This window comes from Bradysia coprophila, unplaced genomic scaffold, assembly GCF_014529535.1.
Source record: "Bradysia coprophila strain Holo2 unplaced genomic scaffold, BU_Bcop_v1 contig_232, whole genome shotgun sequence".
NCBI classification, from domain to species: Eukaryota; Metazoa; Arthropoda; class Insecta; order Diptera; family Sciaridae; genus Bradysia; species Bradysia coprophila.
This window is the reverse complement of record NW_023503493.1, coordinates 8486248-8725125: the sequence shown is the minus strand read 5'-3', so window position 1 is coordinate 8725125 and position 238878 is coordinate 8486248. Positions and strand designations below refer to the sequence as shown.

Below are 238878 nucleotides of genomic sequence, written 5' to 3'. Positions count from 1 at the left end.
GTTCATACATTTTCCAAACTCTTACTGGGGAATTGCGGGAAATGGTGAAATTTGAAAATTTACTAAAAACAATCGAGCAAGAATCATTTCCACGGTGATTTATTTGTTTTGAAATTGTATCGAAAATTGTAAAAAGTTCATTAAAAATATGAAAACTTTAATTTTTCTAAAATCATCAACCGATTTTAAGATTTTACTCTTTTCAGTTTAGCTCCAGAATTTTATGTAAAAAAATCCAATGTCCATTTATTGAACGAATGAAACGTGAAATACTTACACTGAAGAGTATAACAATTTTCAAAAAAATACTCAACACATTTATTATTTTTGATTAAACTCTAAACTTCTTAGAAAAATATTTTAAACAACAGCTCTTATGAGTTTAGAATTAATATGGTTGAAAATTCACACTTTCAGTGCTACTTGTATAAAATTCAAAAACATTTCCTGCGAAATTCGTTCTCCATTGAATTTGGACGTAAAATTTCACAAATAAAAAAAAGTGCAGAAAAATTGGAATCAGTTGATATTGACCAAATGGCTTTTTGTCAGTTTCACGATTTCTGTAAATAAGATCGCTAAAAATCGTTCATAAATTTGATACATCAATTCAACATCAAAAGATTGAACAAATTCATGCACATTCGTTCCAAATTTGAAAAGCGAATTTGCTCACATTTTTTGTCATCAAATTTGAGCAAATTCGTTTCGCATCATTTGAAACGAATGTGCTCACATTCGCTCAAAAAATGTGGCGCGAATGTGGCGAATGTGGCGAATTATTTTTGAAAATGCAAATTCACCAATAATATTGAATAATTCATGAAAATGATTTGCGAATCCGTAAAGTACAGGTCAATATCATTCTAGATGTGCGTCAAAAAAATCCGAAGTTAGTTGGTTCATGGGCGCATTCGTTCGATGAAGATGGGCGAATGTGCATTTTTTTGGGCAAATTCGCTAAGTCTCATGGACGAATTTGTATTTAAAAAAAATATTTTCAGAATTTTTTGTTGTGTCACTAGATTGCTATGAGCCTGAAGTCTTCGGATCTGCAAAAATATTTCAAGATTTATTCAATATTGTTGGCGAATTTGCATTTTCAAAAATTGTCATAAAAAAATGTGGCCACATTCGTTTCAAATTATTTGAAACGAATGTGTCCACATTTGCCTCGCGAATGTGATCACATTCGCTTTCAAATTTGAAATAAATGTCAATGAATGCGAAATATGTTCTTTGAAGCAGAATGAATCAAAATGGTTTTTGAAGCATACTAAGATTGTATGTTCGAAATAAGTTTCAAGAATATAAGCTCGAGTGTTGGTTAAACACGAATTGGTTAAATACATTTGATTTTTTTGTGGTTAATTACGTTCGAATTTTGGGAGCACAATTTATTTAGCCTGGTTTCTCCAGACAAACACTAGACAGAAATGTTGGTCTCATGAAGATGGTGTAAATACTAACTTTATTCAGCGTGAGTTATACGTAATTTTTGAAACAAAAGCTTTTTACTTTTGCTTTATAGATTGAGAGTTTATAGAGTAAAAAACGAAATTAATTAATTTTTTAATGTGCGGTGCAAGTTTTATCATTCATGTTTCGTTGGTTCTATTAGTACCACCGTTAAACTTGTGGGTATACAGGCGTATACAGGGCTCAGAAACGATAGAGTCTAGAGTAAAATTAAAGAAGTCATCGGCTGTTTCGTTGATTTTTTTAGACAATAAAGTTTACAAACGTTGAAGCTCTATAAATCAAAGAGCTATATCAAAGTTACAATAAGTCTCGAAAGGGATTAACCTTTTTGCTGAGATTTAATTTTTGGTAAAATACCAAATATAAACATTTCCCGCAACTCCCTGTAGGCAAACATAGCATCACGAAACATACCTAAATTTTTCGTTCGTTATACTGTCAAAAATTGCACGAGAACAAAAGAAAAGTTTTAATTAGGTCTCCTTCGCGTCACAATGTGTAGTTAGAGTCAGAGTCTAAGCAAGGCAGCATACTTCTTACCATAGATCATACAGGTTCATGGAACCTATAAGGTGTCGAATTTCGATTATAAACTTACACAAGTTTAAGGTTCTTTCAGAACCTTGACATATAAGTACAGTTAGTTATAACAAGAAATTCGACAGAGATGTGAATTTCCGCATTCCCTTGAAACGGGCGAAATCCTGACATTTTGCTAAAACCCAAATGTCAGCCCTTCCAAATGAATGCGTTAGAACCCAAAAACAACAACATGATCGGAACTGAGGACGATATCGCACCTAAGCCAAATTATAAATAGTTTTGAAAACGAGAGAAGACGTGGGGACATTGGAAATTAAGAGGCGATGAACAACAACAGCAAAGTGATTTTCTTTTCGTTGTGAATGTTACTTGCATCTATCTATCAGGGATTAATCTATAAAAATGGCACCTCTCCAGAACAGTAGTTCCCTTTATTTGCACTGAATCCTTTTACAGTCTATTTTGTCGCGCAATTTCTTCAATTTTCTCAGCGATAATACGTTTATCGTCACAATTGCGAATTCGTTCACTAATCTCCTTCATGCGAACACGCAATTCATTGTCGTTGGCCAGTTTATCAACAAGTTTAACGAAATTGGCAGCATTAGAACCACGCGACAAACGGTATCCCAATTTCGTGTCGACCAGACGCTGTGCATTATCAAATTGGTCGGCAAAGATCGGAATCAGCAGTAACGGTTTTCCATAGTAAAACGATTCGTACAAGGAATTGTTACCGCCGTGTGCGATGACACAATCAACCATCGGATATAGAGCTGCCTGAGGTAGAAACGATTGACCCCACATGTTGTCGGGAAGTGTGTACTTATCATGGTTGGAACCGGTTGCAACGACAAATTTGTGTTCGGATTTGCTTAGCGCTTCCGTTACGAATTTCATCAGCTCCAAGTGACCACTGGCAAGAGATCCCAACGACAACAGTATGAGTTTTCCCGGCCTTTTGATGAGCCAATCGGGTAGTGTAATCGTTTCGTCGGTCGTACGAACGAAACCATTTACGCCGATCCATTTTTCACCCAACGGTTCAGCTTCCTTGAAATCTAGTTCTTCGGGCGTAATGTAAATGTTTAGGTGCGGGGACAGTGGTTGGAGCTCCGACGGTGGCAAGCTTTTACCGCAAAGACCATGATACCACTCGTTGACAAGTGCTGAAAGGTTACCAGACGACGCAGCCATTTGTTCACGAAATTCTTGCCATTCACTCTTGTTGCCACGAATGGACAAACCTTTCAAATAGTAAGTACAAAAGTCAAAAATTGTTTAAGATAAATCTACAAATCCCGTCAGCCTGAGGGTTCTTTCGCAGTGTGATCTGCGCGATAGATGAAGAGATTTAATTTGAAAAGAGGCTGTCGGGAGTCACATCGTCTGAGGATTTGTCTCGCAAACCTGACATTGCTGGTGGTAGTCTATCATCTGAATTGCATCTATTATAGAACTCAAGCGGTCCCATCGAACACAAAAGCAACCACGGAATGTCACTGTTCATAAGCACTGGCGATGCTAAGTGCATGTCGCATATAATGATGTCAGGTTGAACAGTGTCGACTATCGCCTTAAAATTCACCTCCATTTTCTTACTATCCTCGAACATGGCAGCGAAAATTGAACCCACTGCCTTGAATGTATCGATCGTTGACATTGAGATAATGTCGTGTGGATGGTCCCGGAAAAAGGCTTTCACTATATCCGGCTCGGTAGATGAATATTTCTCAGGCCCGATTTCTTGTAGAATCGCTTCTCGGTAGCCGTGTTTGGCGAGCCGTCCCTTGAACTGAACGTCCAATATCACAATGCATTCGTGTCCCCGTTGACGCAGTATGTCGGCTAGCCCTTGACATGCACCAACATGACCCATGCCTTGGGCCGGAGCGAATAAAATTTTTAGTTTAGAGTTCGACATAGTCGACAAACACTCGGCACTTGGTGATTTCGATTGAATGACCCTGATACAACTAACTAAACGATATTCCAATCGAATGAACATACGCATTAAATTGTCGACTGCAATTCATATTCATAAGCAAACGGTGATTTTTGTGTGGAGAATAGATAAATCCGAGTGACTAAGATCTGAGGCCTAAAGCAGTCATTAGCCGAATGTTTGCAGGAATTTTCGGTACTAGTATTGTTAGTCGCAAGGTTACAGTTATAGCTAGTGGAAGTGGAATCATCCATAAATCTTCCAGCCATCCGTCCAGAGCAAACTTAAACCTATAAAAGTTTAGATCGTTTCCGCAGGACTTATTTTGGAGAATTAAATTTCCGAATTAGTCGGAGTTTTCCGATTTTTTTTTTCGAATTATTCGTAATTAAAATTCCATAAAATAAGTCCGGCAAAAATCGTTCGTTGGCTACTTTCGACTTTAAGACCTAAAATTTGTGCACTTTTTGTCAGTTCACTTATCTATCTATGACCTACATAACGATACAAATGTTTGTTGAATTAGCAAAAGAGCTGAATGTGATAAATAATGATGACTTAATTGAAGGGCTATCGTTTTCATTTGTTAAGTGTCGGTTTATTTACATTTACAATTTTTAGAGAGATAATTTTGTCATACAGGCTTGTATGATGGATCCAACATAACAACAATAAAATTTTTCTATTTTCATTTAAATAAAACTTTACGGTCATAAATTTCACAATAAACACGAGCCGTCAGAACAGTCGGAGCGTTCGCTGCGACTGAGCCCCGTACGAACCCGTACATCTATTGCGTACGCGACCCTACTTCGTCGGTCGCCCTACTCTTACCCTAAACCTACTAACCTAAAATTCTTATGAAATGTGCACGTCTTAAAAATTGCGCATAGCGCAATTACGAAGCCCCGTACGACGTTCCTTTCAACTGTAACCCAAACTTAAAAATTTTTGCAACAATTTATATTAACCTATATTTACCTATAAATAAACATTTTACTAATAAATATGCTAGTATATAGCTCAAAAGAACTGATTGGTACGGTCAATACCTATCTAATAAAGCAAAATCCATCGAAATCCGTTCAAATTTGGCCAACCTACAAGCAAAAACGGCTTGCCACCCTGTACCTAGTTCACTCCAAGGGGTCTAACTAACGAGTCGATCATCTGATTTCCATAAACTTTTTTTTTGTCGATCGGTATTGTAAATACCTTTTATTTGACGTATCACTTACATGTTTAGCCTTTGAATGGCCGCAGATATCTTCGGAAAACGTTAAATCAGTTATGGGGCCCAAAATTGCCCATCTTCGAACTTAGCCTCACTATTTCGACTATATTTCAGGGAAAAAAAAATTTTGAAATCGGATTTGATTTACCGATTTTTGAATCATTGGCGGTCTGCACATTTGAGGTTGAGTGCCTGGGTTAATTAGTCTGGTTTCTTATGTCGAAAAAAAGCGTTATGCTCGATTCAGAACTTTTTTGATTTTTGATGACTGAATATGCTTGGGGGACCAGACTTTCCTGACTAATTTTTTTTTGGTGTTTTAAACCGGTAAAACTTAAAAAAGAAATATCTCGATCAAAACTGAATATTTTTTTACAACTTTTTTTTTGGAAAATTTAAAGTTCACTGAGTTATCTTGGGTTCTCTGAAAAGTGTACCGGAAAAACCGCTACCTTTGAACTCAATCTCCCTGGCCAGTTCTAAATAAAATTTGACGTTAGAGGCGCGTGGGAAAGCTGGTGACTAGTACTTTCAGATCCAGCCGGTCGAGCTTGTACGTATCAGAAGAACATGAGATATACCGTTATGAAGCCCCCCCTTACCGCACAGACATTTTTCTCTAAATAAGATAAGAAATTACCTGAACTTTTCGAATGTTTTTTTTTATCATTTTACCCGAATGAATTACTAGAGCAAAGTGTCTTTGAATGATTCCCCACAATATGACAATTCTTGAATGTCCTCTAAGTACTCACAAGTGCTCTCAACGCTAGAACTCAAGGATAAAGTTTTGACCAAGATATTTCACAAGTTTTACACTAATACCGGTTTTTACCGGTAGTTACCGGTTCAAAACACAAAAAAAAATAGTTAGGAAAGTCTGGCCCCCAATCATATTCAGTCGTCAAAAATCAAAAAAGTTCTGAATCGATCAGGATGACACAAGAACCCGGACTAAATTGTTGAACTGTTCTGGAAATATTTTTTAGGTAATATTTTGAGGTGATATTGTCTGTTTCATACTACGCTGAGTTTAGAATTTTCCGAGCAGACGTACATATGATAAACTTACTCTCGAAAAGAATGCCTATAGCGTCACTACTCCATTGTATATGAGGTGAGGTGCATCATTGTAAAGGTAAGACATTTGTACAGGAAATATTTTCGATCTTCAATTGCTGGGCGGAAGCAGAATTCTTCTCTGAAGTTTGTCGGATCTGGCGATTTTCCATGCTTTACAAAACGATTTTTCTCTGATTACCATCGTAGACCACCATAGCCAAAGTTACCCCGGAACTACATGGCCTGAGTTTTCAAAAAAAGTCTGTAATGACCCATCACCTACCACTTTGAAGTTTTTTATCGTGAGGAAGCTGTAGAAGAACTAGAAGCGCAAAGCAGCAGAAGATCTACCAATAGGCAATTGACGATTTTCCAAAAATGTTTCGATGTTTTGCGAATTCATGTGGTTGCCGAATTTATATAGCAGTGAGTATCGCCGTGATTTTTTCTTTAGAAGATTCTTAACATTATGGTGAAACTTCATGTTTCGGCGTTTTTTCTTGACGATATACTTTGGTGATTTATGATGGAGTTTCATTAGTTTTTGTTGATTTTTTAAAATCTTAAAATCTTTAAAATTTACCAAGAAAATCGCCAAAACGTTAAGTTTCGCCAAGAAAGACAAACTTTTATTTCTTGGGGATTCATCTTGTTCGTCAACGCACTGACCAGTGCCGAAGCTGACTTTAACGTCACTCAAATAGAGATTGGCCTTCTAATTGAGTGATGTCAAAGTCAGCTTCAGTGCTTGACAGTGCGTTGGTAGACGTCAAAATTCACTGGGTAAACTTAACGAAGAAATACTGCTCGTACACATAGCGGCAATGTGTATCTACAGGAGCTACAATGAGTCAGCAAAGTTTTTAACGAAAACGATATTGTGTGATTGCTCGTCGAGAAGAGACACAAACCATTTTTTTTCGTTTAGTTCCTCCGTACCTCTTTTATTGAAAAAACCAAATCGACGTACAATTGGGTGAGACAACAATGTGTTGTGTTAATCTAAAAAAAATGTTTTTTTTTTGTTTTAAATTAGGAAAGTCATTGCAACAATTGGACATTCTCCTTCCGATGAAATTAATGTTTTGGTTAAAATAAATGTTCCGTTTAGATCAAATCAGCGACATTCATCGGCATCTCGTCAATTTGCGTCGAATAGTACTGTTCAATGTCACGCAAAATTCGAATGTCATCGGACTTCACGAAATTGATAGCAACACCCTTGCGACCGAAACGACCCGACCGACCGATACGATGAATGTACAATTCACGATTGTTCGGCAAATCGTAGTTAATGACCAGCGACACTTGCTGCACATCGATACCACGAGCCCACACATCTGTGGTGATCAGAACGCGACTCTGTCCGGAACGGAATTCCTTCATAATCTCATCACGTTCCTTTTGCGGCATGTCACCGTGCATCGAACTGACGGTGAAATTCGCCTCGCGCATCTTCTCGGTCAACCAATCGACCTTCCTTTTCGTATTGCAGAAAATGACCGCCTGTGTAATGGTCAATGTGTCGTACAGATCGCACAACGTGTCGAATTTCCATTCCTCTCGTTCCACAGCAACGAAAAACTGTTTGATTCCCTCCAGCGTCAACTCATCGCGTTTCACAAGAATGCGAATCGGATCGGTCATGAATTTCGATGTCATTTCAAGGATCTCGTGCGGTAGTGTGGCTGATATTAGACATACCTGTGTGGCGGGCGGCAAGTAGCGATACACATCGTAGATTTGCTCCTTGAAACCTTTGTTCAACATTTCGTCAGCCTCGTCCAGAACCAACATTTTAATCGATCTCGTTCGCAGCACACGTCTCTTGATCATGTCAAACACACGGCCCGGTGTTCCACTGACAATATGCTGTCCATAGTCCAATTTACGAATGTCTTCGCCCAGATTTGTGCCACCGATGCAGGCATGACACTGAACGTTCATGAAGTCGCCCAACGCCAATATGACCTTTTGAATCTGGACGGCCAATTCACGAGTCGGTGACAGGCACAGGACTTGCGTTTCACGTAATGTTGTGTCCAGCGATTGCAGTATCGAAATTGAAAATGTGGCAGTTTTACCGGTACCAGATTGTGCTTGAGCGATAACATCGCGTCCCTTAATGATTGGAAGGATACTTCTCTGTTGGATTGCCGATGGTTTTTCGAAACCTGAAAACGGAACACAAAAGTCGGTCAAATTGTGTCAAGTTTGTTTATTGAGGTTATGAGTTGGCAGGTGATTGTAAACGATTATAAACGCGCCGTCTTGTCAATCAAATGACTTGTTTACAATAATTTTACTCTAAATCGTTGTCCGGTCTACAAAACAGTCCCGGAAAACATTCGAATTTCGCCATATTTTTCAGTCACTTTCCATCGTCACTTTGTTTTCCAAACACTCACCGTATGCGTAGATAGCTCTCAACAGTTCCTCCCGTAGTCCCATCGAATTGAACGTTGGTACGACCTGCACATCTTCACTTGTCTCGAATTCCACATTCGATAAATCTTCACCTCGCCGAGCCATTTTCGTTTAAAATGGAAAATAATACTTTCTGACGCGCTGGATTTTCTACCGAAATTGATCAATGATGGTTGTCAAGAAAAAGCAATATGGTAGCTAGAAGATGGTAGCCGAAAGTGTAGCCGTCATCGCCGTCATCAGAGAAAAAAGGCGTTTGATGTTTTTTTTCCTGCATTCACTGAGAATAAGAATGAAATGCACTCAATACTTGGAGGGAAAACATTCAAATAGTTTTTTTTTGGGTAATTCACGACGAGTGCTTCATGAATTTAAGTTGAAGTTATTTGTCACAATGTCCAATATAAACGCAGTTAATATTTGGGTCATGATGTCTCTAAGCCTTTGTTAGCAACTTGCTTTAAAGTGCATTTTATTAAACTTTCATCAGCGCCTGCTGGGTACGCGTTCAAAGTATATTTTCAAAACATATTCATAGCCGGGTTCATAGTCAAAACTTTCAATGTAGCTATAGAAAAGTTACCAATCGTCGGTGTCGGTAGGACCTACTTTACCCCGAAGACATTTTGTGGGCCAAGGTCCATAATAACAGTTTACTCGTAGGTTTCTGACTCCTACAAATGTTACGAAATTCATTCAGATTAAAGGTCAACACACATTAGCATTTAGTGCCATCGGTAATACGATATTTCATTTGTTTAAATCAGCTAAAATCGGTTAAAACCACTATCAATTTAGAAATATCATATTCCCAACTGACAGTAGATGCTAGTGTGTGTTGACCTTAAGGATTCTTGGAAAATTCGAGAAATGTTCTGGAATTCAATTGCAGGCGCAAGCTTATAATGCTTCATTTGAAGCAAAACTTGACTTTGATTTGAAATAATGTTGTCGTTGTTTCTGTTAATGATAAAACATTGGAATAGTACATCACTGCTATAAGGCTATATATAAGAGACTAGTACTTATACGAGTGCTTGCGCAAGTATTAGTACGAGTCTTTTATATACAGCCTTATATAAGGGAGGTATTTTATAGCAGTAGGCAAACATCTCTTTTTCTAGTGATATAATTTTGCTTGCAAAACCTTTAGCACTCTAGGGTAAATTTGTTTATGCTCAAAACAAACGAGGCATTGAAAACGTGTTTTGGTCCTATTTTTCATGACGAAATTTTCGAAACTGTCAAATGAAGTTAGAACTTTTGCTATTCAAAATCGCGACTGCATCTGTCAATGAAAACTAGGACCAAAACACGTTTTCAATGCCTCGTTTGTTTTGAGCATTACCTTTATGTATGTCGTGTATATAGCACACAATACACACATACCGTATGCGATAAAAACTTTCGCGCAAGCTCTCGTATACGTACACGTCTCTTATATACAGCCTATTAGCAGTAATGTACTATTATCTACCTAGGTGCAATAATAGCAGTGAAAAAGTGCTATTATTTCGCCGTCGGTAGATAAAATATCGTATTCACCTCTGTCCAAATGTTTATTTAGACACTTGGGGTTATAACATTCGCCTTTGGCTCATGCAATAACTCCTCAAGTGTCTAAATAAACATGTGGACAAAGGTGAATCATCTACTATTTCACTTACAACGTCAGCTGAAACTGATTGCAATGAAATGGCAACTAACACAAAGAACATGAGTAAAGTTTCCTTCATTTTTGCTCTGAGCGATAATGACAACTGAATGGATCTTTACATTTTACAGTCGTAGATATACCGAAAAATCGTAAACACACAGAATGGATTGGACCAAAATTCCATAGCACTTCTTCTAGCATGAAAACCTGCATGTCAAACGTCAAATTCTCCAAACGTTGATATGTTAATTCTAGGAGCAGCGCTATGATTAAACGTAGGATCGTTAGAACTAAAATGTGAAGAAATTAGGTGTCGTCAAAGGTCAAATTGATAACACCACACAAGACATTAAACATTCGGAGAGAAGCCAAATAATTTATTCAGCATTTATTCTCTAAACATTTACTCATCAATTAATAATGTATTCCGATTCACATTTAATTACTACACAACCTGCTAATAAAAACAAATATTTTCAAAACAAAACTAAAACTCATCTATCAAAATGTATAGAAAGCTAGTGCAGTCATTCGCAAGTGTTATGCTATAAAATTCGTGCGCGGATAGTTATTTGTTCAACTAGGGAAGAAAAGTTTGATATTGCATTGCTAGAATGTTGAAACTAGAGTTAAACGCAACGTTTTTTCGCAAGAAAGGTTTCCGAAGTTTCAGCGGAGGGGAGAAAATGACCATTTTCTAGCCTGTGTTGTGAAAAAGTCTTATGCTTACCACACACGGACGGGGCTTTCAAAACACGTTTTGGTCCTAGTTTTCATGACGAAAATGTCGTAACTATCGAATGAAGTGACAAAATTTTGAATTCAAAAATAAATTTCCTTTATTGAAATCCGTTGTCAAAATGGCAATTAATATTTGTGTCCTAATGTCTCTAAGCCTTTGTCTTAGAAACTTGTTCCATTAAAGTGTATTTTACACTGCTTCCATCAGCAGGCGGTTTGGATACGGGTTCAAGGTTTATTTTCAAAACATATTCATAACCGGGTTCATAGTTGAAGCCGTGAATGTAGCTGTAGAAAAATGTCCAATTTTCGGTAGGATCGTCTTTCACTAGAAGACATTTTGTTGGCCATGGTCCAAAACAGTCTGCTTGTTCTGGGGCAATTATAATGGTTTTTGATATCTGCAAATGTAAGAAGTTTATTCAGTATAGGAATCATTTCTTTGAAAAATCGAGCATTTTAAAACGTAAGCAAAATTAAACTTTGATTATTGGAATAATTATGTCATCGTTTCTGATAATAATAAAAACGAACAAATTTTTTTTTTTCACTTACTATGTTAGCCGAAACTGATTGCATTGAAATGGTAACCAGCACAAAGACGATGAGTAAATTTTCCTTCATTTTTGCACAATAATTTCTTACGACCGTTTCAAGAGTTCTGCTGTAACTGAATGGATGTTTGTATTTTGCAGTTTGTATTTTGATATCAATAAAGCATAGCACTGCTCCTAGCATTAACACTCGTACGACACAATGTCTCCAAATGTTATACATGAATGCGTGTGTTGGTGTCGCGTGTTTAACTCATTCCAAGGGAGAATGACTTCAGCCTTAATGAAAACGTGAAGAAATGAAAAGCATTCCGGGAATTCTTTTGAAATTCTCGGTAATTTCGAAAAAATACAGAAAATTCGCGGAATCAAAAACTATTTTGTCCGGTGTGCTTTAGGAATTTTAATTTTGCAACAGAGGATAAAATAAAATTTATTTTTAATGAAATTTTTTGTCACAATGGCCAATATAAACCTCGATATAAACGCAGTTAATATTTGTGTCTTGATGTCATTATGCTATTGTTTTAGAAATTTGTTCCCTTAAAGTGAATTTTACACCAATTCCACCGCATGTTGTCGGGTATGTCTTAGGCATTTCCTTTAAAAAAATGTTTATAGCCGGATTCATAGTTGAAGTCGGTAATGTAGCCGATGTAGCCATAAAAAGTTCTCCAATCTTTGGTGGGGTCTTCTTTCACCCGAAGACATTTTCTGGGTACAATCCAATTACAGTCTCCTATAGTTTTGGGGCAATAATAAAGGTTTTTGATTGCTGCAAAATGTAAGAAATTAATTCAACAAGAATCTACTTTTTCATACCTAGGACCCGAAAAGTGCTACCTCGTCGCACTTTTTCTCCGTCCAATATGAAAAATACTATTCGTATCACGGACTAAAAGTCTTTTTTAGCGTATTCGATTCCAGGTCTCGCCTTCGGCTCTGTCTGGAAACTTCTCACACGCTAAAAAAGACTTTTAGTCCTAGGTACGAAGAAATGTACTATTCTTGGAAAAATTTAATTTAGTATGTCAGACGACGAAAAGTGTCCAAATTTTTGAAAATGTATTCTGATACACTTGCATGTGTTGTGTGTGTTTTTAACTCACACCACGTTAGAATGACTTCAGTCTTAACAAAAAAAATGCGGAGCCTATAGATGATTGTCAATGTCATTTAAAGTGTCAAATTAGCTGTCATTTTCATCCAGCTAACCTTGAAATTTAGAAAATTGATGAATTGATGAATTGACATTCGTTTTATCAGCCTATAAATATTTTCTATGGTAAAGCTATGCACTACGGTTGATGCTTGGAACACTGGTATGATAATGCGCAGAATCATTATAACTGAAATTTGAAGAACTAGCTACCAATCAAAGGTCAAATTGATAAGACGACACTAGAGATGATATCAGTTTAATGAAAGAGGCCCAATAATTGTAATGTGTGCGAAATTGTTTTTTTAAGAATTGCAATAAACCGAAAATCTGTAAAAAAAACGTAATATGGAATAGTACTTCATATACCCAGAGAAATGATAACAGATGGCACCGGCCCTTTGTTATCATTTCTCTGTTTATAAGTACCACACGTACCACAACAACCTTCACAATACCCGTCAGTCACAATACCAGTTTAACCAGTTTAGCCAATGAATGTACAAACCAGGTATGGTCTGTTCATACAAACCGGAGGACATAGCGATTTCATATAAACAAAGTCACCTCTCATGAGAGGTGAGTTTGTTTATATGAAATCGCTATGTCCTCCGCTACATACAAAGTTTGACGACCATACCTTGTGTTGACGTTCATTTAGTTAAACCAGTGAATTCGGTCAGTTCTCGAGCTAGTTTTGGGATAAAAAAAAAAAAAAAAAAAAAAAAAAATATTGTCTTGATTATGTGAAAATGAAAGATGATGAAAGTTAATAGTCTAGTTAAATGTAAAGCTGATGTAAATAGTTTTTTATAACAAATAAAACGAACTAAACTAAACTAAACTATATGCGTTTCTCTCAATGAAAGTAAATAGATAGGTATGGCCAAACGTTCAAATTTGTTCTAGCCGGAGCACATACGGATTTGCATGGCGCCACCTCAAACGAACTCATTTCTAGTGGAAATTTCCAAAGTATATAAACACTGAAGGTAATGCAAATCCACAGTTACACACGGATCCAAACTTTCAGGTGAATTTTAGCTCCGTCATGTTGTACACGTATTGAATTAGTTTGCGTCAAGTTGCATCTAGTGGTGAATTTGGAACGATTTAGCGACGTTGTGTTGCACACATATAAAATTCGTTTGCGTCAAGTTGTATTTAGTGGTGAATTGGAAGGATTTAGGGCCGTCATGTTGCACAAGTCTAAGTTAGACAACATACGAAAATGAATTCACCTGAAAGTTTGGATCCGTAATTTCTCTGATCCGCTGAGGGTCTGCATTACCTTCAGTGTTAATATACTTTGGAAATTTCCACTAGAAATGAGTTCGTTTGAGGTGGCGCCATGCAAATCCGTATGTGCCCCGACTTGTATGGACTGGCCATACCTACTTATCTACTTTCATTGGTTTCTCTGGCTAAACTTGTAGTTTTACTAGTTCTTCAAGTTTGCTTATTGCCGTTAAAGCTTCGTCGTTTTGATTCAATTTTGTTTCGGGAGTCCGTTAATGCCATTTGTTTGTTTTCTTTCACACGCAAAGCTTCGTAATGAATTTGTTCAATGTAAAGCATTAGGATTTGTGTCCGCTATTTTTGTTTTAAGATTTTCCTGTATTTGTTCTTTTAAACAAATAAAGAAACTTAAAAAAAACAGTCAGTGGTATGAACGCTTTAACGTTTCAAAATCGAAACGCATACCAATTCTGAAAATCCTAATGGGTACCGAGTGGCACACTTTGTTTGAATTTTTGAATTAACTTAGAACGTGTTAAGTGTCCATTCCACTCAAACAAAAGTACTCCTTGAGAGAGCCGTGAGAGAGCAAGCTGTCAAATAAACAAAGGAAAAATTGAATAAATTCAATTTTGTCTCTCACACGGAGTACTTTTTTGGTAAAAGGAAACTAAGAATTATGATTTCTAAAAAATTTCATTTTTCTGTTTTTGACTGTTTTTTACTTGACTTTGAAAATTAGCATATAATGTTCCACAAATGTGCAAGATATTTGTCTAGTCAACCTTGAAAAACCTTTTCTTGTAAAAGTCTGTGAGAGAAGTCATTTTAGTAGCGCTATTTTTATTAGATGTCGATTATTTATTGAAATCATTAGTCACAACGGCAAATATAAACAGTTAATTTGATGTCTCTAAGCTTTTGTTTTAGAAACTTGTTCCTTTAAAGTGTATTTTACACTACTTCCATCAATGGGCGGGTTGGGTACGTCTTCAGCGTCTACTTTCAGAACATATTCATAGCCGGGTTCATAGTTGAAGCCATCAATATAGCCGTAGAAGAAGTTCCAATCTTCGGCAGGATCGTATTTAATCCGAAGACATTTTCTTGGAAAAGGTCCTCTACAATTTTCTTGTTGTGGGGCAATAATGAAGGTTTTTGATTCCTGCAAAATTTAGGAAATTCATTCAGTGTGAATCCTTTTTAAAAATCGAGAAATATTTTTTACTCAAAAACGTGAGGAAAGTTTGCCACGGATGCCAAGTTTTGCATCAAGTTTTTAAGTTATACCTTACTTAGCAATGGGGCAAATTATTGGCTCGAGTTTATATATCTCGACAACGCCTCAATCTGTAAATTTCACAGGAGACGTGTCAGTTTCACCATTTGTCCCATTAGTAAGTGATGTAAAAATTCAATTTTTTCTATACTCGTCGTCTGCATCATTTTGAAATGTTTTATTTGAACAACGCACTTCCAGCAAAAGTGATCATAGTCGAGAGTATTTAAATAGTATTCAAATAGTAGTATTTTGTATGAAATGTTTTTTTACAGTGTTCTACAGTTGTGTGACACACTGCCAAGTTTCAGTACCCTATTTAGAGTACCACTCATGCTTATGCTTGAAGTGCGTTGATTTGAAGCAAAATTAAACTTTGATTTGAAATGTCATCAATTCTGATTAAAAAAAACAATTTTCTTCACTTACTACTGCAGCTGAAACTAATTGCCATGAAATGGCAACCAGCACAAAGGCGATGAGTAACGTTTTATTCATCTTTGCTCTGACCGATAAAATTGCAATTTCTTCCGAACGTTTCAAGAGTTCTCCTGCAACTGAATGAATGTTTGTTTGTTGCAGTGGTAAATATACTCAAAAAATTCGCAAAACAAGAATGTTTGGATGGATTTGACTAAGAAATGTTAATATCAACAAAAACCTATCAGCTCATTAGAAGTTCAAATTTAGAACTGGAAGTTCAAGAAATAGACACACAACAAAGGTCAAATTGATTTGAACAGTCTAGACAAACCAGTTTAAAAGATCCCATATAATTTAATTTAATTTAATTTAATTTTACAAAAGCCAACGGTAGACAAAAACCTACTGGCTCAAATCACAACAATATTCGTACATATCATCTCGGTAGTTCGTCAATAACATTACAGCTCAGTCACAGCATTACGGTGAAATGACTGAAAAGGCAGAACCGGAAGCAGCCATGTTGGCCCAGTCGACCCGTCGGAACCTCATCTGCCCTCTGCCTTGTATGCCACCAATGAAAGTTGGTTAAATTAAAGACGTCCACAGAAATCGAATGACGCATATCACACGGCTCCACAATGTCGTTCCAACGCAATTGACGTGAGAACTGCCAACTCGAACGATCAATGAAACAAAATAAAAAGAAGAAATTAACATGATTGTTAAGTCAGGTCAAAAGAGTAAATATAAATCAGTCTAACGTCAAAATAAATCCGTTCCTTCTCATTACTTCGTTCGATAAAATTGCCGACTTCACTCTCTTACGAAACACACTTCTGGAAACATCATCGTCATAAAAAGCAGCAAACAAATTAAATGTTCTAGCCACGTCATTCAATGGTTCAAACTGGCCATAGTTCGTACGATGCCTTTCTAGACGCAAACCGCCGATATTCCGCGACTGCCTAACCGGGACACTCCAGTTCAATCTCGATGCTAAAGCGGGTGCGTCTAACTTACCGCGCAGAACATCAAAGGCAAAAATAGCGCACAAGTTCAGCCTCCTCCGCAAAAGCCTCTCCACACCAATCAACTGGCACCTATCATCGTAGGGCGGAAGCCTGTAGTTAGCATCCCTCCTCACAGTGCGCCTCAGCGCATATATTACGAACTTCTTTTGGATTGATTCAATCCTATCGCTGTGTACCTGATAATAGGGAGACCAGACAACCGACGCATATTCCATGTGAGACCTGACATGGGCAAAGTACACGCTCCTGAGGGCGTCAACGTTACGAAAATCCTTACAAATGCGCTTGACAAATCCAAGCATTGCATAGGCCTTGCCCACAACGTATTCAACGTGTCTGTTAAAACTCATGTCAGCAGTGAAAAACACACCTAGGTCTTTCTTCTCAACTATCCTCTTTAGCGAGACACCGCCCACAGAATAACAAAAGCGCAACGGGTTGCGACAGCGGAAAAACGACATAACATCACACTTGGATACATTCAACATCAGAGAGTTCTCTTCGCACCAACGACTGAGCGCATCCAAATCTTCCTGAATCGCAACGCAGTCTGTGACCGACGAAACGCTACCGTAAACCTTAAGATCATCTGCAAATAGAGAACACTTGGCTCTCTTGAAACTTTCAGTGACGTCATTAAAATAGATTAAAAACAAAAGAGGACCCAGGTGACTGCCCTGAGGGACCCCCGAAGTCACATGATAACGTTGTGATCTCCAGCTCGAATAATGATGTGTTCGAAATTACGAGGCTCGTACGATTGGTAAGTCGTTTGTAACACTCGGAAGAGACACACACTAACTAGAGTCATTGGCGTTTTCGAGTTACGGATGCACTCGGTTTACGAGCTTAGTTGGGAACATTTGTTATGCGGGATAGTACGGGGCTAACGTCGCTTTGCAGCGGCTTTCTTTTCCGAGTTTCAAAAATTGCAAACCTTAAATATCATGTGATCATTTTTTTTAAGGTGTTTTCTTTATTTTTATTCTTTAAAATGTCAGAGTTTTAAATCTTTTATTTTTAACGGGTTGTTTTGCGTACATATGGATCGTGCATAAACTTAAAACTAAAGATAAAAAATGTCTTCAAGGACGGTATCGTGCTCAAAATAGACGAAACATTCGCTCTTTGAATTGCCATGGCGATTCTCTGTCGCAAAAATTCTAGTGATCGAGATTCACCGCTCAATTCTATTAATTTATTTCCAATTTTACTGATCAAATTTTGCGCTTCCGTTGACCAAGGACCAAGTGTTTCGACTGCCACGGCATTGAATATGTAATTGTGATCATCATGCTCAAACGTGTTAGAATTTTATGACGGTGATATTACGACCATTGAGGGAATTGATAATTTTATTTTTCAACAATGCTCTACGGATGCGCAAATCCTAATTCTATTCAGCATGAAAATACTTCAAATATTTTTCATCAATTCAGAAACCTTTCATAGTACGGCCCTGAGAGTTTCAAAACCTTAATATCTTAAACTAGGTACTAGGTTGTTTGTTTGAATTTTTGAATCAAGGTATGTTCGACCATTTGGTCTTGATATCCGCATCTGTATGATTTCTAAAAATGTTCATTTTTGTGGGCTTTTGTAAAAATTTTATGTAGCCTACAGGGCCTGTAGTACAGGCGTGCACCAGTGCATGATGTTTGACATTTAAACCGTTATGTGAGGTTTTGGAAGCATACGATGTTCTACAAAAATATGCGAATTGTATTCGTCTAGTCGACATTTGAAGACAAACTTTACCTGAAAAGGTCTGCGAGAGAAGTCTACTAAAATCGACCAAAAATATTTTTGAAAGATCGCCACCTGGCGTGCAAGTAACAATCTCAAAATGCATTTGACTGCTTTTCCACAGTCTTCGTCTGTAACAACACAGATCCACCTTTTTTCAAAATTTTCTTTTAAAGGCTAGACACCATTATCTGACTGGCGTTTCGCCTAACTGACTATGCGAATTCCCTCAGCAACAATACTAGCGATGCACAAGACAGAGAACACGGGAGAACGCCACTGGTCAGCGGTGGGTTTTGATTTTTTTTACAAGTTGGCACACATGTGTTGGTACATTCTACCAAAGTATATAAACACTGAAGGTAATGCAGACCCTCAACGGATCAGAGAAATTACGGATCGAAACTTTCAGGTGAATTCATTTTCGTATGTTGTCTAACTTAGACTTGTGCAACATGACGGCCCTAAATACTTCCAATTCACCACTAAATACAACTTGACGCAAACGAATTTTATGTGTGTGCAACATAACGTCGCTAAATCGTTCCAAATTCACCACTAGATGCAACTTGACGCAAACGAATTCAATACGTGTGTAACATGACGGAGCTAAAATTCACCAGAAAGTTTGGATCCGTGTGTAACTGTGGATTTGCATTACCTTCAGTGTTTATATACTTTGCATTCTACTCCCTGAAAACGAGTGCTTCCACCTACGGAATTCATACAAACTAAGCGAGTCAACCTTAATCTATTCAATCAGATGTTGTTCTTGTGTACAAATCTGATTGACGGAGACCGGAGACAGAATCACAGTGTTACGGTTGAAACACATTCGCTTCGTTTGATATAGAAAATATCCTGATGTTAATGAATTTGCACCAGTAGTAGTGCGAAATAACTAATTTTGTGCGATAATTCTTTAGTGCATTGAGAAAATTGAAATTTCACGACAAAGGTTCCTAGTTCCTATTTCCCGCAACTTCTGTATCGTGACATCGAAACTTTTTTTTTGTCGAATAAATTGTAACAAAAATTTCTGTTGATTTATGGAACACTTCAAGCACGGAACTATGATCTAAGCTCAATTATTGGTCTACGTAAGCTTTTGATTTAAGCTTACGAAAATGTATGACAAATCTGTTATGGATACGTCACTTCGCAAGCATAGCTCTTCTGGTATTTTCGAACGAAAATATCACACTGCCGAAATTTCCGGAGAAAACTTAGAACTGGTCATCCAATCAACAAAAAACACGAAAATTCCATCTCGATAAACATTTAATTGCCGTCTGAACCATGTTGTTAAGATTATTATTTAAAATGATGAAAAATTTATCTCACGGTTCAATCGGATTGCATGCACTAAAACAATCACCTGCACAGAGTTGCAACTCGTTAATAGTCATTGAGATATTTCAAGAGTTGACTAATTAGCCGCGGCATTTATCAACATTTCATACGTAAAACTGTATTTAAACAATTGAACAAAAACGAATTATCCAGAGAAAAAAAAATGGAATGCTAGAAAAAAGTTACAAGAAAAGAGATCAGACAATTCGATAAATATCGCATGGAAATCAAACAAACATATTCTTATCTGGAATGCGTCCGGTTGATTTTTCCATATATAAATTGAATGTGCGACGTTGCAATTCATTTAGTGATTTATTGCATTCGCAATCACAGTTATAAGATTTGAAGTTAAATAAATTTTGTGGTCCTAATATCAACTGCAAACACAAAACTATGAAGTTAGCGTGCATTTTCTTTGCCCTTATCAGTTGTGCTGCATTAGGCGGTGTGCGTTCCCAGGTTTGTAAATTGTTGTATTTCCAACCTCGACCGTTATTTCAGTATATATCGTTTCGGTAAACAGATGCCACCGGTGCCTATGCCACCGATGCCACCAATGCCAATGCTGCATGATGCAAGGGTAAATGTCTATCGTTTTCATGTTTGATTTTCGATGATATCTTTTCACCGAAATTCTATTTTACAAATGTACGATGGCCATAACGACCACGAATTTTTTAGCGGTCAATAAAAATAGATTTGGTTGTAGCAGTTTGACCAGACTTGAAAAAAGTCAGCAGTTCACCAAAAATTTCATAAAGTGTTGAATTTTCTCAGAGCTGGTCAAACTGCTGCAACCAAATCTATTTTGTGTTGAACATTCGTTGTCGTCATCGCGTTCATGCATTTTTTAAAAAAGATTCTGTTGTGAAGATAACGAAAATACAGCACTAAAAAAACGCCCAATGAGTGACAATGATAAAAGTTTGTGGTGATGTGCCCTACTACGACAAAACTAATAATTTGTGCCAATTTTCGTGAAGTATTGCGTTTTCTATTGTTACTCTAAGCCAACGCAACGTAGAGAAAAGACGCGAATACGAAATTATCATATAAAAATATAATATTTTTGCGCCAAAATTTAGGCTAAAATTGAGCGTTGTGTAAAAAAGATCTTCATTTATTTATTTTAATAGGTTCGTCGAAGCGCGCAAGTACCTGAACCACCAATGCCACCAGGTCCACCTATGCCACCAATGCTGGAACAACGAGTAAATTTAGAAAATAAATTCTAATTTCAAATTTTAAATGATGAATTCTCATTCTCATCAACAGAACCGTCGAAGTGCTCAAACCGAAGCACCACCAACCCAATTGGAACAACGAAACCGTCGAAGCGCGCAAGTACCTGAGCCACCAATGCCACCAGGTCCACCTATGCCACCAATGCTGGAACAACGAGTAAATTTAGAAAATAAATTCTAATTTGAAATTTTAAATGATGAACTCTAATTCTCATCAACAGAACCGTCGAAGTGCTCAAACCGAAGCGCCACCAACTCAATTGGAACAACGTAACCGTCGCAGCGCTCAAACCGAAGCGCCACCAACTCAATTGGAACAACGTAACCGTCGCAGCGCTCAAACCGAAGCACCACCAACTCAATTGGAACAACGTAATCGTCGAAGCGCTCAAACCGAAGCGCCACCAGCCCAATTGGAACAACGTAACCGCCGAAGCGCTCAAACGGAAAATGTTTCGACACCATTGGAACCAAGGGTAAATTAAGCGGATGTAGATATTGTATTTGCTTCCAGATCTTTCTTTTGAGGTTTGAGTTAATTTTGTCCTCAGACTCGACTCGATAGCAAGAACTTTTGGTTCTACTTACGTAAATACGAAACTGGAAGCAGTTGCGTATAATTATTGTATTTTGTCGGTACTTGAGCTGTACAATAGATTCTATGAAAAAATGAGTATGAGCAAAGATCACGAGTTGTAATGTCTCTTTCAATACATTTTTAACGTACTGCGATCTTTGTTAAATGGTGTAGCGAGTTTGCACCTCAAGTACCAATAGCGGGAGGCACACATGTTCTCTTTGAAATTAAATTCCAAAAATATTTAACATTACAGAATCGTAGAAGTGTTGCTGACTCTCCCATCGACACAGATTTCCAGGTAATCCGTTATGTCTTTCTTGCATCCATCATCTATGTAAAAATTGAAATATTTTTCAGGAAATGAATATGGTTGGAGACGCAGCCGCGAAACTTTTTGGAATCCGTAACAGACGCGAAGCTCGAGGAGGACGTATGCCAACCAATCGTGGCTAGACATCTTTCTTGTGTGCGAATGGCACATTTAATTCGATTTCTGACCTTTTTCAAGTTACACAAAATAATGTGAATGAAAGTACTGCTAAAAATAAAAGAAATTTGATTTGAGAATCAAATGCTTCAACAAATTTACGGGATTGATTTAACTGTCCCTAAGGAACTGACAACTTCCGAATCAGCACAATCTTTTGGGCAGGCCACTTGAAATTACCGAGAATAAATCCAGCAAAATATTGTCGAGTAAATTGCCGCATTATTAGATCTGTGCAGCGATAACTTTGTTGAGGCATATATGTAGGCATCTCCATCCGGCTAATACCTAAATATCCCAGCGGCGGTGGATAGATCATTAAAAATTCCTTGACCTTCAAAAACTATATTGAAATTCGTTCATTTTGCGGAATTTTCCATTTCCATACAGAAGAGCATTTTTTTGTGTGAGAACACTGTTGATTCTCGCTCAAAAGAACTTTTGAAAGCAACAATTTTGTTTAATACGATCAAGAAGAAAATCGAAACGGAAAGATCAACAAGAAACGGGATTAACGCTGAGAATTAGGTTCCAAACAAATATTTTTTTATTTTTCTTCGGTGCAGAACAATATTATAAGATACTTTGCTTCGTATTATATGCCAAAAAAATGTTTAATTTTTTTTATAGAACACTTTGAACACGCAAAAAATCATGAAAATTCGAATCGGAATACACTCCGGAGTGTATTTCGTTTCGTCAATTCGTTTTTTTCGTTATTTTTTGGGTTTTCAAAATGGTTTATAAAAAAAAGTAAACATTTTTTTGGCATATAATACGAAGCAAAGTATCTTATAATAATGTTCTGCATCGAACCTAATTGTTTTGTGTAAATACCTTTAGTGTCGTCCAGTGGAAAACTAATAATAGGCCCCGGTGGAAGAACTAAAGCGTTTTCTTACCTCAAAGATATTTGTTCAAAACCTAAAACGAAGATTGGATACATCAACACCCTGTCTCCATTAATAGTCACAATAACATGTCCACATTACCATCACTTCATTTCCTGAGTCTTATAAGGTCACTAATACAAAATGTAGAATCCAGAGACAAAATCTACTCTTTGCTATGTTGACGTCATCCATGTTGTTTCCTACATAGGTAGTTTATCTTTGTGGACTAATCCTAGCAAAATGTACACTCACTACAATCCCAGCTGCGGTCTAAGGACTTGATATTGGAGTATCCCTAGGCTATGTCCATTTTGCACATGGGCTAATGTGGCCCTGCAAATAGAGTAATAAATTACGACAGTGTACCATGTAATTTTACATTTTAACACTGTTTCAATTCCATTTTTACTCTGAACTCGCTTACACTAAAATATTACTGTATTGACAGTGTGTTCCATCCATACAGTAAAAACGATTTGATTTCATCAACAATAATTTTTCGGTAATGTCTCCATGGATGACGTTTTGCCAGCCGAAATAAGCTTGACATGACCGCTGAATTAAGCTTGGAACATACGTTTATTCTCCTCCTATCGCATATGCTAGATGCGTTGACCTATCCTACAACTTGTAGCACAAACCTACTATTTTGTGTATCATCCGAATTTCAACGTATTCAACGCTTAATGAGATGTTGCGTCCATAAATTTTGCAGTTTTTAGCCCCGTACGAAGTACGAAGGGGCTTATAGGATTACGATGCCGTGTGTAATTGATGGAATTCGAAGCAGACGGTAAGGGCAAAGTGTTTGCCTATGTTCATAGATGACGAATCCGCAATAAAAATTTGGGCCGTCTGTCCGTCACGTCGATATCTTGAGTAAATCAAATCCGATTTCAAAAATTTTTCCCTGAAAGATAGTCAAAATAGTGAGGCTAAGTTCGAAGATGGGCATATTCGGGTCGGCCCTTCGTGAGTTAGGGCCACCTAAGTGATTTAAGGTCTTTTGGTGATATTTATGGCAAAATAAACGATGGAAATGTAAATGACACGGCAAATCCAGGAAAAAAAAAGTTTTTTAAAATCGGTTGAGTGGACCGTGAGTTAGGGCCTTAGAAGTGAAAAGCTACTAGGGCCATGTGTATTTTACATAGAACTCGAGTAAATTTCATTCGTTTTTCGTAATTTTTGTGTCATTTGGAAGGTAATCGAACGCCGAATAGAAAGTTGTTGAAAAAAAATTAAATTTGGGTCCTTGGACTAAGGCCACTACTAGGGCCCTATGTGTATTTTACATTGAACTCGAGTAAATTTCATTCGTTTTTCGTAATTTTTGTGTCATTTGGAAGGTAATCAAAGGCCGAATAAAATGTTGTTGAAAAAAAAATTAAATTTGGGTCCTCGGACTAAGGCCGCTACTAGGGCCCTATGCGTATTTTACATACAACTCGAGTAAATTTCATCCGTTTTTCGTAATTTTTGTTTCATTTGAAAGATAATCGAACACCGAATAGAATGTTGTTGAAAAAAAAAATTAAATTTGGGTCCTTGGACTAAGGCCGTTACTAGGTATTTCTTGGATTAAATGTATTAAATGGATTAAATTTGAAGAAGTGCGTGACCCCTCGGCTCTATGTGTATTTTACATATAACTCGAGCAAATTTCATCCGTTTTTCGTATTTTTTGTTTCATTTGGAAGGTAATCAAAGGCCGAATAGAATGTAGTTGAAAAAAAAATAAATTTGGATCCTCGGACTGAGGCCGATACTAGGCCTATGTGTATTTATACTCAATAAATTAAAATTTAAGTGCTATTTGAAATTTTTGTTTCATTTGAAAGGAACGTCGTACGGGGCTTCGTAATTGCGCTATGCGCAATTTCTAAGATGTACACATTACATAATAATTTTACTTTAACTACTTTAACCGGCGCATAGGCTTACGGTCAAAGTAGGGTGACAGACGCACTAGGGTCACGTACGCAATAGATATACGGGTTTGTACGGGGCTCAGTCGCAGCAAACGCTCCGACTGTTCTGATGGCTCGTTTTTTCGTAATTGTACTTTTTTGTGAATAAAATCGTTCAAATTATGAGACGGATATGAATTGTTTTAAGGCAGACACGAGTAGGTAATGATTGACTTGGACAAATGATAGACTCCATCCATCATTCACTGAACTGTTTTGGTGTTCTTATACCGATTAAGTTGATTAAATTGAAAAAAAATTATCGAACTTTTCCCTTCCCTGTTAACATTCTAATTCCTATTTCAAATCATCCGCACCGGACGCACTACAGGCCCAACTTAGTTCTAGGTGCTTGATACATCTTGGAGTCAGCCCACTTATCCTATTCTTATACTAACTTTGGCAAAACACCGCACTTTTCAAAATATTTTCCATGTAAGGAGGGTATCGATCTTCAAGTTACGGTACTTTCAGACGTAACCTCACTATAGTTTCGTTGAATGTTTCGTTCATTCACAGATTCGTATACATTTTTTAACGTGGATGACATTTCTTAAAGTCGATGGCAGTTCAAACGTCCTTGAAGATTCACTATTCTCAGTTCAATTAAAACGACCGTTCTATTGTTGAGTCTAATTTAATTTTTCATTTTCTTTTTCTTGTTGTTGGTTGTTCTGTATTTTTTATAATCAATTCAAATTATCTATAAATAAATATTTTATTAAGTAACAATATCACGTTATTTTTATGTCCTAATTAAAGCTGATATACAAATTTGTGGGTCTAGTAGGTTGTTTACAAGAAATCCTTTACACTTTTTTTGGTTTATTTATTAAATTTTGTTTATAATTTTTTTTGTTTATTTTATTTCTTTATATTTCTTTTAATAATAATTTTTATTTTTGTTCATTTAAATAAGTTTTGACGAGTTTAATAATGAATTTTTTTCTTTCTCTAATTTTATGATTAAAAATTTATTTATTGTTCGTAAAACTAAAAAAAAGAAACAATTTTTCTTTTAAACGTAACTTTATGGTAGGCAGTTTTTAATGAGTTAACGAAGTGTTGAAACGGTAAAAATAAAATTTTTATTTATTTACAAAATGGCTACTTCAATAAATATTTATTTAGACCCACGCTACTATATCCTTTTCTTCTTTTATTTACTTTCTGGTGGTTTTAAAAACAGCCTTAAAGCTTTTCAAATAAATATATTCATCTCAATTAAATCAATTAAATTCTAGTGGTTATACCGACACATAAATTCTGTAAAAAAAATGTTTGACATTTTTTTAGCGGAAATTGTTTTTATTTAACGAAAATCCAATTTTGACGTTTCGATAAAGATATTAACTGGTCTTACTCCATCACTTTGTTTACGACTTTAAGGGTCTTGCTCTACAAAAAAATAGTTGCTCAATTGTTCAATGTTGTGGTGAGCTACGGGAAATGCTTGATATTCAACATGATTTCTTGAAGTATTATTCGCATGTCTTTTAGGTTTCTGGATCGTCTGGAGAATTTTTTCAATTCTTCGAACGTTCTTACAACGAGAAATTTAAACCAATTACTCCCCATTATGTGGGAAAGGAGACATAACCCAAATAACTTGTGATTAGGATTCCATTAGAAATTAGGTCTCTAACGGGCATGTTGTGCAATCCACGGTGGTTTAAGAAATTGGTATGATTCACGTAAGCGGAAAAATGTTTTGGTTGAATGTTCCAAAAGGACTTTGTTTAAGTTCTAATTAATGGTTGGTATTGAAATTGATAGACTTAATGACAGTTGAATGAACGCGACCGTATTAATTCGTATTTCGGCGGGTGCCCATAAACGAATCTAAAATAATTCTGAGCTGTCGCCTAAAAACTATGAATTTTAAAATTCAATTGAATATGTTTGACGAAATATTCACAGAAATTACCAATTTAGCTATGCTGCAAAAGTGGTTGCTGCATATAGCGATAAATTCATTAAATCTGTTGCTTCTTTTGTTTCAAGTACATCACAGTATTTTATGGAAAATCTTTTACTTCATTTGTTTGAGCATAGTTTTTCCTATATCTATTCCAATCCTCATCGATTGTTTTTGTCATTGATGTCGTCGATAACAGATGATTAACAGATGTAAACACCAATAATCACCAAATGAATCATATGACATAAACTCTTAGATCTGTAAGAAATTGCGTTGAATAACAAAGCATTTCCTGCATCTCTAGTGAAAAATTTATGAATAAAAATCGTGATGAAATTGAACGAAATGTTCATTGACCTATTGTGCAGCAATATTCTTTCTCTCTATTCTTTAAAACTTATCCGCTCTACTAAGTTTTTACTTCTTGCGAAATACGATAAAAAAAGAGAAGCGATTTTCATTTTTATATACCAAAAATATTTTTTGTTTCTTTTTGTTTTATTAAAATAAAAAGAATCGACTAGACGTTTAAACTTACACGATGATCAATTTTTTTTTTAAAATGGAATTCGATTTCATATATAGTTTTTAAGTTCTAATAATAAGGCGTGTCGCAATGTTTCGTTGAATTTGAACGAAAAGAGTAGATTCTTCTTCTTCTTAAAATTTGTTTTCCATTTTTTTAAAAACATTTTGAGTCTTAAAAAATGTTTCCTTATCTCAAACAATGCTAACCTATAAATGTGTGTTGAATGTTGAAGTGGTTGTGGTTCTGATATAATCCAGAGGAGTTTAAATATAATATTCCACCACTTCGGGCCATCCCTTCTTAATAATTGCCAGAAATGTTGTCAGATTACGTTTTACTGACAGATTACGTTAAAAATTCTTGCAAATGACTAAGTTTATGTAGTTTTCTTTTTCATATATAAAAAACAAGAAATTAAATTCCATTATATTTTTAGTGGTGATTTGCCATTTTCTACAAATTTAAATTCAATTAATTTTACGTTTATTTTGTTCATTAATGTCTTTTATGCGTCAATTTTAATTTTTTTTTTAATTTGGAAATTTGACACAATTTTAATAAGTTTGAACTTTGAAGAAAAAATTGGTCTATTTTTAAGCCTAGCGTTTATTCTCTATACATAGTTCGATTGGGATGATAAGTTTTCTCATTTGTCATCAGCATGTTTAAGAGAAGGATGCGGGAAATGAAGTAATACTTTGTGGAGTTGAAGGCTCTTTCTTAGATCTGTTGTTTGTGTTTACAGCAGACAAAAATTGGGCTGACTCGATTGGTACCTCGCTCTAATTATCAAATTTTTCTTCGAGGTCGAGGTTTTAAATATGAAAACGGATGGCGTATGCTGTGGTCTCAAGATACAATCTTTAAGTTATTCGTTGGACTGTAATATCAACGATTTGGGAAAAGTACTACAAAGTGCAATTTGGTTGTTCGCACATTTGTGCTTGATGCACGAATGATCGCCTCAATTTCGATTTTATGAATTTTCAATGTCAATTCCAATTCTTTAGGACATACTAGATTTCGTCTTTTTATGAACTACTTATTACAACGGGTCCTGCAAAAATCCACTTTATATCATACATAACACATTTGTAGCCTTACTGCACGACTCCCTGTGGACCTAACCCTCTTATCAAAGCACCTAGCAGAGTAGTAGAATATTGCATATGTTAAATAGAGATGAATTACGACTGTGTACCATGTCATTTTCCATTTTTACACCGTTACAAGGTCGTTTTTGCTCTGACATTATTGAAAATGTTATTCAGTTTGAAATTAGCAATAGTTTGGTTTCATCATACAGCAAAAATGGATTTTTGACAGGCCGAAAACAAACGTGACCATCCACGGAGCCATATCGTCAACAATATATTTTCGGTTATGTGTTTATGGATGACGTTTTGACTGATGAAGTAATTTTAGACCAGACCTATATTCTACTATTATGCTAGGTGCGTTGACTCATCCTATAACTCGTGCCACAACTTACTATTATGTGTTATATTCGAGTATCAACTTCGACTTGACGGCGTTGAAGGTGAAATGAAACTCATTTCGACACTAGTGGTAAGTAAAATTTACTTTTCGGCACTAGTGCTGTAATGAAATTTTCGTTCACAAATTTTGCAAATTTTTTCGTAACCGAATGAAATCATTTGAATTATTTTAAGGTATACATTGTCCGAAAAAAAAACTCAAAAAGAAAGCGGGTAATGATTGACTTAGACAAATGATTGACTCCATCATCCACTGAACTGTGTTTCGTTCTTATACCGATTAAATTGAGAAATAATTATCGAACTTCTCTCGTCTCCGTTAACGTTTAAATTCCTATTTCAAATCATTTCGTGAAAGTAATTTTTTTTCAATTTCATTTTTTTAATTATTTTATTCACAAGTTGGGTTAACACTATCGCGAAGGTATAATAAGGTTTTTACTTGGTTTCCATTCCATTTTTTTCTTCTTCTTCCTTTTTCTGTATAATACAATTTCCATTTAGCTATAACAGGCACCCTAATTATATTATATAAAATGTAAAGCTTATACGCGCAATGTCAGTGACTGAACGGGTTAATTGTTTCTGATTTCATTAACTTAATTTCGGTTGAAGATTTGTTTGGAAGTATTTTTTGGTCAGCAGAATGATATTACATTGGAACTAAGTTACCGCTCTTTTTAATACTGATCAACTCAACGTTTCAATCGAAATCATATTTTTACCGCACAAAAAAAAACCTTTCACGTCCATTTCATTGTTGCGTTTTGTTTTAAATTAAATTTCGTCGTTTTTTTTCTTCACTGGAAAACGAATCAATTGGCCGCAAGGAAAATATTATACAAACATGGACTTTTTGTGGATTTTGTTTTTATTTTGCTTTTCAAAAAAACATTTCATTCAACTTTAGAATACAGAATTTTCATTTATCAAAAAGGGTGTACGGGAAACAAGCATTGGTTACATCGGTCAGAGTTTTCTGTACACATTCATGTCATGAGTATCATTCCGGAATAACTTTGTCTAACATTTTCCCCTTTTTCATTTTGTTGTTTCGATGAGGAATTCAAGGAACTTTCGTCAAGGTTTGTTTACTGAATCATATACATCAGCCAAGAAATAGAAATAAAGAGAATTTATCAACAATTCCCGGCAGAGTGGGTATGTACGACTGCTACCTCGCATGATTGTAAACAGCATTGAAGAAGCTAAAGAAGAAAATGTTTTTGTTTTTGCTGGAAACTGGGTCATAACACCGTTGATACGAATGCTATACCTTTATATATGTATGAGTAGAGTGATCATAGAAATAATTCCGTAAAATCGTGTACAGACTGTCAACAGTTGAGAAAATATTGTTTACTGGATCAATCAATTCAAAATCCTGGGACAGAAAGTCGATACGCAGACTAATTACTCAAAAGTCGTTGCAGCATGTTGTGGAAAGTTTAAAGATTTTAACGATAACTTTGTGTCTGTATAGACATTAACCTGTCATCGGCAAGCATATTAACAGTTTTACTACTGATCTATTACTTCATTTGATCGGAGATTTTCATAGATTGATTTCAGAAATCTTTTACTTCATTTGTTTTGAACACACTTTTTGCAATATAAGACCTCATTGGGCAGAGCTTGTCTATTATTACTGTTGCCGTTGTCGATAACAGATGATAGCCGTCTGTAACAGATGAGTTCTGTTTTTCACATTTTCAACTCAGGTCATTTTAATCTCTGGAGACACTGAACATCCGTATATTTTTAGTCTTTGAAGTCTTTGGTGTAATAAAGCCTTTACTTATTCTACTAAATCTTCTTTTTGGACACTTCAAATCTCTGGAGAGGCTTTCAATTTCGTAGAGAGATTTTCAACCTCTGGAGTGACTTGCAATCTATCGGGAAACTTTCAATCTCGGGAGAGACTTTTAATCTCTGGAGAGACTTTCAATCTCTGGAGAGACTTTTAACCTCTGGAGATACTTTCAATATCTGGAGATACTTTCAATCTCTGAAGAGACTTTCAATCTCTGGATATTTTAAGAACCTTCTGATTGCCTGAATTTCGAAACCGTTCCGAAGGATCCAAAACACTTTTAATTTTTGGAGACTTTAACTCCATGGAGGTTTCAACATTCTGAAAACATCTGGACTTTCTATATTTGGATCATAGATCTAATAGACTCGATAGACTTTTAACATAGAGTGCGTTCTGATTTTTATAGAGTTTCGATCGGTGAAGAGTTTCGTTAACATTTATGACTCCAAAGAATGTTCCACTCAAAGATGTGTTAATTCTATTTCAAGTTAATAAAGTACCTTCAAATAACCCCGTCACTGAATGGTAAATATTTTAAATTTATGTTTAATAAATATGGGAATCACATTAACTTTGTGTTTATTTGTTTAATTTTAACTTTAAGATTCTTGTTTAATTTATTTTAGTTTTTAGTTTTCATTTTAAATTCATTGGTTTTTGTGTGTGTGTTACTTTTATATCATTTTGTTTGTTAATTTTTTTTTAAATGAATTTTACATTGTTTCAAGTGGTTAAATATTTTCCTTTTTAATTTAATTTTATTTTCATCTTCTCAACATATCGTGGAGTTTTTCTCTTTTTTTATATTTTCGTATAAATATAAAAGATTTTTTTTTTGGTTGTATAAAATTAAGAAATATTTTTTGTCTTTTTTCTTCGAAAAAAATGTGTGTTGGATAAATCAAACATTGTAAAGGAAAACGTCATCCCTCAAAACACTGACTATAACAACTCAAATTCCCTCCCTAAGGTAAATAAAGTTCTGTTCAATACTAGAAGTAGGACAGATCGATTTTAGCAACTTTAAAGTCAATATACAGTCTCGTCTCAAGCTTGCCAAGACTAATCTTATCCCATCATTACTGTTACCAAGGTTTCTGTTACTTTCCTTCAACAAAAATCGATGTCGCCCAGTATTTTAATTTCGTTTAATTATCTGCCAAATACGAGGCCAAATATGTCTCCTATTACTTTTTCCTGGACTTTTACGTACCATTGAGCTGTTTGAACGAGGTTTCTCTTTCTAAATTTAATGAAAGGTAACTGTACTACACTACATGTACATTCATTCACCTATCCAATGATATAGTGCTAACGCCTTTGAAGTGATGAAGAAAATGTACTTTTGGTCTACTCACAAAATCCAGTACATGGAAAAAAGTCTGATTCAAGAATTGAGCGCTGCATTGAAATCTTTGGAATCAGCGTATCCAAATTAGTCTGAACTCTGAAATAATGCAACTCTCTTGCAAAATAGCAGTAAAAATCTTAATTTTCATTTACAGGGGACGTTAGCAAAATCTAGGCATGCATTTGCATCAGCTGTTTCTCAGTTGGTCAACTCATACAAATAGAACTACATGCTAATACGGTTTTAGCAATACCACCCGTATAAACACTTTTGTTTGTATGAGTGAATCAGCTGAAAAGCCGGTAGAGCAAATTCATACCTACTGACATGAAATGTACGCACGTACGTGAAATCCCACAATAATATGCACAAATTCAATTTCACTGTTTCTTTTTGGGAGATTGGCATTTGGGTGCGCTGCTGTCAATGTAGCGATAAATGCTTTAATCAGATTTTGTTCCTATTATACCAGGGGGCCTATTTTTGCAATTTGATTTTCAAAATTTTCCAAAATTCGCTCACATTTTCCAATATTTGCCATAAAACTCATGAGAACAACAGGATGTCCGACAACTCATTTGTGTTCGAAGATTGGTACGCTTATCCTAAGATGTGAGATGTAGTATTGGCCAAGCTACAAATGGAACTGATATTGGTCTTTGAAGTGGTTAAAATCGGTCCACCCTAGCTAGAAATGAACTTTTATTTCATTTTCAAAATGTTTTAAACCAACTTTTACGACTAGATATAAGTTTAGGTATAGTTGGACTATATTTAGTTCACTAAAAAAAGTTTCTCTACCTTTCGTGTATCGTTTTTTTTTTGTTCTTTCTTTAAATATATTTAAATATGAAATTTCTATAAATTGTTCATTTTATCATTAATATTTATCTCTTTCTTCTTCTTCTTATTTTTCTTTTACAATTTTTATTTCAATTTTTTTGTTTTCAAAAATTGTTACACATTTTTCATTTGAAATGTTTTCTTTTCTTTTCATTTCTATTTTTAATAAATTTTCATTTTTCTTGGTTTTTTTGGTTTTACTAATTTTTAATTTAATAATCTAAGATACTAACTTGACACACGTGCGGAACGCTTTCTGGATTTCGTGTACTTGGATAGAGAACTAGATGACGTCGATGACGGTAATGAATGATGTGTGACGATGGCGGTGGTTGCTGTTGTTGTTGATGAAGTTAATACGATTCAGCTAGACTGTTGACGATGTGTAAACGAATTTGTAATTGCATTAGAACTATTTGATGCCATTGCACCGCTGGTGGTGGCCGCGGTGTTTGTTGTTGTTGACGATGATGTTGTCGTTGTTGCAGGCGTTGACGATGATGACGATGATGTTCCGTGTGGATTAAATGTAACTGGCACTAAATGTGGTGTTCGGCTAGATATCGGTGGTAATATTGGGCTCGTTGGCCATTGATATGATGGTGTTGTGGCGGATGGTTCGCTTCTGAAAATGCAACTGGAGATTTTTATTGAATTAGTCAGTTGATAAGTTAATTTTCCGCTTCCAGTTACATTTCTGTCTGGTTACACACAACACACCACACACACACCATAAATGCAATTTTGTTCCGCTAAATTTGAAATTGAGTTTTGACACAAACCGATTATCATATGGCGTACCTATGCACTGAGGGTAAACGTTACTGGACAAAGTAATTGCACATTTTTTGGTGAGCCAATGAAAATGTGTTTTGGTTGTAATTTAAGGTGGAGTTTGATCTTTGGTTCGAGTGTTTGGAGTTACGATTCGGGTGGCTTCCAACTTTTGTTAATTCAGATACAGTTCCTTTTTTAGTGCAATGATTCCTTTATCCAACCCTTTTAAGTTTTATCAAAGAGTCAATGTACGAAGATGTCGAAGAGTTTCTTACGAAACTTACTATGAAAGGCCCGAAAGATTGATGTAATGGAATCGTTGGACTGTCCTGAGTGAAAAATAGAAAATATTTCTTCTTGAAACAGTCTCGCTTTAGTGCTAGATCAGTTTAAAACTCAGTTTACTCAGATGGGTAAAAGTTGGTTCCGTTTGATATCTCCAACAACACGAAGCTCTCTAAGCCCAAAGTAGACATTTCGCAGACGATAATTTTTTAGATTTTTTTCGTTCTAAAAAGGCTCCCATGCCGGCCATTGGCATTAAAAAATTCATATTCCAAATGAGCTTCAGGGTAATGTCTACTAACAAGGATACTTCTACTTCAGGCTTAGAGCCGTCGTATTGTTAAAAATATTAAACGAAAACGATTTTAATCCCTTGTGGTAGAACACGTTTTGAACTTCGATCTAGCATAAAAACGAGAATGTCTCAAACAAAAAATATTTTCAATTCTAACGATTCCATTACCACCATTGTTTTGAAATTGTTCGAAGATTTCGCAAATTCATTTTTAATTATTTGTCAATGGTGTAGATGTTGTAACCTATTCGTTGCTTTTACAACTGTTTCTAAGCAAAAATGCAATTGCCTCTTGAAAGAGGTGTTTCTCAATCGTCTACACATTATTCATTGAGTTGAACTGGATGTCGATGACTCTTTTTTCGTAGAACATCTAACCCTATATTGAAAGGAAAGATAACACACGTGAAAGTGTGTTTGTAGTACATCTGAGTGAATAGTTCAGTTTATAAAAGCCTCACTCTCGTACTGCTTTTGCTCAAAGAAAATTGGTATATCTACAGAAAGCACTTCAAACTAAATCTATCCGTGCAACTGTAATGCGATTGAATTTGAAAAAAAGATTTTTTTTCGTCTCTCTAGTATTTTCTTTTCTTCTTTAAACTTACACAATTCCATATCAATCAATAAATGGATTGCATACCGTTGTGTATATAAGTATTCCTGGTGTATACTTTGTCATATCTCTGCGAAATGTACGGTAAGATAGGAATCTTTCGGTTGTAACATGAAAATTGTTTATATTTTTCCTTTTCCATTACATGCACATACACTACACACCCAGAGAGAAAAAGAGGGACAGAGAGTATTTCGTTTTATTATTACAATTTTCTATTTTTATATTTTATTTTTTTGTGTCAATTTTCTAAATTGTTTTTCAATATTCGGTTTATATGCAGGAAAATGTAATACTATTGTTCGCTATCGTCTTCCATCACATACATATATATATATATAGAACCCATCCATACACATACACGCACACACAACCACATTTTTATTTAGCCACCAAACAAAATCAGTTCGAGGGTCATGTGAAAAACAAAATCGCATTTTCCATACAGCACATTCGAGTATACCTCCAATCAAATCTTACATAAACTTCGCTACCACATACGTAGTGAAAGAACCAATTACTTTACATAAACAGTTAAAAAGACATGATGTCCTACATAATTTATGCCAGTCTTACGTAACTTATGTATGTACAATATGTGCCCTGTAACAATATGATGTGACATAAAGCGATAATATAATTTGAATGCATGAACACTGAACAGCTACACACCCGGTCAACAATATTGTTGTTGGAATACATTGAATAGCTGATGTGGGTATGTCATCTGATGTCGACAACGACGTAAAAATAAGCTCTACCATCTGCCTAATATGGCCTTATATAGCTAAATGTATGGTACAGTCAATGAAGTACACGATTTTTCTGATTTGCATGTGATTGCACACAAAATTTGTAGAGCAAATGAAATAATAGATTTTTTGTTTTAGTATTCTATTCTTGTACGTACTCGGAGTGCCCAACAACAGTTTAGAAAATAAAAATCTAGATTTTCAATTGTTCAACAAAATTCTTGTGGAATCAACCACAAACAGTAACAACTCCTAAATCAAAAAATATATCGAATTTCACTTTCCCCTCCCTGTAGTAGAGTAAAATACTTTTGAATAGACAAGAAAGGGTCAAGCGAGAATCAATAAAGTCAATATAAGTATACTGACAGAGTCGTTGGTCCACGATCTGAATTTGATTGATGTTTAATTGATCGTAAGGAATTTCCAAGCTCTCAATTTCTCATATCATATTTACAGTCTTCATGCGTAAAAATTGATTCCGACATCTTTCGGTGAAAGTCCGAAGCAATCCAACATTTAGAATAAAATGAACAGAATCGTTGCGTGTAAATTCTCTTTCAATAGATTCAGATTCGTCTCAAGGATTTCTTTCACTCTTAACCATTTGCTCAGTAAATCTTTAAAATTTACAGCTTTGGTGAATCTTGAAAGACTTGTCTGATTTATAAGTCGACCCACATACATTTTATATGTAAAACTCTCCAATTTAGGGTGAGCCTGTGTTTGTTCTATAAGCCCGATGAGCCATTTTACAGTTCGGCCCTGGAAGCTTTACAACAATCGTGATCAGCGAAAGACATTTTACAACAAATTCATCATTCAGTATGGACCGTCATTGACTAGTCGTTGTGTTGCCTACGTCTAAACTTAGATACCGGCAAATTTCGCCGAAACGTTGTGCGGGCAGTGTATTCCAAAACAATTCGACAAAACCACATTTTCCTCACATGACAAAGTATTAATATCGAAACAGCACTGAGAATTATACCATGTACGACAATTTTGATATGTTTTGTGTTATGGTGTGAAATCAATATTTTGATGGCATTCGGTTCGAAATTAATACTCGGAGTACACACAGAGCACAGTGTAATTTCATTGCTCGAAAATTTTATTATTTTTTGATTAAAATTATAGCCTCGAAAATGAGGAAAATTAGTCGGGTCTGTGTTTGTGTGTCCTGTGTGTATGTGTGTGCGGAAAAGGAAACCGTAATGGATGCGGTTATTGTAATTTATTTCCCAATCAATTTGTAGATCCGTATCTGAATTCATAGATTGTTTAATCAAATGTTTGTACCTTCGACCTACATAAATAATGCCAGCAGCAACTGGTTCGATTTATAGTGCAGTTTTCCATTTTCATTAACAGTCGGTTTACAAACGATTTTGGGGAAAGAGATGAAGGAAGATACCCTTAGAAAATCATTATTATTTCTACGAAGACGAAGTTTCTCATAATGTTGTTGAAGTGAAACCCCGGCGCTGAAATCGATATTAGAACGTAATTGCTGCACCTGAACATAATTAAAAATCGTTTGAGCTGATGCTACGTAGTGTTGGACTTTGTAAGTAAACATCGTAAAGGTGGTGTACCAGTGTTGTTATAATTCAGAAAAGGTGTGTTGAAAGTTCATGAACGGAGAAAAGCTGAAAGCTTCGTTCAAGCTTTTCAAAATTTGGTTGGGAAGTTTTGAAGTAAATAAATCATAAAAATTAGCGATGTGGAGCGTTGTCGTGCCAGCACGATACAGGATCATCACTATAGAACAATATCATTTAAAAGAGAAATTGTCTGCAAGATCAGGTTCAAGAAAACCTAAACTAAATCAGGCTGATCGGAGCATTAGTTTGAGTCGTCCATATTCCTACAACTCTTTAAATCTTGTGGTTCTTGAGCCGTGTTAAGCTAAAACACCGTATCGCAAAGTTTGTGTGTTTTGGAGAGTTTTTGAAGTTTGTAACTTCTGATATCATTCGGAAAGCATAGTATTTCAGTTGAATGTCAAAGGAGCCTAAAGGTCTCAAAAGCTTTTTAAAAGCAAAGACATGATGTTCTGGCTTAACACCCTGTGATAAAGTCCGGTGAAAGAATGTCTCCGCCAGAAATAAGTCACTAAGTCACTAACTACTATACACAAAGCCGTCATTGCGATCAATGCGTTGGTTTTAAGCCAAAAACGGTAAAAAATCGAACAGTAGCCGTTCTTCACAAAAAAAACCTTTCATGTTGGAAGGCCTAAAAACCCAATTCCACCGAAAGAAATTCGTTTACAAGAAGAGCCAACCAGAACTATCTCAATGCCATTATATGCCAACAAAAAGAAGAAAAACAATAAAAGCTAACACGACAATATTTTTCAATGTTATTACATTGTGGCTGAACCGTAAATAATATCAAATCATCCTTTGCATTAACTGTTCGGATTAGGAGTCACCAGCCACACCTTTTTCATATTCATTCATTCAAAACATTTATTCCCTCCCCGAAAATCCGTTAAATATCACATCACACTAAATCACTCGGTGTGCAAGAATAATTCCGGCTTAATAGAGCTTCTTTTTCCCAGATGCTTTTTCCGTATACGTATGCGGGGAAATGTAAAAAGGAAGCAAAAAAAATTATTCGACTTTCCCAGGTTAAGCATACACACAAGGAGGGAAAAAACGAGGATCTTTTCCACATCTATTGGTCTGTAACACAAAACCATACACACGATTATCTATGACCAAATAAATTTAATGTCTGTATTATGTCGGCGTATATGGTATAGGAGATACTTGCTGGAATGGATATTATATTCACAGTTACATTGTTGTTACACCAAACGCAGAAAATATACGAAAATCAGAAAACTTTCTTTTTTCCCTTTTTTTACTGGATTTCTTTTCGGATAAATTTTAGCCGATTGCTTCATAAATAATTATTTATTATCCCGGCATACAAAAGCCGAATACTTTCTTTTAGCATTGGGCACCGAAATCGATTGCTAATGTGCGAACCATTATCGAAACGAACGGCAGGTAGAACGTTTTTCCTTCGCCGAAGGAAGATGTGAATTGATTTATCATTTCAACAGTTTTAAATCAGCAAATTATTCAACAGGAAAAAAAACATTTTCCATTTTTTAAACAAATATTTACCTCGAATGTGGAATAAAGATTGGCGATGGTATTGTTGGCGTTGGCAAAATGGATGTTGACGCTGCAGCCGTATCAGGATGTAGAAAGTTTCGCCGTTGATCGACACGTTCCTGATGCTGTGTCAGACACCGAGTTAACAGCTCCGGCAGAGCGTCCAATGTCCGGTCCAATTGGTCCTGTTGGTAAAAGGAGAAATCATCTACACTGACTCCATCGCTAAGTGAGAAAAATATGGTCAAAATAATGGTCACCTGCAATGCTTGCATTTTATCCTCTAAACTGGATAGTCGTTCTTCGACGGCATCCTGTCTGGACGACATATCGGAAACGATTTCGTAAACCGTATTTTGTGTCTGTAAATCATGGAGAAAATTGTTTTTATTACAAAGAATATGCTCGGTTTTATCGGCATTCATTTCATTTGGGATTGGATTGGCAAAAACAACAAACAAAATAGATGCGAATACAACACACACATCACATCATATAATAAATACGAATAGAATAATAGTGATACTTTAGTACGGTTGGACGGCTCCAATTTCATTCCGAATCAATGCAACAAAACGTTGCGAAAACGAGAAACAAAGTGAAGAAAATGTTTATTGTCTGCATGTAGCAATAGATTTCAATTTCATTAGAGTAGTTTTCCCCTCCATAAAATCGTCGCACTGCTTGATGAAAAAAAATTGAATTACTGTCTGCACTGCACTTCTGATTGATTAGACCGTTGAAGCTTCAGCAAAATGTAATCTGTGAATGTTGAACAATCATTCCGGACTATGTGCTACCATGTGAGAGATAAATTTATGCAGATAAATTTGTCATATATTCGTTCAACATAACATACACAACAATCCGAATAAAATTCCGGCACGTGGTATTCGCCCCCCAAAGTCCGAATAGTCTTTCAGTACTAAGGTTTTCAGTAATATGATTTGAACTACAGTTTTGTCTTGAAAATAATATTCTGTAAAATAGGAAACTCTAGTCCAGCAAATGTTAGAATTTCTCTTTATCAGATCAGAATGCTTGCAGCTTTTAAGGAGTGTTCCCGACATTCAAACCTCCTTGAAATGGAATAAAAGTTCGTCTACCGGATTTCGTTGGAATCCGTCCAAAATCTATGAATACTTAAAACTGCAGAAAGGGGACAATTATAGGGAAATTTCATTGATTTAACGTCATTTCAAATAGTTCGAATAGAAAAACCAGCGTCAGCTTGTTGGGAATGAAGTTAAATCAATGAAATTTCATTTTTATTATAATTCGTTAATTGGACACGTCGATTTTCTGTATATAGACATTCATATTCAAAGCTCACAAAATTTATTCACAAAAGATTTAGTGTCATACAAGCTGGCTGCTCTCGGGTACTTTTGTGAACAATTATCAGCAGATTGTCCTTACGGGTGAATAGCACATTTTCGAAGAATTTTCGTCCATGAAGAGGGCGATTAGCCACTGCTCACTATTAAAAAAGGTTACGAATCAACTATAAGCTGAGATCCGTGGATGTGAATAAAACTGATAAAACTTCCTCGAACTGACAATAATAAAAGAAAATAAATTATTTAGTTCCATGCAAATGTGATATTGGATTCGGTTTATTATGACCTTCGTTATCTTTCCCATAACAGTTTCAAGTATCCGAAAAGCCATGCATGGTAAAAGTTTTCCTAAAACTTTCTTACTTGTATGGAATGTTACGATAACAAGAATTAAACCAGAACACGGTGTTGTAACAATTTTTTGAGTCATAAAAACATAACACACAATTGAGTCTCGGATTTATGTTGTAAAATTCTGAATCCAGTCAATGTTGCTATAAAATAACTGTAACAATCGATTCAATTTGTACGAAGTTGTTCAGTCGTTCAGTGGTTTTCTGGTTGTTCAACGTCTCGAATCAATTTTAATGCTTACAATAACCTTTCAGGAATGACTACTTATATGATGGTCTTCTGTTATTGTGGTTTCATATCGTATGTTTAAACAAATGAAGTAAAAGAGTTGGTATCTTAATTGGAAGATTCTTTAAACAAATGAAGTAACAGATTTAATTGTTTAATATATTGCCGTTTCTAAAAGACATACCGCTCGGTGCACATATCTTTGCATGCACATCTTTATCGAATTATTTTAAATATTACACAAAATTGTCATGGTTCTCGAGACGACAAACTTTATCTCGTTAAAGCTCTAATAAAAATGACTTTCTTTGTTTTGAAAGGAATAGCAGAACACTAATGCGACTTTATTGAAAAATTCAGGAAACGATTTTTCCGAATGCAAATATTTCCATTTTCTTGAGTGGGTTACACTACAACAAAACACTAAAGTTACAGTGACCTTCAACTGATTTTATACGACATCTTGACTGAATTACCATATATGTATCAGTTGTATCACATTAATCCATTGAAGCTAAGTTCATAATATTCATGGCAACAAAAAAGCAGAACGAAAACAACTTTGATGTTCCGAGGTTTTTTTTTCTTCGTTTTCTGTCTATAATTTAGATATACAAAAAAAAATCGTAAAGAAAAGAAATTCTCCATATTTTCGTAAAAGATGTGCCATAAATTCGCTGCAAATGAGATGAAACGTTTTACCCTAGATATTAGAGAGGGTTGATTATTCTAATAATATTACTATAAGAAAATGGTGTTATAATTTACGATACTATCTCAAGAGATGGATGCTTAGCGACGCGTGTTTGCTATTTTAGTGTTATACTCTCGAAAGATTTTATAGCGAGCAAGAACGGAGGAGTATTGTATTCATCAGCGATTTTCTTGCTGTTCCATTTATTTATTGTGAATTTTTGTGAAGATGACGGATAAGAGATGCAATCTAGAATGCTTTCGCTTGTTCAAACTGGATTAGCTCGGCTTTATTTGCGTTTCTTTAAGAATATTTTTCTCTCTATCGAAGTAGGCAAATAAGCTCAACCACTCGAATGGATTATTTACGATGTTTTCTACAAGGGCCCATTTTAGTTTTTTTGTCACGAGTCTGGAAGATTAGCAATGAATTGAAATTTCGTTTCTACTATGATTCACTAAACTTTTTCGTGTACAAATTGGTATAGTTCGTTCGAGCACTGTATCAAGTACCACGGTCGAGATGGTCTGATAAGAAATGTTTTGAACTGAAACGACAAAAGACGCATTTAATTTTCTCTCGGACATAATTTGCAGAAAATTACAGAAATGTTTTTTTTTAAATGGCTATGTTCTGTTCAAGTATTTTATGATGAACAAATATTATCAAATCAAATAATCCAATCGATTGTCTCGACATAGTGTAGAATTTACCTCTACTCGATGCTAGTTATATTCCTATGTGGATTCAATTATATCAAATGTCACTCCCTCTGTTTAGTTAAAAGAAAGTCTACGACATATCACATTAGCATCACATCCACAATACGCTGCAAACTTTGGAGTCCAAAGGATCACTTCAAATCTTCGCTGTTCTACTTCAAAGTGGCCCCTACCATTAATTCCACTAGTTTCGTCACAGTTTGCAAAATCGAATGAAAGTTCGTACCAATTTTGTGGATCACTGAAAATCGCTAATATTTACTTATTGAAAGCATTGAGGAGGTATGGTAAGTTTACAGAGGGAAGAACTGTTTTTTCCGCAGGTAAAATGAGAAAGCCTTTAACACTCCTCGGGTGATTTTTTTCTATTTCGATACATGATAAGAAAAAATCATCTAATTTCTACCTGAAAGTCACGATTGATTACACAGACGAACTCATTGATACACAAAAACAATCTATGTACCAAACTACCTTATCCCAACAAAAATCTCTTCGAGAAAAGTGTGACGCAGTCTTTGAAATACAATTTCTAAAATGAATGATATCGCTAGAGTTGACGCTTTCAGCTTCGTTACGCAAAAATTAAATTTTACACCCAATTAGTTCAAACAAGCTGGCTTAGGTTTTCTCATCATCTGCCAAATAATTTTTACAAAAAAAAATTTAGACTGGTAACAACCAAAATTTTACCAAAAAAATTTGCGTCGCAAAGTGTCAAATGTTCAGGAACAGACCAGCAAGAATATTTATCTGCCACATGCGACGCAGATTTTTTTGGTAAAATTTTACGAAATTCGAAAATGTGACGAAATTTGACGAAATTTGAAAATTTGACGAAATTCGAAAATTTGACGAAATTTGACGAAATTCGAAAATTTGACGAAATTTGAAAATTTGACGAAATTCGAAAATTTGACGAAATTTGAAAATTTGACGAAAATCGAAAATTTGACGAAATTCCAAAATCTGACGAAATTCAGAAAATTTGACGAAAATAGAAAATTTTGACGAAAGTAATTCTCTATCTGCCACCATTCAAGAAATATCTCCAAAACCCCAATTGACCCACCCATTTCCAACTTTAGACATTTTTCACATATGCCCCTCTGTTCTACTCGTAAAATTTTGAGACTTTGCCGAAGAAAGTAACTCTCTATCTCTCATAACCCAAAAAAATATTAGTCCTTTCATCCTACGCTCGAGTAGCTCAAAATTTGGTCACTCTAATCACTCTAGCTCAAACGAATCTGCCCCGAATTATGTTTTTGTTCGAATCGTGTTACGAATACCTTTCATTTGATGGGTCGCACGCCTCTGTAGGTTTCAATACAGCTAAGCTACAGCCGAAAACGCGTTCCCGACCCTCGAAAACCACACTCAGAAACCACTTCGAGGCCAATAAAACAAAATTCTGGTTTTTCCTGGGGTAATGGCGTATCACATTTTCATTTTTATGCCCACCCTGAGGTTCCTGCAAAATTTCATGGAGATTGGCTGACTAGTTTCCGAGATCGACCGTCGATAGATAGACAGATAGACAGATAGAAACATACCGAGTAAGTTGAAAGATTTTGATTGTTTGGAAAACGTTAATTTGGTGCATTTTCTATCAAAATGACCAACTTCAAAACGATGTATCTCCGGCAATTTTAAAGTAACATAGTCGAGTGATAGCTCGTTTTGCTCGTATTTGAAGCGCGAATAAGATAGAATAGGATTTGTGGTGATACAGGCCAAAGGAAAGAAACTTAAATTCTCGCCTATATATAGTTGCCGCGTCTCAAAAAAATTTCTTCGTTCTTTTTTTGGAACTTAGACTGCGTCAAGTCCTCCGCTAAAGCTCCGGACATGATGACCGCTTAAACATAAACTACATCTGTTAACGACAGCAATGTCAAAAATAAGCGTTAGCATGTGATTTATGTGGTTTTATATAGTTCATTGAATGCTAAAACAAATGAAGTAAAAGATTTTGTAAGGATATACACCAAAAGACGAAGCAGATTCTAATTATTTAATATCATACGTAAATGTGGCATTATGAAAAAAGGTAAAAATTGATCCAAGTTTGTTACAAGACGTCACATTTTGTTTAATATCCCCTCCCCCTGGTAGCGTAACAAGTAAAAGAGTTAACTTTTTACATAAAACAGACAGTGACTGAATCAAATAGTAAGTTGCCTGTGTAAACTTACCGACCATAACTAGCGACGATTCTCTTTTATGAAAAACGGATAAGAATAAAAACAAAACATTTATTTACAGATCGTAGAAATGAGAATACTAAGTTGATAGTTCGAGTATTGAATGCTTGTTTGCTTCGAAAACAAAGAGTAGATAAAGGATTAATAATGCTAGAAGAAAGTATTCACAAAACAATTGAATTTTCAAGGAAAAATTTCATTAAATGTACAAAGACAATCCATTCAATGAAGGGGTCGTCCTGTGTGAGGTCATTTCAATCTCTGCAGTGAAACTGGTCTCTATCGTTTTTATTGCATTCTTTTTTGTGCTTTGAGCTCAAGTAATTACTTCTCTTTAATTACAAAACTTTTGTCTGCATTTATTGTATGAATACCGTCAATGAATCTACGTAATTACTGATAGCAAAACTGTATTACAGCCAAAGCACAATACTTTGTGATGAATAAATTTCTCATCATAACAATTCCGTCTCGGGTCTGAATTACAAAATATGTAAAAGACAATGTCAACACATTTCATAAATCCATCAACCCGCACCAGAGATATGGAAGCAATTATTTATCTCATTTAACATAACAAAGGCACGTCACTACCAAATAATAAACTGTCACAAAGATAATATTCATCTCAATAAAACCAATTCGACCAAACTGATGGAACAGAATGACAAAAACGTGAACGGACCATTCCGTTTTGATGAACCGCCACACAACACTATAAAACGATAATGTTGGAAGTTTGAAGCTTCAGTTTTTATTGGTTTGGAAACCCCTTTTTTACACGAATTTACCAATGAATTTTCGCTTATTATTAAAATGCAAAGAAAAAAACATTTTTATGTTTCATAATCGACCGAAGAGAGACATCTGAAATTCATTGCTGAAGAACCCAATGGATACGTGCACAGTCTGAAGTGAATTTTAATATTTTCTCCCCCTCCTGTTATACAAATAACAAAACTCAAAATTCAAATATATTCCTTTGCTCATCTCTGTTCCCTGCTCAAATAAGACAACTTTTTATCATAAAATAGAAGAAAAAAAATGGTTCAGAGGCCAGCAAAAACGAAATTCACATCTTGAAACTTTCGAGAGCAAGCTAAAAACAAAAGACAACACCAAAAAAAAAGATTCCTTTCTTTCTGCGGTAAATAAAATCCAATCGACCAGATAAACTTCAATCGTAAATTTTATGTAAAATATTATTTTATGGTAGTGATAGATTGATAGACATGCTCTACCGTTTCACGTGATAGACTACATGTGGATAGATAAGGGATTTTGGATTAATTTGCATCTCATTTGAAACGTCTATTGTCTGGCCCTTGTATAAACAAACATATAGCGAAATGGGATTACTTTTAGGATCATTTACATATCCGATATTTTATGTGTTTATCAAAATGTCGATATCCAATTTGAAATGGTGGTAGCGGGCTTAAAAATGGGACATAAAACATCACAGAAAATGGTAAAGGAACCGGCAGATTTTCGACGAGTTTTGTAGTGAAGATATCAGCATCAACACGAACTTCTGTAACAGTAACCACCTCTTCAGGTCAGTGGACAGACAGGACCTATAACTATTATGAAAATTGAAGAAAAGATAATGATATTGCGCTGCATTAAGCATGTATGACTAGGCCAAGTTTTTTGCCGATTGAATCGATTAATATTGTATCGTTTTAGTAGTAGATTATTATATGAAGATATCATGAGCGGAGCGAGATCGTTGAATTGCGATCATCCAAAAAGAGTAAAACTGTGATCGCCGTAAGCGAAACTGTTTAAATCGAAAGCTCTTTGGTGGAATGTAAAATAATATGAAAGATAATTAGGTTAGATGGCCGACGAACGTCCAATTTTTCTAGAGTTCATACTGACAATCTCATCGATTCTACATTGACAGTATCAACTTCCGATTGAAAAGCCCATAGTAGTTTTAGCTACCCTTCTGATAACATGGGAAGCAGAAGACTCAATATTAAAATTTTTGCCAAGGCAGTCAGGAGCAGCGTTACAAAATACAAGAAAGTGTTTGTTTTGGGATATTAAACCATTTTACGTCGCCAAACAAACAGTTTTTCATGATTTTCCGACACTAAAAATGAATGAAAATTTCCATGACAATCGTCATTTTCATTCAATTTAAAAAAACGCCAGCTGAAACATTAGATCATCTAATTTAGATGCCCAAAACGAATTTTTTGTGTTGACCCAAAAAAACACATTTCCCATATGCAACGACTTTCCACTTAAAGATCAAGCCCACCGTGAATAGGGAAGAGTGCTACAACTGTGTCACTGCCATCAATATCAAAAAGCTACAGTTAGTGTGAACCAAATCTGTGTCTAACGGCTTTGATAGTCACAAGTATGATTGGGGTAGCGTGATTGTATGCGTGAACCAACTGGTAAAGCAGCAGCTGAAACAAACTTGGACACAAAAGCTGACGTGAACTGTAAACGAAAATGATTTTAAATTATTGTTTCCTTGTCCCATATTTAAAAAATGATTTGAAAGGGAAACTTGAAAACTTATCGAGATCTTTGTTGAATGTTGAATTAAATGAAAAGAGAATGCCAAGAGTGAGGCAGACTACTTAATACCAGTAGAACTAAACAAATTTCCTTCTGCTATAAAGTAAAATGAAATATTAAACGAGTGATACAGAATGGCAACGTAAATCTCCATTCGGATCTTGTGAACAAATTTTTGTTTTTCGGCTAACAAAATACTAAATTAAAATTAAAGATTCACATCTCGAAACACTCCCCAACTTTTCATTCTGTCTAAATTTATTCCATATTTTTAGCATACCTGCAGAAAGGCAAAATGGTAAACAAAAATCTGATTGCTTCGTAAATTGAATTAGCTGTAAGAATTTTATTTAGAATGAAATGATTATATTGCAAATTAAATGATTTGGAAAAGAGATCTTTATTCGTCAAGACTAGGTATTATGACGAGAGCTGGGAAGAGAAACAAATTTTTTTTAATTGTTTGTCAATTGCTTATGATAATAATCCACTTTGTGTTTCTCCCAATTGAGTCTTACTTATTTCGAACATACACGAAAAAATATGAAAGAAAAAATCACTTGGTAGATATAGAGCAGCGGTGTATAATTGTTGGCATAACAATGAGTCTTTCGTAATTCCTCTCCTTTTATAACAATCATCCACCGAAAAGTATCATTATTATTTTCCCGACATTGTGAATGATATTTCTTAAGTTTATACGAATAGAATTTAAAGAGAATATCCATCCACATTGTCGTCGATCGGATCTTTTATAATCAAGTAGAGAATGGAAAAGTTTTTCTTTCCATTTGTGTGAGCCGATTTTGTCGTCGAAAAGCGATTCACGTAAAATAGACAGAATTCATATAACAAACATTTATATACAGATAAAAGGGTATGCGATTGAATTGATGAGTTCCCATCAAGGAAAATGTGAAAAGAAAATAGAAACCGGATAAAATACTTACTTTAGCCATATCTGTAATTGTGTTGGCATTGTCCATTAGTTTTCGTTGATCCATTTTAACTTTTCGCAAACTGTTAACAAAGATAAAGCAATTTTTTTTGTATGTGTTTCGTTAATTAAATTTTCAAACCATAAAATAAGTCGCTGGGGATTAAGTGTTTCAGTTTCGGATTATTATTTTCTTCTTCGACATTTTTTTTGCCGAATAGACGTTCAACTATTGGCAAAGGCATCGACAATGATTCATGCTGACATATTGAAAGATTACGGTCGAACAAAATTTTCTTTTGCAGAAAAGTTTTTCTTTCATTGAATTAACCGTATAAACTGCAATAAAATGACAAAGTTTTCGTAAAAATTATTTTTCGGATTCCATCAAGCTCCGAACTAAGAAACTGCCATCGTTTCGTTTCGCTTGTTTTATATAAACTTTTGTACTCATGGGTCAATTAAATTACCGCTGCTAACCTTGACATTGGGATCTAGTCATGCTATTTTCGAGTTAGATAAAACACGATAATTGCTTCTATGCCACGTCTGTTCGCGGATTATAAATTGATAATGAGTTTTTCTGTGGGTAATGCCTTGATCAATATTATATGGCGTGCGTGCCTGCAGGTATTAAAAGGGAGAAATTTTTATTATTAAGAGTCATCGATCCTAAGCTGAAACGCATACATTGAGCGTTTTTTAAATACTGGATTTTAGTTCACTTTTGATGATACCTTTTTCAACAATTTAGGACCTCAATAACGTCCATGAATGTGTTAACGTTCAACAGAAAATATATTTAGTTGCAGCAGTTTGATCTCTAAAAGAACTGAGCAATTTATCAAAATTTCGTTAAACTGCTGACTTTTTTTAGAGCTGGTTAAACGACTCCAACCAAAACTAGTTTGTATATTATAAGCTAGCACAACTGTGGTCGCTATTGCGGTCGTACATTTTTCAAAAAGGATTCTTTCTGATGAAAAGATATAATGAAAAATGAAATACGAGACACCACAAATGTAGGCTACAATTGTAGCTAAGCATCGATGTCTCTTAACAACATTTCTTAGCGAAAATTATCGCTTCGATGACTTTGAGGACACCGCGAAAATTAATGAGAAGATTTCAATCAAAATTTGGATTCAAGTTCACTCTCAAATGGCCTGAAAACTAATTCGTCAAAAATCTTCGGCTCGAATCCGCTATCAGTAAGTCACCCACCGTTTCCATCTGGCATACAGAACAAAATGGGGGTCAAATAATTGAAGTAAAAGATTTTACCCACCCACGATGGTAATACACCGAAAGAAGTAATAGATGCAATAAATGTTATAATGGTGCCATGCCGTCTGTGAAGCGCTGAGAATTAATCAATGTACCATTTTTCAAATTTTTTGTGAATTTTGTTTGAATTGAGTCTATTCTCAGCATCGGAAGAGTGGATAGAGCGTTTTTAGTCTTGAAGACAAATGAAAACCAGAGATTTATCGTCCTACAGTCTTGAATATATGAGATATCGTGACAGGACCTATTTTATGGACAAATTTACCATAATTTACCAAAATTTACCGATTTTTTTTACGAATATGCTATTGGCACCGGGTGCCAATAGTCTTTCTATAATACTGTGGCTAATGGCACGGGGTGCCGATAGTCTCTTTATTATACTGTGGCTAATGGCACCAGGTGCCAATAGTCTCTTTATCATACTAATGCTAATCGCACAAGGTGCCATTAGCCACAGTATTATAAAGAGACTATTGGCACCCGGAAAAATTAAAATTTGAATAAAAAATCTAAATATTTTTAAAATTAAACTTGCTTTGTGCACAATCCTAGGTAGTCCATCTTTTTACGAAATGTAACGTAAAGCGGATCGTTCGAGCCTGAGAAAATCATCGTTTGACGAAATGTAATGTAATAGTAGATTATGCACCTCTGCCCAAAATGTTTGTTTTAACGATTTAAAGTTATGTACAGAGCCGAGGGGTGGTACATAATCCAAATCGTTAAAACAAACATTTTGGGCAGAGGTGCATACGCTATTTTACTCAACAAAGCGAAAAATCAACAAAACAAGAATCGTCACAACCACGTAACGTCTGTGTTATCTCCCTAGACGCACACTGCGTTGAGTAAAGGTAGTTTGTTCGATCTTAGGGAATTCGTCCTTTTACGAATTATAACGTAAGACGGGTTGTTCGATACTAGGGAATTAATCCTTTTACGAAATATAACGCAAATGCGTTTTGTAGAATACCAGGAAATTCATCCTTCTACGAAATGAAACGTAGAGCCGTTTTGTTCCCTAATTCTCTAAGATCGAACAAACTACCTTTACATTACATTTCGTAAAGCGATGAATTTCTCAGGATCGAACGATCCGCTTTACGTTACATTTCGTAAAAAGATGGGTTACCTAGGATTGTGTACAAAACAAGTTTAATTTTCAAAATATCCGAATTTTTTATTCAAATTTTAATTTTTCCAGGTGCCAATAGTCTCTTTATAACACTGTGGCTAATGGCACCGGGTGCGATGTTGTATATTTTGGAATCTTTGGTAAGTTTTGGTAGACTTTTGTAAATTTTTATTTAGGCAATGGATCGTGGTCGAAAAGAAAACATTTTTAAATCTCAGATTTCGATTATTATTTTTTAATGACGAAAACAAAAGACCAACATAATTACTATGGAATTTTTGGAATTCGTTCCATTCTACACACGTACAGGTCACCTGCAGCCGAGTATACCTCATTACAATGCATTTTACTATATACCATTCCAGTTCTCATTAAAATAAATCAAAATAGGTGTACACACCGCACTAATCAAAAGATGTTTTCGCTAAACTGCATATAAATCACTCCATACCAATGGATGTTCTAATAACTGAAACATTTAAACAATTTCGACTACGGCAGTACGAACTCGTATTTCAAATGACTTATTATATAATTTTGGCACCGGACAATGTGTTCTGTGTATGACTTGTGTTTTTGTAACAGTGCAAGCGGCTGTATGCCTTATGCATAAACATTATATTAGCTTTGGCCGATGTCCAAAAATGTCAACATGGACCCGAAATAATTTTCGACTTTAATTGTATATTTTTATGATGATGTTGAATGAGACTCGACATTACAATTATACCCAGTAAAATCAGCTTTTATCGCCGATAAACCAGAGAAATGTCAACATGATATATAATATGTGTAGCTGAACATTTTCGTCGAACGCAATAAAGAAGAAAAAAATAATCAGAAAATTCATTTCCCACGACCTCATATGCGGCGCAATATAATTCGTTAGGCATTGCAGTGTCTTGTTATCTTGATTATAGTAAATTTTACAACTTACGCATATATAGCCAATAGGAATTTTCGCTGATGTGTCCGTACTCGTCCGGGATTGACTCGTTTCACCAGACGGGTATGCTTATAAATTAACCATGTTTCTCGGAGTACATTCGCTGCGGCATTTTTAAGCTGTAATATTAATGAAAAGAATTTAATTATAAAACTCTTGATATCAATCTGGTGTGTTGATTTGAAATGAAATTTGTAATAAATTTATGGGAGAACGGTTTCTCCGTTTTTTGCTCTGTGCTGTGTGTGGATATCAGTGCAGTGAATCTTTTGAGAATGGAATTTATGGAAGGAAAATTGTCGTTAAAAAGATTATTGGAGAGGAGATTGGAAATTTAGTCGAATGGGGATGGGGGTCGGGAAGGAATGTACAATATAATCGTTTTGTTTCTATGCCGTTTAAGGGTGAGCTACAATTTCTTTTAATTAATTTGTTCTTTCCCAATCCGTAACTGCTGACCTGCATCTTTGAGGAACCATGGAAATGGTTCAAAATGATATACGAAGCTTAATTATGTGAAAGTTTACTGGAAAGTTTACTATTAGCTTCACCTTAAGATCTGAAAGACCTGCGCAAAAAATTCGAAGATGAATTGATTTGAAAATCGTCTTTCATTCCACTTATGATTCGCTAAATGTGTACATGCCAAAACGTTTGAAAACCTTCCAAAGCTTATTGTCTCTTTGTCATTGTTTCCATTAGCCTCGTAGGATGTGACAGTTTTTAGCCCCGTACGAAGTACTGGGGGCTTATAAGATTAATATGCCGTTTGTAACACGTCGAATTGGAAGCAGACAGTAAGGGCAAAGCATTTGGTTATGTTCATAGATGACGAATCCGCAATAAAAAAAATGTCCGTCCGTCCGTCCGTCCGTCCGTGACCCCTCTAGCTTGAGTAAATCACAAGCTTTTTTCAAAATTCTTTTTTTCCCCGATTGGTATCGACAAAAGTAAGGTCAAGTTCGAAAATGGGCATGGTAGGGTCGGCCCCTCCAGAGCTAGGGCCCTATAGGTGTTTTTCAGTCTCTCGACGATATCTACCGAAATACGCACGCAATAGCTGCTTGTGATATATCAAATGAAAGGTATTGACGAGTAGAACAAAGTTGCTGAACATTGTTTTTGGGTAAGATGCAACGTGGGCTTGTTGGGAGGGCTCAAAGGTCGTTACTCGGCCCTAAGTGTTTTTTGCACATAAATCGAGTAAATCTCATCCGATTTTGCTAGATTTAGTTTTTTATGGAAGGTAATTGAACACTGAAAAGAACGTGGCGAAAAAAGTTTCAAATTTGGGCCCTTGGACTAAGGCCGCTACTCGGCCCTAAGTGTTTTTTGCACATAAATCGAGTAAATCTCATCCGATTTTGCTAGTTTTTGTTTCATTTGAGAGGTAATTGAATACCCAATGAAAAGTTGGCAAAAAATTTTGGGTTTCTAAAATAATGTCGTAAATTGTTGGTTTTATTTAAAAGGTACTTCGTACGGGCTTTCGTAATTGCGCTATGCGCAATTTTAAAAATGAACAGTTTCAGTAAATTTGAAAATGCCCAACTTGACTTGCATTTTGCTAACAGACGCATTAGAGGGTTGTAAACATATTAGGGTTCCGGGCTTATTAGGGCTACGGACGTATTATGGTTGCGGACGAAATAGGATTACGGGTTGTACGGGGCTAAGTCGCAGCAAACGCTCCGACTGTTCTGATGCCTTGTTTTAATATAATTTACATCGCATTCGTCTCTCATATCGAAACAGTCAGTGAAGAAATCGTTTGCATTTTAGATGCAAAGTACGCAACCTATGTTTGTTAGTGTGTAGAGGATTAGGTGTGAGACTTTCAATTTCTGTTTTTCCATCTGAATTATATCAATTTGCATACATAGAGGAAGATATCTTCTCACCGCATAAAATTTCTGCGCCACACACATGAAACAAGGCATCAGAACAGTCGGAGCGTTTGCTGCGACTTAGCCCCGTACGACCCGTAATCCTATTTCGTCCGTAACCATAATACGTCCGTAGCCGTAATACGCCCGTAACCCTAATACGTCTACAACCCTCTAATGCGTCTGTTACCAAAATGCAAGGCAAGTTGGGCATGGTCAAATTTACTAAAAGTGTTCATTTTTAAAATTGCGCATAGCGCAATTACGAAAGCCCGTACGAAGTACCTCTCAAATAAAACCAACAATTTACGACATTATTTTAGAAACCCAAAATTTTTTGCCAACTTTCTATTGGGTATTCAATTATCTCTCAAATGAAACAAAAACTAGCAAAATCGGATGAGATTTACTCGTATTATGTGCAAAAAACATTTAGGGCCGAGTAGTGGCCTTAGCCAAGGGCCCAAATTTGAAACTTTTTTCGCCACGTTCTTTTCGGTATTCAATTACCTTCCATAAAAAACTAAATCTAGCAAAATCGAATGAGATTTACTCGATTTATGTGCAAAAAACACTTAGGGCCGAGTAACGACCTTTGAGCCCTCCCAACAAGCCCGCGTTGCATCTTACCCAAAAACAATGTTCAGCAACTTTGTTCTACTCGTCAATACCTTTCATTTGATATATCACAAGCAGCTATTGCGTGCGTATTTCGGTAGATATCGTCGAAAGACTGAAAAACACCTATAGGGCCCTAGCTCTGGAAGGGCCGACCCTACCATGCCCATTTTCGAACTTGACCTTACTTTTGTCGATACCAATCGGGGAAAAAAAGAATTTTGAAAAAAGGTTGTGATTTGCTCAAGCTAGAGGGGTCACAGACGGACGGACGGACGGACTTTTTTTTATTGCGGATTCGTCATCTATGAACATAACCAAATGCTTTGCCCTTACTGTCTGCTTCCAATTCGACGTGTTACAAACGGCATATTAATCTTATAAGCCCCCAGTACTTCGTACGGGGCTAAAAAGAGACTGTAACTCGGGTCGGGAATATCTTTAGTATAATCTATCCTTAGGTAAGAATTACTCTTTTCATGCCCCCTCCCTTCATACGTAAAACTGTCTATATGAAATTGTACACTGTGTGCACTTTACTCGCACTTTTTAGCTTCAGTGCTGCCTGGCATCATGTGTCGGAAAAAAATAAATTGAATAAAGCGAAAGTAATGATACCAATTTTGCTGACACTTATTGTAATATAGAGTCTACTTCCTTTTTGTACATAGTTTCCCAAACGAAAGGTTATGGTCGGATACACAAACCGATAAACATGTCAACGTGTTATAATGAACTCTTAAATGTTTTTCTATAAATTTAGATAAACGGAGCCAGCGAACAGAAAATACACTCATGTTAGTGCATTTCGAGACAAAGGCATCGGCACTGGTGCGCTGTAGCATTTCTTATCTTATGGCCTTGTGCATGAAGTGCAATGTGTATACATTTCACATACGTTTTTTGCAATATATGATGCTGGCTGTCACACAGAAAAATATGATTTGGGTCAATTTGAGTTTTAGTTCGAACTCATTCTTGAGACACATGATGATGACTGGAAGACTGGATAATAATTTCTTTTTCCAAACGGAAATGACATGGCTAGATGTGAGCGTTATTTCCGATAAAGAGAAATAGATTTTGATAAATACGTTTTCTCTGTGACAGTAGAAGGAAATTAGAAAGTTTGTGTACATAATGGACTTGTTGTGTTCAAAACACACAATTTCTTTACACCTAAAACCGTTAACTTCGATCGAACTGCGATATTTATTACCCTCGTAGTGTAAGCTGGTGTGTTATGTTGGTATATCATCGGCTGACAATTCTTATGTTGTTTGTAATGCCTCGATGCGCATAGATTCAGATTTCGATTCTTTGCATTCAGGTAGAATAAATTTTCCAATTTTTCCATCGAAGAAAAGATTCAAAATTTCATAACATGTTTCGTACGGATTATATTCGCACACAGAAAACCCATCGACCGTCCCATTTACGAAATCGTGGAAAAGTTTAGAAAAGTTTTCAATTCAATGAGCTTATTTTATGTACTACTTGTACTTCTATTGAATCGACTGTTGTTCGCAGAGCACAATCATGTTGAACTGCTTCAACTTACAATTTTTTTTTTGTACTTATATCGATTGATGGTTTTATTATTTTTGGATATTGTTGTATCAATAATGGTATATGATGGGGGGCATACGTAAAATGGAAAAAGCCAAGTATAATTGTAGCCGAATAGAATACCCCAAAAATGACCTATGCCAGTAATACTAAGAGGTTCCTATTCCGATGAAAAACCGAACTCAATGAGCTCGATGGAACATTGCTAAAATATAATTTCAAATTCAATACGATATCTAATGACATTTTAAGTTATCAGCTTTCGTAGAATAATCGTATTAAGTTTATTGAGAATAACGTTTAAAGCTTTTTCCATTCAGGAAGCGAAGCGCATAATGTCGAGTTGAGGGATTTTTTTTAACGATCCATCCAGTATATAGATTCGGTTAATGGACCACTTCCTATTGAAATTGTGTGTTGTTGGTTTTGGTTTTTGTTTAGACTATCGCATTCCGTTATTTAACAATGGTTGACATTTTCAACGAAATAGCTCGGACGATATCAAATTCATTTTTCATCTGTGCGGCGTGAAAAACCTTATTTTCTCCACTCAAACACGGTGAGAAAATATCGTTTTGTTGACGCTCTCCCTGGAGACAGTTCGAAAGAAATTGATGTATAAAATTGGCACAAACTATCGCTCTTGAATGTCATATTTTTCCCCCTTGGTAAGCAATAGTATTTTTCATGATTAGGGACAAAAAGATGAATTCGTGTGAATTTTGTTGATCAGAGGATCCGATTAGAGGTGTGCGCCGAGCGTAGTGGTTCCGGCGGCGGCCAGCCATAACAGGTTTTTATCGGCGGCTCGGCTCAGCCGCAGCGCGCCGATCCATTTTATAGGAAATTTAAATTGTCTTTTTTTTAGTGATTACTGACTACGAGTGAATTAAGTAATTTTGCATTTTCTGTTTTCTTATCGAACCAGAATATCCTGCTATCAGTTACCTATAAAGACTCATATTCGCATTCGCAAAAACGCATTGAGAGTGATTTTTCTGAAAGTCCGTGTGCCGAAATCGAAAGTATTTTAATCGCGGTTATATGGATCGACATATCTTGTTCCCTAGAAGCACTTTTCTTACAAACATTTCTCCAGTTACACGCAAGGCTGTATACTTTGGGGAGGTCACGCAGATGCAGATTCGCGGGTTACACACCACATTTCATACAAAAACTTCACGACACCATACGAACTCAATTTTGGTGAATTTGTTTGTATGGAAAAGGTGTGTTCCCGCGTATCTAATTAAATGGCGATCTGCGTGACCTCCTCAAAGTATACAGCCTTGGTTACACGAGCGTACAGTGTCGTGTGGGGAGTCATTAGATAGGTAATCACATGAGCTGAATTGGGTTTAAAATGCATCCACACTGAAATATGTGCAGTTGAAGTTTTCAACCGAAAAAGACTGAGAAGTGACACTGTTCTTACAGAAGTTTCTCTAGGGTTTGGTTTCTAGGGTCGGAGTCCTTTCTAGGTACATCTACAAAATTCCACTAGAAAATGCGTCCGATTTCGGTAGCCTGTTTTTCAAAAGAATCCTTCTGCCTTCCGTAGTCAAAAATTGTTTTTAGGAAGACCATCGCGCAGTAGCTCTACTAAAGTGAGAGCCCTTTCAGAACAAAACATACTCTATGAATTTCATAGTATAAAACCTCCGATAGGTATACGTAAAAAAGAGTCTCTTATTAAGAAAATCAGAAATGTCTTGGGAGTGATAGCTTTTTAAATAATTAAAATCTGTTAATCGATTGTGCAGCTGATAATTCTAACATTTAATGAAATTTAAAATTCAAATTTTTCAAGCCGACGAAAAGCATCGGCGGCGGTCGGCGGCTGGCTGAAGTTTTTGTATCAGCGGCGGCATCTTCATTTACTCGGCTCAGCCGCGCCGCCGGCTGAAAACTCGGCGGCGCACACCTCTAGATCCGATACGTAGCCGATGTTAGCAAACACACGAAACGAGACTTTTCATTCTATCGGCATTAATGAACTTTACATGCTGAGGGTGTCGAAATTAGTGCTTGAAACATGAAAAGTACGATTTTTCCTACATGCGTCGTGTAAATAACCATTTCGAAACTTAGGCAAGAACATAGTTATTTTCTCACCTCAGGTGAAACTTCTGGAAACTTTGTTGTGAAAAACGTTATGTTGACCTCGAGAAGAAAGTAAGAAATTTTATTTTCCCGGGCGGCTGGTGGTCGGAACGCAGCGAAACCCTCGAAATAAAAAGAAAAATGTTTTTCCACAAATAGCTCCTGCTTGGAACATTTGAGTTACACTTTTATTGTTTCTTCGTTTCAATCCGTTCCTTGTTACTCAGGGACTAAAATAAGGATTTCTGTGCAGGTGGGAAACTTTTCGAAGGGGCGCCTAAACACAAAATCTTGGGCGCCAAAGTAACAATTTTTTATCCAAAAATAATATCATGCGTTCAGGACGTTGACGTAAATATATTTTAAGATTTAAAGAGAATTATTCCCCTGACCGTAAGTTCTTTCATCCAAAAAATCATTCAAAATGTAAAGTCTAGTCAAGTCTCCGATCATACCTGATAATAATCTGCAATTTTCTGGAATTTAATTTTTCGGTCATGTTAGGGGTGTATTTTTACCTGTGGAAAATGCGTCCACAATATGACCTAAAAATCCAATTCCAGAAAATTGCAGATTATTATCGGTTTACTGGGCTAAAAGGTGTTTTTGGTAGAATATCATCCCTAAAAATCACAATAGTGGTGAGTTTTTGGGTATGAGGGTGAGTTTTGTCTATCTTAATTTATATATCTCAATGGATGTAACTGAAAACATTCTCAAGTAACGTCTGTAACATCTCTGATTTTTGCAGAATTTTTGGACCCCTACTTAGAGGTAAAACTATTTATTCAAATATTCTTCGTTAAATTAGGGTGTGTTCCGCCATTTTAAAAAATCTGAGTAAATTACATAATGTAGGCACATTCCATGAAGACAAATCAAGTGACCAAAAACGGTAGTAGCACTTTTGTCTAGCAAATGGAAAAAAATCATTGAATTTTTCAATCGTTAAAAGGGATCCAAAAAATCTGAAAAAATCTCGGATGTTTACCCTCCATACAGACATTTTTTAAGAATTTCTACCGATTTTTATGTTAACACACCAGAGAGAAATAAATGAGAAACAAAATTCACATTTTTGTTAATAACACCATTTTGGAGTTTCATACGCCACTCCACTCCACTGAAAGTAGTTCTAGACCAAGACCTTTCGAATGATTTAGTTCCTTTAGTTCCTTTAGTGTCACTTTTTACATGCAAACCCTATTTCCTTTCCATTTTTTTTTTAGTTTTTTAGGAAAGTGAAAGCTACAAATGTGAAATAATTTGATTCTGTATCTGTATCTCCATCGAAATGGTGATAAAAGATTAAAAAAACTGATATCGACAATGTCAATATCATTTTCCACTAGGTTCAATGCGCCGCAGGCAAAATTTGTATTAAAATTACATTCATTTGACTATTTCAAGTCAGATAATTTTTCTTGTGGGCAGATCTGGATTCGCAGGTGGGAATTAGAGGGGCGCAGGTGGGATGTTCCTTAGTTTAGTCCCTGTTGTTACTTATAAAACGTCTGTTACAAATGACGATAAAATCAATACCAACATGCTCGCACTCTGATTTAACTATACTAATGCGACTTGTGCCACAACTGCTATTTCTACGACTATTTCAACTCGATTATATCTATGAAGAATTTGGTCGCTCAGTACACAACTCAAGATCACCTGATGTGCCATGGTTGGCAAGATAAAGCGCATGTTTCATTATTGGACAACAACGATATTAATGAATGTGGAGCTCTAGCTTGCATTTTCGTATAGAGAGGAAAAATCTGTGGCCAACCAAACGTAGTGACAGAATTTGTACAGAAAACTGGGCTTTACTTCAAAGAAAAGAAGTACTAGATTTAATGATTATAATAGCAGCAAACAATTAGAAACTAAAAGTGCTTAGCCATATTCTTACAAATTCATCGTTCGTAATATACGCAAGGTTTATACGCACTTGTAACTACCAACAACCAAAAATGTATAAATATTTCACTTGGATCCGATCATTACTGAATAAATTATAAGTTCACATTGCACAACACAATTTCGTTCTTATGATGTTCCAATTCCGTTGCAATCGATCCATCGATTATTTACGAATTGTCCTTTAAAATTTTTATTTCTTCAAAGATTTATGATTTACCGATACGACCATCAATTTCGTCCGCTGCACTTTTCATAGACTGCCGTTCATTTCTATACTGTATAGCCGCACCGCCACACAATGTCTTTGATCTCATTAAACGACAAAACTTTGTTAGTTAGACGTCTTTCCGTCTATCAAAGTTTGTGTATACATTATGTTGACTTTGCGTTGTCTTTCTATACCATTCAGTTCATTCGTTCCACTGGACATCAACTATATCATTACTAATATTCCGATACGAATGACTGCCCGACATATCATCTGAATAAATGATGATATTGCTGTTGTTGTTTAAGTTTGATTGGGTTATTGAATGACCTTTAAATAATTAAATCTAAAACTTTAATGACAACCAACTCGAAGCAGGTCATCTAATTGATGAAAAAAAAACTTTCTGGGCAAATTATGTTTAAAATGCGATGGGTTCACTGCTACTTTTATTACTAACAATAAAGTTTACAGCTGGAGCACAAACACAACAGTGCAGCGCATTTATTGCTTCCGTATAGTTTCATATTTGTAAAACAAATTTTTAACTAACTAATCGACGATTAGTAATCGTATCTTGGTTCTTGCACGTATATCTCAACCTCAAGTGAAAACACTAACAGAATAACACATTTTACGGACGATTTACAGTCTATCGATCTGTTATCGACAGCGACGAATAGAATAAACGACTAGTGCTAGCTTATGCGGTCTTATACAGAAAATGTTTTGTTGAAACTTTTGAAGTAAAAGATTTGGCAATAGTTTCTTGAAACTGGAAAGAGATTACGGCGTCAGTTCTCTTTTCTCTATTCAATCAAAATTCTACTGATAGAGAACGATTCACTCTTTCACTGAAAGATGTCGCTGCAACAAAACCATTGTCAACAGAAAAATAATTAATTTTTTACTGGACGGATTTCAATCAAATAAAATTAAAGTTTAAAAAAACCATTTGAAACCTTTTTTCAAATCCTTATCGCCAAGCTGATATAGGGTCGATTGAAAAACTGATTACTGTTCCGGAGTCATGAGATCATGTGCAATACGATGGCATTTTATTTGACTGAAATCCGTCGAGTAAAAAATTAATTATTTTTCTGTTGACAATGGTTTTGTCGTAGCGACATCTTTCAGTGAAAGATTGAATCGTTTATATATCAGTAGAGTTTTGATTGAATAGAGAAAAGAGAACTGACGCCGTAATCCCTCTCCTGATAGGATGTCCTTAAGTTCAGCAGATTCCAACAGCCAATTTCAATTTGACTAGTTTCGTTTCTTACCGCTACAATAACTATTATTCAATTCGCTGTATTTTCCCTGTTGGAACCATTTAAACCATTTAATTTTCAGTCAAACACAGTCGGGGACATTAAACAACAAAACCCATTAAATTTGTAATGCCATTCGTGCACGGTTACAACCGTTTCTTTACATTGTATCGTATAACATTGTAACATTGCAATGGATTCAAATTTTCAACCATTGTCTGTGCTAACAAGCAAACAAGTATCTGAATATAGTCAAAGTAAACTAAGCGAACAAGGGAGACTATTCGCCTGATTTTTGACAAAATGGAATGTCATGTATGGCGACGTTGATGAAAAAAGTTTGTATAAATGAAAGAAATTAATGTTTACTTTCGGTTACAACATGATTTCGAATGCAAGTGCATAATGAATGATTGCTGAATAGTTTCTCTGTCCCTATTGCCATGCCATAATAAAATTTGCGAGAGTTGGTTGCCGTTATATTTGGGAGCATCTTTCCCCCATGTTAACCTGGTCCACCTGATCTTGCACTAAACAAATAAATCGGTAAATTTGTTCAGCTTCATTCAACATTATTTCAAAGATAATGTTCACATGGACAATATCCATAGGATTATGTTAAAAGCTTTCTCGTGCACTATAATTCAGATGCAATTTTGATTTCCTTGTTATCGTTAAACACAAAGAATGACATAATAGTATGACTATTATGTCATTGGACACAAAACGATAAGCTCTGCTCTTCTACAGAAAACTATCGTTGACACTAATGAAGTAACAGATTGTAGGTTATCAGAAGTATTTTGATCAAAAGATGTATCTGCAGATTCTGTAAAAAGTTGATAGTTTCGATAGGTTCCAAGATTTCTTACGGAATTTCAGGGTATTATAGAAAACGGGAAGGTTATTTTGACACTTTTTACGTGACGAGGGGGAAGGAGTGTCGAAAAATAGTTTTTCGCAATTCCGGTCCATAGCCATCACCTTTCCATGCATCCATTTAATGTCGTTTTGAAGGTATTTATTTCACTGTATTTCTGGACACAGTGCGATATTAACTTTTTTTCGCACGCAGTGCATTATCAACTTTTTTTCGCACGCTAAAGAACCTATTACCTTCAACGAAGGCTAAATTTTTATAAATAAAAATCTTGCATTGACCAGAAATCGAACCCCCGACACCAAAAGGTTTTTGAACACAAAGCAGCGACTATAGCCATTCGGCTATAGTCACACAATTATACCGAACGTATTGTTAAAGCGTATATACTAAGCATTGACTACTCGATTTCATTCAACGCGTCTCTTTACATCACATAGCAATGTGTATCATAATGCAGCCTTCTTGATCGTTCAAATGAATTTCTGTATACACAAGAATTTTGGAACAAAATGTAGGACATGTTTTGCATTGGAAAGGTGATTATGGCCCGAAATTGCGAAAAACGTTGTATCTACCACGGTAGGTATGCCGGTATTTTTTCGCACACGACGTCTTGTCGACCTCGGCTTCGCCTCGGGTCGACAATAGACATCTAGTGCGAAAAAATACCTTCATACCTACCTTGGTAGATAAATAACTATTACGACACTTGTGAACGAACCCAGACACTTCTGTGTCGAAACTTTTTTTGTGAACAAACAATTTGAGAATTCACTCTGTTCACCACTTCACAATGACGTAGAATGGGAAGAGGTAAATCTTCTGTTTGTTTGTTTCGAGTTTTCGATTGTGAAAGTGTGCAAAAGCGTTCATGAATGAACCTCATAATCAGAGCTGAAACCATCCATCATATTATGATCCGTATGAAAACATGAGTGATTTGTTTCCCAGCACATACCATGTAATTTCGTCAGTGGCTTCGCGTGGAGTCGACTTATCATAACTTTAACCTTTTTTCATCTAATCTCCTCTAAACGGTTTACAGTAAAATTCTATGCGGTATTATGAACAGAACAACTACATTAGGCGGAACACATTGTTCCCACAACCCGAAAATAGTTTAGCCAAATTCATCCTGTTTCCAAACAAACGAAATCAGGTTTCACAACATTTTACAAAGTTTATTTAAGACGATTATGCTCACATAACATCCACATCATATAATTCTCACAAAACATATACTAATTATGGCCCTGGAAGGGATTATGGAAACTGTTTGTAAACATTTCCAACGTTTTGTCGAACTTAAATTCACATAACGTATATAGCTGATCCATCACACCGGGCAGTGGATGTGCATTAGTTTTTAGTGGACAAAAGAATTACATTTTAAATCTTTGACACACAATACTCCGTTACTGTATCACAGTCGAATATCGTAACCCGTGTTGTTTCATTTCAATGTGAAAACTCTGTTCTGGATAATTATTGTTTCATCCTTTGACAAACAAACACATATTTCCTGGGACTAATTTTGTTACAATTTTTTTACCGATCTTTTCCTAAATTTTCAAGATTTTCCTAAAAATTCTCCCAATTTTCCCGAAAAATGTTTTTGAATAAATATGGGAAAATATTGGAAAAAAGTGGGAAAATTTCGAAAAAAAAGTCGGAAAATGTTGGAAAACGTTTTTCCAAAAAAAGCCCCTGCATGTAGTTACACAGTTTTTTGGTCAAATGCCAGCAAAATGTTTCGTGCATCCGATTTATTGTTTGATTTACTCACCCTTTTCGTCAGTTGTGTATCCATCATGAAATTATGTACATGCTTTTCGGCTCTCGATAATTCCAATTTCCGTGATACCACTGCAACCAATAGAGCCGTGCATCCAGCACCCTAGAATGCAGGAAAAAATAGAAAAGAAAAACGAAAAATTATTTTTTTTTCTTTTTTCGAATTGATGATGTAAACATTGACCCAGCAATAATACGGAACTTTTTGTTTTTATTTTATTGTTATTGGATGTTGAATCACATCCGAAATTGTATGGCTGTGTAATTTCGCTCGTGCAAATGATGTATACACATTTAATCAATTACGCCGTCGTCACAACCAATCGAACAGTGATGTAGAAATGATCTGTGTTTGATGAAGACTAATTCCCGTTCGTTGTTTGGGTTTAATTAAGTGAAACAATCGACAAAAAAGCTTGTAGTTTCGACGCGGGCTTTTAACGTAATTGCTATCTGCAGCTTTTAATTTATTATGGATGGCTGGTTGTTCAGTTGATGGGATGGCCAGTTGATGCTGTTCTTGACGAGACAGACGTAGAAAATCCCTTTCAGCTGAATTTGGAATTTTCTCTCGTCTTTTCAACCGTCTTTATTCACTTAACAACCATTGTCATCATATCTATATTTATGGTGTGATGAACATTGTGAAAGCAATGCTGTTTCTTAATCAGCCTAAGTGTTTGTAGGTAGTTCCAATACCAAGACGATACATATCTTAGGATAGTTTAGTAATTGATAGCCATGGCTAAAAACGGTACTTTCGGAACAGCGGTTCTCCAATCCAATTCATGCTATTCATTCCACATCTTCATGCGATATCAACGTAGTATTGAAGACGATTCACATACATACGGCTTGTAATATTATAAGCATTTTACCACATGTGGAACGGATTTGTTTGATCTAACCTTTTCCCGGTATGCAAAACTTATACGTTCTGGTTGGGGGTCCTGTTGCTATATTAAACGATTGAAGAACACTTGTACTGGTTACAGCAATCCTTATCGCCTAGGAGATGGTATACCATGTACTATCGTCACAATTCGTAAACTATGAAGACAATGCTTTCGAGATTAATTTGTCAGAAAGCACAGCAGTTGGTATCATCAAAGGGATATTGATTAAGACGAATTTAGGTTAAGAGACAACGTTATAAGTTTACAATATTTCAGGAAAATCATATCTCAGGCTGTCATAACCGGAAAAGCTTGGAGGAGGAGTACAAAGTAATCAAGACGTAACAGTAAGTGTTATAATAACAATTAATAGGATTTTGCTTCATATTTTATCAATTAACAGTTTCTATGAGACGAATTAAGTGGCAGAACTAAAGAGAGATTGCTGGTTAGAAATTTGCTTTTCATTTCTCTTATAATTCAATTTAGTTGCACATGGAAAAAAGGTAAAACTAGTGAACAAGAGAACGAACATTTGTTTGGCTTGCGAAAATTGACGATTCCCTCAGTCCAAACAATCTTTCAAACTCATACTTGTGCCTATTTTTTAGGGCTTTACCAAGGACTTAAATTGGTCCTGTGAACTGACTTCCAGCATGTGTTTATTACCAGGCAAATAAAACATTTTTCATACAAAGCAATTAACTCTCTGTGACCACAAAATCAGTTGCACATAACATGGAAAATATGTTGTTCTTCTCCAAATAAACTTCGAATTATCCGTTTTTCCTCAACTTTGGTTTCCACATTTTTCTCTCTCCATATTTTCACTATACCATAGTGTACGATAACGCTGCATTGTATAGATAGCATATAACCGAACACTGATGCACCACCCGATGAACTGCTCTAAAAAGTGTCGACAGTAAAAAAAAATAATTTATAATTCCCTGAAGTATCTCCGACGGCGTGCATACATCCATACAAAAAACTTAGATTTTCGTTTTCAATGCGGTTTTCATATCCGCTGCTTTTTTTCCAACCCCTACAACAAAAACCCCCATTGTACTGTATAAGTGCAATGCATAGTTGTATGGGATTCGTGACATAACTAAGTGTGACTTAAAGGGAAACTTCATTAAATATGAACTTTGAATGTTTTCAACTTTTGTGTGGTGGTTGTAGAGAAAGTGATGAAGTTTTCGGAATTAAGTTTATTAAAGGATGAGAGTGGCGTTTTGTCTTGAACATGTAATGCTTTTAAAAATAGAAATTGAGAACATTGTCATGGAGGATATTGTGGATGTGTGGTTCTAAGATGGTGTTTATAACATCTGGCATCACAGAAAAGAATCCAATAAAAAGTATTTGCAATAATGTGCAGTGTTAACAGTCCCAGAAGCAGAGTTAATTAACTTTGTCACTAGCAAATGGTTGATCAATCTAATTAATGACCATTGTCACCACTGCTCGGTTTGTGATGCCATGGATCGTCTTGGTGTGCCATCAGAGACGTAATGGTATTGTCATTGTTAAGAGTGGAATGACATCAAGTTCAAGTTTCAGTCAACCATTATTTCAAAACCATTTGATCAAAGTTCATTTTTCCCTAAAAAAACTTTTTTTTTCTTTGTTGAAAAGTTCACTGCCCAGACATGAAGATTACACAGTTCCAAACAAACAAAAAAAAAACTTAACTTCATAGTACAGTTTACGATTACATATGGTTGTGACGAGACGACGAATAATACGAATTTGCATAAATATTTTATAGCGCCAGCTTAACATAATATTAAAGGTAATGACTCCAGAATGGATAAAAATCTGGCCGACCGAACTTTCGTCATAAAGTTCCTCATCCAAACATCCCTCCAATTTATCGTTTCATTTACTAAAAATTAATCTGATTTATCCCCCAACCCCGAAACATTATCAAAAGCCACATGAAAGGCTGCTTGAGCATTCCGTTTATTTTGTTTTTTTGTTTTGTCATGATGGACTTACCATAATTCCAGTTGTTACAGCTATACCTCGGCCGCAGTAAGTATTGGGCACTATATCACCAAAACCAACACTCAAAAATGTTATAGCAATAAGCCACATGCTATTCAAAAGATTCGCATGTTCTTCGTCATGAAACCTGTACAACAACATAAAAGAAACAAAAACATAGACGAAATTTAGTTTCTTTCGCTTCGGTCGGAGATCTCTGACCGCAATGAAGAATGTGTGTGTGGCTTATCGAAAGTAATTCATCGGCAATTGAACCGAAGTTTTTTGTCCTTCGATTTGTTTTATTAGGAATTCGACGACATAACCAACCAAAAATATTTATTGTTGAGAAAACGTTTGAGAAAATTAGAAGAAATTTATCGGAGATATCCCTAATAACCCCTAATATATTAGTCAGTCTCGCCGTCTTACTTACTCTACTTAATCTCTTAACGCACTAACCATTTTTCGCGCTAAATTCATTCAAATTCTTAAATTTCGACTTATTGTTATTTCTGGTTTTTTGTTTAATCTTACTTACCACCATACCACATGTAAGGGTTATTCCTCGGCCGCAATAAGTATTGGGTACAATGTCACCGTATCCAACACAGAGAAATGTTATAGCCGTTAACCAGAGCGTGTTTAGTAAATTCGAATGCTCCTCATCATGAAACCTTTACAACAATAATAGAGGAGGATGGTGAACAGTGACAATGATCGGTGGAAAACAAACAACAACAACAAAAAAATGAAAAATTCTTTTTTTTTTCTTCGTTCGATAAATAAGAAGCACAACCAACATAAAATAAAATTTGTCAAAAACAAAACCAAAAAAAATTGTGGTGTGTTTTCTCTCTCTCTCTCTCATCAAAATAATAATCTCAAATGTGTCTCACGAATCGAGAAAAACCAAAGATGAAAATAAAAGAAAAGAAAAACATTTCAAATGTGTACTTTCATTGATAAACAGTTTTGTGTGTCTTGCTACATTTTCTTTTTTTCGTTTGAGAAATGATGTACTTATATCATCAAAAACATGAGTACTAAAAAACAATAAAATGTACAACATTCTTGTTCAAGAGTGCCTTTTGCAATGATAGAGCTACACAGATAAAAACACTGAACAAGAAGATCTGGGACGGTAAAACACAATAAGAAAAATTTGTAGAAACATCAAGGAACGAACATTTAAAACTTTCAAGTGATATAACAGCTAATTGCATTGGGAAAGTGAAGCAGCTCTCAGGGGAGAAAGTATCGACTTTATCCGTGCTCTAAAGTTTGTGAACGCACGGTGTGGTTGAATAAAGTTTTATGAACACGGTCATTGAGTTATGTACTTTTGATATTTTTGGATTATTATTAATCAGATTGGAACAAGGCTTACTTCAAAAAACTTTTATTCTCAAAAGTTCCGAAAACTCCTGAAAAATATTTTTTTTAATCCGAAAAAATTCTAAAAAATTTTTTGGAATCTTTTCACCATTTTTCAGAATTAAAATTCTCTAAAAGAGGGCCCTGAATCAAAGCTCTTATTAAGTTTCACACAAAAATATTTTCAATTGAATCACCGGTGCATTAGAACCCCGGCCACATTGGTTACCAAGTGAGCGCTGCAGAACTGATTGAGGTTGCAATAGGTATTTCTGACTGGAGTTGAAATCGACAGAAATTAAAAGTCTAATAGTATTGATACAAAATATTGGTTCTATGGGTGTAAGAGAAGCTGGTAATAAACACTCGGTGAAGTTAAAAGCTAAGATTTTCGAAATTTCGCCTCCTTGGAAAGACGTGGGTGATTCAAGGACACTATCTTCTGAAAACCGTAGTTTTAAAAATTTTTAAAAATCTTTACCAGCTTTCCTTGCATCCTTGGGACCAATTGTACAAGAATACATGCTGATTGTGAATCCCTAATAAACCTCCACTTCTTACTTCGTAGCCTGAGTGCGGGGTGTTCTTGGTTCCGGTGCACCGAATGGTTTTGAAAATCAGAGATCTTTTTTATGTGGAACCTAGGGCTGCGAGCTGATTAATAATATCCCAAAAATATCAAAAGTGTATTCACCGTATTAATCAAATTTTGCATTCAATCGCACCGTGAAACACCAAAATGATTGGGTTTCATTTTTTAAACCCATTTTTCTTAATCCAACGTCAGGCTATCGTGTTTATAGACCGACAAAGAGATGCCTAATTTATTGTTGTACGCCAGTTTTGTACAAAAAAGAGTATCAACCTTTGGGACTTCGAAATAAGGAAACACCTGAACTTAGTTCAATAAGCTCCAAGTTGCAGCAGAATACAAGGAAACAGTAAATTTATTATTGCCAAATGATGATATTCTATACAGTAGTAGTATATGGGGGTACGTATAAGTTGAATCACGTTATTTCAGATACATCGCGCACGTGTACCTTTTTTGGTAGAATCATTAAGTTTAATATGAATGTAACAGGTGGATGATGGATGTATAATACTGTGTACAATAAAACACGCACAATGGCTTCCAAAATTTGTATTAAACATAATTTTATGTTTGAGGCGTGTATGAAATATAGCGTCATTCATGGAATTGAAATTATTGCAGGTTTGTTGCGAATACCAGCAATGACAATGAAGTCGTAGGTAGTAGGTGAAATATACCTTACATAACCTCATAAAATCCATTGTAATCTGATTACAAAACGAAACACGTGATTAATGGCTGTATGTGATTGTAAGTCTAGGATTTACAGTCTAGGATTTAGTTTGTCAATAGAAGGTTTTTCAATGAAATTATTCGATTATGAGGCATACGAATTGCGTTAATTGATGTGTTGTTCAGTGTGATTCTTAAAATTCGTTGAATCTTTCAAACAAGAACATAATTGAGGATAACTGAATTTACGTTGTAATTGCGACAAAACAATTTTTTTCCAACTTACTACCACATTGTGCCAAACAAGCGCATATGGTAACATAATGGAGGTTAAATCAAATGTCGACAATTTCCCGCATCTCATTCACTAATCTTCAGATGAAAAGTTTGGAAGTCCCGAAATTCTAACCATGGATATTCGCCAAAACCGCAACGATTCTAACGACTAGTGCAAATGCTTCCAGAACTCCAAATGAGAAGTTTGGATGTCCAGAAATTCTAACCTTCAATATTCGACAGAGCCGCAACGATTCTAACGACTAGTGCAAATGCTTCTAGAACGGACACATAGCCGCACTTAGTTGCTGTATATGAGAACTGCAGTACGGCTATAAATCCGTCACATTAAGAATAGACAATAACCTAATCATAAGACTTCATTATTGAGGTCACAGTCCTTGTCAACGCTCACCGAGGTTTCATGGATTCTTAGTATTTTCCCTACGGGCAAATTATCACATTTTCCACCTCATTTGTATTTTGGTTTTGTGTCTGAGAACGGTGTTGGCACCTAGAATATTTTCATTGTCAAGTTGAGTTTTCACTGTAAAAGCGTCGGATCAAATATTGGAAGAAAAAATACAAAAAAAAACTAAATGACAGGGATGTTGGTCTCACTAACCGCGGAATATGATGGAATCATTATAACCGTTACACGAACTCGGTAAAAGCTCATCAACACTTCACTTTCATCTTTTTATAAAGGAGAAAACTTTCAAAGAATCGCCAAAGTCACGTTGACGAAGAATGTGTTCGAGCGAGAAATTGAAAAAAAAAATACTTCGCTGAACTGTGTGTACTGGGTACACAACTTAACCAGCTTTGAGTAATTGCACACGACTTTATAATTACATTGACTATATGAAGGGTGCTCAATTAATTTCCATGCGGCACGTTGCATTGACTACGTTTCAGATTTCTAAATTAATTATCCAAATTGAGTAAGTACATGTCGGTATATTTCTTAAAGTTTAGATTATCAAAGGTATTTCCGTTATGTAAAATAGATGAATTAAACAACAGTTTGGTCACGTGTTGTATACCTATCTATCGTTGTTAAAGTTACACATAAATTAACCGAAAATATTCCATTATCGCCGATAAAAGATGGAAATATCCAAAATGAATTCAATTTTTTCGACTTTAATTTATGGCCAATATTGGCGCTAATAAATTCTCATCAAATAGCAATAAGAAAATGTTTGGAAAAATTATGGCGCCGCCAAAAAAAAAATTGATTCTTGAAGAGAGTCATACGAGCGTGATATTCAAACATTCAAATGGATATGGAGCGTCTGATTGATTTATTATGCAGCTAAATATATTCCATATTCCCGTCTTGACTACAAAAACAATAAATTTCCTTAGTCCCGGAGATTTGTAATAGGGAAAATTGAGACCACAGTATCGGATTAGTCAGTGCTGTTTAAGGGCGGATATTTTTTCATCTTTTTACCGACCTCATCAGAGGTATGCAACGGTTTGTTACGCTGGCGCTGTTACGCTGTTACGCATTCTGTCCAGTCGAGAGAATTTTTTTTTTATTTACTTAAAACTAATCTGCGAGATGATAGAACTCGTGGTCAGCCGGGCAACCTCTGCTGTCAATCGGCAAAAAGATATTGAATATCTGTGAAGAGGATTAAGGACCTCGGTAATCTAGAAAGTGAGTTAAAGTTGGCCTTTTCGTTATTCCAGTCGTATTCCGTTCTTTTGAATGGATTGAGAGTCTTCAGTAAAATGAAAGATCTTTGAAGAAGTGTTCTGAAGCGTCGAAAATATGGAAGATAAAGAGGTCGTTTCAAAGATCAAGCTACTCTACAGGGTTGCGTCGAGAAAATCTTAAAATTTTATAAATAAAGAATGGCTCGAAAGACTGTGACTTTTGCGAGAAAACTCTATTAACCTAACAGGAACGGCTTAATCATCTGTTATCGACAGCAATGACAAAAATATCCGACAAATGTATGATAAAACGAATGAAGTAAAAGATTTTGAATCAAACACTAGCCGGTGCTTTAAACAATAGAAGTAGTAGATTCAATTATTGCAATTAACAGTTTTACTATACATTGTATAGTAAAAAAAACTATTACTTCATTTGATCAAAGATTTTTAAAGATTGATTTCAGAAATCTTTTACTTCATTTGTTTTGAACATGCTTTTTGCTATTTAAGACCTCATCAGTCAGAGCTTATCGTTTATTCTTGTTGTCGTTGTCGATAACAGATGACAGCCGTATGTAACAGGTTAATGCCGAATTGTAGATTAATAGTATATTACTTGCGAGGTTCCACTTGTCAAATAACAACTTGGAACCTCGTAAGTACAATGCTTTACGTGATTAGGCAATGTAAATGAAAATGAAATATGCCGTACAACGTAAAACAATTTACTTTTAACGTTCAATTTGCAAATATCTTGACCATTCTTAGAAATTTTCACTTGCCTAATCGATTTTTATTTGTACACCCTCCAGTGAAATGGATTCTTCGATTAGTTTGTTTCTACAATTTAAACAGAATGAATTGGATTCAATAAAAGGAAAATTAAATTCTCGGAAGTAACTATATATTGCACGGGAAACAAACTCAGACGAATCCCCAGCGCGGACCAATACAACCACTAAAATGGAGAAAATTTATAGAATAAAATGGAAAAACATCTTTTCCTTCTCCCATTCGAATTTATTTATTACTTTTTTCAGTTCACATATTTGCAGTAATAAATTCGTTCCGTTAGTCATAACACACTGAATACAGACCCTTTCCGACCCATTATAATGATATCGATTCGATGAAATTAATTTACAGAACGTGACTTGGCGCTTTTTTTCAAATGAAATACAGTGTCAAATGATAAAAACCTAATTAGCAGCGGTAATACCACACAAAGTGGTAAATTGTAGCCGAATGGCTTCATTTGAAATTAGAAGAGACGGGAAAAAAAATTTATAGTACAAAATGGAAAATGGGGGGGAACGGAATTTATTGGATGGCAAATTGTCGGGGAGTGTTTTTTGTCCGCTTTATTGATTTTCCAATCATTAATTTTCTGTGATAAGTGAATTAACATTTTCATTTAATGATGTAACATACCGTTGTGATCAAATTGTATGCATTATAAAACGAACCTTTGCGATAATGGAATTCCACATTATGAACTTCGGTCTGGCATTTGGTTCAATTCAATTCGTATTATGAATATACATCTCCATTATGAATCACTGGATTGTGTGTGAATGCAGAAATTGACTTGTATATGCCAGTGAGCAAATTCAATGAACAAGATATCATCGCGTGCAATTTGTTAGGGTAAAATTAAACCCATTCTTTAACAAAAAAAAAAAAACGAAAACAGGAAAAAGCTTTCTGTAACCGTTAATCAATTATTGATAATTTTAGTTCCGAACGACGTATAATACACAGGTCAAATTATTTTATTACATCGTTCAATTATTATATATATATCGCAGAACACGAATACTGTGGCCTTGATTGCACTGCGACCTGAGCATGATAATGAATTCAAAGTAAATATAAAACTAACGGTCGGTTCTATTAACCGACAAATCTAACATTTCCGGAAGCACTTGAATGGAAACAAAAAGTTGGGGTGGAAATTGATTTTCATTCTTGATATGGTTTACATAAGAAAACGCTGCAATGCATTTATATGCATGTGAAAGTTATGTTAAGTGGACAATTTTCACACTTTCAACTGCCAGCACGACGTCAAAGAAAATAAGGAGTCAAAAGTTTAGTTTAGAAAATTTTCATTCTATTACCTACGCAAAGAATTCATATATGCACTCAACACGTAGGAAGGTCTTGTGGTGGGAAAAAAAGTTAATTTGAACACTTTCGTAGTGTTTCACACAGAAGAGGTGTACCTATCTAGGTAACTAGGGTAGACGAGAAGACGCTTCGCCTGATGACGGTTCATTCAACAATAATAGACATTTTCTACCCTTTGGTTTTGACAGGGGCGAAAATAGACATTTTGTTTACCGAGAGGAGAAAATAGGAAATTCTAATAAAAACGACGTAAATTGCTTGAGTTGGAATTTCCCATGTTCCCTGTATGTGGTGTCATTAACCGTTTTATCCCAGAAACAAAGACGTCAATTCGTCGTATTTTGAAAACAGAAACAAAGAACAAGGAGGAAAATTCCATTTTCTCACTACGGGAGAGAAAGCGCTGAACTTTTCTCTATAGAAACGTTACTCGACTAATCGTCAACAAATATGCTTTATTGTCCACACTCTCTTCTGTGAAAGTAGAAAGCGGTGACAAAAAAAGCATATTGTTCCCTGAACTGTCAATTCAGTTTTACACTCATGAAAAACGTTATTCTCACCACGGGGGAAAAATAGGAAATTTCAACTCGAGCGAATTACGGCCCTCGTTTTGCTATAAGGTCGCAAACATCGAATGTTGGAATGTTTCATTTCGTCTCTTTGTGAGTTATATATAACAAGTTTTCATGCCGGTTTTTACTTGAGAGACATGAACAATACCTAGCTTTTCCCTTCAAGATAGTAAAAACTACAGTTAGAAATAGTGGAAGTGTGCAATTGTGTCTAAACCACAACAACTATCAGCTAAGATGGAGAGGATAGAAGAAAGCAAAACTCTGACTTTATCAAAAAGCATTGGAAAATGATTCAGAAAAACACTCTACGGAAAACAGTTTCAGTTACGATACAATTCGCTAAAAATTTTGTTGCCTATTACACTCATTTGTGCCTGTCAATATTCCGTTTTTTGTATTATGTTGTGCTAAAACTTCTTACCCAATACCTATGCGAATTTACGTACCTTCATCAGACTTTAATAATCGAATTTCATAAAATATGCATTTGTTAGTACAATTCGATCTAGACTACAAAAAATTGATCAAATTTGGATAGTTTGTCATCCGAATATTATAAATATTGGAATATGAACGTATTATATACATGGTGACGGTGAATATTTATGTGTGTAGAGGCATACGAAAACGTGAAAAGAAGTTTTGGTCGAAATTTTATTTAAAAAAAAAATATACGAAAAACTAAAGAATAGGTCTATGGGACAGGTGATGCTAATCATGCTCATAGGATTAAATGATACAAACGAGATGCAATTTCCATCATGAGTCCCATAGGTTGTTTTATTTTTACTCAAAAACGGGGAGGGAAAGTTGCTGTTTTTACGATTGTGAGTTAGGTTTAGTTTACACGTTGTTGAGTAAAAGAAGAAGTTTTGAGATAGTTTGAAGGGTAGTGTTGACATGAAACGTAAAGTCGTTTACTAAAATGAGAACAAGCTGTTACATATCGTACAAAAATAAATGAAATTAGTGTACAACAAGCAAGGCGTGACTAAATAAAATGCAAAACATTCAATATTATTAAAAATAAAACTTTAATTTAACACAAACTAATAAAATTTTCATTATTTTTTATATTCATTACGTTCTAAGTTCAAATTAATTGATTTTCTCTGACGATTTGCTATACAATGCTACGAAAACTAAAAATAAAGAAAAATTATTACTCTTTTTGGAAAGGTTTCATGGTTTTCAATTTAGATTTCGAGCTACTCCAGACTAGGAACAAATTTATTGTCAGTGGAGTCCATATTTTTCTGGCCAACCGACTAAGATATTTCAGACTGCCAACACCACAGACTTATAGAAACTAGAGAGGAACGTTATTGTAGCAAAAAAAAATCTAAATGACAAGACATTCAGTAACTCATCCAAATTACCAGTCTTTTGATTCTTACTTTGAACTTAAAGTTTTCTGCTACATTAACATTGCCGTCTAATGTCTGTAAGTCTATGATTATTGCCATTCCAATGTGAAAATGTCAAAACATCAGCAAGCTACCAGAATCTGTGGATCTAAAAAATACGAAATTCATTGACAATCAAAAACGTGTTAGTTCCTACCTCGGAGCTGTATCGAATTCAATTTCGAAGCATTCGTTCAGTATTAGTAAATACAAACGTTCATTATATTAGCATGTGCACCATGTGCACGTCGTTGTAAATTGTTTTTGGGACCAAAGATGAAAAGAAAAGTAAAATCAGATTTGCGGCTGAAGCTCGTTCATCTGAGACAAAGCCGAGGTTTCGCTGTTTCAATTGGTTTACCATTAAGGGAAAATAGGAAGTTTCAACAAGATAAATGGACGGCGAAGCAAGGGTCGCAATTCCATTGAGTTGAAATTTTTCTATTTTCCTCCGGGGTTAATACAACCTTAACCTTTTCCACGAGTGCATTTCGCAAAAATTTATTTTTGACCACAAAAACATGAAAAACAAAATCTGAATTGATAGTTAAGTGTGCAAAATGTTTATTTTGTCACTGCCTTCTCACTATTCACAGAAAAAAGCAGAGACAAAAGAAAGTATTTCCTTCACTGAAAATGTTTTTTCTCCGTGCTCTCTTTTACATGTAATTTTTGTGGACGAAATAGAATTTTCTGAAATTAAAATGTTGTGTTCACCTTGGTTAAAATATAAAATTTCAACTCGAGCGAATTGCAGCTCTCGCTTCGCTCTTGTTGGAATTATCTCTTCCGTACGCTTGGCAAACTAACACCGATTTCAATATTTTTCAACTTAACATTGAAACGAAAGTCTTGGACTTAGTTAAACACTCAAAAATCAGACATTTAGCAGAGATGAGTTTTCGATCGAAGCTCCTCATACATTTTGATTCTTTGATAATGTAAAGATTAGCTTCAGAAATAACCTGCACCACATTTAACTGAAGAACTAAGTAACGAAACAGCCGAAGTCATATTAACAGCAATCTCATAATGAGCTTTCACAGAGAAAATCTGTCTAAGTTTGTTGAATACTTCGAAGCATTATTGGAAAGTTTCTGCATAAGCGTTCCAAACCAAACACATTTCGCCGGAAAACTAAGGATGAAAACCAGGACACAATCATAAACTTAACATCGTATCGTAAACGTGAACGGTATGCATGTGCGGCTGTCACACAGAAGATAAATAATACGAGAAAATGGTAAACGCATGTCATGCATCAAAATTGCGGATAGGAAAACTCTGTGCTAGGCGGCAGTCTCTATAGAAATGATGGTACACACAAAACTTCTTGAAATGGCTTTCCAACTAAACTTTTTAATTAAACTTTTGTGTGAAAAGTGGAAGATCATGAAATAAAAAGGGAAGATGAAAAACAATAATTGTAAACTAACCTCTTAAACGATGACAAACTTCGAAATTTGAATTTAATGTAAATGGAAAAGAGCATTCGTCTATATGAGAAACCCGACCGTCGCGCCTTAAAAAAGCCCGCAGAAATCGTAAAAACTTTTATATGACAGGCACATAAAAACGTTTTATCACATCATTTTTGGATTCATTATTCGCTTTCCTATTCCGATGGGATTATGTTTAAGACGATAGAAGGGAAAGAGTTTTCTTTAAGCCCAGTACACAGACGCACGTGTGGAAAGTGTGGAAAATACGCATAGTTCCACTGCTTCACAGATTTGAAAACGTTGATCTGTTGAAACTTTCATCTGATATCAACCACGGCGACAAGAGTAAGCAATGAGCTCTGACCATTGCTAACTCATATATAGCAAAATGTGTCTCTAACCTAATGAAGTAAAAGATTTTGTATCGAACAGCGGGTGAAGTAATTCAAACAAAAGAAGTCCCACATTTAATAATGACATTACCGATACACCTGTCATTCGAAAACGTTTGACAGAGCCAGGGAAATGATAAAGCTACGCGTGATTATCGTTTCTCTGAAAGGGTTCCACGGAAAGAAGCTACTTCATTTTAATCTAATTTTTAGAAGCATTTTGCAAGCTGAGAGGATATACTAAACGAACGCATCTGTGTACTTTCTCAACGAAAATATTATTTCGATAGCATCATAAAGACTCGCGGGGTATAATCGTTAAACTTAAAGAGCATAATTTTATTCCATATAAACGGGCGCTGCGAGCAATGTGTTTATTATCACAAGTTCATTTCGCAGTGTAAAGCATAATATTAAAACACTTTTTTTTTCTCTTCTTTTCATTCCCCGGCTGCACAAATATTTGAATAGGAAATGATTAATACCACTTGATTGATGATTTCACATTTTGCTTTTTATTACTTAGTCGATGATGTTCGTTTTTCTGAGTCAGTTTAGTCAATAAGCTGTTAGGCGATGGTTATATATTTACGTAAAAATATTTTGTTTGAACAAAATTTCAGTCAATAAAAGGAACATATGGGCACATGAGGTGTAATAGTAGATCTCGTACTTGATTCAATTTTAGTGTTTCTTTTTTTTTATTCGACGAGTGTGAGACATCAACGAGTCGAAGATGAGAGAAGTGTAATGTAGAAATAGTTCTACGGCAAACAGAAACTTACGAGCAAGTTGTAGTCTTCTGGGCACTTCAGTTCCATTGACGGCAGAATTCGAAAAAAATGTACTTTTGAAGCATGCTTACTCGATAGGTAAGCTGAAATTCACCCGGAATGAAATTTGATTTTTTTCGTCACTGAGGCATGTGAGGAAACATGAGTTGCATTCTTTGAAACGACGCATTCGTGACGCCGCATTTTCTCCACAGAGCAACAGAAAGTCAGATGAGAAAGTTGGAAAAATATGTAATTTTCTCACGCCATACCAGAGACGAGAACGAAATTTTTCGTCCCAAGTCTTATGCAAAAACATGAATCGCCTCGTTCAGTTTTACATCTATGTATAGCGTTCCGTTACGAACGCTTATTAGCTATCTGTCGCGTGGCTGTTTCAAACAATGAACATCATTAGGGAAGGCTTTTTAAAATTGAACTGCATCTCATGCTAAACATCGGAACTAAATAGAAAAATTTCAACCTCGATCATAAATAAATTAAAAAAAAACCATTCAACTCGAGTGACCTCCAACCACTCGCTGCGCTCTGTCGGAAACCTCGTTCTTGTTGGTATCAGAACATAAATCGTGCTCCGAAACTCTTCGAATAAAAACTTCCCTTGGGAGTAAGACAATAATGACGGATTTTCATGCTGCAACCGCGTAAAAATGTCATCATCAGGTAAACGGGTATTTTTGTTCGTGTTTGCATGTCCATTCAATTTTCGGTTGCCTTTATATCGGCACTGGCGTTACATGTATATATATATATTTACTGTGTGGTTCGTTTGATGTCACGAACCTATTTAATTTCCATTAAAGCACACACACGATTACAATAGAACGGTAACTTTGTAATTACAACAGAATTTGTATCAATCTGTCGCCCAAAGTTAACCGATTTTTTACTCTTCATGTTTTCCAAAGTTTTCCCTTCGAACATATTTGAACATATTTGAAAGGGAAAAAAATTCTACAAAAACAACATCCAAACATGGGTGAATGAAGTACGTATGTGCAAACATTGAAAAATATGTTTTTTTTGTTGATATTTTCTTTGTGGAAATATTTTAATATTTTACGATGTTTATGTACTTTAACTTGCGCAACCTACTTTTTTGTTTATAAATAATGTGTACCACGAAATTAGAATTACATGTTCACTTTACCTAATGAAAGACTTGTGATATATTTTCTCTGATACATACTAAACGTCCATTTTTACGCCAGGTCTTTTTTTTCTGTATATTGGTTGTCGGGTGGTTAAGAGTAGTCGGTGAACATATTTTTGGCTGGTATATGGTTTTGTTTGTTCTTTTCGGTTCGTTTCAATTTGGAAAGTATATGTATTGCACTAATCTTGTATTGCTATAGTTTTCCAAATAAATTACTTTCGATAAGCCACAACATTTTTCATCACTTAAATTTACATTAAATTAAATAAAAATTAAAAATAATTTATTCCTTAAATGTTCGTTTAATATAACTAACCACTTTTTTACTCGTTAACTTAAACAAATTATTCAAATATAAATACGAAAAATTAATAGGTCACTCGCCATCGACTTCATTTTGATTGTTTTGCACTGTGTTGCAGAAGATCGATCTTTACAGCATTAGTCCTAAATCTAGGACGTGTACTACAAAGATGAACTTTTTGTAACACTATGTACATTTTGTAGGTTTTGCAATTGCTATAAAAATGAGACACAAAAAATTTAATTCATTTCGATACTAGTGCGGAATAATGTGTCAACATTACGATACAAGAATGTCAGATGATTGCCATTTTGACACTGTTTGCATTGTAATTGTAATTCGCAAAAATTAATATTTCAGAGTTTTATAGAAAGATCTCTTGTATTTATATCATAGTACATCTCACCTTGATGAAGTATATCGGATTGCTCTTCTGTCATTCTAAACAAAATCAAAACAATAAGCTAGAAGTGACATGAATTCAAATGACATCACAGCTAATAAAGAGAAATCTCACGAAAGCTTTCTTATCTTGACATCTCAATTTCATGACAAGTCGTGGTGTCGTGTATAAACCGATGTTGTACTTAACATGAGGATTTCTAGTCTGTTGTTAGCCTTAAGGTGTGTTAAATGACAATGTAGACATCTTGACATTAAAAAGCTTTTATAAGCTTCGAGCTTTCTGAATTTCACATAATCGAAGTTTAGTGAGTCTATCGAAAAAAAAAAAATTGTTCTTCCACTCGTCTATTTTATCACACTGCACCAACATACAGAATTCAATGAATCTGAAACGAGCTTTCATTCCACAAATATGAAATTCGACATTTTTTACGGATTTGAAGTGTGTCTCATATTAAAAGAAATATTCCGTGACCGCATATTGACTATCACAGAAGAAATAATTTTCAAACAATATTTGACTATAAATGCATTTGAATGGCATAATATGTCAATTGAATATGACTTAGTAAAACGTACGAAGTTTGACTTGTCTTAAATATTGGATTTTTGATATGTCGTTTTAAAACATTTATTTGACGGAACAAATTATACCGTGAATGGTATGTTCATCCATAGACATTCCAAATTTATTGACATCGTTGCCGTAAACGATAACAATTATCCGCACGTGTATGTAATGTGATATCCCATAATAAAGTGTTTCTTTCGTTTCTTTTCCAGAGTTAATAATAAATTCGTGGTGGATCTCCTTGAGTCGTTGCCAAACTTGGATTGAAAATGTAGATAAAATGTCTCGATTACGGTAATAAAACGGAGCAGATGTGTACAAGTATCAATAATTTAATTGACATAGCGTTATGGAGAGGACAACTATTACTGTGATAGATAAGTATGCCAGAAGTTGCATCCGACTGCGAGATGTACCATGTCATTGTCCAGTTAAAAATTTAAAATAGAAATCGCGTGTTTTATGATATTTTTCCAGAAGAGAAAATATTGTTAAATAAGGGGGGGGTCTCCGATTTTAATTCCAATTTTCATGTTTTCAATAATTCTATTTTTGTTGCATTAGTATAGTCGCTTTTATTCAATAGTCTCTTCTTAATCAAAAATCAATTCGATGGCGAATATGACCCGGTAGTCTACCTCGAAAAATACATAGAAACATACAGCCAAAGAATTATAAACTCCAACAATTTCAATCTCAGTATGACCATTTTATTATGAAATGAATAAACTCTTAGTGCGATTCCTGTCAGTATATATTCGACTCTAGCATGACTCTGATTTACAGTAAAAATTTAGCATTTTGTCTAGTGAATGTGTCTTTGCCTAAATATTTTCAACGAAATCTCTCGTCTGGAACTTTCTGAAGCCGGAAATCATATCCGGTTTTTCTCACTTTCTGTCAGAAAGCAAACAATTTATTGTACTGTCTTTGCTGGACAATCTGTTTTTTCCCACCTCAAGAACAAATATCCCAAAAAGACAGCAATTTACTATTGTCTCTGTCTTTTCTGCCGTGTTAAGCCAAAACAATGTGAAGTATTTTCGGTGTGCTTTGGAGAGCTTTCGAAAGATTGGATCATCTTTAAGATTACATTGGGAAAGTGGAAGATTTCAGTGGAATATAAAAAAAATTTAGACCTCGCGATAGCTCTTTAAAAGAAGATAAACAAATGCGATTCGAAATTATGACTGAACACGACAGCTTTGTTACATTCACCGCAGCACAATTGCCTTGGGTCTAAAGATTTCATTAAAAAATATTTAGGTTTGTCTACATTTTATGGACAAAAATACTAAATTGAAAATGAAAGATCAACAGTTTTACAGTGCCGTCAATTTACACTGGATATCTGAATTTCTAATACCAAGATACACTCAATAGAGAATAATGGGAATGGACCTATTATTAACAATTGCTCAAAAGTTTATTCATCTCATCATGAAACTTGGTATACTTTGACAGAAGCCGACGCCGCGTACAATGGTGGAAGTTTTAATACTTTTACTGTATGACAAAAATAAAATGGAAAAGAAGAAAAAAATATTTGAAAAGATATTTATCCAACAATTACATTTCATTATAAATTACTTAAATGTCATTTTCATTAAATAATTTCCAAAAAATAATAATAATAATAAGGAAAAACAAGGGAACACAAACTTGTTAAATAAAATATAAATTTAAAAAGCAATCACACAAAAGCATCAATGAATTTGTTTAAAATGTAATAAAAAAGTAATCAAAATAATTGCAAGCATTGACTGTTATAATATTTAAGCTACGTAATACAATTAAATATTTAAAATTAAAAAAAAAATATTTTAAAAGCTTTTAAGCGTAAAAGCTTTTGCTTATAGATATGTATGTTGATACCACGTTTTTTTGTTTAATGGTTTTAATGAAACAAACTAATTTAATGACCCATTCTGAAACTTTAAAAATCTGTAGAGCTACGGAAAAAAAACCAATTCCACAAGTAAATTAGTTGTCATTTAATATTAATTTACTATGTAAAATAGATTAAAGCCTTCGGATAATGGAAAGTTAAAAAAATAAAAATAAAAACTATGTGTACACATCCACGCAGATGGTACAGACTGGAGTAGGAGAGAAAAAAATATATAATGAGAGTGTGCAATGTAAAAAAAAACCCATAAAATAAAAACTTGAGTAATTGAAAAATTCCAATAAAACTTTTTATGATGGCTTTAAGTTTAACGATAATTCTTCTATAAAAAATGAGAATTATTAGTTTTTCGTTAAGAGTTTAGCAAATTGCATTTCTCAAACACTTTGTTTTATCTGACACAAAAAAGAACTTTTAACTTAAAGTTCGTTTATATTCTTTAAGTTTAAGATAGAGTTTCAATTCTCGATGCAATTTGGATTTATTGTTGAAGTGCATAATTCGATCTATCTTCTATGAAAAAGCATGTCAACCCAAGCATTTTGTTAAAAACTCTTTAATTGAGATTGAGATAGATAACAAATTATATCATCTAGTTGTTGATGACATATTGACAAAATTGAAGTTGAATTAAAGGAAGTACAAGATTTTATTTAAATCTTTTGATAATAGATTCGTCACTCAGCGAATAAAACTAGAGCTAACTCTGTTATAGAGGTTTTGTTGTACTTATTTCGTATAACAAATACCGCCACCCGAAGGCAAATTGTTACATCTCAATAGGTAATGGGATTTTTACTTGAAATGCTCGTTTGACAAGATTAAATGGGGTTGAGGAGAGGTTCTCACATTGTTTTACACTTTGTCAAACATGCATTGACACATTCTAGATTAAATACATAGAGTCTTTGCGGATGACTCAGGTTAACATATTTTTGTGTCATGTCGGTGCAGGAGAACTGCAATCGTATAACCGTTTCTGATAGCCAGAAAGTTCCAATCTTTTAACTGAGAGACTGGACTGAGGGTTAAAAATCATTTCTCCAAGCCAAACAATTAGTTTTCCTTGACTGTATAGTATTCTGTTATCAAAGCCGGTATATTAACTATCTACATCGCTTCATTTCGTATGATACTTTGAGAAAGGGTGGACATTGGACAAATGTTAAAAAAGAAGACGAAATGATAGAGAAATTGATCAGTGAGTGAGATATTACGAAAGATCTTGAAACTCATGATACTTCTTTAATGTTCGCGGTGTTTTCTAGCAGCGTAATCAGAAATCAATTAGACGAATTTACAGTAAAAACGGTCACTTTGTACGATGTGAGAGTAGCTATTGGTATATGTATATGTCAAGCGCTTAAACAGGATCTGTATGCCTGAAGCAAAAATGGTATCGTAAGAAAATGAGTGGTTTTAATAACAGAATGCTGGGAATACTAATTGGCTTCGCTTGGAGAATCAATTTTTCAAGTGAAGATCAAGTTTGTCTTTTCTTTGTTTTATTGTTACAAATTCGCAGTTTCCCGCTCTTCCTTGACTAGAGAAGCTAAAATATACCTCAACTATTAAGAATAGAAAAGTAAAACATTTTGTCTTGATCTCCATCCCATTCGTCAGTGATAGGGAAAAAATTGAAACATATTTCACTAATCCGAGCTAAGCTTAAATTAGATGTTATAAATCATAACAAAAGTTGCAAGCATTCCAACCAATCCATTAAAATACTTCTTTTGCTTTTGTTATTATAGAAATATGACGCTAATATAAGTCGAACAAGAACAAGAACAGAAACGACGAACCGCAAATCTCATAATCCTCTCTAAATTCCCATTAATCATGAAGTCATACTTCAAAAATCTCAACGTCTCACAATTCGTACACCTTATTACCATTGTAAAACTTTCATCATTTCGCTGGCGTTCTCCACACACCATAAATATATTCCTGATGTTCCACCAAAGGAAAAGAATGAGAGTGAGTAATTTTATGATTTCGAAAATCATTGTTATTTGTACAAAAGGAAACGATATGGATACATGGTACAATGTGGAATATTTCTGCAAAAATTGTTGGCATTGTTCCAAGGATGAGAAAAAAAAACCGAAGCATAAAAGGAACAGAAAGATCTTACAATGCAAACGTGTGCGCTAGTGTACCAGAACGAATGGCTGAAGTTGAAAAAAAGAACAGAAATTTATATCGAAAAATGTAATTTTTCATGGCGGAATATGGCGGCAACTGAACGTGGTATTATTCTTGTTTTTATGTAACGGTAGAGTTTCATTTCTTTTTTTGTTCTGGAGAGATTAAGCGAGGTTCAAGACATAATTTAAGTATTTTTCTCCATTCACTTTATAGCGGAAATGGTATAAGCTTTATGTACACCACACAATGTAAGTGTTTTGATGTCAACATATTTTCCCTAACTTTACAATACGTTCTTTCCGCCGTAAATTATCACGACTCAACTCTTTAGAGTTGCAAAGTATACCCGAATCAACAAGATAATATTCCGAAAACTCACAAATTTAATGACTTGAATTAGGACACAATCTTATCTCGTGCAGGAATGTTTCAGCATTTCGCCATACACTTAGGACGGAACTGGTTTACGATTTCTTTTAATTCACATCGTTTAAAGTGTCACACAGTTTCTGTGTGGAAATAAAACTCACAGCAATTTCATTATTGTCGAGTAGTTCTGTGTCGTGTAGCTTAGTATTATAATAGAAGACAACCGACATGAAGGAAAATGATTTTCCATAAAATGTATAAATTTAAATTTCAGCAGAATACTTCAACGTATGAGTATGAGCACACAGGAAAGAGTCAAATTGGGATTGCTTTGGCTACAGTTTATATCCCACCGAACGTGACTTATTAATTTGAAGTTTGAAAAAGTTTGCACTTTAAAAATTGGAAACACGAAACGTTATTCGAAAATGGTTCAAGCTAGAACAAGGTTTTCCTCGAAATGGCATTGTTTTAGCCATAATTTCATATCGTCACCATCATACTGATGGAAGGTGCGGGAAAACGTAAAACTCATATTTTTTCAGGTTGGGTTTCAAAGCAGTCGGCGTATTTGCATGTTTCCCGTTTTACATTGTTTACCTCTGCTTTGCGTGGCCACCAAACTTTATAGTGTAAAAACGTTGTCACGACTCAATGGGAAGTGCACCAAAGCAGCCTGAGAAGTTCCAGTAACAATGTTTTTGAAACGTATTGACGAGACGAAACAAATATTAAATTTTTAAGAAAATCGTGTTTGCTTTTGGCGAGAAAGCAAGCAAAACTGCATATTTTCCTACTTTTCCCGCACCTCCTACACACAGTGTTCAATAGACGACTGAATCTTGTTAGAGTTTAAGTGAATGAAAATTTAGTGTAAGTGCAACGCTGGTCGTTCAGAGTAAAAATAAATTTATTGGAATCTTTGATAGCAACAGAAATCAACTTGTGGAATGGAAAATAATTGCAATGCGAATACACCAACAACGAAATGATTAATTTTACATTGGCTGGGATGTGTTCGCTCGGAGAGGCAGATTTAAATCCGAAATGCGGTAATGTTAAAATGGTGACAGCACTGTCTACCCGCGCCTGGTATACATGATACTTTTTGAAATGTGCGACACATTGCGGAAGTTTAATGTAATTTATTATAGTGTCAAGAGCTGGAATCAGATTCATAAGCACACAATGGAAGACAGATTCTTACACCCGTTACTGTTTTAATCCCTCCAGCGAAGTCTCGTAATCTGTTCATTTTTCATTTGATTTCCGTTGTACGGAGAATATAAGTAAAACATTCCTTCCGCTGTACATAAATCGTTGAAAATGGTTTTAGGTTTTCGGTGGAAATGCGAATCGGGAAAATTCTTCGCAATGGATTTTCCCTTGGATATGGGTTGGAGAATCATCCAATTTCAAATTTATGGATATGATGCCGAGAAATATAAATATCCAAAGATATGTGAAGCAGCTTTAGCAAGACAAAGGTGTTGTACGCTTCCGAAGAAGTAGTAATTTAGTGCAGATATAAACCCACAAAAGCTCGGACGATTTACAATTTTATTTCATACAAAGATTCGTATGGATTATCCAGGCAATGTTGTCCTTTAAAGAGCCAACGAAACGAATATTTCAGAACATTTAGATTCCTATTATATAAATAAGTAACGGGATAAAACGACCATCTCCAACATTCTCTATGGGGTGTGCGTGCATAAGATAGATAAAATAGAAGACGGACATTCTGCCTGTGGCTTCGATAACATGTTACACCCTACACATTAATAAACCGTTCTGCATTTTGTTGACACAAATTTATCGGTAATTTGCAGACGAAGACGAAACCCATTTTCTTTAAATGCACCAAACCGAAAATTGTGCAATTTTCGAAAGATGCCTATCCGACTGGCAATATTTATTTAATGTAAGTGACCAGTATTCTAGACTATTTGAGACAGACGTTTAATCAAATAATCCATTACATTTTGAATAATGAGTACAGTATATGGAAAATATGTATGTGTTGCAGGTCAGCAGACACAAGATATACATCAGGGCATGAGAAAATTTATTATTCAGAATCCGTTCAAACAAATTATCTGACCCAAAGATGATCATTTTCTCTGTCCTTTGTTGTGCTACCCATACTTTTGAAAAACCGCTTACATAACAATGGTGTTCAGTCTTAGATAGCATAACATAAAGTGGAAAATGAACCAGCGAGTTGACACGTTTGACCATTTTTTCGATCTGAGAGAAGATGTACGTCTTTTGACCTCGTCATATCGATATGAAGCTAATGAAGGTTTGAAAAAACTTTTAAAAAGGTTAACATAACGTGTGAGCAAGGCTTAACGTTATTAAGCGTTGTGGTATCTTACCACCGACTAGCACACAAATTATCAAGATTAGTGGTGAGTTGAAATTTCATTTCCGTTTACAATTTGCTAGAGTTGTTTGTGTGTAAAACAATATAGTTTTCGTAGCACCAGTACGACTGCTGCCATGGCCTGACGAGAAATGCTATTTTTAAACTGCTCAAAAATGCCATCCTTCGAAAGCACGGCAGAGTAAAATAAGCCAGGCAGGAGTGGTTCATTTTTAAAACGTCAAATAAGGGATCTAATACACTGTATGAAAATGAACTCAAACGAAGACTGACATAAATTGAATAATTTTATTCGCAAAACACAAAGACTACTAGTAAAATCACGCGCTACTGCCTTGTTTACTTTACTCTATCGTGGTCAAAAGACATTCAGATCGAAATAGTGTTCGAATGTCTTACGAATTGTTGTGACGTTGTGTCTTTCTAACGTCACGGATTTGAGGTTGATGTGCCTTTTAATGAATAGAAGAATCAAAACTATCGTCATCGATACACCCCCAGCTTATGACCTTTCATTTGTTCAGATACGTGGATGCAAAAAGCTTAGCGTGAGCTTTTGATTGTTGGAAGACCTGTGTAACTTGATTCCATGTTAGTACTACAAAGAACTTTTTCTTTCTTAACAGTACGCTGGACCATTTACAGAATCATCTGTTTTTCAACTGTTCAATTTATTAAAACATTTGTGTTCCAATAAGGACTAACAGACGATTTTTATTAAATTCCTCCACGCTCAGTTGAATTCATAAAATTTCATTACCATGCTAAAATTGGACAAAAAATAAAATCCCGAATTCGAACTCTGCAAAATGTGCACACATATATCAACTTTAACAATAAATGTCTGGATACTTTATCCACTTCCATACTCCATAAATTACGTAAAGTTAGTGCCATTTGTTTGTTTTAGTTTTCAGCGAATAAAAAATGGCTTTAAAATTATTGTTACAAATGAAAATTTGTGCAAAAAAAAAGAGAAACGAAAACCGGAAAATAAAACAAAAAAGAGAGAGGAAAAAAACTAAAAACCGAGAGAAGAGTGAAATGCGTTAAAATCGTTTTAAGTTTCAGAATGGTGCGGATTTTTTCTTTATTGAAATTGTAACAAATGAGGCACGAAAAAAATGGATGTTACAAATTTCCCATGGTAAAAAAAAAACACGATTGAGGGTATGGGGGACTTCATACTGTTGAGCTGATGTGGGCTGCTGGAAAGCACATAATGGGAGGCTGGTTAATGTTATACATGATAATGGATGGTTCACATATATAACAGCCGATTGTACGTAAATAGCATGAGTGATATATTTTGTCTTGATGCTCGTTGTTTTGTAATAACAATAACAATTCTTTTAACTAGAGACGTGGTGTGTAACTGTGATTTATTAAATGATTATTCTAATGAGTGTGTCGTTAAAATTTGTTTGCCGTTTTTTCTCCTCTCTGATATGAAAAAGAAGAATAGACGAACAATGAGAATGAAAAAAAAAACCTAAGTTAACACTTTGAATTTATATCAATTTGCATTTTTGCGAAATAAAACAAACAAACAAAGCGATGAGGGTCTTTTTTATGGAAAGATAACCGATTTCAAGTGAGCAGCTGAAAACCTTTCTCACTTATCATATCTTTGTCTGTCGGTTTTTTATTTCGCGATTTTTTTTTAAATTTATTTTAGAACTTTCTGTGCAAGCAATTCCAAACTCTTTTGTTAATTAATTTGATATTTTCTTTCTATTTTTTTATTTGGTTCTATATTTGTAAGGGGAAGAGGGTAACAACAATAAAAATTAAATCAGAAAAAAAGGAACGAAAAGTGCCCGTCTTAATGAACCCTGTTTTTATTAACCCTTCGGCTGTATATTAAATTAAAATTAGACGCAATTTAGACAAGGCCGTGGTAGAACATCTTGTATCTATTAAATGCTAAGCTCAACAATCAATTTTATCGGAACTGTCAGCTTGGGGTGTTCCGTTTCATTCGGAAAAATTATCATTTTCACCCGGTGGAAAACCAACTGAATTACAAATTTCATCGCTGCTATTTTGCACACATAAGAAATCCCACTTTCGTATCTACACAGTTCTCCTCAGTTTCTCTGATTTCGGTCATTTATCAATTGCCAGAAACGGAGAGGAACAGTAGTAACAGCTTAGATACGAAAGTGGAATTTATTACAAGTGCAAACATTTTTCTCTGTTAAATAACTATAAGGAGAGAGATAGCAACGGCCAAGCAAATGCCCAAAGAACAAAACAAAACTTTTTTTAAACAGCTGTTCATATGTTATCATCAACGACGACCGAAATAAGCCATGAGCTCTGACTTGCATTGTCTTATACAGGAAAATGTATGTTATAACAAAGGAAGTACGAGATTTCGTTTCAAAACGCTAGGTAATACTTTAAACAGAAGAAGGATTCAAAGGATTCTAATTGTTGCGACAGAATCACGCATTACACAATTTTGAAAAAATAGCTGACAGTATCAGAAATTGGTTGTTACTCTTACAGAAGGAATGATTTGACTACCAAAAAGTACAGTGAGATTCAACTCTACGGTTTACTCTTTTATACTTTCGCTTCGGCTGATCGTACACTTCTCCATTTATGTCTTGCTCTTTCATGTACGATTGAGGAAGACCCCGAGTACCATTACTGCTGTATGAAAATAGAGAAAATGCACCAGCTGAAACCGAAACGAAATAGTGTAATTCTAATGTTGAATCTTATTGTTACGTTTCGATGGCCCAACAAAATTAACTAATTTTTGCATCAATGTGATTTTGATCCACGATGTTCCACTGCGTCTGCATACAATTTTTTTGTTTTTTTTTTAAAGCCAAACAATTTTTACTTCGTTTACAAAAAGAGTCAGTACGAAAACAAAAACATTCTTTCACAATTTTTACAATAAATAGACGAGTAAAAGTTAATTATTTACGTAACGACATTTAACTATAAACTTCCAGATTCACAGTTTCATTCAAAGTTATAAAAGCATTTGCTCGAAATAAATGTACATCAAGTCGCAGCTTAATTTCATGTCATGTTAAATGGACTCCAAAAAAAAGCTAAATTACAAAATTTCAAGAGACAAAAACGAAATTGATGGCACTATGATCATGACAATTAAACTGCGGTTTTTTTTTTGTTATTGTTGGTTAGATGAAAATAAAATTGAAGACAACCGAATTGCAATAATAATTTCTTTCTCTCTTTTCTCTATCTCGTTCTCATATTTTCAGCTTCCCATATTATTATATGAAATATTGTCCAGTATGTGCCACATTTAATATCACAGACATGTTCCCGTTACTATAACCGAGAACATGGGAACATAAAAAATCAATTTGACCATTTCATTTCTTAGATTTACGACTCGGGTTTTTGACAGTTTAATGTTCCCATTTTGAGGAGAAAAGAAAAACTCTTTTCTTGCGAATGGAACATTTTTATGAGTCATGTCTCCCGTCAAGATTTTATATTCGTAAATGGGACCATCTGTTCAAAGGTATAGGACATATACCGCAGTAATGAAAGCGTTTTTGTAATATTTTTATGACTGATCTTGACTGATTAAAATCCGGGACAATGGTGTAAGGATAATGTAACAAAATAGAGAGATGCTGATACCGGTCTGGTCGAGGGTCTGGTCAGATGATATGAATAATGGTTTGGTCTAATGTTCATAATAAAAAAATTGCATTCATCTTTGCTGTTGAAATTTTATTGATGGCCGTTGGTATGGTGAGATTACTTGATCGAGTTGGTTTCGAAACGGACATGAAATTTAGGGATTTTCATCGCAGTAAAATGTATTTCCAGTCAAGATAAATAAACCCTTTAAGTGAGGTTCAATTTTCGGCTATCGATAATGATGTCAGATGCAAAATGAATGGTAAAACAATCGAAGTAATAGATTTTGTGAAAAATTAAGAAAATATTTAGAACGGATGATGTAGTAGATCCGACTATCTGACTTCTGATATGCATGTCGACTGTGAAAGCTTAATTCTACGAATTGTATAAGAAAATGAGAAAATTGCGGCTTTTTTTGAATTCAATCGAATTCGTTTTTAGAGTGAACTTTCGCTTACTTGACGAAAACCCTCTGTTAGCCCAATGTAAGCGTATACGTCCTATGCTTCTTAGCTTTAAAGCATAATTTTGTAATGCTAAAAACACCCAAAAACAAACATCACACACCACGGGACAGTAGTGGTCGAATCAAATCTGGCAAAGTGAACTTGGAATGATATTTTCGGGACTACTTCGGGTGTAAATGCAACGTGCAGCATGTATATTCATACACGTTAAATGCATATTTCCGCGTAGTATGTAAGATTTCCGTAAATGCGTTCAATGGTTATTTACGTACCTGTTGTGAACGGTATATTCTAGGCAATTTCGCGAGTTTGAAATGCGAAAGTGCCTAAAATAAACCGTCCATAACAGATGCGTATACAACTTGTCATGCTGAAGGCCTAAATTACGAGAAAAATTCCGAAATTTATGACCAAAGCATGAAATGTACGTTTAGAACGTACAAACATGACGTATACACGAAAATAGCATTCCGGTGTGTTACTTTGGTGACCTTCCAGAATTTTTTGTTGATTTTCTCGATTTTCTTGAATTTTTTCGTTTTTTTTTCTATTTTAATTTCTAGAAACTATAAATCTAGAAAATCGACAAATTTTTTCCATTTTCTTAAACTTTTTCAAAATATTCCACTTCTCAAAGGTAGTGACGTTTTTTTTTGCACTTACGTTGTAAACGTATTACAGTACGTGCCACAAGTATAACTTCTTGAGTCTAGTATAAATCGTTAGTTTCATTCCAATATTGTCGATGGAGTGTGTTGTTTTTGTTTGTATTATTGAAGGCTATTCAGATAAATTGATAAATTGAATTGAAAAATCTATTATTGCAATTGAGTTATGCTGATAAAATCATGCAGAAGTTAACCAAAGAAAAACTTGTTTCAATCAAAAAGGTTTCGTAAATAATTATTTTTCGTTCTGGTTCGTTTTATCTACAGTAAAACGTTTTGTGTGTCATTTTTTTGTGTGCTTTTATAGTCTGAAAGACTTTTTTGATTTTTTTTTTGTATATAAAATCCAATCGTCAGTTCAACTTGCAATGCATATAATTTTGGTAAGACTTTTTTAATTCCAATATTAAACAAATTTTTGCATAATTAAGAATGTTTTGGTGTTTGCTAGCCGGTTTGTGTTTTTAATCAAGTGAAAATAAAATTGAAAAAATTATTCTGAAAAGAATGTCATTCAAACCAAAGTGAAAAGAAAATTGTAAAAAAAAAAATCAGAAACAAAAAATGAGAAAAATTAAGAAAGAAAATTTGTAAAAAAAACATTTTCCGCGTTAAGCAAAGTATAAAAACATTATTCATAAAAAGAGATTTTTTTCCTTAAAAATTAAAAACAAAAATTTCATTTCAAGTAATTAACAAAGAAAAAGAACTAAAAATTAAACAAACTTACCGTTCACACTGTCTGAGCGTCCAGGATGCAATAATCCACAGCGAAACCATAAATACGAGCAGCACAGTGCCTGGACATATTGTCATAAGAGTTTTCAAAACAAACCTATAGACCGCGCGCGCCACACGAACAAAGTAGAGCGAGATAGAAAAAAAAACATTTTCTTCAATTAGCCAAAATTCAATCAACATAAAATGCCCCAACGATCAGCATTGGGCATGAGATAGGCACACAATCAATGTGTGGTTTATACACCGTCAGACCAATTTACCTTGTATTAAAATTTATGCGATTTAAAGCTCCTATACTACGTGACGACGCATCCGTAAATAATTTTGAGTGTAACAGCATAACACGACATATCAGGTACAGCCGAAGGAACATTGGCAATGATAATGCTACATCGTATGGAACCGTTTCTGTTCCCATTTGTTTATTTTTATTGGCTAATTTGGTTGTCCACTGAAAAGTGTATTGTCCCGGTATTGGATGTACGGCACATATTGTTAGTTCTAATGTTATTTGACATATTCGTTGCCATGTCATAGCGATTCGCCAGTCGTCGGCACAATTATCTATCATAAATAGCTGTAAAATGATGGAAAAGATAAGTTAGTCATTGTGATGGCACTTTATCAGATTGAAAAAAAAATTGACAATTTGAAGAGTGTCAGTTTTAATGTCTAGGATTTAGGTCAGTGTTGATTCTATTGAGACTCTGTCTTGTCTAAGAAGCTTGGTTAGATCATTCGCTACTTTTGATAATTGTTACTTGATTCAGACAGCAAAACGACTTGTTAACATTTTGAAAGCTTAAAGGAGCTTTCGAGAGCTTTCAATAAATTATTGCAAATTTCGATTTTCTTGTCGAAGTTAAAGCTCTAAAACAATTTAACAAAAGATTTACAGTTAACGTCTACCAAATTTGTGTCCAGTTCGTTTCAGCCAGTTACTACCATCTGGTCCAGTTATACAATCACACTATTTGTGCGTCATTAATCGATTTTACCACTTGCGTGCGTGATAACTTTGAAGCAGTGTGCTTGTATGAGTGGACAAGTTGGTTCTGGTTAAGTAGCTGAATCCGACTTACGACAGAAATTTGGTTTACAATGACTATATACATTAAAATAGTAACACTACGCTTCTGCTCGTTAAACTACGAATTTCCATGCACCGTAATGAAAAACTGGCATCTATATCCTATCTGAAGATGTCTCACATATCATCAGTTCTCAGTCTTCGACAATATACTCTTCCCGAGTAAAAATAAAAGTCTCAAAAGTTCGAAAAGAGACGTCTCACAATACAAAGGATTTGAGACCTGGAGACGTCTCTTTTCGAACCTTTGAGACTTTTATTTTTACTCGGGTTGGTTTCCATCGCAGACATTCGAGACACTTTGTGAATAGAGCGAGGGGTTAACTGCTGACTGATAGAATTTGGTAATAAAATTGAATTTTTCGTATTGAGTGGGATTGTTGGAAGTGAATGGAATTTTTGGCATTGGAATTTTTGGAAATATTGGAATTTTTAGGGGAATTTTCGGAAACAAATGGCATTTTTGATATTGAGTTAATCGTTGGAATTCCAGGATTTTTTTTAAATTTGGAATTTTGGTATTGAATCGAGTTTATGGAATCTATGGAAATGTGTAAATCGTGAGAAACTTACCTGTACTTCTAACGCATGATAAGCTACAATCAAACCTAGAAGAATCACAGTCGATACGGATATTAACGTTTTTAAAGCCGTTGAATAAAATGCAGCCTAGAATGAAAAAAGAGAGAAAAACAATTGCAACATTAACGACATGGCTACACTTTCATTTTCATTTCTAAAAATAAAATCCATAAAAATATTTTTCGCACAATTTATCACATTTCCGACACACAGACAATTTTTTAATCGTCACACACCATAAAAAACACAATAAATAAACGGGAATGACCGATGAATGAAAGGTGGATGCGAAAAGTGTTAATGATTTTGATTTATTTTCTGTGGTAAATTTTCGTTGATAGATTTTTGATTGAGTAGCTGGTTGGCGGAAGAGCGTAAAAATCCGAATACAAATAAAATCAGCGTGGCGGTCTGTACGTTTGATATCGTTTAATCTACTGGCTGAATGATTGCACAGTTCACGACAACGACACCATAAATTACCTTCGTATAAATGAAATTGTTTGTATACTACTTACGACTCCGAGTCATGCTACGCACAGGTATGATTTGTGTAATATTTTAATTAAATCAGCGCGGTTTTTTCTGTCTCTTTTAAACAAATTACACCATAACTAGGCCATTATGTCTCCGGAAAATTATCATAAATTAAGTACAACGAGAACTGTTATGAAGAAATATGTGCATAATTTATGAAGTACAGTCTAAGAATGTTTGGGAGTTGGAGTTAACTTGGCTACAGTTATTTATGCAAAGCTCGAACACCAAGAAGAAACTTAATGATGCTAATAGTAGCGGTAGGGAAAATTGTGGCTTTTTGGCACTAGTGCAAAAAAACAAACAAACCATTTCGTTGATGAGTCCCTAGCAGTCCCTAGCAGTGAGTACTAAGGTGACCTTGATCTTTCTGCACTCACTGCTTCGTCGTCAACTAATGTACGACTTATGTATTTTTAGTGACACTTGTTTGCACAAACACTCTGAGGGATTCTTTTGAATTTCGACTGACCGAAATCGGCGCTATTTTTTCCACGACTTCTTTATATATGCCTAGTTAGGCCTTGGTGCCTAGGCCCCAAAACCAGTCATTTTTGATCTTCCTTACCTGGTTGGTTGTAAGTGGCCAAAAGTCGAAAAATGGGGTTTCGTAGTCCGGATTTCATTTCCGAAAGGTGACGAGGACACGGGCGTGTGTGGGTTCGTTGGAAAGCTGAGGTCAAGTACTCCTGGGGCAAATATTAACTTCATAAAATTTGCTAATTATCGGACGAAAATATGACTTCCAGAAAATTTCTCAAAATCAATGTAACCTCGGTGAACTTTGATGAGTTCTGTGACCTCACTAATGCAATTATTTGATTAAATTATTACTTATTATGAATGTGGAGGACCTCAGCATTACAGCGATACCCATATTTAGTAGTTTGGAACGTGACTACGTAACAGATAAAAATGTGTGTTACACTCCGCCAAACTACTAAATATGCGTATCGCTGTAAAGCTGAGGTCCTCCACATTCATAATAAGTAATAATTTAATCAAATAATTGCATTAGTGAGGTCACAGAACTCATCAAAGTTCACCGAGGTTACTTTGATTTCGAGAAATTTTCCGGAAGTCATATTTTCGTCCGATAATCAGCAAATTTTATTAAATTAATATTTGCCCCAGGAGTCCTCGTCACCTTACGCCCGTGTCCTCGTCACCTTACGGAAATGAAATCCGGACAACGAAACCCCATTTTTCGACTTTTGGCCACTTACAACCAACCAGGTATGGAAGATCAAAAATATCTGAGACTGGTTTTGGGGCCTAGGCACCAAGGCCTAACTAAACATATGTAAAAGAGTCCCGGAAAAAATAGTGCCGATTTCGGCCAGTCGAAATTCAAAAGAATCCCTCTCTCTCTCCTTTAACATTGTAGAGACTTCATCCGTCTAGTCTAGAGTAATCATCTGTTCTTAAAGATATGGCTAGTGCTCTTTTATTCTGTACAATGTATGTTAAAACAATTGAAGTAGAAGATTGTGTATCAAATATATGAAAATCTTATAAGCAGTAGAAGTAATGTTTAATGCTAAGATCATTTCACCATAACGGCATTTAAACTGGAAGACGATATCGAGACGCACAGGCCATCGGATCTTTTTTTAATTGAAAATTTTCTTCACATTTGTTGTTGTAATTTTTTCCTTAAATTTATTAGCAAGACAGTTTTTTATAGCCGAACGTAGGTGGTGAAATCGGTCGGTTGCAAAAATTCTTTATTTATTATTACACGTTGTAGGCGTTACGGATAATCCTCATGATTTTTAGAGAGATAACACAGCAAACATTCATTCTAGTACTTATAATAGCGGAGTGTCACAGTTGTGTCGAAATATTTTCTGTCTTTTTGTCGCGACAAAACAAAAAAAAATTGTTTTTGCATCGAATAAAAAGTGTTCAAGTAGTGTTCAAATATACCTTGGCGACCTAAAGAGACTATGCCCGAATACAATGGAAAGCATAAGAGGTGAGTTTCTTTGAATTTTTTCGGTGAAGTTTTGTGATAAAATTTTCAATACATTTTCGGGAAACTGTCCTGTCCTGTCATTTTCCTATGACGGGCCTTTAACATTGTACAAACTTCGACATAATGTTATCCGTCTAGTCTAGAGTAATCATCTAATATTGACAACAAAGACATGACTACTGCTCTTTTATTCGACAGAACGTATGTTAAAACAATTGAAGTAGAAGATTGTGTATCAAATATATGAAAATCTTATAAGCAGGAGAAGTAATAGATTTAGTTCTAATGATGAAAAATATATATTACACACTTGTCACGAAGAAGTCGAGGCTTGCCGAGGCTGATAGTGACAAGTGTGTACTCTATTTTATCACAATGTCGTAATACGACACCACAATGTTAAGCCCAGAGATTGTGAGAATTGCTCTCGCCACTTCCGCAAAAAAAAGCGAACACACCGCAAGAGAATCGGTCATTTGAGCTCCAAGTTTAATATAAAAAAAACAATAATTTGTTAACAAATTGACATTTTCGATCGTTGTCCACGAAAATGTCGTTCTTATGAAGTGAGAGAAGACTGACTTGCCCACAGCAATAATCAGTGACAGATCCACGCTTCTATTTCTTGAAGGAAAAATCATTTTGCCTTTGTTGTATAGTAGGTAGGCTAAATTATTGAAGGAAAAATCAATTTTCTTGCGATCTAAGACGTTATTTTTTGCCAGGGTGCAAATAGTATAATGAATACAATTTGTCCCACGGTAAATTTCTTGCATTTGGTGTTTAGAAATACATGGAACATCCGACAAAAGAATTCTTTTGTTCTACATATAATTCGCGTTTATATGTCATAGCCATGAGGTTGTGCAGCTACCTGTTCGCTAAACAAATAAAAGTGTCACCACCCCCTTTCTTCGATCTTCTAATCTTATTTCGACTGTCTTCACTTTGAGAAGCACTTATCTCGACAATATTTGAATAATTCACCGCAAAAGCCGAATCGTGTGTCGGTATTGAATAATTCAACAATGTTTTTCGTCGTATTGTGAAAATTGTTTAGTCGACGTACACCTAAACTTTTCTCGCATAATCGGGCAATTTGAATGTTAATGTAAAAGAATTATAATTTATATCTCTTCCATCAAGAAACCTTAAAAACCGACAAAACCAGTAAAAAAGACCAACGAAATTACACAAAAATTACACATAATTATATTACAGAGCAACAGCAGCGCATACAAATATTTAAAGTTTTCACAACCTTTTTCATTATAATCTTGTGTGTGTGTGTACATTCGACACGATGAAACAGAAAAGCGCAAACTTTTATGTGCTTTAATAATATACTTTTACCCCTCAAAACAAACGCTGAGCTGTATAACATTTCCATTTCTTCGTTTCCTTTAGACATTTTCTCTGTGCGTTTTTTTTAGATTATTTTTAATATCCAGATACGAACCGAAAATTTGTATATAAAACATTCAATGTTCGTTTTTGCCTCTGTGAAACATAAAAACCCTTTCCGGTGAAAAACTTTCCCCGCATTTATACACCATTCAATTCCCATTCCATAGCACGCGTTTTATACACACGACAAACTTAACAAACATTTTTATTATACTAAACAGAGTATTTCCTTTTCCATATCAATTTTTTTCGTAGTCGTTCTTTCTCGAAATGTATACGAATGGATTTCAGTCACTGATATGCTGTTACTCAGAAATTATTTTGTCAACTTTTCTTACAATAATTACATTGCCACATGGTTATAGCAGCCCCTTTTAGATATGTATGTTTGTGAAGTCGTTATGTTTGTGTTTAGATACACAGATAAATGGGCATTAAATATACTCTCGCAGTATATAGAATACGCGGCAGGTGGTTAAGTGTCAAGGGTAACGTGAATAAATTAATAAAATAGATTTGGGTTATATTAGCGATAACAAGGTATAATATTACGTACATACACCCCGAAATACCAGTAATGATGAAGAGGACGAAGATGTTGATGACGAACGATATGAATGGATTGGTGTCATATCAATAGTTCAAAATTTGTCGATCCTTTGTTTTGAACATCATTGAATGGAATATAATATTCTCCGGTTTCCCTCCATATTTATATACGTGTACGGAAAGGGGAGCCCGAGTCAATGTTCTACATCACTGCGAAAGTGACCTTTTCCATAAACTTTTCACATTCATGCATAAATCTACTGAAAACGAAACCACATTACGTGACTTAAGATATTAAATAGATTTTGTAGGCTTTTTACCCCGTAAAAAGGTGAAAGAATTTTGCTCTGGAGGAAACAAATTGATTTATAGAAATTTACACGGAAAAGGGTACTACCACGTCTGCTACTTCTTCTTTTTTTTCGGCGATGCGAAGATAGTTAGGTGGAAATTTTCTAGCAATTCTGTTCTGGTATAGGTTTGTCATTGGGCCCGGTGGTGTTTTTGTTAATTTGAACCGATCAATTTAACGAAAATGCAGCGGTAAGGGAATGTGGAATGAAAACATTCATGTTGTACTTTCAATGTCAATTTCAATTTAAATTCGAATGTTACCCACTGTCGATTCTACGAGAATTAGCGTTATAGAAATGACTTGTCATCTGTTATCAACAACGACGATAAAACTAAACGATGGGCTCAGGCTAGCGTTCGCTTATATAATGGAATGTAACTAAAGAAGTACAAGATTTGGTATGTTAAACGAAAGAAGTAACAGACGTTTTCAACGTGTGGCAATACGTTTTACGTTTAAGCATACGATCCGAAGTTAAATTGTAATTTTCGTGAGCAACCGTTTGTAAATGGTAAAAGGAAAAATGAATTTGACCCTTATCATAGCACTAGTGCGCAAAAACAATAACATAAATCCATTGATCCACTACTGCTGTACATAAAAATGGTTCTAGTACTAGTCGGATAAAGTACATAGTCATTATCTAACGAACATTAATGCTAAGATCGTTTCACCATTACGGCATTTAAACTGGAAGACGATATCGAGACGCACAGGCCATCGGATTTCGGATAGTCTTTTTTTTAATTGAAAATTCTCTTCACATTTGTTGTTGTAATTTTTTCCGTTAAATTTATCAGCAAGACAGTTTTTTATAGCCGAACGTAGGTGGTGAAATCGGTCGGTTGCAAAAATTCTTTATTTATTATTACACGTTGTAGGCGTTACGGATAATCCTCATGATTTATAGAGAGAGGCGAGAGAGAGAGAGAAAAAAAGAAGAGTCAAAGCAAAATTCATTTCGAAAGGTAAAACTACAACAAAAATAAAGGTCCACATTTTGTGCACCGACCAGCATTTAATTAATGGATCAGAAGCGATAAAACCGTAACACGAAAACGGATATGACAAACCATAAAACAAAACGACACATTTTCCAACAATAAAACTTATGAATGGAAAATGGGTATGTTCATCATCACAACGTTTTTTTTTCTCTCCGTGAGAAAATAATCTAAAAAACCTGTCAGTTTTCAGTTTCGCTATAATAAAACATTCGAAATGGAAAAAAACGACTCCCGGAACCTTTCGCCTGAGTAAAAAATTTATCAATTTGTTCTTGTGAAACATTCTCGATCTTTTTCTGCTGTCATTTCCATTACCATGGTACGTGTGTGTACCATCACAGACCGTGTGCTTTTCAATGGGCTTTTTAATGCTGTTGGATAAATGAATAATGAATGGATTCCTTTCAATGCAAACGTGCACATATAATAGTTTACTCAGAGTTTACTTGTGAATGAATGCGAATATATTGCAACATCTTTGGCTGTGCTTTCACATGAAAATGCAGAAATATGTTGATGGTGTAATGAGCTTACAGCGTATAAAGAAAGAACAAATAAAAAATAAACCTCCCAGAATATGTGTACGGGGCGAATACGTTTCAGTTATGAATATATGAAACTCGAGAACGAAAGAAACATAGTACGAAAATTGCAATATTCGCTGAAAATGAGAATTTCACTCATGAATAAATTATTGTAATTTGCAATGAATATTATTTGAATATTCGTCTGGAATTGCCGGAGGTGTTACGTTTTAGCGGAGTAATTCGGTTACAAACTTTTTTGGCATCGATAGTTTTTGAGCGTTCGCAAACTTTTTGCTGAGAAAATATTTTCATGTTTTTCTGGAAATTTATAGCAAGATGAGGGTTTATACACTGTGTCGACGAAATAAAGGAATAAATTACAGCCGGAAGGGAGTTCATTATTAATTTTTAAAGTTGCAGTGTAATACGTCTGTCTTCCAGCCAACGGTTAATTATTATTGAATGAGGATATGCCGGCAAATGACTGCTAAATGCAAGTGTAAATATCTATGATCAGTTGCAATCTGTTTCAATGCGCGGAGTATATTGAAATCATTTGCCTGGAGAATGAAACTTCTAAACTCGTACGAAGTTACCAGGTTACCAGAGCCTATCATTTGATAACAGTTTTGAGTATCTCTGCGAATTTTAAGGATTATTTCTGAAATAATGTTCCCTGTTTACGACAATAATACACAGAAATGTCGTAACATTGTTCATTCGCACCTTAGAGTAATGCTCGATTTCCACTTTCCGAAAATGTCCTCCGTTGTGATAGACAGTTAAATTTTTAAATTTTTGCTTTGTTTACTTGACAGCTGCTCTCTCACGGCTCTCACACGGAGTACTTTTTGTTGAGTGGAAACCATACTTAAGATCAATTTGTTTAGCTTTGTCTTGAAATGAAAGATGAGAAACTAGTGTAGTGTTCACGGTGTGTAGTACTCTAGTTCTGAGCGCAAGTTGCTACGCTCGTATGGAAAACTTAGGACTAGTGCTGAGAAAATCAACGTTCACAAATATAAGGCGGGTGTATGTAGACCATTGATTTTCAATAGAGCAACCTCACGCTTTTCGGAAAATATTTGAAACTTTTCCGGAACACGTAAGTTAGTTAACGATGGTCTTCAATCATGACAATATTTTCAATGTCCGCATTGGTTAAAAACGGTTTAACGGAATAACGAAACTTTTTTTACTGTGATTAGTGAAAGTTGCCTTATTGCCGAAAATCTACTGAAATTTACCGAAATTCAAATAAAATTAACCAAAAATTTACCGAAATTTCGGTAAATTCAGCAGATTTTAGGTAAATTTTCGTAATTTTCATTGCTCAGAAAATCAAATTACCAATAATAGGCCCAGGTGAGTGAGCATTTCGTCATTCAGTACTAATGTAAGTTCAACCGTACAAGATAGCTTTGCCATAGAAAACTCGTTTGTGTTTCCGTTTGTGTTCAAAGAATCTGACGTCCCCTAATACTTAGGCTTAAAAACCTAACAAATCAAGTTCAAACACAAATACAATTCGAATGAAACATAAAGAAAACAGAAATATTAAACTATCCAATTTGCTTGGCGTCTTAAATTTAACACAAATATATTCAAAATAGGGTCAGGTTTATACCCATTCCACTTGGTTCTTCATTAAAATTCTGATTTATTTAATACGAGTTTCTGTTTGAATGAAGGGAGAAACGAACGGGCTGCTATTCTTAGTAAAACGTGAAAACTATGTCTCGCTTTCGTCACGACAGTGAAGAATTATTTTTAGATCAGCTTTAAGACTTCCCATTATTAAAATATTCACGATTCACTCAATATTTTCATAACAGTCAAAGCAAGAAAGATTTCCTTTTTATATTTGAAAAAAAAAAAACTTCTGTTCGCTTAACAAGACGACCATTAACGCCCTGTCATTAATATAAAGGAACGGATAAGAGAATGAATGTTGTGGCCTTTACTCCATTAATTACACGAACTGGACGACATTTTCCTTATATATATTCAAAACATTGACTAATCGAACTTATTGATCTATAATGAACTTAACTACAATTAGGAGAGAACTTATTTTAATGGCTCGTTAAAAATGCAACGATTAACGATCCGAATTAATTACATAAAGTTTGTCAGCTGACGTAATTACTGCATGCGGACATTAAATTAATTCGACCTCTCCATACAGTGAAGCCATTTTTCCTCCTATCATATATAATATTATACTGGTCCCCAGTATAACCCTAAAGCAATTAACCTATTTGTATTATACATAAGCTTCTAACTTAATTATGGTGTTCACCAACAGCGTCTATTATCTTCCGTTTGTTCCGCTAAAGGATGAATAAAAATAAAATTCTTTATTTTCGGGAGCAAAATGTTTCGTGCTAATCAAGATTTGTCGAACATGGCCCAGCGTGCGTTTCATATTAGAGAATTGCTAACACCATTTTGTCGATTAATATTTTGCCCTGGTTCTCATCACACATTTTTTTTTCGATTAATATTTTGCCGAGAGATGTTCTCATTTGCATTAAATTTTCGACGGGAAACAACGGGTCGCTTCTATACTGTTGGATGGTTTTTGTTGAAAATCATTTTGATTCGAGGGGTGGATAGATGTGTACATTTCATTGAGAGAGGATGTTCTAAAACTATTGTTTCTCGGATTAGAACGTTTGTTCAACGGGTTCAATGATTCTTTAATTGTTAGTCAGCCTGGAAAGAAGATTTGTCGGAGTTAAGTGCTCGTCTAAATTTTTAGCCCCGTACGAAGTACTGGGGGCTTATAAGATTAATATGCCGTTTGTAACACGTCGAATTGGAAGCAGACAGTAAGGGCAAAGCATTTGGTTATGTTCATAGATGACGAATCCGCAATAAAAAAAATGTCCGTCCGTCCGTCCATCCGTCCGTCCGTCCGTCCGTCCGTCCGTCCGTCCGTCCGTGACCCCTCTAGCTTGAGTAAATCACAACCTTTTTTCAAAATTCTTTTTTTCCCCGATTGGTATCGACAAAAGTAAGGTCAAGTTCGAAAATGGGCATGGTAGGGTCGGCCCCTCCAGAGCTAGGGCCCTATAAGTGTTTTTCAGTCTTTCGACGATATCTACCGAAATACGCACGCAATAGCTGCTTGTGATATATCAAATGAAAGGTATTGACGAGTAGAACAAAGTTGCTGAACATTGTTTTTGGGTAAGATGCAACGTGGGCTTGTTGGGAGGGCTCAAAGGTCGTTACTCGGCCCTAAGTGTTTTTTGCACATAAATCGAGTAAATCTCAACCGATTTTGCTAGTTTTTGTTTCATTTGAGAGGTAATTGAATACCCAATGGAAAGGTGGCAAAAAATTTTGGGTTTATAAAATAATGTCGTAAATTGTTGGTTTTATTTGAGAGGTACTTCGTACGGGCTTTCGTAATTGCGCTATGCGCAATTTTAAAAATGAACAGTTTCAGTAAATTTGATAGTGCCCAACTTGACTTGCATTTTGGTAACAGACGCATTAGAGGGTTGTAGACGTATTAGGGTTCCGGGCTTATTAGGGCTACGGACGTATTATGGTTGCGGACGAAATAGGATTACGGGTTGTACGGGGCTAAGTCGCAGCAAACGCTCCGACTGTTCTGATGCCTTGTTTTGATAGCAGACGATACTAAGGTCAATAACTCCCGGAAGATGACTGGAAAGACCAGTGATCAGTGTCATCTGAAACTGCAGATCAGGTCAGATAATTTTAGAAAACAAACCTGACTTGACCTGAACGTGATTTCATTCAAACTTGTCAGGTCAAGTTTCAGGCAACCTGAAATTTTCAAACAAATTTTCAGGCTGAAACGCAAGATTTCACGACAGGTGTGGTCTGATAGCTATCAATCAATCGCACTTTCACAGATATTTTCAGTTCAAGTTCGTTTTAACCTGTTCAACCTGTTTTAAGCTTTATTTACCACCCCGGTTTCGTGACATAGACATACATGCATCGCGTGCAACTCGAACCGTATTTCACGTGTCTAAAGATTGTTTGAGATACAGACAGCAAACATATGATCATGATCAGTACTATTATCGGGTCTATTGCTTCAATCGATCCAAGTTTTTTGAATCTATTGATTGCAAATCTTGTACTTCAATTTTTTTAAACATCCATTTGACTACATAAAGGACCATATTGTTCAAAGCTTGCCATTATTTTTGTCTTCGTTATCGATAACAGATGAAAAACATACAAAGTTATCGATAACAGATGAATAACATATAAAAACTGTACTTACTTTTGTGTACACGCCAGCGCTGCTTAATTCGTTTTCTACAACCATAACAATTATCCCGAACATTCCCATCACTAGCGCGTAATCGCTAATACGTTTTCGTTTTTCGAATAAAGCTTTCCGTCTACCCAAACGATAGCCTACGTTCGGTTTATGTTTGGTTCCGGAAATAGAGCCGCAATGTGGTTTTAATGCGCCGCCACCCAGGCCTCGCTCCTCCATGTACCTGTAAATGAAATGAAATTTTTTTGGGAATGTTAATAACATTCGTGCAAAGAAGCAGTCAAAGAATAAGGCTTTTTTGGGGAGCAAACACCGCCAGTGCGTTGTTGGCGAGCATAAGTTTCTTGTTGGATTTTATTTGTTGTCGTTTTTAATTTGATATAGCAACATAAGGGGGTAAATAGCTCGACCTAAATGTGTATTGTATGAATATAATATCACCTTTTCATTGACAGAACTTCCATGTCAATTGAGTTCACTCAATATTCACAAAGTTTTGTTTTTATTTCACTTTTTTATTGCCACCGTTTGTGTGTTGTGTTGTGTTAACCGTTCAGTCGGTGACTAAATAACAAAACTGTCAAACATCATTGTATTATATATTATTGATTAGCTATGGTCGTTATTGTAATAATTTAATCATATTTTTACCGAAGAAAATTTTTTATTTTAAGACGGAAAACTAAAATCAGTGATGCAATTCGTCAGCAACGTTAGATGTGTTAGCGCGTATTGCGGTCATGTTAATTTTTGATATGAAAATTACGATAACTTTATGTAATGCTATACAGCTGCCGTTCTTCGTGATTTCTTTTTTAATGAATTCGGTTTAACAATGGCACTTGTGAATGCGTTCAGCATTCGATTACATTCAAACGATTTGTTCATTGTTCTAACACTTTGTTCACTGCTTTATGCTTTAGTTTTCTCGTCAATTAAAGATCTGCACAACATAAACACTAAATGCCTTTTTGAATTCCAAAACAATAATAATTACAAGAAAATAACTGCACTGCAGAAAGAGTCTATAGATCCTTATAATAAACGTGAACAACCGACAAACACTTCCTCCACCGACAGAGCCTGAACAACTGACAGATATTTTTACATACGGCAAAGACACTGACAGTCACAGCAAAACGGACAATAAGCTAAGAAAATAGTTAATTTCATGTGTGCGGTGTAAATAGCCCTTTTTTCTGCACTCAAAATGACCTAAAAAAATGGAATTTTGTTGACAATTCAGGGAGAAAATTTCTAGATTCTCAGCACCTTTTCTCCTGTGCCGTGGGGGAAAGTAAAAATTTTCTCACCAGAATTGTCAGTTAGCTCTTTTGTTAAAAAAAATTTTATTTAAGAATAGCTGTTTTCGCTTCATGGGTAATAGTTATTTGTTTACCGAGGAAAGAAAGTAGAAGATTTCAACAAGAGCGACGTTTTTCGGCCAAAGTGTAGCGAATTGCTCAAGTTCGAATTTCCTATTTTCTTTCAGAGGTGAACAAAACGTGTTTCGTATGTGCGAGGTGTAATTAGCCGCTTTTCTCCACGAAACAAAAATATTAATCTGTCAAAACAAAAGGTGAGAAAACTGTAATTTTTGTGTCTGAGGAACATAATTCAACGTTTTTCGTCACGGCAACTACTATCGCAAAGTTCAATAAGTAACTTTCAGTGTGCAACGATGGTTGCCAAGAAACATTGATATGGTTGTAGAATGATTTCTTAGTTGATATTGTTGTGGTTTCGTCTCATTATGTTCGTCGTTTGTCCCTCGTGATGAAAATGGAATTTCGTAGGACACGTTGTAAGCTTCCGCTTAATTCCACTTTTCATCACTTGTAACAAAAAACGAGCCATCAGAACAGTCGGAGCGTTTGCTGCGACTGAGCCCCGTACAAACCCGTATATCTATTGCGTAAGTGACCCTAGTGCGTCTGTCACCCTACTTTGACCGTAAGCCTATTGCGCCGGCTAATGTAGTTAAAGTAAAATTATTATGTAATATGTACATTTTACAAATTGCGCATAGCGCAATTACGAAGCCCCGTACGACGTTCCTTTCAAATGAAACAAAAATTTCAAATCGCCCTAAAATTTTATTTTTTTGAAGGGCCTAGTATCGGCCTCAGTCCGAGGACCCAAATTTAAAATTTTTTTCAACCACATTCTATTCGGCCTTTGATTACCTTCCAAATGAAACAAAAATTACGAAAAACGGATGAAATTTGCTCGAGTTATATGTAAAATACACATAGGGCCCTAGTATCGGCCTCAGACCGAGAACCCAAATTTAATTTTTTTTCAACTACATTCTATTCGGCCTTTGATTACCTCCCAAATGAAACAAAAATTACGAAAAACGGATGAAATTTGCTCTAGTTGTATGTAAAATACACATAGGGCCCTAGTAGTGGCCTTAGTCCAAGGACACAAATTTAATTTTTTTACAACAACATTCTATTCGGCCTTTGATTATCTTCCAAATGAAACAAAAATTACGAAAAACGAATGAAATTTGCTCGAGTTATATGTAAAATACACATAGGGCCCTAGTATCGGCCTCAGTCCGAGGACCCAAATTTATTTATTTTTACAACAACATTCTATTCGGCCTTTGATTACCTTCCAAATGAAACAAAAAATACGAAAAACGGATGAAATATACTCGAGTTATATGTGAAATACTGAAATACACATAGGGCCCTAGTAGCGGCCTTAGGCCAAGGACCCTAATTTAATTTTTTTTCAACAACATTCTATTCGGCATTCGATTACCTTCCAAATCAAACAAAAATTACGAAAAACGAATGAAATTTACTCGAGTTCTATGTAAAATACACATAGGGCCCTAGTAGCATTTCACTTCTAAGGCCCTAACTCACGGTCCACTCACCCGATTTTAAAAAACTTTTTTTTCCTGGATTGGTATTGACAATACCTATCATTTGCCGTGTCATTTACATTCGTTTATTTTGCCATAAATATCACCAAAAGACCTTAAATCACTTAGGTGGCCCTAACTCACGAAGGGCCGACCCGAATATGCCCATCTTCGAACTTAGCCTCACTATTTCGACTATCTTTCAGGGAAAAAAAAATTTTTGAAATCGGATTTGATTTACTCAAGATATCGACGTGACAGACGGACAGACGGACAGACGGACAGACAAAATTTTTATTGCAGATTCGTCATCTATGAACATAGGCAGACACTTTGCCCTTACCGTCTGCTTCGAATTCCATCAATTACACACGGCATCGTAATCCTATAAGCCCCTTTGTACTTCGTACGGGGCTAAAAATTTCTTCCCCGAATTGTCATCAGACAAAGCGTCAACAAAACTTCTTTTTCTCACATATGAAAACGATTCATATGAACGAAGTGATTCACTTTATTTTCTATCCTCAACACGAGAAAATTGTGTTTTGTTGGCGATTGGTCGAATAACACAGCACATCTATTGAGAAACGTGCAATCCTATCTCTTCAGTGGAGAGAAAATCGAACTTTGTTCACACTTGAACTGTCACTTTGTTTATGTTATCAAAATTAGTATGAGGGATTCTTTTGAAAATCCACCTATCAAAATCGGACCCATTTCGTCTGGGATGGATATATACATGGTTCGAAAGGTCTTTGCCAGTAGACCTCAAAACAGGCCTCACACAGTCTCGAGCCACACCTGGTTGCTGGTGGAAGATCTCCGAAGTTGGAAAAATATTGTTTTTTATCCGAAATTTTAGGCCGTTATAAATGATCGTTCCGGGTGAGAGTGGGCTCGTTGGAAAGCTGAGCTCAAGTACTTTAGGGTCATGCATAGTTTGATTAGATTCATTGATATATGTTTGCAAGAAATTTTTTTCAAAATCTGTGTGAACTTTAGACAGGTCTGGGCTGGTACTGATGACGATTAATGTGAACCTAAGATGCTAGTCGTAACATACATTGTCTAAGCTTTTCATTGATACCTCATTTGCAGTGCTGGTGATTGCTGGCGAGTTTTGCGAGTAGCGGTTGTACAACATAAAGTTCTGTTATGTCAGCAATCACCAGCACTACAAATGAGGTATCAACGGAAGGCTTAGACAATGTATGTTATAACTAGCATGTTAGGTTCAGCCCAGACCTGTACAAAGTTCACACAGATTTTGAAAATATTTCTTGCAAATTTTTGCAAACACATATCAATGAATCTAATCAAACTAGGCATGACCCGAAAGTACTTAAGCTCAGCTTTCCAAGGAGCCCAATCTCACCCGGAACGATCATTTATAACGGCCAAAAAATTCGGATAAAAAACACTATTTTTCCAACTTCGGAGATCTTCAACCAGCAACCAGGTGTGGCTCGAGACTGTGTGAGGCTTGTTTTGAGGTCTACTGGCAAAGACCTTTCAAACCATGCGTATATTCATTCCAGACGAAATGGGTCCGATTTTGATAGGTGGATTTTCAAAAGAATCCCTTTATATAGTATGGTGAATTGATGTTTCTTGTTTTGTGGAGAAAAACGGTATATGAAAAACGTTGTCGCTTCTCTCTGCCCACAAACTCCTGTTGGAATTTCCTATTTTCTACTTCATTTTCTACCCTCGGTAAACAAATAACTATTAAAGAACCTATCGTGTCACTCAAGTCAGTTTTGATCTGTCTGGCGCTTTATTTTTGTCTTTGATACCGATAACCGACAATATCGTCCGTAAATCGTCAAAAAACAACAACAATTACAATCATTTCACAGTTTTCCACATTTCTACTAATTTTGACCCGTTCGCTTCATTGGTGTTACAGTCATATCAGATGAAGTAAGTGCACGTATACAGTTCAATTACATTCAATTCTACAGAAATATATACAATTCAATCAACGATTTACATTGAAAACACACAATTTCAATTATTAAATAATTAAATTGCGATGTAGATGCGATACTCTAGTGGAATACGTGAAATCGAGGTGTTTCATTCAAAATGTATTGTCTGTTCCATCAATCAATTATAGTTAGTTTACATAAATTCATAGTTGATAACAAAAGATCGACTTCAGGCCATTGTTCGTTTTTGTATGCTGAGCACACTACTGTGGTAATTTAATAGGAACATAATTTTATCCAACCAAAATATCCTCTTCATCCAATTCGCATTGAAATGGGGAAATGTACTTCTGATTCGAGAGTACTCTTATTTTCTCGTTCCAAAAATATAATTGGATGAATCAGGGCGGTCTTAGTCATTATTACATCTCGCTGTGCTGGTTTAACACTGCTTTCAACACATCTTGGTCCGTAATTTATGGAAACATCTTTTCATAATTTATAACATGTTCTGACTCAGAGTCGTGTTATTCATTCAGAGAATTTATAAGAATTTCCCAAAGTTGTTAAGTTGGCAAAGTTTTCGAAATTTTTAATTGCTAGCGGAATACAAACAACATGAATTTCGTAACAAACAACTTCTATGATTAATTATTACTTTGACGAACATAAATTGGTTCGAACAGTTCAGTGAGATACGATCCCAATTTCCAAACAAAATATCTTTGACGGAATAAATCTATCATATAGATCACTGGACTTGACTTGAAATTTAGAATGAAGGTATTCACGTATTCAGGCTCAGAGTAGGGTATACATTTTTCCCTGTTCAATCTGAAGACGATCCACTCTTTTCTCACAAACTATTTCAGGAAATGAACAATAGAAATGGGAACATAAAAGCTTGTAGAAACGAAATTTATTTAATTTTTTTTGTTTTTCACATGGAATCAATACCAAATCGCCAACAAAAATTATTTACCAATCGTATCGAGACATAACAATTAAATCTACTACTTCTTCTATTTGAATTATCACAATGTTTTATACAAAATCTTTAACTTCATTTGTTTCAGCAAACATTTTGTTTTATATTAGATAACATTACCCAGAAGCAAAAGATATAGACACAGTTTGCGCATCTGCTGTAAAGTTAAATTTCCTGCCTTCTTGGGAAAAGATTTTATACTGTTTTAGCGAATGAGAAGTAAGAGGTTAAGTATGAGTTAGAAACAACGTTTTTCCTAAACGATCGATTTGATGACAACTTTCAAAGACATGATAACGACAGCTGTGAATGACAACTGGGATGAATGAGAGACAATTCTCTAAGAAAAATCCATGCAAATTGTGCTGATTCTTTCTGCACCTTCGATCAACATTTCTCTGAAAATCCTGGATTAACAGGTCTGTTGCAAGGAAAATGTCAATCGCCATTCACCTTGAAGCCAACGCAACCTCACATTGAAGTTTCAACGAAAGAATTTGTTTGTGTTGCGGTTGTATTTGCTTCTGTGGATGACGGCCAGTTGACAAACATACCTATTCTGCTCTAAAACGCATAAAAAACTTAGTGCAAAAGAAATGTACGATTTTGTGAGAGAATTTCATACTTTTACTCTTTTCTTGTATCTCTTAAGCACTAAGTTTTTTCACAACTAATACCGAGACCAGTTAAATGTAACTGGTTTTCGCTCTCACCACTTTATTTCTAACTTTTTTATCAAACTGTGAAAAAGCAGAACCCAATTTATTGCCTTTCACTGAACACTTTTAGAACATCTAGATTAGCTCAGATTTAAGTTGAATTTTAGCGTATTAAAGACGCATTTGGAGTTATCTTCAACCTGTTACAGACGGCAAGCAAATGATCACTATTACTATCGGGTCTATTACTTCCATCGATCGAAGTATTTTTAAGCGGTTGATTTCAAATCTTGTACTTCAGTTTTATTAACATGCATTTTACCATATAAAGGACCACACTACCCAGAGCTTGTTATTATTTTTGTCGTCGTTATCGATACTAGATAAATAGCCGTATGAGACAGGTTAAGTTTAATCGACATTACTTTCACATTCTATCGATTCTACTCAGCCCCTCGATTAAATCAATAAACATGCGGCGCGTGGTCTTTCCTTTTTAATTTAGATGGCCGAAAAGTTATAATATCCACCCAATAATAACTGAAATGTTATTTATTCGCTCTACCAGCCCAACATAAACATAAAAATGTATCAAAACCAACAGACGGAGGTTATTATATGTATATACCAACATTCTTGAATTTTTCATGAGTGTTCGGTGTTCCTGATGCGGACTGCCGTCGAAAAAGTCGTAAAACTTTTCTTTCTGAATCGTTTTACATTATTTAATGTACCCCATACACGACGACGATGGTTAAAACTAAATGCTGTAGCTTATTGATGTCCTTTAGGGGTTCCTCTAATGCTAACCAGAAACATTTCTTTTTTATTTCAGGAAAGTAAACCACACACTGCCACACGATCCAATGCATATGTACAGTGAACAAAAAAAATCCGAATTCTTTATGTACAAAAATCTACAGTATCGCACCATAACCACATTCGAATAAGTTATTCTAAAATGTGGTTAACTTAACATTGTGCGGTGCATGTATACACATAATGGTAGCCTTTTGTGCTGGATTTTATGAGTCTGTGTTTCAATTCAAGTTAAACATTCCACTGTGATCGGTCCCATCGGATGTATGGTTTGAATATTTCTTCTTCTTTTTTGTTTTGTTCGCCTGTAAAAGTTCCATTTTCATTCTCATTCACCTATATAAACCTCGTTAATGTAAGTACATTGTTCAACATATATGTGGCGTACACTGGCATTTTTCCCTTTCATTATCGTCGATGGTAACGGTAATTTAAATATTTTGATTGACTTTGAAATTAGATAAAAATCAATTCTCTGCATAAATTATTAACCCATCCATTTTAATTAGCCTGATTTCCCGCTGGATAAGTCATTTAGTGTACGGTAAGATGGACAAATAGACATGGGATGTTTTCCATAAACTTTGAATTCGCTGTCATATGATTCAAATGATTGAAGTCAGACTGCAATTAAAGCGGTTTTTATGTGCAATTTTAATGAATTCTTCTGGGATTTATTCAATAGACATCCATTCATTTGCCCGCTATAAAATATTTTACGATCAGTGGAATAATTATCCGAGTTTGTTTGCCGGGAGGAATTAAAACAGCCAACAATTTCAAAATTAATTTCCCACTTGCGTTACCTCAGTACTAACTTTACCATTACGATGCATTCGTATGACTTGGAATAGTAATAGTGCAGGTAATACCGTACGTCTTCACTTCTCTAAGATTTTCTTTGTTTCATGTTGTTTGCAATGAAAAGTTGTGGAACAAACTTTTTTACCGGAAAATGGAAAAGTGTTTTTCCAGCCGGAAAATCCATGTATGAACATCAAAAATTTTTTGAAAAATTGTAGAAAATTGTTGTATTGCTTTTGGAAAAATTTCGACTCTTCTGGAAAGCTTATTACCGATATTTCATGGAAGAACTTTTTTTAAAAGGAGCCGGCTAAAAGTCGGTATGTTAGGGTTCCACGTTCCACCGAAAAGTGTCCCGAAAAATTCAACAACTTTGAAGCCATGTTACCTGGCCACTTCCAACCCATTTTTCATAAATCTTTTTGTAATTCGAAATCTACATTAAAGTACTTCTGATTTCAACCCGCCGCGCCGGCCATTATCCATGTTCAGGAGTCTGAGATATGACCTGGAATGTTCATGTCTGTCCTAATACGAATCTTTAATTTTTTTTCTGCATCAATAAATGATGCATAGGTACAATTTGGGGTACTAGTTCTAGGGTTTCTTGCACAGACATTTCATCACTATACTTCCCCTCTTCTACATTTCTGTTCAAGGATTATGGAAAGTTATTGAAGTTATTGACTATTTTCCCCATATGACAATTGCAGAGGCGCCGACTTGTTTTTCGGTTGTTGGGTGCAAGATCTACAAAGACGTGTTTCGCTTAAAAGTAGAACCCAGACAACTTTCGCTCCATATACAGAACCCTGCCGCCCAGGTGAGACTTAATATGCAGGCGAAATTTTTCCTTTTCGATTGGAACAAATAGAATTGGAAGACCCCTTTTGAAACGGGTTTTTTTTTTTTATCAGGGTGGTTTACCTAGGTGATCTTGAAACACAGATCTTGTGATCCTTTGTTTCCTTCCCAGTCATCATTTAAATCAAGACAACCTTCCGGTCGCCGCCAGGAATCTGTCCAAAGTGGCAGGTCCCAGGGCGACAACTTCGGAGGGTTGTACGACGTAATCTCCAAGGAGCCTGCGTCTTAGTTGAAGAAATTTAGGACATTCACAGATGACGTGTATGCCCGTTTCTTCTTCTAATCCGCAGGAGCACCAAGGAGTCGCCGAGAGCCTTAGCTTATTGAGGTGCCGATTCAGCCCGCAGTGTCCAGTAATTGCACCAACCACTCTCCTTATGCATTTCCGGTCCATGCTGAGCAAATCTTTAGCCCATCTAGCGTTCGGCCTCGGGAAGAATCGCTTCGTGTGAGCGCCTCCCTCGTACGCATTCCAGCGCTCCAAGTGTTTACCCTCCACCCATTTCGATCTCGCTTTTGCGCATAGAAACGGGTTACATAGTAGTTTCATTAGGCGTTTTTGTTGGCTTCACTGATTTTCGGCTAGGTAATGGACACAGAGGTTGGAAACTGAATAGGAAAATTTATTGGCAACGTCCGAATATAATGACGAAGTTATTTAAAGTAAACTTTCTATACGTGAAAATCCAACGCATACTGAAACTCAGTATTGGGTCAAGGCATATTTGGATTGCACATCCCCTTCGGGTCGGGATGCAACTCTCCCACTCGTCAAAATAGCAATTTGGAAGCAGGGACGTAATCTACTATTACAACATTTTCTACGACAACTGTCACAATGACGTAGAAGTACCGTAAAAATTAAGAGAATCAACGTTTGTGTTTTAATTAATTTCTGAGCCATTATTTTTGGTGCGATAATATTTCGACGATAGGAAAGTTCAATTTTTACGGACTGCTCATATCGGCCGCAGTAGACATTCAGCGTCCTTAAACGTTAATTTTACGGCCGCATGATAAATTATCCTAAAGCGTCGCCTCGTTAGGATACGCTTACGACTAGTCCTAAAGAATTCAACTTTTCGTCGCTCGTATCGAAAAATACTATCGTTTGTAAGTTTGGTGTTTTCCCAATTTTTGAACAAATAAGTTTGGTTAAAATTAGTCACACTAACTACAATAAGATTGTGGATTAGAGAGCGAAACGCTGTAGCCTTCTCTTTACTCATTAATATAAGGGGTCATTCTAGCAATGCTAAAGAAACGAGAAAGTAAACATTCGCGATTTTTACAAGATTTGGTATCTTTATTCCACCACCGTTCGTATCGTCGGTAGTAGTAGTATACAAAATTTCTACAGCGGGCGCAAAATGTGAATGGCACCTAATATCATTTAGAACTGTAATCAGTATAAGGCCTAAATTCAGTGCTCCTTGATGAAATTATTTTTTCGACCTTGATGGAGTAACTTCCGCTAATAATGTCGAATCCTGATGTTCCTAATACTTCTTTGTAGACACTAGATATTTCTTACGTTTTTGGTTAATTTTTTGGCTAACATTTAGACGTTTAACAAGTTCGTTTCGAACCTACGTTTCGGCTATCATCTGTTATCGATAACTAGTGCAGTAATAGACGACAATCTCTGACTCCTAGCACAAAAAAATGATTGAGGTAATAGATTCGAAATCTATCTACAGAAAAATGTAAATCAAACGAAGTACTAGATTCAATACTAGGTATTATAGGTTATACTGCAGGTTAAGTGCTAAATTAAACTTTTAAAGAATTGATCCCCAAACGGTTCCAACTTGGAAATTCTCAGGTCTAAGGTCTAAGGGCACCACATAGGTTGTTGTGGTGAGTCTGCATATCTGTGTTGCCAAATAGAGCGAATGAGGGTCACAATCTGAGAAATAAAACTCTTGAAGTTCCTTTAAATTTCTCATTTCGAGTTTCCATAATTTTTGGAAATTTTTCCGAATTACAAATTCTCGAAAGTATTCACTGGAAAACTCTATTCATATTACATTGAATGATAAAAAAGTAAAAGACGTCTCAACAATGAATATCAAATCGAAACCATATGTATAGCTCATATGGTTACGACTAATTCTAACATGGTCAGTTTATTAAGAACTATCCAATGCAAATTGAAGCAGAAAAAAAACCATTCAAAATATTCCTAATCTCACCTGGGATATTCCGAGTGTACTCCTACGAGTGCGATACCGGCTTCTTCGTTGCATGCGTTCGACAATGTTTCTCGATTGCCAGCACAAGGTGTTTTCATCGAGCCGGGAATCGACAATGTGGATACAGGTTTACGGAGCTAAAATTGCAGAGAAGAGGAGAAAGATGAAAAATTTAATTAGTAACGCTCGCAATGTAACTCTGACATAATAATATAGAATTTTCTGTTAAGAAATTTCTTGACTTTTCTTGCTATTTTTGTAAAAATTTATTCGCTTTATAAATGGATGCTCCGAGAAAGCTCTGCTGTGAAATAAAATATATTCAACATATCGTGTGTGTGGGTGGGTGGGGGTTTAAGGGTTTTTTTTAACACTAAAGTTGGTTGTTTCTTCATTCTGTCTCCAAGCAACATCATGCATCTTAATTAAAGTGATGTACGTTTTTTTCTATCTGTGTTGAAAAGCACAAGAGCAAAAGCGGTTCATTATATGTAGTGAAGCAAGTTAAGCATAATTCTTTTGTTCTTGGGTGTTGGTAATTGTACAAAATTAATATGGAAAATTTCAGGCTTCGGGATACGAATAAAAATAATCAAAATAAACATGCGATTATAACGTATGCTGGAATATTATATACTTGCTCTTTCATCGAGTCCCCGTTTTGTGTACCATGTGCCAATAGGCATAATTTGTTAAAGGACTAATTATGTGGCTTTGTATTTTATTTGTTGAACTGGGGCGGCTTTTCGGGAAATTCCCATTTATTTATTGTTCTTCATTTTGTGTGTATATTGTGTGTTGTATTGTGTGTATATGCTGCTCTTTCCGATGGGTGTTTATATTAACACATCGCCACTTTCACCACATTTCAATCGTTAGGATAATATCAGATTTGGTTCTGCATTTCGATGGTGTTATTTCGCCTTGGCAGTGGCCAAAATTGTATAGAGAAAATCTCAATTTTTATTTGCGGTTCGGACATTTTCATCATCCGCAAAGAACGTTTAATGTTTGCTGTAGTTATTTAGGCCATGGAAACAATATACAGCGAGGAGGGCGTTATAATGATTATTATTATACGACCCAACGCCATGAACTAGTAAAGTCTTCAGAAAATTGATGACGACAGTCGCGAGTTAGTAGCAAAAATCCTTTTGTCGGAAAATTATTGTACTCAATCTGGATTTATGGGCACTAATAACCCGAAGCCGTATGCCCTTTGTTTAATCGCAATTATTAATACTAAAGAGAAACAATGGCAAATCGTATTGATGTTGTTTACCGCCCATGCTTCAAAAGACGGTTAATGCTTTTGTGTGTACACTGTGACGATCTTGTTCCCATAGTTTCAGCGGTTTATAGTTGTGATTTTCTCATAATTAAATTTGCATTACAAACACGCCCGTTAATGAATTATTATGCCTTTGTTGGAACAAATATTGACTGAATTAAAGAGTCATGTTTTACTTACATTTCGAATCAACAAACAAATTAATTGAACCGAACGATTCAGGGTAAATGCCATCAGCAATTAGTGGAATACCCGAATTCGTTATGCGAATGGAATTATTACAATAGAGGTTATGATAAGAACGTATATGCTTAAAAGTGAATGCCTTGAATACGTAAATTGTAAATTTGCAAAATATTTTCGGATTCAAGATTCAAGTAGTGATGATAATAGAAACAGTAAATGATGTTAGAAGGGGTTGGGGTATGGTCCATCAGGATCATAAGGAACAATGTTTTTTTCCGTAGATTTGATTATTTTCAACGATTACTTCATGTTGTTTTGTTATGTCACGAAGCATTTTATGATGTTATGATGCCTAAACAGTGATAACTGAGAGTAGTGATAGCGAGATCTGAGGGTTTAACACAAGAAAATTCGACAAGTCTGCATTGCCCTCAAAGCCGAACAAAAGAATTATTTTATATTGCCTGTCCCATGCGAAGCTGACCATTACATAGCAGTTTACCCTCAGCGAAAATGATCAATTACATGAAGAACAATTTCGGTTCATTTTACATGAGTTCTTTTATGATATTCAACTTTCGCATGGGACTGGAAATAAACCAGGATACATTGGATGCTGCTCCGTAATTCCTTAATTCGGAAACTACTTTGTGATACTCGCAAACTCACAAGTGATTTTTTTTGAGCAACTAGCTTCGGAACCTCTTCACTTGTCGAGAAAATCAGTCAGCAAAACTCGTTACAAAAACACACTTGTGAGTATGCTTTTATCACAAGTTATCTTATGTAATGAATTACTTCCGCAGCATCTAATGTAATCTATTATTTTAAACTTTCCCCAGCTGACACTCTCTGCAGGTCGTTTAAATTACCGAGATGGTCCTTTCTTTGTTGAAAAATGCCCCCATTACGCAAAACTTAAATTTTGTTCTCAAGTAAATCGTTTACAAGAATTCAATTCACCTACCACACTCATCAATATTTTTTTTCAAATAATTTTAATTGAACACAAAGAGAAAAGATTCCTGAGGCAATATGGAAGTTAAATCGCTCCCAATTTCCCTTTGAAACATCTCAAACTTTTGTTAATAAAGAAAACATTCTCCTTTGTAACTGTCGCTCACAACAACAAAAAAAAACCAAAAGTTTTATAAGACTTTCATCTTAGCGCAGAGGTAGAGTTGATAAACTTCCAACATAAAATGCAATTTTAAAAGAATTATTGCGAATTAAAGCCATAAATTATCAACTTCCAACCAAATTAAAAACGGAGTTTTCGAGAACAAGTTCTTTTGTATAAAATGTGGAATTTTTTCTCGTTCAATTCAGTCAAGCCAAAATGATCCAACGAGAATGTATAGTAATGAACTCATAAAGTGAAGACAAAAGAAATGGAACTGGTTTTGTCTTAATTATTTTAATCATTATTCTAAATTACTTCTACAGTATCAGACTGTGATTTGTGCGGTTCGGATGAGCATTACATCGCGATGATTCAAAGAGAATCAAAGGGTCATAACTCTTGAGAAATCGTAACTCCATTCTAAGGTAGCGTAATTACCGGTTTTTTTCGTCAACTGTAGCTTCTAAGAAGTTATTGACTTACGTCAGAAAATGTGTCTTTACGAAATGTTCACAAAGGGCGGAAAATGCAGCAATGCAGAGCGAAGGGGATCCCGTAATTCATTCGAGTTACGTTTTTTTATCGCTGAACTATAAGCCATTGTTTCCATTTCAAGGGACACATTTTGCATTCTGTTTTGTAAAATACCTCTAACTTCAGAAAACATAGTTTCAAAGCTAAGATTACGACCTCGGTTAGTCATATAACTTCAACCAGAAAACATAGCTAACGCCGACCCGTACGAAACACCTATTTTCTTCTCTGCTGAAAAACTATTCTTCCTTTTAAATCACTTACATTATCCACTCTTTGCCTTGTTATCATATACAATTAAATTGCCGGAGGCAATATAGACAGCCCCGTACGAAGTCAAATTTCATAAATTCCTATTTAAACAGCTATATACCGCTATATTTACCTATATTTCACTGTAAATAAACATTTCACAGAGGAATATGCTATTATATAGCTCTATATGCCTGTATATAGCTCAATATAGCTGTATATAGGTATATATAGATGTCCATATATGGAATCCCTGAAACCCTCACACTTAACACATTATTTCCATGTTAACAGAAACTCTCTAAGTATCATTTTTCCCACTTTATATCGTTTTACTAAAATCCAATATGGCCGCCGGCAGCCATTTTGTTAGGAGACCGGAAATAGTACCGACGCTTTACATTCGTTAATACCTTTCAAACAAAAAAAAATTCATGAAATTCGGTCAAAATTTACTCGAGATATTGTCAAAATACACCACGTTCACTGTACTTCCGAGTAGCCAGATAAGAGCTCACTCCAAGAGACCTAGCTCACGCTCCGGAGAACACAATTTCATAAAAAAAAAATTCCCTGATTGGTACGGTCAATACCTATCTAATAAAGCTAAAACAGACGAAATATGTTCAAATGTGGCCGACCTACAAGCAAAAACTGCTTGCCGCCCTGTGCCTGTTCCACACCAAGGGGTCTAACTCACGAGTCGGTCATCCGATTTCCATAAACTTTTTTTTTGTCGATCGGTATTGTAAATACCTTTTATTTGACGTATCACTTACAAGTTTAACGTTTAAATGTCCGGAGATATCTTCGAAAAACCGTAAAGCACTTATTGGGCCACAGCTCGGGAGGGGTCGATCCAAAATCACTCATCTTCGAACTTAGCCTGTCTTTTGACATTACCAAACGGGAAAAAAAGAATTTTCAAAATCGGATGCGTTTTACTAAAGTTATCGTGCAGACAGACAGACGGACAGACGGACAGACAGACGGACATTTTTTTTTCCCGGATTTGGCATCTCTAGACAACCACAATAGGTTTCCCCTTACTCAGGGAGTCCAATTCGACGTGTTACAAACGTATGCGTAAACCTATAAGACCCCAGTACTTCGTACGGGTCTAAAAATCCACGATAACTGATGAAATCTATAGTCATATGTTATCGACAGCAAGAACAGAACAAAGTTATGAGCTCCGGTTAACGTGTCCTCGTACTGTAAGATGTATGTTAAAATGAATGAAGTACAAGATTTTAATTCGAACATTAGAAACGATACTATGAACAAAGTGAGTAACAGATTTAACATCGCGATAAATCTGTCGTTTCAAAGACGGTGTTAAAAGAAGTAATGGGCCACTGTAAAAATTTGTTATCACTTCGGAAACACACTGAAATTTCGATCCATCCTGTATTTCTACATTTCAAAGATTCAATTCAATTCCTTATCGTTGCTACTAATACAGTTTGGTTCAGAAATGATTAAGAATGACCTTAAACTGAAACTATGCACTCGAAAAGGATGTCAGCTCGGACTTCATATAATATCAAGGGTACCCAAATCACCCGACATCCTTTGCAGTTCTAATGGAAACTGACTGTTTCTTGGCTCTCGCATTATAACTTATATGCCGGAAAATATTAGGTTTTCACTTTCTCTAATCTTATCAAGAAATTTCTCGCAATCAGTCACTATTCAAACTGCTTTGCCTGTCGTACAACGTGAGAATATGATTCATTGAACTGAACACGTCAAACTATAGTACGTTGAGTCATAACGTAAAATTGCTCATTGCCTCCACTCATCAAATTCTCATGAAATGGGTAAGCTTCCAACGTTTGAATCACGTTCAAGCGAATATCTTACTAAATAGTTTTCCACTAAAATCAATTGCTTGTAAAATTTTATTTATATGTTCGAGGAATTTCCGTAAAATATTTCTCGAAACGCATTTACCTTTATAGTTCGTTACGACACCCAACGTGTGAACAAACCCAGTCACATATTTTCGTTCGTACGTACTAAATTTTCATTCTTTATAATCATTATTGAATTGAAGTGCAATGGGACGAACTGGGTATCGGAGTGCTGGATATTATAATGTTCAATTGATCGTGTTTTTCTGGTACACACATAGAGATTCATAAAAATTTATGAAAATTCTCGAATCATTAGGTTTACGAGACGATATATTTTCAGTCGTTTAAAGGAATAACTGGCACGTATTTATATATGGTTGGAATGTAATTTAATTCCTTGAAGTACGTACTGGAAACATGTGTAAAGAGGGACTATTCGAATTATTTCTTTGATACTGGTGTCCTCGTTTGTTTGTTGTTGCTTTACGTGAAAAACTCTTGAATGTTATCTTAGTACAATAGAATACCTCGCCTGTAAACCGTCTGTAGTCATTCGGAAAAATGGAAAGAAAAGGCAAAGAACAGGGAAACTGATTTAACGGACCATGAACTATACTTATTGCACTGAAAAATTACAGTATTTGTTAGCATTTTAAAATTTCTAATGCTCACAGACAGTATACATGTCCTTTTTTAAGTAGTAAGAGATGAGTAAACTATGAAATCCTTGATTGTTAAAATATATCGAGATCGATTACAGGTAACGACAGTGAAATTTAGACTTGAATTTGTTTCAGCTGGTCCAGTCATACAAAGAAATTAGTTTTGCAGCTGAGTAACAGCTGATCATCGATTCCCAATCAATTAAAACTATAAATTTAATTTGAGTAGCTGATGGTTTTGTTCCAGACGATATGTATTGATGTACTAAAAACTAATATCCCCACCAGCAGCATTGAACATATTTAATTCAATCCTCAGGTTTATTTTTACTCTTGTGACTACTGCGTCAAGCAGACCCCTCTTGAAAATTGTGTTCTCGTGCTTGGCTCAACACTGTGGTTAACGACATTGATGACAAGAATAAGCGAAGAGCTTTGGCTGACTTGATCTTTTAGAGAAAATTATGTGCAATGAATGAAGTAAAAGCTTTTGAGAATTGGTTCTTCAGAAGAAGTAACAGATGCATAGAGGGATTCTTTTGAAAAACAGCCTACCGAAATCGGGCGTGTTTTCTAGTGGAACTTTTTATAGGTACCTAGAAAGGACTTCGACCCTAGAAGCCAAAACCACTTTCAAAAAAATTCTTCGAAGCTTTTATGGCTGGTGAAAGGTGATCGAAAGCCGAAAATTTGCACTTTTCTTACCAACATTTCTCCAGGTACACGAGCCGTAAAGGGTCGTGTGGGGTGACATTAGAAAGGTAATCACTTGTACTATTGAGCCGAATAGAGACTCATTGATTTTAAAATTAATCCACACTGAAATATGTGCAGTTGAAGTTTTCAACCGAAAACTTGCACTTTTCTTACCAATATTTCTCCAGTTACACGAGCCGTACATGGTGGTGTGGGGTATCATTTGAAAGGTAATTTTATGTGCTTTTGGGCCAAATAGGGTCTTATTGGGTTTGGATGCATATGCGATAAAATATGGGCACTTAAACATTTCAACTTCTCATATTTCATCGTAGATGCTTTCAAACCCCCATAAGACCCTATTTGGCCTAAAAGCACATAAAATTACCTTTCAAATGATACCCCACACCACCATGTACGACTCGTGTAACTGGAGAAATATTGGTAAGAAAAGTGCAAGTTTTCGGTTGTAAACTTCAACTGCACATATTTCAGTGTCGATGAATTTTAAAATCAATGAGTCTCTATTCGGCTCAATAGTACAAGTGATTACCTTTCTAATGACACCCCACACGACCCTGTAAGGCTCGTGTACCCGGAGAAATTTTGGTAAGAAAAGTGCAAGTTTTCGGTTTTTGATCACCTTTCACCAGCCACTCAAGCTTCGAAGAATTTTTTTGAAAGTGGTTTTGGCTTCTAGGGTCGAAGTCCTTTCTAGGCACATATAAAAAATTCCACTGGAAAATGCGTCCGATTTCGGTAGGCTGTTTTTCAAAAGAATCCCTCATAATCAAACTGTTGCCAGAAGTAAAATAAGCCCAGATCCCAAATCCTTTGTGAACAATCGTTCTATCGACAAATCGATTTCTATTTTACAAAAACAAAATGTAGCAAAAAAGCAACAACTAAAAAAAAGTCGCTGAAAAGAAACAAAAACCGTTTGCATTAAATGAAATTCGATATTGTTTACTGTAGGTATTATAGCTTAAAGCCAACTTCCCAATCAATAGCTCGTTTGCATATATTGCATCACTGGCGGGTAAATATATTATGCAAAATTATCATATTTTAATATGTATAATGAATGCATATAATTCCCGGTGGAAATGATTCAAAATGCTATTTCAGTTATTGAAAACAGAAACAAACAGAAACCAGTCAATTATTGCTATTAGGAACATTCATGGATTTGTGACCTGAATGGATAAAATTGTACGCGGAGTTCAGGTTTCGGTCGTTATCACAATTTCGTTACAACAATTGTAACACAACCATTCAATTACCTACTTCTGGTATGATTATACAGTGAGAGTCAACATTTAGGTTGCAATTTTTAGTTTCGGCTTCAGCTGTTCGTTTGCTCTGTTTTCTCATGTCAGTGTGAATAACTGCGCTTTCTCATTCAATCGTACGTGTAGAGGGAGATGTACGATTACACAGGTATGAAAACATCAAAGCGATCAGCTGAAGCAAACGCATATGAAAGTTCAACCTTTACAGTGAATTTGCTTGTATGCCTCAGTCCTCAGTGTTCCAATTAGTCGGCCTAAAAATATTTATTTAGACTGTTAGGAAGTTTTATGTGTCCTACGTTTGCTTTTAATAAGTTATGCGATTGCTATATCACTGCGCAATAACATAAAATACATGATGCACGCTTGTTCACCTGGCTGACAAATATCAGATGATGTAGATGCGTAACTACTATTCCATTTATGAACCCAGATGTGCATAAATTACTGAATCATGCTGAAAAAGCTACGACTGGTAACGATAAAAGGGTAGATTCTAATCCGGAAAAGCTAATCAACATTTCAATGAATTATTAAAAACGAACCCGTCGACCATTCATGAATATAAGTTCTCTCAGTTAAGCAGATTTTTGTGGCTGGACTCATCGTGAAACTATAAACCATTTTTTGTTGTACACATAAAAATGTAAAACCTTCGGTTTGGGTTTGCATTTAAAAACATTACCACTACCGCATACACACACACAGTTTTCGAAAATTTTAAACTCTAAAACTGTTCGCTGTGTTAACATGATTATAGCAGAATAAACAAAGTAAATTAAATTCAAGCACAACTTAATTATGCCGTGGTTTTCCCTATTAATTTATCAAAATTGTTTGGTTTTTTCATACAATACACACACTCTGCACAGACACAAAATGTTGTCCCAGTAGTTTTCCTTGTGGACGAAACGTAAGCGACTAGGATAAATGTATGTTTACATGTGTATAGGGTAACGGCAGCGGTTACTAGTCTATTTCTGTAAGAATTTCCGTATTGTGGTGAGGAATAGTTGCGCAAAACCGAAAAATTTTCTATTCAGAAATGCCAATCTACTACTTCTACTGTTGCACCTTCTCCTTCTGTTGCACCTTCTTCTTCTGTCGTACCTTCCTCTTCTGTCGCACCTTCTCCTTCTGCTTACCACCCTCTTCTTCTTCTACTTGTTTTTTTCTCCTGAATATCATTATCATCAATTCCTTCTACTTCAACTCCTTCTTCACTTTTTTTCTGGAGCACGTAACTGGTGCTGTTACCCTATACACGGTGTGCAAATTGCAAATAGAAATTTTTCTACATTCAGATGAAGACATCGTAAGACGACGTAATTCTCAGCAAAGATGAAGAGCGGATGCATTGTTATTATTAAGGCATTAGAGGAATAGCTGAATTATTGTTATCATGGAACCATATGTTACTTGAGACATTGCACACAAAACTTTCAAAACATTCAGCGATCATATTCATACATACTCTCTCGTATATCTTATTATGAATTATGTGCATATTTCACTTGAAGATATGGAAGTAAATATCGAAATAAATACGTAGCTTGTGTAATAGCGACTAAGATAGGCAGCATATACTTATACACATACATATAATGTGTTTGGAAGTACTTGTTCCTGGCTTTGTGTCGTTTAAAGGGATGATTTATTTGTTTCAATGTGAAATATGACACTGAGTAAATTTACATAAATTTTTGGCTCCCAGTGTAGACAAGAATTTGGAACGATATTCATATTTAAGATTGTATCAGAATTTCGCTTTATTATATCTTTTGGATGTTTAAAACTGTTTGGTAAACATACAAATAACAAAATGTAATATTCGTTGTGTTGTCGGCATTTCGGTTTTTATGAGCGACTGACTGATAAGGCATTTTCCGAATTTAACTTTATTAAATTTTCGTGAACGCTTCTTCTATGCTTTAAGAAATTGAGAGTAAAAATTGACGGTAACATACGGTTGTACGGTGATTGAAAAATGTTTCGAGTAACACGCTGAATGAAACCTGACCTGATGATTAATTTTGCCTTTTTTTTGCTACAAAACAGCAGACAGCTTCTTTTTATTCAATAAACATTTTTCAAAAGTTTTTCCATTCAAATTTCGTTTCTATTCACAGGCCCGGACAAGGTACCATAAAAGCACGTCGGGCGTTCTACTTGCAGGAGGGCGAAAATTCTACTTGGAAGATGATATAGGATTTTTAAGTAAAAAAAAATACTTTCGGGATTTATCCGATTAGTCCATATGGTCAGTCCGGGCCTGGGTACGAATATATCTGGTTTTTCTGTGAGTGGAAATATTTTACATTAATCAAGAACCTCGAAGAAAATGCTTTGACTTGACAAGATAAAGAAAGAAAAACCATAAACCATTTTCAAATTATTATCTCCAGTCAGTATTTACTATCATAGTGTGCGAATAAGCATACACATTTCCATATAATATAGCGTTTACTATCACTGTTTTTATAATATTTCTCACATTGATGTCTGCGCTGCAACAACATCAGACCGTTTCTTTAAAGGATTATTATCTCAAGAAATTTTTCTCCGTAATTTTATTGTGTTTCAGCTAATAGTGTTGTACTTGACTAACTCGAGAACTGTAATAGGATTGGACGGTTACGTTTTATATAGAATGGAAGACATTTGAAATACGATAAGCTGAACAAAAGTTTGTTTAAAACTTCACAAAATTAGAAGATATTTTGTGCGAAAGACTGAAATAGTATTTTTTACAATCCTATATATCATTTGTTGTCGACAACGACTTGGCAACGACAACGGCTCGGCTTATTTGTGTTATTTTATGGTAAAATTAATGTTGAAATGAAGTACTAGATTTTGTTTACAATCTGTCGCAAGTCGCAAAAACTCGAAGTTCGCGGAAGGTCGCCACCGACATATTTTGCATAAAAACATAAGACACCCGACACACGCTCTATTCCATTTGATCAAGAATGATCCATAAACTTGAAAGCTTTCCCGTAAATACTGCATACACAGTCTGAGCAGTAATAACCCTAAGTTTAATGATTTTACATCTAGAATTTTCACTCAATTGCAATGTTGAATTCAGTAATGACATTCAACACAAGTAATTGTATGCTGGCGAAATCAACTTGACAGAAACTTGTTCAGACCTAATGGACTTTGTGTACGAGAAGCTAAAATTATGGTTTAACTGGCTTTCAAGCAAACGATTTGTTAAAGAGCGAGCATACATTTGCAAATGAAATTTAATCACCAAGACCATTGTCGGGAGTATTCAACATGACAAGTGATTATAAAATTTTCTGCAATCACAAGACACCTGTTAATAGACCGTCCAACATGTTGCTGTTTTACACCGTGTAATTATCTAAATGAAACTTCATTCCAGAGTGTAACTGGGATAAATTCATCAAATTAAAAATGTAATCCAGCATTGCAGACGTCGGCCGTGAACCACATTTGTGTATAAATAGCTTCATTCTTCGAATAAGAACGAAATAAGGAAATAAATTTCTTCGAAATTGCATCATTTTCCACCTTATTAGGTAATCCAATCTTATAAATTGAAAGAAAGCCTTTCCCATCAATTTAAAAAAAAAATAGGAAGAGAACGGAATTCCTTCGTGTAACTCTAAACTACCTAATTCTTTTGAAAAATTACTGCAATTAGCTTAAAACAAACGGAAGGTAATAAATACACGTTGTTCTTCTCTTGTGTGTGGCATAGTGTAGTTATTCGGAAAATAATTTGAAAATAACAGAAAAAAAGCATCACACACCTGCTCGACTTCGAGCTTAATTACTTAATTAATGTTTGAGAGCACGAATTATTAAAGTAAAAATTTATGGAAAAAAGAGAGCTTCGTGGATCTGACAGTTATGTGCGAAGCTAAGCGTATACCTAATCGAATTTATGAGTTCGCCTGTGTCCATTTATTTTTTTTTTAACTTTACAAAGCAAAAACAATGTTTCTCTTGCAGAAGACTACGTGTAATGTTTAATATAATTCGACCTTCCAAAGTTTTCGCTGTACACAGAGGTCACTTTCTATTAAGTAACTGCAAGAATTACGACTACAAGTGTTTTGTATGTAAGAACAAATGAAGTAGAAGATCTAGCACGTATGAGGTGTATGGTTTCAACGTAGAAAGACATCGAAATGTTTCCATTAAATTGTAAGTGAAGAAATCCGAATACCACACTTTGCATGAATTAATTACGTTGTTCTCTAGTGGAGCCCAAATATAAGATTTTACGTTCAACCTGACCTGATTTGTATCAGGCTTCGTCATTTTAGGTTTACGTCAAAACTGTTCTGTTCCATCAGATTTGGCAAATAATTTTTGCATGTCCCACGCCCTCAGTTTATTGTCCTCAGCTACGCCTCGGATCAACAATATTCACACGCAAACTATACTTTTCGTCTTTTTATACCTCGTTAGGGGCCATTCATAAAGTGCGCACGCAGTGTGCGGTCATTTTTTCTCCCCCCCCCCGTTTCGCACGCGATTTTCCATATAAAAAGTTCCAATTTCAGACCCCCCCCCTCCCCCCTTAAGTGCGTGCGCACTATTTGAATGGCCCCTTATGTAATAGTTGATTATTTCACCAGTGAAGTAATGACGATGGTATGACAATGTGTCACGATGAGTAAAATTACCTCAGGCTGAAGCCCTCTGATACTTTTACAGTCTTTGACATTTCAAATGTCTCACTGTCAAGTTTTTCTGAGAATTTCATTGTGTCATTGCGAATTCACAATGCCATTCTTTGAAAAAAAATGACAGTGAGACATTTGAAATGTTAAAGCCTGTACTCATCGTGATACGAGATATCAAATTATTGCCCGTGTATGGTGTTTTACTTTAAAGAAAAGGGTTTCCCCTAGTGAGAGAAAGGCAACATTACCACCCTAGTAAAGTAAAAGACTGTTACTAGGCGAAAAGGAGAAGGGAGAAGTGAACTGGAGGAACACCATCAAACTATATCTGAAAGTCATGTTTACGCGTGAATTTGGGTGATGTGAGGCGAAGTCAATAAGATATAAGATAATTTTACTGTTTATTGTTTACTGTTTATTGCCGTTTGTTCAATTAGAACAATCAAGTTTGTTTATCAAGGCACAAGGTTTATTTAGAGGATATCACCTAGGACCTAGTGTTAACCTTATTTCTTGCTTCACAGTTTGCAGATCGTTTCAATTAAGAACTCCATTGCTATGGGAAAATAGGTGGATCAACAATATTGTACAACGGTTCCACTGTGGTTATGGTTTATTATACTTAAAATTTGCTAAAACATTGAACCAGTAGGGAAACTCATATTATGCCACTAAATTTAACAAGGGCATTCAACAAAGAACACCGGCACCTGTACAAAGGAAACGTATAAAAATCATTTTTAACCCCTCGTCAACAGAGACGTCAGAGACCCGATTTTAAAATATATCTCAAAAGCACAACAAAAGTCAACCAAAAAAAATCCCTTAAAAATAGGCCTAACACGACGTAAAAAAAACTATTTTTTTAAACGGATCCAACGGATCCACAAGTATTTTCATTAGCAACATTGGCGATAAGCTAACATAAGCTTTATATCCGCTCAATCGTTTTTTTTCCTGCTGTGTTTTTGTTGTTGATGTTAATGTAATAGACACATCTGTGCTATACATAATCATATATAGCGCTACTGTTAGGACCGTTGGCTCTTGACTATCACAAAAATCGATGCCATGCATTAATCAAGAGTTAAAATGTATACAAAAACGGTAAATAAACTATTTATATTGTCACATAACGGTACGTAATATGTATGAACAGAGCACCATAAGCAGCAAATAATATAGAGGTTGTTTTTGTTGTTGGCCAAAACAAAATTCCGTGCTGGTCAGCAATATTCAACAACTCGGTTCGGAATCGGTATTTGAAGCTTACCCTATCATTACCCTTTAATGTCCCATGTTTAAATAAAGAATAGAGAATGAACAGAATTAGCCTGAAAGCGCCATCCACCATTGAATATGCGAGCTCTACAAAAATTTATTATTTAACGGGAAAATATTAACATTGAACATGACCAATTATTATATCGTTCATTCTAAATATTATGTGTTACAACAACATCCATTAAAACGATAAATTTATTAAAACCAAAAAAAAAATGTTTTTTTTTTGTTGGTTCTCTCTGCTTCCCTTCTGAATAACGAAACAAACAAAAAAAAATGGCTAAAAGGGAAAACAGTTTAATTAATGCACATTAATTAATCACCTGGCGGTATAGGGTGCGGCTATCTCTACGTCAAGTCATTTATTGATGATTCGCTATGAATTTGTCCAAATCTATTATGAATGGAGATGATGATGATGACGGTGACGAATGCGACATTGATGTTAACATATTGTTTGGCATTTTTCGAACCAATTGTTGTCATTATTATGACGGTAATGCCATCATTAACCACATTAACAATGAGTTTATGTATCGGGAGAAATTATTTTTTTAATTTTTTAAATTTATTTATTTCCGCTATGCACTGCGCTCTCAACGCCTTTAATTTTGTCAGTCAGAAATATTGCAAAGCGTTTTTCATTTATTTAGATTCGCAATTCGAGATTGACATCACGGGTTCTAGAGTTTGATTCGAATTTATTTTAAAATATGTCAACCTGTTATTTATGACTGGAAGTGCCTATCATCATGCAATTAATGGTTCGCCTTTTTATTAAAAAAAGAAAACAATTTTTATCGGTTGTTTTAAAGTAAATAAAAATGTTTTAGGACGGTAAATTGGTGTGGTCGAAGGGTACGTTCCTTGCAATATATGGTCACCACCACACTTCAACGACGTTGACCGTGGAACTGTTCATGTGTTCATTTATTGTTATGGTCGGGATATAATGCCAAGGTTGACATTACTTGAGATACAAGATTTAGTGTTAGAGGTATCTTTACCACCGTTTACCACCCTCAACAATTATTGCTGAATCGGCCATGTCATTTGGTATCAACAACAAAGCCAATAATAAGCATTTTGGATAAAGCGGTCGTATACACATAGTATAATGTATGTCAAAGCAAATGAAGTAAAAGATTTTCTTCCATATGAAAAAACGTAATAGTTTTGTTGTGGAAGCGAAAGACACCTTAGATGGTATAGTTTATGAATGTTGAACCATGTCAATGCAATAAGTTGAAGTTGAACATATGGAGGAATCTGGAATCATACTTAAGACTTTATTTGTTTAATTAACAATTAGCCAGTTTAGCCTTTCAGAAACAGCAAGCATATTACCATATAATTATCGAATCTGTTACTTCTATTGTTTACAGTATAGCCTGGTGTTCGATACAAAATCTGTTACTTCTTTGATTTAACAGTACGTTTCGCTATTATAAGAGGACACTTTCTTAGCTGTTTCTGAAAGGTTAAAGCTGACAATATGTGTTAGCCGATCTGCTGATGAAATGATATGAAAGTTTACTTTCATTTCATTTGTGATTCACTAGACTTGTACATGTAAAAGGGTATGACCTATAGAGGTTCGTCATTTCATTGCCACTGTCGCCATAGCCTGATGAGATGTGGTATTTTTAAACAGCATTATTAAATGCAAAGCATCTCACGGTACCAGACACAGTTTTCGTTTAACAATATGCAGACAATGCCCAAACAAACAATAAATTTCTGACATATTATCGAGATCAATTCCATGGAATTTAAATGTTTGCACATCCAGCATGAATTGCAGGTTGATTAAATGTGACGAAAAGTATTTACATGCTTCTGTCGACAAATTCGACAGAGCTTGTCATAATGCAAATTTTACAGAAATTTTCCATAACAAATCCACTGCAAGTTTTCAATTCAAGTATTTGAAATGCATAGAAAGAATTTCAATTTCCTTCAGCATAATAGGAAAGTTTAACTGAAGGACATGAATTGAATTTTTCAAGTTTGTCGGAATTTTCAACAATTCGCGTTGTGCAGTTCATTTTCATCCAAAATTTAAGTGCTTGGAAGTTGTACGATTTCGTTAATGCATTGCATTTATAGAATCATAGAAATCAACGGTAACGTATGCTTTCATTCGAAATGGTATGGTCATATCGGGTTTGTAAATTAATTGCTTTAATCAGGCTTCGATGACTGAAAAGGGTTTCTCTTTGCAAGAACTTACTTGGATAACGAAAGCGTGACACAGAAACAAATGTTTGCTAAATTATGTCGTGGTCCTTTGTCTTTTAAAATCTATTAAAACGAACTTTTCAGAGGCGGACTGGTGTCGAAATCTGGCTACCCCAAATGCAGAACAATATCAAATTCTACTGCTATGTAACTCGACACCAGGTTGCATTCGTGGATTCTAAGATTTAAAACAAAGGAGGTAGGCTGGTGCTTAAACTAGTGTGAAAGCAACTGATTTCGGTAAAGTGGATTCATTGTCTTAGAACGGCCAAAAAATTCGGATAAAAAACAATATTTTTCCAACTTCGGAGATCTTCTACCAGCAACCAGGTGTGGCTCGAGACTGTGTGAGGCCTGTTTTGAGGTCTACTGGCAAAGACCTTTCAAACCATGCATATATCCATCCCAGACGAAGTGGGTCCGATTTTGATAGGTGGATTTTCAAAAGAATCCCTCTAGTCATCTTATATAGAACCTAATTTAGGGGAATTAAATTCCAGAAAATTCTCGTTTTATCTTTTTCTCTGAAATAACAATAGATCGAAAGGTCTGTAGCCACGTAGCCACCTGGCCTTAAGACAATTTTAAAGAATTTGTATCTATATTCTGATGATCAGATCTTTGAACCGAGGATTCACTCAGAATTCTCGTTTATCGGAAATTAGGAACTATTTTGAATTCTAAGAGTTCTAGATGATATTGACATAAAGAGGATTTATCACATCAGTTCAGGTGCCAGATCACTCTAGTACACGAATGGCAGTTTTGACTAATGTCATGGTATCTTTGGTTGTACTTTTCTTTTGTTTTGACAAAAAATGGAGTAGCTTACAGTCTTAACATTCTGAGACCAGCCTCTTACGGAATTTTAGTTTATCATTGTTTTTAAATGGTTTTAACCCTGGGAAATGTTTAAAACGTCAAATGTTAGGACGTCAAATGTCAAATGACAGGGGGCAGCCACGTCAACACGTATATCGATTGTTGTCATTTCATTTCTCGTCAAAGTGTTTGTTTTGAAATGAGTGAATGCCTGTTTATGAAATCAGTTCTAAATGCATTTCCAACCAATTCGTTTGTATTAGGGGTATATTAATTACTGTTTGACATGTTAAACATTGGTAAACGAAAACAATACCGAAAAACTGACATTTTCTAAATTGGCTGGTTTTAAAATGTCAGTCACTGTACCTTTGCAAAATTTATGATTATTCACCGCTTGTGAAAATCCGATAATAAGAATTGAATCTCAAGGATATAAAAAAAGGATCTGTTTTAATTTGTTAAATCGAAAAAATTGAAATAAATCTATTACCGGGACATTCAGTAAATATTTTAAAAGACAAAAAAAATCGTTTCAGAGGGATTCTTTTGAAAAGCAGAAGACCGAAATCGGACGCATTTTCTATTTAAAATTCACCCACACTGAGATATGTACAGTTGAAGTTTTCAACCGAAATAAGACTGAAAACTTACACTTTTCTTACAGAAATTTGTCGAGGTACACGAAACGTACATGGTCGTGTGGGGTGTCATTAGAAAGGTAATTGCATGAAATTTCATATAAAAAATTCCGATAGAAAATGCGTCCGATTTCGGTCTTCTGCTTTTCAGAAGAATCCCTCGATATTCATCGATAAATTAATCCTTGAAAAAATTCAATATTCTGCCAAACGAAATTTAACCGTTATAGACACAAAAGTCTCATGAATATTTTATGTGCAAATATTCAATTAAACGAAACCAATATGGTAAAATGAAATGGATCCATAAAATAAATAAATTTTTATTTCAAGCAATTATAATCGGACTGGTCGCTGTGCTAACAAAATTATGAATCCGCCGCTTTTCGGCCACTTAAATTAATTGCTTTCCATCTGTAAAAACGTTTCTCGTTTTTTTTTTCATTTTATTTTTCTTATGGTTTTTTCCCCGAGTGGGAATTCACACGTGCTCAAAACAGTTGTGATACAACATCTCCGTTTAAAATAACTTCTTCTGTCTCAACAAACCAAAGAGAAGTCGATTTATACAAATATAAAAAAAAGTGAAATTGATAATTGCGTGGGGAAACCGAATACATTTTTCACGAAAAATGTTTATAAAATGCAAAAAGTCATCGATTTGTCTCGCATACTTTCGACCGAAAATACTGGTGTACGTTTTATACAGACTCTGTAACTTTAGGATTCAAAGAGAAGAGAAAAAAAAAATGGCACAACACTGACACCGTGTACCGTGAAAAACGAACGTATCTCTGGCATGAGATTGTGAATAAAATTGTTTTGCTTTTTTTATTGTTTTTATCAATCATTGCGGGGCTTTTTTTTACTGTTTTTATTACTCTCCCACATCTATGTGAAGTGTGCGGAGGACTCAACTATACTCAACATTTTATTATGCCAACACACAAAAATAATTGTATTGCATTGCGCGTACACACCCGTCTATCTAATTGACATCCCGAACATAATTTTCCATTTTCAGATTCTTTTTTTTTTGTCTGCTGTGTGTATCCACACACAAACCGTCTTCCACCACACGGAACATTTTTCACTCAATTGAAGACGCATGCGTCGAACTGATAATGAAAATCTCAATAGCTAAAGAGATCAATTGTCAGAAGAAAAAATTTGTATACAAACGGATGTTGTGTGCGAGTGTTTTGAAAAGAAAATTAAAAATATTTTTTTCTTTCTCAATTTTTCCAACGAAAACTCGTTTTTTTTTGTATACACACCAGTTAGCAGTTAAGTAAGTGCCGACCGAAGACTATTAGGAAAAAAATATAAATTTTATGCGTAAGAAATACCAACGCAATATTGTATGGCATGGATGTGGTCAAGAGTAAATTAGCCGTGCTCATTTATTTGGTATTGTGGATACAATGAAAAATGAACCGTTCAGGAAAAACATTGCCCTCGCATCTTCTTTCTATTAGAAATGTTTGTTACGTTTAGCTAAACGAGAACCAATTCCATTCAAGGTTGCAAAACTTTTCTTATCACGATGACGAGATGAGGGTGATGTTGTTTTTGCTTACTCATTTGAATATTGCGAATGATGCTCTCAAATGTGTTCAAAGTATACACACACACACATCCCTTTGTTCGACTTATGCCATTCACAAAATCAAAAGATTGAAATTACATTCCCATTTCGTCGCGTCTGGAATGTGAATCGACTTTGACAATTTTGAATTACCGACACACCGGGGGTTACTATTATGGAGCCGCGTACAATCAAGCTATTTGTGCCGACGGTTATGTAATCTGTTAGTTAGAGCAACACTCCGGCAAGTTGGAGATTCTGGGTTCGGGTCCCAGTCGTGGCACCAAAATTTTATTTCAGATTTCATTTCATTGATTCGATTTCTCTTATAATTTCACTTCAAATTCTATCATCTGTTGTCAACACCGACGGCTAAAATAAACGATGTTGCAATATTTTACAGTAAAATGAATGTCTTAAAACTAATGAAGTAAAAGATTTCGTTTCAATTTGTCGCAAAAACTTTGATCAAACGAAGTAACAGATTCGATAATGATACTGCGGGTTGCGGGAAATGACCAATTTTGTACCAAGACAAAAACAAACTTGGATTTTACTTGTCAATACCAATCAACAAGGTTTGCAGTTTTGCTTGACTTTAGAGACTTTAAACAAAGACAATACGTTCATACCACTCACCCGTCTGTGAAAGGGTAAATAAGGTGGAAACGTGGCGCCACGAACAAAATGTTTGTTTGGTCAAAACAATTCTACAGTCACAGGCCCTATGAACAGACTTTTTTATCACGATTTTTAAACATTCCGCGGAAATATATCAAAACTGGGAGTATTGAAACCATAATTTTGATAAAATTGTTCAAGGTTAAAAAGACAGATTTGTTCACTCTTCATCTTACGGAGAGAATTTTATTCCACTGATAGCTTGTTCAAGCACACTGAGATTTCAGGTTTCGTAATTTATAAACGTACCCAGTACCCTGAACTTCTGGACTATGTATAGCAGAAATGAAGACACCCCGTTAAATAAATAGAACATTATACAATGGTCGCGATATATACCTGTGTAAGTTCACAGAAAGTAATATAAGTCTTCAGATGTTTTATTCACGGAATGCCAGCTATTGAATTGATTTTTGTTGACTTCAAAGCATTTTTAATTACTTTTCTGTCGAAAAAAAAACCATGCTTATGAATAGGTAAACCAACAATTCCATTCGAAATCGTGTAGTGCGGTTAGGAATTGATCGATATTAAGCGAATAGAAGCATTCAGAAATGCTTTATTTGGAATCAGTCTCTGAATAAATGTCGAATTTGAATATGCAACTTAAGCAGATTAAATTCTATTTTGAGTATTCATCATGCCAGTAATTTCAGTTATTCTTTGCTTGACGATGAGTGCATTTGTTTTATAAAATCCGAATTTGACTTCAAGATTAGCGCAAACAATTTCAGTTTGATATAAATGACCTCGTACACCAGCCACTCCACGAGCTGAAAGCGAGCGACACATACATTAGAGTAGATAAACAAAGCCAACCGTGGCCTAGGCGCTTGTCTCTCCTGTCCCACAGTTTAATTTTCTGCTGTTTTGTCAATAAAGCATGAAACATTGCGTAGACTAAAACTTCAGCTTGGTATACTTAAGAGAAACAGGGCCGGACTGGCTACTAAAAAGCGATCTTGTGGAATGTAGTAAAAGACGCTCGAAGTGAGGAAAAGAAACGCTTTAAAAAGGCGCCAATATAGGAAATTGAATTTAAAATACAAAGGGCGCACTTGTCATTTTCCATGTCGCCAGTTCGGGCTTGAAGAGGAATTATCAACGTTAACGTTAAATGTGGCACAGAAACATCTGAAATGACTTCATTTTTGCTGGTCTCGTTGGTCGAGTTGGATAGGTGCTGGACGAGGTTGCTAGTTCAAGCCCAGCTGCGGACATTATGATCGATGTCTGGTATTCACTAAATAGGAATTATCAAATGCCAGTACCTTATTTCATCTTAAAGATCCTACCCTTGAGGGCGCAGAAATAAAACACATAAGTCGTTGAAGAGACCATTTGGCGAATCTGCTACTTCCTTTGTTTAAAGCATTGTCTACGGCTTTTGATACGAAATCTATTACTTCATTCGTTTTAGCGTACGTTTCACTTTATAAGACCGTATTTACTGCAGGTTTATTTGTTTATTTTTGTCATTATAGTCGATAACAGATGCAGTTTCTGAAATGATAAATTTTCTATATGTGCTCCAAGTGTCGAACTTTATTATTTGCGCTCTATTTTCAGGTGATATAACTTCACTCTGTGGTAAAATATCCATGAAATTTCGTAGCTGTAAAGTTGGTTCCCTATGAAATGGAGCGTTGACATTATTAATTTTATGACAAAATGTACTAGAAATATAACGAAACTATTCGAAAATCTACTACATTTGACCATAAGTTTCCAAACAGCATTTTCCTATTGCAAACTCAACATTTTTATTGCTCAACTCCACAACGCATCACTTTGATACCAAAATATATCTCTCTTTTGTGGCATAAACGACTCGTCAGATCGTTAGCTGTAAAGTGTAACAAATTCATTGAAAGCTGTGTACAATTATTGATGTGTACCACGACCGAACATCAAATCTATATGGGAGGTTGATTGGCACATTATTTATACGGGCTGATAGAATCAATCAGCTACACGTGTAATTTTTTGAAAGGCACATGGTTCATCAACGAGACCATTTAACAGAAAATTATTATCTGTACGTCGAATTCCCATTCGTTTCTGTTAGGGGCCGTTCATAAATTACGTAACGCAAAAATCAACATTTTTCAGACCCCCCCCCGGGTCTGTAACGCTAAAAGGGTCAAGTTTGACCCAATTTTGTTAGAACCGTAACGCTTGCCTCATACCCCCCCCTCCCCCTCTAGCGTTACGTAATTTATGAACGGCCCCTTACACCGAAAGAGAGAGGAAAAAACTAAAAATTGATTTTCGATAGGCAGGCGTGTAGGTTTATCATACATATAGTGTTCGCTGGCGGAAAGGCATGTTGGTAATAATTTTTCCAAACACATTTCTGAACGGTTTTTTTGTCATAAAATGAAAATTTACGATAACGATCACCTAATTATTCCGTTAACCCATCGCAACATATCGATTTGCTTGCAAAAAAAACGAAAAAAAAATCGAAATCACGAAAACAAAACCAGCAAAGGTGAATGCTTCAACAAATCATTAAGTGTGTGTTATATGCCGTTGATGAACACAGATTTTCATTCTGACCATCACAACAATGAACGATATAATATGATGACAGGTGCGCCGATACTTTTCATGGCTTTTCCGTCTAACTCCAACATATACACATGTACAATGCCTCTTAAACATCTGACGAATAAAGTCATAGTATAGGTAATGGTACGGCTCGTACGACAGTATTTGAATACTTTTACTTGACTGTTCATTCATATACATAAATCGTAGACGAAATGTAGGGTGGTATCTTAAATCTTTTTGCTTTTCATAGTCATAGTTTCTGGGCAGTAGCGGTACAGTGAACTCTTGAGCCTGTATCGATAACGAGAAAATTTGTCCAATCAAGTCTTCTCTTAGAGTACCTACGACACCGCTTTGTCTCGCTGATCTCAAAACTCTTTAGTTCACTTCCATAAAGTTACCGTGAATTCTATGTGGAAAGGAGCACTCGGGAACTCGTCAGGGAGAACAGAGTCGAGATTTTTTTGATCATTTGAGCTCTAAGTAGTTCCCAGAAACATTACTTCAGAACGTTGAAGAACTTATAGTTTAGACATACAGGCCTGACTGGTTTTTTTTTAATACATTTTTACTGCTAATTGGAATCGCCAACTGCTTTCCCACAATTCGAACGATAGTTAAGAAATATATGAAAACCGATAGCAAGTCACGAAAATGTTCATTTTCCCCGGTATCAGCACGCATTTATATATTTCCCATGAATTCTGTTTTCTAAACTCTAAAGCTGTTATAATATACAAATAAATTTGAATGTCAGCGAAATCAAAGTGCTGCCATTTATCTCTATGCTCTAGTAGTACAGTATTTGAATGAACTGAAAAAATGGTGTATAGAACACGTAAGACACTTTCATTCGCCATGGACTCAACAACAATTGAATACCTTGCGCGTCCAATTCAATGGATCCTTGCATACATTTTTTCAGACCTGCCTGAGCTGATGTCTCATGTTTAGAATATACAAAAAGGTTAAAGTAAAGAGACGTACTATCTCAGCCAAAAATGTCTCCACTCCCCTGTCACAATCGATCACGTTTATAAATCTTTTCTTTTTGAACAATCAATAAAATCATGAAAATCATAAAATCATCAACGGATCTAGCACTGTATCTGTTATTGACAATGATACCAAAAAAAGTTAATAATGAGCTGCAGCCAACGTCGCCTTATATTGCAAAACGTATGCTTAAAACTAATGAAGTAAAAGATTTTATCTGTCTAGAACGATAATCTCGAGCTTATCCCTCTAGGGAGTTTTTGTTTATCTCGATGTATCTGTTCTCGACAGATAAAATATGATATGCACCTATTGCCAGACTGTTATTTTGACGTGTAGGCATTATGGCACACGCCTTCGGCTAGGGCAATAATGTCCTACACGTCAAAATATCAATCTTGGCAACAGGTGCATAATATATATTCTATCCATCAGTCAAAAATAATTCGAAGAAATGAAGTAGTAGAGTCGATAACTTTGCTGATTGGTTTCAATGAAAGGACAAACCAGGTATAATCTGTCCATACAAACCGCAAGAACTAGCGATTTCATATAAACGAACTCACATTTTAATGAAAATCATTGAGAGGTGAGTAGTTGAGTTTGTTTGAGAAAAAATCTGGTAGATTCCAAGTGATTTGTTGAAATTCAAACATTATATGCTACGAGTTATAATTATTAGTATGACCTGATTGTGGAGATCAATGTTGCCGGATCGATGTCACACTCTACAACGGATCTAGCAACTATATCTGTCATTGACAATTATACTAAAAATTATACTTTCTAAAGATTTTCTATCAACCAGTCAAAAATAATTCGAAGAAATGAAGTAGTAGATTCGACAACTGTTTATTGGTTTATGTTTACTGTCGTTGAAAGGTTGACGTTTTTTTTTGCGAGAAAACAGCTGTCAAGTGATTTGTCGAATTCAAGCACTTTATATGCTACAAGCTATAATTATTGGTATGACCTGATTGTGGTGATCAATGTTTCCGGATCGATGTTACACTATAACTATTTCTCTTTAAAAAAAAAAACCTAAACGACCCAATGTAATTAAAAATTTAATTTACTTCGATCAAGATGTTGCAACCAAATTTTATTTTGCGCTCTTGTTCCGGGGTATTATGTACAAGTCTCTACACGAACTTGATAATCTAAAATATGTTGAGCTCCATTGCAAAAGAGCTATCGTATTTTCGAGTGTATAAGAGTGTTTGTATGTACGAACGAAAAAAAAGAAGAAGAAATATTTGTTTTATGGGAGTGCGTGTTTTATTTTAAGAAGTTCCATTGCCACTTCTAATCTATATTTATCACACAATTTATGGATTTATATATATAAGACTTGTAAAAAAAAATGAGAAATACAACGAAAATAATAATAAAAAAAATAAACAAAACGCAACGATGTAAGTTTTTTCAAGAGCGAGAATTGAGTGCTTTTTATGAAATTAAAAAAAGGGATAAGTTTAGTATACATAATTGCATGGAAGGAAGTGGTGGTGGTGTATTGCTTATTTGAAGACACATACAGAGTGAGAGAGAGAAAGGTCGAGCAACGGGTAATGAAAACTAAAAGCAAACTGAAATATTCAAACCAACCAACCAAAAAAAAAAAACGAAAGCAACAAAGAGAAACTCATACAAAAATGAAAATTGTAAATAATTTATATGTGAACACACCCTCCTCAGGTCGTAAATGAAAAAGTTTACAGCATATAATCCTACCATATAACCTACACAACATTAAAAAAAAATATTTATTAAATTTTCAACATAGAAATATTTTTTGTTTATTTCTATGTGGTTTAAGCACAATAATTTTCTTCAATTTTTTTTTTTCGCTTGCTTCTCGTATGGATTATATACTCGATTTAATTTGATAATGGACACTAATTAACACTCTTTAAAATGGAAAATCAAAGTTTATGTTTATTATTATTCAAATCGTTGCGCTAACAACATCATCGAAACGATCAAAGAATCTCTGCTCATCACTTTGTTAATCATCAAAAGCACAAATTTTATTATTTCGATTAAATTTTGTTTTTCTTTCACGTCTTTTCTTTTGCGCTACTCTTCTCCTCTTACTCGCAGTACGGCAAGTCAATTTTCATTCATCAGGAAAAAAAATGGTTTAGTGTTCGGATTCGTAATGATCTCGTCCAAATTTTCCCTCAATTAAAATGTTTTTCTTTTCGATAGTCGGACGATTTCATGACCGAAAATATTTATAATTCATGCACCGCGGACGAATGTTCGTCGATGCGTTGTTACAGTGTTCTGGCTTATGAAAATTTCACAAAATTGTATTAATTTAGCTCACACACACGGTTCTTCCCAAATTTTCTTTTTTTCTTCTTTTTTTTCTTCTTCAAAAGTTTTCTATTAGAAACAAGATTACTCGACGGATGACTGATATTGAGTAACGGGGTTCGTGTGTCGACGCAATTACCTCGAAGGTTTAAAACGAACTGACATGTATCACATGAACGGTCACTGTATGTGAAAATGGTATGGAAAATACGGTGGAAAATGAGAGAGGAGCGCCTCGGTCTGTATAACTGTATATGTATTTGGCATGGAAAATTCATTGGATTCGCGTGTGTGTATGTGAATATATGGTTAAACGATGACGTCACATCGTGAGAGCGAGAGAATATAATATCATCGTAACCGATTCAAATCATGTTGAACGCGATTCTTTTGGGTATACGTGTGTTGGTAATGGCGTCATATGCGGCGTCAAGCAAGGATGTGTTTGTGCTTGTGGAATGGACAAATTTCAAGTGCCTACCTCATCTTATCATCGTGTGTATATATACTCTCTTTTCGAATTTTCAATATTGACGAAAAAAAAGTTTATTTTTAAGAAGGTTGTGCCAGAGCGAGGCGGTGTGTAATTTTTATGGTATAGCATGGAATGATGAAAATTGTACATTGATCGGAAAATGGTAATCGTTGATAGAATTAATTGTTATTTGTCAAATACTCTGCACAGAAGATTGATCGAAATTTTATTGGACATTCGGAATGGGAAATGCAATCGAAAAACGAATAATCATTTATCAAATGATGGAAAATTTTGGTAGGTGTACGGAAAGTGCATGTCACTCGAACCAGTTCTCCCACATGACCGAGGTTTCCGATAATATTCGTGAATTTTTTTAAGAAAAATTACGGAACGAAAATGAGAAATGATAAGCGACGCCTCACTATAGGGTAGCAGAAACGATTTCTGGAGCAGCGAGATTACTTAACTTGCACAACAAAAACGAGTTACTATTTGACTACAATATGAATTCTATCACTGAGAACACTGAGAGCTGATAGAATTCATATTATATTTATTAACTCTTTTCATCCTCTCATTGACTTTTCAACCTCTTGTTGTTACATCTGTTCTCTGTTCATCTGCTCTTTTTCTTCAATTTCAATTTTCCATTGTTGACTCATCTTCATTCGCGAATGCCAATATGGGCGATGTAAGATTCCAGTGCTGTATGAAGCTGAACTTGCTTAATCTTGTCAGCGGTCGGCTGAATTTTCGGTATTTTCTCGGTCTGAGTTTAAATATATTTAAATAAAATGATGTCAAATCTTGTACTTCATTAGATTTAACAAACAGACTATTTTACACAAACATTTTGTTTCAATAACACCACATTCCTAACGGCTACTAACTTTGGTAGACTTGTTTCAGTGTGGGAGATCTGCTTGGAGCTCTTGACCGATTTCAATTGTCTAGTAGCATACAAAACATGAGATTCAAAAGAAAAATATGAGAAAAAAAATGTTTGAATTTCATTGATTTCGTTACATTATTGAAATTAGCTCTAAAAAGATTTTTCCTTTATTTAATTTTGAAGATTGCCTGGTACAAGGGAAGAAAAAATTTTGCTTTCAAATCTGAACGCTGGCTGCTACATAGCTGCATAACATTTTCTATTAACAATATCAAAAAATTCCATAGAACATTCCATTTTAAAGATTTAATTTTCGCTAACTAAATTTCCAGTAAAAGCTTTTTCATACATAAAATATCCGTCGGCGTTCACAACACAATCTTTCCAATTTAAAACAATATTCTCGGGAATTTCTACGGTCCACACAATATTCCAGGATTGTTAGATGGGTGGTGGGTGGATTTGAATTGTTGTTTATCAACAAAATTCCAAGCACATTGTGTTGACGATGCAAATGAGAGGTGGTATACGAGACAAGAGACAATTTACGGAAAATCGAGCCTGTTAAAATAATTGATTTTTGATGTGTGGGAATGTGAAAATTATGGTTGAAAGCACAGATTTGCGAGTGGATTTGATGTCATTCGTGTTATTTTGAATAGGTCTTGTCACAATTTTGTTTTTAAATGTCGTACGCTTCTTACATACGAAAATGTCTTTTCATGTTTGCGCAACTTCTATCAATCAGTCAAACACAGTTTTAGTGAATTTTAAAGAAAATGAAATTTGACATCGTTCAAACATTTTGACCATAAATGAAACTATGCTTGCTGGAGAAAATGAATACCGAAAACATTGCACTCTTCTTTATGGTTCCTTTTTAGAAAATAGCCAAAGCTAATATTAGAAGACAGACTCATTCGGCGTCACACATTATTAGTAACGAGAAATATGTATCTTCACATCAAATCAGACAGTTGAGCAAACTATATAGTTTCGTTGTTCAGTTACTGAGATAAATGAGAAACCTCAAAGCGAAGCAAAAAAAAATCCTCCATAAAAATAACACTTCCACCAGAAATGATGGCAAATTTATTTCAATTTATGCGACAGAGTAAATTTGGAAAATGCTATTTATATTATAGATACCAAGCAGAAACATATCTTAGTCAAATAAGAATCTAAGATTTTCTTCTTTTTTTTGGTTTTGATATCTTTGAAAAAATAATGCGATAAGTATTTCATGTGTCAGCATTTTTGGAGCACATTCTTTCACCGTAATACTTTAAAAGACAATCGGTTTTATACGCGCTACGACTGAAAGTGACTTAACGAAAATAGAACAAACATTCATCCTTTATTTACGGATGAAAAGACAGTTTTGGATGGAGAGAGAGTAGTATATACATGATGCATTAGTTCACGGTAAATATTTCATTGGAATTCACATATGGAATGAGCAAAAAAAGAATGCTTTGCACTATGTGGATCGGATTCAAATTCCACAGGTATACAATTTTTCGACACTTTTTTCTTGTTTGCATGTTTAAAAGCTGTTTAGAATCTGCATTCTACATTTGGTGTAAATTTATAAAGTAAAAGTTGTGAATATCACTGTTCGTAGAAGCTGGGGGCTTTTTTACTTTGATGACATTCAACGAAGAATGGAAGCATTCGATAAAAGTGGGAAGAAGTGGAACTAACGGAAGGGCTGGAAAAGGCTGACAGGACCTATGAATGTCTTGATTTTTCATCCGCATTACAATACCTTTTGAACTAGAACCTTTAGTCATGAGTGGAGCCTACCTTCTGAAGACTTTAATGCAAATGAAGTTTCTTTAGCTAGCCGGTCGTTGGTTTAATTTTTTTTAGATGGGTAGGCATAACGGACCTTTTTAAGGGCAGGCATCTTCCTATAAAAGTGGTTCTGCCCACAAGAAATGTTACCATGGCAAGTTTTGCTTAGACAGTTTGTCAGGCTAGATTTTAAATAATTTATGTGCAAACCGAAAAGAGTCAGATTTTCTAACAAATTGAACACTACACGACTCTTTTTAGGTACACTTTTTAACAGGGATACTTGTTACACAAAAGCCCTTTGTCCTCAGAATGACAAAAATTTGTTAAAGGCTTATTGAAAAAATCAAAAATCATTTTAGACGTTGCCGGAAAGCCCATAGAGGCAGGCCTTCTTTTCAACATCATTCATTGTTCTGTTATTTATTTCCCTCCTGTCATTTATTACCCTCGTTTGTTTATAATCTTTCGTCACTGGCATTAAAATTCGTTTTTCTGGTGCTGGTCATAATTTGACTTTTTGGCCGTCTGCACTTAAAATGGTAAGTAATGGCCTGGGCTTAAAATGTCAATTTTATCCGCCTTGATAGGTCCTTTTGGTATAATAATACAATAATTACTGCCAATAATCGTCTTTTGACTCGATTTTTCTTACATACGTACGGGTCTCCAGATGCATACAAAGAACATGTTTGCTTTATAACCTTTAAAAGCTTTCAGTCCATTTCATAGAGATTTTTTTCAAATAAAAACAACATCGTGTTAGTACTTAATGCAGGTGTAGAAGCGAACGTTTTAAAAACACATATTTGGCATAAACCACATTTAAATGTAATACAGAAGTTGTATAATGTTTCAAAATAAGACTTTTTTTTTACATATAATCTGTTTGAGGGGTTGCATTACACGTATGAAAGTTGAAATAATAGCAGCAAATATTTCCACACCAGCAATATAGTGTGTGTTGTGACATTTGCAGCAATGCAGTTTGAATAAAATTTATATAAATTTGCCACAGAGAATTTTCCCATTGAAATGTCGTCCTTTTGAAACTTAATTAAGAGCTAAGTGATACACTTAAAAATGCAGATGAGGTAAATTGAATGTTCCGAAATGAATCTCGGGAGTTGGGCCAAATTATTTTATTTCGTTCTCGATGCAGAAGAACTTTTTAGTTTTCCTAATACAAAATCTGTTGGGCCAGAACTTTGAAACAGCGCGAGAATAATGGTAAATTTTGCAATTTTTCGTCTTTTTTTTTGTTGTTCAGCAACAAAGCTGCTGTTCAATTTTATATGCAAACGATATGTGGGCATAAAGTTTATTGGAGCGTAAATTGAATTTGTAAAAGTTTTTTGTTCGCTTTAGATATTAATGTCACTTGCGAGCTTCACAATAATAGAAAGAAATAGAATAGAAGTTGCTGATTTGAAGGGATGTCAGAGGCGTTGCAGTCGTGGGTACTGCAGATGCGTAGTTATGAAATTAGTTGGATGTTGGAAACATTAAATAATTGAATTTTTTTTAAATTAAATTGGTTCAACTTTGGAATAGTTCATGCCACAGGAACATCCCGAAATGAATAGTTAAATGCAGAAACGGAACGTGTCACATTGGTGAATTGTAAGAAAAATGAAATGTCATTCATTTAGCCTGGTTTCATCAATGACTGACGATGACAATAGAAGATTTGGCTGATAAATTGCTAATTGTGTAAAGTTTCATTTTTCTTATAATTCGCTAATTTGACACGCTCCATTTATACATTTAACAATTTTGATCCCTGATTTTAAGAGTTTTTATTCTTCATGTTTTCCCCATGTTTTCTTAACTTCAATTACTTCTTCATCCAAAAAGGAAGAGACAGTCATAGACTATCTATTGACACTAATAAATATATAAATTGAAGCTTTCTTCTAATTTTGATGTTTTATGAAACTACAGAAAGAGAGAAATGTCTGTCAAGAAGCCATATCGTTGTGTCGCTGTTAAGCTAGAAAAAACTGAACGAAAACATATTTCAAGGAAAGTGTTTGATAAACAACGAATACAATTTGTTTAAGAGTAAATGCGAATACACACTTTCATGGTTCGTACGGTATACCGTTCAACGACACAGTGTTTCTTCTCCGCATAAAATTAATTTGATTAAAATGCCAATTTTCTCCATCCGGTTCACATTTTATTTATAACATCGTTTCTACGTTATGGAAAAAAGAATCTCCCCTGAACACAGGAAAACTTTCCAACCTTTACGAGAAATTTATTTTCCCTTCTTTATAGAAAATCATCGATAATTTCTCTAACGAAATTTTCCATCATCTTTTCTCCCAAAATCATTTTTTTCCTTAAGTAAATTTCAACTTAATTAGGCACAAGCAAACGATTTTTTGTTTACGTCCTTGTGTGTCGGAACGAAAGGGTGAAACTGGTATAGTAGGAAAAATAATCATCTAATAATTGGTACAAGCCGAATTTACAATGAACAATGAACACGAAAAACCATTCACATAAAAACTCTTTTATGTGCTCAATTGCCTGGCTAAACTTGCTAATAAATTTAATTTTATAGTCGGGTCCACGAGCAATATTTCCTTTTCATTTTGTACGGTTACTTTTTAAATATCTGATGAGCAATTTAAGATACCAGCGAACATTTTGTGTTAAATTACTTATTTTACGGCTAAACCAATTTATTTCGCTTTAAATTGTCAGTTAACGTACTTTTAAAAGTGCTCGTAAATTTACGTTAGTAGCGCAAACGGTTCGCAGGTTTAACGAGGTTAATTTCAGCGATAATTTTCCTTGTAATGTGCCACAGAACGATACTAAATACCGGTTAAAACAATTGGATTGAGGATTGAGCATTGAGGAGTGTCTAGGAAGCTGGAATATATATGTACACTGCAGTACACTGCAATGATGTAAAGGGTCTGGTTTTGAGTAGCAACATCTCAAAGGATAAAATGCCTCTTTTAAAATTTAAAAATAATAATTGTCTGATGGTTTCTGCAGATGTACCTCCTATATTTCTCATGATATTGAAAAATCTAGCAAGTTTCTGAAGACGTGTTGACAGAAACAATTCCCATTATTCTTAGTAAAAATAGTCTCCTCGAGTTCCTATTCGAAGCAACTTATGTTACGTAAGGGATAATTAATAAATAACATGCCGCTTATTCAGTGCTGTCATCACAATTGAATCTTTCATAACTCGATAAATACGACCTCTACGAAGTTGAAATCATGTGCTACCCTTCAATATACCCCTCAAAATGTAGGGTAGAACATAATTTTAATGTCGTAGAATTCGGATTGATCGAGTTATTGAAGATTCAATTGTGACGACAGCACTGAAAAAGCGTTACGTAATTTATAAATGATCACTAAGTAGCACATTTTATGCAAATAAATCGTCCTCTCTCTTTATATCTCTCTTTAGACAAGGAAAATAATGGATTTTATCTGACAAAATAGAAAAATCGGAACATTTTAAAGCTGAAAGTTACATTAATAATGCAGGCTGACGGCAACAACTTTCAGACCGTCACTTCTGTCTCTTCTGCTGAAATTAAAAAAAATATTTTTTCTTCTTCGTAATATAAAAGTCATCTATTAGAATATTTGGCGAAGCGTTCTCTTGTGCAGCAGTTATATACGGATACTATTATATATTGACAAAAGCGCTGAAGCTAAATATTATAAAATTGTGTGTTCATACTCTCAATGTGCTTTTAAAAAGAAAAGTGGAAAAGAAAATTTTGTCTCTTTTTTGTTGTTGTAACTGAAAAAGAAAATTGTCTGCGAATAAAACGTTATCATCGGGGGGTAAAATGTTGAAAATGCTGTGGATAAACGGTAGGAAAATGCAGGGTTTAATGGTATACAAGTGCATCTTTATATATATATATATACATTGTGCAACCAAAAAAAAAGGAAAAGAAAACTTAAATTTAAATTTTATGTTCTCCATTGTTCGCTTTAAATACAACAATGCGAAATCCTGCAAAGCCATTTTATGTTAATTAATAATTGTTGCGGTTAACCCAATAAATTTAAATTTAAAAATGTTCCAACAAAACAAAAAGACTAAATTGCAGGTTGTGGGGTAGTATTCTGAGGTGATAACGAGTGCGCTTACTGGTGTGCTAAAATATACAGTGTTCAGGTATGTACGGTCATCTATTTGAATAACAAAAATACACATTCGTGGGCGTCTACAGGGATCGTTTTGCTGGCTAACTACCACACTATAGCTTGATTTTTTTTTTTTTTTTTCAAATTTCGAATTAACATTTGATTTTTTATAGGCCATGTCCACTTCTACAGCAAATAACACAAAATTTGACATTTGTTTTTTTTTTTGTTTAAATACCGTTTTAACATAATGCATTGTGTCACTGGTAGCCTCGGTGAAGGCCCGCCGTAGACGTGTTCTTCTACTTTGCGATAATGTTTGGGGACACAGCAGAACACCCTGAATAAAATATTACAAATATTGTCCAAAAAAAACTTTTTGTATTTACAATAAATCAGCTTACGATCTAAATATAAAAATTTAATAAAATTTTGTTCACAAAATATTCGATTTATATATACGGCACAGAGAGAGAAAAAAAAACGTTATGATTTTTCAACGAATAGCAAAAAACTAAAAACAATTTCGGAGACAGAAAGAATGATATATAATGGATTACAGGACAACACACACAAATATACTGGGGAGCGATATAATATCGAAAAAAAAACTGTTGCATTTTGTACACTTAATTGAATTGCGAAAATACTTTATTTCGTACATACAATGATAAGGTATATAATGTATGGTTCATGGAGGCATATAAATGGAGCTGCTGGCATGTTCACTTTATATTGAAAATACTGATGCAATCAACATCCGTTCAGAGATTGGGATTATTTACATGATATAAGGTTGGTTTGAACGAGCAAGCTGATCCTTTTAGAAACGGCTAGTCATCTGCTTTCGAAAACGAAGAAAAACCATAAGCCTTGAGCTATGGCTACAGTTTCTTTATATTAGGCAAAGTTTTTGTTCAATATGGTGAAGTACTAGATTTGTATCAAACGCCTTCCATTTTAATCCAATTCAATCTATTACTTCCTCTGGCGTTACAATAGATCTATGTATGCGTTCTTTAGCATCAAGCATGAAGGATTCACTGATTATTCATCGCGGTATACGCCTGTTGTTTCTAAAAGGTTGGAACATTCACTTCTATTAGCATCACAGATAATCGATTTATTTCTGTGAGAAATTCGAGAAATTGATTTTGAAGCTGTTAATTTCGACCGCAATGCGAAAAACCACCAGAAACAACCTAATTTAGTACGAGCGATCCAAAACTTGTTTTACCCTTACCAAACTCATTTCATCCTTTCAAGAGATTCAACAAATTCTACTGTCTCTGATGATTTCATAGAAAATTCATATCAAGATTGTTTGTTTCCTTTACTCATGGATGGCTCAAAGAACAATAATTCATAATGCAACGGACCTTAGTAAGTAAAACTGGTCTGAGACGCTGTAGACTGTTCAAACAAAGCATATTCCCATGTCCAAAGAGCATGTTAATTTATTGGAATAATTTCCATTCTGCTAATGTAAAGAAAGAATTTTGCAAATTGCTTTGTGCATTCGTATATCATAGAAGTTATTTTGATATTAGATGTTCCCATTCACTTGTAAGATGTAAAATGCAAAATTACTTCGTGAAACTATTCGTTTCTTAAAGTTTAGTTTGGTATGTTTAGAGAAGAACATTAATATATTGCGTTCTTGTAGCATGCTCAATGTTTCATAAACATTCGGAGAAAAATCCTATTGCACTCGTAGTTCAGCAATTGCATTTTAAAGTCCGTTTACGAGTGATAGTAAAATTAGTGTCAAAGACACTGGGAGCGTACTACGATATTAGGTGTGGAATTTACAAAAAAGAGAATCTAGTTCCCTTAAGTTTCCTAGATTCTGACGGACGAGATTTACACTAAAGACTTCGAAGTCAATGCATATTAAGTGGATAACATTTGTGGACTAAAAAATCGAATCGGGAAAAGATGGAAAGGATGGAAAAAGAATCAGAAGTAAAAATTCTGATGACAATTACACTTTTTAGATCCAAAGTCCACAGACCCCACGGACTTTATCGTTCATCATCTGGACGCGGATTGAGATTGGTGGAATATTGTCAGATTTTGTAATTTGAAGCCTTTTTCGTTCTTGAGCGCCATAACGAGGGTGTCTATCCCATCTCCTACACTTCGTGGAGACTCTACATTAGTGTCAAAATGAAGGTAGGACTGAAGTCCAATAAAGGATATAATTGAAAATTAAATTTGGAGGATTTGCCATGGGCCTGACAAGCTTTAAATTTAAAAAGAGGGCGTGTCAGGCATGCCAGATTCTCTACCCAAAATTTAATTTTTTAATTGCATTCGTCATTTAGCTCTTTTACCTTCATTTTGACAGCAATTTCTTTTGTTTTTGAATGATATGTGACGGCTGAGATATATACAAAATCTAACAATACCAACTCAGTGACGGAAAATGGAACTTTTGTTGACCTTATTGAGAAAAACGTTGTATGCAACTCGGTGGTAAATGCTTTTTTTGGTCCACAATGTGTATTGACGCCTCTTGTGGCAAATTACACATCTAGTACCCTAAAGTGAATCTGGAATCGGATTGCGGAGCCGGAGGCGAGTTCTGCAATGACATTCGCTAATTTTTTTTTTCATAATTAGAAACAACGACGTTGGTAATACGCGATGAAGTCGCTATATTTCAACACTACTCGGTGGCATAAATAACTATTTTGATTGATGTGTTACCAAAAAATTACATTGCCGTTGGATAACTATATCGTACTTCCACAAAACCGAATGCAGCAAATTAACATTACAAATTAATTCTCGGAAAACTAAAATTGATAAAAACAGATATTTGAATATGCATAAGAACTAAAGTTTCGATATTTAAATTTTTGGTTTTGATGGAACACAACTGCATTTGCTGGCACTGACAATATAATATATTATGCAAAATGTACATGGAAAGACAGAGACGATTTTTTGTTTAAAACAATTTTCAAAAAAGTTAGTGATTTACGCCAATTTTGTAGATATGAAAATTCTGTTCGAAAACTCTGATTGATACGTCGAGAGAAAAATGCACGACAACAACAAAATCAATATTTCAGCCAAGTTAAAATAAAATCTTTCTTTTCGATGTCAAACAGACTATAATTTCTAATTATACAATGGCACAGTTATGTATTCTTAGGTATAAAATGAACTAAAAATATTGGAGCGAATGCAAACAGTGCAACATAATCATTTCGGAAGATCTGCCAATAAATTTCGGTTAATTAACGAATTTGCAAATCATAAATAGAATATTTTCAGACGTTGTCATGATAGAGTGTCGCTCAGATTCTTAGTAGCCGCGGAGCATATGGGAGCTATTTCGTTATTTGTTACTATCAAATGCAGTGAAAATAAAAATGACTGAAATTTATATGCACCTAAGGATCAAGAGGATTCCATTTCCGTTCCGAATACTAATTCACACCTAAACATTCCTGAAATTAACTAAAAAATTGAGAAATTTTTTGGAAGGAATTGGCGGCGCATATTCGAGAAAAATCGGGTTGTTGAAATTTATGAATGAATTTAAAAAACTTCTTCATCACTTTAGTGATATTTTGGGATAAGGTAGATTTTGAAGACGACAGCAATAATAAACTTCAGAATTTTGCAAAATGTCGCTGTTGTGGTGTTTTCCGGAAAAAAATCGAGGATGTCTTACAACATTGATTGTTAACTACAGCAACGTCAAAACTAAATGAAGAGTTCTGTCTAGTGCGTCTTTATATACTAAAGACTTGGGAGGAGTGGTTTTTCTCAATGGATCGATAAATTGAGCAGCACCACTTTTACAATTTCTTTACCACGATCAAGAAAAATACCAAACATTTGGTTACCACTGATAGTACACCCAAAAAAATTTTGGATGTACATTAAAATCGCCCAATTTCTACGAGTAACCCGTAGAAAGTACGTTTTGGATGTACAATTTACGGATGAGTAAACCATTGGTCTTATCGTGTTTTTGGGGGTTTTATCCGTATGTTGATGTACACTTTATTCGTACATTGTTGTACATTTAATCCGTACTTATCATGTGACAGTTCAACTGTCACAGTTGCAATTGTGAATTCTATATTTCAACCAATTTGACCTCATTCCGCTCCTCAGATATCTTTTTTGCAATTATTTTCTTAGACAACAATAATTTTTATTTGTGGAATTAAAAAAAATTAAATGAAAATGTTAAAAAAAAATCTGATGCGGGTTTGATTCGAAATTACGGAGAGGGCAGCATCAAGAATTCCTAACTTTGATCTGATGAGGCCGATCAAGGTGATTGATAAATGTAAGGTTGCTCGTAAAATTTGCAGCTAGTTTGCCTACCATTCCCACTTAGGTTAAAATGTGACTACAGGCTTGAAGCACAACAGACGTAGGAAGTAGAAAAAACTATTTGCTGATGGCGGAAGACTGTCATTTGGCAGGTGATGTTAATGACTGACAAGATGTTATGAATTTTGTCGTGTCAGTTTTTAACATGAACGTCATTTTTTAAAAGATTTTGCCAACTTCGATTTGAAATTATACTTTTTGGATATATAAGTCGGGAAATATTTTAAAACGAAATAAAACTTTTACAAAATCGTCGAATCTGAAACTAAAAAAGCACCACTGTGCCAATCAATTATTTACTTTACTTTGTAACCGTTAATTAGAAGCCGGTCGAAATTCACGTTGATTATCTCAACGGCCTGTTAGCTCAGCAGGAAAGTCTTAGCCTGACGTGTGAGAGGTACCCGGTTCAAATCCAGCTAAACTTGTTTTTTTTTTCTTTTATTATTTATGCTTGTGATCCTTTTTCCAAACTAAAAAACAGATGATATGATATGATTGTATCATTACCAATCGTTAATTAGCTTTGATCTATTTTTAAATTGACAAATAAACGTCAAAGTCTATATGACACTTACTGTACGTTTTAAATGTACATGGTGTACGGATGAGTAAACCATTGGTCTTATCGTGTTTTTGGGCGATTAAAACGTAGAACTTTTTTTTTGGGTGTAAAGACTGCTAGATCTGAAGAAGTAAAACATTTTGGATGTTAGTTCTATTCTATTCTAATTGGCTTGGACAGAAATATGTCAATAAGTTTTATGAGCTTTTATAAGTTTTATGAGATTTATTACTGATCTGCTACTTCATTTTCAACAGATTGATTTCAAATGTTTGAGTAGCCATCTGTAACAGGTTAGAGCAAATTTCGAATTGTGCCGAAATATGCCTCTTCATCTTGACCAGAACCGATTCCAGTAACTTTGAATTTAATGTAATGTTTGGAACACCACTCTCAGGGTGGTGGCTTTCAAATAAATTGGATATTCAATTCAGTTTTTTTTATTGTATTGATATCGTGCCCGCACGTTAGTAGGCGGGCGTGACGCAAGTCCTTTACTACAAAAATGTTTACAAAAATTTAGGAACACATTTAAAGCAACTTTTTGACTTCTTTCTTTCTTTATTTCATTTATCGAATCGAAAAATGTAATACAGAATAGCTCCAGGAGAAGAACTACGGTATGCTTTCTCTATTCTTTACTCTACTAAAATTACTAGGAAAATGTTGTAAGTATAAGTTGGTACTTGATTGAAGCATTTTCATAGTAATTTTGGTAAATTCAAAATATTTCGGTTCTGTGATCAGAAATACTCCCGAACAATCGGAGCTTTACCATCGGTGGACCTTGGAAGATCTCATGTACGATGACGTCCAAGCGATATCTTCCAGCCGGCACAAATTGATTTGGATTGAAAGTACTAACCGAAAAGTTGTTGAATCTTATGAAATACGAACCGCTTTCATACGGACATGTGTGATTGAGATTGGTATATTCGCGAAAAACGTCAATTAGTTTACCGATGATGATATTGTTTCGGCCTTCCATAAACGAACAGAAATCGTCCCATACATTGATCAAAAACGGTCGATATTCGTTCGAACTGAATTGGTAATAAACGACGTAATGCCAGAACATTGTGGCGAATTTCCGTTTTATTTCGAAAATGATGTCTCCGCGAAGATTGTCGCGGCTGATTAAGTTTACTTTACATTTTTTGTTCGTTATGCTGGCATTCGGATAATTTACGCATTCTACTCTGTTAAAGATGACTTTATTTATCTGCGGGTTGAAATAAATGGATAAAATGATCATTCAACCCATAATAAAATTCAAACAATTTTACACCTAGCAAAACTACATCAAAAACCCTTTTTTAATAATATAAATTTAAACGAGCACAAGGGCTTGTTTTGGAAATGAAGACTCACTCATATGGAAATAATGACGTCCAATATTCAATATACCACGAATTTATTGGACTTTCAGTCACTAAGTTGACTACTGCCTGAATCTTGATGAATCTTGATATTCATGTAGTTGGCTCTGGAAAATCTTCACATTCCTCGAAGGTCTCAAACGTATGTTCAAGAGGCCTGATCGCTATTTAACATTTTTTAAATGACCGGAAGTACGCAGCTCCTTAGGCTGCATCTCTTCACACTTCCATCCCTTGACTTCGGACGCAGGAGACATCGTATGCTTATTGGTGAATTTCTGATTTTTGAAAAATCTCTAATAAGACATTTCCTGCATCGGCGTACTACAGACGGAAGACTAAAACGATGCAGCTCGAAAAGCCGGAATCGCCCAATTTAACGGAATAATTTGGATTTTTAGACTTTGATGAAGTGGACTCGGTATTTACTTAGAACCAAATCTAGTGATTCGAGACCAATGTAATTGGTAAGTGGAATTGAAGGAAGAAATCCAACCAGAAAGAAAAAAGATTTTAAGATAATTTTGTTAGCTGTAATATCATTTCGAAATTCCAAGAAAATCTTAAATAACACATACAACCACTGCCTCACTGGATCCGATGTAAGCGCAATAAGCTATTACCGCAACGACTGCATAAACAGTTTGCTGAGCGATCGGCTTCATCTTTTTGACTGATTGGTTTGAAAGAGCGCAAAACTTGTTTTATAGATGCCCATTTAACGATACCACGATCAACATTTTCAATTTCGTTTTTTTTTAAATAGAGTTACACTCTGTGGATTATTCAGTAAACGGTTCGTCCACGTGATTAGTTTTAGTTTTTTAAACGGAAACATTTGAAACGGATATTATTATATATTACAAAATTTATTTTAAATTTAAGATTTATTGTCTTGATAACGTGTATGCTATTTTTCCTGATGTATTTATATGATTTTGGGTGAACGAGACTGTTTCGGTCTAATGAAAAATTGTTCACAAAGCTTTCATACACATGGATCAAGTTTGAACGTAACTATACTTAATTGTACTGAAACACGATTTTTGTAGTAAAGTGTGCAAAAATACAGACCTGTACTTTTATAAGTACTTAACATTTCAATAGAACAACTCAACTTTTACTATCAAAACAAATCTGAATTTAAAAGAAAAATCACATTGTCAATTGCTTGGAATGCTAATAAAATTAATTGCAACAAGACAAATGGCTACAGAAAATGCGTCGGTAGTGGCAATACTCCAAGGTTAGGGTACATCGATTTTACATTTTTTTAAAGTCGGGGATGAAACCGGGTACAATACTTTACTTATCCCATCCGAATGCAAAATCCGTTAAAAACCTTTTTTTTACTAGCATATAAGTGGATAAATATTCTGAAAATTTGCTAGTAGCCGAAGGTAGTTTACTTGTATTCTGGGACCAGTTGAAAAAATCCCACAGATGCTTCTGCAAAGGTCCTACTTTTTATTCTATAAACGCAATCTAGACGTCTCCATACCACCATCGAACCATACAAGAATTGCAAAAATGTTAAGATGTGGTTTTAGTGTGACGTTAAGTTTCGCTGTAGTCCGATTTTGAAAATGTTTTGATGAGCCAAATCAGTTCCAAAGTTTGCTTGTTCGCTCATTTGAAAGGTATTTCACGGGGGGTTACCAACTCGGGTAATTGACTACACACCCTTAAAGGAATTGCCGGAATATCCGGTAAATAATTGTAATTGATGGAAATACGAGAAATTGATGGAATTATGAGGAATTGAACGGAATTGGCTGTAAATACGTAAAATTGTAAGGAATTGAAAGTAAATTTAGTCTAATTTACTTTCAATTCTCTCACAATGTATTAATGTATTTCCAGTCAATTACTTATAATTCCATCAATTTCACGTATTTCCAGTCAATTTCAGTCAATTCCTTTTAATTCCATCAATTTTACGTATTCACAGTCAATTCTGTTCAATTCCTTATAACTCCATCAATTTCTTATATTAATATCAGTTACAATTATTTACCGGAGTATCCGGGAAGCTGCAACATAGCTGTTCCAAATTTCAGTTTCGCCGAAAGCGTTTCAAAATAATCTGTTCATTACAAAACGCTCCTTTAACTTTAGATTCTATTTGACAAATATATTTATGGTGAGTCACCAACTACAGTCAAAGGCAGTCAATTTTCAGCATAAATTTGCTTCAGCTGTTTTTCAGCTGATCCACACATACAATCAAAACGATTTATACTTGTTTATACGGTTGAAGCTGCTACACGCACGCGCATGATAGTGGTAAAACCATATAAAGACGTATAAACGGTGCTGATTGTTTGTATGGATCAGCTGAAAAACAGCTGAAGCTAATTTATGCTGAAAATTGACTGCCTTCGACTGTATTTCCTACAAGAAAATATGTCGCAATGAAATCGAATAATAACGGAAAATATCGTGGAATTATTTCGAAAATTCGTGGAATTGTAGAAATTAATTGGAATTATAGGAATTGAATGGCGAATCCAGCAAGTATTGATGTTAATTCGGTAATTGAAGTAATAAAAGGAATTGAAAGTACTTAAAAGGAATTAGTATTTGATTTGCCACCATTTCAGCCAGTCGGTTACCCCTCGGTATTTCAATTCTCCATGCAGTAATAGAAAGCAGTGGAAGCAGAAGTTAAAACTATTTTAAGTTTTTGTATTTGCAAGGTCCAAAAATAGGACGAATTTTCGAGAATTCTGGATGGCAAAAATGAGCTCTTTCCGAAAAGCTCCTTTATTTCAAAACTTTTGAGTGGGTGATTTTTCACTATTCTTAATCAACAATCTATAGGTCTACTACATTTATCAGAGTTTTGAAAGTCATCTTTCAAAATTATGTTTTCAAATGAAGTTAAATTTTTGCGTACCGTAGCTGCATACCTTTCACGATATAATTTGTTTTGGAAGTTATGCAGACACTTGCGCCACTTTTACCCTTCAAGGGTCTTTGATTAATTCAAATGAATCCAATTTACTTTACCATATCACGCAAAGATCAATCAATCAACCAATTTGTCGCCATCATACACACTGTGATGTACGTACATGCTGGAGCGTGAAATTTAAAAAAAAAACCCACCTGAACCCATAACACAAAATTTGTCAGTTTTTAAACGAAAGTTCACACATCCCCACTAAATCGATTTAAAAGCAAATTCGATTACTTTTTTACAGGTTTGGTAGGTTGAATAGTTGTCGCTGTGAAATGGTCACACACTGTCTTTACTTGGGATAACCGAATTTCAATTTTCGGAAAGTGTCTGTGATCTGAATGATGAATTAAAGTAAGACACACTTTGGCATGTCCGACCAAATTGAACTTTATATCCAAACACTGGTTAATGTTTTACTTACTGCATGTGTGAAAAAGCTTATTTTCGGCCATATAAAGCTGGAAGAAAAAGTCCTGGGAATGCGGAAGTTTGTTTGTCAAGAACATGGTATTACTGACAGAAATTACATTTATCTCCTGCAAGCTGATATTTCATACATTACGCGTTTCTGCATATAAACACAAACACATACATAACCACAGCCTATACGATTGGATAATTCACACATAACCCACCTAGGGTAAATTTACTTTCCATCTACATATTTGAAAAAAAAAAATCGCCGAACGCGGGAGCGAACACGGGACTAGCAGCATATCAACCAAACGTGCTGACCACTACGCCAACAAATCACATAACGCGATGCAATTGGTGTCGGTAGTGGTTCGTTAGTCACTTCTACATCGATCAAATAATCAGAGTAGTCGGAATGATGTGATTTGAACGAAATGTTGAGGTGGATAGTATATGTGTGTGAGTAAGTAAATAAAGGATTCTCTGTATGATGTTTTTTTTTGTTGTGAACGCGTTTTAAAACAACATGCTTAATTAATTAATTTTAAATCCAAATTTTTGTGGTTATTTCGCTAATGTATGAAATATCAGCTTGCAGGAGATAAAACATTGTTCTACCTTGGTGTATATTTCTCGAATCACTTCTTATGTACAATTGTATGTACACTCGCTGGCGCTCGTTATATACAATTGTACATACGAAGTTATTCTCGAAATATACACCAAGGTAGAAAATGTACTATTGCACGGTTATTTGATGTATTTTCTTGACGTGTTTCAATTCTTCTTCAGGCATGTGGTTTTCTTAGTCCACGAATCGAATAGAGATGGATTGAGTTGTGATTTACTTGAATATATCGTTAACCGCATTTAAGCACACTTTATTGAAAAGTGGAAGTATCAGGGGGTTGCGGGAAACACGTGAAACGTTTGATATGACGGTATCAACAAGTACCTCTTAGAAATAGATTACAGGAAAGAGTTTCTCTGAATATTCATCGAAAATTTGAGTCTCCAATATACTATGTCGTTCTCCCCTCTCCCTGGGGCTATACTCTATCAAATATGCACGTCTAAATATAGTAGGCAAAATATCAAAATGATGGCGAATGCTGAACAAATCAATCTTCTGCCGCTAAACATTGAATAAAGAAAACAAAATTTCCGTATTACGGCAAAAGTGGATACTGATATACATGCCTATCGGAGTTAAGTATACCAATTTTCATTCATCTTCCCCCATAGAGTGATAAAAGAACCCTTTCATGTGTAAACAACCCAAAATTGTTTATTATTATTACGCAGTATAGAACATCCTTCATACTACACACGTTCAATAAAATTTTAAATCAATACGCACATTGCGCTTAAAAGCTTTCGTGTATATAGAATATATACTAAGTTTTAGGGAGTGTTTTATCCAGTTGTCCAAAATATTTTTGCGTCACAATGTATGTGTGCACGTTCAGGTACACAGAGGAAAATATGGAGATAGAATATGAGAGGCAAGAGGTTCGTTTCGGATTTATATACATTTTTTTAGGACAGAATTCGTTTAATTTCTTCGGCCTTGCAGTGTTTCAAACCTTCAAAATTTCACCACAGACAGTACACGAGATACCACGTTAATTGAAATTTCATTTTCAACTATGATTCGCTAGAGTTGTTCTTCTGCAAAATGGTATGCTGTTCTTCGTATTTTTATGAAACGACTTACTCAGTGGCCTCCAATTTCTTACTAATTCACCCAAAAAAAAGTTCTACGTTTCAATCGCCCAAAAACACGATAAGACCAATGGTTTACTTATCCGTACACTATGTACATTAAAAACGTACAGTAAATGTCCGACAGGCAATGACGTTTAAATGTTTATTTTAGAATAAAAGCAACTTAATTCATGATTCGTAATCATATCACATCATCTACATTGATGGCTTCTGACGAGAAAACAAGCAAAAAAATAAAATAAAAACTGTGCACTGGATTTGAACCCGCCACCTCTTACTTGTCAGGCTCAGACGTACTAGCTGAACTAACAGGCTGCTGAGAAGAGTGAATGTAATTTCGAACAGCTTATAATGTACGGTTGAAAAGCATAGTGAACCATTTATTGGGCCAGTAACATGGTTGTGTTTTTTAAGTTTCCGTTTCTAATTATCAAAATGTTTGTCGATTTTTTTAAATTTTAATAAAGCTTTATTCTGCAATTGAATTTTTCCCAACTAATCCCAACTAATCCCAACTAAATATGCCTTCGGCTCGGATATGCAAACTCTCCACTTGTCAAAATAACTGTTTCCAAAGCTTGTTGCTTATAACCACACTTGTGAGTTCGGCTCGTATCACAAAATTGATCCCTCATGAAATGAACTACCTCCGCAGCATCCAATGTAATCTACTATTACTTAACAAATCTATGCATTGCCTAACCACATCAAAATTAACTTGTTTGAGGATATACAGTGTCGTAGGCGTCTCACGTGTCAAATATAGAAATCACAATTGTCACCTTATAAGTAAGGATTAATCGTACAGCAGTGTAAGGATCAAGTGGATCAAGTGTACATCGATGTACGGATAAAACTCCCAAAAACACGATAAGACCAATGGTTTACTCATCCGTAAATTGTACATTTGAAACGTACTTTCTACGAGTTACTCGTTAAAATTGGGCGATTTTAATGTACATCCAAAATCTCATTTTTTTTGGGTGTTGTTCAATTCCTTTTATGCATGACCTTGATAGAATAGTGGCTCATTAAAAACTCGATAGATTGCTCCATTTCATTAACATGTGTGTCGTTATAGTCACGTCGAAGAATAAAACAAACCGAAATTTTGCCTCGTCTTGCAATATAAACTACCTAAGATAGTACTAGTACTAGTACTAGTACTATACAGTACTAGGAACTGCAGGTCTAATACGTGAAACGGCAAACAATTGATTTTTGAAGATTTTTCAGAATTTTCGAATTGAAATCACGCGCTGCTACTAGCATGAACGTAGAAAATATTCAGAGGCTGATGAAATCACAGTACGGCACCCCAAAAACCGCTCAAAAATAGTTTTTTAAGCACTGCCATGAGCCATCAGTTTTAGAGAAGTCAGGAATATTACGAGAAACATTCGACAACTTCTAGAAATCATCTATTTTAGCAACTGCTAGTCATCTCTAGTCGACAACGACGACCAAAATAAGCGGTAGCCTCTGGTTGTGGTTCCTTTACATAGCTAAATGTATGATGAAAGTAATGAAGTAAAATAATTTGTAACCAATACATAAACGAAGTAATAGATCTAGGGTATCATCCATAAATTACGTTCATTTTTTTCAGTGCTGCCAACAGAGTTCATTCATTTATTAACTCTTTTAATATTCGTTTTCTTGAGTCAATTGTGGGATTCTACCCCCAAATTAAGGGAATATTTTGCGCATATTTATCGAATCATTAATGAATAAAATCTGCTGGCAGCACTGAATAAAGTGGACGTCATTGCGACAAAATAATGAAGATCGATTGCTCATCATTTTTAAAGAACATACACAGGGCTTACTTGTCTTTGGATGTTAAAAATTTTATTCTAAATCTCTAGAGAGCTTAAAGCTCAGAACTATCAAGTCGGCAACTAATTTAGTTTCGGTATTTTGGTTAAGCACAACAGTACTGAGTTTTAAATTTAAAAAAAAAAAAACCTTCAAGAACCAGGAATGTCTATAAAAAACGATTCCAATTAAACTTCAGATTTTCCTCCGTGCCATACTTGATATCCCAATCCCTTTTATTTAATAAAAATTATACGAACTTTGACTGAGTGTATGTACGTACATTAAGGGAGAATGATAACAACAACAAAAAAAAAAAGAAAGGAGAGAAACAACAGACACATATAACATCATCATAACACGGAATATATAATATACGGAAAGTAAAAGATTGATATCACATTTATAGTGTAGCCACGTGGGATTACGAGTTCGTGTATACAACATAAGTCAGTCAATATTTTACGAATATGTATCGAAAACATTGAGTCGTAAAGGGTAGAAGACGAATATAGAAAAAAAAACAGGAAAGATACTCAAGAAAAACAGTTTTAATATGTGATGACCTGAAGATAGATGGATACAAACCCGTCCGTTATCCAATACACACACGCAATCCCCCATATATCGAACATGTATCTTTCATTCAAACCACACCACAACAAAACTGAAAACATTTTCATTCAAATATTGATATTTACCTGCTTAAACGGTCTCATCGCACCATTTATTCGCAACGAATCGGCTGCTATTCCTGCAATACCTTCGCTCGGTTCCCGCAATTGCCGTAACGAAACACTTGGTGCTGTTTGCGAATGAATGCATGCATTACTATGACTGCCGCAACAAATGCTACTCGCCTCCGGTTGCGAACTCTGTCGTATAATGCGAGAACCAGACGTTGGTGAACCGGTTATTAGAACGGGTGGTGGTATGTGCTTATATTGCATGTTTGGTGAAATTGGTGAAAGACGAACGGCATTACTGCGCACACTCTCTCTTGAAATGGATCTCGCTAAATGAAATGAAGACACAGGGGTAGTGGAGGCACGTCGTTCACAGCTTCGACAAGCACGACATCTCATGTGCGGTGATAGTTGATTATATCCACTCACCGAGCTGCGATGTCCACTGCGACCGGCATTCGATATGGATATGACTGGCGTTTCGAGACGATATTGTACGTCGATGTCGGTTATTGATGTTACAATTGGATTCGATTCACTGTCCTCTATGCTGGGTCCACTTTCTTCGGAACAGCCGTGCGTTTGTGACAAATTTGGACTGGTCAAATATGTAGATGTTCGATCTTGGCGCATCAGCACCGGTTTAGAGGATGTGGGCCCATTTATCGAGGCCATTTTTGATTGGCACAACGGTGATGTGCCCGGAACTGCTATGTTATGGCTTGATGTTGCTGGCACCAGCAATGATGCCGTTTCGGTGGTTTCGTCACCACTGCCATAGCCGGAATTTGCTGTTGCTTCGATTTCATTTTGGTGAGACATTTTTTATCATATTCTGAAATGGCAAGCGGAATTACTTCATTACACACGAGACGATCCACTATGTCTTATTTATGGAGATATGGAAAATTGAGAAAGATATTTCAGAAGTCAATGCAACCCTTTACACTAACGAAAAAACAATGTAACCAAATTCTGCAGGATTGTGATAAGCTTCATTCAACATTATGGAAAATAATCCGTCGCATCATGAATCAATCTGACCTCTATGCAGCACATGAGAGGAATTAGTCATGTGCCGAGGACAAATAAGTTAAGAACTTTTAGAAACGGCTTAGTTATCGACAACGATGATAACAATAAGCGATTAGCTCAAGCTAATTAATGTCCTCTAAAATAATGCAATTTTTAGTAAAATTTCAGAAAAAAGAAGTACAAGATTCGGTACTTGAGACTGAGACCACCGAAAAGATCATTTTAATCATTTCTTTACCTTTCAGACGCTCGGCCGAGCATACATCCTTGACTAAGTGTTGTTTTTAATGAAAGGGAGAGATGGCGTTTGCATCGAACTTTCATGCTGCTGCGATTATAATTTGGCTAAATGTTTGTTATACCTTTACCTTGGGAATTTAGAATTGACATTTGTGGGACTTTTACCAAGGTAGATACATAGTGTAGAGTTAATGCCCATGCCCAAGGTAAATACATAGTGGAGAGGTACTGTCATGTATAACCGAATCAGATGTGCGGTGCCACGAAAGTTCGATACATACACCGTCTCTTCCTTTCATTAAAAACAACAAGTTTCTCTCTACCCATCTGTGTTGAGATGAGCACAACATTTTGTAAAACCCAAGTAAATCATAGTTTAATGCTCGACCGCGCATCTGAATAGCATTACCTCCGCACTATATATACCTTGACTTTTACCTAGTAGATTCCCCCTCGCTAGCGGATGACTGACAACATTTTAATACCATTGGGAAACAAATCTAACAATGAGGAAGTGACGGTTGAACAAGCTTAACTATTATTCGGATAACCATACACTGTAAGCTTGGCATATTTCCTAGTTGGATATCAAATATTATAATCACATTAATATTAAATGTGTTGGTAGTTAAAGCTAGCATTTATATAACTCGTCATGAACTTCTGATTAGAGGAATAATTATTTAAAAAAGAGTCGGAGATTATTATATATACCCTGGCACCCCATGATATGTACATGATCATTTATGTGATTTGCAAAATGAAATCATGAAATTCGGATGAAGCGCATGTTTGTTTATTTATAGAGCATAATCTAATATGCAATTTTTGCATGACTCTACCTAATTTACTATGTACATACGTAAATGTATAAATCTGGTATAAGCTAAGCATGGCATATATACATCTCTAACCAAACAGTACTTTTCGTGTGGAAAATGTAAATTCATTGGTGATGCGGTTGATATTGCTCAGTGTTTTTAACCCATAACATTTGCCAGTGATACTTTTAATTAAAATGTTTCTCTTCATTTGACTCTGTACATTTACTTTTTCCAGTAAATTTTTATGGAAATCGCCATGTGTCCAATTTACGCTTAGCATTGGGTGTCAATAGGTTTTTTGACCTTTGTCGCTCTGAGATTTAAAAAAAGAAACATTCGTGCACAGTTGTGTTTGCTATTAACGAATGCGGGGTTGGATGGGGTAAATAACACCGTCTTACCAAAATTGTTAGCATTTTTGGCCACTCGAGTCACAGATGACATCGATGAAGATTCATTTTTAACCTATCACAGACGGCAAGCATATGACCAGTATTATTATCGGGTCTATTACTTCCATCGATCAAAGTATTTTGAATCTGTTGATTGCAAATCTTGTACTTCGATTTTTTAAAACATCCATTTGACTACATAAAGGACCATATTATCCAGAGTTTGTCATTATTTTTGTAGTCGTTATCGATAACAGATGAATAGCCGTATGTTACAGGAAAATTTTGCTAGCCCACAAAATACACCGTCGCACATGTATTAAAATATTGTTAAAGACTCATTTGACATGTATGGATTGTACGACCCTAAAGAATAAGGAGCTCCATTTGTTTATACGAGAACATAACAAGATTGTAATGAAAAAGATATATGTTATTGACTTCACATGAGAACATTTGCTTACTAAATAGTTATTTATACAACCGAGTGATAAATGCTTTTTTAGGCACTAGTTATATACAACGTTTTTCGCAATAAAGGCAATGGAAAGTCCTACTTTTCGTCACTTGTTGCCAAAATAGAGTTTTTCGAAACAAAGTATTGTCAACAGATTATTCCCTTGACTGAAAGTCATGGGTCTTATGGATGATAAACACCCTAAAATGTTTGTCACACAATGTTTACTAATATGATTGAAAATGCATGAATGTATGACCAAAAACCTTAAATATAGAAAATGTTTGTCACACTTTGATGATTCCTTGATAACACGATAACTTGACTAATTCTCAACGGATTTCCAAAAACTTTTTTTTAATCGACGGGGAATTGACGGTCGGGTGATCTTAGAGATATTCCCAAAAGAATTCTTGTCTCGTCCCTTGATAACACGATAACTCGAGTAGTTTTCAACGGATTTCCAAAAACTTTTTTTTTATTTCACGGGGAATTAAATTCCTCGGGTTAAGTTCGAAGATGGATCGTAATGGATGGGTGATCTTAGAGATATTCCCAAAAGTATTTTTGTCTTGTCGCTTGATTCCACGATATCTCGAGTAGTGTTCGATGGATTTCCAAAGACTTTTTATTAATCGACAGCGAATTAAATTGATGAGGTTAAGTTCGAAGTTGGTTCGTAACGGACGGGTGATCTTAGAGATATTCCCAAAAGAATTTTTGTCTTGTTTCTTGATAACACGATAACTTAAGTAATTGTCAACGGATTTCCAAAAACTTTGTTTTAATCGACGGGGAATTGAATTCCTGAGGTTAAGTTCGAAGATGGACTATAACAGACGGGTGATCTTAGAGATATTCTCAAAATAATTTTTGTCTTGTCGCTTGATTCCACGATAACTCGAGTAGTTTTCTATGGATTTTTAAAATGTTTTTTTTTTAATCGACAGCGAATTAAATTGCTGAGGTTAAGTTCGAAGATGGGTCATAACGGACGGGTGATCTTAGAGATATTTACAAAAGAATTTTTGTCTCGTTCCTAGATAACACGATAACTTCACGTAATCCTCAACGGATTTCAAAAACTTTTTTTATTAGACGGGGAATTCCATTCCCGAGGATAAGTTCAAAGATGGGCTATAACATAACGGTCGGGGGATCTGAGAGATATTCCCAAAAGAATTTTTGTATCGTCCCGTTATATTATCGTGTTTAAGTTGAGTAATTCTTAATGGTTTTCCATAAAAGAAAATTATAAATACTAAAAAAGAAATACTGGAATAATATTTTAGGATTTATTCAAAAAAAAAAATTTGTGTAATATCTTGGTATCGATGATAAGAAAAAAATTAAAGTTTGGACGAGTGTGAACTTTGCGTCCAGAGCGAAGCGAGGGCCGTAATCACACGAGTTCCATTGAGAAATTCGCTCCTTTCTAGGGTCTGTTAGCAGACAATAAAGCTTAAGAGGCATCGGTGGTTAGCTAAAATTGTAGTATTAATCAATATAATGGAAAAGCTCGCACACGTTCGGCTGGGTGTCTCTCACAGAGAGACAGTTGGAAAAATTGTCATCAATAGTAATAAATTAACATATAAGTTACCATTGTACTATAGCATACCAATAAAAGGTGTCAAAACATGGTCTCATTCTTCCATGTTTTTATTAAAAAAAAAACTTTACCAGCTCTAAAAAAAGTGAGTGTAACGAAATTTTCATACGCTGCTTAGTTTTCTCATGGTTGGTCAAACTGCTACAATCAATACCCTCTCTAGCAAACAAACTACTTTTATTAAGGTGGTAAAAGAATCAAGTAGCTTTTACATGTAAATTACAGCGTAGTTAGTCAAAATGTAGAATAGTGTTTGTAAAATACAAAGAAATAAGGTGTGAATTTGACACAGAGAATTGAGAGTTTGGTTGCTAGAGAGAGTATTGCTACAACCTAATCTGTTTTATGTTGAAAGCTAACAATTCGTGGTCGTTATTGCAGTCGTACATACTTGAAAAATGATTCTGGTGGAAAGATATCATCAAAAGATAGTATTTAAAAATCACCAAAATGTATACTTTTCAGCAAAGCATCGATGCCTCTTAAGTACTGAAAATACGTATGAGCCATTTTGAAGTACGTGATATGAACGACGTTTTTATGTGGATTGAGAATATGTGGTATTTAAGTAAAGGGAATAAGAATCTCTAAGCTAAACTTTGCTACTGGACGCATACCCTTGTACTTTTATATAACTTTTAGAGTGGTTTTTTTGCTCAGATAACAAAAATTTTCTTGAGAAAATTAGTCAGTCAGTCAAGGGATCTGACCCATCCAAAAGATGGGGCCTAGTAGCTAGGTGGATTATAAATGTGGACTGAAAAACAGTAAAACGAAGAAGGTTTCTAAGCTATCTTCGTCTGGTGTACGTGACAAGCAATGAGTTCGATGATCGGAGAATAGCATTGTTGAGCGAAAATTGCAAAGCCACAGGGAAAATCATCCACAGAATAACCACAAAATGTATTGAATTGATGACAACAGTAAATGAATTTAATTTGGCTGGTGGTGATATTTCAAAAATGTAAAATGTAATTTCCGAAATTCGAATAGAAATTACGTTCGGGTTACCGCAGGTGTTCGATTTATTTGTTCGGTGATGAAGTTTTAACGTGAACAAAATTGAAATGTACGACACAATAATGTGAACGTGCATTGACGGTCGTTGCGGCTATTTTGTTGTACATATAAATATTTAGCTAAACGAATGCTTAATAGAGCAAACAACAAACATTTGTGCGATGTCAACTATCATAGTTGTTTAAGCAGGGAAAATACGAATCTGAAATATTTCGTACGTTGTGCACACTGATTGGCTCGAGGCTTAGTATTGGGAATTTGAATTCGGAATTCGGAAGAGTTTTTTTTCGGAATTTTTCCGAATTTTCAAATATTTTTAGAAATTAAATTCCCAAGAAAAGGCCATGGATTGGTTACCGCAACATATAACTAATCACTTCTCTTTAATTTATCGCTATAATGAGACGAAACCAGTGCGAAGCGGCTGCAAAAAAATATATCAAAAATTGGTTTCCACTTTCTCACAATGTATTCCAAACAGCGCGCTTTATCCTACAGATCCTTCTACCAAATTAAGTCTATCAGGTCTGACTACTTCCACGTTCGCCTTAAACTGGTATAAACTCTGGTTTTACTTCACACACACAATAGCGCGAACAAAAAAAAAACTTAAAATAATCCCTCCGTCTGTCGACACAATTTGTCAATGTCGCTCTCGATATAAGCTCTTTTTTATCCTCGTCTTCAATAAAATTATCCTCTTAAAAGCTTACATTTAACTATAGGCTCTTATATGGATGGATATTAGGGACTTGATATTATTGAAACGTTTATTTCAAAAAAACAAAATTAAAAGAGAAAACTTAGAACAGAAGTCCCGTGTTCCGTGGCTGAATGATGGTTACGTAAATAAAATTTCTACTTAGGTATTTCATACCGACAGTCATCGTGTCATCATCATATTTAGACTCTAAAATGTTAAAACCATTTCAATAAAACTGAATGAACCGCAAACGAAATGTTTATTTCGTTTTCTTAAAATGTGTCCCAGTTCGCATTTAAGCCGTGCGCTAGTCTTCTTCCGGTGTACGTTTTTAAAGCGATTAATATTATAGGAAAATGATGACTAAGGAAATGTCTGTGTAAAATCCTCCCGTGTCATAAAAATATGTACTGAAGGGTAATGTAACGATTATGTTGAAAACGTGTTACGGTCTTGATGACTTTCATGGAGCAAAACGTTTTATGTGAAGCGATTTTTCAATTCTATTTTTCATGTTTTTATTTATGCGTAAAGTTGGTATGCACGAAAATTGTTAGATTTTTATGACGCAACTCTGCTCATGAAGTAAGTAAGTTGCTTATAAAAGAAATGGCAGGGATTGCTGATGTTGCGTCGACCAGGATTTGTGTAGCAAAAGTTTTATGAAATAGGGAACGTCAGATTTTCTGAACAGAAAATCCAAACGAAAACACGACAAGACGTTGACATCATCACATTTTCAAATGCTTATCGCTCGGCACATATTGGTCCGATTGAGAAAACAATTAGTTTACCGGACTCATGAGTTCATGCGCTACACATTGTGATTTGTTTAATTATAACCTTTACAGTCAGAATTTAATCTTTTTGCAGTGAATCTGTCAAACTAGCCCTTTCCATTAGCGTTTCCAATAGTTGGAAAAAAAATCCGTTTTCAAAGAAATTTTCATGTCATTTGCTATCGCACAGTGCGACTGGAAAATATTTGATTGATTTTGTTGACTGAGCGGGAGAGAGATTACGGCTTGACTTCTCTTTTCTCTATTCAATCAAAACTCTACCTATAGAGAACGATTCACTATCTCACTGAAAGATGTCGCTGCAACAAAACTGATGTTATCAGAAAAATAATTAATTTTTTACTCGACGGATTTTAGTCAAATAAATGCCATCGTGTAGCACATGCCCTCAGGACTATGGAACGGCAATTATTTTTTAAATCGGTCCTATATCGGCGGTTCTGCGTCACATGATAAGAGAGTCGGATTTTCCGTTAAAAAATATGTTCTAGCCTTAAGGGCCGTCATTGGGAAATGACAGGACAGTTTCCCGAAAATGTATGGACAATTTTATCACAAAAATTCACCGAAAAGATTCAAAGAAACTCACCCATGATGCTTTCCATTGTATTCGTGCACCGTCTCTTTAGGTCCCCAAGGCATATTTAAACACTAAAACACTTTTTACTCGATGCAAAAACAAAATTTTGTTTTTTGTTTTGTCGCGATAAAACACAGAAAATATTTCGACACAACTGTGACACTCCGCTATTATAAGGACTAGAATGAATGTTTGCTGTGTTCACTTCGGCGGTAAAATATTTTCGTTCAAAAAAGTGTCCGACACTTCAACAATGGTAGACATTTATTAAAATTGTAACCTCTCCCACTTCTTTAGTAAGCTAACAAGACTTCGCTGAGTCTAATTATACCACCTCTTCGAACAAAAATGTCGGCTGAGCTCTAATAATTCTCCGCTGAGCTTTGACAAACCTCTAATGAGTTCTAATAATTCTCCGCTAGGCTTCAGTAAGAGTCCCTCAGACCTTAGCACGTTGTAGTAAGGCAATGAAGCTAAGCGAACACTCAATAAGCATCAGCGGATACCTAATAATTGTTGCTATGATTTAATAAGACTCCACTTAGCTTTGGCAGATCTCCGCTGAGTGTCCGATTCGCTCCATAAGCCTTCCTGAAACTTCCTTAGACCTAACGGACACTTCCTGAAGCCTAGCGGAGAATTATTAGAGCTCAGCGGGGGTTGGTTAAGCTCAGCGAAGAATTATTAGAGCTCAGCGGAGAATTATTAGAACTCAGCCGATATTTTTATTCAAAGAGGTGGCATAATTAGACTTCGCGAAGTCTTCTTAGCTTACTAAAGAGGAACGAACATTTATTTACGCTCAGCGCAGTCTTACGTGAGGCTAAATTTTTAATAAATGCTCTCCCATCGTTGAGAGAATGTCCGCTGAGCTCTCGTAAAGCTTTAAAAAATGGTCGATGAGCATTATTAAATGTATACGCTACCCTTTGTCAACCGTTTGATGATTGTTTTTAAATGTCCGACACTTTTTTGAATGAAAATATTTTACCGCCGAAGTGAACACAGCAAACATTGATTCTAGTACTTATAGTAGCGGAGTGTCACAGTTGTGTCGAAATATTTTCTGTGTTTTTGTCGCGACAAAACAAAAAAAAACTTTTTGTTTTTGCATCGAGTAAAAAGTGTATTAGTGTTCAAATATGCCTTGGCAACCTAAAGAGACTATGCCCGAATACAATGGAAAGCATAAGAGGTGAGTTTCTTTGAATTTTTTCGGTGAATTTTTGTGATAAAATTTTCCATACATTTTCGGGAAACTGTCCTGTCATTTCCCAATGACGGGCCTTAAGTTCTTAGTTCAGTGCTTTGGTAGGGGTCGAATACCGATTCTACCCAACAATGTGTTTGTAGACTACCTAGAGGAATTATCTATTGAGAGGGCCATTCGTCAGATTTTTTGAACGCTAAATCCCACACACAAATATGTGGGAGATTTAGCGTTCTCTAATAGAGTGCACAGTTACTCTACGTAATTCTAAGCAAAACCTTGCTCGCGTTAAAAGAGCTTTTATCTGTTGATATTTTCATGGACTCTTAATATTATGATCTTCATGACAGTGGCAGTTGGTATCAGAAGGAAACACAAACACAAAATTAGTCGTCCAAAAATATTTGTGACGAACCACATGCATTTTCCCTGTTTAATAAAAAAAAGTCTCCATAACACAGAAATGCTTTAAAGAATACTCGCCCGTTCATTTTCAGTAATTCTACGGCTTGAACACCTCTTCCATTTTACTAATTTATCAATTAGCTAAGCAGTTAATCACTGCAACGCAAATTCCAAAATGCATTCCGCTCTTCTACTTCATTTACTTGCGTAACACTTTGAGTCAAAGTTATAATTAACTTCTGAAACCATATTGAAGCCAGACGACTGCAGGCTTTATTTAACTTTATAACATTGTCTGATTTCGTATGGTGAAATTAATTTTCCCGGAATGGGATTCACCACAGTCACCACCACCATATAACAAACACTAGTTTTGCCTGTTACTCAAAACGTTCACCGCCATGACGATAACATTTTCCGATTTTCCACCATAGGTCACGTCACAATTTTTGAAATAGTTCAAAAACCTCCAGACAAACTTTATTGAAAACAATGGCAGGCAATGTGATTCCTTCGTGATTATTTTTGCGCATTTCAGCTATTATTTCCAAAGCACAAGAACTTCCAAGGCATATAAATGTTCTGTGATAGAACAATTTAGATTGTATTATACCATGTACGGTTTAGTATGCTTCATTGAATGCGATGCCATGAACGTACGAAGTTATATTTTATGTTTACGCTAACAATGTTGATTCGATTTGCATAAAATGCAAAACGCAAATTCACATAATTTACAGTCTGTATCCGTTTGTTTCGCATTCGACAAAGACTTTGCCAAATGCAATTTCAATTGGTTTTGTTACAGAGAAATCATTGTAAGAAAAAGCGTTACTGCAGGATTAATATAGAAACACTGACGATCGTTAGGGTTTTTATGGGGCCGATTTCAAGCGAAAGTTTACATTTAAAGAAAAAATTTCTCCATAATAAAATCGACTCAGGGCGTTAACGGGGAGAGATTTCCGATTAGTTTACTTCAACTGATCCCGTTGCATACAAATTCAAACTGAGCCAGTTCCCTCACAAAATTTAGCGCCCGAGATCACAAAAAGACATTTCCCAAATAAAAAGTTTTCGGTTCATGCATATCTCTCCTCAGTTAAGTTTAACTCGCTTCGATCAGAGCGAGAGTACTGAAGACCAGTTAATTATAACGTACCTTGATGGGGTTGTTATTGAATCGATTCTGATAAATTTTGTCGTCCTCAATGCAAGTTAAAATAACTGGTCCGAATTATATTTCCTTTTCTCTCGTCATAACCAGTCGATAGTATGAACCACATTTAATTTTAAAAGGTATCGAAGGTTGGTCATTATAATCCACTATAGCGTTATGATGAAAGGGAAAGAAATATTTTGACAAGTACCCCCAGACAACTTATAATAGACTGGTCTTCGGTCCTCTCGCTCTCAACGTAACATGTTGAAAGAGAAAGCAATATTTTGACAAGTACCCCAAGGCAAGTTATAATTAACTAGTCTTCGGTACTCTCGCTCTGATAATAACAGTTTATATAAAGCTGAAAAAGTGTGGGCATGGGACAGATGTCGCTACTCGAGCATTATTGATCTTCAATCTGCTCTTTGTTCGATGGTGTATCGTTTATTGCCAATGAAAATGAATAAAAAGTATTTTGAAGCCGATCCAAATAAATGTCTTCAATAAATTTCAATAAATTTGCATTCTAAATTCTACTCTACACTGGAACATAGCAGACGATCCGGATTTAACTTCTGTATAACGGAAGGACCTACAAAAACTACGACTCAAAAAATCTAAACTGAACAGAACTTTTGAGTTGGGAGGAAGTTTCCATATTTTGAGACGGTTTTGAGTATGAGGAGGTTGTTGAGGAGCAGTTTCTAGTTGCCTGAATAAATCACTTAAAGTTAAAATATCAGACTCTTTCTCGTCTTTCTCTGTAATTCATAACTAGACGTATCATCAAAAATAATTCTTCAAGGCGACGCCTAATTGTGTTCTATTAATCTACTGAATTGACTGCTCAACATAATCAACTCACAGTCAATAAATAAAAAGCTATATTAAGCTGAACGCTTTAACATTGCAATTGGATTTCAATTGCAATACCATCTGGTCAATCAAATGTTTTGAAATTAAAAGAAAAACTTACGTTCGATTAATTTCTAATTACGTTCGATCTATGTACGTACATAACCAATAACCACTTCCGCTTCTGATTCTTCGTTTGCAACCAATACCACTACCATACCCCATGCGATACAGCCATGATATTATGTTACCAAATTGAATTTTTTCTCGGCCAGTTAGGTGAATCATTTTTTTTCCGCCATTTCGCTAGGGTATTTCAATTCCATTCTAACGAGTTTATATTTTACTGGTTGTGTGCCCTTGTTTCCATTCGAAATTTGATTTCACAATAAACACAAAATTCCAATATTGTGGCAAAGCCACAGAGGCTTTGGCTTTATTTTTTAAAAACCCACACCATGCCGTACAAAAACTGGACTTTTGTGCAAATATAAACTCGGCAACTTAATGGAGTGCAGCTATTTTTTCCGATTATATGCACTGTGTGTACACAGTCTGAACACGTTGATCACATATGTTTCCAAACATGTAATAAGGACCATAACCCATCCAAATTATTATTTGTGTTTCTTTTCTGCAAGAGTAAAATTCGATCAAAGTAAAAAGTTGATTTTACGGCCACTCACAAAATTGGCTTTCGAATGGATGCTAGGCGAAATACCGAGTGAATGAAAATTTCAAATTAGTTTAAGTCATATTTTAACGTGGAGAGGTAAATGACTTCATTTACGTTCTGCACTTTAGTTTCTTTTGTGCAACTATATATTTTCCGGCGGCGTTGTGGTTTACTTTGGTAAATCAATCTGGCGGTTTTAGCAAGTTACAGTCACGAAAATAGTTGGAGCTCGAAAGTTGAAAATTATAAAATTTATTGCTTGTAACACTGATTTGTGATTTGGTTTGTGTTTTCATAACCAATTTTGGTAAACAAATATGGAAATCGAACTCGAGACTAGGCAATACAATGCACCGGATCGAAAAAAATCAACGAAGTAAATAAATTAGAAAATTTAGTTTTGTTTCAGTCTATTTCATTCACTCTATCTACAACATTTCGATGCAAGTGATCGTACATACATGCACAGCGTTGAAGCAGACAACGTTAACTTTCAGTTAATAAATAAAAGAGATAATAGAGATCTGATGACTTCGCCCCTCGAGATGACAGATTTTTTTGTAACAATCTGTTATCGGCAGCAACTACGATAATAAGTGATGAGCTGCGGTTAATATGGTCTGATGATTGTCAAATGAATGATTAAACAAATGAAGTACTAGATTTTATCTTACGCACAAGCCGCCAGCTTCAACAAAAGAAGTAACAGATTTAGATATTTTGTTTTAAGTTCTTTTGCAGTTTCTAAACAGTTCATATCTTTCGATCATTGACCTGATTTTGTATGTGTTTTTCACATCATGTTTGTACATAACAACAGATTAACGATTTCGGTAACGTTTTTCCATGTAGATCCATAACAAAGTACTACGCACGTAAATCCGTTTTCCTTACGTTTACATAACGACAATTCCAATCGTAAAATAAGGTAATTGTCGTGCTTGTGTAACACAGACATCTAACAATAAAGCATTTCGTTAAACATTGAAATGGATTAATGACACGAAACAAAAGTCAAACAAAGCGATTTTTCGTATAATAAGTTTAGCTTTCAACTGAATTCTTTTTTTTTTCGGGGGTGACATTTCCCATTACAATCTCTGTGTGACTTGAGGCGACAAACCATTTTCCTTTTAATATTTTTGTCGTCGAACAATATTTTCGTCCCCGTTTGTATGTTGTAGTGCATTGGGATATTTTAGCCAGAAACGTGCGTTTAATTAATTAGCACGACACGCAATCATTTCATTTATTCGAACAATTTGTCATTATTATTATGAAAAATATTTCATTTAGGCTTTTTGTTTGTTTTTTGTGCTGTTAGCACCATTTAAACTGCATAAATATTTTCTGACTCGGAGAGGTAGGGGCGAAATGAGATGTAGTGGTGATTTAATGTTACATTCTAAAAACATTGAAATTCATTTTTTATCTTGTGTGGCATAGTGGAACTAGTGTGAACAATACAATTTTCAACTTACAAAAAAAACTTACAAATTGAGCTATCGAGTGGAAAAAGGGCGAACTTTTCAAAAGTGATTTTTAAGAGTGATATCGCGAAATCTTCGAACAATCGGCTAGCATTGCCATCCGGATTTTTGACGAGTATGGTACCCATCGAATTCTTGCTTAATTACGAGTTCAACGAGGTATATCTTGTCTCTCTCGGAATTGTCGTTTTCGTGGTAGAGTTGTTTGAAAAATCGGTTGTTTTTTCAGATGGAAATTTTTCAGGCTGATTATCTGGGCCTGGGGTAATAAGTCGTCTACTTCGTTCAAATTTTAGTGGATTGTAGTGCTAGACTAGGCCAATCACATAAGCTATCAAAGCTGTTGACTGTACTGGCATCAGTGACTATATTAAGAAAAATTTTCTCTGACTAATCACGCCTGCGCGCCTCAGCAAACCTGACGGTTTAGGGTTCCATAGGATGGCTTAGGCTCGGTACTTCCTAAAAATATAAAAACTTGCCCTGGAGGGCTAAAATGTCACCTAGTACTTCAAAGAAATTTCGACCGGTTTTTTACCACTTTCACCTTAAATTTAATTTACAGAGTTTCTTGGTACCTCATCTTTCCAACGATTATTTTCCTGACTTTACTTCTAACATAAAATGCGTAATTGGTTGACTTTTATGAAGCAGCCGAGTTTATGGTCGGTTGGATACGTGTGGTAAATGCTCCTAGGACCTTGATCTACATTATGGAATAGTTTACTGTACCAAGAAAACTGAATTCACATGAGAGCGAGTCACCGAAGTACCCGATGGTCACTTTTTAGCAGAAATTCTCGTTTTCAAATGTTTCAAGCTCTACTTTCGACGCACTCAGCATGTAAAATCCGTTTCAAGTAAAAATGTAAAGTCTCGTTTTCGTGCTTTTATCGACCTCGCCTACGCCTCGGATCAACAAAATTCATACGAGAACTCTACTTTTCATCTTTTTATCGCTAGTCATGTTACCAATTTTTTCCTGTGAAAATTGATATGGTCATGTAGAGCACTACACAAGTGCACACAATTTGAAGTTAATCAGATTTCTCCTGTTTGAGTTATTGAAAAAAAAAACGATTTTAACGCCACCTCCCGATACCATTTTTCTAACAGCAATAGCGGCCCAACAGTGTTTTGAGAAAACTTTTTATTCGGATTATTTCTCAGGTTGGAATGAAGATTCATTTGAGCCATATATATAGTAAAATGGAATTGTTAAACTAGTGAAGTACAAGATTTTTTTACCGAACTGTTTAAATAAATAATATCAAAAGATATAACAGACTCGATGTATTTGCCTATTGTTTAATGTCAACAAAAGGAGCCATATGCTTCCCATCCCCTAACATAAATCTTACATCAATACCCACTATTTATAACTTGAAAATTTGTTGAATAATTTCACTAACGATGTTAATCACGAAGACTTACATAGACTTAGTAAACAAAATTTACACAATGTTTCTGCTGTGGTCCTTCGTGCTGAGCTTGTGAAAGGATTATTATTCTTTTCGTACTGTATAGACAATGCTGTTTAAACATCTAAACCGAAAACTTTTCCATTTTCAAAATAAACATTTTCTTTCAACACACAGCAGTGAACTCTTTCTCGTTTCTATTTTTTATACTTTTAATTGACATTAAATCGAAAATAAATTTTGTGGTAAAATGAAAAATTGGAACGGTCAGAAGAAGCTGAAATTAAAATGACGTGACTGAAATCAATAAATAAGAAAAAACTATACGATTTTCTTGCTAGATTTATTGTTCTGTTGGCTATATATACTTAACGGCGCGCTTTATTCGATGCTTGTTCACAAAACAATTTCGTTCGTATACGGAAAGGTTATCGATTAATTTTTGATCGCTGCTAGCTGATATGGCATTTATAATGAATCGGTAGCAATACAAATGGTTTTCGACTGGAAAAATATTTTTACGAGGTATACGAGTATACCTTAGTGGAAATATCTGTTCGCTTTTATGGGATATGGAAAATAATTTGAATATCAAAACTTTTAATCTTTTACAAAATCTGAAAATCTTATCACACGATTGGGGGAGTCTTTGGACAGGGTCGTAGCTGACTAGACGGTTCGGAGTTCATTAACGCTTCTCGATTATATTACACAGATAAGTGTGTTTTTAAGTAGTAGCTTATACATAATATTCACTTAGTCTTTAGTCAGAATTGTTCCCTTTTTTAAGAAAAATGTTCATTTGAATCCATTGGAAAATATCTCGCTTCGCTCTGGTCGTAAACATTGCTCTTGTTGGAACTTCCTGTTTTATTCCAGTTGTGAACACAACGTTTTCTGTTTGTGCGAGGTGTGATTTACCGTTTTTCTCCACGAAAGGGAAAGCATCAATTTCACCACACAATTTTTGAAAACACAAACAAAGTGTTTTCCCACGGGAGAGGAAACGGTGCACTTTTCTCACTAGAAATGTCATTCGACCCGGGCATGGAAATAATGTTTTCTTCCGGTAACCGATTCAAAATATTCCGGTGACCAAAAATGTAAAATTGACTTTAAGGTCATACATTCCCCAATCGGTTTGTTCTGCAAGGGTAACCACATTATCTCCATGCCCGACCAATCGTCAACAAACCGCAATTTTCTCATCACCTATTGAGGGGAGAAAATAAGGTAACTCATACCCCACATATGAAACGTATGTTGTACAAATCCTTTTCTCCCGTTCGCTGAAACTTCGGAAGCTTTTTTTGTGAAAAACGTTGTGTTTAATGGGGGTGACCACCCTCAAAATGAAATTTCTAATTTTGCTTCTCTCGTTGAACATTTGTTATTTAAATAACAAAGGATAAAAAGTTGAAAAGTATAGTTTTCGTGTGAATTTTGTTGATACGAGGCGAAGCCGAGGTCAATAAACCCACGAAAACTAGACTTTTCAACTTTTCTTCCCGAGTTATGTAATTGATTTTACATAATTTTGAAACCTAAACCAATTTTTGTGTTTCGCTAGGTGTATAATAGGCCACTTTCGACCCTAGGGAAAACAGAAGCATGTAAATAACTATTGTAGTTCGTGTGTAATGTTGTGTGCAATACTGTACTGTACATAACTCGAGGAAAAATGAAAAGTCACCTTACGTGCAGTTATTCTGCCGTAATTTCCATAAGAAACTTTTTCGAAAAATAAAACAAAACAATTCTCGGCTTCGCCTCTGATCAATTTCCACACGTAACTCGACTTTCAACCTTTTTATCTTTTGCAGAACAAAATTTTGTATGATTTTTTGTTTCTCTTATGCCCTTTTATCTCTCGAAATTTTATTAGATGGAGCGTCTAGCTACGGCACTGCGCTTGAACACAATCTTCGATTCGTGACTCAATCCCAACACGTTTCAACGAAATAAAATATTAAAAGAGAATTTTCAAGTTTCTCGAAAAGTATATACAATTAACAGTCATTCAAGCAATCATTGAAAAGTGAACACTCCAGCAAAAAAATCCCAATCATTTCTTTCCACTTCTCCACCTAAGTAATTTTTAAGAAATTTCGTAGGAAGTTTTGTCAAAATTTGTACATGTCTTTCATCCTGATTTTAAATACAATTTACATAATCTGACTTCAAATGTCAGGCACGTTTCTTTACCCCCCACACATTTAACATAAATTTTTTATTGAAGACGTTCGTTCTATTATACCACAATCTCATACCAACAAAAAACTATAAATGGAAATTAATTTCTCTTCTCGAAGAAAACGTAGAAAAAAAAGAAAGAAGAAAATGCCAAACGAATTTATCTAACCGCCAAAAAGAATCAATCAATCAAAATGTAATATGGAAATTTACGCAATAAATGTTGTGTATAGGCGGTATACGGGGAGGTATCGTCGAATATTTTAAAAATTCAGTAAGCAAATAAAGAGAACGATATTAGGCGTTTGGCAGTAGAAAGACACAAAAAATTGTTAGCATTCAGGCGTTTGAGGAAGTAAATTGATTTGCAAAGTGGAGATTTTCGATTCGATCAAACGAGATGGTGGGTGGAAGGAATTACGTTACCACTTTTAGACGCAAAGGTAAACAAATTTTAATATTAGCAAGATTGCAATGACTTCTTCCTACGATTTTTAAAATTCTCCGCACATAAAAATGGAAAATAAATTTGATTTTGCATTTACCTGGTATGTTAGGATTTTTGTGAGTTTCGATCCCCGCAAACCAAATATCCAAGTGGTGATGTTTACAGTGAGCTAGCAGATTGTAGCCATTAATAAAGTTGGCTTCAAACAATTGTACTAATTAATCTGAAATAGAAAGCAAAAATGAAAAAAAAAACTGGAAAGGTAGGAGGTTCTTTTTAACTATGCATGACTAGCGTTGGTGAGGAAACATGCTAAACCAACATAAAAATAAAATGGACAACCTCAGTTGTCACAGTCACTATTCGGCATTACCGTTTCTCTGTTTTCAAAGTTGTTAATCGATTCCCTAGTGCTAAAGTGCCCGTTCTATCCACTAGAAAACTAGTCCTCGATTTTGCAATTAAGATGAAACCTTTTATAGCCACCCACGGCGGTAGGAATAGATCGTTTTCAACATTCTATTATCGTAATAACAAAGTACACGACAAAATTAACGTTATGGTTGTATAGTCAAGGTGATATGATAAGCAATTAACAATTCCACGTCATTCCATTACGACTAATTCCCTTAATTTAAGTAATTAATTGAACATAAACTGTTCCGTTCATATGTCCCTTTCACAAGATTAAATAGTTTCAGACACCTCATTAATAACCTCCTGACCGGCACACTTAATGTTCGGATGGAGAGAAAGGCAACAATGTAATGAACCCCAACAAACTACCCAACTTGACCGTTATCCTTCGCAATAAAAATAAACAAAAAAAAAGTGTGAGTTTGTGTGTGTGCGGTGCACAACTTGAAGTACACTAAAACTTTTGACCCCCTCCTCCCAAGATACCATCCCATTCGCTTTATCTTTTCACTTTATGGTTACAAGATTCTTTTTTCTTTTATTTGAGGAGCCTAACATCTGTTGTTAATGTCTTGTTTTTGCGCTTTTGAATTCGTTGTATCCTTTTTTGCCGGTTGTTTATGTTTATGCAAACAATATGGCTAGATAGCGTGTAGTATAGATACATGTGGGATGTGTACAAGACCTTTTATAGATAGACGAATCAGTCAGAACGTGTGTACGGTTCTTACAGGATAAACAAAATACAAAAAAAAACATAGCAACGATTCGGCTGACTTTTTGACGAAAATAAGAAAAGAGGAAACCATTTATCTGAAAGTGATTTATGGCTCGGAGAAAGCTGTAACCACAAAGGATTTTTTTTCACGTTCAATTTGGAAAATCTTTTGATTTTCTTTTCTCATTTCGTTGTATCGCTTAACGGTCCATGATGTTACATGGTGGTTCGAACTGGTGTTTGTTATATTTGCCATGTAGACTTTTTCCACAACAAAAGGGAATCAACTTTGTGGTAAACTGACTCAATCAATGTTCAAACCAACAACATTGTTTTGAAACCAACATTTTATCGATTAGGAAAAGGCAGCGACTAGTTTGCGTTTTTTTTAGAATATCGAGAATTTTTAATAATTTCGTTGATTTTAAAGTATTTTTGGTAACTCTTCAAGAGTTTCAGGAATTTAAATCCTTGACAGTTCTTAAATTTTTAAATCTTGAGCATTTTCAAAAATTTCATTATTTTAAAAAATTTCGAGTATTTTCAAGAGTCACGAAAATAGGCGCTGAATTTATACGTCAGAGAAAGCTTTTGTCCTTTGTTATGATCTGTCAGTTTTTTCATTTTGCGATTTAGTATGGAAATGAAAACTAAAATTGAGATATCTTTGCTGTTTGAAGTGGTTTTTCATATTTTTTTGGACTAAAATGTTTTAAAATGTGTTCGGAATCGATTGACATTAACAGATTGTGTGAAAATATTTTTTTCTATTTTGTAAATGCTAATCGATTTCAAGCACATTTTAAAACATTTTGGTCCAAAAAATATGTAAAACCACTTAAAACAGCAAAGATATCTCAATTTTGGTTTTCCTTTCCATACTAAATCACCAAATGAAAAAACAAGTAGTGATTGTGCCAATTCTCGGACAAGAATGAGTCCTCGGACACCTATTGTTCTTTCATTCCGACGACTCATTCTTGTCCGAGGATTGGTACGCTCACCCTATAAAATAACAAAGGAGGAAAAAGCTCAATTTGAAATAAGTGAATTCGCCACTAATTGCGTGGATTTAAAATAGAAACGAAATCTATTTTATTAACTGGATCTGTTTATTGATATTATACCAGTGAAACAACGAGCGACAACTGAGTGATTACGAGTGTAATCCATTTATACCACACAGCCAGACCAAACGAATAAAGTTTCAGTGTGACCATTTTCCGAAAATTTATTGATCTAATTAAACGGAGCTTATACATCCTAACAAGATGAGACAGACGAGTTAAAATTTGTATATTAAAGGAAAGGGATTTAACACAACACCCACCCAGAACCATTTACGAGTGAAAACACACTGCAGAATTGGTATTTGCTAAGCATACAAGGTCAAATGAAAACTTATATCCATTTAGTCTATGGGGAAATTTGTAGAAGTTCTTCCCTTTGCATAAGGTGTGATATACAGCTTACATAAATAACAACAAGTTTCGGGACTCTGAAGTACACTAAAGTACACGATAAATGTGGTGGTCAATTCATTTGCATTCGAATAAGAGGATCGAAGTACATTGATTATAGATGTAAGCGAACTAGTGACGAAGTTATTTAATTTTAATTGGAATCGACAGTTGTGGTCATCCAAAATAGTACCACGTCGGGATTTGTCATACAATTTGGGCGACAGTTTTTAGGGGACGCAACCAACTCAATAACAATAACCACAGCTTGATATAAACAAATCCACGCCATTAGTCGTATAAATTTATACGTCAGAGAGAGCGGACTTCAATTATTGCGGACTTCCTCTATCCTAAGTCCTCTGTTATCGACAGTGAAGACAAAAAAATATGGAAAAAAAATAGCTAGGGCTGCCGTTGTAATAGCATAATCGAAAAAAAAATGTCAAAGAATCGAACATTAGAAATTAGAAACCGCAGAACTATTAACATATTTAATGATGATGACGTGATAAGCCAGCCGCAATGTAAAAGGTTAAAATGTTTCTCGGCATACCGACAAGTGAAACATTAATTAAGGTAATTGAACATCATAAATTCGAATAAGGTTCAGTTTCCATCAAAATTGACGAACAAAAGTTTCAGAAAACTTTTTCCATACAAATGTGTAGTTCAAAGGAGAACCTATCGCTCCAATTCCATCTAATTTGATCAATCCGTTTATTATGTTACAGACATGGAAAGTTTTCCCATTCATCTAAATAAAAATCAATTTTTGTTAGAAAAGTATTTTTCCGAGAAATGTTGCTTTATGTGCCCGGGAAATTCTTTAGACTATTGTGTCACAATTCTCTATTATATTCGATTCAACAATATTACTATAGCACAATAGAGATTTTCGGAAGAGCGCTTTCAATAGAGTTATTTATCTTGGCCGTTATTACTCTTCCATTAAGAGCAACGATTACATAAAGTTAACTGGCGCAGCGTCAGTATGCTTCACCTTTTACTCTCTCTTCTATCGGTTACAACAGACACATTAAACTTATAAGCCGCCAGTACTTTCTACAGGAGTACTAAACGTCCAACACGTGACCTGGAGCTTTTAAGCTTGTAGGTGTTGAGATTATTTGTTATGGTCACCAGGTCACGACTTCGAAGAAAGTTCACATTTAACAACAACTAACAATTCTGGTAATTTGAACAGGTTTCTTTTCAAAACATTCCACAATTTTCCACCACTAGATTGAAGTACTAGATTTAGCATTTACTTATAACATACACCATTGATATTTAGGTTGGTTTCACCATCAATATCAATATTTATTTCCTTTATGGATTGATTGTACTACGGATTTTTGCTCTTGATACGAATCGTCTAATTTAACTGAATATTTGACCAATTGAGAACCATCTGCATGAAGGAACCACTACTCGTAACCATAATCGGTATTTGTTCATTGAGACCATCCTTGCTCAGTATGCTTTGACACATATGCAAAAATGCACCAAGGACCTCACTATCATTTTGGCCTTTAGTGTTTCTCAACAGTTATCAAATTCTCATAACTAATAGCACCAAGAATTTTGATAACATTCGACTATCACATTATTCTACCTTTGGCCACTGGGAACCTCTTCCTAAAAACCATTCTGTCTTGCGGTTTCATAAACTAACATTTGCATTACACATAAAACCCGAACTTATTGGTATGTAACATGTAATGGAAATGAACTGAAACTGAAACATTCCAGACAATATGTTGATGTCGTACATGTACATGACGAACTGTGTTATAATCCCATTCCAAAGGTTCAAAAGTTCTGAACGGAATTTCGCCACAAACGTAGATACAAACAGTATAATGGGACACCGCATATAATAATATCCAATACATATTGTGCCTGTGCCTGTTTTGTTATGTTTAATTAGTGTTATTGCAAAGTTTTAATTACATTTGAGGAAAATTGACGTGGAAATAAAAGTAGGTTCGTTAACAACTTTTTATACCTTTTGTTTGATACGACTGTCGGAACGCAATGTTTTTACAGTCGTCGTACAGGATAATAGAAGTGGGTTGCAGGTTTTGAGGAAAATGTTTAATTGGAGCGGGAAATGTTATGAATGTGTGGCAGCGATATACTTAAAAACTTACAAATTGTTGGATGGCATACAACAATTATGCAATAATTGTTACAACATGCACAATTTCTGAATTGTCTAACAAAAGAGTTGCCGTGAATGCGGTGTACGGGTCGCTATTGTTCGATCCGATATATTGTTCGCTATTATTATGGAAATGTTGCGGGTACACTAAACATCAAAAGGACCATCACCGAGCGTATCAGATGCAATGTCAGTATGACTTGACCAAATGACTTTATTAGCCCAAATGTGTATTTAGCTATACAAACATATACAGAACGATGTGCGTAATGGTTAGTTAATAACTAATAGTAATGTAAAAGTCAATTACATTGAAAGTATATTGCAACTTTGAATCTGTTAAGCTTAATAGACTTTCACAGACATCAATCATGTATTAGAGACATCATTGTGGAATCTACTACTTCATTTGACAAAAGTATTTTCGATAGATTGATTTCACATCTTTTACTTCAATTGTTTTAACATTGATTTTGCTATATAATACAGCATTTAGTCAGAGTTTGTCGTGTATTTCTGAAGTCGTTATCCATAGCAGAATTTTGTAAGAAAATTTCTGTGACAACGCACAGAAGGTCTGTAGTCTGATTTTTTACAACAACACCTTAAGGCCGAAAACAAATGCGCAATTGTGCATTGCTGAGATCGATATTTATTCTCCGTGTTCCATTGGTTAACATATGCCTCAAATCGGGCATTTTAGCCATTTGCCAATTGGGCCATTTTATCTGTGCGCCCTTTTAGAGTACATGACAAAAAAATTGGTTATATAAATCAAGATTTTCCAGAGCCCACATGAAACACTGGGTCCAGTGAAAATACAACAGTGATGCTGAAAAACTCAGGAAAATTGTCGATTTCAAAGAAAGTTGCTCCTGTTTTTTCGCCATGCATGTACTCAATGCGTTGATGTATCACAAGTAGACGTAAACATTATCATGTTCGACTTTAAAACTCGTAAAAATCAATAATAGTTTTCAAGTACTGAGACAATCAACATTTTTGCAAAGTTTTACGTTTCGTTTACCACGTTCCTTTAAGGCATTGGGCGTAAAATGCAAATTAATTATAACGACAAACTCAAGTCAATTCGATTTGAGTCTATGCGGGTAATTATGGAAATCACTGTGGCATTGCAACAATAGAAAACTATCCAAAGAAAGACGAAACTATTCAATGACTCTTCATAATACTTAATCTACTGTAGCATTCATCTTGAAACAGTATCGTTTGTTCCATGATCTCGCTTTCATTTAATTACACATTATTATCTTAATGTATTCATTGTAATCAGTTTGCAGTTGATTTAACCATAATAGGGCCTTTAATTTGAATGATAGTAGTTTAGTAGATAAAACGTCTATAGGAAGGGCCAACAACGATTTAACGGACTTATAATTAACACATCAATCAGCCGTGATGGGTTTTTGAAGAGTTCTGTTATGCCTTCGGTTCGGGCAGCAAACTTTGTACTTTGCAAAATAAAAAATTTCAAAACAAGGACTTGATCTACTATTAGTCACTAACTCATACACTGGGAATGAGTTCCACAGCTCTGAAGTCACTGAAGTAGTGACTCATTTTGAGGCGGTGATGTTAACATTTCTCTGATGATTTCCGATTCAGTTCTACCATAAAAAATTTTCATTTCAACGTCCATCCCTTACAAATACTTTTTAGATAAAATTATCGTCTGCCTACATATTAAGAGTGATATCGCCAAATCTTCAGGTGATTTTTTTAACTTTGGAAACAAGCGGTCTCCGATTTTAATGAGTGATAGCTCGTTGGATTCGTCTTTCAATTCTAGGAAACACGTGTCTTTCACTTTTTCTTAAAGAAAATTGTTTTCTTTGAAAAGCGCTCAAAAGTGAAGACATGTCAGAGGGTACCGAAAACAGTTTTTCGGCAATAACTCAAGAAAAAATTATTTTAAATTGTTGTAATGTTGTACGATTGTCGGCCTTGAAAAGACCTACTGGTGGAGTATACGTACCGCTTGGTGCTAGTTGATCCACTAGAGTTATAACTAGACATATAGTGAATGTTCGGAGAGTCCGCCTTTTCTGCAGCTTCGATGTACCACGGAGCTGAGTATGGGGTGTTGTAGCTGGCCTCACCCACTATCGTTGCACATATAAATGAATCCAGTACTTTTGGGCTGCAAGCCTACCGTTCCAGATGCTCTTCTGGCAGTTGGGCCCTCAGAAAGAAGGAAAAAATCTACATTTTGGCACCAACTTTTTTTCAAGACTTCTGTAGGCTTGCAGGCCAAAAGTACTGGGTTCATTTATATGTGCAACGATAGTGGGTGAGGCCAGCTACAACATCCCATACTCAGTTCCGTGGTACATCGAAGCTGCAGAGAAGACGGATTCTCCGAACATTCACTATATTTCTAGTCATAACTCTAGTGGATCAACTAGCACCAAGCGGTGCGTATACTCTACCTGTAGGTCTTTTCAAGGCCGACAATCGTACAACATTACAACAATTTAAAATAATTTTTTCTTGAGTTATTGCCGAAAAACTGTTTTCGGTACCCTCTGGCATGTCTTCACTTTTGAGCGCTTTTCGCAGAAAACAAATTTTTTTAAGAAAAAGTGAAAGACACGTGTTTCCTAGAATTGAAAGACGAATCCAACGAGCTATCACTCATTAAAATCGGAGACCGCTTGTTTCCCAATCACCTGAAGATTTGGCGATATCACTCTTAAACTTTTTGCGAAAACTGGTCGGTCCGGATTTAACTGAAAACAGAGTGAATAGAATTTTAATTATTAGTCAAATTAAAATGTTTCTCAATTAAGATTGCCACCTATTTTGGAATGATGGCTGAACTGTCTTTTACTGTCCGGTTAATATTTTATAATTATATCCACGAGCTCTAGCTACCCACATCATTTTTGAGAAGTGGTACAGTAATTAACCTTCATTAAGATTGACGTTTTTTGTCTAATTTGAAAAAAAAAATCGTTCAACTGAATTCATTTATTCTAGCTCAGCCTATCTTAAAAAATTTTCGGTAATTTTTTTATATTTGATCTGAATTTGATTGTTCCGTTAGTCAACTGTCAACTTTAAATTTCCAATGTGACCTTTTGTGTAGCGGGTTACGCTGTTCGATGGGATTAATTATTGATTATTCAGTAGGATACAAAATGTACAACTACCGGAGATGCGGGAAAGTCAAATTTTCGGATCTTCAACTAATCTGGAACTACAAGCCTTTCAACAATTTTTCAATTCGTTATATTTGACACCGATATCGATTTTATACAGAGTATAGCGGCGCTTCCAAGGGGGCAGATGTTTGTATATTTCGTTGAAAAAGAATTTTCAAAAAGGCAATCCTCTGAGGATTTTCAAGGATTTTTTTTCTTTTTAGGGATGATTAATAAAGGACGTTTACTTTTTCAGTTTCAGATTTCATTCATGTATAACTCGATTAGTGGATTTAGAGCACATATTCGACTAAAAAACGCATTGAATTAAATCGGTTGGCAGCACTGAAATAAGTGAACTTCATTTATTTTCGGATTTTCTTGAAAACTTTCTATAGATTTTTTATGAATTTGAGGATTTCCTTTCGTAAAATTTTGAAGAATTTTATTTTGATTGACAAAGTATTTTCTATGAATATTTCCCCTCGTGCTACATATTGAGAAATATTTTTAGTTGTTTTTGATCTTCGGTGAGCCATCCAAATAACTTTAAATGTTGGTTGTCTACTTCAATCTATTTTACAATTTTTTGCTCATAAAAGTTACTGTTGACAGTAAAGAAAAAAAATGTTAGAATCAACACTTATATAAATTTGCGTTTACCGTAGCCTCCGTCAGTTTTAGTTCCAAATATAGTGAAAGCTCAAATATTCATCCAGTAATCATTCCGTTGGAATATTTGATTCGTCGAAAAATTTTGTTTCAGCTGTTCGAAATTGACAGTGCGAAATGGATGTAGACATTTATCAGAGTTCAATTTTGTATCGAATTAACGAAGACTTTGAATGTCCATTAAATAAACATTTCATGAATTATAAACGGAAACAGCTTTGTTCAGCTTTCAGTGAAAATGTATTTCAATTATTATCCCAAAGACAGCTGTCTTTATCTTTGACGGAGGTCGGATAAAGGGGATATGATGCTGTTAAATTTGAGCTAGCCATTCAATCCAAGTCAAATGAATATCATACCAGAAACCAAAAATATTTCGTTTCATCTTACGAATTCTTTACAAATTTAAATTCTCAATTTTAATTTGTAATGATTTCTCAATGAAGTGTGATCAGGACTGGAATGGCTACGTATCGGCTCTTCAGACGACCTGTACAAAAATCGCCTGGTCCAACAAGCGAATTTCAATCAACATTTCGATTTATTAGTTTATCATTTAAAACATTAAATTCAGCGCAATCGTAAACATAATTGTTACTACTAGCCATATTGATTGATAACGCTTTGTTCCATCGTTGACATTGCAAAGATCGACGTAGCAAGTTTCGCAGCTTTTCACTGTAATATCCTTCTTCCCTTGTATATCACTGCATACCGCTCGAAAAGAACACCGTCTTTCAACTACAGTTTCTTCATTCGACCTGACTGATTAAAGTAAAAACGAGAAGGAATATGCTTGAATTGATGCAACTTTTAAAGACAAAGAAAATGTTTATTTGGCAACGACTACCGAATTAAAGTCCATAAAATGATATAGCTCTTTCTTCTTTCTTACAGTTTTCTATTTTTTTTTGGATTGATAGATCATGGATATCGATACTTACTATACACGGACTTTGCACAGACATCATTGTCGTGAAAACAATCTTTTATTCCATCGGCGGGTGCATTGTCTTCTGTTGGATTGTTGCACCAACTTTTTTCGTCGACATAAGCTCCGCAATTAAAGCATCGGATGCCTTTAGTCCGTTGGGTGACGTCAGGCTCATGAACATATGACTGGTTATTGACAACCGTTAAAGCTGCTAATAAGGTTACTGAAGCTGATACGTTCATTCCAATGAGCAATTTCCTCTTTGCTTTAAAGTCCAATTTAAAAATTTTATTTTCTCCAATCGTATCAGTTGGAGTATTGTGTGCCAAACGTTATTTTTGGTCTGTTGCAATTTATCTACTTGTAATTGATGATTAATAAATTTGATGGTTTCTCGGTGAACTATGATTTGTAAATAGTTATTTATGCCACCGAGAGATAAATGATTTTTGGGCACATCGAATTCTTCCAAGTGGGCACAATCGTCTTCTGACGGTTTCTTTCTTAATTTTACCATGCCATCGGTAGCATGACGCGATGTAAAATCATAGAATCTACTACTTCTTTTGTCAAAAGTCACATATACCGTTTCCTCTATTAAACGAACACTTTGCAGAGCACTTCGCTTTTGTTGTCGTTTTTTTAACGATAACGGATGACTAGCCGTTTCTAAAGAAATACTGATGGGGACGTCATCCACCCCTTAGAAGCAAAAATTCGGTCGTATTTTGTATGAAAATCCTTAAAAAACTCGAAATTTTCTATTTTTTGAGCTCTAGTGATCATAATGGTTCCAAAATTCGTTAAAAGTATTCATAAAACCATTACAATCCATCAATCACTAAAATTTTTTCATTTAGAAAAAAATCGTCGAACAAAATTTCCGAAAATTTTGCATGCCAATTTCTTCGAGTATGCCATTTTTCACTGTGCAAGCAAATTTTCGATATGCGAGAAAATTTTTTGTTTCTGAAAAAAAGTTACGACATGCTGCTTATAAAATTTTCAGGATAGTCCAAAGATGTTTTTAAGCCACTTTCCGCAAAAATTTCTCGAATAGGTCGCTCGATATGACGGTATAAAGTCAAATTTGGTTTTCGCGGGAGTCGATTTTTTCACGAAATTTTGACTTTGAACGCTCATTTTGAGCGAGCCAAAAATATTTTTTCTTGTTTCTTAGCGGTTTTAGACACTTTAAGATGTGTAGAATAGGATTTAGTAAGATTTTGATTTTTTTTTTTTGGAAACTCAAATTTTAGTAGAATAACGAAAAAATGCTTGCACTTAACCTCAAATTTTTCGGTTTTTCTCGAATTTCTCGAGATTTTGGGCCGGGATCGAGGGGGACTTTTGGGAGGTGATAGAGGGCCCTAAGGTCTACCGAAAACCGTTGAGTCCTTTTTTGTCCTAATTTTTGCAACCTCTTCCATATAAAAATGTCTAATATGATTACACTACCTAATCTGATGAATTATTATGAGAGCTACAGACTTTACCATTTACGTTACTGTAGGTTGTCTTGCGCGTTCTCGTATAAGTACCATGATTTTAAATAAGCAAATCGAATGCTTTTCATTGTAAATATCATCAGGACAATTTGATACATAGCACTCATCCGTCAGCATCGTTTTCGGATTATTTACATAAATCAAATTACCAACTAAGTGCAGAAAGACGTAAAGAACAACGTAATTGCGTATATGAAACAGGGTTTTCATCGCAACAAGAAAACCATCTCGATACGAAAACGGAAAGAAAATCCCCAAAGAATTCTGAAACAAATTTAATTTGATAGTCACAAGAAGAGCTGGCGCAAAAAAATGATTTGATTTTGGGGTTTGTTTGCTTACACCAGTAAAGAAGAAGGAAAATCATTGTTGACATAAAGTCGAATGGAGAGACATTACCTCCGAATACTTATTGCTTTTTAGGATTTTAAAGCTTCCTTCCTTTTAGAATACCCCATTTTATGGAGGTTTTGTGGAAAAATGGTACCTATTGAAAATCGACACAAACTCACAAAAAAAAAATATTCAAAAAGATACACCAAACTCGTATAAAGTATAGCTTACACACACACCTTATCGGTTGTTCCGTGGTATACCATTTATTATTGAAGAAAATGAACACAATTTTCAAATGATTTTATCGGCACATTACGTATAGGGCATCATACTGTTTTGCCACCGCCATCGACACCGAAATCACAGTCGTTGTTCAAGAGTGGAATCATAAAAGCCTTTTACCATTGCTCATAAAATATTTGAGTTAAGGGTGTATTGCCGCTTGTGGTCACATATTTTCTGTGATTCTACAGTGATCTCGTTACAAGGGGATATTGGTGGAAACATAAATTCGATTTAAAGAGCAGACATTTTAACACTCATCTTTTTCACGTTCGATTACATTTGTAACAAGTCGAATTTGAATTTTTGTTAAACAATAAATCAGGATCTATGATTTTGTCAAGAAACGTATGCTTATCGAGGCAGTCTTATATCATTATCGAGGTTGGATTATTTGTCGTTCATTTTATAATATTAAATTTATTTAAAGCTTACTAAAAGACACAGACAAATCTACAGGTAACATAATGGCACAATTTTCTACAATTCCATGTTGCACTAATCGAGACATTAATACAAAGGATCTACCGACAGATACCTTTAAATTAGAATGAACTAGTCAGCAATTCCAATAGCAGAGCGATAATTATGCCTAATTATGCTTACACCACATCTAGGCATCTTGGCGAAGTGTTGTCAGCTCTTGAAGCTCTTTCTCCTCGTTCAATATGATTTTACATAAACGGTAAGCTCTGTCGAGTGCGGTCTTATCCAGCAAAATACGTGTTCAAAAAAATTAGGTTAAAGATTTGAAAATATTTTTATCAAAAGAAGTAATAGATGCGATAATATAACTTGGAAGTTATGACTGTTGTAACAGTCCTTTGGCTGATTCTTTCAAAGTTTTCGTGTGGATTTAATCGACCCGAAACCACTTACAGTATAAGTGTGACCAACTCCCTTTATCCACTTAGAAAAGAACTGATATAGTTGGGGGTGACACTTACAGCTTCGACACGTAAAAAGAATGTATCCCTAATGCCAGGTGATAAGGAAAGAGTAAAAAAACTGAAAAGCTAACTATAGTGCGTTGTGGCTATAGTGGCAGATGATTCGGCTTTATGAATGTATTTCTTCTAGGACATAAATTCTGTGTTCTTCAATTTTCTTTACACGGATTTCCTCAACATCTGCCACTTGTGACGCACTATATTTAGTTTTATTGTTGTTTACACTTTCCTCGTCCTCTGACTTCACTTTTGCGTGTCGAAGCTGTAAGCATCGCCTTCACTGATATCAGCTTTTTTGTAAGCGTATGAAGTGACTTGCGTCACAATTACACTGTATGAGGTTTTTGGGCGTTTAGATTCACATGAAAACTTTGAAAGAACCAGGTCCATTAAATATCTAGTTATATACAAGTAATTTGCATAACAAGGGAGTGTTTGTCGTCTGCGTGAATTTTGTTGATCCGAGGCGAGGCCGAGGTCAAAACACACACGAAAACGTGACTTTTCGCGTTCACCCCGATATTTGTGTAATACTTAGATTTAACATTTGATGCCGTGCCTGTCACACTTCGCCAATTTCCTATGCCTTACATCGAAGCTCGGCAATTTGTCTCTAAATGATTTCTAATGTGAAAAACAAAGAAAACGACTGAAAAATTAATTTTAATTTCAAACAAACTTTGCGCCAACTGGTAACAAAGATGTTATTTCCATATCGCTTCATCGGCCGTATATACCCAATGCGAATGGGGACCAAGCATGAACATGAAATTCTTTTGCTTATAATGCTGTCGTAAATGCGAATAAATTTGTTATGAACTTAAAAGACTTAATTTTTAATTGGATAGAAATAAATTCACGAGAAACAAAGCGAACACGAACATTGAAAATTTACCGTAAGTTTTTCGTGTCAGTAAAATTGAAATGGATCTTACTGTAAATTATTAAAGCTCAATGTATACATTACATATGCATCGTTATGTCAAGCAAGCACAATGTAAGCATGCAACTCAAACAGAAATCCATTATTGATGGTTTCGCTGTGTTATACTTTGTGACTACAACAGCTTTCTCGACATTTAGATAGACATGTGGGTGTGTTTTGTCATGCATACCAAATATTATGAAATTTTTCATCACAGCATTTAAAAAAAAAGAACTTTATCAGTTGTACGACCAATATTCGAGCGTAGACACTAAACAAAACCTTAAAGGAATCTATCGTCACTTCGCTTTTTGTTTTGCTTTTCAGAGTAACGACCCCATAAAACATTTTCAGATTACGAGAAGCTTTTATTATAATCAAGATACCGACATTAGCTAGCGCTAACGAAGACTTCTTTCTAATCCACATAATTTAACACCACCATGTTCACTCTTCTTACCAAAACTGATTCTCTGCCAGCTTAATGAAGACTTACGCTGTTACGTATTTATCACGAAAAGGACCGACGCTATCAATCAATATAACGGCGGTGGTGAATGTATGAAAGAGAAATTATGTGTGACATTTGCATGGATGTTAATATGGATTTATAAATTAAGATAAATGGATCGACTGTCTCTCGCTAATGGAAGCGAAATATTTTCGCAATGTGAAATCAATGTGAATAATGGGTGCAACGTGTCCCGCAATGGGTCAATTAAAATGATTTCATGATTGAATAATGGACTTGAGTCACGTTAATTTCTGATTAATCGTCGACTCTGCATTCTTGTAATAAATTTTCCGGGTAACTTAAATCAGAGCCTCATGAGCACGAACATGTCAATTTCAGAGCAAGATACTGAGCTAAAAATGTGTTATATCCCCATTGGTTTATTATTACCATCGCTAATGCGAAAGTCGAGTATTTTCATCTGAATTATTATGAACACGAATTTTACGCACCTGTGTGTAAGTAGACGGAAGATAACAACTCGAGTATATAAGTGGAGAGGTATTACCATTGAATAAAGTACCAGTCTACTGTAACCGTAACGATATTTCATTTCGAATTCTTTCATAATGTAACCACCTACTTATAGTACATTGCTATACCAGTGAAGTAAATTGATATTTCGTATCCAGATGAGTAAAAGTATCCGAAGACTTCAGCCCGAGGTACTTTTACTCATCGTGATAGGAGATATCAAATTATTTCACGTGTTAAGTATGACGTTTTACTTTACGAGCGAGGGAAAGCGTCTTCACTAGTGAGGGAATGGCCAGATTCCCTCACTAGTAAAGTAAAATTAATTATAGCGTAACTATACGAGCTTGATGCGATGATGAAAATAACATTAAACACATCAACTAAATCTGTTGAATCTGAAATGACAGTTTCATTCTGTAAGGTGCAAAAAAAATTTCAATGAATTTTCAACAACTAAAGGAAAAATCTTTTACTTCAATTGTTTTAACAAAAACTTTCTGCATAAGATTGCACCAGCCAGACTTTTGTCGACTCTTTTTTATTATCGATTTCGATAACAGATGATATAACATAGCAAGCATACCAGCTTTTTGTGAGCAAAATCATTTTCAATTAAGGGGTCACTGCAAAGCACTGCGCCTAGCATGAACACTGAGTGGAAAAATGTCAAACAGGACTACAACCTAGAATGTTACACACTTCCAAAAGGATCGTTCATATTCACGCCAGAATGGGGCATTTTCATTAATGCAACACAATTGAAGGATTCAATTGAAAAACCACAATTGTATTGTATAACCGAAAATGCCACATTCTGGCGTGACTATGAAACGATCAAATCGAAAACTGTCAAATGGGCAGAAATTATTCCAGATGAAGTACTGGCTGGAGGCTGTGATAATAGCTACCGCTTCACATTGTTTGCATTGTATCAACGCACTTCAAGCAAAAGTGGTACTTTAAATATAGGGTACTGAAACTTGACAGTGCTCCATACAAAATTTTACACTATAAAAAGAGTGTGGAGAAAATTTCATACAAAATAGTACTCTATTTGTCAGGTGTCAATAGAAGCACTTTTGCTTGCAGTGCGTTGATTGTATGTGTTAACTTATTCAACGAAAACAAGTCATCTCTATAAAGAAAACGCAGTGCCTACTCCGAATATTTTCTATAATCATGCTAGAAGCAGTGTTGCGGTCACTGTCTAAAATCTTCGCCATGTGAAATTTTTGTTTCTCAATTCGGTGACGAAAGGTTAAACTTTCGTTGTCTTTTTTGAGAAAAACGTTGGGTACTATTCTATCTTCGAAATTAGTATACACAACCTCTTTAGTGTGGCAGATCCCCGAGCAATTTTTTGTGTGTCTCAGACACTCTGAGGGACTGATGTGAACGTGGGCTCGTAGTCTACAGCCTTAAATCACATAATGAAATATTTAATGAAAACGGAATGGATTTTTTTCAACATGTAGCATTGAACTTGACGTAAACGGTAAATACCATTAATGTAATTGAAAATCAATAGCAAAAATGTAAACAATAATTATAAGAATCAACTGCACTGATGGTTTACCACTACTTCTTGTTGTCCTTGATGTATGTATAACGACAGACAACCTTTACTTAATCATATATACGAACAGCTATAACATCTGTTACTCCTAGAACGGCGGTGACTGATGTGGTTTATATGGAATTTCTTTTTGTTAAAACTGATGAATCAAAAGATTTTTTAACAAACGAAGTAGCTGTAACAGATTCTTCAGTTCTTCTTCATTAAAAACGTAAATATATGAAATGCAAGGCTGTTTGTATTATATTTAATGACATACTTCACGATTCACTAAGGAGAACTGAATGTTGATAGCAGAGGAATTTAGGGGAGATAGATAGACTCATGGTGTTGAGTATTTGTTTTCCTTTGTAGATAGATGTCAAAATTATGAGTAAATCAAGCGCAATATTTATACAGATAATGTAAGTTCAATGAAAGGAATGGTATAACCATTGGAACATTATATATAAAGCAACGATTATCAATCACATTCATTTCATTTCTGTTTACGTTGCATACAAAGCGTGTCACTTTTAAAATGGATATCGTTTATCATTCCCTGTTCGTGTTTGAATGAAAAAACATGATATGTACGTACATGGTCGTTTACGTGTATAGTCGATTTTTCTTGGTAGCGTGTCACTGATTTGCAGAAGAAAAGGTTATGGTCCAAGTCGTGGATTGAATATGTTAGATTGAATTATGTGTTTATGAAGGAAATGGTTTAGCGCACCAGTTCAACTTAACATGTGTTCATCATCAACATTTTGTAAAATATTTTCATGAATTTTCTTTAATATTCCCGAATTTTCGCAAACTTTACTAAACTTTTCAGAATTACAGTGAACGACATCTCAAATGTCTCACTGTCAAATTTTTCTGAGAATTTTATTGTGTCATTGCAAATTCACAATGACATTCTCTGAAAAAAATGACAGTGAGACATTTGAGATGTCGTTCACTGTAATTCTGAAAAGTTTCGAATTGTCCTAAATTTTCCGAAAATGATTTTGTGAGAAAATTTAGTAAATTTAGAAAATTCATAAAAATAAAGCAAAACGTTTTCCCAAAAATTATCCCCAAGTGTGTTATAGCAATTTCATCACTGTCTGCTTGGCAAAGATCTAACATTCATGGTCGCCTCTGGGAACTGTACATTACATTGTGACCAGTTTTTTATCGCTAGGTCATGTACAAGACCCACCGGAATTCCTTTCTAAGATAAACCAGTTTTTAGTACAAATTTAATTTAATTTCAAGTTGATGGATACAACACCGAAAAGTATACAGATAATGTGGAATGAGTGACTGATTCCTTATAAGAGGAATTTAATCTTTTGATCCAATCTAAGACTCATCCCACCATTTACCCCCGAGCATTCCGGTGGAATTGTCTGGAAAACATTACACGTAAAACACATAAAAGTAACCGCTCGTGTACCAACAAAATTCAAATCTCACTGGCGTAAAAATCACATCATGTTTGAATTGCGGTAGGTAATGGATACAAAACCATGATCTAACCACACAATACGTAAACGGTATAAATGTATGTATATACCAACAAGCTCGTAAAAGTACACAAGCGAAACAGAAAAGAAAATTATATTGAATTCGCGGCCCTTCCTTAGAGTGTCAAGTGTTTTTTTTTCTTCTTCCTTTTCTGTACTTCAATGTAGCTCGTTTAAAGAAAAATAAGGTAACCCACCTAACCTACATCATGTTATGAGAAGAAGAACAAAATTATGTAGGCAAAATTGACTCGGAAACATAATTTTTTTTCTCTCGACCGATTTTTTTCTTACTTTTTCTTTGAAAGTTTTCTACATACCTCAACTCAACCTGCTTTGGATGGGTGGATAAACAACATTCACGGATGTTGAAGAAATGTTTTGAGGAGCTGAATATATTCAACCGAATAATGCGCAATATATAATACGGTTTTTGGTTAAAGTTGATGGATGTATGTTATAGATGTACGTGGTACTTGTTATATTTTCTGTTCACGGGACTATTTCAATCACATTTTAATGGATCCTCTCCATCCTCTCGTGGTTAATGTATAGCGAGTGTTCCTTTTGTCTTGATTGTGTAACGATACACACGGAAAACCCAACGGTTAAGTGTGGTTCTTTGTGAAAGAGAGTTAAGACAAGAAAAAAAATGTTCGTTTAATAATAAAGTCTGAAGTTCATCTCAACCGCATCAGTTCCCTCAAGTTCACATCAACAACACACTTTCCCTTGTTCTGCTGTATGTAAGCTTGTGAAGCGCTCATAGAGATATACATACATGCCTTCACGTGCTTTCACTTTTATAAATTTCCGTGAAAGACCGAATAAAAAAAAAACGTACGAAAATGTGGAGGCATACAAGAGTCACACGTACAATCAGGGACTATTTTTGGGAAAACGTTTTCCTATTTTTTCACGAATTTTACTAATTTTTCCCGCTTTTACTCAAAATGATTTTTAAAAAATTTGTGGGAAATGTTGTCAAAAGTGGAAAATTTCTGTGGGAAATTTATTATAAAAATTGGACAATTTGGGAAAAATTAGAAAATTTTGTAAAATTTTGGAAAAAATCTTTAACAAAATTAGTCCCTGCATAGAATTCATAGTATCGTAAATCTAAAATCGAATTATGAAAAGCTTCATTAAAATCTCAGCAGAGTTAATAAGCTTTTGTCACATATTTGTATTGTGTATCGTCTGTGATACTCATTATTGGGGGGACCCTTTTCGCATTAGAATAATCCCGTCAACTTAGTCTAATGAATTTTGGTTTAATTCTGATTTTCTTCGTTATATTATACTTGCTCATTCAACCAGGCTGAATTTTTGTGTGCCCATACCAGAAAGGATTTATTTTTCAGATTTTATTATGCGAAGTTTGACATGTGAAAATTAATTTATAAATTTTAGCATCGATGTTATAAAGTCGTTTCGTTGCTAAAAATGAATGATGAGTTTTGGATGGTTCAATGTTTTGAAATTATTTTAGTAGATCATTTATTATCATCTGTTTTAGGTAAACGGGTGATAAAGTAGGTTACGTAGTTTGTCTTGCATAATTCATAGCCAATGTGAATATCTCAATGGTAGACTCGAACCTCTTTTTAATTTTAAACGAGTTATTGTCCAATATATTTTGAGCATATGTAATGGTATCCTGTAAATTTCGAGGAGAGCAATGGAGAAGGGAAGAGATTACTGTGAAGAAATTTAGGCACAGTCTTAAACCATTAACCAAAAACCATGTCATTTGATCAAGCGTTTGCTTTTAATTTTATTTATGTTTGTACCCAAATGTACCCAAACCCCAAACAACGATACAATTGATGCCATTCTTAAGCTAAATATATTCCAGTTTTCCAAAATAGCAATTCTCAGATATCTTTAGTCATCACAACTTACAGATATTCCCCAGAGTACACAAACCTTGCATCTGTTATCCACAACGACAGACAGTACTATTCGACAAACTCTGAAAGTTTTCCATCATACAGTAAATGAATGTTAAAATAAATGAAGTACAAGATCTTAAATCAACTATTAATGTTGAATTAGGCAACACTTTAAGCAAAAGAAGTAGCAGATTCAATGGTAATTGCACTATACGTTAGAGGTGAGTGGGCTGCCCATAAAAGTGGGCTGCCCACGCCCATGGGCATGCCCACGGGACATGGGCATGGGCATTTTTCAATTTCGTGGGCATAGGGCGCAGAATGGGCACTTTTCAAAAATGTGTGAGCCCACAAACTTAAGTCTTAAGTGTAGTCAAGATTTTCCGTACGATGTAATATTCATCAAGAAATTTTAACACGGCTTTCGCACATAAAATCGTGTTTCCAACTCATCAATTTACTAGAATTTTGCACGAACGATGTGCTGTCAACCTCAGTTTCGCCTCAAATTGACAATTTTCAAATTTTTTGCGAAAATTTCCGATGTGGGCCTTGGGCATGGGCTGGGCAGTGGGCATGCTTTTTAAAATTCTTGGGCATTGGCTGCGCCGTGGGCATGTTTTTTTTAAATTATTGGGCTTTGTGCAGGGCGGGCATAAAAATTAGGTATGCCCACTCACCTCTACTATACGTTTGCTTGTTGTGATAGCTTCTAAGGTATTAACTTAATCTAGCAATTCATGATTGTAAACATTATTTTTTCATCGCCAGAGTTTTTAACATACACGGATCAGAGTGAAGAGAAACAAATCACATGCTATGTAATTCAAAATTTAACAAGAATATTTCATTATTTTCAGTGTACTTGCACAACCAACACAATACAATTGAGATCGCAGAGCCCGGGAGGCTCCACATACTTTTATCAACAGTTTGTTATTACGACGACAAGTTAGAAAAACTTACAACAATAAATATTTATGTTGGTACTTGGGGTAGACTGGAGATTATTTTCAAATGTTATGGAAAAGTCAGAGCCGTAGCTAGAAATGACCTTCCAAAAGCGGACAGTCTAACAAACAGCTCTCATTCAAAAATAAGATTCACCTGGAGCGGTATTACACCATGAGTTTTCTATACTCTAAACCCTTCCTTTTTTCTAAATTCGCTTCGCAATTTCAAGATAGATGTCACTGTGAGAAACTGGTGTCAATATAATGTCAACAGAAAAATAGCTAAATTTTTCATCGACGGATTTTAGTCAATGTAATGTCAGGGTATCTTAGGACTCCGGAACAGTGTTGGTATTTCAATCGGCATATTTCAGTATCTGCTTATAGATTAGAGTTTGGAAAAGGTATACCAAGCAAACGGTTTTCCTATCTAAACTCTTATCGTGCAGCAAACATTGGACCGATTGCAATACTCATTACCATTCTGGAGTCCTGAGATGATGCACTATATGCTGACATTATATTTGACTAAAATCCGTTGTGAAAAAAATTTAATTATTTTTCTGTTGACATTCGGCCATCGGGTTATTGCAACGACATCTTGCTTGAAATAGCGGGGCCAAAAAGAAGAGCTTAAAATATAGAAAACTCATGAAGTAGTAAGGAGTAGTAAGTCATTGATCCGAAGGACTTCTGTCATTTTACCTCTCTGTCAACGTTTCTGATTGGTCGAAACAGAGACAAAGCAACCACAAGACGGGGGATAGACAGGAAGTCAACTCAAAGTTCGAGTGAGAGTATTATTGTGTGAAGAAGCTTCGCAATGAAACACTTCAAATCTCGCTATAAGATCCTTCATGGTAATTATCTGAGAAACATTTATAAAAGAAGCAAAGGAATTGTGTGAGTCTAGATATCTCTGTTGGTCTCACCAGCTACGGCTCTGACCGGTATTATTATTTTAACGATATGAGAGAGTGAAGTGAAGACTACGTATGTACAATTAACCTTATACCTTAAAATAGGGACTCTTCAGATGAGTGTGTAGGTAGGTAGGTTATTATTTGTCTTCCATTAAAATAAAAATTTTATATCGCTGTCATAACCTGCAGCCATCCATTTTGTTTATATTGCTTACGTTGTATAATATGCACCAACCATTCCAGGTTTTATATTTTTAGAATTTTCGGTTTACATTGAATTAATAATGTTATTGTTCGCGTTGCATTCCCAATTCATGTACCCAGAGCAGAGGGTATTACATCCAAAAACAAAATAATAAACAAAAAAAAACTCACACAACAGGGACGAAACATTATCCATGAGAATTCTCGTGCAAACATGCAAAAAGCCCTTTTGCACCATTGAGCATTGAGAGTATATGAAAAACGTACTCTACGTACATTTCAAATGAAAAATCATTACAAAGAGAACAAAAGAAAAATAAAGTTTCGCTCGCTAAATTTTGTGAAAATATGCCCCATTTTCAAACATTCATTCGAACGAACAATGTTTTTCCTAGACACACACATCATAGTGAGTCTAATAAAGTACTTTGCACTGAGATTCATACAACGATTTATGCAACAGAGACATCTACTCTTCGCAAACTTAGCCCATTATGAAACTGGGTTGCATAATAGTCATTTATGCCACCGACTGAAAAATGCTGCTGCCTACGGCCTCGAGCGACATTCTACACATCTAGTGCCTAAAAAAGAACTTATCATCGAGTTGCATAGAACGTCTTTTTCAAACAACGTTTTGTTTTCAGCCGTACCGTACGGAAATATGATAAAATTGATACAATTTTAGCCAAATAATAAAGGGCCAAATGCATTGAATGTGTGCGCTCCTATAGTGAAAACCAACTCACTCCACCATAGCACTGAACAGATGCAGATGCTGTGGTTCCACAAACACACACACATTAGAATATATGCTCTTCTCACGCGCACATTTAAGGCCCGTCATTGGGAAATGACAGGACAGTTTCCCGAAAATGTATGTAAAATTTTATCACAAAAATTCACCGAAAAAATTCAAAGAAACTCACCTCTTATGCTTTCTATTGTATTCGGGCATAGTCTCTTTAGATCGCCAAGGCATATTTGAACACTAAAACACTTTTTACTCGATGCAAAAACAAAAAGTTTTTTTTTGTTTTGTCGCGACAAAAACACAAAAAATATTTCGACACAACTGTGACACTCCGCTACTATAAGTACTAGAATCAATGTTTGCTGTGTTCACTTCGGCGGTAAAATATTTTCATTCAAAAAAGTGTCGGACATTTAAAAACAATCATCAAACAGTTGACAAAGGGTAGCGTATACATTTAATAATGCTCATCGACCATTTTTTTGAAGCTTTACGAGAGCTCAGCGGACATTCTCTCAACGATGGGAGAGCATTTATTAAAAATTTAGCCTCTCGTAAGACTGCGCTGAGCGTAAATAAATGTTCGTTCCTCTTTAGTAAGCTAAGAAAACTTCGCGAAGTCTAATTATGCTACCTCTTTGAATAAAAATATCGGTTGAGTTCTAATAATTCTTCGCTGAACTTTAACAAACCTCCGCTGAGCTCTAATAATTCTCCGCTAGGCTTCAGTAAGTGTCCGTTAGGCCTAAGCAAGTTGCAGGAAGGCTTAATGGAGCGAATCGGACACTCATCGGAGATCTGCCAAAGCTAAGTGGAGTCTTATTAAATCATAGCAACAATTATTAGGTATCCGCTGATGCTTATTGAGTGTTCGCTTAGCTTCATTGCCTTACTACAACGTGCTAAGGTCTGACGGACTCTTACTAAAGCCTAGCGGAGAATTATTAGAACTCATTAGAGGTTTGTCAAAGCTCAGCGGAGAATTATTAGAGCTCAGCGGAGAATTATTAGAGCTCAGCGGAGGTTTGTTAAAGCTCAGCGGAGAATTATTCGACCTCAGCCGATATTTTTGTTCGAAGAGTTGGCATAATTAGACTCAGCGAAGTCTTGTTAGCTTACTAAAGAAGTGGGAGAGGTTACAATTTTAATAAATGTCTACCATCGTTGAAGTGTCGGACACTTTTTTGAATGAAAATATTTTACCGCCGAAGTGAACACAGCAAACATTCATTCTAGTCCTTATAATAGCGGAGTGTCACAGTTGTGTCGAAATATTTTCTGTGTTTTATCGCGACAAAACAAAAAACAAAATTTTGTTTTTGCATCGAGTAAAAAGTGTTTTAGTGTTCAAATATGCCTTGGGGACATAAAGAGACGGTGCATGAATACAATGAGTTTCTTTGAATCTTTTCGGTGAATTTTTGTGATAAAATTTTCCATACATTTTCGGGAAACTGTCCTGTCATTTCCCAATGACGGGCCTTAAAAGCTCATGCAATTATGACACAATTGCTTGACCAAGTGTAGAGTGTTGCTCTGTGGATGACAGGTAGCATGATTGTTAAATGAAATTGTGATCCGTATTGGCATATTGCAATCGTTTTTCGCTTGAGTTTTTTTTGTTTGTGTAGCTTTTATACAACGAAAAGCTACTTTGTTTTGATTTTATTTTTATTGCTTTTTTGAAGATCAAAAGAACATTGAATTGGTAAGCTATAACCCACTCAATAAACTACACCAGTTTCGAATCCAAATATTGCACGAAAAAGCTAGTTTGAAATTTTCATATGTAGATTTTCTACTGAGGGGGAACCACCTAATCTTACTTTCAAAAAATTTGTGGAGAAAGGATAATGAATGGTAATATTGAATCTAGTAATGAGCTTCTCAGGTATAGCACACCAATGTGATACACTTCCGACGAAATAAGCTACGAAACATTCATTACTCGATTCGTTCAATTCACAAGCATTATTCACATAAGTGTATTGACTTGAAGTACTAGATTTAGTACACAATGTAAGCGTTTTCTATGTAAATGCCAAATCAAGTACTTCAAAGTGTAAATGGTTAAAAAGAAGAAACATTTCTCACTCAACTTATTCTGATGTAAGCCATTTAAATAGAAAAACTATTTCCATCACTTTGATCACACGTTACCACTTCATAGCTCTGAAGTAAACAATAACCTTTAACAAATGCAACAAATTGCATAGACAAATTTGTGCTAGGTCAATGTTACCCCTATGCAGAACGCTTTGAAGTGCAATTGTTTTCTGATTATGTGCATCATGTCAAATTTAACTGAAAGCTAAAAGTTCATTGTTTGCACTATATACGAACCCTGAGCTCCTTATATGTAAATAACATAATGAAACAATCTGAAAACTTTTTCACCACTGTTTCGATCTGAGAGATGATTAAATAGCATCTTTCGATGCTTTGCATTTTATAATGCTGTTCAAAAATACCACATCTCATCAGGCCATGGCGACAGTGGCAAAGAAACAACAAACCTCTAGGAAGTAAGTCATTCCTTTTCGCATGAATAAGTCTAGTGAATCATAAATCTAAATGAAAGTAAAAACTTTCATTAAATTTCATCATCAGACCTGCCTCCTCATGCTAGTTCGTGTGGTGTATTGTCCACACTGCCGATAATATATACCAACATAAGCACATACAAATGTTTTTGGTGAACGTACGAAGCACGAGAACTTCAAACACTCACATTTGTATATGCGATGTTCAGCTCTATGCTGAAACACACGGAGTGTTTCAACATTGTTGGATCGGCTATCCAGTTAAATCATACTGGATGAGCAAATTAAAAAACCCACCAACGGCTGAACTTAACCAGTGCCAAATGTGACACAAACGTTTCCAATCTGAAAACTTTTTCACCACTGTTTCGATCTGAGAGATGATTAAATAGCATCTTTCGATGCTTTGCATTTTATAATGCTGTTCAAAAATACCACATCTCATCAGGCCATGGCGACAGTGGCAAAGAAACAACAAACCTCTAGGAAGTAAGTCATTCCTTTTCGCATGAATAAGTCATGACTTACTTCCTAGAGGTTTGTTGTTTCTTTGCCACTGTCGCCATGGCCTGATGAGATGTGGTATTTTTGAACAGCATTATAAAATGCAAAGCATCGAAAGATGCTATTTAATCATCTCTCAGATCGAAACAGTGGTGAAAAAGTTTTCAGATTGGAAACGTTTGTGTCACATTTGGCACTGGTTAAGTTCAGCCGTTGGTGGGTTTTTTAATTTGCTCATCCAGTATGATTTAACTGGATAGCCGATCCAACAATGTTGAAACACTCCGTGTGTTTCAGCATAGAGCTGAACATCGCATATACAAATGTGAGTGTTTGAAGTTCTCGTGCTTCGTACGTTCACCAAAAACATTTGTATGTGCTTATGTTGGTATATATTATCGGCAGTGTGGACAATACACCACACGAACTAGCATGAGGAGGCAGGTCTGATGATGAAATTTAATGAAAGTTTTTACTTTCATTTAGATTTATGATTCACTAGACTTATTCATGCGAAAAGGAATGACTTACTTCCTAGAGGTTTGTTGTTTCTTTGCCACTGTCGCCATGGCCTGATGAGATGTGGTATTTTTGAACAGCATTATAAAATGCAAAGCATCGAAAGATGCTATTTAATCATCTCTCAGATCGAAACAGTGGTGAAAAAGTTTTCAGATTGGAAACGTTTGTGTCACATTTGGCACTGGTTAAGTTCAGCCGTTGGTGGGTTTTTTAATTTGCTCATCCAGTATGATTTAACTGGATAGCCGATCCAACAATGTTGAAACACTCCGTGTGTTTCAGCATAGAGCTGAACATCGCATATACAAATGTGAGTGTTTGAAGTTCTCGTGCTTCGTACGTTCACCAAAAACATTTGTATGTGCTTATGTTGGTATATATTATCGGCAGTGTGGACAATACACCACACGAACTAGCATGAGGAGGCAGGTCTGATGATGAAATTTAATGAAAGTTTTTACTTTCATTTAGATTTATGATTCACTAGACTTATTCATGCGAAAAGGAATGACTTACTTCCTAGAGGTTTGTTGTTTCTTTGCCACTGTCGCCATGGCCTGATGAGATGTGGTATTTTTGAACAGCATTATAAAATGCAAAGCATCGAAAGATGCTATTTAATCATCTCTCAGATCGAAACAGTGGTGAAAAAGTTTTCAGATTGGAAACGTTTGTGTCACATTTGGCACTGGTTAAGTTCAGCCGTTGGTGGGTTTTTTAATTTGCTCATCCAGTATGATTTAACTGGATAGCCGATCCAACAATGTTGAAACACTCCGTGTGTTTCAGCATAGAGCTGAACATCGCATATACAAATGTGAGTGTTTGAAGTTCTCGTGCTTCGTACGTTCACCAAAAACATTTGTATGTGCTTATGTTGGTATATAATGAAACAAGTTGGCGAACAAGTAGTAAAGACAGAAGTGTAGTTACGTATAAATGCAAAACTTCTGAAGCTGAAGTTTACTTCCTGTAAAAACACTATTTGGAAAGATTTACCCGTCTCTTTTATAGAACGTTGAGGGAGGAAAATGAAATTGAGTTGAAAACTTTTGGAAATGCAACATCAAAGCGTCTACATTCTACAACCAATTGACTAGAAAATGATATTGTTTCACTCCCATCCCTCTTACTGTATATAAAATCAGAACGCAGCTACATTATACCAAAATTCAAAACCTAATTTTCATGAAAAATTACTGCCCACTGCACTGCATCTCGGAGACCCCTTGCGAAAAATGATTGTAGTGCGTTGGCAACACTCTTCTCATTTTTAAACTGAAATCCAACCGACAATCTCCATTAAGTAATTTAACGATTTACTACCGGCACCGTATTTTTATTAGGTAAATCGTCTCGATCATTCTATTCCTGTAACGAGCGACGCACTCGGTTTTTATTTTCAATTAAAAAACAATGTAATTTCGGACCGTATGTGTGTAGGTTCGGTACATAAGATATGCGATGAACTTTTTTTTTATATACAAGATTCTTCGAAAACATGCTGTTGACTCTTAATTTAGACTTTCCATAAATAAAAGGTGGTCTTGAAAAAGTGAAAAAGAAAACTTAAACGAAAAGTTAATTATAAAATTAGGTGTAATGCGTCCATTTGAGATCTATTGGGAGACACCGGTCGGTGTGTTGTTATCAATTTCAATTAATTGTAATGTTTATTGAGACGTCGAATTATAATTGAGGAAATTGCGTTGTAAAGCACGGGGGCGTATGCATCAAAATATCTTCTTTTTTTTAACGGCGCATCAACAATATGATTAGTAAATGTATTACTACTTTTGTGAAAAGTTTGCTCAGTGTTCTATACAAAATCTATTACTTCATGATTTTTAACAGACATACAGTCTTAGACATTTCAAATGTCTCACAGTCAAATTTTTCTAAGAATTTCATTGTGTCATTGCGAATTCACAATGACATTCTTTGAAAAAAATGACAGTGAGACATTTGAAATGTTAAAGCCTGTATAAGTCAGCACTAGCCAGAGTTAATATATGGGTTTTTGTCGTGGATGTCGATAACAGATGAGAAAACCTTTTCTGAATGGGGTACCAAATAATAAAAGTTTACGACATGTACAAATACGTTCAGGCTGCGAAGATTCTGTATGACATTATCCTCATTATCATCAGTCAACAATTTTATGAATTATGAGTGACCCTCTAGTTTACCCTTTCAATTATTGAAACTCAACCATTTTTTTTTGTTTAATTTGAGTTTTTGATTTCTTCATTTAAAAATTCACAAAACACCTCAAAACAGAAATTTTGTCGGTCAAATTCAATCAATCAACTAAAGACTGCAGACGCAACTGGAACCGTCCCTTGAACAATTTTACTTACAGAATTTTACTTGCTGCAGTTAGTAAAATAGCTATTTAGCTCACTGGAGCTACTTTCTCTTAATTTGAAATTGATTTAAAATTATAGTGAAATAAATGAAGATAAATGACATATCAAGTGTCATTTTTGCTGTCTTAGTGTATAATATTCGAACTCGCGCAACTTTGATATTGTATACTGGGACCGTAATTATAGATAAGAGTAAAGTCTAAATATGCGCGCCAACAGTCGAGCTGGGGAAAATCATGTATATATCGACGAAGGGGAAATGTCGTACTACAGTTCGGATGTAGAATGTTGGGTATCGACCTCTTTTTTATTTTAGCCGTTGAATCGCTAGGATATAATTTGTAGCCAATAAATATTAATTAAATAAAGATTTGGAATGAAACAAGAAGGTGTCTCATTTTAAACATGGTCCTTCGAGCCGGATCTGAACCAGCCACCTATGTGTTATTATAATTATAATTTTTTGTATTCTGCTTTGTGCGATCGCAGCCCTTACCATCGCCTCGGGCTGCAACCTCCACACTTGACATAATAAAATGTTCCAAACAAACTCAAAATTAAATTCGTTAAACCCTTTGCGACTATATAACGATTTGCAGCGAATTTTTATTAATCCTCTTAAATCAACAGTTAGTTCATATCTTTAACGAGCTTACACTAATCCGGAAATATAAACCATTCGAATATAGCAGTGGATTTTGAAATGAATACTAGCGATATAAACCACTCCAATATATAAGTCGACGAAAATCGAAATTCATTTCATTCGTATCGAGCTAGGAAAAAGTATCACCACTAATCCACTATAAATATGTATATATCTACTAAATACAATAATGGGGTACCGAATAACATCATTACAATAAAAGCATAATACTTCTAAACGTAATATTATTACGAAAGTTGCGTATGTTGTACACAATACCTTAGTTCAATTTACCAATTTCCTATGAAACATTTTCGTTATACACTTGGCTGTAATTCGACTAATCTTAATATACACGCATGCACGTTTCTCCTACCTACATACACATACGGGCTGGTTTATTGTTAAAGCTCGAAACACGGAAAATAAAAATTGAGTTTCCCAACAAAAAATCACGATTTTCTGTTTCCTTTTTGTTGTAATGGTACCTAAACCGAAAGACATTTCTCGTTATTTGTTTGTCATGAATAACAGATGGAGCATACTTCAAATGGATACGAAGTATAAATACAATGATGATAAAATAGGATCATGAGTGGATATTGTGTGGATGACAATAAATAATAAAAGGAAAAGACATGCTGTGCGTCTCCTACCTAAAATATTACAGTAAGTCGATAGATTTATCATTCCCAAATTTTCGTTCATATATTGAACGGCTACATGTATAACTGTCGTTGAATAGATTCACCCAAATGTGAACGAGAACCGTATGTTATCGATTCTCGTTAGTTTTGTATATTTTCGTTGGTTTATTGTGAGTTACTTTTCCGTTTGAATTTATTGATAAGCGTCGTGAATTGATGGTGATTATTGTTTGTTAGGATGATGGAAATCAGGTGTCTTACAATGCCAATGTTACTCATGCTTTCGTAAATCGGTTTTAAATTGAACGCTCATACATCATGGGAGAATAAAGTTGTTTTATGTCAAGAAATATTATTATTATTGGGATTAATGGAATTGTTAGTGTTACGGAAATTGATTTCTTATTTCCAAGGAAATAATATTGTTTATGTTGCAGGTGTTAGATTCCAATAATAATCCATTTAATACTGGGTCATTGTGTAAAAGTGGTTCAAGTTCTATAATTGACACGTGTTTATATACTTGAACGAGCCCGTATCACTTTGGGTGAAAATTTGAAAATAATTCAAATATTTTAGCAGTGGTGAAAGCTCAACGGTTGAGGTGGGTACGTATAATCTGAACAAATGTCAGGAATTAGGCTCTCATATAGAAGAAGTATGTCGATTAAAAAAGGTTCACTCGGTGGGTATTGCTCAGAAATATTGAACAATTGAGTTTAACCTTTCACAGACGGCAAGCATGTCAATAATATTACCGGTTCTATTACTTCTTTTGATCTAACAGTTTTCGAGGTATTGATGCGAAATCTGTTACTTCATTTGTTTTAACACGCCTTTTGCTATAAAGAAACAAAGTTCATCGTTCATTTTTTGTCGAAGACTAGCTTTTTGAAATCGTTTGTGAAATATTAACGAAAATGTACAATCATGTCAACTTGAGTCCTTGATATGAGGGTTAAACAGCTAGACGAAATGGTGGTCCAGGCTCCATTTCAATTAGACATGGATTCACTGTTCGATTCTTTGTTTTTTTTTCTATGAATAGCATATCATTGAGGCAATACCGTTTGGGTCAGTGGTACTGGCCATGCACCAAGAAAATCCGGCTTCAATTAGCAGTGAGGGCAAATTCTGTACATTGTTTTTCTTCAATGTTTAACATGAAAATAACGTTCCTTATACAAACCCAAGCTTCATAATCCTGGTAGTTGGGGTGTTTAGTGTGAGTGGTTACTCAACAATATTACGAACTCCGAATATTCAACCAACGCCTTGAATTCACCCGTCCATCACATTCATCATAAATCGTCATCAGGATTCAAATTTTGGGGCACAAACGCCATCTCTTCTTCAATCATCCTCGCACGACGTTTCTGGAGGGGGAGTTATGTGTAACACTCGGTGTAACATGAAAATAACGTTCCTTATACCCATACCCAAGCTTCATAATCCTGAGGTGTCTAGTTGGGGTGTTTAGTGTCCTCAACGAACCGCACACAGACTAATTTTAGGCGGGGATATAAAGAGCCAGACACAATCATAAAGCCTTTCTGAGCTAAAGGTTTTGTTCGGAATTCACGTTGAAGAAGAAGGCTTAATTACCTTCTTTAGGAATGCCTGCATGCAGCAGTGACATGGCTTGCAAAGACTGGTTAGTAATTTTCGTTGTGTTGTCGTTTTTAGATTCAGCACAATTTAAGTGAAAGTTACTGTCAATTTTGTATTATTTTCCAAGTGAAAAAATGGCGGTTTTCATAGCCTGTTCTGTTGAAACCTTGGTGAAAACAGTTCAACTCACAGAATAGTAATGAATGAATAGCAAACCGATTTTATTGATATAAAAACCTACTCACAGACTGTTCAGCTCGTGATTATTCTGCTGATATGTATGCATTTATACAATTCAATCCTTCACCGCAATACACACAGCAATTAAATAAACAGAACGATGTTATTGGAAATCTTTGATTTATTAATGAGGAATAACATTCACCCCTTAACATAACATTATTAATGCTCGAATCACACGAACGAATGGTTCTGATATTTCGATTAATAACTCGGTTAAGCATCAAATCATCATATTTCATTCAATTGAATAATTTGAATGAATTTCTTGATCTTATGAAAATAATGGGAGAAAGGTCAGCTGTTTTGTGGCTTTTAAATTCACATACACTGCGTAATATCGATACATTATATTATGTAGATTGGACTCTTTTCCCATTAAATATTTGATCGATGCTCAACAGGAGTCGTCAGTTGAATACACTGAATTGTTGCGTTAATAATCTCTTCAAAGCTCATTTCAAACCGAAAGTTACGAAAGAAACAATGTTTGGCTTTGAACTTCAGGAACCTTCATAAGACATACATTCCGGTGTTACGAGTGTTTTAATCCTTTTACAGACAGAACGGCAATACAACATTTAAGTCACTCGGCCACTGCTTTGAGCTGAGATTATATGAAGTGCGTCTTAAAATACAGTTTCTAATCAGACCATGGCGCCAGTGGTCCTAGTACACCATTTTACACACGAACAAGTCTAGCGAATCATTATTGAAAATGAAATTTCTAGTACTTAGAAAAGGTGTTCATCCAAAAGAGTTTACGTTGAACTGAAAAGTTGTGTCTCGTTTGCTCAGCATAATAAAACTGATCAGCTGGAAACACCTAAAATTTAGAATGTCTGGCATTTCACTTGATGACGGAATTACCGACAAATTTTGAGAAAAGTAAAACAAAATTTAAATCAGAATTTGCAAGAAAAGCAATTTCTTCCTGACAGCAATTCCTGTACATCCGTTTATCTCAAATTTGCGACCGTGCGATAAAACCCAAATTTACTCTTCATTTTCGTCTAACATACTCAATACGGTTTATTGGCGACAGACTGTTTTTTGTTCGGCGAATGCCGTTTTAGTTTCTCTTTTATGAATATTTAAAAAGGCCGGTTAACGTTCAACATACATAAATTTACTGAAATAAAACCATCGTCTAGTTAATACCCGCGCTGTCATCATCATCCCGTTTATTTTGTCAAAATAAATCAATATTTGATGGGAACATTTTCGGTGGATGGATGTCTGGTATACAATTGTAAACTCACTTTATAAAAAATAAAATAAATAAAAATCAAAAATCGATTGATGTTCCCATATCGTTTGTCTCGCATCGTGAAAAAGAATATTTAAAATGCCTGAATTGCACAAATCAGATAACATTTTGTGATTTCACCAATATATAGGCCGCTTTATGGGGAGTCGACTGATACGTTCGTATAAAGTTATTCCAATGAATAAACACATCAAACATAGTGAAACGATTGTAATTCGAGACGCTTTTTACATTTATTTTGTGTGGAAATTGTTATAGAGACTTAATGTCAATGCCATTGTCTACTGTATATCACTGTCCACATTCGTTAACCTTTCCATTTGTGTATGTGAACTTATGAAAGCTCATTCAAACCTTCACAAGCCACTCGTATCCATGTGACAAGGGTTTTGAATTATCAACAAATGTATGACTAAGCTTTCCTCTCAAACGCTAAGTATTCATCGCTCACTGACATACGCATTAATAGGTTTAGTGATAAATTTCATTTTCCATTATGATTCGCTAGAACTGTTGGTGTGTAAAATGATATAGTCTTCTTAGAACATTGTAACAGGACCCTTACCACCTGATGAGATAAGGTATTTCCAGGCGTAGCTTTATGGACACGCTCAATGTTACCTAGATTCAGACGAGAAATCAGTTAAGCATCTAAAACGCCTCGAAGATTGCATACCTCGATGCATACTCTGAGGAGTGCTATTGGCACGAAATTTAAATCTCGGCCGTTGTAGAGAACCATTTTACATGCTTCTGTTTATTGACCTCGCCTTCGCCTTGGATCGACAAAATTCACACGAAAACTCTACTTTTCAACTTTTTATCCCTTGTTATGTAAATATTACGACAACATTGTACTGGAATTCCAGTAAATGACAAAATAATCCCAATGTGCGCCGCAAGCATTAATTATAATTAAAAGATATTTAAAATATTCGATGAAAATAGCATCAACCGAATTTAAATCAACACTTGACCCAATTTGATGCTCTCACAGATTTCATTTAACGTAAGCCGGTCATTATAATAAAATTGTAACATTTTATAAACGTCCACAATTTGAAATCTATTTTCATTTACTAAAAAAATCTAAGACAAATTGTTCTCATTGTTGCCATGTAATTCCCACAGAAACTCCCGATGCCACCCACAAACTTCCATATATGCTTTATATAGCTATATATACCATCGTATATACGTCACACATCAATAAAAAAATCATTAAGTCTATAAATGGGCTTATTCAAGTTGACATTAAAAACGAAATCGATGGCGACGTGACCATTTCCTTGCTCAGAATAAAACCAAACCATACACACACAGAGAGACAACGGGATGCAAGAATGTTCAGTTGATTTAATGTGAGTGCTTTCCGTATTTATTGTACATTTAATAAAGAAGCATACAGCTTCTGTTGATGTTTTAATGGACTGGTTATGAGCTGGTGACTTTATGGTCATATGGTCCAGCTGGTGATAATATAAACTTTATGAGTGATCTTAATGATAATCGCAACAATTTTCTTATAAAACTCAAGCTACTATAGGCGAAAAGTGTTTATTACGAGGACGATTTCATAAAACATTTCGATAGTGGCGATACGACAATCAAAAATCGATTAAAAATTATTTGATATTCAAAATGTCAGGCGATTTTTATAGATAATCATACAGGGTGTCTCATCTTTTAGGTAAGAGTTCATAGGAAATTATTTATTAAGTTTCAACCTTGCAGAAACGGCTAACCATCTGCTATTGACCACGACGACAAAATCAGCGAAGAGCCCTTGCTAGTGTTATCCTAACCTTATAAAAACAGCAATAGTTCAATATGATTTATTCTACAAAATCTTGTACTTCATTCATTATAACATATATTTAACTATATAAGACCTGCTCTATCGATTGCCTTCGCAAACTTTTGTCATAGTTCATAGCACTGTTTCCGAAAACGGCAGATTTTATAATTCAACTTATGGACTTTCTCAGAAGCGAACCGGATTTTGAGATAACGATCAAGACCATTTACGCATATATGTTAGAAAATGAGACATTGTCACGGAACGGTTGGATTTAATTTTTCTCTTTCTATCCATTCCCCTGTACTGTCCCATCATCTAAACGTTAAATGGAAATTTAAATAAAAAACGGTGCCAGCAAAAGGTTAATTCTATCGTGAAATCGATAGTACGTAAACAAGGACTAATCAAACGACATCATATCTGATCCGATGTCGTGTAACGTTTAACGTTCATATAGGTGAAATCACATCTGAACGTAAACTTTCGTTCATATAAAACTATCACCGGCGCATATCAAGCAAATTTATATGGAGCAGACAACGTCAAATAAGAGTGAAGTTAAAACGAAGCTTTTATTTTATCGGCAATATGTTTGCTGTGTGGCTGAGTTAATAAATTATGTTTTTATGTTTATTTTATTGTATATAGGCAAGGCACTACAATATTATTATTATTATAGAGTCAGCCGGTCGGTTTGAAGAAGGTAATTAAAATGTTAAATAAACAGACCACTTTTAGTGCGATGATTTTTCGATTTAATTGCGTTTCGCGTTGATACAACGTTTTATATGTTGTGTATATAATAATGATCGTTTTGCCATTAATGAAAATAGAGGCAAAATAAAAACAATAATTTAATAGACCGGTTGATGGTTAATGAAATGGTCAGCGATGATTGATGACTGTATTTATTTCGAATTAAAGATTTTGTTCAGATGGTGTCGATGGAAATTCGATTGGTTTTCATAGTTTGATGATGTGGACCAAACAATCACTGATATAAATGTGATGACAAGGGAATTTACGTTCGTAAACCAACAAGCCACACATACCACTGATTTTTGGGAACATTTGGAGTATGAATACTTCAAATGTTCACACTTGTCCGCTTCAAAACGACCAAACAAACAACCGTGTCAAAAGCTAACACAAACTATATTATCAAACGAAAACATGTTTTTGTCTCTGTTTCTGTTATATGATATAATCGCATCTTACTATGCTTTGCATTCAATAATGCTGTTCAAAAATGCCGCATCTCATCAGGCCATGGCGATAACGGCAAGGAAATAACCTCCATGAATCACGTCATACCCTTTTGCATTTCTGTATGTGCAAGTATAGCGAATTACAAATGAAATGATAGTATTCGTGTGATGTAGCGACAGCACTACGTTGGAGGTTCATCTTTGTAAATAAGGGGAGAAAGATCACTGAACGAACACTGACCCAACCCAAGGATACATTTCAAATAGATGCATTTTAGTCATTAGGTGTGGACTTCTTCTTCTTCTTCTTTTTCAGCCTGTTTCTATCCACTGCTGGATGTAGGCCTTTCCAACTTCTTTCCATTTCGTACGATCCATTGCCATTTGCTGCCAGTTTGTACCTGCAATATTCTTAATTCCGTGTGTCCATCTCTCTGGTGGTCTACCTATAGCTCGTCTTTTATATGGTCGCCAGTTCATGATCTTTTTGGTCCAACGTTCGTCTGTCCTTCTTGCAATATGTCCCGCCCAGCTCCATTTCAGAGATGCTATTCTTTCCATGACATCAACGACCCTGGTTTGTTGTCGAATCCATTGATTCGTCATTCTGTCTCTGAGTGTTATTCCCAGCATACTCCGTTCCATGGCTCTTTGTGTCACTCTCAATTTATCTTCGGGTGCTTTCGTTAAAGTTAACGTTTCCGCTCCATAAGTGAGCACTGGAAGGACACAAGTGTCGAAAACTTTGCGTTTCAGACTATTATTCATTTGGCTTTTGAAAATTAGTCTGAGTTTTCCGAACGCTGCCCATGCAAGACCAATCCTACGTCTTATTTCTGCAGTTTGGTTGTCCAGACCTAACTTCAGTTTATGTCCTAGATATACATAGCTGTCGACTCGTTCAATGACAGTGTCACCAATTTTGATTTCTCTATCGTCCCCGATGTTGGTCATGACTTTTGTTTTCGATAAGTTCATCTTGAGGCCAACTTTGCTTGCATCTTCACTTAACTGTTGTAGCATAAGCTGAGCCTGACCTAGATTCGCTGCTATCGGTACAATGTCATCAGCGAAGGGGAGATTGCTCAGGTACTCTCCATTTATCTTTATTCCCATTTTACTCCAGTTTAACTTCTTAAAAATACTCTGCAGAATCGCCGTGAATAATTTCGGTGAAATGGTGTCACCCTGCCTTACACCTTGGCCAATTCTGAATTTTTGTGGACTGATAAAGGAGCAATAAAATTAAAGGTTTTGACCTCAAGAAATGTAATCTTCTCGTAAGACGAAGTAATAATAAACCGAGTGACTGCGAGCTAGTACTTCTAAATCAGTTATCCTCAGGTGATCTCATAGTTGTCTTGATAAAAGTAAAGTTTAACTGAGGAATTAGTGTCAGTGTGCGTTCAAAAAAATTAAGTTTAAGTTTTGAAATGAATGTCTTGGAAAAGAAGTACAATATCCGATAGTTTATTCAAATAATTGAAGTAATAGATTTCGTATCAAACATTGAGATGCTCTGAATCAATCTGTCAATTCACGATAAATTTGGGTATTCCAGAGACGGAATTTCTCAGTTTACAAATGGAATTTTTCCTTTTACAAATATTTTGGAGTACTTTATCATTATTATCTCAATGACGACCAATATCGGGAAAATATCACCGTAATTCAATCAACTATAACAGTAAAGCCATATGTAACAACGCTCGCATATTAAAATCCAAAAACTTTGAGAAGCCAGTCTAAGCCTTGCTTTAGAATGTTTTATGATCTCAAATTAATCTAAATTTGTATCTCCTACACCTACCAGGATGAGTTGCATAACCTTTGATATTTCTTGTTTATCTGCTTCTACATGAAGTGGTTTATCGCCTCTTATGTACGTGACAAACAGTCTACGAACTAGCCGCACATATTAAGTTCAAATTTACATGGTTGTGTACTCTTCCAAAGCATTTAATGCTGTTCAGAACGATTCAAACATTTGCTCCGTCTGCTCTCTGACGATCCTAATGCCCTGTGAAGTATTATACGAGTGAATCGATATAAAAACTTTGTTATGATACCAACGTTCGCTTCTTTATAATTTCAGCAACTTTATCATCACAGAACAAACTTGCTCGTATTCTCTAATCTCTGAACTGAACGTATATCTAATCTCCAATTACAAATTTTAATTCCAAGAACAATGTTTAATTACATTTTTTTCCGAAACACTGCACTCCACAAACAGTACAGCAAAAAAGAAACCACTTCATCACAACCAACCACATTATAAATGTTATGCCATCGTCAGCATAAATGGTAACAACAATGCCATGAATGCAACAGAAAATGAATAGACTGTCCGTGCAGCAGACGAACTAGGTGAACACTGTGGACTATTGTCACCGGCTGGATCGATCCATTTATTTGCATACGAATGCTGAAAACTCCATTCCCTCATGTTTTGTCCGTTGTAATGAGCCCACATAAACCATCCTTCTGCCTGTTCAAACGCACCGATTTGTTGGCGAGCGAATTCCGCCTGCCCGTCGCAATTGAATTCACCAGGTGTTGCAATCGACCACTCACCGACCACTGTCCACAGTTTGCTGTTTGCAGCAGTTAATCGCTCGTGATAGGTGCACGGATAGTCACGGTGTTCTGTGCATGTCATATTACGCCACTCATCACCGAATACCTGTGCGGTTTTCGTCAGAAAAGTTTGTACTTAGAATAGAAGAAATTAATTTACTTGATACATGTGAATGTCCAGCATGACTGAATGATATTCCGGAAGATCGCTGAAGTAGTACCAATTTTCGGCGCCGATGAAAGCATCCGCCACAGCGACTACAACGTCAGGGTTGTATTTTCTCACCTCGTGATACGCTAATCCATAATAATCCTTTAGCTTTCCCAGTCTGTAATCGTACGCGTCCCAAAGGTTCGGTTCGTTTATCAGTTGGATAATAGTGACGGTATCTTTCCATTCTGCTGAGCTAGACCATTCTGCAATGCGACCAATAACATTTACCGCTCGTTGAATATTTTCATCTGTGAAAAAGCCAATGTCTCCCGAACGTCCGCTGTGATCCCATCCATTCTGTTTAGTTCGCAGAAGGACAAGAAATTAATTTACATTTTGTCAATCTAAGAGACTGAGACCTGTGATCCAGGAGCAGCGTGAAGATCAATCGCCAGCTGCAATCCATGCTTTTTCGACCATTCAGCTGCCTTTACAACATATTCCCAACTACCATTTACCCACGGTTCCGGCGATTGTATGTCCAAAGCCCAGTAACCAATCGGCACTCTGACATGATTAAGTCCGGTACTCGCCCAAAACTCAAAATGGGCCTCAGTGATCCATGTGGCCCAATGAGTTTTCAACCTTTGCTCGGCTGCAGCGTATCCGAGATATTCACACAATGAATATTCGTCTTCAATTGATTCTGGAATATCAGCAAAAACTCCAGTGTCAGATGGATTCATCCATCTTTCCAAAACTAGCCAAGAGCCAGCATTGACGCCACGAATTTTTCGTTCACCATAGGGCCATGCGATGCAATTGTACACTTGAAGTGCTAGTAGCAAAACAATTACTTTGTCACGCATTGTGTGTTGGGTCCAATATAATTTGCAATTTAATTGCGAGCAAGAAAAATATTTTCTGTTTATTAGACCAGGTTTGTGTCTTATCGTTCGAACGACTGGCAATGAATTAAAATAATCTCCTTCGAACTGAACTTATCTCATAAATGATTTAAGAGCACTTCAATAAGACGGTATTATCAAAATATTTCAGAGAGCTGGGCAATAAAAGTCACAATGCCTTTAATACACAGGTACAGAAACAATCGCTCTTACCTCTTGCGATAGCGGTACAATAGGGCGTATCGAATTTTGAGAATTTTAAGGGTCGCGATAGCCTGTGTGCGGAAAACGTAGATCATTGAGTTCAGCTAAAGAGTTCAGCTACTGTTATGGAATATTATGTGCACTTACTGGCCAAGGTTACCTCGACTCAGCAACACCGGTTACAGTGTCTGCACTGGCTTCGTGGGCGACGTGGGTACACTTAAAAAGTCCATTCAAAAATGTTGAAAAAGTGGTTTCGGATGGATCTCCGACCGGGACAATGCCTAGTGTACTGGTAGTACTCGACCTCCTCTACAACCTCATGCCAAAAGCTAAACTTAATAATTTGTCTCTCAGGAAATAAAAGTCAAAAACGAAAATGTCGAACTTTCGATGTTAGAAAACCTCGACAGACACACCTTTGGACCATCGGTTTCTTTGGCAGTTTTGTAGAGTTTTTAACGCTCTACATCCTGCTAGAACATTGTTTTCAGAAATACTCTCAACTTTCCGAGTTATGACCATTTGAAAGTTAAATTCGTCCGGGGGGACTTCTTCCCGGGCACCTTCGGATCCATCAACCATATGCCTGGAATTAGTTTTCAATGATCTACGTTTTCCGCACACAGGCTATCGCGGCCCTTAAAATTCTAAAAATTCGATACGCCCTACGGTACAAAGTTGTTGTACGGGAAGTAAAAACACCTAACATACTTCTTGAATTTAATTGAACTCTAGCCAGGCCAAAGTAGACATTACAATTTTGGTATGAAGATTAGGAACAGAAAATTCTGATTTTGAGAAAAATAGCTTCTAATTTAAGGTAGAGTGTTAGAGGATAGCGATTCAAAGTCACCCAGAGTATAGCTCGAATTATAAATTTGAAGGTGCCGCCAAGGCTACATAATCTAAGCTGATGCACATTATAACCTAACCCCTGTATTGAGGTTACGAGCGCTTATAGTTAAATGCTGAAAAAGGACGCCTAACATTAGCGATTTATAATAAAATTGATTTTGATTAATTTCAATTAATTTAATTTTTCTTATAATTCGCTAATATAACACATGTCACCGTTGTGCATTTATCTATTCATATAATGTAAACATTTACCAAATTATTAGGCCAAGTATGAGGAAAAATGAACTTGGGTCTAACTGCTACAAGGGTGAAAATTGTCTCTAATTTTCCATTTTTCAGTATTACACCGACAACTTTCATCGTCTATGCTCGACGATCGGCACTAGTCTAAAAATAGAGCTTTTTTTGAAAATTTGGATTTTTTGGATTCTGTGGATACTGGATATCAATCGAGTTTTACCATAGCATAACCGTACCTGCCATGCATCTACCCTCACCATAGGACCTATGGCATAGGCTCTGGTAAATTTGACAAATTTACCAAGGTTTGTCACAATTTGCCAAAATTTACATTCAAACCTACTGTGTATTTGACAAACAAACTGGGGAGTTGTAACAAAACTCTTTGAACAACAGAATTGCTACAAAATCAGCATAACATTTTTGTCTACTTTAATAAATGCTACAAGCAATTTCTTAAACGATGAAACGATTTATATTTCGTACGATGCTATGTTGTTCATGTTGTTAGATACAATTTTGTTCACGTTTCAGCAAAACATGAGAAACAGACAGAAAATATTCCGGGGAATTTTTAGGCCTAATCCATTATAAATCCTAATTTAATTCCAATTTAAATAAATAAATTTTCCTTTGCTTTGGCATCACTCTCTTTTTGTTATCCTTAAAACATTCAAATCACGACGCACATTTTGGCGAATTAAATTTTGTTCGACATCTTCCATCGTATTTTATAATACCATATAGCCAGTAACCCAGTCATTAAGATTATTTTAATTGAATTTCCTGCATCGAACCAACCAAGGCAATTAGTGGATTTCGTTCTAATTGTCTTTTGTGTTAATATATTAACTTTAAGCAAAGGATTTCTGTTTGACGGTTCATAATTTTTAATCACAATAATGATGAGGAAAATTAACGGAAAACGTGGGACGAAGTTCGTAAGAAATTAGAAGAAAAATTATTTCATGTGACACATGTGACGAACTTTCCACTGTCATAGCTCGGCTCAGAAGGAACTTTTCTTCGGCAATCTTTTTATCGTTTAATTTGTGAAAATAGAATCTTCAAACTCAATGTGTCGAAATGAAGTAACGTCATCACTCAAATTTTATTATACTTTGAGGAGCGAGGTTGTACTCATTTCGACTCTTTGTGGATCTCTTTTTCGCTGATTGAAGAATTTTTGGTCATCGAAATCACAATTTTCATGATTCCGGACATTGGAGCCGAAAAATGACTCAGAGTAGCTGTGAAGATTTTTTTCTCAGACTTGTGGATTCTTACGGAAACATGGCTGAACTTAGTCGTGAATCATATTGTTAGGAATTCGAGAGGAGACACTCAAGTGAAACAACTCTAGCAATTCGATCAGATCAAGTCGCCGTTTGAATTGAATCATATCAACGTAGCCTGGTTTGGGCCCATAAATACGATATTACTCTGACGAACATGGGCATTCAATAAAAGTACGTTGCACGGGACAGAGTCCCAAAATAGAGTCTTTGATTTATAGTAGAATTCCCAACACATATGGTTTATATGGAAAATGTTGCTACCACAAACCAACGAAAGTAGTGCAAATATTCAAAACTCTCGAAACAGAAGTGTCGGGCGAATTCTATTGCAGCAAAAGTTAGCTTCGTGAGCGTAACACCCAACAAAATATGCACGTAATCTCACCCGAAGGGTTCCGTATTTTTGTGTTCAGCTGAAGATATCCTTTAACTCCAGTGTTCATTTACTTTGACGAGAACCGGTGCTACGGGCTTTTTCCACAAAAATATTTTCGATCAATAGCTTTGACCAAAACACACAACCGTTTTTACCGTAATCATTCCAATTCTAATACCTAACCGACTAAAACAATGCAACACTCCTAACCCAAATATTCGTTTATCGATTAAAATTGTACACGTGCCTCACCCTAAAGTATACACACACCGTTTCGGTGACAGCACAAAGGAAGTAAATTCCGGTTTTAAGTAAAGAAACAATTTTCAAACGGACGAAAAATTGAAAAGCTAAGGAAACTTCGTTCTTTGTTATCTTAATGAAGCAAAATTAATTTATCATCAAACTAATTGTGAAAATTCATTCAAAAAGAAAAACGTTCAGTCCTAACAATGTAAAGACGTTTTGTGTGCATCCGTATGAAAGCTCGAAAAAGCTTTTGACATTATTTGACTGACCTACATTTTTTGTGTCTGTCAAATGTGTTTCTATGTGTAATGAGTATACATTCATTATAATCATCATTTCCATAGAATTTAAATGGGAACTTTATGACACTGGGGCAATATTTTATTCCCATATTTACGTAAAGGATGTATAATTAAGTGCTTTTTTCGAGTTCTTTTCCGCTGGCTGTCTTATTATGGCTGAAAGATACAACTACATATTTAATGTAGCAACGGCGCACATAACATATACACACATACACCAGCTATATAACGACAGGTTGTTTTCGGAGACATATTTATTTATAAGCATGTTAAACTGTTACTGAATTTATTTATTATTTTTATTACAACTCACAGAGTAATTATATGTGGATAAAATGTAGGCGTTGTTGGAATGGTGCTCTCGTTGTGTATATCATTAATTTAATTACTTTCTGTCGTAAAGTTTTCCCTCTAATGCAGTAAAATAAAGAGGTGAAAAAAATGTAGTATGTGTACAGTACAAACATTAGTTAAGATTGTATACGCTGTCGATACATTTATTTTGATTCGGAGCGAACTCATGTTTCATGCCACATTAGAGTTGATAAAGAGCTTCATGGGTTTATATACGAAACCAGACCTGAAACATTTTAGTGAATTATAAGAAAAATGTTAGGTCTTGGAACATATCCAACATATTAACATGACTCAGATTTTTAAAAAATCTCGACAGTTGCCAGATATGCCTGGAGTATTCATTCAGTTTTTCAGATAAACATAAAACAATAATGAACTTGGCTAACTTCAGTCTTCAGTCTAAATCAGGTCGGGTCAACATTAATCAAATCAGGTGCAGGTAGCCTGAATTCAGGTTCAGGTTCAGGTCTTATTGCAAGCGTGCCTCGAAGCCATTTCGATTTAAAAAATCTTTCTCAGGTTTCGGGGACGAAAATTAGGTCCATTTTGGATATATTTTTTCGAGTAAGAATTACTGTACAACTTGTACAGTACAACTCGTGAAATTGCCTAAAACCAATCGTCTCAGACAGGTACGTTAATAACTATTAAGCTCTGGTATCGAGTAATTGTTTGGCTTTATGGCGAGGTTCACAAATACAGAAAACGTACATAAAATGGTTCGACAACGGCAGGGGCAAACTGCTACGTAATGATCAACTTTCGCATGGGGCAGACAATAAAATATATTTTCGTATCGAAAAATTTGTAGTACGGAATGCGTATAGCAATTTGACCCCAGCCTGCTCACTTCTAGAACTGGTAACACATAAAGCAATTAAAAATATGGCAATTTACAGTTTTAACCACTGGCAATAATTTGATGTGAAAGTTTTTGCAACAATCTGTATTCAACATTTATACGCAAGATATGCAGGCTGTTGTTTAACGATATTAATTTTCCAGCTTTATGCGCTGGGATATCTGCTGCTGCATTAAAACACATTAAAAACTAAAACTTTTATAACTTTTAACGCATGCAGTTAAAGTGCATTTGGGATAAGGATTGAATTTGAATGTGATTCAACGCTACAACGAGCGCCGTCATTTTTTTTTTATTTAATTAACTAACTAATAATATTTACAAGGAGGGCCAGAGGATATTTTCATATTACTTTTTCTAATTAAAAATCTTCCTTGCCTCGTGCCTTATTTAATTCGACAAATTTAACGTAATCTGAATGTTAGAAACCGTGACTCAAGTTTAAATTACCGAAAGAAATACCACCAACATAATATATCCATTTCCACTGGCAAAATAACTTTGCAAAACACTTCAATTTACTAATATGCAAATTGATACACGTATTCACCGAGGGATTGATATATCTGACGTTGGAAAATTTAAATAAATATTCATGAAGTTGGAGAATACGTTAACACGAAATTGTCTATCCATCATACGTATGTTAGGGTGGGCGTCAAAGTTGATATTTTCGTTAATTTAATGTTTCACTTTGTAGATGCTAATCACATTTTTGTGGACGCTAAGATGGATCATACCGAATTGTGGATGCAAAATTCTAAGAGATAGAAATTTGAAAAGTTGTCTTTATGTGTGAATTCTGTTAAACCAAGGTGAAGACGAGTTATGGACACAAATTTACACGTGAAATACAAAATAAACCCTGGAGCTGTAAAATATATTGAAAATCCAATGCATCACGGTATATAAAACCTTTTCTAAGTTGTGACACTGACTGTAAGACATAAAACTAATCTCAATAATAAACCCTTACATCATTTTAATTACACTTCGCTAATTGCAACCATGTAAACTTTATATATTTCGAACACAGTTCAATTTTTGTGCCCACCCTAACATTACGTGGAATAGATGGAGGTGTTATTACAAACCATTTTGTCTTTATTTCGACCAACAAAAAAAAGCTTCTCTAATCCACTAGGTATGCGTTTTAATGTTACATTTAATCTTGATCTAGACAATACACATTCACGACGAGCGAAGATAAAACCAGCGCCGGTGATAGCATGTTGTGATATATTCACATTGTAGTACCTACTCAATGGAGAAAAAAAGAGTTTAAAACGCTAACATGACAAGCTGCAGTTATAAATATATTCAGCACGACATTGCAAATGAAACATTAAACTGAAGCCATGTCATTTATTCAGTCATACGATTAATATTCTCTTGCACATTATACGATTTGGCATGTTTACTATATATATATATACGAAGCAATTTAAATTTTTGTATTTTCTCTTTAGCAATGCATTTTCGGTGTATATAGCAACGTATGTACTAGGGGGGAGTTACATGAAGTGAAACCCTTATGTATCGTGTGAGAAAGTACAGTCTATTTAAAACCAAGTACAATGTCCTAGTTCGAAGTCCTAATTTTCAAAAGTTTGCTGCTGAACGTGGTGTTCTGATCATATTTTCTGTTATAACAAACCAAAAGAAACAATTTGAAATAATAGCAGCAACGTGTACAAAATTGTAAATTATTATTTCTTTACGGTTGAGTGTGGTAATAGAACATATCATTTGGCGGTATGGAAGGACAGAGGGTGCAACAAAAAAATATTGCTGGCCCAATCCATTGTTCGATCCTATTCTGTTGTCATTGTACATATGCACAATCAACCGACTGAAGTAGTGGCAAACCTAGTTGGAAAAGTAGTAAAAGAAAACTTGTCCCAAGGATTTTTTGCTACACATTTTGCAACTACTTCGAAAGACTCAGTTGTACATGATGTTTCAGCAAAAGTTTTGCTTCATAAAAGAATACAGGAAGCGTATCGCAAGCGTAAATATCAAATCTGTTACTTCGATTGTTTGATATAAGATTTCTTAGTTCAGTATTGTCTTAACCTTTCGCAGATTATCATATCACTAATTAACATAATAACAAGAGAATATTTTTGCGAAACAAAATTCATAAATTTTCTCTTACTTTTTTATATTTTGTGAAAATATACAGTGAACGACATCTCAAATGTCTCACTGTCAAATTTTTCTGAGAATTTTATTGTGTCATTGAAAATTCACAATGACATTCTCTGAAAAAAATGACAGTGTGACATTTGAGATGTCGTAGAAAAATGTAAGAAAACTTAGGAAAATGAGCGAAAATTTAGAAAATATTATAAAACTTTTTTGAATCACACCGAATCTATTACTTCTTTTGATTAAACACACTTTTTACTGTATGTAGCAAAATCTTCTACTTCATTTGTTATGAAATGAATTTTGATAAAAAAACGTTTTTGTGAGACGCGACGACTAGCTAGATCAAACTAAATGATATGAAGTCTGATCACACAGAGGTGAGGGTGAGATACAGGTGTACCCTACAGAAAATAAATAAAGAAAAAAAAACAATTTTGTGCATACAAAATTTGAATCATGCCATCATGCGGTGTGTATAAATAAGTAAGCAAAGGTATTTCAATAAGAAATGAAATTTTTTTTGAGAAAAAGAAATGTGATAAAAAAAATTTGGTGTATACGTTGAGTAAAAAGTTGAGAAGTTGTGAGTACCATTCGAATATGTAAAGTTTCTGCGAATCGGTTTTCGTAAATAGAATTTTCCTTATCTGTAATTTGACAATGTTTTCGGAAAACCAATTAAATTTTCAGAAAAACATTTTTCACGCTTTATACTCTCAGCACATACACTTGTAGAATGCAAACAATTTTTTTTGGAAACGTACCAAGAAATCGCAACCAGCGAGTTCTTTATTACATTTTTTTTTGTTTATCTGTGTATCACTCGAGGTAGCATTTTGATATCAATAAAATGGCTTTGTTCTTTCTATAAACGTCAATGAAGGTGGTGGTGATGAATGATGGTGTGGATCAGAGGCGCCGACTTCTTTTTTCGTATAGTGTTGCCCAAAAAAGCTTTTTTGTATGATCGAAAATTGATGTTTTATTAATTGATGCTTTTGTAAATTTAATTATCGATAAACAGCCGTGTCCTGGGCACTTTTGAACATTGGGCGAAACTTCTTTATAAGAACCATAAGCTTTGTAAAGAATAAAAGATAATTGCGAGCGTAGCGAGCGATTTTTTTCTTAATTGTGCTGCCAGTGTAAATTCGGATGAAGTTAAAGTTCGTTTCAATACGGTCCCTCAAAAACTTTGCTAACGCTCTTGTTTCATAAACATTCACACTTGAATACAGATACTCACACACACATTCAAATTTGTCATGTAATGACTCACTTACTTTCCTAATGTTGTAACATACTCTTACAAAACTAGAACAGCGATAAAAAGATGTTAGTCGAGTTATCGTGTGGAACCGAAGGATTTCTTTTAAATTATGTAGAATTCCGAGAAAGTAGTGAAGCTAACGTTGGAATTGTTCTTAAAGTGAAATGCCACGCAGCGAGAATTTTTGACTTACATGCTCGTTTTCTTCTACAGTTTAAATCATTTTTGATGTAAAAATGATATTTATTGTGTCGTCGAGTCATAGTGTTGCTCAGCCTCGACTAATTTGGTCATAGTGTTGCCCGAGCCTCGCGGCAAGACCGTAGTCGGCGCCTCTGGTGTGGATGTATAAGTGGTAACAACGAAAAGGACGGCTTTTTATGAAAACATTTTATCGAATGCATCGACTTAAACGCTATTAGGAGACGAGAGAAGTCGACTGAACAGATCAATTTCAATACATTTATTAGGCTGAGTGCCCAAAAAAACAGTGACTAGAAATTGTATATGCAATGATAATAGTGCCCATTGTGCTAATCATAGGCAGAAGGGATACCCTCTCTTATCATTTCTCTGTTGTTTTGCGATATGAGACAGTAAAGTAAACCAACCAATAGACGAATATCTTTTGCCAGAAGTAACAGTTCAAAGCATTTACTCCGAAGTGGTCGTCAAACAAACAAAGTGGTCGTCATTCTGTATACATCTCTTCAGTTGGCGAAACTATAATTACATAAATGTGTACAAACTTAAAGCAAATAACTTCACAATATCGCATTAAAATTACATTTTAGCTGAGTGCGTTCTAAAATCAAGTAAAAACCACTAAATGATGTGAGGTCCCATAGGATTGAAGATGGTTATATAAACACGAGTGAATCGCCGACGAAAGTTTAAATTTATAAAAGCCTGGTTTACACATCCAGCGAAAGTAAAAATTTGACAGAAAATGTATGGCCCGAAACGGGGCTAGGCAATTCCTTCCACCTGGGAGAGATCGCCAGCGTACCTCAGGCGGAGCTTAATGCGGCACTCATGGGAGCACATGAAACTCTGCCTATAGGGACGCAAGGCGAAGAGGTCCTTATATGTCTTGACAATATAGGAATGATCAAGGCACTCGTATCGCCCGTAGTCACCTCCAAGCTGGTGAAGGAATGTAAGGAATACCTGAACCTTCTTGGTCTGAGCAATCGGATCAATTTGGTCTGCGTACCAGGACATTCCGGCGTGGAGGGAAATGAGGAAGCAGATAAGCTGGCCAAAGAAGGCTCGGCGACTCAGGCAAACGGGCCAGAACCGTACCTTCCGATTCCCCAGTCAGAGTGTAAAAGAGCACTGGAAGACTGGGTTAAGCGTAAACACGCAGAACGCTGGGAAGCGTATAACGGAGGCGTTCACACGAAATGCTTCTTCCCTAAGCCTAAAAAAAAATGGGCCAAAGAGTTGCTCAAAATGGACCGAAATCGCATTAGAAGAGTAGTAGGAGCGATTACGGGACATTGCGGGCTGAATCGGCACATGAATAAGTTGAGGCTTTCGGACACTCCGAGATGTTCCTGCGACCTAGAAGAAGAAACGGGTGCACACTTGATATGTGACTATGCCCCAAATTTCTTCAACTAAGACGCAGGATGCTCGGAGACTACGAGGTGGTTCCTTCGGAAATTGCTGCAATAGGACCTGACATCTTAGACAGGTTCCTATCGGCAACAGGAAGGCTACCATGATTTACATGATGATCGGGAATGGAAACAAAGGATCAACAGATCTGTGTTTCGAGATCTTAAATGATCGTCCCAAACTGATAAATCTTCAATGGCCAGTAGTTGACAGTGTGGGCCAACTTTCTCGTTCACACGAAAGCAATGACACTATGTACAGTCCATACATTTTCTGTCAAATTTTTATTTTGCTCGATTGCACATACAATAATGACTTATTATAATAAAAATGAGCACCATTTCTACGACAGTCGCCTTACATCATTCGAAACCCTCTAATGGATAAGGGTGACGCAAGTTCTTGTATGGTTACTTACAAAATATCTGATCTCGGCAAGAGTGACGTACTCTACATTTGCAGTCAAAAGTCTTAACAAAAAGGTTTTTACAGCCAAAGCTTGCGTCACAAGATAGCTTTTTAATCTACATCCTTTATTGTCTCTTCTAAAAGTTTCTTTAAAGTAGATCCATGAACTTTAAGTGTGTTCCTTTAGTCTCTATTTTATTTAAAGGAAAATTGCAGTAAAGGACTTGCGTCACGCTCGCCCGCAATGATTTAAAAGGAATAGGAAGAAAACTATTCAGCTGCTATTTACGTTAAAAACACCTTTCATACCATTCTCACACTATCCCCCGATTTTTTTTAAAAAGAAATCTCTTCCCAAAAGCCCTTCCTTCAATATCCAGCGAATTTAACTTCTTATTTTATTATGCTCAGAAATGTATACCATATATGCGCCAGACGATATTCGATGAATGTCTTTGGCATTTAAATAAAAATCCGTATACTCGAATAGTATACTCGAATGCAAAATGGAGAAGTTTAAAAAAGTTTTTTCATTATTTTGGCATTTCAGTAAGTTGCTGTTTATCCCGAATATCTGAAATGCCGAATGTGTTATTCAGTCAACGAATCATTTTTATATATATTAGCAAAATAGCTGAGCGATTATTAACAGTTTGAATGCGACGACAGCGAATCTATAAATCATAATAAAAGTGCTTGCGAAAACGGATTTTAATATCTAATATTCGACGAGCAATAAAATGTTTCACATTGAATTTTGGTGTGCCAGTTATTTATAAAATGTAGCGTTTATTTTCCATAACGAATGATTATCTCGACGGCAATATTTAACTCTGTTCATGATATGGTGCCTCATTATTAAAAGCAAAAGGTTAATTTATTTTTCCATGTCACTCGCGTAATAAAATAATAAATAATTAAAATTATTATTGAACGACAAAAACAAACAAACAGAAAATTTTGTGTAATATTATTCCACACACACACACACCGACCATTCTCTACGGCCCCGTTATTACTAAAAGTCGAACATTTCCCATAAACAAAAATTTTCCAATTTTCCATCGCATCAAAAATTAATTTGAAAATTCTCCGTAAATTTATTATTTTACTGTGGTTAACAATAAAATATTGTGTGGAATGTCCAATTTGAAAGTTTGGTCTTGAAAATTCGGTGATTTATAAATTCAACCGAAACACACACATAAAATCCATCCATTTCGAATATGTTTTTGTAAAAGTATATTTCGCTTCTAGAAAAAATAATTGAACTTTCAAATGTAGATACTAACTTTGTGGTCGCACGTGGAACATGAGTGAATTATATGTTAAATAGATGACAACTTCTATCAGAAAAAGCAGTCTTTTATAGCCTGAAAGCATGCCACCAATAATCGTGTCTACTACTTCAATTGTTCTAATTGTTTTCAAGATTCAAGTTTTCGCCTCTGGCTCGTGCTGGAAACCCCTCGTTCGCCTAAAACTTCTCTTAGGAAAAATACTGTTACTTCACTGCTTTTTTATGTTGTTTTTCTTGGATTTAATCGGCAATAATTGAAATAAAACTTTTTAGTTCTTCTTTGGTGCTTTTAACATACACTGAAGTGTGAGAGTGGAGACGCAGTAGTCAGAGGTCATTGCTTATTTCTGTCGACGCGCTCGATGACAGGTGATGATCGATAGAAATGTTAATCAAAATGTTAAGACAAGTCTGTGTGAGGTAAAAATCCTAGACACGACGCTTTTAAATTTAGGTTAGTCAGCCAGTTAGAATTTTAGATCTAAAAATAGTTAAAAATAAGAGTTACGCCGTTGAACTCTTCTTGACAGTTTGATTTAACATGAAAACTCAGTCTATTTTCAATTGTTTAAGCGGAACGTCAAGTACATGGAGACGGAGAGCTAAACAGTGCGCAACATTGATACATGTTACTTTGTTGGTCAACCCAGCTTTTGTGGTAGCTTAACCACGGAACACCCGCATGTGTGTTGGCGGTATTTGGTAATGATATAATATGAAAGTTTACTTTCATTTATTTATGATTCGCTAGAAATTCACATGCAAAAAGGTATGACCTCGTAGAGGTGGGTTGACTCTTTGTCAATGTCGCCATGGCCTTATGAGAATGTGGTATTTTTGAACTGCATATTAATGGAAAACGTCAGTGCTTTCTCACAGATTGAGAGAGGTATGAAACCTTTAGCTTATAGAAGTGTTCGAGGAGAACGAAAACCGGCTCAATTTAACTGTTCTCGAGGTGTCACAAATTTAGTTTATGAATGAAAAAATAAATTGACAGACAGACAGGCAATTTGTACGAGATTTCTCTCATTTTGACGTATGTTTGACCTCAAAATTAGCGGAAGTAATGGTCAGAAATGGTTCTCCTTTAACCCTACTTTACCTACGACAGATCGATGTAACCAAGTAAATGTGATCAATCTTCGTTACAGGTGTACTATTTTCCACAGATTTTTACAGTGCAAAACTTTGTGAAATGTCCACTTTCTGTACTCTATTTTTAGAGTACCATTCACGCTTCAAGTGCGTTGATAAGATACATACTATACTACCGGTGGTTTATCAAGTCAGACAAAATTCTCAGCTCCCTAATTTTCTTTGGTTTTCAAGCCTCTATTCCAATTGCTTGTCCCAGGATACCAGTATAGAGATACGCGAATGTTATTGTTGACAAAAACGAGTTGAAAATTAAACAAACTTAAGTGAAACGTTCGTCACAATGAAAAGTTGTTTTTTTCTTTTACTGCTAGTCCACAATTGTTTTAAGCCTTCGATCTGTTCATGAACTTCAAACACGCCCGTAGTTCCTTAGAGTTGTCTAAGTCTACCCAAGTTTTGCCAAAAGTCCGCTCATATCTTATTTAAAACTGGCAGAATAATCTCATTTGATGAGCGATTGAGTATTCTGAAGGAGAAATATCTCACATTGTATCCATTCAGTCCTATTAATTCGTACATCCGTTGGATACGATCAGAAAATCAATGGGAAACTTTTCGCAAATCCATTCATTCGTAAACAATTTGCTTCTGTATTTGCAATAGTTACCATGTGGGCATTGTTTTGTTTCGAATACAAATAAGCCTGCGAAGCATTATGAGCAACGGAGGAAAAATCGGGTCAAAATTAGGACAACCATCAGTCAGTAAACTTTGTCAAATTATAGCCGCATGGGTCTAATATATCAAGTAATATTACAGGGAATTCACGTCGGTGTTACATTAAAACGTATTTGTGTCTTCATGAATAAAATATCTGTTTCCAGTGAAATGGTATGGCATTTTATTCCATATCATTTTCTATTATATGTGTGTACACATCACGAAGAAGCGAGGAAAAAAAAGCACACACTAATGGTAGTTGGCATATTAACATACATTATGATGATTTTCAGGATAAAAGAGTGGTGTGCTGCATTGAATATTAATAATAATTGCATGTTGTCTACCTTTGCTCTTATCTGCTTTGGTCGTTGTGTGTTATTTTATATATGAAAAGCATGACGAGCTACAATTTGTTTCCATGCTCAGGGTGGAAAAACCTGTTTCCCGAATGAGTTTACTGGTATCGTCATCGTCTCGGATTTTTCAGTCAACAAACCAACAAAAGAAACTTTGACAGAGCAAAATGATATACTACGTCGCTTGGTAAGCGTTTATGTAACGGCAATCTTTCACTCGTAATACTTTATCGTCGCTTATTTATCGCGCAGTTGTGGCTGACAATTACTATCTCTTTCGTGATCAATTTTCTCACTTACTCATGCTTACTTTATCGAGAGTAGTACTCGGAGAACGATTTAGTTAAAAAGAGCTTACCTTAAATACTTTTCCGATGTAATCACCTAACCTAGTCGTATACGGTATACCGTATAAGCATATTGATATTACCATAGCACTGTCGATGACCATAGTCTGTTACTTCTTTTGATCTAAGTATTTCAAACAGCTTAAAATCTTTTACTTCAATTGTTTTCACATACAAATTCCTAAGGGGTCGCACTAGCCAGAGTTTGTCTATTATCTTTGTCATCGCTGTCGATAAAAGCCCTCAGCCCTCCGCAAAATGTTACTGAGGAAGTTAATAGTGTAGATTATAAGGGTACTTATATAACACCCGATTGGCAACGGTCGATTGCACAAAACAACACCAATTTGATCTTTCTCTGACCAACATTGACTTATATAAGTGCGTCCTTGTGAGGGTTGCAATCACACAATGCAAAACATGAAGTTCCAATCATTAGTAGATAAAAAGTTGAGATGTCAAGTTTTCACGTTCTTGTTCATCCGAGACAGAACCGAGGTCAATAAGCACATCGCAGTGTGACTTTTCACTTTTATCCTAAGTTATGTAATAGTTTTACATAACTAGGGATGAAAAGTTGTAACGTAGAGTTTTCGTGTGAATTTTGTTGATCCGAGGCGTAGCCAAGGTCGATAAACACACGAAAACGAGACTTTTCATTTTTATCCCGAATCATGTAATGGATTTTCCATGCTGACGGCGTCGAAAGTAGTTCTTTAAACATGAGAAGTACGGTTTTCGACGCATGTAGAAATCACTACAAAACTCGGGCTAAGTTCTGGAGAACCAAGGGGTTTTCAACATAAGTAAATGACTGTTGTGTACAAATTATGTCTCTTATTTACTTCGCTTTAAAATTCTGCAAATAATTTCGTCATTAAATAATAAATAACCACGGCGTCCGGTATCATTCAAAACTGATATTGCAGAAGCTACCGGCCTTCCCTTAACTAGTTGGATTGTGATTACAGTGGCAACCTTTTTCAACCTATAATTATTTCATTTAGTTCGCGTTTGAAAAATTAATCTTTCGCCCCAGTGTGTCGAGTAAATAAACAATTCTTTTGTTTTTCTTATGGAAATATGTATGGAGAATTAAAGGGGATATGGAGAGTACTTACATTTTTATTAGATCATTATCCTTCGAATGAAATATTTAATATTCAAACAGCCATTATGGATGTATATTAATACAGTGATGATGATGATGATCAACGACAAGACGACAAGTTTTTCGTTTTCCTTTTTTCTGTGTTACAGTTCACACAGTTGTCGAGTATATTTATAAATTGGTCAATTTACTATTTAGTTCCACAAACATTTATTATTTCGACAAAGGATACAAAAACATTATTACCGAGTCACAATTATATACCACACAACAGCTCACAATTGACACAATTTATTACTATTTTCCCAATATTCTCTACAAACATTTATTTGTCCGTTGAATGATACACAAATTTTTCGTTACTTTTTCCCCCCGTCAAGGTATAATATGGCATTCAGTTCAGATAGAAAATCAATAGAATCAATCAATTAATTTTCTTGTTATAAATTTTTGTGTTGCCCTCTTATGTACACAGGCTATATACGAAAACCTCCATAAATGAATAATTATTTGAATGGTTATTCCATTATACCGATAGCGTTTTTTCTATCGAAGTAAATTAGTCTATGCCATAAAACTCAATTCTCCATCAAAATTCCTTTTAGAAGGACTGTTCAATTATGGATATGGTCAGTGAATTAAGGTTTTTTTTGTGTCATTTTCATTTTCATTTTTTTTTTTAAATTTTCATAAGGCGGACAGTTATTAACGATGACCAGTACGAAAACATATGGTTAAAAAACACGAACTATATTTGATATGTGACACCGTGTACAGACGCTTGTAGATTCATCTAATTTTAAGAAAAAACCAATTTTTTGTTTTGTTTATTTTTGTTCCCAGTTGTTTTCAGGTTTTAAATTTCCTGCTTTATTGTCTTGAACGACTGATACTTGTGTTTGTTTGAAAATACCACGACAACACTAAATTGGACCACTGATTTCGATGTATTTTAATTGATTTATAGATTAGAATCACTTCAAAATTGAATTGGATTTGAATTTTTGTTTGATGATATTTCGGTTTTTTTTTTCTTCACCAATTCTCCACTCTCCTATGTGACGTAAAATTTATTTTAAACAAAAATGTAATTACCAAAACGAAAACATAAATGAAAACATTTTCAAACGACAAGCCACATTTTAAATGCGAATTCCAACAACAGAGTGTAAATTACTAAACGGAAAATTTTTGTTCAAAAATGTCCTTCTGATCGAACGAATTCACAAACACTGAATGCTTGTACAGAGAATTCGTTTGTAGAGAAAGTATAACCTCTCAATTATAAACATACGGTGCACGGTTGTTTTATTTTTGTCTATATAATACGATATAGGTACAGTTCGGCTATATACACACTCTCCGTTCCATCAAACGCATTTTCCGTATTATTTTGTGCAGTACATTTGTGTTTTCTTTTTGAAAGAAAATCGGTTTTCGGCACCGAGCATTTTCCCGAATGTCTGTGAGCCGGCGCTTTAAATTTTCTTTTCCGTTATATCGCACTATAGCCGACAAGTAAATATGTTTCATAAACAACCACGTTACACGTTACACTATCCGTGTTATTATATTCGTAGAGTGTGTATGTTTGGCACCTATAGCCAATCTGTTGTGACACCAGTTCGATTAAAATTTGGAAAATTATCGACCATTGAGTCGATGAATTTTGTTAAGGGTTTGAAGGTTGTGTTGTGCACGTTTATTGGGTGGTTTTTAATATGCGGTTTAATATGTGGTTTAACTTTCTCTATCATCTGTTATCGACAGTGATGACAAAAATGAGCGATGAGTCCTGGCTTATGAGATCTTATCTAACAAAATAAATATTGAAACAAATGAAGTAGCAGATTTTGCATCAATCTTTTGAACATATCTTAGATCAGAAAAAGTAACAGATTCGGTAATTAATACGTCTGAAATGCCGTAAAAGATCATCTAGAAGTGGTAGCTTATCATAGACCGACCTAGATTCCCCAATAGCAGAAAACTAATAATTCTAAAAGCAGCAAGATATACTAGTCATTGGGCTTCAGTACTTCCTAATTTCTGTCAAGTCGTTTTAAATAATCTGTTGATAAACCAAGGCATTCATCCATTTAAGTTATAATTTCGTCCTTGCAGTTAAGTCGAGGTAGAAAACTTTTTAATTTTCACTGAAAATTGAGCCAAGCGCCCAAAGGAAATGAAAGGATTTGCGTCACACAAAACCATGAATAATTTTGACCAAATATATTCTCACTTGTACAATTATATATCTCTTTTATGTTACGTTATGAACTGAACATAGATATGCCGCACTACCATCACACCAGTGTCGTAAATAAAAGCTTACTTTATTTTCCATCATTCAACCAGACAGTACGAGAGTGCGGTTATATAGTTTTCCTTAAGCCATGCCGTATACGATTTATTGGATTGGTGTGGTGTACACACAATCGTGAGGACGATAAGAATAGAATATATGGCGAAAGGAAAAATGTTTATGAAGAGTTTCTTATTTTTAAATTGGGTATTCATAGGACACACCACATATAGACAAGTCTCGTATCGCGATATATTTCTCGGGGCGGTTGTTATACGGTTACATTTGATGCGAAGGAATGGAGGGAATCCAGTGGTTTTATATGATTGTGTGTGATGAGTTCACTACATCACTTTTTTCCTTTCTTTTTTTTGTGTTTTTTTGTTACCCCACTTGCTACGGTCATTAAATCTAGTTTTGATATTGAAGTAAAATGTGTATGTTAAACCATTTTGGTGGTGTGCGAATTTTACGACTTGTGGTCTTTCAAGCGATAAAAGGATATAAAATTAAATTGCAAATTTCGCAGATTGGAAACTCGGGTTGTATTTGGAAAATTATTTATTTCCCTCGAACAATCAAAATAAAAATATCAACGAATTTCGAATAATAATCGTTAATGCTTCTCAGGAGTGCTTTTCCAGTTTATTTAATTGGTTTCACTATCATTTTTATGGTCGTGTCCGTCACCGAGGACCGTTTAATTTGATGTATTTACGACATTTTAGATGTATGTCAGTCATTAATGGTAAAATCATTTCAATAATAGCTTTGTAAGACTCGCACGATACGAAATACGAACTGACCGCAAGAGGCTTCCATGATATACCACTCTTAAATCAAAAGTTTGAATTACCTGTGGGATGGCCATGTAACGTAAGAACACACTGAAACCAGGGTGTATGTGGAGAGAAATGGATTGGGACAAATCTTTCCAACATTATCAGTGGACTGGACCCCTGTAGGTTAGATTCTGTAATTTTTACTGTTACTGTTGTAGTTCACGGTGTCGAGATAATCTAGGGTTCGAGCTCAGTTCGTTTTCTTGATCATTTTTGAACCAATCTACGTGTTCTGAGTTGAGAATTCCTGCCCAAACAAACTTGACGAAGAGCTGCAGCTCGTTGCGGTCGGGATGCTGGAATAAGTGAGACACGTTTGTTTTGTTCGTTTTTAGTGGTTTACGTTGCTGTCACGTTCACCGCTGATTCATCATGCGTTTCATAGTGCCATGATAAATTCCACTCTCGCAAGTTCTTTTTTCCCTAAAGTTTTACCATTGACATTGTCAACTTTTTGCATCTCGTCTTTGAGTGCCATTCTAAGAAATTCAAATTTAAGTTCCACGGACTGTTCTGCGTTACATACTTTATGGACGTTCCTTATTATGTCTCATGAACGAAATGTAATGCAGAACATTGTTTTCCAAAATAAATGCAAAAGGTTTCGCATTCTTATTTTCCATTGCTATCAGTTGTATGTTTTCATCATGAAATGAATAAATTCTTAAATTAAAAAGAAATCCTAAAAATGTCCGCGACACAACATCCTCACATATAACGAAAAATCTTTCATTGATATTCCACTCGACACAGTTCTGACATAGCGCAAAATCCATTGTAACAAAATTGTAATTTATTTTTTGTATAATTCGCTAAACAATAGTGTGTTCGTTTCCTTATAGCTTTCGATGAAATCGTTCATC

At 35.2% G+C, this 238878-nt stretch overlaps 5 protein-coding genes and 3 long non-coding RNA genes across 27 annotated transcripts; 2 read left to right on the top strand and 6 right to left on the bottom strand.

The window, feature by feature from the left end:
• Positions 1 to 2444: 2444 nt before the first annotated feature.
• LOC119076421 (uncharacterized UDP-glucosyltransferase YjiC-like) lies at positions 2445 to 4001 on the bottom strand. Its single transcript, XM_037183163.1, has 2 exons — positions 3436 to 4001; positions 2445 to 3272 (listed from the first exon to the last, which is right to left on the bottom strand). The coding sequence occupies exons 1-2, from the start codon at positions 3947 to 3949 to the stop codon at positions 2476 to 2478; spliced, it is 1311 nt and encodes a 436-aa protein (XP_037039058.1). The 5' UTR covers positions 3950 to 4001; the 3' UTR covers positions 2445 to 2475.
• Positions 4002 to 7179: 3178 nt separating this feature from the next.
• On the bottom strand, positions 7180 to 8910 carry LOC119076419 (eukaryotic initiation factor 4A-III). The gene is made up of 2 exons (XM_037183162.1): positions 8675 to 8910; positions 7180 to 8440 (listed from the first exon to the last, which is right to left on the bottom strand). Exons 1-2 carry the CDS (start codon positions 8796 to 8798, stop codon positions 7374 to 7376), a joined length of 1191 nt encoding a protein of 396 aa, XP_037039057.1. The 5' UTR covers positions 8799 to 8910; the 3' UTR covers positions 7180 to 7373.
• Positions 8911 to 14883: 5973 nt separating this feature from the next.
• Positions 14884 to 15910, bottom strand: LOC119076418. Its single transcript, XR_005087620.1, has 2 exons — positions 15752 to 15910; positions 14884 to 15208 (listed from the first exon to the last, which is right to left on the bottom strand). It is a non-coding gene; the product is annotated as an uncharacterized LOC119076418 (long non-coding RNA).
• A 4265-nt stretch (positions 15911 to 20175) lies between these two features.
• LOC119076417 (WAS/WASL-interacting protein family member 3-like) lies at positions 20176 to 22289 on the top strand. Of its 11 annotated transcripts, none has more exons than XM_037183157.1 (7): positions 20176 to 20339; positions 20428 to 20461; positions 21018 to 21081; positions 21197 to 21282; positions 21347 to 21601; positions 21959 to 22003; positions 22063 to 22289. In XM_037183157.1, the coding sequence occupies exons 1-7, from the start codon at positions 20275 to 20277 to the stop codon at positions 22156 to 22158; spliced, it is 645 nt and encodes a 214-aa protein (XP_037039052.1). In that variant the 5' UTR covers positions 20176 to 20274; the 3' UTR covers positions 22159 to 22289. The 11 variants fall into 11 exon arrangements, with proteins under 11 accessions (XP_037039052.1, XP_037039054.1, XP_037039050.1 ...); XM_037183161.1 differs by having other exon boundaries at positions 20177 to 20340; positions 20405 to 20461; positions 21197 to 21219; positions 21359 to 21601; XM_037183154.1 differs by having other exon boundaries at positions 20177 to 20340; positions 20405 to 20461.
• A 10879-nt stretch (positions 22290 to 33168) lies between these two features.
• LOC119076402 (small conductance calcium-activated potassium channel protein) lies at positions 33169 to 236084 on the bottom strand. 10 transcript variants are annotated; one of them, XM_037183123.1, is made up of 17 exons: positions 234879 to 236080; positions 180499 to 180624; positions 163308 to 163713; positions 162894 to 163067; positions 149200 to 149301; positions 115965 to 116101; positions 104821 to 105043; positions 94179 to 94274; positions 92776 to 93092; positions 92505 to 92609; positions 66423 to 66558; positions 63515 to 63625; positions 51262 to 51389; positions 47913 to 47982; positions 39137 to 39238; positions 38886 to 39061; positions 33169 to 33651 (listed from the first exon to the last, which is right to left on the bottom strand). In XM_037183123.1, the coding sequence occupies exons 3-17, from the start codon at positions 163698 to 163700 to the stop codon at positions 33378 to 33380; spliced, it is 2544 nt and encodes an 847-aa protein (XP_037039018.1). In that variant the 5' UTR covers positions 163701 to 163713; positions 180499 to 180624; positions 234879 to 236080; the 3' UTR covers positions 33169 to 33377. The 10 variants fall into 10 exon arrangements, with proteins under 10 accessions (XP_037039018.1, XP_037039016.1, XP_037039015.1 ...); XM_037183121.1 differs by lacking the exon at positions 66423 to 66558 and adding an exon at positions 66952 to 67087 and having other exon boundaries at positions 162894 to 163713; positions 234879 to 236084; XM_037183120.1 differs by having other exon boundaries at positions 162894 to 163713; positions 234879 to 236082.
• LOC119076415 lies at positions 40312 to 56939 on the top strand. The gene is made up of 3 exons (XR_005087618.1): positions 40312 to 40325; positions 41547 to 41552; positions 56793 to 56939. It is a non-coding gene; the product is annotated as an uncharacterized LOC119076415 (long non-coding RNA).
• LOC119076416 lies at positions 118228 to 137220 on the bottom strand. Its single transcript, XR_005087619.1, has 3 exons — positions 137209 to 137220; positions 134222 to 134226; positions 118228 to 118260 (listed from the first exon to the last, which is right to left on the bottom strand). It is a non-coding gene; the product is annotated as an uncharacterized LOC119076416 (long non-coding RNA).
• Positions 217828 to 219789, bottom strand: LOC119076412 (glucan 1,3-beta-glucosidase-like). The gene is made up of 3 exons (XM_037183147.1): positions 219238 to 219789; positions 218825 to 219175; positions 217828 to 218770 (listed from the first exon to the last, which is right to left on the bottom strand). The coding sequence occupies exons 1-3, from the start codon at positions 219685 to 219687 to the stop codon at positions 218369 to 218371; spliced, it is 1203 nt and encodes a 400-aa protein (XP_037039042.1). The 5' UTR covers positions 219688 to 219789; the 3' UTR covers positions 217828 to 218368.
• Positions 236085 to 238878: the final 2794 nt, after the last annotated feature.

Bases quoted from the DNA above. Each gene is read 5' to 3' on its own strand.
- LOC119076421 (XM_037183163.1), bottom strand. From the start codon at position 3,949: ATGTCGAACTCTAAACTAAAAATTTTATTCGCTCCGGCCCAAGGCATG. The intron at 3,273-3,435 runs GTTTGCGAGACA...ACTATTTGAAAG, and splicing joins ACTACCACCAGCAATGTCAG to GTTTGTCCATTCGTGGCAAC.
- LOC119076419 (XM_037183162.1), bottom strand. From the start codon at position 8,798: ATGGCTCGGCGAGGTGAAGATTTATCGAATGTGGAATTCGAGACAAGT. The intron at 8,441-8,674 runs GTGAGTGTTTGG...TTCCGTTTTCAG, and splicing joins GAGAGCTATCTACGCATACG to GTTTCGAAAAACCATCGGCA.
- LOC119076417 (XM_037183150.1), top strand. From the start codon at position 20,275: ATGAAGTTAGCGTGCATTTTCTTTGCCCTTATCAGTTGTGCTGCATTA. The intron at 20,341-20,404 runs GTTTGTAAATTG...TTCGGTAAACAG, and splicing joins TAGGCGGTGTGCGTTCCCAG to ATGCCACCGGTGCCTATGCC. The intron at 20,462-21,017 runs GTAAATGTCTAT...TTATTTTAATAG, and splicing joins CAATGCTGCATGATGCAAGG to GTTCGTCGAAGCGCGCAAGT.
- LOC119076402 (XM_037183121.1), bottom strand. From the start codon at position 163,700: ATGTCTCACCAAAATGAAATCGAAGCAACAGCAAATTCCGGCTATGGC. The intron at 105,044-115,964 runs GTGAGATTAGGA...TTTCATTTACAG, and splicing joins GTACACTCGGAATATCCCAG to GTACATGGAGGAGCGAGGCC. The intron at 39,062-39,136 runs GTGACCATTATT...TTTTACCAACAG, and splicing joins ATAAAATGCAAGCATTGCAG to GACCAATTGGACCGGACATT.
- LOC119076412 (XM_037183147.1), bottom strand. From the start codon at position 219,687: ATGCGTGACAAAGTAATTGTTTTGCTACTAGCACTTCAAGTGTACAAT. The intron at 219,176-219,237 runs GTCTCAGTCTCT...CGAACTAAACAG, and splicing joins ACGCTGCTCCTGGATCACAG to AATGGATGGGATCACAGCGG. The intron at 218,771-218,824 runs GTAAATTAATTT...AAAACCGCACAG, and splicing joins TGGACATTCACATGTATCAA to GTATTCGGTGATGAGTGGCG.